A 288358-nucleotide genomic window follows, 5' to 3' on the forward strand; every position below is an offset into this window, starting at 1 on the left:
TTCTTCTCTTCCAAGTTAGGAGTTATTCTCTGTCTCGGACCCTGCCTCAGACATTTTCTTTGGCGGTCTTTAAGTGCTTCTGAAAACCACAGGGCTGAGGGTTTCCTGTATACCATTACATTTTATGCTGACAGGGGCGACCTCCTCAATAGCTGATAATCACCAATTATTATAATTATCTGCTAGAGAGCCCAAGCTACCAGCATTTCTTCCTTGGAATTTGGCAAGGGCTTCAGCTAATTACTGCAGCAGGGATTCTGCTCCTATACAGAACTGTGCATAGAGACTTGGAACCTCAGCGAATTAGGGTGTGCCAAAACTCACCTTAGTATCCAAAATCCCCTACCAGACTAGCAATCAGTGTCTCATTGGGTCTTACACACCCCCAATGTTTAGACAACCCAGAACATGGACTTAGAACACCTCAGGTAACGTGGAACACATGAACACTCTTTCGTTATACTAACATACCAATCCAGAACGAGGAGTAAATGAGGACACGTGCAAGTTTGAAATGTTTATTTCTAATACAGTGTTCTCACGCGCAGTATTTTGGCTAATACAAGCAAACATATAAGGAACAAGGTTAGCAGCATAGTTACTATTCCATAAAATACAAAGGGAGAAAGAATGTTAAAATGCTAAAGGGAAAAGGTCTAAATATGACCTCAGTTTACCCTCCCTTGCTAGTATATTATATTATATCTACAGAAGGTCTCTTTGGGTTTAGAAGGGAGGGCCCATATCTCAGGTCTCAGTAGAAATGTATCACATCATCTCCTGCACCAACTCTCTGCATGCGAATATTCACCAAATGTGTAACTCGTGCTCTGTGCAGTGCATTAATAATCGCGTCTAAAACTTAAAGTTGGCCACAGCTGAATATGTATTATGTCTAGCCAGTGCGCTGATCAAAACTGAACAACAAGCGCTGTGTTGAAATAACCTTGAAGGCCTTGGCACTCACTGTACAGACATAGCTTACCAAGCAAGGCTGATATTATAAGCAAACATATTATTCTCGTGTGAAGCAAAATATTCAACTAGGCGAAAAGCTTTAATAACAAAATGTGTCGTGTGCGGAGGCTGCAGAAAAGGAAAATGGCGTTTAAACTTCTAATAAGCTCATGCTAACATAACACAGTCCAAAGGTAAAACCAATCCACATGACATTACTTTCCAGAGATTTTGCTCCACTTTCTGAAATTACTAAAGTTGCTCTGTGTCCTCTTCACAGCACCTCTCTGTGCACGCTGCCCTTCAACATGTGGTGATCTGACTAACTTAAAGAAAGTCTTCCACTGCTAGGGCATTTTGGTTGGTAAAGATCCCATCCAGCATTTGACCGGCTAAGTGGGTTTTGGAATTCACCAGTTGAGAGAAGCCAAAGCTGTTCATAAGATCTAAGAAGGACCTAGTATTATCATAGCCTTTCTCTTTCGAATGGAAATTAAAATCGTCAGTCGAGTATATTTGGGTAATGTTTGTTTCCCCTCAGAAATCCAGGATCATCAGTGCTGGTGTGAGGCTTATTTCCTCCCCTGTGGCATCCTCCATTCTTGTGTGTAGTAAGGTCCCTTGGTGGCCGAATCCTCTCAAACAGGGGGCCATGCCTATTTTACCCATGTGTCTCAACCTTGTTGTGTAATATGTGATATTTAAGGTTTTGAGTTGCACCAGTCTGAACCCCATCCGTATTGCTGCCACCCAGGGGTATCTACATGCCTCTCCCTATTCTGGGTCCTCTCGGACTCCCAGGTCCCGCTCTGCCCAGTCTTGTAGGTCCATGGGGGGGGGGGGGGGGTGGGGGGAACGGGGTGCTACCAGCCTTCTGTAGATTTCGAGATAGCATGCGTGTAGAGTTGGGAAGCGAGTACCTGGAATTCTAAGACCGTTTCCTCCTTCAAGTCTTCCAGTCTTGATGTATTTTTAGCCAGTGCATGCCTCACTCGTAATTATGTAAGCTTTTCAGTATCCGCAAGATCATATTCTGCCTGTAGTTTGTCAATGGATTCCATGCCACCGCCCCCCCCCACCACTGCATATACCTCCCGGTTGGAAATTCCAATATTGGTCTACTGTTTGAGGCAATTGAGGCGGCAGTTGTCCATGAGTAGCTCAGAGTGCCATAAGGAGGTTTCCAGCATCAATGTTGTTCCCCACCCCAATTTTGTTGGACTGTTCCCATGGAAAGCAGGGTCAAGACTTATTTGAATATGACTGGGTCCAAACTGTGGTGATGTGGCGAGCAAAATAATGAGGGGTTTAGACAGATGTGTGACTGGGAGTGAGAGTTTGAAAGGTTTCAACACTTCGTCCTTAATTTTATTTTCTGATGTTGATATGTGCGCCCTAAGTGCGAAGGGTATGCCCAGACATGGGTCCCTTGGTCACTGCACCACTGGATTCAAGTAGCCTGGCTAATGAGGGGTGATATCCCAAAACCAGTCCCAGGATGCTTGTTTCCGGTCCAGGGAGGACATGGCCTGGTGGTTAGGGCTGGACTGTACCCTTGGGGAGGAGGGTCAAAACTGCATTGTATTGGCTTGGTCCAAACTGGGGTGACGTGGTTAGCAAACTAATGATGGATTAACACAGATGTGTGACATGGAGTGAGTGTTTGAAATCTTTCCACATTCCATCCATCTTTCTATTGTGTGATATTGCTACGTGCGCCTGAAGTGGCTACCTGTATGCCCAGATGTGGGTCCTTTGCTTGCTTGGCCACTGAAGTCAAGCTAGCCTAGCTGGTGAGGTGAAACTGATCCCAGGATGCTTGTTTCCAGATCAGAGAGGGCATGGCTTGACAGTTCAGGCTGGGCTGCTCCCACTGGGAGCAGGGTCAAGACTGATCTGCATATGCCGTGGTCCAAATTGGGGTGGCATGGTGGGCAAAAGAACAATGGATTCAACCCAGATCTCTTGATTGTGTGTGAGTATATGAAATTTTTCAGCACTCCGTCCATCATCTTGTTGTGTTTGCCTTGTTGGAGGAGTACCTAGCACTCCGAAGGCTCGAGGTGGCACTGTGGGCAATGAGATGGAACAATAGCAGCTGAGGAGGTATGTAACCTTGGATGGCCCTGTCTTCCATAGTGCAAGTCTGTAAGGGACATCATGAAGGATATCCACCAGGCGGGGTCTTTAAACAGGCAGGTTAAGGCAAAAAAAGGATAGATTCCTTGCAGCAGTGTAATTACGCTTGAGGTACCAATCGGTTTGACGTCCCCCAAACTACACACAAAGTCTCACGGATAACAACATCCTATTTCAATTCCCACATAGGGATGCTGATAGTGAGTTGGATAAGCGGTGGTAGATTGATCATTTATATTTAGGGAGAGTAGCCAAATATTATTTTTTCCTCTTTAGGCTATGTATTTTTTATGATAACCAGAATCCGTCAGTAGTGCTTTATTGAGCTGCATCAAATCCCTTCATTCTTGCATAATTCTCAAGTTCAGATACAAGAGTTTTCTCAAGGGAAGGAGCAAGGTGATGTATATGTCCAAAGCGTAATGCGAACACAAGCACTTCAGGGAAAGGCTGAAGAGCAGTTTCACAAAGGATCATTTGCTCCTAAAAATTTTAAACGAAGGGTGTGCTCAAATTACTGGTATGATGAGTTATTGCGTCCCCTGGTTCCAATAAGTCTGGACAAGCCAATAATTTAAGGGAACCTTGGAGAAGATGCCAGATTATGGAGGAAACTGAAAGTATATCCCGTCCAAATACTAAGGATACAGTCAACAAGATCAGGTTGGCAGCTCTCACCATGAAACTGCCTAAATCTTGGAAGTAAATACAATTGTAGGGGTCATGTAATTGTAAGGTACTTCACCACTTTCTCACAAAGGCACAATGGTTGCAAGAGGAAAAGAGTGGATTTTACAAGGCACCTGTTTCATCACCAGTGCTCTGATAGGGGGGAGAGCATGTCACTTTGTGTGCCTGCCCTGAGACACAGTCCAGTCAGGTAGCATAATTACCAGGACGGACTTATTTCTGGTTGGTCCACATGCCAAAGGTCTATGCAACGAGGAAACTGCAGCAATCATGCACAGAGGATCTGCTATGTAAGGCACAGATTCGACCTTGGGAAAATCAGTTAAAGAGATAGGGTCTCAGCGACTTCACATTTATACTTATTGAAGGGGCGTTTTTGCAAACCACAGAATAAATCACCTGTTTGATATACTCATTTTAGCAGCCTGCTTTGCTAGCAAGTCATAGATTGGTATTGTTCGGAAGCAATATAGCATTACTTATAGATTTATCTACAATAAAGGGGAATGGAGGTTTAAGTTTCCCACAGTTTTTATGATCAGAGGTTTTATGAGTGGGCACTCTGCAGTGAACTATGATGGCCATGGGTCCCTCATACTGAGTACATATGGGCTAGGTATTATCAAAGACTAGGTCACTCTGATGGCCTAACATGGCAGCGTTAACTTTTTGCACACTCTGGGCCAACATAGGGCGACTGGCCAGGGTGGTTCCTCACCAAGGAAGACAAGTATGTCACCTGCATATCCCTCACTGCCAGGTACTACGGGCATTGGATTTGGCTGAGAGCAAATAGGTGACTATCCTATAATAAATGGATGAAGAAAAGCAGCCGGGTCTTCTGATATGCTGTCAGTTCAGCCCTCAAGAGGTGCGCCGAGAAAGGGGACAAGTCTAGGACTGGAAGATTGCACCTGATAATCCTGTTACATTGGTACTGCCAGCAAAGTTGCACTGTGCGACACTCCTCATAGCTGACATGGCCAATCAAACTATTGCCCATGGAGCATGCTACGGGCTCACGTAGGTAAAAGTACTGCCATAACGGAGGCAGGCATCCTCAACTTCGTGCCTGTGGGCCTTTACTATTGGTAGTGGTAGTCACCATAACATACAGGCATAGCCCACTCATGGGAGACCATTGTTCAGGGATGCATCTGGCCTAATAAAAAGACCCAGAGTCAAGTCAAGTCAAGTCAAGTCATAACATTTATATAGCGCACTACATACCCAGAGGGTTTCAAGGCGCTTAGGAAGGGGAGGAGGATTATTTGTCAAATATCCACGTTTTAAGCTGCTTTCTGAACGCTAGGTGATTCTGGGTGAGGCGAAGGTAAGCGGGGAGTGAGTTCCATGTTTTGGCAGCCAGGTATGAGAAGGATCTGCCTCCCATGGTGGTCTTGTTGATGCGAGGTACAGTGGCGTAGGCTTGGCTGGAAGAGCGAAGTTGGCGGGAGGGGGTGTAGAAGGACAGTCGAGAGTTGAGGCAATCTGGTCCGATGTCGTAGAGTGATTTGTGTGCGTGGGTAAGCAGTCGGAAAGTGATTCTTTTATTGACGGGTAGCCAGTGGAGGTCTTTAAGGTGACCAGAGATGTGTTCGTTGCGTGGGATGTCTAATATGAGCCTGGCTGAGGCGTTTTGGATTCGTTGTAGTTTCTTCTGGAGTTTAGCGGTGGTACCTGCGTAGAGGGTGTTTCCGTAGTCCAGTCGGCTCGTGACTAGAGCGTGGGTGACTGTTTTCCTTGTTTCGGAGGGGATCCAGCGAAATGTTTTTCTGAGCATGCGAAGAATGTTAAAGCAGGAGGAGGATACGGCGCTGACTTGTCTGTTCATTGAGAGTGAAGAATCCAGGATGACGCCAAGGTTCCGTGCGTGGTCTGTCGGGATGGGTGCATTTCCGAGGGCTTCCGGCCACCAGGAGTCGTCCCATGCAGAGGGGGATTTACCTAAGATGAGGACTTCTGTTTTGTCTGAGTTCAGTTTCAGACGGCTTTGTTTCATCCATTCGGCGACTTCTTTCATTCCTTCGTGTAGGTTAGTTTTGGCGGTGCTGGGGTCCTTGGTGAGAGATAGGATCAGTTGAGTGTCATCCGCGTAAGAGATGATGTTGAGGTTGTGTTGGCGGGCGATGGCCGCGAGGGGGCTCATGTATACGTTGAAGAGGGTGGGACTGAGTGAGGATCCTTGTGGTACGCCGCAGATGATTTCAGAGGCCTCGGACTTGAATGGTGGGAGGCGGACTCTCTGGGTTCTTCCGGTGAGGAACGAGGTGATCCATTCCAGTGCCTTTTCTTGGATTCCGATGTTTCTGAGGCGTTGTAAAAGGGTTTTGTGGCAGACTGTGTCGAAGGCTGCAGAGAGGTCGAGGAGGATGAGGGCGACTGTGTCTCCATTGTCCAGTAGAGTTCGAATGCCGTCTGTTGCTGCGATGAGGGCGGTCTCAGTGCTGTGTTTGGCTCGGAAGCCAGATTGTGAGGGGTCGAGTGATTTGTTGGCTTCGAGGAAGGCGGCGGGCTGGTTGTTGACAGCTTTCTCGATGACTTTGGCCGGGAATGGAAGAAGCGAGATGGGGCGGTAGTTTTTGAGTTCGGTGGGGTCTGCTGTTGGTTTTTTCAGAAGGGCGGTGAGTTCAGTGTGTTTCCAGTCTTCTGGGAAGGTAGAGGAGTTGAAGGAGGAGTTGATGACGTCTCGGAGGTGCGGAGCTATGACGGAGTCTGCTTTGTTGAAGATGTGGTGAGGGCATGGGTCTGTGGGGGATCCAGAGTGGATGGAATTCATCAGGCGGATGGTGTCCTCAGTGGAGATGAGGTTCCAGGCGTTAAGGGTGTTAACGGGGGGAAGATGGTCAGCTGATGGTAGGGTGGGTTGGCTTCCGGGTTGGTTTTCAAAGCTGTTGTGGATGTCTGCAATCTTGTTGTGGAAGAATGAGGCTAGGGAGTCGCAGAGGGCTTGAGAAGGGGTGATGTCGTTGGAGTTGGCCGAGGGGTTGGAAAATTCCTTGACGATGTTGAAAAGTTCCTTGCTGTTGTGGGCGTTGTTGTCAAGTCGATCCTTGAATGCTGTTTTCTTGGCTTTTCGGATCAGTTGGTGGTGAGTGCGGGTGGCGTTTTTGAAGGCGTCCTTGTTGCTGGTGGATGGGTCTTTTTTCCAGGCCTTTTCAAGGGAGCGGCACAGTTTCTTGGATTTCTTGAGGTCGTCGTTGAACCATGAGGCCTTCTTGTTGCCAGGTTTGTTTTGACGTTTTTTCAGTGGTGCTAAGGTGTCGGCGGTTTTGGATAACCAAAGGGTGAGGTTGGAGGCGGCTTCGTTGGCGTTAGAAGAGAGGGCTGGGGAGGTTTGAAGGAGCGATGTGGAGATCTGCTCCGTGGTGATTTTGTTCCAGTTTCTTTGTAGAGTTGGTTGGAGGTGGATGATGGGTTTCGGCTTGTTGTAGGTGAAGTGAACGCAGCTGTGGTCAGTCCAGAGGAGATCCGTAGTGTGGCTGAAGGAGACATGGTTGCTGGAGGTGAAGATGGGGTCGAGAGTGTGACCTGCGATGTGGGTGGGGGAAGTGACCAGTTGTTTAAGTCCGAGGTTGGCGAGGTTGTCCAAGAGGGTGGCGGTGTTGCGGTCGTTGATCTTTTCAAGGTGGAAGTTGAGGTCTCCCAGAAGGATGTAGTCTTTGGAGGGGAGCGCGTGTGGGGTGATGAAGTCCGTGATGTCTTCACTGAATTTTGCTCGGGGTCCTGGTGGTCTGTAGAGGAGGGTGCCTCTGAGTGTGGTCTTGGGGTCGATGTGGATCTGGAAGTGAAGGTGTTCGGAGTTAGCGAGGTTGGCGTCAGAGCTGGTTGAGATGCGGATGGATTTCTTATGGACGATAGCGATTCCACCTCCTGTATGGTCGGTGCGGTCCTTGCGTGTGATCTTATAGTCATCAGGGATAGCGATGGCGATGTCAGGGGCGGAGGAAGCGTTCATCCATGTTTCCGTTAGGAAGGCGACGTCTGGAGAGATGGTGTCTAGTAGGTTCCAAAGGTCAATGGCGTGCCTGTGGACCGAGCGGGTGTTGGGTGACGGGTTGTTGTGGGTGGTGGTGGATATCCATATCTGCTTATGAGATATGGCTTTCATTCGATGGACTCACCACTGCGGTGTGCATGAAAGAAAAAAAGGTCCAGCAATGGGCCTGAGCTACCTGCAAAGAGGGCAATCAGCAGGGCTGGCATATGCATCATAGCAGATCTGGTTCAGCCCACAGGGAGGGACTACTTTTTGGATGCATGGGAAATGTGCATATGGCCGAAATCAGGAAGTTGAGAAAATGGTGTGGTCAGGAGTCGGCGAATCACCTTTCAACTTGTCCATCGCCACAATGGGATGTGTCTGTCTCCATAGACCACAGCTTTCCAAACTTTTCATGTTGGTGACACTTTTTGGAGATGCATCATTTTGTGACACAGTAAGGCAGTGTAGCGAGCGAGCAAGCCTGGACCACCTAAGGGGGGTTTGGGGGATTCTCCCCCTGGAAGAACATTTTGAAATACAAGTGGGCAAATGGTCTCCCTCTTTCTCCATCCCTCTGTCGCCCTTCTCCCTCTGTCTGTCTCCTCCCTCTGTCTCCGTCTCCCTCTCTCTCTGTCTCCCTCGCTCTCTGTCTCCCTCTCTCTCTGTCTCCTTATCTCTCTGTCTCCCTCTCCCTCTGTCTCCCTCCCTCTGTTTGTATCCCTCTCCTTCCCTGTCTCCCCCTGACTCCCTCCCTCTGTCTCCCTCTCCCTCCCTCCCTCTGTCTCTGTCTCGTCAAGCTCCCTCCCTCTGTCTCCCTCTCTCCCTTTGTCTCTCTCCCTCTCCATCTCTCTCTCTGCTTCTCTGTCTCTGCCTGTCTCAGTCTCCGCCTCTGTCTGTCCCTGCCTCCCTCCCTCTCTCTCTCGCTCCCTCTCTTTCGCTCTAGCTCTCTCTCTCTCTCCCTCCCTTTCCCTCTTTGTCTCTCTGCCTCTATCTGTCTGTCCCTGTCTCTGTCTCTATCTGTCTGTTGCTGTCTGTCTTTCTGTCTCTGCCTCTATCTGTCTGTCCCTGCCTCTATCTGCCTCTGTCTCCCTCCCTCTCTGTCTCCCTCCCTCTCTCTCTCCCTCCCTCCCTCTCTCTGTCTCCCTCCCTCTCTCTCTCTCGGTCTCCCTCCCTCTCTCTCTCTCTGTCTCCCTCCCTCTCTCTATCTCCCTCCCTCTAGTCTCCCTCCCCCTTGCCTGTCTCCCTCTTGTCTGTCTCCGTCCCTGTCTCCCTCTCTCTGTCTCCCTCTCTCTGCCTCCCTCCCTCTATTTCTCCCTGACTCGCTCCCTCTGTCTCGCTCCCTCGGTCTTCCTCCCTCTGTCTCCCTCTCTCCGTCTCCCTCCCTCTGTCGCCCTCCTCCCTCTGTCTCCTTCCCTCTGTCTCCTTCCCTCTGTCTGTCTCCCTCTGTTTGTCGCCCTCTGCCTACCTCCCTCTGTCTTCCTACCTCTGTCTCCCTCTGTCTGTCACCCTCTGTCACCTCACCACAGCTTCCCGGGCACACACACAGCCCCACCTGAGTACTTCACAGGTCTTTAAAAGACCATAGAGCAGAGTGTCTAGGAATGCCTCTTAATTAGCAGCAGTTATGTGCAAGTGCCTGCGACACACCCACCATTTGCAGGCGACACAATACTGTGTTGGGACACACAGTTTGGAAAGCTCTGAATAGAGATAGGGCTCGTATTGGGTGGAGATAGCTGTGCAGTGTCCATGAGTCCACTTGTGAAGAGGCCCAAAAACAGCCCAGCTGATTGGGAACCTGACAGGATATTCATTTATTCGCAAAAAAGGGTGAGCAGAAAAAAGTAGTGTCCGCTATGAGTCATTCTTTCTTAAATCCAGAGGTGAGACAGTAACTGAAGATGACCACTTGTCAGTCACAGGTGGTCATCTTCAGGTGCTGTCTCACCTCTGAATTGACAAAATAAAAACTCATAGCGGGACACTACTTTGTTAGAGGCACGATGTAAAAAGAAGTGGATGTTTTGACTGACCCTGTCAGGCACAGGAAGAGACCTAGTTATACCTCCATGTGGTGATACTTAAAATCACAGTCATCACTTCACAACACCCGCCCTCCCCCCAAATTTCATTATTATTTTTTTTTTTTAGATTATTCATCCTATAATGTGAGATGGTTAACAAAAAAAAAAGTCTACAGCAGGGCCTTTCTACACCCTTTAATCAAGCCAAGATTTCATTACGCGTACCATTCATGTGAAGCCGATATTTGGACAGGACTGGACCCTGGGGTTGATTTCACCACTTTTCCCTCTTTCACTGCAGTTGTTCCTGCTTTATTCTTCCGCACTCTGTCCTTTCATTTCATTCCCTTGTCGTCCTGTTTATTTCTGCCCGTTTTCGTAGTCTGTTTTCGTTTCCTTTCACACTCAAGACCTTTGTCGTATATACATAGTATTTTCCACTGAAACGATCTCCCACTCTCCCCATTCTAGAAATAGCTCAACTCGGACCGCGAGTGTTCTGTGGAGGAAGGGCTCAGGTACAGTCCAGCTTGACTGGGCGGGCACACTTATAGGCCATGCCACACACACCAGATGTTATCACCTGGTCTGTCACTGACAGACAGTTCCCTCTTGCGTGGCACCCGGCGAACCGGAGAGTAAACAGCTGAGAAAATGTTCATGCATAGCAGTGGCACGGTGCTGACTTCACAGCCAATTAACGTTTAGAAGTTCCACGCACGCACCAGGATTGGCTGAGATGCCAACAAAGCTCCAATCATAGATCTCTTTACATACTACACATCCCTCCTGGACGGACACACAGAATATGTCCAACAATCGGATTTGCTTTCACGCTACCCGGAAACGCAGAATATTACGGACCTATGTATTCCTTAAAAAAAATCAAAAACGGACTACTGAAGTTAGTGTTGACGTTGGATTTAACGAATTTAAGGACTGTCAGAGTAAGTAGCAGATTGGTAGTCTCCCTATCCTTGTTTTGTCTTTTACTTTTGTCAATTTCCTGTATAGAAAACTGTATTTGCCACGTATTATTCTTTCCCTGTTTCTCAGAGAGCATGATATACAACACACGCATCCTCGCAGACCTAGAAAATATGCTCTAAATATAAAGATTAACATGTTCCAGAAGTGATCTCACCATTCTGTGGTCCATGTTTCTGAAACGTAAGCGATGAATGTCAGACGACTGTACGAGGTTGATCCTAATATTTTTAACCCTCAGAAGGAAGCATGTTTCCTTGTTACCCCAAACACAAAAATATCAGATGTATTTGACACTATTATTCCCTCTGACGCCATCACTCGCCACCGGAGTTGGATTTACAATTGACTCTAATATTTAATCCTCCCCACACATCCGCTATAATCAACTGCAAGACTCCTGTCCAGGAATCCAGAATTATATACATTGGCTGCCGATTGATGTGAAAATCTCATTCAACATCTGTTGTCTTGTTTGTAAAGTATTCCACTTAAAAGTCCAGCTTGCTTAGTCCACTTTATCTCTGATTGGCAATAAGGTTTTTTGAGATTTAAAAATCCTTCATTGTCCTCAGCCAGTTGTTTTATATGTGCTCCGTAAATCCCCGGAACTTTTTTGTGTACTCATGGTTTAATTGTTCAGAAAATTGTTAAAAGCATATCTTTTCTGCCTTCATATGAATTGACTTGATAGTTGTGTGTGTGTTAGGTTGTCAGTGGTAATTCTGTAACTTCAATGAAACAAGTGCATCTCTAATATAACCACCTACACTCTATTAATAGGTTGTATAGCGTGAACCAGACCCATCAGGGAAACAGCGGTTTAGTTATCATGTTAGATACATGTCCGAGAAGAGTTTTTATACCTTCTCGAAGGTGAGGAATAACTCGGCAAGAAACTGAAATGCATTATATAGGATACAGTAGTGTAAAACTACAACCACTAAAGAACCTGTCCTTGTAGTGAAATCTGCGGATGGTCAAATACAAAGAGGAGATAAAAACTGGCCAGCATATAGACAATCTGTTTTGGAAGTGGCGCTGGAGAATAAGGACTTTTAGTTCTTTCTTGAAGGTGCTGAATTATGGATTCTTCTCGAGGTCATGTGGTAAGGAGTTGGGCTCTCGATCCACTTCAAGAAACGGATTGCTATGCTTTTGGGGGTTTGCTCTTCTTAAATGTACTCTTCCCTTTGTTATTTATAAAGTGCACTATTACCATATGCGGGCAGATGCGCCATAGAAAACGTAAATACACAGAGATGGGATTTAAGGTGACGGCTTCAGTGACACAATCCTCTTCCTCTCACCCTTTTATTCATGGTAGGACATCACTATGGGGTGAAACCATTAATGTATGCAATCTGGGGTGGAGCAATGCTTCCCTACTTGGGTATAAGCTAACTTTAGCCTGGTTCGACGCTGCATGTCTTAAGTGATGTTGAATCAGATGCTTGCATATTCTTAGCTGTTGCTGCATGCATTTATGTGACACTTATATGTTTGCCGTGTGTGTATATGTGATCTTGAAATATTCCCTAGGTGACAATTTCAGTGACTCGTAAATTACAAGCTGATCTTTTGGTAGAATGCTGAACGTTTAGGTTCATGTATTTTTGTTTGCCGCCAAGGATATGTAGTTTTGCGTATAGTATGAATATGTGAGAGCTGCAGGTACCGCAATGCAATGAACATGATTGGTAAATTTACTTACACCTTATACGGAATACCTGGGCACGCCAAGTGTTGATTTCAGTTGTTCTCTCATTTCAATTCTTCACTTTGTTCGGTATGTTCTGTTCTCATCTTGTGAGCCTACATCTTGTTTGGTGAGCTAGGATTTAGGTCACCTTTATGACTGGCAACTTTTTTCTTTTTGCTTAGATTTCATCTAAATGTAGAGCGACAAAACCACACTGTGCGAGTGGTCAGTATGGATTTTTCCAAGTTCTTGGATGATGACTTCGATGTGAAAGATTGGGTGAATGGTGCTTTCAAGACTGTTCAGAAAGATGCACCTGGGAAGGTGGATGGGCATGCAGCAACCTTGGTCATGAAGCTGCAGCTTTTTATCCAGGAGGTGAACAATGCTGTGGAAGGTAAATCCATCATTCTTCTCCGTTGTCCTCCTGCGTTTCCACGTCCTGCTTTTTCGATGCATTCTTGCTCTTTCTCTTCATGTTTATTTCCATTTCATTCCCTACACCTCTTCTTCGTATTGTACTATTTTATGGCTGTTACTTCCCATCATGCTTCTCCATTGCATTCCTACTCTACATGTTCCTGTGATTTCATTGTATGTGCTGCATTTATTTCTTTTGTTCATTGTTGGTCTTCTTTTTCATGCAATGCTCTTCCTCTTGCAATGGGATGGGAGGAATTGGCGTGACTTCGCCTCCATATCCCAATTACCACCAAATTACTTGTAAGAAGACTCATTCGCCACAGTGTACTTGAATTAAATAAATACTTTAAAGAAAAATATGTCTGTATTAAAAAGTATGGGGTTTAAAGCCTACATCTACCAGAACATGTTACACAGGTCTAAGGACTGACCCCAATCAAATAGTAAAGTTAATTACATTAATGCCACTGGGAGAACAGCATAAGCATAATAGCCATAGGACAAGGATAGTATTAGTAAAGCGGTAGTCCCCTTCACCCCCCCCCCCGAAATTATTGTTTGCTAGACTGTTATCACTCCTGCTATCTTTTTAAAGTATATTTTCTTTAGGTTTTGTGTAGAAATTAAAGTAACTGATAACACTGTTGATAGAAACATTCTCTTTTTCAAGTGTGTATAATTTACATCATCCATCTATCTTGCTTGAGCAAGTCTACATATGCATTTACCTATAGGACAGTCAACAGTTTCCATTTCTCTCTTCTTAAAAAATGTGATTTCAACAGAGGGTCACACAGGCAACAGGAGACCCTCGGGATGCAACCAGTTGACAAGCTGGTTCTGCCCCGTTGTGCTAATAATCAGGGTACTGAAGAGCTGGGTGGCCATTGCCGCCATTGCCGCCATTGCTAGACTCATTGTGGCTCCCAGGGCACATCCTTACAGGGGCAATCCCTAGAATTCTGACGCTTATGTTTAAAACACTGAAAACACACACTAAGCCTTATCCCTGCTGGCAAAGCCTAACAAAGCTGTTTCCAAGATAACACTGTATGTGCACGAACAGTACAGTTGCATTAATGTGAGCGCCTCCCTGCTGTGACCCGGTGGCAGTGGGTTCGCGTCTGCTGTTGCTGTGCGCGAAGGCCCTTCTTAATTTGCCACTTTGAGTACCGGCGGGCACAGAGGCTGCCCAGGTCAGCGCTGCAGTTCTCGCGCTCCTCCCCTATTTAGGAGCTCCCTTTGCGCGCCCACAGTGGATGCTGTGACCCAGTGGCAGTGGGTTCGCGTTTGCTGTTGCTGTGCGCGAAGGCCCTTCTTAATTTACCACTTTGAGTAAAGAAAGCGGCACCTTTTAAACTGGTTGTTTTAAACTTGTTTTTTGCACTCCCTTTTATTCCGTTGGCCCTGCTCCCCGAGTCCCGATCCGGCACGGCTGAGTGCCGCTTGAACCGGCGGGCTGACGGGGTAGTGGCGCCATTTTGGACGGGGGCACAGAGGCTGCCCAGGTCAGCGCTGCAGGTCTCGGCTCCTCCCCTATTTAAAGACCTCCCCATGCGCACGCGCAGCGGCGCACCAAAGGCGCGCCAAAGGCAAGCCCGTCTGCGCCCGTCTACGCCCGTCTGTGCCCGTCTGCGCCAGTCTGCGCCCGTCCGCGGCCGGCTGGGGCTAGGGGCACCCCACTCTGGTCTTTTTTTTAACTTACTCTTCAGCTCAGCTCCGATGCTTACAAGGTTCGTGGCCACTGGCAGGCCCCACCATCGCCAACATTTCCAAACTCGGCCTTAGCCTGTTTTTACCCAATCCCCTTCCTATTCCTTGCACTTTGTCCCCGTCCCCTCCTATTTCACCAGAGCCGCCTCCCTCACCCTGTGCGGCCCCTGCAATCTCGGTCTTTCTCAGAACACAGTGCAGCTGTCTGGTTATGCAAAAGACATCTTGGGGACTTTCAGAACGTTGACCTGGGAATACGTTCCACCTGTGGCTTGCTATTTATTGGCTTTGTGGTTTGAAACTCAGGTTTTCTGCCTTTCCATTTGCTGGCTTTATATGCTTTAGGCTTGTATTCTTACCTCCCATTCTAAAGCTGTGTTTACAATATTGTTCCACAAACTCATTTTCTGTATTAAACTGGCCTTTATATCTTGCTCTTATCTCGTCGCATTTGCTCAGCTATCAAAGATCGAGATCAAATGTCCAGCTGACTTTTCGTGGGAGCCTGGGGTTTATTTTGCTTTTGGCTGACTTCAAAATGAGAGCGTTTATAGGAAAGAGGAATGCAGAGTATTTTCTCCATGGAGCCTGTATGTGCCCTGTTTTTTTAATTTTATTTTAGACATAGCCATCTCAAAAGTTATCTTGTTCATCAGCTGCACTACACTAAAAATGTCCATGTTTTTTTAAAAATTCCTCTTCTTTGGTGAATCCATTTAATTTGTGAAACTGCCTTTTTAGGAACAAAGTACAAAACCATATTTCAGTTTCAGCGTCCGCTTAATATTTGGCGATCTTGGGCAATTTACATTGGTTATGGCCCATTCACTGCCAAGCACAGGATAAGATCTTTTCAGAGAAAAGAGCCAGCCACAATGTAACACAACTTAACAATGATTAGTTTTCACTTTGATGTGTAAAGCATATGCTTTATTTATGCCGTCTGTGGCAACTTGTTTTGGAGAATTGGATACGTTTCAAGGCACTTTTTATGAACACTTTTGTGTTTAGTTACACAATAATTATGTATTCTGTCAGCAACTGTGCCTCTTTCGGAATACATATATTATTGGATATAAAAGATTTCCTCATTTGGCCTTGCATGCACTAAGGTCATGATTTCTCTGGCGCAGCAGGTGCAGTGGCACCAGGGCCACAAGGTTTAGGAAACCCAATAAGCACTGATTATTGCAATATTTAAGAACTAAACATGCAGTCACAAGTGCATTTACCTTGCAGGCACTAGTCATGATTTGAACGGTGCAGCAGGTGCAGTGGCCAAAAGCTCAGGAAACCCACCGAACACTGATTATTGCTAGTTATTACTACTAAACAAGCAGTCACAAGTATCGTTACCTTGGATGCACTAGGATCATGATTTGAATGGTACAGCAGGTGCAGTGGCACAGGAGCCAAAAGGTGTGGGAAACCCACTGAACACAGATTATTTCTATATGATACTACTAAAGCAGTCTAATGTAATTACCTTGCAGGCACTAGGGTCATGATTTTAATGGTGCAGCAGGTGCAGTGGCACAGGGGTCAAAAGCTCTGGGAAACCCACTGAACACCGATTATTGCTCTGTTTTAATGCTAAACAAACCATCACAAGTGCGATTAACTTGGAGGCACTAGGGTCATGATTTTAACGATGCAGTGGCAATGGGGCCAAAAGGTATAGGAAACTCACTGAACACTGATTATTGTTATATTTTTCTACTAAACAAGCAGTCAGGAGTGCTTTTTTGGTTCTTTTGTAACCATTGTACTAAAGTAACCCATAGTCTAAAGCATCATTGTAATTAAAGCTGTAGCCTTTTCTGTCTACCTATAACTTATGTTACATTTAGAGCATTTATATGACACATTTTCACTGTTTTTATATGGTCTTACAATGCATCTGTATATGGACACTCTAACACCATGGCAAGGGCATTCTCCATTCTTTAACATTAGTACTTCACCCGATGTAAACACTATATAAATACTTATAATTTACTATATGGCATTCCATACCAAGCATTGCCAAAGCCAATAGGTCTCGCCTACGCGAGATCTAATGGCTTTGTTAATGTTTTTTTAGCCATATTATACAGCACCACTAGCTTCAGTGCCGCATACCTGAGAATAAAGAAAACAAGTGCTATAACGTGGACAACACTGGATGTGTCATACAGCTTTTTAGGTCTCGGCCTGCGAAAGACTGCGCACATGCGCATTTGAACTGGCGAGATTTAATGAGATAGAGGGATTTTCACTATCGAGGTTGAGCCCCGCCCCTCTTTTCCATTGGCTGGCGTCACCGTTCATGCTAAACGGTGACCAGCCATTGGAGAAGAGGTCCTAGTGACGTTCTTCTTTCTCTTTAAGCCCCGTCCTTTTCAGACTGGCTTACTTGACTTACTGGTGGCGTAAAAGGTTTCTTATCTTCTTTATGGGTCCAGATGGCCACATAAAGAAGATAAGGAACCTTTTACGTCAGCAGGAAGTCAGTCTGAAAGGGACGGGGCTGTGTCATGGCGAGCGCTTGTTTTTTATTTAAACTGTTTACTGGGGAGAAGCTCTCTTTCCTTGAGGAATTGTACACACTACCACCCCCTTTCTGGGGAGGGCTTTTGGCCCGCGGCTACGTCTTTTTTTTTTTTCCTTTCTGTTTGTGTGTACTTGACTGAAGCTCGTCCGCGTTTTTGTTTTTCACGAATGTTTATATAGTAATAGAGATGCTTTTATTATGCATTAGTCGTGTTCAGGCATAATGCAAATAAATTACTAATTGAAAAGATCCGTGGCCCACCTTCCATTCTCACTGTTAAGCGGCATTCACCTATGTTGATGTTCAGCACTTGTATCCCTCGATTTCCGCTCTGGTTTCCCTGGATCGCTCCCCTGGACCGGAGAGGCGGCAGCACTCGGAGCCAGGCGCACAGTGAGTGCTGGTGCCGCAGGGCCCGGTGACGCACGGAGGGACGGGCCGTGTGCAGGCGGGGGCGGCCCAGGGGGGGTGACAGGCGGCTTTGGGCAGCGCTAGCCGCCCTGTACCAGTCTCCCCGCAGGCTGTCCGTGTCCTGCCGGGTCTAGCCGCTGACCTCTTACTCCGGCGGTATGTGCTGAGGCTCGATGCCCTCCATGACCCATAAAGGCCATCGGGTGCCATGGGCATCTCCCACAAGGGTGTTGGCTGGGCCCTCGTGAGAAGCCCCCATGTTTACATTCCCTCAGCCCCTGTCCTGAGGATGGCTGGTGACTGCTGATGGGCAGTGAAGTGTTGGCAAGCTGCTCACTAGCACTTTACCCCAGTGTAGCGTCATATTAGGCACATATTAGTGACAACTATGCTGTGTATCCTGTCTCTCAACGGACCCTTGTTTACAGAGACACCCAGCGCTTGACAACGATTATTAGCCTTAAATTGATCATTTTTGTCATGACCACCGTAATTATTTATTCAGCCCAGTGCATATCAGTGGAAACCTAAGTTGGTGTTGTAGTTCTTGGAGGAGACTCTTTACAACTGAGAGAGGGTAAGGGGACGGTGTTATCATGCATACATCACTCAACACATTGGGCCGCTAAGGATAATGAAGTCGGGTGTTTGACGATCCAGTTGAAGATAGTAGTGAGGAATACATCGTTGGGAGGTTAACAAGTCTTTGCTAGGTGAGTTGAGCGACCCAGCTGAAATTTGTGGTAACCATTTGATATGTTGAGTCATGATGGACAAGGGCATTGTTGAATGTGAAACGTATACATGTGTGTAACGTGGCTCTCAAGTGGTGCATAAGTGATGTCCAAATCATGTTAAGTTTGTACAAATTACGGATAAGTAGCTGCGCATTTTCATTCTACAGATTGGTCCTGCTAAAGCTCGCCTAATGTGACACAGTCCACCTTTTTTAAAATGATCGATAACGTCCTCATTGGCAGTCATATGATCGGCGTGGTTTGGCGCGTTGCTCCATGCCCTCTGTACAGTGCATGTTTCATACATATTGTATTTCTTTCTGTCCATGGACCTTTTGTGTTTGCTGCCTTGCCCAGCTGGGTCATTCTTGAGTGTTAATGCACTCGTTGTTCAGTGGCGAGTGCATCGTGGATGTAGTTTTGGGAATCAGTTCACATGGGAATTATTTGTTATTATCAAATAACGACAGTTGTATATGCCCATGCTGCCATTTGTGGCTGCGCTGGGCTCGGTTCTTTCCGCTTTGATGTAGACTGGAGTATGCGTGGCTGCAAGTGTGGATTTAGAGTGTGGTCCACTTGGTAAAGAGGTAAAGTTTAGCTTCACTTTCATACATTGATGCACTGATGAGAGAGTAGCACATCCATACTTATCTTTTATTTGCACCTTATTCATTAGCCTCCTGATGGCCACAGTTGGGAGTTTTGGACACCCAAAGGACTGTGTATAGGCAGTCTCCAAAAGCGTAATGTTATTTACTTAAGACAAATTTGGTCAGCGGGCTTAATTTCTTGAACACTTGTGCCTTCCGGTAGCAGACATCGCAAAAAGTATAGCACCGGAGGCCCGTGTTTAAGATGAGCTGTTCAGCTGTGTTCATCTGTGTTGTTACAGTAACGTAGGGTCTGTAACTTTAACTGTTGCTATCCCAAGTACCATTTCTAAGCCATGTGAGTATTAATTTCATTGGACTTTTTTTGCTTGCGTTCCCATGTAAAACATTAAAATCAGACGGTGCTCCAGAAGATTGTGTTGAAATTTGGGGAAAAGGGTGAGCATTTTCTTTAACCTTGATGTATCTTATTTTGGGGCACAAGAGTGAGCACATCCCCTTTCAGGATTAAGCTGGGAAGCAGTTTTTGTGGAATCTACAATACCTAGTTTGAGTTCCCTTTTGTGTGTGTGTTTGTGGCTCTGTGTGTGTGTGTGTGTGTGTAGCTCTTTGTGTGTGTGTGGCTGTGTGTGTGTGTGTGTGTGTGTGTGTCTGTGGCTGTGTGTGTGCGTGATATTAGCTGGAAACCCACATCCCACAACCCACACCAGCAGTGTGAGAGACAGCGGTGTGTATGAGAGACAGCAGTGTGTATGAGAGACAGCAGTGTGTATGAGAGACAGCATTGTGTGTATGAAAGACAGCAGTGTGTGAGAAACAGCAGTGTGTGTGAGAGAGACAGTAGTGCGAGAGAAACAGCAGTGTGAGACCTTTTATTTATGTTTTGGTTTTTGAAATCTAAATAAAAAGCATTGTTATTTGCAACATCAATAGCTCAAACTCGCGTAAATACGCGACCAATTGCATTGAAATTGCAATAGGTCTCGCATTTGCGAGAGATTAATCTATTGGCATTGTAAATGACAATGCCATTTATTTATCTGTTTTCAAAACCAACACATAAATAAAAAGTTTATCATTTACAATGCCAATAGCTCTAACTTTTGCAAAGGCGAGACCGTTGAATTGTAAATGCTTATTTTACATTACTTTCAGCCATTTGCAACATAGCTAAAAACATTAGCAAAGCCAATAAATCTCACATAGGTAAAACCTATTGGCGTTGCCAATGCCTGTTTCCGGAATTGACAGGCAGACCTAAAACTTTAGAATCTACACTTAAAAAACATTTAATTTGAGTTACATCCTCAATTCCAGTAGATTCAGACCCAGAGGTTTCTACTATACACTTCACACTGGAAGAAGACCTGATCACAAATAAATTTGTCATGCAAGTTACTGAAGTTATATATGATTGCATGTTTTTAAAGCTGCTTCATATTTCTCAATTGGACCTGTGTTCCACCACTGCCTTTAAAACAAGTTGTATCTATAAATGCTGTGCAAACAGCTGGTATTAAAGATGTTTCCAAATCATCTAGTACATTTTTGAAAAGGTCAGTATCTTCTGTAGTTCTGGGCTTCTTTTCTATTTAACTGAACAATCTTTACCCTTTTAAACCTGATGTGTGAAACAGAATTTTTGTTTTCCTCACAGGAGCAACATTGTAATTTTCAGTGGTATAAATATAGTTCATAAAGGTCTTCTTCCATTTTGGCCACTTCCGGATAGATTCACCCAGAGCTGGCATGAAGGCCTGTGGAGTTAATGTTAAGGTCTGAGCCGCCCTCCTTTTGTTGAGTAAAGGGAATTGTTGTATATCAGTTAAAAATCCAATGAAATTGTTACCTTGAGCTGAATCGGTTTATAATAATTACAATAATAGTGTCAATTCTAGGACACTAAAATCCAAATTTGTTAGTCCCCATAGTCTCACCTCACCTCAATGTTGTGAGCTCTACTGCACTGGTATTGAAGATTGTACTTTGAGAAATTACAGTTCAGAATCAGTTTCCTTGACAGCTAGATATGACACCCTAGCCCCAACTGTCTCGCCTCACGTTATGAGCTTCAGGGAAGCTGCTGCTCCGCATTCAGTGCTGCTGGTACAATAATCGATAACTGTATCCAGAATATATTTCTCATTCCAAACGTATGGTTCAGTGCCCCATTCTAATGAGTCCTTACACCAACGTTGGGTTACTGAAGTTCAGTTCCAAGATGGCTGCCACACGGCAGTCTCCCATTGTGAACTGCACGATGTTGTGACGGTTCCACTGCATAGCTCTTGGTGTTCAGTGCAAGTCTTAAAGTTTGTCAGGCTTTGCCCTGAGGCTTGTGCTCATTTGACCATTGCAGGAACGGCAGGTCCATGCTCTGAGCCTGGCGCTGCCCAAAATCGCTGTTTTACTACCCTACCAGCTCACGAATGGTTCTTCTGCTGCAGCTTCCGAACCATAGGACAACAATTGCCCACACCACAGGACAACAATTGTATATATACAATATATTTCAATACAAGTCAACGAAATATGAGCACACGACAGGAACTTGTAAAACCGTAACTAATGTGCATGCAGGTGTGAGGCATGGAGCAAAATGGCTTCTGGGCCTGCTAAGGCCATGAAAGGTTTAGATTAATACAGAGCTATGGGAAGCTTCGAGTAAATATACAACTACACTTCTGTTTAATTAACAATGAACCTATTTGTGATAACAAATATGAATGCTGGCATTGCTCTTCATTGGTGTATATGAACATAATATAAACACATTTTAAGTCTATTTTCTCCCATATCTATGTTGTATGCATGTGAAATGTTCCCTCAAAAGTCTTCTGTAGATGTTATCATGTATGAAGAAAGCCAACTGTTCCTTTGTTGGAGTAAGTGACACAGACCAAACTCCCAAAGAATAAACTCACTGTATCTAGTTGTGTCTTACCTATCGAATTGTAGACTTACATGGAGTTCGATTGCACTTCTCAAGATCCTCAGAGTGGCCTTTCAATCCCTCTGGCCAATCTATCTATCTAAGGCTGACACCTGCATGCACACATTTATTCACTAAATATGTATTTCTTTTCTCGCATGATCTTCCCCATTACTCCTCCATCTGTGCACTTGCTTACCGTTATTTTCTGATATGACAACCCCTTGCCTTTCTCAGTATTATTTTTCACTTTATTATGTGTTCTTGCTCATGATTGTTTCCCGTTCGCGGCCACTTACCTTCCTTGTCTCCTAATCTGCACATGTTGCAAGGTCTTCCTATCTCTGTTCAACAAGTATTTCCTCCTATAAGGTTCTCTTTAACAAAGGATTTGACTTCTATGGGTTTCTCTGCAGAGACCAGTCACCAGGCCCTCCAGAGCATGCCTCGAGTTCTTCGGGACGTGGAGGCCTTGAAGCAGGAGGCCTCCTTCCTTAAGGAGCAGATGATCCTTGTGAAGGAAGACATCAAGAAGTTTGAGCAGGACACGGCTCAGTCTATGCAGGTACAAAAGGGTCCAGCATGATATTGGGTTGGTCATAACATGTAATCTGTGAGTTTGGAGGAAAAAAAACTTGGTCAAAGGGGTTCTTACTAACCTATTCCGTTGAACCACTTTATATGAAAATTTCAAGATGAGAAACATTCATCATATTTACTACAGCTAGTTGCTCAATGACAGTTGTCTCAATTTGTTTGTATACGTTTTTTTTAATGATCACATAGTTCCTTTTCCCACTTTCTTTGTTCATACTTACTCCTCCGCCCTTTTCCTGCTCGTCTTCTGTTCATTTTTGGTGGAAAACACTGGACCCTTTTGTAATACAGCTAAAAAATGTTCCTTCTGCATAGAAAAAAGATACATTAAAATAGAGTGCCCCCGACAAGCCTTTCTAGCCAGGGTAAAAAAAGAGAGAATTCTTCCCACAGAGTGGAAGCTACGAGCTGTGGCTCCTCATTTTCTCTTACTGGTGAAAAATATACAATCTGCACCCAGAGAACACCTCGTACCTCTTGCGGCTGCTTGACGCACGAGGCACTTCCCTTTTACGACTGTAACTGTCCATTGGGCTTGCTCCGTTTCCGCATGTCCACGAGCACTACCGCATGCCCTGTCATCTGGCACTTCCGGTTGAGCCAGCGGCACACACCAGATATTTTTGAGCAGTGGCAGCGATGGAAGTGGCGAGCTGATTTATTAGACAAATAGTCTGCAGCATTTTGTCATCTTAGTTACTCTACAATTGAAAAAGCAAATATGTATTTTTTGTATTAATTAACGTGTGTGTCTTAAAATGAAGAATTAAGTCGATTCTGTTTGCTTTGTAAGCAATTTGTATCTCTTGCAAGATAATTAACGTATCACTTATATTTGTTTCCATATTGAATGTATAATTGTGTGTTTTGTCCTGCTATGGCCAACGCTGAAAACAATAAACAGGGTTTGACACTGAACAGAAAGAAAGTGAAACCAGCACCCTGTGTGTTTCACTTTGTTCAGTTAACATTTTTTTTTGCTCAGATGCCTTCTTAAGAAAAGTGTTAAAATTGTGCAAAAATTCTATAAGGAATGCTACGTGTGATCGTATGAATAGCTTGTGATCCTTCAGTACCGAATTGCACTTATTATATATACACATTTTTCAAACCAAAAAGTATAAGGTAAGGTAATACTTCATTGTACAGTTAATTAAAACCATTACAAACCATCATCGATAAAAACAGTTTTGTGTATCTATAGCAGCCATAGCAAATTACCTTAATACTGTGATAGAATGTAAAAAAAATCTGCGATTAAAAGATGCTGAAGCTAAAACTATTAAAATACGGGCAGGATGTAAGATTGGTCCAAAGCTAAGTCACTTTTTTTTTCATACCATTGAAGAACTTTACATGGTTGGGCTAACTTACTTTCCCCTTCAAAATACATTTTATTATTGCAGTCCATAATCTGCCTGGGTAACAAGAAGTTATCCTCCCCGTAAGCTTGTGCTTTGTAGCGATAAATCCCGGTGGGCTCCAGAATGCCAGCTGGGCCCTTGTTACCATCCGATTTATTTTGGCTCTGAGGATAAAAGTGTTGCACTGGGTTCTGTAGGAAGGTGGATACCTGACTATGGTTGCCCCCAACTTTTTGCCTGGTGTTTTGCTGGTTTTCCGACTTAGTTGACCTGGGGCCCTGCCAATCAGGACCCCAGGCCTACTGCTCTCTCTCTAAAATGGATTCCATGTACCCTAGGTACATTTCCAATTGGTACTGGGCCACCTTATCAGACCCTGTAACTCAGGGCTTAGGTGTACCCAGGGCCTACCAGGAGCTGAAGCATGTATTATGCCACCCCTGGATGGCCATCTAAATCTGACACAACTGGCTGCACGACAGCTGGGGCAAGGTGGTGTAATCACCCTTTGCTTTAGATATAGTATACCTATATCTAACCCTAAAAATGGACACACAGATTCCTATCAGTCACTCCTATGGCAGGCCTTGACAATCCTGAAGGCAGAGTGCTTGGAATCGTGTGAGATGGTGCTCTGGCATGAGCTGAGCCCGTTTGCAGCTTGCGGAACCAAGTCCTAATAGCTGTTCCATGATAACGCATACCATATACTCTTAAGTGCATTATAATCCTCGCGGTTAAATGCTATCTTTGGTATTGCTTTATCAAAACATGTCGAGTAAGGTGTCATACGAATTGGAATACTAACCCCTCGCCAATTCTGGCGACGGGGTTAGCATTCCACCCTTCTAGAGGGACACGACATGTATGTAACTGTGAACCCCGGTTAAAGTTAACTGAAGCCTCAGCTCCACAAAATGGATGCTGCCACCACAGACACGAGTCTGACCTCCTGCTGCTGGGAGTCCTTCCAGCGAGGAGAGCTTGGACAAAGGGTTTCCTGTCAGGGGCGGTGCTAGCACCATCCCAGACAGGGTTTTGTGTATCCTGGGTAGGCAGGGCTTTACAGGAAGGTGACTGCAAGTGGCACCCCGGTGCTCACTACGCATCTGCCGGCTAGAACCAGTTCCAGGGGCACACCAGCCCCTGGCCTGGGGAAAGTCCGGCATGGGAGAGGGGTGTAACCACCCCCCTTCCTGGTCCCACCCCTAGGGCAGGACCTAGTCGCGTACCCACCCCTTTCTTTAGGATAAAGGCAGGAGCGGGGACCCTTCCAAATTAGATCATCTTTGGAATCAAGACACGACTTTCTACGAAAGGACTTCAAGATTTCTTCTTCAAGATTCTCCCTTGTGACTAAGGAGTAGTCACCCTGCATCCGCAGGCACCATCTTAAGAACACTGCGGTCTGCTGCAAGTCCTTCCTCCGGAATCCGACTGCCCAGCTCGACGAGAACTGGCTTCCCTGGCACCTCTGACCTCTACCCACCTCTACAGCTAAGCTGAGAACCGTGGTGCGACGAGACCTCGAGGGACCGGCCATCTTCAAGACTGCACGACTTCTTTCCAGCACGACCGCCAAGGGATCCTCTGGTGAGTGCTTTGGGGTCCGAGAAGCCCCGACCCTGAGCAGCTCCAGCACCGAAGCTCAGCCCCCCAGCATCTCCACGATCTGCGTGAGGGCCCTTCTGCTTGTTGCTGTTCACCGCGTTGTTTGGCAACTAGCCCGCTGGCTTGTGGCCTTCTTAACGACGCCCGACGACATCACTGTTGCTGGTCTGGTTGCTCCAGGCTGGCCCTTGCTCCCTCCCAAAAGAGGAGCACCCCGGACCCTCCTGGTCCACTCCAGACGCCATTTTGAGTCCACCGCGTGGGCTTGAATTAGCCAAGACTTGTTGCCCCAATCCTGGGTCCAGCGACGTCGACAGCTTCATCCATCGTGGGACAGCTCGCACCTCCATCCTGGTCGCCGACAACGCCTCCTGGTCCGTGAGATCTGCAGAGCACTGCATCGCCCACTCACCTAGTCGAGGTGACTACCATCCGGTGCCCTCCTGGTGCCACCTGACTACTGGCTAGTAGTCACGAACTTGGTCCCCTCTGCTTTCAGGTGTCATCTATCTTCAAGATCCAGGCTTGGATCAACTCGAACTCTCTTCACTGGTCGCCTGCCAGCATCCTTTCTTCAGGCTCCTGGTTCGTCAACGAGGATTCCCGACGTCTTTTGAGACATATGCAGCTGCAGCCCCTGGGCTAGGTAACTTCGGCATTTCGGTGCCCCAGCATAGCCTCACTATCCAAGGGTCAGGATCCACTGTTGTTTTCTTCCTACCAGGTCGGTTTCGCCCGAGAACACTAACTTTGTGAAATCTAGCTACCATAGACTTTGTCCCGCATCCCGCGTGAGAGTGCACACTCTGCACCCGAGTCCCCTAGGCCTCCTACTAGTAATCTGAAGGTTCAGTAACGTAGTCCTAGCGATTCCAAAGCCTATTAGTACAGTACTTACCTGCTAGTAATTTCGCATTCCACTTTCAGAGTATATGGTTTTTCGTGCCCCTCGGGCATTTGTGTAAATTGTGCAACTTAAAGTATTTTCGTAAGAGTTTTGTTGTGTGCTTAGTACCCTGTCCTCATAAAGAGTACAGGGCTGTTGTGATTTTAATAAATACACTGTTTATTTTCATAACACTTGTGCGGTGTCCTTTCACTTGGTGTTCAAGGGGTATATGTGATGGTATAACAGCTGGCTTAACACGCCCTCTAGAGTTTAGCCCGAAGACCTCGTATCCACGCTACTAGGATAGCTGGTCTATAAGGTTGACTTACAACCAATCACCATAAGGGTTGTTTGGACTGATACAAAGTGCTCACTAGAATAGTGAACATTATATATCAGGCCAACTTCTCACAGGTTCCATCACTGTCCTTCCTGATTTTTCATTAATATGAGTGCCGTCCCTTCTTCATGCAGGTTGTGGTGCTGGCTTCTGCTCTACAGCCAGGCCAATTTGGCTTTTTCTGTTTGTTCTTTCATTTTGTTAAGACTGGCATCTGCGACTTCAAGGTATTTTACCAGTCAGCAACTCAATTGGTCTTTGTCACCCGAGAAGAATGCCAGGACCGCTTGCCTGCATGACCTTAATCGTTTTTTGTTGAATAGTGGTCTCAGAATGTTCCGGCGATCTTGTAATTTGTAATTTGTAATTTGTAACTGGGTTTTGTATCGCGCCAGCTCACCGACAGGTCTCAAAGCGCTACTGACCAAGTACAGCAACAAGAAACAGGATGAGAGTATAAGAGTGTCTGAAGCTAGTAACCGACTACTGAGGTGTAAATGCGTCTTTGAAGAGTAGGGTCTTCAGGGACTTCCTAAAGTGGGGGAGGTTGGGTTCTCTACGAAGCGCCTCCGGTAGCTTAATCCAGATGATAGGAGCCTGAACTGAAAAGGATCTGCCTCCTTTTGTTGCCAGCTTAAAGCGTGGGCAGGATAGCAAAAAAGAGCCGGACGATCGCAGGGCGCGCTTAGGTTCGTATATTTCAAGCCTATCTTTTATATAGGCTGGCGCCTGTCCGTGGATTGCTTTGTGGCAGATGCACATACTCTTGAATTCGACTCTTTGTACTATAGGCAGCCAATATAGCCTATAAAGCAAAGGGGAGGCATGAGTCCGCCTCGGCACTCCGAATATCAAACGCGCTGCGTCATTCAGAATGACCTGAAGACGGTTGATGGAATTTTTTGGGAGGCCAAGGTATAACGCATTGCCGTAGTCAATTCTAGACACTATTGTGGCTGAGACAATGGTCCTAAGCATATTCCTTGAGAGTAGGGGGACGAGCTTGCGCAGTTGCCTGATCAAATTAGTACAGGAACCAACTACAGCGGACACTTGGTTAGTCATCGAGAGTTCCTGATCGATTTTCATACCGAGGCTTTTAACTCTAGGGCACGGTTTTGGAGTAGGTCCAAGTTCTTGTGGCCAAAACAAATCATTCCAGGGGGAGGTGGAGGTTGAAACTACGAGAACTTCCGTTTTATCTGGATTGATTTTCAATAAATTGGACGACATCCAATTTACTGTAAAACGTAATATGTCTTGGGCCTTGGACTGAGCCGATGGTGTGTTGTCGATACTCAGCAGCAGCTGAGTATCATCGGCGTAGTTAAAAATTATACTGTTCATGCTTGCCAGGGACTCTATCAATGGCTGTAAATAAAGATTAAATAAGAGTGGAGAGAGCGCAGAACCCTGCGGGACTCCACAGGCTAAGGTACCCACATCGGAGACCTGATCTGCTAGCTGGATCCTCTGCGTCCTCCCTGATAAGAAGGCTGTTAACCATTTGAGGGCTTGCTCCCCTATCCCGAACCTGGCCAATCTACCCAGAAGCAGTGCATGGCTGACAGTATCAAACGCCGCTGAAAGATCTAGTAATATCAGGGCGCTTGGCTTTTTACTGTCAGCCATGCATCTGAGCTCATCTAGTACAGACAGCATTACTAGTTCTGTGCTATGGTGGGCACGGAAACCAGCTTGCCGCTCCTGGAGAAGGTGGTGAGATTCCAGGAGGGATGACAGGGATTTTAGCACGTGCTGTTCTAGTACTTTTGACAGAAATGGCAGCTGGGAGATTGGCCTGTAGTTCTTCAGGCTGGTTGGATCTGCCCCCGGCTTTTTTATCAGGGGTCTGACGCGTGCCTCTTTAAAGGAGGTAGGTAATGATCCAGTAGCTAGTGAGGTGTTTAGGAGGTCTAAGATCTGATCCTCTAAAATCGGAATTGCTAGTCGAAGGATGTCGGGTGGGCAGGGATCAGCGGGGGAGCCTGACTTGGTGGATGCTATAAGTTGTCTCAGGATGGTAGAGTCGATTTCGGGGAATCTGGTAAAGATAGGGATTGAGGAGTTTAAAGGAGGTAGTTGTTCGGTGTGTGAGACTGGATTGTTCTTCTTGATATCAGACAAGATGGTCACTACTTTTTCAAGGAAATATCCTTGAAAGGTATCACAGTCGATCAATATGTCTGCCTTTTCCTCCTTCTTACTTAGCTCTTTCAGGATTTGGAAGGTTTCTCTCTGGAGGTTTGTAGCATTATTTATGCGTGTCTCGTAATAATCCTTCTTAGCTGAAACAATAAGCTTTTTGTATATTTGAAATGATGTTCTATATGATTCCCTATCGGTATCCTTTTTGGATTTCCTCCAACATCTTTCGAGATAGCGAAGCTTTCTTTTTTGTTCGCGTAGACTTTGGGTGAACCAAGGGGCTCCTTTCTCAGCACCCTTTACTTTTTGTGTCTTTTCGGGGGCTAACTCATCAATTGATTGCCTGGGGGTAGTTATTATCACATCATACTTTGAGTCAAGGTCAGTACCATCTGGAGAGGAATTCTGTTTGTATTTGGGCAGGATTTTGGTCAGGGTATCGGAATTCACTTTTTTCCATTGGCGCACTTTTTTCGTTTTTAAAGGGAGTTTAGTCTGGAAATTGTTTTGCGGTATGTCGTATAGGATTAGGTGATGATCCGACCAGATGCAGGATGTAATGCTTGTGATGGCCACCTTTGGCATAGAAGACCAGATAAGATCTAAAATATGGCCTTTTATGTGGGTTGGAGCTTCCACAAGTTGCACCAATCCAAGAGCGGTCATAGTGGTCTGTAATTTCTGGACTAGCGGATCTTGATCACTTTTATCCCAGTGGACATTAAAGTCACCAGTTACCAAGATGTTTTTGTAACGTGTGCATAAGTCTGATATTATTGGAAAAAAGAGATCGTTGAACGTTGAGGTACTTTGAGGTGGGCAATACACTGTTAGGATAGTAAGACAGGAGTTGTTCATAGTAATTTTTATCCCTAATAGGTCAACGGTATTTATGGTCTCCGATAAGATTTTGGTTACCGTAAGCTGCCTTTTAAAGATCGTTGTAGCAGATCCTTACAGATGGTAATAAGGTGCAAGATGTTTTTTTCGCCTTTGCCACATAGGCCGCACTTTGCTGGCATTGCAGGACGCAGCCAAGGGGCCATGTGGTTAACAGAGGGCAATAGTCCTAGGCGAAAATTCAGAAACTTCTCTTTTGTTTTTTTGGTGTTGGTCTGAAGATATGTTTGTGGCTTGAGTTTGGTGTAAGATGGTGTAGTTAGCCAGCCGTGTGCTCGCTCCGCCAGTAAGGCTTTGTCCTGCAGGAGAGATTTTTTTTGACAATGTTATTTACTGCTTTTTTTAAGCCCGCCAAGGGCCCTTGCAGATCCCCTAGATGACGCAACCCCAGGTGTTTTATTGCGTCCTCCAGGAAAAGCCTTGCAGGGCAGTTTTCTTTAGTTTGCAGTTCCTTCCAAAGGAGAGCGTTGAGTGTATTTGCTTCTCCCCTGCTTATTTTGTACCAGCTTTTTAAGTATACTCCTTTGCGTGCCAGCTCTTCCTTTGCGAGCCCAAATTCGAGCCTAATCTGCGCGGGTGATGTGTACCTCGGCAAACCAAAGATCATGCACAATGCTCTTTTTTACTTGTTCATCTACCGTTTCAGCGTCCCTTCCTCTCATCGCTTCGCTTCCATAGGTGATAGATGGAATCAGTTTTGCCTGAATCTTTTTTATTAGAGGGAGGAGGCTTGGTCCAGTGATCTTTTTTTAACCAATAAGTATAAAATTGCGAAATTATAAACAATGGTCCAAAAATGACAGTCTGAGGCTTTCACCATGAAGGTGCTACGTGTAGAATAGTGTTTCTAACACGGTCGGAGTGGCTGCTGTTAGATTTGCTGTGGACACGAGGATCAAAGACATTTTGTAGCCCTGGAGAGTGGTCTTAAAATGCCCCACTTTTTCATTACAAGCCATTTTCACACGGGCCTGTCCTTTGTCAGCAGCTTGGTTGTGTGGTAGATGGTGGATTGTCCTTACAACTGAAAGACACATTGATTGTGCAAAAATGCACACCTTACCACCAACTCCTAGTTAATTTAGCTAAAGCTAAATAAATATCTAAATAATGGAGTTAGATAGAGCCAGAAGTTCTTGGGTGCAGCATAATTTAGGGGGGTGCCCTGAAATCCGTTTCAAGAAAGGAGTCCATGTTGCTTCATGTTTCTTTCCCTTACGCTGCTGGGTTTCCCCTGGCTTTTTGTGATGTATCTAATAATTTACTATTAGTGAAAGATTATGTTTTTCTCTCCCTCGCTTCTGCCGACAACTTGCTGTTAATTGTGAACTTATTTTCTGTCCTCTGTATTGGGCCTAGGTGCTTGTGGCGATGGACCAGGTGAAGTCGCGGATGCAGTTGGCCTCAGAATCCCTACAGGAAGCCGACAAGTGGAGCACGCTCAGTGCTGATATCGAGGAAACTTTCAAAACACAAGTATGTCTTCTGGGAGAGACTGTGATAGAAGAAGGAACTGCTTGGGAGATTAATGCAGAAAGTGGAATTAGTGGCTAAGATCTTTTTTTAAATAGTAAACATTTTTGTTGATGGTCAGATCTAAGCATAGGCACTTTTAGCATAAGTACGTACTGCATATGTGATGGTATGATCCATTTACTGCCCACTGCATAAAGGTGTTTTGCAAAGACTGAAATTTGCAAAAACAGGTTTTGCGATTGCAAAACAACTCTGTACAGTGTACCAGGGCTCTTTTGTGAGTCTAAAAAAGTATTTCCAACACGGAAAAAGGCTTTAAGACACTTACTTATTAGTAAATGGTAGAGTGCATGAAAGGATGCATGCCCCTCCACGAGGTCTTTGTGTGGTAAGCGATGAACCGTATAGATGAACCCCGGACAGGGTGGCTGATCCTGTCCCAGGCACAGAACAAACCTTTGGACATTGCGCAAATCCCTTGTGTGTGGCCAAAGAGATCCCTTTCCAGCCAGGCACAAGCCAGTGAGAATTATGTAATGACCTCGGCCCTGTGGTTAACAGCGTGACAAGCAGCTTGTAAGTGAGATGCAGTCTAGTCAGACTTGTTCTTTGGTTATGGAGGCTGCTACCAATCTTCATTCTCACAACTGGATTTGCGGACGGCCTCCCTAGAAGGGGCTTGGTGAAGAACTAAATGATGGGTTTGTCTGAAGAGATCATCCACATTTGGAAGGAAGATGATCCCTTCCCTGATCTGCCACAAAAAGGGCCGTGTGAGTTGGGGTGAAGCTGTGGACTTTGGGGATCTCCATGAACTACACATTTAGATAGAAAATAGCAGTCTGAAGGTGCCAGGCCACTGCCTCTGCCATCACATTTTATATATTCAGCCACATGCCATTGACATTTACAAAATTATATTTGCTCATGTCACCAGAAAATGCACAGTTACTGAAATAATGCAGACCACATATCATCATGGTAGCTTAAATGCCCATTACTAGGACAGCTGTATTGTTTTATATTCACCAGTCTGCCTTTTATTGCCAATAAACTGCTTTGTGATGCATTGATTTAGCTATGTAGAGCTTGTTGGACCACACCTTGAAATGCAAACTCTGGTCCCAGATCATTATTGTGACAGGCAATGGGACTTTTGTGAAGTGTGATTCATTTCTGTTCTTGGCTGAATGGACATTCTACCATCGCTTTATAATGCATCTGTGCATCGATCCTAAGTGTCCACACTTTTATATTCTGGCTTTTCCACTAAGGCAGGTATTGTTCAGGGACTGAATTATTCTTTTTTTCATCCTAGGATGTGACTGTGATATCAGGGAAGCTAACCAGTATGCAGGGCAGTCTGGCAATGCTGGTGGACACCCCGGACTATTCTGAAAAATGTGTCCACTTGGAAGCCTTGAAGAACCGCCTGGAGGCCATGGCTAGTCCCCAGATAGTGGCCACCTTCAACGCCCAGTCTATAGGTGAGTGTTTCCTACAGTCTAGCCTGAATTGCCAACCTGTAGGTGAGTGGAAACAACTCCTCAGCTTTACTGACCATCCTGTTGGACTCACTTGTGGACTGTTTTTCACCCCTTTAAGCCTAGTCTAAAGGTGATTGCTTGCACTACTGACCCTATTTTCATGATCCTTTAAACATGCTGGTTTGTTTGTAACCTCTTTGATGACAAGCCTATTCGAGCATCTTTGCAAACTGTCAAACTCCAAATATTAGTTCCATCTACAAGCAGCTTTGATATCTCTCTCCTTAAAGGGCAGGTAACACTGGTCCAGTTAATGTATATTTAATGATACGTCTTGAGTCAGTCGGTGTTAACAGTGTAACAATATGACTTCCAGAAAAGTGTTGATTTGGAATTACTAATTTATACCTTGGCATTTTTATCTGTAGCAAGCAGAGCCTCAGTAGCATCCCCTTTTTTTGCAAATACACCAACAAGTGTTTCCATTTCACAAGAAGTTAAATCAATAGAACTGGGTTAATTAAATTCCATACAGTCTTTAACCAAAGTGGCTGTGTTACCATTTTTACACGGTTTTTCAAGAACCGTATTCCCTTCGCTGCTAGGGAAGGGGTTAGTTATAGAAAGGGACAAGTCTAACATCTCCTTAGTTTATAGTTTGCATCAGTTTAACTAATTCTATTCAATATGAGCCAAAACAAATATACCAATAAATCGATGAGAAAACATCGGAGGGAGTCTTTGCAGGTCTAGGAAGTAAACAAAGTGGTTATTGGCTTGAGTAACCACAGAGCTAATCCAAGTAGTTTTAATAAATAGTTTAATCCTGAGGAACACGACACACGACAGATGACTATACCGGTGAGTTCAGCATCTGACAACCGATTGCATGATGACTGTAGAACAACAGCAACATTCCTGAAATTTAGCAAGAACTTTTAAGACACAGTTATAATAACATTACAGATAATTAAATATACCATACAGTACAAAGTATAACCAGTATTACAACGGGAGTGGTATTGTAGTTCAAAGGTGTAAGAACCATTTTGGTAGCCTCTATCCTGCCCCGTCACGTTAAGAATTTGGGGGCCATGTTTTATTGGTGTCTGTACTTTTTTGATTGTTCTTTAGATGTCTATTGTAATTGCATCACTCGTATATGGGTGTATTCCATCCCCAGGACAGTGACCGGCCCTTTCTGACATTTGTGACTAAAGTTTTCAGTCCTCACCTCTGTACAGCAACTTTTAAATGCTAGTGCAGATAACTAGAAACCAGCAAATATCCCTAGATGAATTCTAATTATGCCAGTATTTACAGTTTTTTCTGCATGACAAAGAATATAACCTCATCTACAAAAGCAGCACAGTATGCACAAGTGCCAATCTTATTGCTGTTAAATAGCTTTTCTAGTTGAAAGGATACCAGACGAGGTTCAACGGTAAAGAGAAGAAGAGGGGATACCATCTTTCAGGGTAAATAAAACTGATATAAGGCAATAGGCTTTAATTTTGATAGGGTGCTGTTACGGCCCTTCAAGAAGAAATCACTGATATTACCTTTGAGTAATATAGCTTACAGGGAATGCCATGACAATGCTGTCAAATGCTTTTGCAGCATCCAAACTTATTGCAGTTGATGGGATTTTACTTTTGTTTGCTTGCGTTTTTTGGTAAGCCAGAATTTTATTGCAATTAAAAATTCTATCTTTTGCCAGGTTTGAACAGGTGAAATTAGAGGTGGGAGGATGGACTTGATTTTCTTTTCCAAGATCTTGTCATATATTTTGCATTCTGAATTTAATAAATAATTAGGGTAATAGCTAGCTGGGTTAAGGGATTCCTTCTACCTTGGAAAATGATCTCTAGATCCCTTTGAACAAGTGCTAGATGCAATGCCTCATTCCAAGAAATGATTTGAGCGTTAATAGATGAGGGACTAATGTATTACATTATTTGTGAAACCGATCAGGGGAGCCGCTTGACTCTGGAGTCTTTCTATGAGATGGCTGTGAGATTTTCTCTCTCTAATCAGTTTTAATTTTGGCACTTGCAATAGTCTTTACTTTTGCAGACGCTATCGCCAAGATGCCCTTGGGCATATAGTTACGCTTTACAAACATAAAATATCAAATATCCATATGGGAGAACATACTTTTCATTTGAGACTTGGTAAAAGCAGGAAGACCAAGCCCATCAAGGAAAAGCTTGATGTCAGTGTTTGTAGCTCATTCGGGTGAATTGATAGTATTAAGGCGCTCACAGGATGTCCTCACACAATCTCAATGTTCTGTTTTTTCAACCGCGGTGCTCTCAGAGGGGGAAGATCCACCCAACCCCAATCCTAGGATTGGTCAACAAATTGTATCACTTCGAGGCACATGCTGATGTTGGTGTTGTTGCATGTTGCATTTGGAGTGTACAGATTTTTAAAGAACACCTTTATTCTGTCAACTACACCACTATCATCAGTATAGTCATCACTGTTGCTGTTTTTATGGCATTAATGAGGAATCTAGCTTTTTAGACACCAAGTAGCTTACTATTAAAACGCTAGTTTTCCCACTTTGCAGAAATAGTTGGCTTTTTTCTTTTGACCTATAACACAGCCTCCTTGCTAGTTAATTGATTATAAATGTATTTTATGTTTCTGCGTTGGCTCTTGTCCTTGAGAGAAAGCATTTCTTGTTCTTTAGTACTGGCTTTTAATGTGGAGACTTCTTTCCTCCTTGGTATGTTCAGTGCTGCTGCAGTGCTATAATAGAGCTATAGATTGTGGCCTTCTTAATATCCCACAATGAAACATTGTTTGTATATTTGCCCTGATTTTCTTAAAAATGAGATTCCAAGTCCTGCTTTTATTGAATCACGTGACCTTCTTCTTTTATCAAAGTGGTGTTTAGTGTCCAGGTTTTCTATTTTGGGGTCAATCGCAGCATGTGAATCAATAAAATAAAGCACCTGTGATTTCGTTAACATGGTCTCAATTCAGTGGGAGATAATCTAATGGAAGTATTATGGAGTAAAAGGTCATTTTTTCCCCGGATTAATCAGTCTCCATGGATCCCTCAAGGAGAGGTCCATCACTAGGTCAAAATTCTCATCAACTTCGAGCTGACAAGTGGCTTTAACGGATATACATTTTGTTTCCACTTTCTACCTGCGGTAGTCACTTGGTGGACAATATGTTCACTACCCAAAAGTATTCCATACCATAAAGAAAGCGAGCGAACAGCCATCTTCCTTTTACTGTATGTAACATTCAGAGGTAATTAATGTTACATTGGTTTTTGACAGGCAGGATACCATACCATTCTTTTGTTTGCAATTGCTTCAGAGTAAATAGCCTCACTTACCCAGCCTGTTTGTAATTGTTTATTTTCTTTTATTCCTTTTGTTAAACTCTCATCTCCTATAGAAGATTAAAACAGATAACTCATCTCTGATCCAGAAATCATGGATAGAAGCAGGGATAAGCAATAGTGATGACCTATTTGAAAATGAGCATTCACTGTCATTTGTGCAATTGCAGAAAAGGAAGAACTTAGTAATTTTGACTTTTATAGTTTCCTCAAGATAAAATAACTGCCATTTCCAAATCTAAATATACCAAAGACCGCCAGATCTTATTGAGTTATGAAGCTCCACATATATCGCCTCATCCCATATTGCGCAAGGTTGTCAGTCAACGTAAAAACACACCTATAATTAAGCTCCAATCTGATTACTGACCTTAATATTCAATTTTTAATGGCACACATTTCTACCTCTATTCTCAGACCCTATTTCAGATAACTAATCTTGCTCCATGAACACTTAATAAAAGCTTTAAACGAAGTTTCAATGAATCTGACCAATGCTGGCATTGGCAAGCATCCTCTAGTACTTTAATGCATGTGCTGTATGAATATGAACAAATTAAATCTTACCTACTAAGAAACAATGGACGAGGAATTTAAACTTTTCCTTGAGGACATAGAGACTCAGCCATTGTGCACTTGTCTTGGCATCTTGGTAACCCCTAGGCAATCTTTCAACAAAAAAATCCTCTTATTAGATCTTTCAATGGCTCGTGTCCTCCGCTTGATGTAGGTGCACTTCTGAGTTGTGTAAACTATTAATGGTGTAGCTGCCATGCTGAGAAGTACTGGTACAGTCCGGAAATTGTGCTGCAGCCCTGCTTAGAAGTGCTGGTCTATCTTTGGTATAGCTGCCCCTGCTGAGATCTGTTTGTGCTGTACGTCATTGGTGTTGTAGCATTGCAGAGATGCCCGTCATTGGCATAGATGCCCGGCTGAAGAGTGGTCGTGTCAGAAAGTGCCTCTTTTGCATGGTTACCCCCCGGCTCTTTGTCTGGTCTTGATGGGTTTCAAATGTAGTGCACGGGGTCCCTGCCAACCAGGTCCTCTGTGCCTGTGCTCTTTTAGTAAAAACAAATCCCTAATTGGCACTTCTGCCCTCTGTAAGTCCTTAGTAAATGGTACTCTGAGTACATAGGGCCAGAGAGCTGAAAAGGGTCCTCTGGGATCCCCCTCCCCCCTCCACTAGGACCATGCCATTGCACTTGCAACTTGCATGCCCCTGTGAGGGAGAAAATGACAAAGTCGACATGGCGCTCTGCCTGGCTGCCATGCCAGCCACCACTGCCTGAAGGCATAGGAATGTCACCCCTTTGGCAGGCACCATTCCACAGGTGAGGGCATATCTGCATGAGCAGATATGCCCCTACAATATTGGGGTCCATTTCCTAATATTGTAAGTGCCAGTGAAGCCATAGAAAGTACTGGAAACTTGACAACTTAAGTTCCACAGCACCATGATGGATTTACTGAATACAGGAGTGTTTGGTACCAAACTCCTCCTTGCTATAAATCCCAGATGATGCCATTGTGGGATTTGTTGCACCATGTACCCAGAGGAAACCTCAGGGGTTCTCCCTGAAAACCTAACCACCCTGGTGTGGTCTCTAACCGGCTGTAGGCAGCCAGCCAACACCAGACATGTTTCTGGACCAAGGGCGGCTCCTCCGCTATGGCGAAGGAGCATTGCCCCACTACTTTTAAGCAGTGCACTGCAAAGTAAAGGAAACATAGAATGATAATAACTTTGAGTTATCATTTTATGTTTCCTGCTGCTTTGCGGGGAATTGGGCCGGCTGCTCTGCTCTCGGAGCCCTCTTGGGCCGCCCAAACAAGTCATGCACACTTTCCCCATTCTTCATGCATTACAGCCAGTGTTGAGAACAAGCCTAGGCTCCCGTTTCCTGGTTGAGCGTTGACCCAGAATGCTCAAAACCAATCACAATGCTGCATTGCAACATTGTGATTGGTCAGGGGATCCTTTTTTGTGCTTCCTGTGCCTCGGTCTGACGAGGAGAGCAGGAGCAGAGATGCGGGACCGGGGTGGCAAGGTAAGTGTTTCTTTTATACTTTTTTTGTTTACCGTTTACCCCCTCCCGCGAATAATGCCGTCTGCCACTGTTCTGGACCCCTGCGTAGAGAGCCCCTGCACTCTGAGACCAGTAACAATGCTGGGCAGAGGTGTCACAGCTCCTCCCCCAAGATTGGCCAGTGCTCGAAGAGGGGAGCTTCAAAGGCCTGCCGTCTTTGTAATGCACCCCTGCCTCTGCTGCTAGAAGCAGATGGCAGCCACCGGTTTGCACCCCCACTTTGGTTGGGAAAATAGTCAGGAAAACTCAAGAAGAATAGGAGGTGTGTCCACCTATGCCAACTCCACTCCTAAATTGGGGAGGCGAGGTGAAGTGCATCTTACAGTCCCTGCCATCTTGAAGATGGGGGGACCCCTCAAATCAGGGCTAGGTCTATGCCCCTTTCACAGGAGGATGGCATAATACAGGGTGTAGTCACACCAGGTAAGGTACCCATTGGCCCTAACTGCTACTCCCCTCAATTGCCCCTAAATCTAGTATTTAGGTGGCTCCTCAGACCTAGAAACTAGATCTGCAAAGACCTAAAAAGGAGAAAGACGACCCTGCAGAGAAGACTGAAGACGACGACTGCCTTGGCCCCAGCCCTACCAGCCTGTCTCCAGCTTCTGCGACTCTTCAACCTGTCTTGCGGCCTATGAAAACCCTGGGAGGACTGCTGCCTTCGAAAAAGACTCCAATCTCCTGTGGGCAGGGGACCTGTCTTGAAGAAACCTACTCCAAGTACTCCAGATCCAAGTAGATCTGCGTCTCCTGCCCACTCTGGACCAAACGCCCACGACCCGAGTCTGAGTGGCTCACCTGTGCAGTGAAGTCTCCCCAGTGATCCTGACCGTGTGTCCTGCGTTGGCTGACCTCGTCTGATCTCCACGGTGGCGCCTGCAATGTGAATCAAGAGGCTCCCCCGGTCGGGACCAGCTCCGGAAAGAAGATTCCAACTTCAAAAGGCACTCCTGCACTCGAAGCCCGTGGGCCTTGGTGAGCTGAACAGATGGTGCCCCTACAACCCCCTACATCTCTACTTACCTCTGACGTTGGTCTCCTGTTTGCTAAAACCAGAATCTCCACTGTAAAGCATTGGGTGCCCGGTATCGAATTTACACCCTGCATCAGACCGCCCCTGTGCCGCTGGTAGTGTATGTTTGGTGCTGCTTTGCTCTCCCACCAGCCCCCTCCCCCTGTGCTTGTGCTAACCCCCAAAGCTTGTCCCCTGCACTTGATTTACTTACCTGCAAGCAGTGCGGCTCCATGGACCCTCTGTGTCCATTGGAAAGCATTGGGCCGAACTCTTATATTGACCTATGCACCCTGCCCCCCCTGTGCCGCTGGTGGTTCAGTTTTGATACTCACCTGGCCCCTAGCTCTTGCTGACTTTTGGCTCCAAAGACTGGGATTGTAAGTTCAGTAGTTACCTGTTTAACCGTAATATTGTTTTCCCCATTAGATATCATGGGACTGTGTTGAAAAGTTTCTAAGTGTCGATTTTTCATATTGAAAAGTATTTTTAATTAAAAATTGAATTACCTTATTAGGAAGACCTGGGTCTTAAAATAAAGTACAAACTGTCGTTTTCTAAAATTGGTCTGGGTCTCCTTCTTCAGTCGTGTGTCCATTATTGATCACTGTTGTGAAATAAATGACTTACGAGTGTGTTAGGCCTAAGGTTGCTCACCCACGCTACCACTAATACAGCACTTTGGGTTTTACATTGAGCCCTGTACACTTTTTTGAGAACTCCTGGACTTTGTGCACGGTATTACCACCTAGTAGCAATATCCTAAACCGAGCCAGCTCCCTACAACTGTATATCATTGGTATATCCGCCTTGTTGGGAAGTGCTGGAGCCGTCCACTGATAGTATAGCTGCCCCCGCTGAGAAGTGTTGGTACCGTCCATCGTTAGCAGCTCTGGCAAGAAATGCTATTATTGCCCTCTACTAGAGTAGCTGTCCTGCTGATAAGGTGCTGGTACTGTCCATCATTGAGAGAGCTGCCCTGCTGAGAAGTGCTGCTACTGTCCATTACTAGATATATTATAGGTATTGCAGACCTGTTAAGAAGTGCTGGTGTTGTCCATCATTTGTATGGCTGCCCTGCTATGAAGTTCTGCCGCTGTTCCGTACTGGCATAGCAGTTCTGTTGAGAAGTGCTGGAACTGTCCATAATGGATACTGCAACTTTGAGAAGTTATTTTTCTATCCTTCCTTTCGCCCAGCAACTCTGTTAAGAAGTGTTGATACTGTCTATCTCCACCCAGCTGACAAGTGCTTGTAATGTCAGTCATGAGTATAGCTGCACCACAGAGAAGTGGTTGTACGGTTACTGGTACAGCTGCCCAGCTGCAACGTGCTGCTACTTTCTATCATTGTACTAACCATCATGATGACAAGTGCTTGTATTATCTATCATGGTTACAGCTACCTGACTGAGACGCGCTGTCTGTCGTTGGTGTAGCTCTCCTGCTGACAAGTGCTGGTAGTATGTATCAATCACTGTATCTGTATTGCTGAGGAGTGCTTGTTCTATGTATCATTGGTATAAAGGCCCTGCTGCGAAGTGCTGGTACTGTCTTTCATGACATAACAGCCATGATCAGGCATAGTGATACGGTTTGTCATGTGTAAAGCAGCCCTACTGAGGCTTGCTGATGCAGTCTGCTGAAATTGGCTTATCCTGCCTGACAGTGGTATAGCTGTCCTGCTGAGAGATGCTGGTGCTGTCGGACACCGGTATACCCTCCATGCTGATGCTGTCTGTCGTGGCATACCCTCCATGCTGAAATGTGCTGGTGCGGTCTGTCTTGGTGTCCCTCCATGCCGAAACATGCGGGTGCTGTCTGACATCGGTATAGCTGCCTTGCTGAGATGTGCTGGTGCTGACTGACATTGGTATAGCGGCCCCGCTGAGTTATACAGGTGCTGTCTGTCCTGGTATACCCTCCATGCCGAAACGTGCCGGTGCTGTCTGTCGTGGTATACCCTCCATGCCGAAACGTGCCGGTGCTGTCTGACACTGGTATACCCTCTATGCCGAAACGTGCTGGTGCTGTCTGTTGTGATATACCCTCCATGCCAAAACGTGCCGGTGCTGTCTGTTGTGATATACCCTCCATGCCGAAACGTGCCGGTGCGGTCTGTTGTGATATACCCTCCATGCCGAAACGTGCCGGTGCTGTCGGTTGTGGAATACCCTCGATGCCGAAATGTGCCGGTGCTGTCTGTTGTGGTATACCCTCCATGCCGAAATGTGCCGGTGCTGTCTGTTGTGATATACCCTCAATGCCGAAACGTGCCGGTGTGGTCTGTTGTGATATACCCTCAATGCCGAACGTGCCGGTGCGGTCTGTTGTGATATACCCTCCATGCCGAAACGTGCCGGTACTGTCGGTCGCGATATACCCTCCATGCCGAAACGTGCCGGTGCTGTCTGACACTGGTATACCCTCTATGCCGAAACGTGCTGGTGCTGTCTGTTGTGATATACCCTCCATGCCAAAACGTGCCGGTGCTGTCTGTTGTGATATACCCTCCATGCCGAAACGTGCCGGTGCGGTCTGTTGTGATATACCCTCCATGCCGAAACGTGCCGGTGCTGTCGGTTGTGGAATACCCTCCATGCCGAAATGTGCCGGTGCTGTCTGTTGTGGTATACCCTCCATGCCGAAACGTGCCGGTGCTGTCTGACACTGGTGTACCCTCCATGCCGAAACGTGCCGGTGCTGTCTGTTGTGATATACCCTCAATGCCGAAACGTGCCGGTGCTGTCTGTTGTGATATACCCTCAATGCCGAAACGTGCCGGTGCTGTCTGTTGTGATATACCCTCCATGCCGAAACGTGCCGGTGCTGTCTGTTGTGATATACCCTCAATGCCGAAACGTGCCGGTGCTGTCTGTTGTGATATACCCTCAATGTCGAAACGTGCTGGTGCGGTCTGTTGTGGTATACCCTCCATGCCGAAACGTGCCGGTGCTGTCTGTTGTGATATACCCTCCATGCCGAAATGTGCCGGTGCTGTCTGTTGTGATATACCCTCCATGCCGAAACGTGCCGGTTCTGTCGGTTGTGGAATACCCTCCATGCCGAAATGTGCCGGTGCTGTCTGTTGTGGTATACCCTCCATGCCGAAACGTGCCGGTGCTGTCTGACACTGGTGTACCCTCCATGCTGAAACGTGCCGGTGCTGTCTGTTGTGATATACCCTCCATGCCGAAACGTGCCGGTGCTGTCGGTTGTGGAATACCCTCCATGCCGAAATGTGCCGGTGCTGTCTGTTGTGGTATACCCTCCATGCCGAAACGTGCCGGTGCTGTCTGTTGTGATATACCCTCAATGCCGAAACATGCCGGTGCGGTCTGTTGTGGTATACCCTCCATGCCGAAACGTGCCGGTGCTGTCTGTTGTGATATACCCTCCATGCCGAAACGTACCAGTGCTGTCTATTGTGGTATACCCTCCATGCCGAAATGTGCCGGTGCTGTCTGTTGTGTAATACCCTCCATGCCGAAACGTGCTGGTGCTATCGGTCATGGTACACCCTCCTGAAACATACTAGTACTGTCTGTCATTGGTTTAGCCCCCGTGCTGAGACGTGCTGGTGCAGTCATAGACATCTCAATTCTGCCTAGAATTGCTAGAGCTGTTTCATTGAAAGTATTGCATACTAGTATGTGTGATGTGGTCACCAGAAAGGTTCTTGAATTTCTTTTAACCTAGGCGGCCTGTCACCAGTGCTTGATTTGTAAAAGAACGAGTGTCGGGGTCCAAAGCACTGTTCATAAGCCCATGGCTACTGCTATTAACTGTCAGCGCGCTGAACACCGAGGCTCTTTAGCTTTGAATCCACCTCAGGCCTCTTGAACCCACCACCAGACACTCCCTGTCCCTTTATCTCCTGCTTTCTTTCTTTGGGATGGCGTTTCGCCTTTGTCTTCCTCCATCTTTCTCCTTTGGGCATTTTTGTCTCTGTCGCTATGTGGAACTGTCTGATGAGGAAAAATAGGTGCCGGTCCCTAAAACTGAGTGCTGGTGCCCCCACTGGCAACCACTGGCTCAAATTAAGCACTGCCAGTTACCAGAGTCCATTGGCCCCACCTAGACAGTTCGTTCCAGGCAAATTATCACACATTTTCTGCAAACGATAGTCCTGTATCTTGAACGGGCCTGGATTACATAAAAAATTGAAATGCATCTTAATAACCCAAGTTCAGCAGCGTCATGGCTCCACTAATCAGGCCCACACAGTACCGTGTTATGGACCCATTGTTAAGAAGTGTAGTTGTGTCGGACTTTCAGTAAACCTCCCTGCGTGGTTTCGCATGAACTAGTAGGTGAATCGGAGAGCCTGTGGAGGTAAGTCTGCTGAGAAACTCGTTGGCAGGGCCACTGGAATTATGGGGCAGGAGAGGGCCAAGTTCTGCGGCAAAGTTGAATAAATCATGCGGCAAGAAAAGCCAAATTGTGCGTGTAATGGGGAACCTGGTCGGATAGTATACTTACATTATTTTGCCATTTTTTCAATCGTTAGCACAGTCTGGGCATTGCTTGCACTTCATTAGTATCAGTTTAACACCAAATGTATCAATATGCCGCAGAAAGATGATTACTACGTTTTTAGTATTTTAATAACCGTTTGTGCTAGAATTTGTTTTTTTAAATATTTGCAGATCATGTAGCACATGGTGGATTGTGTGGCAAATGCGGCAAATCTATTTATGCAAAAGACGCCGGGGTCACGTCACGCACTCGCATCATTTCACTGCCCATCCTTTTGGGACACCACACCTCTGTTCTCTTTGCTGATTTACCGTAGCAAAGAGCTTGGAATGAACCTCGGCCTCCTGGTATGCCAGCAGGTGGCGCTCCTAGACCGCGAATTCACAACATCCTGTTCGAATATTTCATGTTTTGCGGAAGACTTTCATCTTCTCTTTTTGTTTCAGATCAGGCCAAAGTGTTCGTGAGAGTGTTCACCGAGATTGACCGCCTCCCGCAGCTGTTCGCCTATTACTACAAGTGCCATAAGGTATGTTGTTCCCGGCGGGAGGTGGCGGGCAGTGGTGGCCCTGCGCCAGGGGGCGTTCAGTAGGGCATGCCATATCTAGAGAGGGGAAGCACGAGGTAAGGTCCTGGCTTGGCTCCAAGAGCCCAAGAAATGTTCGGCTTGTAAATCGTGCAACCGACAGCTTTAAAAACAAGCATTTGCAATGCAATCTGTCTCGCCTTTGGGACCTTATATGTATTTAGTTGTGCAGCACATTAGCCTGGTTGCTGAAACATCTACTGTTCTTTAACATGGAGGGAAAGTAAGCACCAAACTGTGTGACACGCCAGGAATAGGAACACATGGAGAGAAATATTGCCTTTCAGTGGGAAATGGTACAGTCCAAAGCTCTGTTTTTAATATAAAATTAGGGCCTTCGGTGGTCCTATCACTGAAAATGTAAGATTCGAAAAAAATATTATTGTCTACGGGTGCTCGTGGAAGATAATTTCTATGGACTGGAATCTAGAGAATGTTAAAGTGATTCTGGTATTTTACTGACCTCTGCTGGCCGTTTTCTATCACAATAGCTCAATGGAGGCAGTTGCCGGAAATTTAAAAAAAAAAAGAAAGTCCCTCAGCAGAAAGCAATTCTGGTATTTCAATGACTTCCGCTGGTCGTTTTCTATTAAGACAGTTAAACAGAGGCAGTTGAACAGAAAAAAAGAGTCCCTAAGCGGAAGCGGACAAGTCCTAGGGCTGATCTCCAGAGCCCACAAAGTACATACACATATAAGTATATACTAAAGTATATACAAGAGGTCTTGAATGCTCGACCTAAAAAAGATACTGTCTCATCAAAATTCAAAGAAGTGTATTTATTTAGCACGTGGAAGCGTTTCACCCTAGGACGTCATATAGCATAACTGCAGGGCTTTAAGTGGGATGAAAAAAATGGGGGAGGGGTCTCATAAAGGGCCATGGCCAATGTAATTAAGGGCGTGGCTTAAAACACTTCAGCTCAAAATCTGTGCTTAGCATAGTGTGACGCCCGACTTGTATTTTGTTGTTTCTGTCATTGTATCCAGATATGATACGACATGTAACATTTTAGCTACAAGAAATCAAGACTATTGGCTGTGCCAATGGTTGTTAGTTGCATACGATTAATAAGCTACAAATATGGCTTGTTGTATATATTATTGAAAAAGCTTCCACTTAAAGCCCTGGTGACACCAAAACAATGTTGCTGCTCCTGAGTTTCAAAAAGAAAAAAGAATTTCCCTTCCCCTAGAACGCTCACCTGGCATGACGTCAAGCCGTAACTTCTCCACTAGTGATAAGTGAGTAGTGTGAGCAGCGCCTATCGATGTGCCTGCTGTCACTGCAGTCCAGAAAAACACGGACTGCCTGTGCCAGGGCACAAAACAGAGCCTGATAGAGACCCGTTTCGAGGCCCCCTTTAAAAAACTGCCCTGCTCAGACCCGGTGAGATCGGGCCCAGTTAAAGCCCTGCATAAATGCATTGGGCAGATTTTATTAAAAATGATAGTTTTTAAACATGAACTTGGAAACATTCTTGGCCACCCCTGCCCTGCTCTGGCTACAGTCGCATTAGTTTACTGAAAGGCAAGTCATGTGTCACGCATATGCTAATACGCCCAGATTCTTATTATAAATGGAGCTACAGACTAGCGACTGTATTGCATAACGCTTTTTCTTCACTTCTCGCTGCATGAGGGTACAGTATGGTGGTAGGAAAAAGCCCTGTGAAAGCTCGGCTCGATGGCCCGAGAAGACCTGGGTCTGAGCCGGAGCCAGACATCTGGTTTGAGCCTAACTCGAGCTTTCAGTGGCCCGCCCTAGGAGTATCCTCTATGACTCCAGGATGGCGGACATGTTCACAGGTGTCCCATAACTCCATTCCATGAGTACTGTCAGATGTTTTAAGGCATCGGCAAAGTGGGCTCAGCCCCAGGGCCCCAGCCTTTAAAGGAAACACATGGTTTCAAATACTGTTTTCCTTTAATTTATTGTTATTTATATTTATTGTATAAGTCTATTGCAGACATTTTACAGAGAAATGTTGTTTGTTTCATGCAACATCCATAAATAAGTTTATTTTAAATTAAAGCGGGACCTCACGTATTTCTATGTGTCAGTGATTATTTGCAGCAATATTAGTGAGCTGCTGCTGTGTTAAAATATTGAAAACACAGATCACTATCCCTAATATTAGATGTAAACACATTTAGAATTTGGACCAGTGTGCATGTGCACTGTCAGTTACCTGGCCAAAGAAGGCATGAATGGGCTGAAACTGGATCATAAGTTAAAAGCTGTTCGGAACAGGCACCCCCAAAATACGTTTGGCCCAAGGCCCCTAAAATCATTAAGATGTCCCTGAGTCAGGAGCACAACACCCATTGGGCTCAAAGTACTTCAGCCCCAAACCCCCCACCCCCCGTCGTGTGTGTCAGCCCAGGCTGAGACAGCTTACCGGGAACAGACACAGTTTTTGCGGTTATCGCAGACGAACCCGAGTACTTCACAGGTCTTTAAAAGACCATTGACGTGTTGAGGAGGCTTTGTTGTGTTTTCACTCCTTCATCTCCACCCTGCCTATAGCTGGAAAATTAGCCACCCCCTGAAATTTTCAGTAGCCCCCGCACCGAAATTTGGCTCTAATTGTGCCTCTACCCTGAGTACTGTCAGTGGAAATGGTAAAGAGGCCCAGCTGGCCCTGGGCCTTTATCTCGGTGCTATATCTCACACTGCCACCAATGTCCCTGTGCCTGTCAATCATCACTATGACGAGCCCTCTAATTCTTTCCCCATGACACACCTTCCTTGTATGTGCTGTGTGTACAGTGTGTTGAGCTCTGGCGTTGTCCTATCCAAGCTCCTGTCTGTACGTGTAACTGACTGTGCCATACTCTCTCCCTCTCTGTGGATGTCTGCACCCTCTTCTCTCTCTCCCGCCCCCCCCCCACTTTATATATATTTTTTTGCATAAGTAGAAAGTCAAGATATCCAAAGCTAAAAACAGGGACATGCAGGCGACATAGAAAAGGAACGAGAATCTGCCCCGATTTAGAGACAAGCATTTGCAATGCAATAGGTCTCGCATTTGCGAGAGTTTAAGCTATTGGCGTTGTAAATGACAATGCCATTTCTGTATATGTTTTGATAAATAACCATAAATAAAAGACATTTTCATTTACAATACCAATAGCTGAAACCCTCGCAAATGCGAGACTTATTGCATTACAAATGCTTGTTATTTATGGGGCATACGCTTCAGATGTTTCATGTACACCTAAAAAAGAGAGTAAATACTTTATACAGTAAGCTGACTCGCTTCAATTATCCACTAGATGGCAATGTTGGTTCTAGGTAAAGACACAACTTTTTAGGTCTCGCTGTGGCAGCGCATGTGCGTGGGCTATTCGCTTTATGTGATACTTGCTACCATAGAAATAGTGCATTTCGTGCACTACTTAGAAGGGGCTCGTTTTATTTACCTTGGGAGGATTAAAAACACAACAAACCCCACATGTAAAGCAATCTGTCTCTCAGGTATAGCGCTGGTATAGCGCTCTACTGTCCTCAGGCACAGTACGCAACTATATAACAAGGGCGCCAAAGGAGGTCAGGGAGAGTGCAATTTATTTACTGATCCTCATGTAAAGCGCTCTGATACCTCCGGGTCTAGCCAGCTCTATATAAAACTCTGAAACTAAACTAAACTAAAACAAGCTCTGTCCTTGTAAGGCCCATGCAAGGAGAGCAGGAGATGCGCCGCTCCAGATGCGGCTTTCATGGCAACTCGCCTTTCCAGCAAAAATAAAGTTCCCCTAAAAGAAAACGTAGTTTGTAGTGCAGTGCGAAAATATTTATTGACACAAAATAAACTTTAAAACTAACCCTGTAATATAGTTAAAACCTAGGAGCGGCCCATTTAGTAGAATTTTATGTCCGAAATATGCACGGTCCGTGCATGGTCACCACTTTCCAAAAGTGAAAACCTAAAAATTACTAACTTTAACCCGAAAATTAGCTTTTGCAAATGAGACCTGCCTGGCCGGTCAGAAAAGCTTGTGGTATTTTGGAAGGGGTGACGAGCAGGGGGTTGGGGTGATGAGGCGGACGAGGGAAGGAAGACTCGTTGAGAGGGGAGGGAAGGAAGGACAAAGGTTAAAAGGGCACGTGTGACCAGAGGAGGAAGATCAGGGTGAGCAGGAAGAAAGCGGAGATGAGAATTTGAGGCGAGGGCAGAAGGAATACCACCATGGATGAACGACGTGGCTTAGAGCCATAAAAGTAGGCATCCTTGCCAGATTCCTTGGGGATATAGACAAACGTGGAATAAAGGAAGGTTGACCATATTATACTGGGATGAGCAGATTGCTTTGCTCAAGTAAAGGAAATAAAGTTAACCTGGGCTCAGCTTCAGCATGAAACCTCTGCTTCAATTATTAAATGATGAGACTGTGAAGGTACTATAATGAGTCTCTTTGTAGTTACATCAAAGACAGTGGAGGGTGGAACTGCTGTAGAGTTAATTTTTGTTTCAACCTGAGTGTGAAGTCAAAAATGGAGAGCCCAGTAGGGACCTGTCTCGGCACCTGGTTTTTAGAACCGGTGCGGAGCACCAGCAGGACCCGACCCACTTAAAGCTTTGCCTGTTGACAATGTCTGTGTACGTGACAATTCCAATAGCTTAAACACTCACAAATGCGACACCGATTGCGTTGCAAATGCTTGTTTAATATGGTTGTTCAGTTGTACATAATGCCTTCTTGGTCATATATAAAGTAACAAAAATGCGTCTGACACTTTTTTATTATATCTTTTCAGCATGCTGCACAGCAGCCACACTTCTCTACTGCACAACTTGATAACATTGGCAAAGTCAATAGCTCTGGCTAAACACTTATAAGGCCCCAAAGGCGAGACCGATTGGCTATGCCAATGCTTGTTATAAATGTGAATGAGTTGCAGCTAATAAAAGACCATTTGATTTTTTTGAAAGTGTTTTTACTTGAACTCTTAGGCCACTTCAAAACATCTTTACACCTGCTCTGTTGTAATCAACAGCACCTGCCGACCTATAAAAGGAAAATTGCTTTTTTTTGTTTTGACTCACCCCACCTTGTAATCATGTACGCTCCCCTTTTGCAGAGCTTTACATATTATGTAGTTGTGTGCTCATGTCAGCCCTTTCCTTTAGACACACGGCTGAGTTTAAAATGAGTTGGGTGAGCTGCACACAATAAAACATGCAGCCGCCATGATTTATTGTAAAAAAACAAGTTGGGCGAACTGTGCGGCTCATCCCGCGAGTGGTCTCATTGTGAAAGTGAAAGCGTGCTGCGGATAAAAAAAAAAGTGGCCACCATTGCCAAAGCTGGCGTCCCACCAGTGCTCTTTAGATTATTTTAGCAGAGTTCTCCCTAAGAGCTAATGCAAGCTATACAGTAAGGACGCATGTAAAAGGTCCAGTCCTGATTGGAGGTTACAAAAGAAGACAGGGAGGTACTAAGGAGGGACTAATAAGCCTATTAACAAATCAAAAGCCAACATTTACAAAGGACAGTCACAGCAGCCAATTGAAAAGAAGGGCACAGAGTGGGAGGAGCTTCAATTCCGTACCTGAATACAGCATGCCTCGCAGAGCAGCGCATGCGCTGCCCAGGCTCGACCTGAAAGGACTACAATGTTGCAGCCAAAATAGAAGACGAGCTACAACATTCATAATCCTCATCAGCCAGGCTATCTTGAATCCAGTGGTAGAGTGAGCAAGGGACCCACGTCTGGGCATACCCATCCCACTTAAATCGAACAAAGCGATACCAAAGGGGATGATGGACGGAGCGTTTGAGCAAATCAAACACTCACCCCCAGTCAACTGATCTGGGTTTAATCCATCACCATTCTTTAGCTCACTCCACCACCCCAATTCAGACATGGCCATATGCAAATCAGTCTGACCCTGTGCCTCATGGGAACAGTCCAGCCGGAACTGCTAAGCCATGTCTTCCCTGGGCTGGAAACAAGCATCCTGGGACCGGTTTCAGATTCATAATCCTCATCAGCCAGGCTATCTTGAATCCAGTGGTAGAGTGAGCAAGGGACCCACGTCTGGGCATACCCATCCCACTTAGATTGAACAAAGCGATACCAAAGGGGATGATGGACGGAGCGTTTGAGCAAATCAAACACTCACCCCCAGTCAACTGATCTGGGTTTAATCCATCATCATTCTTTAGCTCACTCCAGCACCCCAATTCAGACATGGCCATATGCAAATCAGTCTGACCCTGTGCCTCATGGGAACAGTCCAGCCCGAACTGCTAAGCCATGTCTTCCCTGGGCCGGAAACAAGCATCCTGGGACTGGTTTCAGATTCATAATCCTCATCAGCCAGGCTATCTTGAATCCAGTGGTAGAGTGAGCAAGGGACCCACGTCTGGGCATACCCATCCCACTTAGGGCGAACAAAGCGATACCAAAGGGAATGATGGACGGAGCGTTTGAGCAAATCAAACACTCACCCCCAGTCAACTGATCTGGGTTTAATCCATCATCATTCTTTAGCTCACTCCAGCACCCCAATTCAGACATGGCCATATGCAAATCAGTCTGACCCTGTGCCTCATGGGAACAGTCCAGCCTGAACTGCCAAGCCATGTCTTCCCTGGAACGAAAACCAGCATCCTGGGACATACTTTTTTATTTAGACCATTATTTAGTGTCAAGACAAGGTCTTTGCAGGCTCTTTAAACTACACATGGCTGGCATTTTTCTTTTGGCAACCCTGCTTTATATTCCTTTTCATGAAATGCATTCTCGCACTACGGCAGTAAATGTAAAATACAAATGTAAGGAATAGGCAGAGTGAGGGCCTAGGGGGTACTGAAGCCAGAAAAAAAACTAAGCCTCAGTAACCAGTTTACAAAGGGTATGTAAATATGGATTTGTTCTTTAAAAACCTGTGAAAAACGAAGGCATGCCGCAGATAAGACTGCAGACACTGCCCAGCCGAGTCGAAGGGTTAAAAACCACTGCCTTGTACCATCAACCCTGGTATTCCCGAGCGCAGGCGCGCAGGCGCGCAGGGTGCGCTTCGGCTGCTTGTGGAGACCGCGCGCTGGTTTGTGGTGGATCCCCTCAGTATAGACATTCAAGTGGGCATCAATACCTTGACCCCTTTTCTGAACATGTAAATGATTCAATATCGTGTGTTCTTGAATTGTCAAAAATGGGGGACAAAATTCATCAGAGCTGCTAAAAGGGGGCCCCAAAAATGCATTGTCCGGGCCCCAAAAACACCTAAGACGACCCTGCCTCTAGTGCTGAAGGCCTTTTAGCGTCAGTGCTGGCCCTCAATGTCTGGGCACCATATGCCCGTAAATAACGGATCATATCGGACTGCAGGCCTCGTATCCGTGGAGACACCCAGCGCTGCCTCGAAGCTGCAAGCTCTAGTCTCGTGGGCACAGCTCCCTGCAGCGCCAGCGCGCTTCTAGCCGCTCTGCAGGCCTCGTATCCCTGGAGACACCCAGCGCTGCCTCGAAGCAGGAAGCTCTAGTCTCGTGGGCACAGCTCCCTGCAGCGCCAGCGCGCTTCTAGCCGCTCTGCAGGCCTGGATCTCTGGGCAGCAAGTGCCTGCCCATCGGGTTCATATCAGACGCAGGCCTCGTTCCCTTAGAGAGAGACCCTCAGCTCTCTCAGAGCTGTAGGTACGTACAGCGCCCTACAGTGTTGAAGTACTTCTAGCCGCCCGGCGGGACTCACTTTTTGCACAGCACGCGCCGGGCCTGCTGATACTAGTTCGTATCAGACTGCAGGCATCGTATCCCCAGAGACTATGCGCTGTCTCGTCTCAGACCTGTGGGCTCTGGTCGGTACAGCGCCTAGAGTACTGAAGTCCTTCTAGCAGCACTGCCCGTACTTTGATCTCTCGCGGAAATATATATACAGTTTCTGGTTGAATCTTGGACCGCTGCGCCCCTTTGCACAGGCGCCCTGCGGTGCCCCAAAGCTCTCTGTACTGTCCGTGCAGTACTGACGCCCGTCGTGCTCCCTGGCGCCCTCGGGCCGCCTCGGAGCAGCCCGCACCGGCCCGAGCTGGATCAGGCGTGACTCTTTCCCTTTTAAGTGTTTTAGTCACTGGTGACCCATTGTAATAAGGATTGTGTGGCCGCCTGTCCCCTTCCTTGTGCAAGTCTGAGTGCGGCCATAAAATCCGCTACGAAGCCGGGACGCGCTATTCTTAGGCGGCCCCTCCCTGTGTCCCTTCTTGTTTTACGTCTTTCTCGCCTCTCCGATAATTACAGAGCAGCCCTGGGCCCTGGCCCTGAAGCCGCCGCCTCTCCCCATTCATGTGCACATTGTGTGCGGGGAGCAGGCCTCGCCTCTGCGGCCGGGACCTCACTTCCGGGGGCCCGCCCTCCATCGCGGAAGCCGTGAGGACCAGAGGGGAACGAGAGCCGGAGGGTCGGATATTGTCAGGGTCAGGAGGATGCTGCCGGAGGGGGGCGGCATCCCTGACTGTGGCGCCCCAGTGTGATCCACCAGCGCCCCCGCACCAAAGCTAAGGCGTTGGCAAATCAGATGGTTAATAAAAGTGGCCCACTTTTGCAAATTGGCGACTCTTGTGCTAATGTGAGTGAGGTGGATGGAGCCTGCCAGGCGACAGTGGGATAAAATAGGACCGTTCAGGTGCATTATTGAAATCCAGCTGTAGTAATGCCGCAGTTTAAGAGGAGCTAACGCGGTGGTTGCTGCATCACAGGGCCGGCTTTAAGGCAGTGCGACTGGTGCGGCAGCACAGGGCGCTGACCTATGGAGTGGGCGCTGACCTCAGGGGAGGCGCTGCGTTTAGCAATAACTTATGATTGGAGAGATGAGGGGCACTTTTGCCTGGTGGTAGTGAAAGAGTCCACGAGGTGGTCATGCAGGGGCGTAGCTAGAGCTTGTGGCGCCCGGGGCTACCCCTCGTATTGCCGCCACTTGGGGGGGGGGGTGCTGGGGAAAAAGGACAGGTGGGCACTTGAAAGATGTCCGAGCCTCCGAGGAGAGACACGTAGTATTGCTTCTAACAGTTACCTCGATCGTGCAACCCAGACACAGAGAAACTGTCCCCTTATGAGTGCGGAATCGACCCCCTTGACTCAGCCCACATGTGAATTATTGAAAAACTGAGATCAGCTGACAGGAAAACAACTGCAGACTTAATACCCCCACCCTATTGGCTACATCTGCTGTAGTTCTCCTCTTCCTAATAAATATTGCAACCATTGCTATGTCATTGACATTACTCGATACTCAAAATGCGCAACACAGGTACACTATCATCCTAGTCTTTCTTACATGATTAGGTCTAGTGTTGTGCAGTCTCCTGGCCTAAAGTAGAGAACCCTCTAGACAGATAGGATTTTTTTTTATCGCGAAATAGTGTTTGGCCTGGTCAAATAATATTTTAACAATCCATATGCCTAAAATTCTGGCAGAAAATAAACATCTGATCAGGCAATTCCCATTGTTGCTACAGCATAATTGATGCACTTTGTGTGGACACTTCTACACCAAAATAGCAAGCAGGCCAGAGTGATTTTTGTTTTACATTATCACCCTTTCGATGTCGACCAGAAGGTTCTTCTTCAAATGTCTACTGGCTGCTCACAGAGTGTCACATGGTAAACACCCCTCGTGACCCATCCCTCCCTTCACCTTGTCATTCCAACACTTGGGGAAAGAGCTTAAGTGATCGAGCCATCGCAAGGCCTAGAACCCCCCCTGCACCCTCAACCCACACGCACTAACAGAGCATCGATGCCCTAGGGCGTTCACATCACACGCCCCACTCACCCAGCTCTGCGCTTACCCTGAGACAGCACACCCCAGCTGTAATGAATGGTACCCTCCACTGCGCACGAGATAACGGAAATAAAGCGCAGGCGATACAAACGCGACGCCCTGGGGTATATCGTGGGATTCAAAAATAATGTAAATAAGTAAATGACATCAAATATTCATTGGCAATGCTCCCTGTGCCTCCCTCAGACCTTTCTGAATTAATGCAGTTGCAGTATTTATTCTGCACACCTCGGCCGGGGAGGCCTGATAGGGACGAAAAGCAGGCCAGGAGTGGAGGACGTCACGTGATGGAGTTTAAAAAGGGGCAAAAGACAGACCTGGCATCCTGCATCACTGAGAGAGAGGTGGTGGCGGGGGGGGTGATGACCACCCCTCCCGGGCAGGAGCGTGGAGCGGGCGCCATCCTGCCTACTATGATTACTTTATTACTTTCTCACAGTCTGTCTCACCTTGAATTACAGTAGCAGGCTGCAGGCAAGTTACTCAGAATGGTCGTCTCCTCTCCACTCCAACTACTCGACAGGGACAGGGCGAGGGGCGAGCGAGCGTAGGGGCAGTGAGCGTCACACTGCTACGGTGCGGCGAGGGGCGAAGGCTGGCCAAAAATGTCCTACAGGGCCGTCATTGGTTGCACCGCGCACGCTACCACTGATTGACGGCCCTGAAGGACTAGTGTGGGCAGGGGGGGGGGGCGGGCCAACAACGGTCGGGTTCACACAGATTGGTGATGCTGGCTGCATGAGTGATTCGAACCGACTATTTGTTACAGAATTTATTATTGCGCCTTGAATCGATCATGTATTGTAGAACTTATCATATTCAGTCATATGCCATGCATTGCAAATGTCTGTGCAACTGCTAATTTGATTGCTGGGTAACGGTAACGGCCGGGTTTATTGTTAAGAACTTAAGTGATCGAACACTCCTGGATCAAAGAAGCGCCCTACAGTCACAGAGGCCGCCGCGGCCGCAACGGGCCTCGGCTGCAGTCCAGACAGTCAGTGCCGGCCCGCGCGGCCGCGGCCGCCTCAGACTAGTCCAAAAGTTGCCGCCTCAAAAAAGATGCCGCCTGGGGCGGACCGCCCCCCCCCCCCCCCAGCTACGCGGCTGTGGTCATGGTGTGTGTGTGTGGGGGGGGCGCCAAAAATGATCGTCGCACCGGCACTGCCAGTGCTAAAGCTGGCCCTGCCGATGCTCCATTCCCAGGGCCTCTGCCCGTCCTGCTCTGGCCCTGTTCTGCTTTGCAACCAAGTGCGGAAGGCGGGTGGAGGTGTGTGACTCAAGGTAGTGACATTTATAATCCCAGGCTATCCGACCCAAGACTGAGCCTTTCATCAACCAAAACTGTGCCCACGCCGGCATCCAGTGGAGCCCCAAAAGTATCCTTAATTATTCATTAAGGGTACTTGGGCTGATGCCAGCGGAGCTGAGAAGAGCTCCCCCTTCCCTCTGTAGGGCTTCTTACCATATGAGTTATGGACAACCATCACTTCTTAGTGGCCATTGGTGCTGGTTACTGCCTGGTGGCTGTTAAGGTACTGCCTGAGGCCATTGATGCTAATTACTGCCTGAGGCCATTGATGCTATTTACTGCCTGAGGCCATTGATGCTTATTACTGCCTGAGGCCATTGATGCTATTTACTGCCTGAGGCCATTGATGCTCTTTGCTCATTTCGGCCACTGATGCTCTTCAATGCCTGGGGCCTTTGAAACGTGTTAATGCCGGGTGTCTTTGAAACCCATAAATGCCTGGGCCAACAAAGGTTCTTACCATCTGGTGCTTATGGGCTCTATTGTTTGGGCCCAATGTTGTTGCTAATTACTGCTTTAGGTTCTTGATGGTTGTTGCTGATTAGGATCATGGATGTTTGTTACTTCCTGGGGCCATTGACTGTCATCTTTGCTTAGGAGAATTGGCTGTTGTTTTTGCCTAACACCGTTGAACTTCATACTTCTTGCGACCAGTCGGTGCTTAATTTTAGCCGGTGGGGGTCACCGGCACTTAGTTTTACGAGACCGGCACTTTTTTTTTTATCTCACTGCAAAAGTGACATAAAGGGGTAGGAAGTGTCTGGTAGGGCATGCAAGAGGCCTAAAGGGAAATTGCTACACAGCTTTGCTATTCGTGCCCTGGCATTTCAGTGCACCAGCCACTCGCTTCTGAGCAGAGCTTTGGGCACCGACACTCCTTCATGTTCAAATTAAGCACTGTGGCCTCTGGTACACGCACGGCACGTGACCATTGCTACTTATGAATATGTCTCAAAGAAGAAAGTAGACCAGAACATGATGTGAGACACCTTCAGAGATCTTTGGTAATCATCTGTTAGATGTGTAGTTAATTTTCTTTTTTTTTTTGTTTCCCTGTGCTTCCTGGTACTTTCATTTTTACTGTTCTTATGGTAAACACAGATTTTGTACCTCCATTTATAGAACTAAACAACACATGACATTTCTGCACTGCACTTGTTTTTATTCCTGCTCATGATAATATGCCACTCGAAGTGCAAAACTGACAACACATAAATGTCACACATAGGCAGACTGTGTACATAAATGTCACACATGCATAATGAAAACTTGGGAGCTCTGTGGTTTGCGTGTTATTGGTAACCACCTTGGAAGAATAAAGGCCTTGGCTGAGATTCGAGTAGATGTCCGCAGCGACTACCTGACTCGGTCATCTTAGTGGTTAGTTTGTTGTCCAGGATCTCACGCAGTTTCAAGTTTTTCTCCAGGAAAATATTAAGCTGTTGCTGATCTCCAGTACTATTAAGTTGATGCTCCTGTGCGGCCTGCCTCCTTTATCTTCCCAGCCTCATTTCTTCTCTCCTCGTCTTTGTTCCAAGGTCCTTCATCCTCTGTTATTTTTCCATGGCCGTTTCATGCGATGACTTGGGTGTCAGAGTCAATCACACAAAAAGTGATTGGAGTAATTCTTGTAAATAGTCTAACGACTGCAGTCACTTGGGGTATCATTCCAATCCATCATTTTTCATCCACTTTGCCACTCTAGACAAAGGTCAACCTTCAGCAAATAAGCACTGACCCTGCACCTCTTGGGAACAGCCCATCCCGAACTGCTAGGCAAGGCCCCTCCAGGAGAGAATACAAGCGACCCCAGACCGGTTTCGGTCTTGTTAAGTCTCATTATTGAGGTATACTTTAGATCCTATGGACAGTGAGCAAGGGACCCGCATCTGGAGATACCCCTGGCCACACAGGACCTTACACCCTTCACCCGATTGAAGATGCCCAATGAGGCTGGAACCAGTCCTGGGTTGCTTGTGTTGCGGTACAGAGTGGAGAGTTTAGAGCTTGTCAGTTTGGGCTCAACCTTTCCTTTTGAAGCAGGACGAAGACGGACTTCCATATGGCTGGATCTATTCTAGATCCGGGCATACGCAGGGGGCTTGGCAGGTAAATGAAAGATGGGTTGGAATGCTGAAATGAAAAAAATATTTGGTAAAGCGCACTGCGGCCAAGCGGCTTCCTGGCGCTGGGGACCTGATCAAAGCTCACAGAGGGAACCCAGGGAGACTAGGAGGGGAATGCCTGAGAGAAAAGGAAGGTTTTGAGGGCTTTGCGGAAGTGAGTGTAGATGGGGATGGAACGAATGGAGAGTGGAAGACTGTTCCAGAACTGGGGGGCCAGGACAGAGAACCGGGTACCCCCCGTTCTGGATTTACGGAAGCGGGGGATATGCAGAAGAGAAAGAGAAGAGGAACGGAGAGTGCGGCTGGGGGCATGAGAGGAGATGAGAGAAGTGATGAACAGGGGAGCAGAGCGGGAATGAGCCCGAAAGGCTAAACAGGCCAGTTTAAAGAAAGATCTGAAACGACAGGAAGCCAATGGAGGGACTTGAGAGCCGGGGTGATATGAGAGGATTTAGGGAGGGAGAGGATGAGGCGGGCAGCTTGGTTTTGAATGGCCTGGAGTCGGCGGGTTTCGTAGGCGGGTATGCCCACGTACAGGCCATTCCCATAGTCGAGGCGGGAGGTGACAAGGGCCATGACTATGGTTTTAAGTGCGTTGGTGGAAAAAAAACCGCAAAATTTTCCGGATAAGACGGAGGGACAAAAAACAAGAAGACACGACGGAACTGATCTGACTATGCATGGCTAAGTCATGGCTGACTTTGATACCAAGGGTACGAACAGAGGAGGCGGGCAAAGGGGGGGGACCAAAAGAAAGGGGCCAGTGTGCAGGAGACCAAGGGTTCGAGGGACCACCAGTGAGGACAAGTTCCGTCTTGTCTGGATTGAGCTTCAAGTGGTTAGCGCTCATCCACTCAGAAATAAAAACTAAGGTGGAACAAAACTTAGGGAGAGAATCAGGGGTAGAAGAAAGGTCAAAAACGAGCTGGAGGTCATCTGCGTAATTATACACAGAGACCCCCAGCTCAAGATGGGAGGTGATGAGGGAATGGATATAAAGATTGAAAAGAAGGGGGGAAAGAGAGGAACCTTGGGGAACGCCACAAGTAACCGGGCGGGGAAGGGCAGAAAAGCCGGAGAGGTGAACCACCTGGGACCTGTCCTGAAGGAAGGACGCGAGCCAAGAAAAGGCCGCGCCCCGAATGCCCGCTGCGCTGACACGGTCGAGAAGGATGGAGTGGTCAACCGTGTCAAACGCAGCGGACAGATCGAGAAGGACCAGGGCTTGGGGGAGGTTAGAGTCGGCCTTCCCCTTGAGTTCGTCCAAGACTGCCAGGACCACCGCCTCCGTGGAGCGGCCCGGGCGGAAGCCCGCCTGATGGGATGCCAAGAGGCCGTTCTCCTCGATGTAAGTGGAGAGGCAGGAGGTAACATGGGCTTCAAGGATCTTGCCAAGATAGGGAAGAAGGGAAATGGGTCGAAAATTAGAAGGGAGAGAGGGATCCAGACCGTTTTTTTTTAGGATAGGGAGGACTATAGCGGATTTAAAAGAAGAGGGGACGGAACCAAGAGCCAGAGAGGAATTAAGAAGAGCAAGAGGGGGGGCGGGACAGTTGGTGAAGAGAGTTTTAAGAATGCGTGCCGGCGCGCAGTCCGCGGGAGAGCCAGACTTGGCTTTGACCAGAAGTTTTAGAAATAAATCAAGGGAGATAGGGGGGAAGAGAGCGAAAGAGGAAGGGGGAGGAGGAAGGAGACAAGTGAGACGGGGTTGAGGCACAGTGGGGATGTTGGCTTTAATCTTCACAATCTTGTTGATGAAGAAATCATTAAGTGAGGAACAGAGGGACTGTGAGGGGACCAAACTAGGGGTGGAGCGATCAGAGGTGGCAAGATTGTGAACCAGGGAGAAGATTTCACGAGATTTGTTAGCAGAGAGAGCTACTCTCTCAGTGAAATATGCGGTTTTAGCCACTAGGATCGCTTTTTTATATTCGATGAGAAGTAGTTTATATTTGGCACACAAAGAGGGACAGTAATTCTGTCTCCAGTGGCGTTCCGACCGCCTAAGGTCGAGTTTAAGCGTTTTAAGCTCTGGAGAAAACCATTTGTGCGCGTCGTAGGGGCGGACCGCCTTGATCTTTCTAAGCGGGGCAACTAGGAACGAGGAAGATAGCCATGTGCCAATGGCGTTGACCTGGGATTCAAGAGAAAGATCAGTGAGGTCTGGGGCAGAGGAAGCCAAGGTAAGCGAGAGGGAATCAAGGTCGGTCTGATTCCAATTACGGGCTAGAATGTTTTTCGGAAGAGGGGGCTTGTCGACCGCGCCCAAGTGAATAGAGAAGGAAATAATAAAGTGATCCGACCAGACACAAGGTGTTAGACCTGGCACCTTGGCGTGAGTCTCCCTTCCACTTTTTGCTGATGTGCCTCCGATGTTTTGCTGGTTTTCCGATACTCAGGGCACTGCGCCACGGCTGATCCGTGCCGTAGTGCAAGTGCTCCCTACTGTAAATTGTACACACGATTGGTATCCATGATTGGTGCATTGGATTTACTGTTAGTCCCTAGTAAAGCGCACAAGAGAGTGCCGGGGCTTGTAGATGCCAATACTGCTGGTGGGCCTGCAGCGCTGGTTGCGCCACCCACCGAAGCAGCCGTAAAGATGTGTCTGGGAACTGCGACCGCAGAACCCGCGTGCGGTCTCGTACTATCACGCTAGCTGGGCAAGTGTCCCCACTTGCCAGCACCGACCCTTCCCTTGACTACATATTAGTCACCCCTATGGTAGTCCTACGGGCAGGGTGCGTTGTAGGTGCAAGGTAGGACAAGCCCTGATGTGCGTGGCATGTCCTAGTAGTGACTTACAACGAAGACCGTATTTCACTACTGAAGGCTACCTGCTCCATTAGGCCAGACTGGGCTGCGAGAGTTATGACACCCTATAATCCCCGCAGGCTCAAGGAGCATGGTAGTGAGTCATGTTTAGTATGCCTGAACTCAGGATAAGGAGATATTTCTTGTAGTCAAGTTTATTTCAGTACCCTGGGTTTGCAAATGCTACTTTTAGAAAGTTAGCATTTGCTTGCTTAACCATTTCAGCCGCCTCTGCTGGTGTGTATCTGACTGTCTGGGATGTGTGAGTGACAGGGCTGGAGGGATGACAGGTGGTGAATGCGCAGATTACACCTTAGTGGGAGGTAGGAGTGCCTCTTGACTCGAGCTGTCACTGTGCTCGACCTCCACAATTCTGGCTCCACCCTCCTGGGGAGCGGCGGATGACTCTGCCGGCACCTGGCCCAGGAAGGGCGAAGCTCCCATCAACAAGGTACTCTGGCCACTCCTGTCCGGACAATGCTGGCTCCACCTCCTGTGGGGCGTCTGATGCGCCTGCCCCTCACACTGAAAGCAGAAGCCGGAGTACACCCGCGGGGGTACTCCAGAACTGAAAGTGGCTATGCAAAGGCCCCCCTGGCCTGCGAGAACAAAAGAATTGGCCTATAAAAGACGGAGCCCTGCTCCTTGAAAATTAGATCCGGTTTGGGCCACAGAAAGACTCTGCCCTACGAGAAGGACCGCGAGAGACAAGGAAGGGTGCTGACTCTTGCCTGTGTCTGGTGCCTTGCTGCTGAAGGAGAGGAAGACAATAAGACTACGAAAAGACTATTGTGCTACTTGTGCCAAACTCTGCAAAGAGATCTCCAAGGGCTTGCAACTGAACTTGCCCCCTGACCAGCGTCCCAGGACCAGTGGACGCTACCCCCTTGGAAAGCGACTGCGGGTGCTGACCATCGCCGCAGCACTGACGGTGGAATCTCCTCTAAGGCATCAACATCCTCCCGACCACCGTGACCGGGGCCCAAAGCAACAGCAGAAGCAAAGTGAGGACCAGCCGCCGCTGGCCCGAACACCGTGACCGCAACTGCACCGGGAGCCCGAGAGCAAAGCAAAGGAGGACCCGTCCGGTCCGAGCTACCGAGGTGACTGCATAGCGAGCAGTCACTCACCTGCAAGGACGGACAGTTGCCCTACGAGAATCCGCAAGGTCGGTAAGCCTGCCCGACAGCCCAGCTGTGAGCCCACAGCTGCACCGACATTTGGCTGGGTACGTCCTGCACTTGGGGACCGTACTGCCACTTGTCACAACCGCACAGCCGCCGCCTCCAGGGTCGGAGCGGACGACGAGGAAAGGACCCTGCCGCCACAGAACACCGCTGCCCCGGACGACCAGTGACCTGCTCGGCCGAAGAGCCGCAACGATCAGCGACCCCGGGAAGGCAACGCGACGTGGGACAGATCCCTTGGAAGCCGCCGGCTCCACAAGAACTTTGAATAACCCCGGCCTACGGGCCTCAAGAGAACTTCCATAAGAACTGTGGTAACCCGAATTACGTAACTTGCAACCGTCTTCATAAAGTTATTGACTGTATTCACAAGCCTGCTTAAAATCTATATAAAGATATATATTTTTACAAGAATACAGTCTGGTCTCGTTGTGTGGTGGGTTGGTTGCAAAGGTGTACTGTTACAAGTGTTTAACCCTATGTGCCCCAAAGATTAGCCTACGACTGCTTAAGCCACACTACCTAGAGGGTAAGCAGAGGTTGTCTGGAAGGTAACCCTCAGCCCTGACGAGGAAGAGAGAGTCCCTGCTTGTCGCTAGTGTTGCACTGCGCCAACTAGAGCCTCCCCCTTCCTACATTGGACGCAGCGGTGAGGATTTCGAATTTACACTTGCGATAGTTATACCTGAGCTTCTGACCACTACACAAGGATTACGGTACAGTTACTAAACCACAGACTTTGCTTTTTGAAAGAAGATTCCGCGTGCCGAAACCATGCCTGGCACAAAGAGCCTGGATGGAGCGGAGTCCACGACCTCTGAGGTGTTGGAGGTGGAGTGGGACGCCGCAAAGCTGGATAAGTACACCAGAGTTGAACTGAAGTTTTTCTGTAGGAAACTCAAAGTTCCGCACGCTGGCTGCAAAAACAAGCCGGAGCTCTACAAGGCCCTGAAAGCCTGGGTGGAGTCCAGAAAGACCCCGGAGGAGCAAGACGTCCTCGCCGAGCAGAATGCAACGCCGGAGCAGAATGCACCTGGGGATCTGATCGATCTCGAGAGGCAAGACAGCGAGCACAGCTTTGGTAAAGGCCTGTCGCCAGAGGAGCTGGCGGACAGGAAGGAAACCCGGAATCACAAGAGAAAATTGGCAGAATTGAAAATCCAGCTGGAGCTGGAAACCAAAAGAATGGCGCTGGAAGAGCGAAAGCATCAGATGGATTATGAAATCAAGATGAGGGAGATAAGTCTCAAGGAGAGAGACTTGGATCGGCCTCCCTCTGGTGGCAGCACATCGCCAGTGCAGGTAGAGTCAAGAGTGCACATCCCGAAGGACGTAGTTAAGGAGTTCTTTAAGGGGGATGACATAGGACAGTGGTTTAGGGCATACGAGGTAGCCATGTCCTCCCACCGGGTCCCTGACAAGGATTGGGGAGCGGGGTTGTGGGGAAGGTTCCTTAGCGAAGGGAGAGATACCTTGCTAGATTTGCCCATTGAGAATCAGAGATCCTATGCCCACATGAAAGAAGCTTTATTAAACAGGTACGGGCTTACCCCTGAAATGTATAGACAGAAGTTTAGGGGATGTACTAAGCGGCCTGGGAATACGTATGTGGAGTATGTGACTTACTTTTGCAGAGCACTGGATGGTTGGGTGAAAGGTAACAAAGTTAATGATTTTCAAGGTCTCTTTGATTTAATTGCATGGGAGCACTTGGCTGATCACTGTTTTCCTGAGTTACGCCAACACCTGATCGATAGCAAGCTGTCCAACCCGAGGAAGCTTGCTGAGGAGGCGGACCGCTGGCTCAGCACCAGGGTCCACAAGGGTCCCGTGGGAGATTCCGCCAAGAGTGGGCAGGGTCCCCAGCAGAAGAGTGGGGGGGACAAAGGGGGAAAACAGAAAGGGTTCCAAAAAGGCCCCCAAAGTAGTTCCCAAGGGAATCCGCAGCAGGGTTCTCAGCCTCCCCCACCCCCGAAGCAGAATGGGGCCCCGACAGGTAAACCTGTTCCAAAGGGGCCCTTCAATTGTTTCAAATGTGGCGAGCCTGGGCACATATCCAGTGACCCCAAGTGTCGCCTATTTGGAAAACCTGCACCCACTGGTGCTCCGCCCCGACAAGTGACTAGCGTTCACCTGGGAGAAGAAATGATGGTCCCGGGGGGTGGAGATCCCGTTCACATGACCCTGGTCTCGCTAGGAGACAGTGAGATGATCCCGACGAACTACCTGCCCTCTAACACTAAGAAATATGGGCAGGTGGTGATCATCAATGGCAAGGAAGCTGAGGCTCTTAGAGACACAGGAGCCAGTGTGACTGCAGTGAGGCAGCACCTGGTGTCTCAAGAGCAGGTTGTACCCCATGCCTACTGTAGGGTTATCAATGCTGATAATTCTGAGAGCCAGTGTCCGATGGCTCAAGTTCCCTTCGAGTGGGGGGGGGGGTCTCTGGTACTCTGCAGGTCTGTGTGAGAAAAACCATGCCTGTTGACTGTTTGCTAGGGAACGACTTGGAGCACTCCCCTTGGGAAAAGGTGGAGAAAGCGACTCACCTGCGGATGGTGGGCCTGCCTGACTGGGCGTGCGTGACCACCCGGTCGATGGCAGCCAGTAAGGGTGATCGAGAGGTCCTGGGGCCTGATGGAGAGGCCCAGGAACCGGCTTTAGGGAGAAGGCGCAGGGGGCGCGGGAAACCGGCCCCTGAAGTTCCTACGGTCCAGGAGGAAGCAGACCTTGAGGGGGATGCCCTGGAGCCTACAGGGGAACAGATCGCCGAACTGGGGGACCTGCCTGAGCTGACCCATTGGCAGCAAGAAGGAGGACCCTCCAGGGAGGAATTCTGCGGGGAGCAGAAAGAATGCCCTTCTCTCGTGGGTATGCGGCAGCAGGCTGCAGACCAGGCCAATGGTGTTCAGGCCAAAACACATTACGTGTACTGGGAGAACGACCTCCTGTATTCGGAGCCTAAGGCTGCTGAACCTGGGTCAGCCCGTGTGCTGGTGGTACCCCAGAAATTCAGAGCCTTCCTACTGGGGCTGGCTCATGATGTGCCTTTAGCAGGACATTTGGGGATGGACAAGACCTATGACAGGCTTGTCACCCACTTCTACTGGCCCCAAATGCATAAAAGCTCAGACGCTTATTGCAGAACCTGTCCGACTTGCCAGGCAAGTGGGAAGACGGGAGGGAAGAACAAGGCTCCCCTCCAACCCTTCCCTGTGGTCGGTACGCCATTCCAGCGAGTGGGTATTGACATCGTTGGGCCTCTGGACCCCAAGACAGCCATGGGCAACAGGTTCATCCTGGTCTTGGTGGACCATGCCACCCGGTACCCTGAAGCCATCCCTCTGAGGACAGTGACGGCTCCCGTGGTGGGGCGTGCACTGATGGGAATTTTCTCACGAGTAGGATTCCCTCTAGAGGTGGTGAGCGACAGGGGGACCAATTTCATATCGAAATATATGAAGTCCCTTTGGCAGGAGTGTGGCGTAACGTACAAATTCACCACACCCTACCATCCCCAAGGTAACGGGTTGGTTGAAAGATTCAACCGAACCCTCAAAGGCATGATAATGGGCCTGGAAGGTCCGATGAGGCGTAAGTGGGACGTCCTCTTGCCATGCCTGCTGTTTGCATATCGCGAGGTACCACAGAAGTCCCTAGGGTTCAGCCCCTTTGAACTGCTGTACGGTCACCCCGTGAGAGGACCACTGAGTTTGGTAAAGGAAGGCTGGGAGCAATCTCCCAGGAAACCTCCCCAGAATGTATATAGCTACATGCTGGCCTTCAGAAACCAGACCAGACGCTTCAGACAACTTGCCGAGGCAAATCTGGAAGCGAGCCAGGAAGAAATGAAGCGGTGGTACGATCAGAATGCCACTCTGGTCGAGCTTCAGCCTGGACAGGAGGTGTATGTCTTGGCCCCAGTGGAGCCCTGTGCCCTTCAAGATAAGTGGACAGGACCATTTGAGGTTGTGGAGCGCAAGAGCCCCGTGACATACTTGGTGGACATGAAGACGCCCAGCAACCCTTTGCGGGTCCTACATGTCAACCGCCTCAAGCCCCACTTGCGAAGGTCCGAAGTGGGCATGTTGTTGGCAACCGATGACGGAATGGAGGAGGAGTCGGAGCCTCTTCCTGACCTCTTGGTGGCCTGTGAGAAGGATGGGTCAGTGGATGGAGTTAACCTCTCACCCTCCCTGACCGCCGAACAACAGGAGGACTGCCGCCAGTTGCTGGGACAGTTTCCAGACCTGTTCTCCCTGGTTCCGAGTGTCACAGATTGGTGCGTCCATGATGTGGACACTGGAGACAGCTTACCGGTAAAGCACAAGGCTTACCGGGTAACTGACAGGGTCCGGGCCTGCATTAAGGAGGAGGTCTCCAAGATGCTTGCCCTCGGGGTGGTTGAGTCTTCCAGCAGTCCTTGGTCCAGCCCCGTGGTCTTGGTTCCGAAGGCTGCTGCGCCGGGAGCCACACCCGAACTCCGGTTCTGTGTGGACTACAGAGGACTCAATTCAGTCACGAAGACTGACGCGCACCCCATCCCCAGAGCTGACGAGCTCATTGATCGGCTAGGGGCTGCCCGGTTTCTCAGCACGTTTGATTTGACGTCTGGGTACTGGCAGATCGCCTTGACCGATGGGGCAAAGGAGAGGTCGGCATTCTCTACACCAGATGGGCATTTCCAGTTCCGGGTTATGCCATTTGGAATGAAGAATGCCCCTGCCACCTTTCAGAGATTGGTCAACCAGGTGTTGGCTGGACTGGACGAGTTCAGTGCCGCCTACCTGGATGACATCGCGGTGTTCAGCGGCACCTGGCCCGAACACCTGCGACACCTCTGGGAAGTGTTGATGGCCCTGCGCAGAGCAGGCCTCACAATCAAGGCAAGCAAGTGCCAGATTGGGCAGGGTTCAGTGGTGTACTTGAGACACCAAGTTGGGAGTGGCAAGGTAGCCCCCTTGCAGCCCAAAATCGAAACCATCCTGGCTTGGGAACCCCCCAAGACCCAGACTGCAGTGAGAGCCTTCCTGGGGCTCACTGGGTATTACAGGAGGTTTGTCAAGGGCTATGGCACGATCGTGACCCCCTTGACAGAGCTGACTTCGAAAAAGCAGCCCAGGAATGTGATTTGGACTGACACCTGTCAGAGAGCTTTCGACACCCTGAAGACTGCCATGTGCACGGCGCCCGTGCTCCTGGCCCCAGATTTCTCCAAGGAGTTCATTGTGCAAACAGACGCTTCAGAGCATGGTGTAGGGGCTGTTCTTTCACAGATGACTGAGGAGGGCTTTGACCAACCCGTAGCCTTCATAAGTCGGAGGTTACTTCCACGGGAAAGTAGGTGGAGTGCAATAGAGCGTGAAGCATTTGCTGTGGTCTGGGCGCTGAAGAAGCTAAGACCCTACTTGTTTGGGTCTCACTTCCGAGTTCAGACGGACCACAGGCCCCTCAGATGGTTGATGCAAATGAGGGGTGAGAACCCGAAACTGTTGAGGTGGTCCATTTCTCTACAGAGTATGGACTTTACGGTGGAACACCGCCCTGGCACCGATCACGCCAACGCTGACGGTCTGTCCAGATTTTTCCGCCTTAGTGATGTGGAACTCCCTGGGGAAGGGTAGTTCCCCCCACATTTCAGCTGGAGGGGACACATGTTAGACCTGGCACCTTGGCGTGAGTCTCCCTTCCACTTTTTGCTGATGTGCCTCCGATGTTTTGCTGGTTTTCCGATACTCAGGGCACTGCGCCACGGCTGATCCGTGCCGCAGTGCAAGTGCTCCCTACTGTAAATTGTACACACGATTGGTATCCATGATTGGTGCATTGGATTTACTGTTAGTCCCTAGTAAAGCGCACAAGAGAGTGCCGGGGCTTGTAGATGCCAATACTGCTGGTGGGCCTGCAGCGCTGGTTGCGCCACCCACCGAAGCAGCCGTAAAGATGTGTCTGGGAACTGCGACCGCAGAACCCGCGTGCGGTCTCGTACTATCACGCTAGCTGGGCAAGTGTCCCCACTTGCCAGCACCGACCCTTCCCTTGACTACATATTAGTCACCCCTATGGTAGGCCTACGGGCAGGGTGCGTTGTAGGTGCAAGGTAGGACAAGCCCTGATGTGCGTGGCATGTCCTAGTAGTGACTTACAACGAAGACCGTATTTCACTACTGAAGGCTACCTGCTCCATTAGGCCAGACTGGGCTGCGAGGGTTATGACACCCTATAATCCCCGCAGGCTCAAGGAGCATGGTAGTGAGTCATGTTTAGTATGCCTGAACTCAGGATAAGGAGATATTTCTTGTAGTCAAGTTTATTTCAGTACCCTGGGTTTGCAAATGCTACTTTTAGAAAGTTAGCATTTGCTTGCTTAACCATTTCAGCCGCCTCTGCTGGTGTGTATCTGACTGTCTGGGATGTGTGAGTGACAGGGCTGGAGGGATGACAGGTGGTGAATGCGCAGATTACACCTTAGTGGGAGGTAGGAGTGCCTCTTGACTCGAGCTGTCACTGTGCTCGACCTCCACAATGCTGGCTCCACCCTCCTGGGGAGCGGCGGATGACTCTGCCGGCACCTGGCCCAGGAAGGGCGAAGCTCCCATCAACAAGGTACTCTGGCCACTCCTGTCCGGACAATGCTGGCTCCACCTCCTGTGGGGCGTCTGATGCGCCTGCCCCTCACACTGAAAGCAGAAGCCGGAGTACACCCGCGGGGGTACTCCAGAACTGAAAGTGGCTATGCAAAGGCCCCCCTGGCCTGCGAGAACAAAAGAATTGGCCTATAAAAGACGGAGCCCTGCTCCTTGAAAATTAGATCCGGTTTGGGCCACAGAAAGACTCTGCCCTACGAGAAGGACCGCGAGAGACAAGGAAGGGTGCTGACTCTTGCCTGTGTCTGGTGCATTGCTGCTGAAGGAGAGGAAGACAATAAGACTACGAAAAGACTATTGTGCTACTTGTGCCAAACTCTGCAAAGAGATCTCCAAGGGCTTGCAACTGAACTTGCCCCCTGACCAGCGTCCCAGGACCAGTGGACGCTACCCCCTTGGAAAGCGACTGCGGGTGCTGACCATCGCCGCAGCACTGACGGAGGAATCTCCTCTAAGGCATCAACATCCTCCCGACCACCGTGACCGGGGCCCAAAGCAACAGCAGAAGCAAAGTGAGGACCAGCCGCCGCTGGCCCGAACACCGTGACCGCAACTGCACCGGGAGCCCGAGAGCAAAGCAAAGGAGGACCCGTCCGGTCCGAGCTACCGAGGTGACTGCATAGCGAGCAGTCACTCACCTGCAAGGACGGACAGTTGCCCTACGAGAATCCGCAAGGTCGGTAAGCCTGCCCGACAGCCCAGCTGTGAGCCCACAGCTGCACCGACATTTGGCTGGGTACGTCCTGCACTTGGGGACCGTACTGCCACTTGTCACAACTGCACAGCCGCCGCCTCCAGGGTCGGAGCGGACGACGAGGAAAGGACCCTGCCGCCACAGAACACCGCTGCCCCGGACGACCAGTGACCTGCTCGGCCGAAGAGCCGCAACGATCAGCGACCCCGGGAAGGCAACGCGACGTGGGACAGATCCCTTGGAAGCCGCCGGCTCCACAAGAACTTTGAATAACCCCGGCCTACGGGCCTCAAGAGAACTTCCATAAGAACTGTGGTAACCCGAATTACGTAACTTGCAACCGTCTTCATAAAGTTATTGACTGTATTCACAAGCCTGCTTAAAATCTATATAAAGATATATATTTTTACAAGAATACAGTCTGGTCTCGTTGTGTGGTGGGTTGGTTGCAAAGGTGTACTGTTACAAGTGTTTAACCCTATGTGCCCCAAAGATTAGCCTACGACTGCTTAAGCCACACTACCTAGAGGGTAAGCAGAGGTTGTCTGGAAGGTAACCCTCAGCCCTGACGAGGAAGAGAGAGTCCCTGCTTGTCGCTAGTGTTGCACTGCGCCAACTAGAGCCTCCCCCTTCCTACATTGGACGCAGCGGTGAGGATTTCGAATTTACACTTGCGATAGTTATACCTGAGCTTCTGACCACTACACAAGGATTACGGTACAGTTACTAAACCACAGACTTTGCTTTTTGAAAGAAGATTCCGCGTGCCGAAACCATGCCTGGCACAAAGAGCCTGGATGGAGCGGAGTCCACGACCTCTGAGGTGTTGGAGGTGGAGTGGGACGCCGCAAAGCTGGATAAGTACACCAGAGTTGAACTGAAGTTTTTCTGTAGGAAACTCAAAGTTCCGCACGCTGGCTGCAAAAACAAGCCGGAGCTCTACAAGGCCCTGAAAGCCTGGGTGGAGTCCAGAAAGACCCCGGAGGAGCAAGACGTCCTCGCCGAGCAGAATGCAACGCCGGAGCAGAATGCACCTGGGGATCTGATCGATCTCGAGAGGCAAGACAGCGAGCACAGCTTTGGTAAAGGCCTGTCGCCAGAGGAGCTGGCGGACAGGAAGGAAACCCGGAATCACGAGAGAAAATTGGCAGAATTGAAAATCCAGCTGGAGCTGGAAACCAAAAGAATGGCGCTGGAAGAGCGAAAGCATCAGATGGATTATGAAATCAAGATGAGGGAGATAAGTCTCAAGGAGAGAGACTTGGATCGGCCTCCCTCTGGTGGCAGCACATCGCCAGTGCAGGTAGAGTCAAGAGTGCACATCCCGAAGGACGTAGTTAAGGAGTTCTTTAAGGGGGATGACATAGGACAGTGGTTTAGGGCATACGAGGTAGCCATGTCCTCCCACCGGGTCCCTGACAAGGATTGGGGAGCGGGGTTGTGGGGAAGGTTCCTTAGCGAAGGGAGAGATACCTTGCTAGATTTGCCCATTGAGAATCAGAGATCCTATGCCCACATGAAAGAAGCTTTATTAAACAGGTACGGGCTTACCCCTGAAATGTATAGACAGAAGTTTAGGGGATGTACTAAGCGGCCTGGGAATACGTATGTGGAGTATGTGACTTACTTTTGCAGAGCACTGGATGGTTGGGTGAAAGGTAACAAAGTTAATGATTTTCAAGGTCTCTTTGATTTAATTGCATGGGAGCACTTGGCTGATCACTGTTTTCCTGAGTTACGCCAACACCTGATCGATAGCAAGCTGTCCAACCCGAGGAAGCTTGCTGAGGAGGCGGACCGCTGGCTCAGCACCAGGGTCCACAAGGGTCCCGTGGGAGATTCCGCCAAGAGTGGGCAGGGTCCCCAGCAGAAGAGTGGGGGGGACAAAGGGGGAAAACAGAAAGGGTTCCAAAAAGGCCCCCAAAGTAGTTCCCAAGGGAATCCGCAGCAGGGTTCTCAGCCTCCCCCACCCCCGAAGCAGAATGGGGCCCCGACAGGTAAACCTGTTCCAAAGGGGCCCTTCAATTGTTTCAAATGTGGCGAGCCTGGGCACATATCCAGTGACCCCAAGTGTCGCCTATTTGGAAAACCTGCACCCACTGGTGCTCCGCCCCGACAAGTGACTAGCGTTCACCTGGGAGAAGAAATGATGGTCCCGGGGGGTGGAGATCCCGTTCACATGACCCTGGTCTCGCTAGGAGACAGTGAGATGATCCCGACGAACTACCTGCCCTCTAACACTAAGAAATATGGGCAGGTGGTGATCATCAATGGCAAGGAAGCTGAGGCTCTTAGAGACACAGGAGCCAGTGTGACTGCAGTGAGGCAGCACCTGGTGTCTCAAGAGCAGGTTGTACCCCATGCCTACTGTAGGGTTATCAATGCTGATAATTCTGAGAGCCAGTGTCCGATGGCTCAAGTTCCCTTCGAGTGGGGGGGGGTCTCTGGTACTCTGCAGGTCTGTGTGAGAAAAACCATGCCTGTTGACTGTTTGCTAGGGAACGACTTGGAGCACTCCCCTTGGGAAAAGGTGGAGAAAGCGACTCACCTGCGGATGGTGGGCCTGCCTGACTGGGCGTGCGTGACCACCCGGTCGATGGCAGCCAGTAAGGGTGATCGAGAGGTCCTGGGGCCTGATGGAGAGGCCCAGGAACCGGCTTTAGGGAGAAGGCGCAGGGGGCGCGGGAAACCGGCCCCTGAAGTTCCTACGGTCCAGGAGGAAGCAGACCTTGAGGGGGATGCCCTGGAGCCTACAGGGGAACAGATCGCCGAACTGGGGGACCTGCCTGAGCTGACCCATTGGCAGCAAGAAGGAGGACCCTCCAGGGAGGAATTCTGCGGGGAGCAGAAAGAATGCCCTTCTCTCGTGGGTATGCGGCAGCAGGCTGCAGACCAGGCCAATGGTGTTCAGGCCAAAACACATTACGTGTACTGGGAGAACGACCTCCTGTATTCGGAGCCTAAGGCTGCTGAACCTGGGTCAGCCCGTGTGCTGGTGGTACCCCAGAAATTCAGAGCCTTCCTACTGGGGCTGGCTCATGATGTGCCTTTAGCAGGACATTTGGGGATGGACAAGACCTATGACAGGCTTGTCACCCACTTCTACTGGCCCCAAATGCATAAAAGCTCAGACGCTTATTGCAGAACCTGTCCGACTTGCCAGGCAAGTGGGAAGACGGGAGGGAAGAACAAGGCTCCCCTCCAACCCTTCCCTGTGGTCGGTACGCCATTCCAGCGAGTGGGTATTGACATCGTTGGGCCTCTGGACCCCAAGACAGCCATGGGCAACAGGTTCATCCTGGTCTTGGTGGACCATGCCACCCGGTACCCTGAAGCCATCCCTCTGAGGACAGTGACGGCTCCCGTGGTGGGGCGTGCACTGATGGGAATTTTCTCACGAGTAGGATTCCCTCTAGAGGTGGTGAGCGACAGGGGGACCAATTTCATATCGAAATATATGAAGTCCCTTTGGCAGGAGTGTGGCGTAACGTACAAATTCACCACACCCTACCATCCCCAAGGTAACGGGTTGGTTGAAAGATTCAACCGAACCCTCAAAGGCATGATAATGGGCCTGGAAGGTCCGATGAGGCGTAAGTGGGACGTCCTCTTGCCATGCCTGCTGTTTGCATATCGCGAGGTACCACAGAAGTCCCTAGGGTTCAGCCCCTTTGAACTGCTGTACGGTCACCCCGTGAGAGGACCACTGAGTTTGGTAAAGGAAGGCTGGGAGCAATCTCCCAGGAAACCTCCCCAGAATGTATATAGCTACATGCTGGCCTTCAGAAACCAGACCAGACGCTTCAGACAACTTGCCGAGGCAAATCTGGAAGCGAGCCAGGAAGAAATGAAGCGGTGGTACGATCAGAATGCCACTCTGGTCGAGCTTCAGCCTGGACAGGAGGTGTATGTCTTGGCCCCAGTGGAGCCCTGTGCCCTTCAAGATAAGTGGACAGGACCATTTGAGGTTGTGGAGCGCAAGAGCCCCGTGACATACTTGGTGGACATGAAGACGCCCAGCAACCCTTTGCGGGTCCTACATGTCAACCGCCTCAAGCCCCACTTGCGAAGGTCCGAAGTGGGCATGTTGTTGGCAACCGATGACGGAATGGAGGAGGAGTCGGAGCCTCTTCCTGACCTCTTGGTGGCCTGTGAGAAGGATGGGTCAGTGGATGGAGTTAACCTCTCACCCTCCCTGACCGCCGAACAACAGGAGGACTGCCGCCAGTTGCTGGGACAGTTTCCAGACCTGTTCTCCCTGGTTCCGAGTGTCACAGATTGGTGCGTCCATGATGTGGACACTGGAGACAGCTTACCGGTAAAGCACAAGGCTTACCGGGTAACTGACAGGGTCCGGGCCTGCATTAAGGAGGAGGTCTCCAAGATGCTTGCCCTCGGGGTGGTTGAGTCTTCCAGCAGTCCTTGGTCCAGCCCCGTGGTCTTGGTTCCGAAGGCTGCTGCGCCGGGAGCCACACCCGAACTCCGGTTCTGTGTGGACTACAGAGGACTCAATTCAGTCACGAAGACTGACGCGCACCCCATCCCCAGAGCTGACGAGCTCATTGATCGGCTAGGGGCTGCCCGGTTTCTCAGCACGTTTGATTTGACGTCTGGGTACTGGCAGATCGCCTTGACCGATGGGGCAAAGGAGAGGTCGGCATTCTCTACACCAGATGGGCATTTCCAGTTCCGGGTTATGCCATTTGGAATGAAGAATGCCCCTGCCACCTTTCAGAGATTGGTCAACCAGGTGTTGGCTGGACTGGACGAGTTCAGTGCCGCCTACCTGGATGACATCGCGGTGTTCAGCGGCACCTGGCCCGAACACCTGCGACACCTCTGGGAAGTGTTGATGGCCCTGCGCAGAGCAGGCCTCACAATCAAGGCAAGCAAGTGCCAGATTGGGCAGGGTTCAGTGGTGTACTTGAGACACCAAGTTGGGAGTGGCAAGGTAGCCCCCTTGCAGCCCAAAATCGAAACCATCCTGGCTTGGGAACCCCCCAAGACCCAGACTGCAGTGAGAGCCTTCCTGGGGCTCACTGGGTATTACAGGAGGTTTGTCAAGGGCTATGGCACGATCGTGACCCCCTTGACAGAGCTGACTTCGAAAAAGCAGCCCAGGAATGTGATTTGGACTGACACCTGTCAGAGAGCTTTCGACACCCTGAAGACTGCCATGTGCACGGCGCCCGTGCTCCTGGCCCCAGATTTCTCCAAGGAGTTCATTGTGCAAACAGACGCTTCAGAGCATGGTGTAGGGGCTGTTCTTTCACAGATGACTGAGGAGGGCTTTGACCAACCCGTAGCCTTCATAAGTCGGAGGTTACTTCCACGGGAAAGTAGGTGGAGTGCAATAGAGCGTGAAGCATTTGCTGTGGTCTGGGCGCTGAAGAAGCTAAGACCCTACTTGTTTGGGTCTCACTTCCGAGTTCAGACGGACCACAGGCCCCTCAGATGGTTGATGCAAATGAGGGGTGAGAACCCGAAACTGTTGAGGTGGTCCATTTCTCTACAGAGTATGGACTTTACGGTGGAACACCGCCCTGGCACCGATCACGCCAACGCTGACGGTCTGTCCAGATTTTTCCGCCTTAGTGATGTGGAACTCCCTGGGGAAGGGTAGTTCCCCCCACATTTCAGCTGGAGGGGACACATGTTAGACCTGGCACCTTGGCGTGAGTCTCCCTTCCACTTTTTGCTGATGTGCCTCCGATGTTTTGCTGGTTTTCCGATACTCAGGGCACTGCGCCACGGCTGATCCGTGCCGCAGTGCAAGTGCTCCCTACTGTAAATTGTACACACGATTGGTATCCATGATTGGTGCATTGGATTTACTGTTAGTCCCTAGTAAAGCGCACAAGAGAGTGCCGGGGCTTGTAGATGCCAATACTGCTGGTGGGCCTGCAGCGCTGGTTGCGCCACCCACCGAAGCAGCCGTAAAGATGTGTCTGGGAACTGCGACCGCAGAACCCGCGTGCGGTCTCGTACTATCACGCTAGCTGGGCAAGTGTCCCCACTTGCCAGCACCGACCCTTCCCTTGACTACATATTAGTCACCCCTATGGTAGGCCTACGGGCAGGGTGCGTTGTAGGTGCAAGGTAGGACAAGCCCTGATGTGCGTGGCATGTCCTAGTAGTGACTTACAACGAAGACCGTATTTCACTACTGAAGGCTACCTGCTCCATTAGGCCAGACTGGGCTGCGAGGGTTATGACACCCTATAATCCCCGCAGGCTCAAGGAGCATGGTAGTGAGTCATGTTTAGTATGCCTGAACTCAGGATAAGGAGATATTTCTTGTAGTCAAGTTTATTTCAGTACCCTGGGTTTGCAAATGCTACTTTTAGAAAGTTAGCATTTGCTTGCTTAACCATTTCAGCCGCCTCTGCTGGTGTGTATCTGACTGTCTGGGATGTGTGAGTGACAGGGCTGGAGGGATGACAGGTGGTGAATGCGCAGATTACACCTTAGTGGGAGGTAGGAGTGCCTCTTGACTCGAGCTGTCACTGTGCTCGACCTCCACAATGCTGGCTCCACCCTCCTGGGGAGCGGCGGATGACTCTGCCGGCACCTGGCCCAGGAAGGGCGAAGCTCCCATCAACAAGGTACTCTGGCCACTCCTGTCCGGACAATGCTGGCTCCACCTCCTGTGGGGCGTCTGATGCGCCTGCCCCTCACACTGAAAGCAGAAGCCGGAGTACACCCGCGGGGGTACTCCAGAACTGAAAGTGGCTATGCAAAGGCCCCCCTGGCCTGCGAGAACAAAAGAATTGGCCTATAAAAGACGGAGCCCTGCTCCTTGAAAATTAGATCCGGTTTGGGCCACAGAAAGACTCTGCCCTACGAGAAGGACCGCGAGAGACAAGGAAGGGTGCTGACTCTTGCCTGTGTCTGGTGCCTTGCTGCTGAAGGAGAGGAAGACAATAAGACTACGAAAAGACTATTGTGCTACTTGTGCCAAACTCTGCAAAGAGATCTCCAAGGGCTTGCAACTGAACTTGCCCCCTGACCAGCGTCCCAGGACCAGTGGACGCTACCCCCTTGGAAAGCGACTGCGGGTGCTGACCATCGCCGCAGCACTGACGGAGGAATCTCCTCTAAGGCATCAACATCCTCCCGACCACCGTGACCGGGGCCCAAAGCAACAGCAGAAGCAAAGTGAGGACCAGCCGCCGCTGGCCCGAACACCGTGACCGCAACTGCACCGGGAGCCCGAGAGCAAAGCAAAGGAGGACCCGTCCGGTCCGAGCTACCGAGGTGACTGCATAGCGAGCAGTCACTCACCTGCAAGGACGGACAGTTGCCCTACGAGAATCCGCAAGGTCGGTAAGCCTGCCCGACAGCCCAGCTGTGAGCCCACAGCTGCACCGACATTTGGCTGGGTACGTCCTGCACTTGGGGACCGTACTGCCACTTGTCACAACTGCACAGCCGCCGCCTCCAGGGTCGGAGCGGACGACGAGGAAAGGACCCTGCCGCCACAGAACACCGCTGCCCCGGACGACCAGTGACCTGCTCGGCCGAAGAGCCGCAACGATCAGCGACCCCGGGAAGGCAACGCGACGTGGGACAGATCCCTTGGAAGCCGCCGGCTCCACAAGAACTTTGAATAACCCCGGCCTACGGGCCTCAAGAGAACTTCCATAAGAACTGTGGTAACCCGAATTACGTAACTTGCAACCGTCTTCATAAAGTTATTGACTGTATTCACAAGCCTGCTTAAAATCTATATAAAGATATATATTTTTACAAGAATACAGTCTGGTCTCGTTGTGTGGTGGGTTGGTTGCAAAGGTGTACTGTTACAAGTGTTTAACCCTATGTGCCCCAAAGATTAGCCTACGACTGCTTAAGCCACACTACCTAGAGGGTAAGCAGAGGTTGTCTGGAAGGTAACCCTCAGCCCTGACGAGGAAGAGAGAGTCCCTGCTTGTCGCTAGTGTTGCACTGCGCCAACTAGAGCCTCCCCCTTCCTACACAAGGGGATATAGAGGGTGGTGAGATGACAGGACGTGAGGACCAGATTTGATCCAGGATGTGACCCTGGGCGTGGGTAGGGACTGTGACATGAGATGTGAGGTTTAAGCACTGGAGGGTGGCAGAAAAGTCTTTAGAGGGAAGATCTTCCCTAGGATCGCCCGGCCAAAAGTTAAAGTCGCCGAGCAGAAGGACGGAGGAGTTGTTGACCACCAGAGTGGCCAAAAGGTCCTGAAGGGAGGCTACAAAGGAAGGCATAGATTGAGGGGGACGGTACACGAGGACAACAGTGAGGGGGGCAGAAAGATTAAGGGAGCGGGCCACCAAGTAGTCCACGTTGGGTATGGGGGGGTGAATAAGAAGTTGAAATTTGAAGGTCGACCGAATGATCATCGCCACACCTCCCCCAACCTTACCGTGAAATGAAATGAAATGAAATGAAATTTGATTTGTAGAGCGCATGGCTGCCCGAAAGCGTCCCAGCGCTTGCTTAGGGAACCCGTCCTGGTATTCCCCTGCGAGATAACCCATTACTGGGCATCCCCAAGGTGAAAGCCAGGCATCCCGCTGCGAGGGGCCATTGTGGAGATTAAGCAAGCTATTGCCCAGAGTTACAGAGTGGGACTCCATGATTGGAATAGGCACCGAGGTGAGAATTGTCAGGTCCGGGGGAAATTTGAGCCCAAGACCCGCCGAGGCGGGGAATTGAACCCTGGTCCGGGCCAGACCTCTGCATCAGGGTCTGCTGCTCCAACCACTTGAGCTGACACTTCGTCCGGACGGTCAGCTCGGAGGGCGTAATGGGTATCGGGGAGAATGGCTAGAAGATCAGGGAGGGAATCGGCGGTGAACCAAGTTTCAGTCAAGAAAAGGAAGTCTGAGGAATCGGTGGTCAAAAGGTTGAAAAGTGCCGTCTGGTGTTTGACTGCAGAGCGGGTGTTGAGCAGGTAAGCAGAGGCTACAGTAGGAACAGGGGAGGAACGGGGGACAGGAGGGGGGTCAACAGAGGGAAGAGTAGGGCTGTGAGAGACCCGGATGGGCTGAGAAGGGGAAGAGACAAGAATGCCGAATGTATCAAGATGTCGCAGTAGTGAGGGGGAAGGTGAGGCAATAGCAGAGAGAGCTATGAGTTGAGCTGAAGTATAAACCAAAAAAGGATCAGAGTGTGTGGCCCCTGGTCCCGGCCCGTCGCGGATGGGCGCAGACGGGCTTAACTTAGGCGCAACTTTGGCGCGCCTTCGTCGCGCCCGCTGCGCTCGTCCGCTGCGCGGCCGGGAATGAGTAGCCATAATGTAGGGACACATGGGGGAGGAGGATCAGGGGGGCGTGGCAGGGGGAGAGGGGGCCAAAGAACTGCAGCGCAGAGCCCAGACCCGCCCAAGATGGTGGAGCCGCCCGTCCTACTCCGAGAGTCAGGCAAGGAGGGGGCGATCAGCGGAGGCAGTCTGGGTCGCGTGCAGGAGAGGAAGCAGCCAGGGAGGATCAGAGCGCTAGGTCCAGAGCGCTAAAAGAGCAGTTCAGGTAGGCAAATTTAAAAGTTTCCAAACAAGAAAGTCACTAAAATGAACGTTGCTCCCGGAGACGCCTCGGTGCTACCCGAGTGATTGCCAGTGGTTAGAAGTATTGAAAGCAGCCTCCCACTACCTTTTGTGTGTTTGATATCCTACCCTAAGAAGCCATGGGTATGCACAAACATGGACCCCTTGCTCACTGTGCCACTGGAACCACGTTACAGCAAACCCAAGAGCCCCAGTCAGGGGAAAGCAGGTCCTGGGTTTCTTGTCTTCTGGTTCAGAGAGGACCTGGTTTGGCAGTTTGGGCTGGACTCTTCCTTTTATAGCAGGATCACAGATGGTTTGCAAATGGCTGAGTCTAATCCGAGGTGGTTTGGTGGGCAAAATGAACAATGGATTGCATTGCTACCCCGAATGTTTGCCAGTGGTTATTTGTTGCAATCAGCCTCCCATCACCTTATGTGTGCTTGGGTGCCAGAGTGCCATTAAATGATAACCTAAAAAGGAGAGGAATGTAATAAAATAAAATAATAGGGTTCCCCTGTCATCACTCAGTTAATGCTGCGGTTATCTAAATGTCACGAATTCGAATTACTAGTCCTAAGCTCGCTAATTTGTGTACGTTACTTTAGGCAGTAACAATTGTGTACATTGCTTAGAAACCTCAGAAGCACAGTGGAAAGCGCTAATTTAAAAATCAAGTTATTATCAATCTTATTATGTTTGACTGCTGTCCCATCCTTACTTTGGTGAGCGCTCTTTCCGTCATCGAGCACCAGGTGGCGCTGTTGTACCGTTCGACAGACTTCCATGCCTCGGTGACTGGGATAAAAGAGTGCTCTCGGGAATGTGCTGATCTGCTTCTTGCTTTCGCTAGCTCTGGTTTCGTCACCTGTGACGTTCAGTGTCTCCTGTACTATTTCCTCTATAATAATTATATCTTGTTTGCGCTGTGAACTGCCAGCTCAGGTTCGTGATTGCAGCAGCTGCAACTCACCTCTGACACAGAACCAAATGTCCTGTTCTTTTGTGTTCCTATATTCGGCAGAAAAACCTGATCACTTGATGCTTGTTAAAAAATAAAAATGAAAATTTATGGTCCAGTTAAGGACAACCGATGTGCCCCTTCATAGCTCCTCCGTTGAAGATCATTGTGTCGCTGAAGATGCACTTTTCACGGGCTACTGTCCCTAGAAGTGCTGTATCTAGCGATGTTTCTTCCTTCAAGTGCAGGGATGCTTCGTAGTCTGTGACCCCCCCTTTAAAGTGCATTGTGTGGATTCCCTTTGTATGAAGTGCATTGCATGGGATTCTTTGCCTAGCCGGGGAACCTCCAGTGATTGCTTTACCATGAAGTTCAGGGTGTGGATTCCTTACAGTGAAGTGCAGTGTATGAAGTGTTTGGGATGCCTTCTCCTTAAAGTGAACTCTTTGAAATCCTTCCCTTGAAGTGTAACTTGACTCCCCTTCTATGAACTTCAGCGTGTGGATTCCTTCCCTTGAAGTGCAGTGTGTAGGTTTCCTTTCTTTGAAGTGCAGTGTGTGGGTTTATACCCTTGAAGTGCAGTGTGTAGATTTCCTTTCTTTGAAGTGCAGTGTATGGGTTCATTGCTTGGAAGTGCAGTGTATAGATTTCCTTTCTGTGAAGTGCAGTGCATGGGTTCCTTCCCTGGAAGTGCAGTGTCTAGATTTACTTTCTATGAAGTGCAGAGTGTAGATTTACTTTCTATAAAGTGCAGTGTGTAGATTTCCTTTCTATGAAGTGCAGGTGTGCTATTCAAGAGAAGGAACCCAATGTGTATATTTCCTTTCTGTGAAGTGCTGTGAGCAGATTTCCTTTCTATGAAGTGCAGTGTGCTCTCTTCAAGGGAAGGAACCCAGTGTGTATATTTCCTTTCTGTGAAGTACAGCGTGTGGCTTCCTTCCCTTCAAGAACAGTGTGTAGGTTTCCTTTCTTTGAAGTGCAGTGTGTGGGTTCATACCCTGGAAGTGCAGTGTGTAGATTTCCTTTCTGTGAAGTGCAGTGCATGGGTTCCTTCCCTGGAAGTGCAGTGTGTAGATTTACTTTCTATGAAGTGCAGTGTGTAGATTTCCTTTCTGTGAAGTGCAGTGCATGGGTTCCTTCCCTGGAAGTGCAGTGTGTAGATTTCCTTTCTATGAAGTGCAGTGTGTGCTATTCAAGGGAAGGGACCCAATGTGTATATTTCCTTCCCTCGAAGAGCAGTGTGTGGCTTCCTTCCCTTCAAGAGCCGTGTGGAGATTTCCTGTCTATGAAGCGCAGTGTATGGGTTCATTGCTTGGAAGTGCAGTGTGTAGATTTCCGTTCTATGAAGTGCAGTGTGTGGGTTCCTTCCATTGAAGAGCAGTGTGTAGATTTCGTTTCTATGAAGTGCAGTGTGTGGCTTCCTTCCCTTCAAGAGCCGTGTGGAGATTTCCTGTCTATGAAGCGCAGTGTATGGGTTCATTGCTTGGAAGTGCAGTGTGTAGATTTCCTTTCTACGAAGGGCAGTGTGTGGGTTCCTTCCCCTGAAGAGCAGAGTGTAGATTTCCTTTATTTGAGGTGCAGTGGAAGGTATGCCTTCCCTTGAAGTGCAATGTGTTGGATTCTTACTTTAGCAGTGGAACCTGCAGGTATTCCTTATCCATAAAGTACAGCGCAGGGCTCCCACACCTTGCAGAATACTGTTTCCTTACTTTCTAAGTGCAGTGTCCGGATTTATACCCCTTGGAGTGCAGTAAATGCTTCCATTGAAGTGTTGTGTACAGATTTCCTTTTCAAGAAGTGCAGTGTGTGGGTGCTTCCCTTTGCTGTGCAGTGTGCACATTCCTTGCCCTTACAGTGCACGGAATTCCTCCCCTTGAAGTGTAACGTGTGGTACCTTTTGCATAAAGTGGAGCATACACGTTCCTTACCCTTGAAGTATAGTAATTTTCTTCCACTTTAAGTGCTGTGTGCAGATTCCATCCCCATGAAGTGCAGTGAATTCCTTCCCTTGATGTGTAGCAAGTGGGGTTTTTACCCTAGAGTGGAGCCGTCAGTGATTTCTTTCCTATGAAGTGCAGTGTGTGCATTCCATTTCTATGATGTGCAGTGTGTGCATTCCATTTCTATGAAGTGCAGTGTGTGCATTCCATTTCTATGAAGTTCAGTGTGTTCATTCCATTTCTATGAAGTGCAGTGTGTTCATTCCATTTCTATGAAGTGCAGTGTGTGCATTCAATTTCTATGAAGTGCAGTGTGTGCATTCTATTTCTATGAAGTGCAGTGTGTGCATTCCATTTCTATGAAGTGCAGTGTGTTATTCCATTTCTATGAAGTGCAGTGTGTGCCTTCCATTTCTATGAAGTGCTGTATGTGGATGCCTTCTATTGAAGTGCAACTTGTTGGAATCTTACCTAGAGGTGGAGTCCTTGTCCATAGAGAGCACTGCATGGGTTATTTCCCCTTGCTGTGCAGTGCCTAGAAGTGCTTTTATCTGAAGTGTCTGTGTGTGTTTAATCTCTCACTGGAAACCACAGTGGCTCCAGAAGCTGAATGTCTGCCCAATACACGCCATCAGATTGAATCTTGTGAGTTTGGGGTGGAGGCGTTGCCACAGAGGGGCAAATATGATCCGCAAATACTTCATTTAGTAAAGCCTAGACTTGTAAACAAGTCGAGCAGCCTGGGGATGGTCAGTCGACTGGTAAACTGAGCTACCAAGCGGCCGAGCAATATAGTCCAGGGTCTGAGTTACACAAGATTTCCCTTCACTCACTGTGGCTGTCTGATGTAGTTGTTGTTTTGTACATATCACGCACGCTTTATATTAATTTTCGGTGACCTTTGTTACATGAACCATTATACTACTATAACTACTACCCACGATCTAGCCTTACGTGCACACTGAATCCGGCATTGGATCTGTGATGTTTGTACTGACTCTAAGCACCAACCCATTCCATGGCCTCCTTTCTACATTTCCATCCTGATGCCTGCCTGTGTGTATGGACTGCATTCCTTGTCTGCACTATTTTTGGACCTGGTCTCAAAGCTGAAATATGGGAACGCTGCTGCCTGGATCCTACCCTGTAGAAGCGAGGTGGTCTTTTTGCGTATTGCTATGGTCCTCCTCTTGCGATGCCCCCCCATCCTTCTATGATTAGTCATAGCAAATCCAGGGGATCAATCCAACATAACAGAAAGTGATCAGCATCAGGGGCACATCTTGGTTCCATCTCCGTTGACCCTGTGTTTTTATGGCGCTCTGTGTATTTTGCGTTTCTGTCAGAGCGTACTTGCTGATAATGATTGCGTCTGTTAAGTGGGGCTCCTGTGCCATGGGCTTCTTCAGCAAGGCATAGGGGTGACCATGTGCACTGCATAACCTGGTCAACACTTTGTAACTCTGGTTGTTAACCAGCCTCTTGATGGGGCAGAGCTCCCTTTGTTCATTTGCCTGATTATGCCCTTGTCCTCTTCACAGGTGCAGTTGGTGACCATATGGCAGGACCTTTGCCAGGGGGACTGGCCCTTGCAGCGGCAGCTGACGGAATTCTATGATACCTTATTGGGGGCGTGGCACTCCCAGCTCCAGTGGACCAGCCAGGTGGGTCATAAAGCGTGTTGCTTGTCGTGGGGTTGTGGAGGGCAAAAACCTGACCATGTGCACCAGCCCGCAGTTCTGCCCACAAAAGACCCCTTCTAATTCTTTATGGACTTCTGGGATTAGTAATGGTGGTTCCGGTGTGAGCCCTGAGGTTTTATTCTTCAGAAGTCTTCCAGTTGCAACCCTTTCCTTTCACTCCTTATCTACATACTGCTATTATTTAACCACTGGTTTATCCCCGTCCTACTAGCTCTCGGATGTAATTCACGTCCTTAATTCAGGTAAGTTGCTGCCCAGGAACAAAGAGGAAGGGTTTGTGGATGAGAGGTTATGTAAGCAACAGTTCTACATTGTGGAATGCAGGTTGACCCCAATGTTTGAAACTCCTAATGCTACACGCCAAGCTGTGGGAAGAGCAAAGTGGCAAAAGGAATGCTTGAATTAACCTCATCCACTGTCAATCGCACAGGCCACCTTCTAGAGTATCCTTTCTCACCCACTGTGCCTTTCTGGCACGAGGCCCTTATTCAAACGATTCTTGATCCTGCTCCAATAGAAACAGTCAAGCCCGAGCTGCCAAGCCAGGTCCCCTCTAAGAAGGTCCCTTCTAAGGGGAAAGACAAGCACCCCCAGATCGCCTTCAACCTGAGGGGGCCGGAAGTGAAAGGTTGCTCTGGTCTAATCTCACATGCAACACCCTGTGAATGGACCTGTTAGCCTCAATTCATAGGGGAGCAGATCCTTACTAAGAACGAAGCATGAAACCGAATGTGCCTCTGTTCTTTGCATTCTGTTATACTTTATCCAAACATGGTCATGATCTCTTCCTTGTACTCTCTACTCCTCATCTTCAAACTCCCAATAACTCCCAATGTATTATCAAGAAAGTATCTTTGAATATGAACTCAGCATCAACCTCAGATAATCTCTGCTTTCAATTTTACTTCCACAAATAAGCCTGTGAATCTATTACCCGCTAACAGTGCATGCATATAAGCGATGACGGGATATTCTCGAGTAAGCATTGACCACCCCCGAATTGTAGGTTTCATTTCATTTTTATTTATATCTTTTAATACACTTGACTTCCAACCCTCTTGTTTTCCTCTGTGGATGCAAGGGTTTATCACACATCAAAGCAAGGATAGCGCAAAGCATCATCACAGCAAAAGAATCCGAAATGGATGAGGGAAGCGTATGTTTACGTCTGGAGGACTTTTGGTGCATGGAACAGGCGCGACCATGTGCAAATCAGTGTCAAGTTTTTGTAGTTTAGAAACATTTGAAGAGTTTTACTGCAAGAACCCTAGCTCACTATTGCCTTGAAATTGAGTTGAAGGCAGGTCTTCAGATTTGTTTACCCATATCCCAGTTCTATTCGAATCTCAGAGTTTCCTTGGCAGATCATCAGTAACATGCTAAGTTTATTGGGATCAGTGCCCTTGTAATCAAACAATGACACGCGTTTTAAGTGAATCTCTCTACATCAGTTGCTTTTCTATTAATGCATGGACTGAGAATCTCTTGGGAATAAGACATAAGGCTGCTTTGTTATTTATATTACTTATGCAAGCATTTCTTGATATAAATTCTGAATGGAAACCATAAGCTCCTTATTTAAGTAATATACACTTTTGCAGCCTTCTTGTAAAATTGCATGTAATCAATTGTTGTGTCATAGCCTAAACATTGGGGTGGCAGTCACCTATTAAAAGGAGCACCGCTTTGACTGGACTCCATTTACAGTTGAGTCAAGTGCTCTGTCCTTGCACAAACTTGTAGAGTGCCTGCTACTGGATTAGTATAAGTCGCCGGATCAAATAACCCTAACCGGGAGGTCTGGAAACGATGACATAGGTGTCAAAACTTCCCAGCAGATCCATCGTAAGTTCATTTCAAGATTTCCTGGAGTGTAATTTCTCAATTAAAGCTTGTCCTATGCTGAGACTATACACTCTGCTTATGTTACAATGTATAGGTGTTTATTTATTTTTTATTTTTTATACAGAGTTTTATATAGCGCGAACTTGACCCGAATCGGGTATCAGAGCGATTTACATAGCACCAGTTCCATTACATGAGAACACATTCATTTTTGTTAGGTACAAGGAGATTAAGTGATTGCCCCAGAATCACAGGATGTTCAGCGTCATTGCCGAGACTCGAACCCAGTTCCCCAGGTTCGAGATCGACCTCCCTAGCCGATAGTAATATAGGGATAATGGTGAACCACATTTGTTGATTCTGTTGAGTTATTACCCTGAAGTGAACCGCGATCAAGATTCCACAGGGTTTAAAATAGTCATCAACGATTTCGTTTTTTTTATTTTGATTTCACCCACAATCAAATTTGGTTTTATCCCCTGGGCTCACGCCTAATAATTTGTGTAAGGGGCATTGACTGACACATGTATAAGCCTTGCTGTTATAAGTAATGCTAGTGTGAAATATGTGATGGTCTTTTCTAGTTCTACAGTAATAAATCATTCAGGTGGCACACAAGTTAATAGTTTCCAGGTATTTTGGGCTACATCACACAGTCATCCCAGTTATGTTTGTTATATGTTTTTTCCTGTGATCATCTTGATTTAATAAATCGGTACTTAAATTTGATAGACCGGTCTCGCCATGTGTTGTTCTGGAAGAACTCAGAATAAGGGTATTCAGCTCCGGTGTATTCCCTCTAATGTGTTTGAGTAGGTGTAAATAATCCTCCATTAAGAGTTGTTTTTAGATTGTAGGTGAATTATCTTCAGCATCAAACTGGTTTTAGGGTAACCCTTTCTTTGTGTCGGGCATCGCAACACAACCAGAATAGTCAAGTCAAGTCAAAAAGATTTATATAGCGCGCTACATACCAAGAGGGTCTCAAGGCGCTTGAAGAAAGGTGGGGAGTTACTTGTCGAATATCCAAGTTTTAAGTTGCTTTCTGAATGCTAGGTGGTTCTGAGTAAGGCGAAGGTGAGTGGGAAGTGAGTTCCAGGTTTTAGCTGCCAGGTAGGAGAAGGATCTACCTCCCATGGTGGTTTTGTTGATGCGAGCTACAGTAGCAAGGGCTTGGTTGGAGGATCGTAGCTGGCGGGAGGGGGTGTAGAAGGAAAGTCGTGTGTTGAGGCATTCTGGTCCAAGTTCGTAAAGTGCTTTGTGTGCGTGGGTTAGGAGGCGGAAAGTAATCCTCTTATTGACGGGGAGCCAGTGGAGGTTTTTCAGGTGAGCAGAGATGTGTTCTTTACGCGGGATGTCTAGTATGAGTCTGGCTGAAGCGTTCTGGATGCGTTGGAGTTTTTTCTGGAGTTTTGTGGTGGTACCGGCGTATAGGGTGTTTCCGTAGTCCAGGCGGCTCGTGACCAGTGCGTGGGTGACCGTTTTTCTAGTTTCGGTGGGGATCCAGCGAAATGTTTTTTTGAGCATGCGAAGAATGTTGAAGCAAGATGATGAAACGGCGTTGACTTGTCTGTTCATCGAGAGTGAGGAGTCCAGGATGACGCCCAGGTTCCGTGCGTGGTCCGTCAGGATGGGTGCTTTTCCAAGGGCCTCTGGCCACCAAGAGTCATCCCAGGCGGAGGGGGAGGTGCCTAAGATAAGGACTTCTGTTTTGTCTGAGTTCAGTTTCAGACGGCTGTGCTTCATCCACTCGGCTACTTCTTTCATTCCTTCATGTAGGTTGGTTTTGGCAGTGCTAGGGTCTCTGGTGAGTGATAGGATCAGTTGAGTGTCATCAGCGTAGGAGATGATGTTGAGGTTGTGTTGGCGTGCGATGATCGCGAGGGGGCTCATGTATACGTTGAAGAGGGTGGGGCTGAGTGAAGATCCTTGTGGTACGCCGCAGATGACTTCAGTGGCCTCTGACTTGAATGGTGGGAGGCGGACTCTCTGAGTTCTTCCGGCAAGGAACGAGGTGATCCATTCCAGTGCTTTTCCTTGGATTCCGATGTTTCTGAGGCGTTGTAACAGGGTGCTATGAGATACAACTGGGTAAATATTCAGGCCGTTGTTACGAGCAGCCCAGAAATTGATCAGGTTTTCCCCATCCCTGGAGTTACTGATATCAGGAGTGGCAGTAACATCAGCATAGGGGAAAATCTGGTCCATCAAATGTAGGGCGCTAAGGGTCCACTAAGGAATGAGGAATTACAGAAGACCTGTAATTCTGGACCCAGTTCCACTGCTAATTCCACACATGGAGATTTTGGCTTTATGAAAGTCCAGGGATCTGCATTAGTCTTTCATAATTCTAATGGGGCCATTAACTCCTGATACCAGCCCATTGGAATTAAGAGGCCTCTCTTAGTGGGGACTATAGAAGGGTGTTCTGGAAGTGTGTGTGTGTGTGTGTGTGTACATGTGTGTATATGTGTACATTAATGGACAGCCTGGCTTTGTAAATGGTGTTGGAAGGGTGTAACATACGTGGGGGAGGAGCAACCTTAAGTCGTTGGAGTTAATTTTGTTGTATTTGACGTACATTTTATGCAATGTGGTTTAACAAGATGTTCATTAAGCTGAGCTGTTGATAATTATGTAAATTACCAACTTACTGTGGGTGGATACCTCCCTTCTTTTTACTTGTGAGAGTTCTTATATGAATGCTGTCCCGCAGGAAAGATTAATTTGAACAGTCCCCTAACGTGTTTATGGCTAATTAGCGACGTATTGGGGAGGGGTTTACTTTTGTTAGATAATCGGTTCTTTCAGGATTACATGAGCAGGACTGACTCTGGTACTCCACGACAGATGGGACTGGTAATGCAGTTAGGGAACCACCAACATTAACTCTTCAGGTTACCCCTAGCATATCAAATTGTCATTCCTGTGACAAGTGCCATTTCTCAGATCTGCACGCTGAGTCCCTAGCCCATGGAGTCCGTAAATCCAAATGGGGGGCTCGGAAAGATCAGGATTTTAATTTGGAATATTGTAAGGTTCGCTGGGAAACTTTAGGTTGGTACCTGACTTGAATATGTTAAATCATATAATATAGTTCTTTTCCAGGTAACATGGTCAGTTGATGAAGTGTTCAAAACATTGAGGTGTTCCATGAAACCTATTGCTATAAACTCTGTTTTATTTCAGGCCTTTCTGTTGATATGGAATATTGAATTTAAACAGTTTGTTATCAATTTTTACAAAGACAATTTTCTGTAAACGCTAATCCAAATTTTGTTCAGCTCTTCAATTTTATAGATAACCACATTAGAACATCCTCCTCATAAAATTTTAACTTCAACGTGGTCCTATTGCTAGGTTAAGTAGTCATTGTAACATCCCCACTATAGATCTCTTCAGGGGGAGTGAAAGAGACCTTCCGTCCCAGGGGATGGACCAACGTGGAAGTCTGCTGCTCTCTTGTACCCTTGAATCTAATGTTTGCAGCGCTAATGAGTAAGTGTTCACCTCCACAAGCAGTGTTCTCACCTGTGACTCTGTAAGGAGCCAGTTGGTCCTAGATATTATCTTCGTCTATAGACATCTTTTTGATCGATTGGTGGTGGGTGGTATTGACCCTAGCATTCGCATCGATCACAACCCTCTAGTAATCACCATGTGTATTCCCGATGTAAAAAAGACTAGCATGGTGGTGGGCACAACGAACCTCATTGCTAAAGATGACAATCGAAGGCTAGTGTGGAGAGAAACTGACTTATCAATGTTTGTGGGCAGGTTATGTACTGATCAGCTGCCCCTGGTAAACACATCTTTCAAATGAGCAAACCTGTCTGGCAGTTGAGGACTTTGAAAGGTTAGGGCTATTAATCGCAGTTTATTTGACACAGTCAGGATTAGGGGAAAAAGGACCTCAGCCTTGGTTTGTAAGGGAGCGTAGGCTAGCCTGCATTTGTCTACATCATGCCCTTCAAGCTGTCGCCGGAGAATGTGTTAAAATAGCCAGCTGCAGGAAAGACTTCAAACTAACCTTGAGGAAAAAGAAAGTGTATTATCAGTACCAAGCATGGGATAATGTAGTTACTGCATGTAACGTTAAAAATGCCAGTCTGTTCTGGCATGTGGTAAATAAAAGTAAATCGTCTAGTGATTGTGTAACTCATCACTGGACACTAGTATGAGTCCTGATAAATGAGTAGATCATTTCCCCCATGTATACAGTTCAGGGGACACATGAGGTGGGTACAAATCAATTTGGGCCAAAATTACTTCTGGACATTGAATGAATGAATGAATGAATGAATCAAAAAATATTTATGGAGCGTTTAGCTACCCAAGGGTATCCCAGCGCTAATAGCAGCTGTGAACGGACAATGGCAAATTACTAAGCAAGCTTAAGGAAAAACCATGTTTTGAGAAGTTTCCAGAAGGCTAAAGGGTTGGACGCATGACGAATTTGAAGGGGAAGGGCGTTCCACAGCCGGGCAGTGTTATAGGAGAACAAACGGCCACCGCTTCTCGCCTTTTTTATGCTTGGAACTAAGGCCAGACGGAGGTTATCCGAGCGCAGTCGCCTGTTAGGACGATAGGGCGAGATGATGGAGCGGCTGATAAGCGGTCCCTTCCCTTCTAAAGACTTGTGAACAATACAGAAAGACCTAAATGTAATTCTCTCCATTATGGGAAGCCAGTGAAGGGTATTAAGAGCTGGTTTGGCGGTTAGGAATCCGCCGATCGCGATGGTTGCTTGGAGATCTCCTAGATAAAGGGCATTCCCGTAGTCCAAGCGGGAAAGAATTAGAGCCTGGACCATGAGTCTCCTTGCAAGGAAGGGTAAAAGGGGAAAAACTTTCCGAAGCATCCTGAGAATCCCCTAGCAGGTGGCTGCCAAATTCAAAGCTTGATGCTTGAAATTCAGATTGCAATCAAGCCATATGCCCAGGCTTTTGATCTGGTTTTTAGGGGCAGGAGCGGGCCGAGACAGTCTGGACACAGCAATCCTGCATTAAAGATAGGGGAGTTGCCTAGGCGCATCAGCTGCGTCTTATCTCCATTCAATTTCAGATATGAAAGCTCCATTCACTTGGCCACCTTCTCCCGGCATGCGCCTAGGCCGGGGGAGGAGTTGTCAGAATGGTTTAAGACCACAACAAGTTGTGTATCATTAGCGTATGGGATTATCTTGATGCCAAAAGGAAGAACTATCTCAGCTAGCGGGCTTTTATATACATAAACAGAGAGGGACTAAGGGACGATCTCTGCGGAACACCGCAGCTGAGAGACATATGTTTTGAGATATTATCTCCTTCGAAGACGTGAAAGGACCTATCTTCCAGAAAGGATGATGCAATGGACCCCAGCCACCTCGAGATTCCTGAGTCTAAGAACCAGGGTTTTGTGGTTGACCGTGTTGAAAGCCGCACTGCGATCTAAAAGGATGATGACCGCTGTGCCTCCTCGGTCCAGAATTTTTTTGGACTCTTTGACTACTGCTAAGAGAGCAGTCTTTGTCCCCTTTTGGGGCCCGAAGCCAGTCTGAGAGGGGTGAAGGAGATTGCGAGATTCCAAAAATGTGGAAAGGACTGAATTAACATGTTTCTCAACAATCTTACTGATCCCGGAAGGAGGGAGATGGGGGCGATAGTTCCCCAGGAGATCAGGATTGAGACTCTGCTTTTTTAGCAACGCTTTCACCATGGCACATTTCCACGGAGGGGGAACTACTCCAGAAGAGAAAGAGGAATTGATATTCTTCAATAATACTGGAGAGACTGTTTCAGCGACTCGGTTCAAAATAATGGGGGGTGCTGGGTCTCTGGGAGAACCCGATTTTACCAGAGCCAGGATAATTCTTAAAGACTTGAGATCCATCTGAGGAATTTCTTCCAGAAGGTGCTCACTGTTCTGAGGGGCAGTATCCAAAAATAATGTAGGTAGTGTAAATGGCTTAAATTGTTTTGTGGAAGAACTCTGCCAGTTCATTACAGTGAGCACGGGCACCATAAGTGGTAACTGGTGGGGAGGGGGGGGGAGGGGTGAGTTTTTCTTCATAGTATGTGGCTTGTGTAGATTTGATTTCCGCTCTATAGATTTTGATGGCCTCCCTATATTTTAGTTTGTTTGATGAGGAATAGTCCTTTCTCCATGTTCTTTCAAGTCTTTTACAGACTTGTTTATGGTCGCGGAGCTTAGGGGAATACCACGGCGTTATCTTAGTCCTGGCTTTATTCCGAATACACTTTTTGGGAAGAAAGCGGTCTGACGAAGACTCAATCCACTTGTTAAAATTGTCATTAGCGCCGATGGGATTAGAGTCAAGGATCGGCCTGGTATCTTCGAGGCATGATATTCATTGTTCTGACAGGAGTTTCAACCATAAACGTTCCTGGCTTCTAACTGGGCTAACAGAAAGGGTGAAACACGTGGTGACCCAGGCAAAAGGAATCAGGAAATGGGCTGACCAAGGCACGGGGATAAGACCCCTCACCGATAACTCGTCAATATTGGAAAAAATAGGGTCAAGTAAGTGGCTGTTGGAGTGAGTGGGACCAGTAAATTTTAGTTTGAGCTGAAAAGCTGCCAGATCGCTAGTTGACTCCGAGGCGACTAAATATGAGGTGTTATCAAAGTGAAGATTGAGATCCCCCATTATCGTAAAGTTAGAGGGGGAGCTGGCTAGGTTGCCTGCCATTTCAGGGAGTAGTTTAGAAAATTGTCCAAGGGCCCCAGGGGGACGATAGATTAAGATACCTGAGAAAGGGAGGGTAGGTGAGAATCCTATCGCAAAGGAGAGGTTCTCACAATCGGGTAAGGAGCCTGCTATAATGCGACATTTAAGCTGACTTTTATGTATTATAGCAATGCCACCACCTTTGCCTGATTCCCGATCTTGCCTCTGAATGTGGTACCCAGGGAGGAGGGTTTGAACGAGGTCAGGTCTGACTCATTATTGACTCATTATTGAGCCACTTTTTGGTTAAAAACAGTGGTTCCGGGCATTCTTCCTCTAATAGGATAGAGATTTCTGCTGGGTGTTTGGATAGCGACTTACAACATTGAGTTCTCCTTAGAAGTTATTGAGGCAGTCTACGCTCTTGGACCTGATGGAGTCCCGGTGGATCTATATAAATCAAACGTGGAACTATGGGCTCCTTTTGTTACTAATGTTATTAACTTGGCATGCAAAACTGCCCTGCCTCAATCAAGTTATTCACTGCTGGGAGAGAATTGTCCTTCGTTGCTTAAGCTCTATTTGCCACATCCTTTATTTCCCTTGGAGGCAGTACAGCTCTGATTCCATCTGATTTCCATGTGACAATGCTTCACTCCAACCACTTTTTCATTTTATCTTTTTTGTAAATTTGATAAATCTTTTTCCTTAAGGTTTTTAATCCTGTTGCTTAAAGTACATGGGTTTACCAGTGTAGGCCCGCATTAATGCATTTACAGATGCTGTCTGATTTAAACATTTTTTGCAGTAGCATCTTTTTTTAAATGTGCTGGTAAGTACTGTAAGTAGTTGATGTTTTAAACTTTTTCATTTGATGCTTTTGTTTGCAGTATTCTTAATTTGTTTGTTATATAGTAATATTTTTTTAAATGACTGCTTTCTGCTTTGATGCTATTTCTATATAGCTGAATAAAGCTTTCTTTGATTCATTGGATGCTGTGATTTCTTGAATTGTTAGTTTTTTAAAAGAGGTGAAAAAAGTTTCAAAGTCATAGCAATACTTGTGTGCTTCAGCATACTTTGCGTAATTGCGAAAGATGCATCCACTCTGGATGGTGGGGAAAAAAACAATCTAATTTTGGAGTCTGTGTACTGGTGCATAGTCAGTTTTTGGAAGAGGAATCACAAGTCTGTTTGAAACCAAATTGCAATGTCCACACCCAACACTTGATGGTAGGAGAGTGCACAGCACATGAATGAATAACACTACAAGTTGCAATCCAATTGTTACAGGTAAGTAATGTTTTTTTTCTTCTGCTGTAAGGTGCAACTAATCAAGGAATTATTTCATTGTGCTCATTCTTGTGCTCGTGCCTACTGTCTTAATTCTTTCCTGAAGTCCATACTGCTGACTCGACCAGTAAAGGTTTTCTTCTGAACTAGGTACTCCATTTCTGATGCGCGTTCTTAACATGCTTGTTATTTCACGCTGACTGCTCTATATAATAAAATGATGATATAGCCAAATTGCTCCATCTTTAATTATTAGCAAAGGTGTGGCGGAAGCAGAATGTTTTATTATTGGGCAACGCAGTAATCCTTTTAAAACGCTTAAAGCAATAATTATTATAAGAAAGGCCTCACATAAACTGCAGCCTGCTTTACAGGATAGAAATGTATTACAATGCATTGTGATGATCAGACTTGTGGATTATTGAATGCGACTAAGTCATATTCAGGATCAGACTGTAATGTTAATGCTTTCGTCAGAATTGCCCCATCATTTATCCCACTTTCCAAATATTGTTAAGCCAATCACAGTTCTTTTGGAAATATATTATTTCTAGTCACTCATAATGCAGTGCGACATTCTGTTTTACGTATATAGGTTAACTGAACTATCCTTCATTATTTGGTGGTATGTTTAGTGGGATTACTTGTTATTGCTATGCTAGGTAAATGGCTTTCCCGTTACTGTTAGCCGTTATAAATCTTTCCTGTTCCTGATATTCTATATCAATCAATCAGGGAATTGTGACGCCCGCTACTCACCCGTGAGGGTCTCAAGGCCCTTGGGGGGAGGGAGTGGTGGGGGGTGCAGCTCCGGTTCAGTCGAAGAGCCAGGTCATGAGGCTCTTCCTGAAGGTGCGCAAAGTAGGGGAGCGTCTGATGTTGACTAGGAGCTCGTTCCAGGCTCTGGCTGCGATGTAGGAGAAGGCTCTCCCACCCTCTCTGGTGCTGCGGATGCGCAGGGTTTCCATTAGGGCGAGGTCGGCGGAGCGGAGGTTTGTTTTGGGTACGTGGAAGGAGGCTCTTTTGTTGAGGTATTTGGGTCTGGTGTTGTGGAAAGATTTGTAGGCATGGGTGGGTAGCTAGAAGGTTACTCTCCTCTCGGTGGGGAGCCAGTGGAGGTCTTGCAGGTGATGGGTGATGTGCTCATGTCGTGGGATGTCGAGGACGAGTCTGGCCGCGGTGTTCTGGATGGTCTGGAATTTGCATAGCAGGGGTTTGTTGATTGTCAGTTACCAGTGGCCTTTATCTATCTTTCCTGTTTCTTGTATTCTCGGTCTTACCAGTTACTGGTAGTCTGTATCAATTTATCATTCTAAGCCATTTCCGGTCGTTTGTATATAATAGCCCCACTTCAGTTACTTTTGCTCTTTACCATTTCCCCTTCGTAGGTAGTCTTCATCAGTATTTTTTTTTGTTACCTGTTTCTCTTAGCCTCTTACATAATTCTTAGCTACCTGTAGGTTTTATAATGTCCTCTTACTGGATATGATCATCAATATCCCCTGTTACTTAAAGTCTTTCTTAATCTCCCCCCATTACTTTTAGTCCTTATCATTATTTACTGGAAGCTTTAGTGTCCCCTTGATACTGGAAGCCTTTATCAGTGTCCAGCGGTACTGACTATATTTATCAATATACTCTGTTATTAGAAGTCGTTATCAATGTTTCACTCTACTGGTAGCCCTTCTGGATGCCCCCATTACTGGGAGTCTTTTTCAATCTTCTGAGTTCCTTGCATTCGTCCTCGCTTGCCCCGTCCTGTTACTGATAGTCCAAATCAGTTCACCATTATCTGAGTGCTCCCACTGCTATAGACCCACCGCTAACTTTTCTCCGAATATTTATGTACAAATTAAAGAAATCTATAAAATGCCCTTTCCCCTTTACTTTTTTTGGTGTGAATCCTCACATCAATATACAAGCCCATTTGAGGTTCACAAAGCATTTTCCAGATAATGTTGCTAATTTATCAGAAGTCGTGCATAAGATCTCCATCATTACTTTCATTCTTACCCTGCATCACTTTCGATTCTGTGAATTCAATTTCCTTTTGTCATAAAGTGAGGGCCTGAATGTGCTGTTGATTTGATTAACAGGTTGGGCTGAGTGTATCACGCATGCCATTCAGCTGATTGGCAGCAATTACTATATTACCAGCCAAACCACAGGGGATGGAGTGCTTTATGGGGTTAAAGTCTTTATGAAGAGAAGAAACCAATGTACAGAATAGTTCCAGTAATACATTTTCGTTGGTACATGAAATACAGCTCGTCCAAAAACAAACCGGTCAGCTGGGCCTGCTGATCCATTCAGCGATGGGCAGTGAACCCAAATTTTACCATAAAGTTAGTGTTTATTTGTTCTGCCTGTAATGCTGATATTCCCCTTCTGGACAGGACTTGGAGCCATTGGATGGCAGCTGATTTGCTTAAGAGTCAACAGTAGAAACATTATACAGATACATCTGCCCAAATTAATGTATAGGGGGTTCTGCCCTGGATCCGAGGTTCGGAAGGAGAACATTAGAGGACAATCTACATGGTTTGGAGTGGTTCAAGCAGTCGTGAACAATATTGAGACGGATTTGGAGACTAGTGCATTAATAATGGAGTAGCACGTCACTTCATAGCAGTACTGTTACGCTGGACAAAAATCTTTGGATGTGTGGAAATTACCCAATATTTTAGTAGCCTAATAGTATTTCTGCTTAACTTGAAAGGTCTCAATTTGTGGCCATCTTTTAAAAAAAATGCAGGCTCCTCACTTGACTAGGTGGCAAACTTCATCATTTGAGTCGCCCCTCACTAGAAGTAGGTTTTTCTGGGTGGCTCTCCACAGATAGGTGCTGCACATTGAGTGTAGTTTTTTTATTTTGTTTCGAGTCTCCTGGGGTCTTATTCCTGTTAAAAGTGAGTGCAGTCTGGTATAACAATCGTTTTATTCTTTATATTCCCTTCTTACCGCAACACCAAAAATATAGATACAGGTCTGAGTTATGATGACCGTCTCTTTTTATATTGATTGTTCAACATGTTTCGGCCTCTATCAAACCACATTTGTGTCGCAGGCAGTCTTCAGGGCCCTAGGGACCCACAGACTGCGCTCTTGTCTATCCTGTCCCAATGATGGTGTGTTAGTTGCGAGAGTAGAGTAAGAAGTATGACCTGTTTTCGGATTTCAGTCAGGTATATTCTGCAGTTCCTATATGGAAACATAGTGACAAACATTCTGGATTTAGCTGGAATTTAAGAGATAAAGTAATATATATTCTCTCTCGCTTTATTTCACTCACATAACCCATTCTTTGGTATTGTAACAAAGTTAAAGAGGCGGTAAATTAGTGCCTTCTGTTGTGGGGTGTTGGCAAATTCCTGGCGTAAAATGAGACTCTTTTAGTATTTAGCTCCTGCATTCAACTAAATGTGAGCTCCCTACAAGTAATTTAATTCAGTCTTCCTGCTGTGATTTTGCATACCTGTTCTGAAGGGTCCCTCTCTTCTACGGTGCATGTCATTTTTAAACAATTGTAGAGGGCTTTGCAGTCTGTGGTCTCAGCAATCAGTTTTGCACTCTGTTTCCCTGTCGAAGCAGTCACAATAGGCTTCACTCATCAAAGAAATAGTCTTGGTCTGCTCTCAGTTCTTCACTTGAGTCCAGAATTTCTCTGGAAACTTGCCCCACATACGAATGTGCCTTGTTATCATCTACTCAGCCTGAAAGTAAACTTGGACTCCTGCAACCTAGTTTTCAACAACCAGTACAACATAGTTGGTTGAATATAATCTGGACCAGAGACAACCCAATCAACTTCTTCAAGGATTTATGTATCCGTGATCCAGACTCATGTTGTTTCCAATTTCTAGCACCCATCCTGTGAGTGTGTGGTCGCCTGCTGCACAATTGTCCCAAACACACACATTGATGGGAACTTGGTGTTGAGGGCACTGCACTAAGCTGGCTCAGGAGTTACCTGACTGACCGTACATCTAAGGTTCAAATAGGAGCCTTTACCTCCAGCAGCCAACCCATTAACAAGGGTGTGCCACAGGGATCCATCCTAAGTCCCACACTCTTTAATCTGTATGTATCTCCTTTAGCTAAGGTTATTAAAACCCATGGCTTTGAAACAGTGCCGTATGTGGACGACACTCAACTGCTATTCACCCTTGGACCAGATCCCACCGATACTAAATACAGATTCAAGCAATGCATGGTAGACATTAATGATTGGATGACAAACAACCATCTCCAACTTAACGCTAGTAAAACTGAAATCCTACTCTTCGGAAATGCACAAAAGTTGTGGACCAATGACTGGTGGCCTTCCACCCTAGGTTCATGTCCTTCACCTAAGACGGCAGAACTCAATCTTGGAGTGATAATTGACAACAAACTCTCTGTGTCGGACCACGCAAATCATGTGGCTCGCACATGCTATGGACTAATGCGTAGCCTCCGAAAAATCTTTAAATGGGTCCCACAGTGTTCTCGCATGCCACTAGTGCAGGGATTAATAATAAGCCACCTAGACTATGGCAACGCTTTACTAGCATCCATAAACGAAGAACACTTAACAAAGCTCCAGGTCCTGCAGAACACAGCGGCCAGGCTGGTTCTTAACCTCACCCCCCGCTCACCCTCAGCTCCCAACCTGAAGATCCTCCACTGGCTTCCAATGAGGAAGCAGATCAACTTTAAAATCTGCTGTCTGGTACACAAAACCCTTAACAGACCAGGACCCCACTATCTAGCTAGGAAACTGGAAAGACATCAGCCAGCCAGAACTCTTCAATCTGCCAGTAAACAACTTCTAACTGTCCCGAAGATCGGCACCATTAAGAACGACGGCAGAACATTTCCCAAAATTGCCCCTATGATATGGAACACCCTACCTCTGCACCTTCGCATCGAAATCGATCATAAGAAATTATGCAAATTCCTCAAAACCTGGCTATTCTGAGCCCATTGCGCCCAGATGGTTTCCCCTTCTCTTCATTCTCTTGGTTTCTGAGTACAGGCTAGTGCTATGAGACCTTAGGGTGATATATGCTCTCAACAAATACCAATACATAACACACATAACATGCCAGCATTGACCTATTGCCATAATAGATACAACGCAGCATATTTGAAATAATTCAAAGAACTGGGCCCTCCATCTGCGGCTTTCAGCCAAGTGATTCTTGATCATGGGTAACAATAACTTGAAAGTACAGAGCACACATTGCTAAACAGTACCTACATTACCGCCTTTCTGCATCTCAGCTTGTGCCAAGAAGATTGTAGCAGTTAGAAGGCAAGACCCCTGAGCCAGCTCAAATAGGGGGCACGGAGATACCCCCTCTGTACTCATTCCGTTTCCTCCAGACTTTCATCCATTTCCGATGACAGCCACTGCTTTCTTATATAACCCTCTCAGCCAACATGCACCAGTCCATGTCCCACTTCCAGTCCCTCAATTGTGGTGCTTGCACCACACCCCATAGTCGAGCAATGTTGTGTTTGGCTACTGCCAGTCCTCGGTCATACGGGTTTGCTCCATAAAGTTAAGGTCAGTTGCATCCCAAATGTTTATCAGACACCACTTATTGGAAGTTGCCATATTGCTCCCACACAGGTAGTTCATGCATGCAAACACTAATTCCCAGTAGTATTGTATCACGGGGCAGCTGCAAATTATGTGAAAGAAAACACCCTGTTGGCGGCATTGCCTACAGCAGTTGCCCTCCACATTTTTACCATGGTGGGACATACAAAGTAAGACCTGTGGAGAAGTTTCAGTTGCACCAGGCAGAACCCAGAGTTAATAGCTATCTCCCTCGGGGACACTAGGTTCTTCAGGCCACTTGTCATCTTCAAGACCCTCCTGGTCTCGCTCCCATTGTTCCAGCAAGTGCTGGAGAGTGTCCGGTGAGGTATTGATTCGTTTTTTGTATGTGAAGGAACCTGCCTTTCAGGGGTGAGGACTCAGGAATTTCCTCTCCCCTGGGAAGTGCAGCCTGGAGTGCTTGTCACACCTGCAGGTAATGAAAGGTCTCGGTTGGGGCTAACTGGTAGTCTTGCTGCAAGACAACAAAAGGGATGACTTATTCCTGTGCCCAGAGATCCCCTACCCTGAAGAGTCCAATAAGATCCCATTTATCGAATCTGGGTGTGTCCCTAGAGTAGCCAATGACTCTGAGTCCCAGAAAGGAGCGGCCTGAGTGATCTTGCCACTCCAACCAATCGCGCAAAGTGCTGTGTGCCAGATGTCAACCGTTACTGCCATAGGGCCTTTGAGATAGATATGGCATGGGCTGGCTTCTAGAGCCCTAAGATAGTTCCCTGGTTGCATGATCTGTCCATCCATTCCAAACATGGGTTCATCCGCTGTGATAAGTGCCCAGTGATTAATGGTAGTAAGTTGCTCCACTCAGTAGTATTTTTGGATGTCATACCACCCCCTCGTAGGTTACTGTTGGCTATTCGTGCAGGAACCCCATCCCAAAGTTATGTCCTAACTTCGCTCTCTATTGCTTTAAAGTAAGTCTCAGGAATAGGATAGGGTATGGTGTGCACGGCGTAGAGGAAGCAGGGCAGGGCCATCATTTTGAAAAGTGCAGCTCTGCCCAGGAGTGACAGTGGCAAGGACTTCTAGTGCTGGACATCACACTTTAATTGTGCAAGCGGTGGCTTCAGGTTTTTGGCATAGACCAGGTCTGGGTCAGTGGTGACATGAATTCCGAGGTTTTGGATCTCATCTTTAGCGATTCTAACCTCGGAACCCCGAGGCAGTTGCAGCATCTGTCCACTCAGGATATAGATCAGGGATTTTGTCCGATTGATGGTACAGCCCGAATAGCGACCAAGCTGAGTATGAATTTGTAGTATTTTGTTAAGTGTGAATGCAGGGTCTGCCAAATAGAGCAGAATGTCTGCGTAGAACGATAGTCTATCCTCCCAGTGTTCGGCTCATCGCAGACCTCGGATCAGCAGATCTCTTCTTATCCAGGCAGCCAGGGGTTCTAAAATGAGTGCAAAGATTAGGGGCGAGAGGGGGAACCCCTGTCGAGTACCCTGTTGGAGTCTAAATTCTCAGGAAATTCCCCAATTAACTGTGAGGCACGCTACAGGTTTGGTGTAGAGGAGGCGTTTCCACACTGTATAGCGTGGGCTGATGCCCATCCTGGCCAGATCGTCAAAGAGGTATTTCCATTCGATTGTGTCGATTGCCAATCAGGCATCAAGAGGACTAAGGCATCCTCCTGGAGCCTGTTGGGTTGGCCCAACATGCCATGGAGCCACCGAAGATTACGGGCAGTACTGTGCCTCGGCATAAAGCTGGACTGATCCTGATGAACTAGTGCAGAGATGACCGATATGAGGTGGTAGGCTAATTAGCTAATATTTTAATTTTGGGTTTTAAGGAGCGAAATAGGCCTATACGATGACCAGCTCTCTTGTGGTTTACCCTCTTTGTGCATAACAACAATGGAGGCCAGACTTTAGTCCCTAGAGATTGAGCCCTTTTTCCAGCTCTCTTTGTACATCCGCAACAGGTAAAGGGCGAGTTTAGGAGAAGCTAGCTTATAGAGTTCAATAAGTACTCCGTTGGGACCCACTGCTTTTCCAGAATTAAAGTTTCGTATCGCCCTTAGAATTTCATCTTCAGTGAGATATGCATCTAAGAGTGCTCTGACCTCACATGTGAGGCCAGGGAACTGCATTTCGGCCAAGAGTTTGTGGGATTCTTCCACCGTAGCGGTCTTAGCTGAGGAACATATCTGGCTTTGGTATGCAGCAAAGGCGTCTGCAATTCTCTGTCTTTCTCTTTGGCGTTTACCATAATCAGTCTGAATTTCCAGCACCCAGCGGTTCTCCCGCTACCGCCGCTCAAGCCATGCAAGGAGTTTTCCAGCTTTATCTTCTACCTCATAAAGGCGGTGTTGTGTTGCGCTATGCCTCGCCTTGGCAGCCTCCAATGCTAGGTCCCTATATTCTTTTTCCTTGAGGCCCCTGGGAATGTCTAGCGTCCCCTTGGTCCTGGTCAGTCAAGGTGGTCTCTAATTCATGGAGCTCCTGCTCAGTCGCCTCCAATTAAGCCCTGATGTCCTTTTTGTGCCTCATTATTAAGGAGAGGCCCTGCCCTTTATTGACTGCTTAGTATGCTTCCCATAGGGTCAGCTCAGAGTCCACTGAGGACTCATTTTCCATGAAGTACCGTTCCATGGCCTCCAGGAGGCGTTCTCTGATTCTAGGAATTTTGAAGTCCAAGGATTAAGTGTGATTTCACTGCGTTCATGTCTGTTGCAAAGACCATTGACAGCCCACAGCGATGAGTGGTCAGTTATACCCCTGGCCACGTGCGGACTTCTTGGAATCTAGAGAGCTGGCTTGCCAGAGTAAGGATATAGTCAATGTGCGAAAGACTGCTGTGAGCCCCTGAGTAAAATGTGTAGTGCTGTGTTGTTGGTTTGCAGTGTGCCATGCGTCTATTAGGCCCAGAGCTGACAGGAAGTCAGCAAGCAGGCAGCCCAGGGATGCCACTTGCCTTGGGGGCCAGCAGTCCTCATCACAGCGGGCCATGTTAAAGTCCTCACCCATCAATTGTTCCCTGTCTGGTAGGCTGAGCAGCACTGTGCTCAGGGCTGGGAGCAAGATGTCCTGAAGCCGTGACGGGACATAGGTGGAGATGATATTGGTGGTTGTACCCTCTCAATTCTCCGTTAGGGCCACATAGCTTTTGTGTGCTTTGGGCCAGGTGTGGTGGATGGTAAGCATCGGCATTTTTAAAAATCAGGATCCCACCTCCCTCTGGAACCAGCAGTGTATCTCGCATGGGCAACCATTTTGTATCCCCACCTGTCCAAAGCCCACAAGGCATTGCCCATAAGATGCGTCTTCTGGAGGAGGAGGAGGAGTTCTGGGAAATGTCGTTTTATGTTCTGCAATACCACCTCTCTTTTAATTTTATCCCCATGGGTGCATCCCTGGTCCCTTTCTCGTTAGTGTGGTCTTGAGGTCGGACAGGGAACCTGCGCTGGGCTCCATCAGCCAGTACCTTGTGCTGCGAAGTGCTTTCTCTAAACAAAACAAAATGAAAAGGGAAACAATACTCCAAAAATATCCTCATCACCCTGCCTCCCTGCCTAGCAGACTTTGAACTGCCCGGCACCCCAACATTGCAGAGTTCCTGTCACCCCAAAACATCCTTTAAACTATAGGTGGCAGTGGCAACCGCCCTCCACCTGCCTCCCCAAATTAAAAAGATCAATTGTTACCAAAATCATCCATCTTAATTCAAAGGTTACTCGCCCACAAATGCTGCGTTTACTCATCACAGGCATCAAGGGCAAGCAGGCATCAAGGGTAAGACGTCACTCTCTGCAGGTGTTCGTATTGTTGATCACCAACTGTTATGCCTCCGCCCTTACCCTTCCCCTTCGAACAAGTCCCGGCGGGGCTCCTGTTGACTGGCCGACCGTCTTGGCTTTGTGGCGAGTTGTGCTGCTGGGGCGAATCTTCGGGTTCATGCTGGCAGGTCTGGGCACTGTTGTTGCATCGCTGTTGCCTGGAACGGCCCCTGAAGTTTGTCTACCCCCCCCCCCCCCATTATAAAATCATTACGAAAGACAAATGCATCACTCTGGTACAGAACAATACAAGGAAGATTTTCAACATCTACGAGACGTGATCTAACTAAGACACTCTAAAGAATCACCCGTTGGGTAGACAAATGGTGCACTGATGTTCATCTTGAATCAATGTAGGTATCTAAGCTCAAGATGCCATGTGGAGTTGTATAGGAGTAACTCCTATTCTATCCACTATTCAATACCTGTGTGCAGTGTGTCGAGCATTCAAGACATGTCGAGCATGGGGAGAGCAGTTGGCCTAACGGCTAGGGCGGTCGACCTCGAATCTGGGGAACTGGGTTCAAGTCTTGGCAATGACGCTGAACATCCTGTGATTCTGGGCGAATCACTTAATCTCCCTGTGCCTAACAAAAATGAATGTGTGTCCTCATGTAACGTAACTGGTGCTATGTAAAGTGCTCTGATACCCGATTCAGGTCAAGTTCAGGCTATATAAAACTCTGTTAAAAAAAGAAAGAAAGGGGCGTGGCCAACTGCCGAACATGGCGGCAGCTTAACTTGGGAGCTCCGCTAGGCAATCCGGCCCGCACAATAATCCGCATGCACATCCGTCTACTAACCTGCCTGAAGGGGTGAAATCGGCTCCGGGAACCGAGCGGCACACAACGAGCCGCCCCCAGCGCAAATCCAACGCCGGGAAGTGCTCCATCCGTCGACAGTGAGACGAGGCCTGCGACAACTCGGCAGCACCGGCCCAGAGTTCGGGGGCAGGCCGACCGGAAACGCGTCTTGCCCGGCCGGGAGAAGCCAGCCTCGGCCGGCATCCGCTCCTCCTCGCTTGGCGCCAAGTTCCACCACGGCGCTCACTTAACGCTGCACCCTTGAGCCAAGACTCCAGTGATATCACGGGCGGGGGAGGCCCCGCACAACGTCGAAGCAGCCCCGGACCTACGCTACCGGGCGGACGCCCCGACAACTACGGCACGACAGGGCGAAGGAAGCCTGGGTCGACGCAGTCCTCCCACAGCACTGAACATTACTCCGAACCGCCGTTGGACAGAAGGGCTAAATTCATCGTAGTGGCGCCAGTCTCCGGCTGTCCGTTGCAACCCTTGGAAGCGGCGGCGCGACCCACGTGGAAGAGAGAAACAGTACGATATCCGAGAGATACGCACGCCGCCATCAGCCCCGCGAAAGCCCTTCTGCCGACCCCAGCGGCAGCCACAGTAAGGCTACACTACGGGCCGGGATCGACCTGGGCCCTGCGGTCCCTGCTCCTTTTACCGGTTGCTTCGACGGCAAACACCGAGAGGAAGGCCTCCACGAACACTGTCAACCCAGACGAACCACCATGACGGGCAAAAACACGAGGAGCATGACAGCGACGCAAGCAAAGCTTGATAAGTTTGCCTATGCCCAGAACAGCCACTCACAGGGACCTGGACGGCACTCCGCAGGCGCCTCCTCTGACACCAATGGCACTGGAAAGGTCACACTGGAAGCCATAATGAGAACTCTCACAGACGTCCAAGCGACGGTAGGCACCATCTCCACTGAAGTGAACTTGCTACGAGCGGATTATAAGAAAATGTCGGAGAGAGTGTCGCAAGTGGAGGTGGTCACGAAATCCCTCATTGAAGACACTTCTGACCTTCAGGTGGCGATGGAACGACTAGAAAGGACCACTAAACAACTACAGGAAAAACTGGACGACCAGGAAGGACGCTCGAGAAGAAATAACGTCCGTATCCTAGGCCTTCCGGAATCGGAGGGAAAGGGGGCCATAGACCTGTACATCGAAGACCTCATTAAGACCAAACTACAACCTAAAGGCCTGTCAGCCTTCTTCTCCATTGAGAGGGCTCATCGAGTCCCGGGGGGTACGCCCCAACCAGGGGCCACGCCGCGACCGGTGCTGGCCAGACTCTTCAACTATAGGGACAGGGACGCCATTTTGCAGGCGGCCAGAGTAGCGCCGCCGGTAAAAATCCTGAACTCCACGCTAGCGTTCTTCCCAGACTACACGGCCGAGGTGGCCAGGCGTCGAAAATCCTTCAATGAAATCAAAAAGACGCTGCGAGACAGGGAACTACCCTATTCAATGCTCTTCCCCGCCAAACTGCGGATTGTGGCCGAGGGAAGGACATGGTTCTTCGACAATCCTGAGGTGGCACGAGAATGGCTGGATGGCTGGAGACCGGCGGGCAAGCCTCAACGCCCGCGCAAGGACCGCCAGGATCACCGTAAGGAGAAGACGCCGGAACACCGTGCGGCCAGCCCGGCCACGGAGCAGGGCGCGGCCGGGGGCCTGGACTCTGATCTCGAGAGGGACCCGTTTGATTCAGGTCAGCCTAGCAGGGGATGAATGGCTACACTGGAATGCACCAAGAACTGAACACTGCCCTTGGGACCTTGGGCCGATGAAACTGAGTAGGGCGGGTTTTGGCCGGAGCCTGTAGGGGACTCACCAACCCCACAAGCAAGTAAGACCAGATAGGGGGGGGAGAAAAGCACTCTGCCAAGTTGGGGATGCGGGCGGGAATTCGTCCGTGGTGCAGGGGAGCAGGGAGGGGGTGGAGGGAGGGGAGTTACGAGGTTCAAGTTAAAGTTAAGTTTTATGGTCATCATTATTGCAATCTCACAAGGCACGGGAACACTGCTCACTATGGGCGGCGTGCGCCGCCTCCGCATTCTGGCGTCCTTCTCCTGCTGAACATGGAGAACACGGTTCATACATTCAAATGGCACAACATGATCGAGCTACACCCACAATGGGTACCCCTGTAACGACGTTGGTGCCCCCACTGAAGCTCCTTACATGGAATGTCAGAGGGTTGGGAGACAAAATTAAACGGGGTTTGGTGCTGCAAACAGTTAAACGTAATCGGTCAGACCTAGTGCTGCTGCAAGAAACACATTTGGCGGGGACCACCTGTAAGGCTCTAAACAGGCGTGGGTACACCATGGCAGTACACTCCGAGTTCACCTCGGGTTCCAGGGGCACCGGGATACTCCTCAGAAACAACTCCCCCTTCCTGGTCACTGGCCACAAGACAGATGATCAGGGACGGTTCGCAGCACTCTCAGGCCAGTGGGAGGGGAGGGCCTTGAATGTAATATCTGTATACATCCCCCCAGCACTGCATGCTACAGCCTTGCCGGCGCTTAGCCGATTCCTTATTGACCTCCCTGAGGGGGACGTGATCCTGGGGGGAGATTTCAATGCCATCACGGACCCCCTGCTGGACACCTTTCCCCAGCGAGCTCGCCAGAGAGGGTCTGCCACTCTTCCGGGATTTTTATCTGCTATGGGCCTCACAGACATCTGGCGCCACCTGAACCCTACAGCGCAGCAATACACACACTACTCTGCACCCCACAACACCCTCTCCCGTATTGACTACTTCTTCTTTCTGGGGGTAGGGCTGAGCTCTGTGGATAGTATTGATATCCTACCACGAGGAATTTCTGATCACTCCCCGGTCTCCCTTCACATTTCTACCAAGGATTGTAAGCGGGGTAGGCTATACCCGATCTATCCCAATTATCTGCAGGTCCCTACCATTAGGAAAAAACTCAAAGTAACCACCACACACTATTTTACTGAGAACACTGGGTCGGTCACCTCACCCTCGATTCTGTGGGAGGCCTATAAGACGGTCCTCAGAGGGGCGTCCATATCGGCCATTACTGGGCATAAGAGGGAGTCTAGGGCCACACTGGCCAATTTGGAATTAGCATTACACACAGCGAACACTTCGCATATGGCAAACCCCACTCCTGAGACGCTACATGAACTGCAGCTCCGTCAACAGCAACACCAGGCACACCTCACTGTGATCACCAAAGGACACCTCGCGAGCACGGCGCACAGAATCTATGATGTGGGCGATAAGGCGGGGAAGATGCTGGCGTGGCTGGACAAACGGGGTAGCGGCAACAAGGGGATACACGGGCTTTACGATGCGACCGGCGTGCTGCAAACTCACCCGGAGCAAATAATCCAGACTCTAGCTCGCCACTTCCAGGGGATCTACACACCGACACGACCAGTCACTGAGCGGGAGGCCACAGAATCACTTAGTCACATCCCTGTCCCCGTACTCACACCTGAAGCACAGCAGGAACTTGATGCAGACCTGACAGAGGGAGAGGTCCAGTTGGCGATACAGGCGCTGCAGTCGGGCAAAGCCCTAGGCCCAAACGGAATTCCTGTGGAATTGTATAAGGCGATGGACTCTGTCCTGGCCAAGCCCCTCCTAGACATGTATAACGACAGCGTACAAAAGGCGCTGCTCCCACTCGATCAACGCACGGCCACCATTGTGGCCATTCCCAAACCATCTAAGCCACCAACAGATAGTGCCTCCTACCGACCCATCTCACTGCTCAACGCAGAAGCGAAGGTCCTGGCGAAACTCCTGGCCAGTCGCCTAACCAAGCATCTGAGTACCCTAATTCACCCTGACCAATCGGGCTTTATGCCACATAGAAGCACAGCGCTTAATCTACGGAGGGTACATGGGGTATTGGCGAAGGCACATCTTCTTAAGGAGCAGGCTGTGATACTTTCCTTAGATGCTAAAATGGCATTTGATTTGGTAGAGTGGGAATACCTTTTCGCTGTCCTAACCCGCATGGGCTTCGGGCCCCATTATATGGCATGGGTGTGACTGCTCTACGCCCAGCCGATGGCACAGGTGGTGGCGAACGGACGCATATCCTCGACCTTTCCACTGGGGAGGGGAACAAGACAGGGGTGCCCGCTGTCGCCCCTGTTGTTTGCGATAGTACTGGAGCCACTGGCAATCCTGCTGAGATCGACGCCGCTGTTTCGGGGAATCACGTGGAGCGACGGGTGGGAGGACAAGGTCTCCCTGTACGCCGACGACATGTTAGTTTACATGACCGGCCCGACTGAAGGGGTCCCCGCCCTATTGGCGATCTGCGATGAACACGGCAGGGCCTCAGGTTATACCCTGAACTGGGCCAAGTCTATCCTCTATGTCCTTACTGGCCCGGCTCCGGTGTTGCCGGCTAACTGTCCTCTCACAGTGACCGCCTCCTCCTTTAAGTACTTAGGTATTTATGTGACGAAGGACGCTAAACAGTTTTATATCGAAAACCTGCAGCCGCCTCTGCAAAGATTGCGTGCTGATGTCCGATACTGGGCGACGCTGCCGCTGACCCTCCTAGGGCGCGCGGCGCTCTACAAAATGATGGCTCTCCCGAGATTTCTGTATGTGTTAGAAAACTCCCCCTATGTGGTTAGCCCGCAGTATTTTAGACGAGTAGCAGCCTTGGTCTCCAGCCTGTTGTGGAGTAATGGTCCGGCGCGAATAGCGTAGGCAAAACTGGTGAAGAGCTGGTACGAGGGGGGTATTGCATTACCCAATCTCCAACTATATTACTGGGCGTCACAGCTTAAAGTTATTAATCATTGGATTCACGTCTCAAGAGACGACCCCGCATATAAGGCAGACTGGTCGCAACTGGGGACTGATGGCATGCTTTCGGCACTGTACAACTACCCGCAGGTAAAGACCCTGCTAGGCCCGACATTCCACACAGCGACAATCTGGCATACGGCGCAATCACGCCTAGGGTGGAAGGGTGAAATCACCAGGCTGACACCACTATGGGACACTAAAACACTGGGTAACCTACGGACCTGTAAAGGGTTTGCGAAGTGGGACGACATAGGGATCTCGGTGGTTGGGGACCTCTGGGACAAGGGCACGGTTATTCCCTTCCAGCACCTCCAGCAACAATACGGCCTGGGGCCCACTGAAACGTACCGCTATGTACAAATCCGACATGCACTACTACGAGCGATCCCACCAGACACCACACTCCCAGAATCATCGCCCCTTGAGGATAGGCTGCTCACCGAATTCATAGAGCAAAAAGCGACCTCGCTCACGTACAAAAAATTAATTAACAACATGCCAGATCCCACACACAAACTTAGGGAGAAATGGGTGGACGAACTGGGCGACATGGATGAAACGGAGTGGAATGAGGCATTGGCCTCGCCGAGGGAAGTGGGCATATCAGCCAGGTTCCGCCTGATACAGCTCAAGGTACTACACCGCACCTACTACACTCGCACATTACTCCACAAAATACAGAGGGCGCCACACCCATACTGCCTCAGGGGATGCGGGGAGGAAGGGACTCTCCTACACACGTTATGGGAATGTCCACAAATCAGGGAACTATGGCGTCAGATTATGCGCACAGTCTCTCAGGCCATCAATGTGTCTGTACTGCCGGAACCACGTAAATGCCTGCTGAACATTTGGGACCCTACGGACTTGAACAGGTATGGAAAACTGTGGGTCACCCTAGCAGTGACAGTGGCCAAACGAGACATTGCACAGAGGTGGGGCGCTCCAGAATTACCAACGGTGGCAGGGTGGATAAGAAATATGGACCTCCTCATGGTTAAGGAGAGAGCAGTGTATGTATTAAGAGCCTGCCCCCGCAAATGGAACCGGGTGTGGATGCCTTGGAACGCATATAGGGGTGACCCATGTGAAGCATTGCCGGAGGGTGAGGACTCAGACTCGGAGGAAGAAGAAGACTAGTGGCTATAGAGTTGTTAAGATGAACGGGGGCGGGGCCGGGAGGCGGGGGGCATGCACCACCACTCCAAGCGAGATGCTAAAAGTGTAAGCCTGTGGGATAGTATATATGAACATACACAGATTTTGGTAACATGATGACCGTCGTTTGGTTTTTTAGATTTGTTTTCTTTATTCTTATGAGTCCCCGCTCATGCTATGTAAGGGGGAAATCAGCCTACTGACTTGAAACAGTATGGGCGGGATGGGTGTTCAGAAGAAGGGATGATACTGGGCCTTATGATACATATATCTGTTTAATCACTTTTAGCCTGCTGGGCCTTACGACAACATGATAACTGTTACTACAATCTATGTTACATCCTTTCCCCGCCCGGGGATCATATTACTGTTGTGTTGATGCAATTACAAAATGTCGTTATGAATATCTCTTCTACACTCCTGACAATAAAGAATTTAAAAAAAAAAAAAAAAGAAAGAAAAAAAAGATCTCTTGTATATACTTTAGTATATACTTATATGTGTATGTATGTACTGTGTGGGCTCTGGAGATCAGCCCTAGGACTTGTCTGCTTCCGTTTAGGGACTTTTTTACTGTTCAACAGCCTCTATTTAACTGTCTTGATAGAAAACGACCAGTAGAGGTCAGTAAAATACCAGAATTGATTTCTGCTTGTTCAACTGCCTCCAGGAGCGGCTCCACTGTTAGGCCGGAGGAGCATCGCCCCACAGCTTTCTCACAGTGCGAGAAGCAGAAACAGAAAAGGGTATTTTAAATGCCATTTTATGTTTCTGCTTCTTGCACTGCTAGAAAGCAGTAGGCAGGGTCTGCCTGGTTTGGGGCGGGCACGAGGGTATGCCTAGTTGGGGGTGGGCGTGTGGGCGGATCAGGGAGGAGTGGCTTGCACAACTCTGAGTACCCTAACTGTTTGGTCGGCCCTCTGGGGCTGACCAAACTAGTCATGCACACTACATTTTCTCTATGTAGGCTGCTTGCAGCCTATATAGAGAAAATGGCCTTCTACAGGCACCCGGCTGGGCGCTGTCCGCACCAATCATAAAGCTGCTATTGCAGCCTTGTGATTGGCTTACGGGAGGGGAGGGAGCATGCTTGTTCCTGAGCAGGAAAACGCCAAATGCGGGATGCGGTCCAGGAGAGGCGGCGCGGGACCCGGTCAGGCAAGTTTTTTTTAACCCCTCCCTCCCGCGAGTATTGCTAGCCATGACTGACTGCCTCTATTTAACTGTCTTGATAGAAAGCGACCAGTAGAGGTCAGGTAAATACCAGGATTACTTTCTGCTGAGGGACTTTCTTTTCTTGATTTTTCTGGCAACTGCCTCTATTTAACTTTCTTAATAGAAAACGACCAGCAGAGGTCAGTAAAATACGGGAATCACTTTAGCATTCTCTAGATTTCAGTACATAGAAATTGTCTTCCACAAACTTTATCTGTTTACCTCCATGTTAAAGAACAGTGGATGTTTCAGCACCCAGGCTAATGTGCTGCAAAGACATATAAGGTCCCAAAAGCGAGACCGATTGCATTGCAAATGCTTGTTAGTAATTGCCCCTAAAACCGCTGCTAAAAAATAGGGCATCATCACAGGGCAACATCGTTGCCTGCCTGGAACATGTGCTACTTATGGTAGAACAGAACTTCCTGTGCAACACTGGAGCTAAAACAGAAATACTGGTGCTGGGAGCTGCGGTCCGTGTCTCGCAGCCCTTCCAAGATGGGACTATCTCCATCCACTCGGAGTCTGGAAGAGCTGTTCAATTATGAGCTCCTATGAAGGAATATAGTGGTCAATAGTATTAATCTGACACTTTCCTTATGCCAAAAAATCCTGCCACTCTTCCCGCCTCATGCACAGTCACAGTGACTGTGCGTGGGCGCCAGGGGCCCCGCAGGAGTTGGGCACTGGGCTTGGCCTGTGCACACGGCCAAAGGCCATGCCCAAAGGGGGCATATGATAGAAATAAATATAAAAAAACAGGAACAGCCATTTTAGAATATCTTTACAGCACCAGCTAGAACGAGAAGGAAGCCGGGAGATCTGCACTGAGCAAACGTCATATCCGGAACCGGCGCGTGACCTCTGGTGAGGTCTCTGCTTCAGACCGGAAGTGGAAAGGTAGCTGGAGTTCAAGGGCTCATCAAGATCCCTATCTCAGCCACGGAAAGTTCAGGCTATTACAGCTTTTCTTGAAGTTGCACTTGGCCGAACTCCCTTATCGCACCGCCACATCGCGCACCTCCCAAGAGGGTTTAACGGTGCTCCCCCCAGGCCCCTACCGTCCTAGGTGCCTGACGACAATCATAAGTACTCAGGTTTAGGTACAAATTGACTTTTGACTTTGAACGACCACATTTCCATAATGCTGCAGTTTGTAAACTCTCCTGGTGTCCGAGAAGAGCCGTTGCCCGGTCCAAGGAGTTAGCATAGTTTACAAAGTGCACTTAAATCAAAACCTAGAAGTGCAGGCACTTCGAACCCCAGAGGACCTGTTTGTTTCCGAGAAGTACCAATGCTCCCCCATTAGATGCATTGCACTAATGCTGCGAAGTGCTGACAATCTCCCTTTCGAATGACAGAAGTGCATGGACTCTTTACCTGCCCATTCGAAGGACTGGATTGCAATACATCGTCTCTGAACTTCAAGCTCCTGGATCAAAGGCACGCTTGGACCAGGGGGTGCAAAGTTGCATTTTTTGTTGTGCAACCTTGGTGCAGGTCTGTGTGAAGCTTCTCGCTTTGCCGCTTCTGCTGAAAGTTGTTTTTCAGTTTGGGGGTCCGTCATGCCAGCTTCCACTTGGCAGAAAACAGTTACTGTTATTCTCCTGCACATTTCCCTTGTACCTGGAAAAACGTCTGCAGAAAGTACACTTATAGAGAAAAATCCTGCAAACATTTTCTTCTTGGCTAGGTTTGATAAATGTGTGAAAATTGAATGCCGTTAAAAAAAAAATATATATACACACACACGAGAAGAAGCGGGTGATGATAGATCAGGGATATTTTAAAACGTCTCCAGCGAGAAAAAGATTACCCCGAATTTATGCCACCTGAACATTTATTTCGTTATCATGTAAAAGGCGAATGTACAGACCACACGAAGGCCCTGATCCCATCACAGGAGCACTTTGCCTAAACACCTGTTGTCAGAATACAGTGAACATGCCTGCTACCCCCATCAGTGCACTCAGACTGTGCTAGTACACCTGCTGTCACCTGAGAACATCCAGAAATGTCACCAAATCACACCCACACACTCTCGATGCTAATACCCGTTGTGCCCACCAGTGGTATAATAGCACCAGATTCATGGGAGAAGTTAGTAAAAAAAAACCTTCAACTTCGACATCACAGGAAGTGAAGTCACACAGCTGTTTATCAAGATGGCAGACAGTTGGAAGTTTGCACAGTGTTTATTAAAAGGTCGAGGTTGCACAGTTTTAATAACCTGTAATGGATGCAAACTATAAAAATGCAAACTTGATATTAAAAACAAAACTAGTCAGAATTTTCAGTCACATGGTCCGCATGGAAATTCACTGGGGGGTGCAAATAGCAACAAATTAATAGATTTTGCTATTCCTACCTATGCTCCATGCTCCTGATCATCACCAGAACAACCCTGCACTCTGTCGCTCAGAAATACAGATTATGTGCAGTGCTTAATTTGCAAAAGAATTACTACGGGGCCAAAGTTGAGCCCGCGGCAAGTGCCATTGAAGGTCAGGGAACTGAATACCACGGCTGCATAGTCTTTGTTCCCCCTCTTGCTTCTTTCTTCCACCACAAGCTCTAACTGCCCCCTTTCTCTCACTCTTGCAAGTTTTTTCATCCCTTCTTTCTCCCTTTCTCATTGTTTTTCCGTCTTTTTCTTCCTCCTACTTTCCCCTTTTTGTGTTTTTCTCTCTCTTGCTCTGGATCAAAGCCTGTTGAAGAAAAATAAGTGCCAATTAAGCACTTATTGTGTAATCCTAAACCGAGCATATGAGCACCTACTTTCACTGCTAGAGGAGCTTCTCACCTCTTCAACACTGAGTGTACCTCCACACCCCAGTCAGAAACCAACCATTGGTAATGCTGGCATTCACCCACTGACCCAGGATCACACCCTTGCACCACTACATCTTGAACATATCATTTGGACTGTCAGGTCATAAACACTTAGCTATCTGAAAGAGACACGTTAGTGATACATTCCTTACCTTAGAATATCTCTCAGGCGTCAAACTAATGTCTCTTACAGATATATTGTTACACAAGTAAGTAACTTGTGCTTCATCATCGCACACCTGCCTAGACCACGAGTTTAAGCAATGCTTGAATAACATCTGCCGCTCCACCTGAACGTATCCGATTGCTCCTGTAAGAGCAAACTCACTCCAAATAGCCAGAGTACACCAACTAGCACTGCCCAGTTCGCCCCAGCCTGTTCTACAAAACGGTGTCCTCAGTCAGAGCACACTTCCTGGTAGATCCAGGGCATTGCTGCTGATCTTGCAGCACAGTGCCCCTGTTGACCACCAACCAGAGCGCACCTGTTCACTCTTTTTAAAGAACATTATTACTGCCAGATTCCAGAGGGTGACCTTTGGTGAGGTGGGAGCACACTTGCGCACCCTTTGCCAAAGAATACCTAGTAACGCAGCCTAGACCGCGCCTAGTGGGACTCCCCAAAGATCTGCTGCCACTTGGCCCATGGTGCACAGTGCACATGGTTAGTATTGGCCGAAATGCACCAATTTGCATACATTGTAATCACCTGCTGACGCAGCACGCGCCTTCAAGGTAGTAGAGACAATTTGCTTGAAGGGGAGGAAATCGAAAGGTATCACTCGATGTTCGATTATAGCAACTCTCTGGAGGTCTACCTTGTGTGCACCAATGATTGTATCAGTAAAGGTTCATCAAAAGATAACAACTAATGACACTGGTAATTACAACTCCACCGAACCAATGTGTCCTGCCAGCTATTGCTTCTGAACCCTGTCCGGTGCCTTGGCCACTATGTGTGGCAGATGAATCCGAGCCAGTCACAATGCACTGTGCCACATGGGTGCATGCTTTACTATAATGGTCAGTGGCTTAGGGGTAGAGGATTATGGTCTGTTTCCCTTACACATCAGAAGTCTCTTTAGTAGTCTGCTCCCTGACAGGGTAGCGAGCCTGAAACCCCGATCCGCTCTCTTGTAAACTTCTAACTCTCACCATCTGGCATCCTCCAACAGGAATGGTGACTTGCTGCTCTTTTGGCACTATTACTTCACCTACAGGTGCTGGTTCTATCACCTGCCTCTCAACCTTTGCCTTCAAGGTTGTGTGTTGCTATAGAGCGTGCATCTCCAGGCTTCCATATAGTCAGTTCTTGCCAAGTACAGGAACAGGATGACGAGAGCAGTGAATATGGCAGAGTTAGTGCCCAATATTTATGAGGTTGTGTCCATCACCTCAACATATGTTACAGAGTAGAGTCTATGTGTTCAGTTCTCACTTGACAACGGTGGCTTTTCTCTATCTCTCGGGGACAGGATGACTCTAACACACCAAGTGGAGAGAGAATCCTCCTTCCGGCTCTCCGTTCTTTCCAGTAGATGGACTTGTACACAAAGTTGACCTCTTAGCCACTGTACACTGTAGCTAAGCAGCAATGACCCCTTTGGGCAATCCCTTTCAGTCTTCTAATCCATTTGGTAATGTTCTCATTCCTGTTATTTACGTGGTTCTGGGGGCTTGGCTATTTACGCTCCGGATACATTCTTTTGCCCTTGGCTTTCATTTTGGTCTGACATTTGGCATTTGTGCCATTCAAAGGCCCCAGATGAACTCGGCTCAAACTTTTGTTTTTTCCGTTCGGTAGGGCTCTGAGTCATAGATGACCTTGTAACTTTCCCCCATTTCCAACAGATTTGCAGGACACGTCACATATATAGATGAAATGTCTTTCCCAATGGCATTGGTTGACGAACCAAAGCTAGCCCATTCGCCCTTGCTTACAATTTTGCTTAAGTGTTCAATCCTCGTTGCCCAACTCACACTCTGGAACCTCTCTTACTCAGTCTGGTGTACCCTTCTTTTTGCCCCACTTTAACATACGCAGAAGGTTGATTATTTTGAGATCATCTTTCTGCTTTTAAGAATGTTTCCTTTCCTCTTAAAATCAACTTGCCTGCCTCAGGTGTATCAGTGTCTATAGATGGGCTCTAGCCGAAACGTTTCTCGCTGGTTGACTTTCTCTGTGTTGGGGTCCGCATTGGTTGAGCTTCTCCCTGGTGGTCTCTAGTCAGGTCTGAGATGGACTGCAGCATATCCTCTCGTATGGTGATTGTGAGCAGGTCCACTCTTTTGTATGTGTGGCATCCTCTGTCAGACTCGATTTAAACCCTTCTGCTTTCTGAAATGATCAACAAATCTGCTAAGTTTGTGTATTTAGATCTTCCTTGATCCTGCGTGAATGGTTGCTGCAAGGCCGGTGAGTGTTTGAGTAAGGATGATAAGAGCAGGGTAGTCTGTTGTTGTGAAAGCCCACTTACGTGGTATTTCCACTGTGATTACAGTCCTAAGTATGCAGGAATCTCGCTGTAGACCCAAAGACTGTCTCAGTGTGTCTATTCACCAGAGAGCGGTGAAGTTGCTGGAATCTCCAACTCCCATTTAGTGCATTTTGTATACCATTAAGCAGGCTGGTGTCTGAATACCTGAACAGGTACTTCACAACTTTCACAATCTCCACTGGCCCCTCGCATCCTTCATGCAATTGTGCCCTGGAAATTCTTGCTGGGAAGCATCCGGCGATGATACACTTATCTGGTGTCATGGAAACAGATGTTGTCTCTTGAACTCTTAAGGATCTGTATATGTTGGCAGTCCCTCCCAGGGTTGACAAAATGTAACTTGCGCTACCTACATAAGCTGGATAGTGAATAGGAGTTTTTCACTCACCGACCTAGTTGTCTAACTCTATCCGAGCGAAGGAGAGGCAAACTGAATTCAGATAAAGTAGAAGGGAGCTGCCATGAGAGTTGGCACATCGTCCTCTGCCCTGGTGTGTGCATGAATAAACACAAGTGTCTCACCTGAGGCGTTTCAGAAATGTTGGAGCCGACAAGCGTTTGTTGTTGGACATGGTACTTCACCTACAATAGGAAACGTATCCATACAGTCCTGGCCTGTACACAATAGTATACATTATACTTAGCATAAACAAGTCCTTTTGGTGTGTTAATGCACTCACAGACCTCCACAAAACCCAAATCGGACTGTGGTCTGAGATTGAAATGTTTAGAAAGTTATACCCAGGCTACTGAGAGGCAGTTCAATTCCTTATTTATCACAAATTGGGCTCTATTTGCGTGTCATTTAGCAATAACCCAGTTTGTGTTTGGTCCTTTGTGCCTTATGTTAGTAGGTAAGGACATGGGGCCCCAAATAGCCTCTTGATGGCCCAAGGGGTACTACTTAAGAGTTGGTACTCAAAATCATTGAGCTTGCAAATCCATGTGCACTTCCCTTTGCCATACACACTAAAGAAGTTCACAGAACCCGCCATCACCTTCCATGTTGGTAGTCGGCTGCTGATTGTCAGGGGAGTGCCTTGAGGGAAATAGATTAAGGTGAACCCCTTCTGTCCTGGAGTGGGATCCGCAAAGATCACCATAGGACTCAATCCTATCCATATGTAGTATAAAAGTGGAGCGGTACTAGACCGAGATTGACTCTCAGAGTCAGGCGAATCCTTTAACATCTTGTGGATGCTCCACCTGGCAGGTAGCTACTACATGAGGTATCTCGGTGTCCATGGAACTGCAAGCTAAGAAGTGTAAACTCAAAACAAACAAGGCTTTGTGACTTTCCCTCTTATTCACCCAGCATCTGGAACATCCTTCATCCATCAGCACCACCCAGTGCTATTCCAATTTAGGAAAGAGTTGAAGACGCACCTCAAACACTGCATCACAAAGCATTAACCGTCCACAAACCTGCTACCTCTTCCCTCACACTTTGACTTCATGCCTGGCGTAGATCTTGTCCAGTGCTCCGCTGCCTTTTTTCTGGGTTTGCGTTAAAAAAGTATCACATACATATATACATTTTAACTTGTTTGTTACACGCATAGTGCATTTTGAGATCTGGTAATTTTTTAAGTTTTTACACCAAATAATGTCATCCCCTTTACTGTTGTAGACGCTCACTATAACGTGCAGTGGTATCACGTTTCCAGTAAGTACCCTCAACAACATTTTGTCGATGTTTTTCACTTGGGAGTCATAATCAGGTAGCTTGAGTGAGCAAACATACCTTTTTTCTGCAAAATTGAGAAATCCACATTTCAAGCATGACTTTTGCAGTTCTTTCATTTGAAAATGAAAAGGTTCCTAAAATGCACGTATTTCCATGTTCCCTCTTTCTACTACTTCTCATGTTGATGAGGTTTTGTCACCATTCTGATGGAACTGGCATGCCTTCCAAACAAGGAGTAGTAAGCATGTCTCCCTTAACCTACTGATCTTGTGTGCTTGTAGGTCTTCAAGAGCCCCCAGGAAGTGGTGACGGTGCTCATGATCCAAACGTTGGCTGCCATGGTCCCATCGCTCCCCGTGTGCCTGAGTGCGGAGATGGAGCGTGTCGGCCCCGACAACAAGTTGAGCACCCTTCTGGAGCTGCATGACGCCGCCACACACTTTGCCAAGGGGCTGGAAGCAGCCATCCTTCCTCACCTAGGTATGTCATATGTTCCTAATTAACATATCCCTTTACTTTCTTCTTGCAAGACCCTACACAAATGTCCTAGGACAAAAACACGGCCTACAGTTTCTAGGATCCTGAACCCCACAGTGCAGTACTCCAGGATGCAGCCCTATTGCATCATCATCACATCAATGAGACCCACTCGCCCACTCATCTGTCTAGGTTTATACAAAACATTCCAGACCACTTCCAGTAGATCCAAGGGCCTGAGAAAGTAGGTCCAGTCTTTCCTGAGGCAACTGTTGTAGGTTTTAACCGGCCGCTCTGAATAAACCACAGATATGGTACCAAAATGTATATAAAAAGTCTTGTTAGCGTCACAGTGCTCTAAATGCCATAATGCTATTGTGCAATAGTAGGCACTGCAGCACGGCTGTATGCCTGCTTCTGTATCCAGTCCCCACTGGTTTGAGAGGTTTCAGCTGGCACGCGTCCTGGTACAGCAGCCTCAGTAGGGAACACATACAGCAGTGGTCTTCACAAGGATAGGCTTGTTAGGACCTTGCTTTGAAATTTGAGATTCTATCCCCCTCAAGCAGCCCCACTTCTTTATTTCTCATGATTTGAAAATGTGCTGCTCAGTTCTGACAGAACGTGCACTGTCTTTAATTCATATTATTTCACAATCTTTTTAATTGCACATTCTTTGTTTAATTTATTCAACTGAACCTGCCTTGCATTAGCTTTACAACTTTGCCAAGTTGTTGGGTGCTTATTATCACTGTATTGTTTTAAATGGTTTCTCAATCATGTCTTTGTAGTTGTTTGTTTGTGTGATGGGAGTTGAGTGGGCAGGTTTGTATCTGCAAATAATAATAAAGTATGTTAAAGGGTTTTTTTGTAATATGACAAAAATATTTTGTTAGCTTCTTCTTATTGTAGCCTCTTCAAAGAAATAAAATAATATTCATGTGCTTGTTTTTTTGTACCTGCCTCTAATGTAGCCCACAGATTGTCCTCAAATAAGGTGTTTAAGTTGTACAGTTTGAAGTATTACTTATGTTCTGCTATTATGAAGTCGATTCCTTGTTCCAGGCAATCTTGGGCCTTCGTGCTGAAAAGATATTTCTGCAAATGTAAATTTATTTGGTTGTACCCGTGTTTAGTTTGTCAGACATCTGAGTTTGCGAAGTACCTATTTTCAATTTCGGAAAATAAGTCTACTTTCCAGAAAGCCATCTGGAAACTCCAAATTAACAAGGAAATTCCATTCCCAGTGAAAGAGAAGAGGATGGTATTTAATCATGTTTTCTGTAGACTCTTCAAAGAATCCTATCTCTGAATCCTGTGGGTAGTTGTCTTATAAACTGGGGACTTTATAGATGTATGTGGTCATGTATGTTGGTCTAGCAGCTTCTTACCAACCAGTAGTACCTGAGGTTGTGTGTCAAAAGAAATCTGCATTTTCTGTTTCGGTCCTTTAATTCGGCCTGAATTTGGCCCCTCAGGACTGACCAACAACTATGTATTAAATGCATACACTTAATTAAATTGTTGTAGCATTTATTTAATATATAAAATGTGATCACAGGGTGCAGCAAATTGAGGGAGTGACGTGTGTATATGGGCGAACAAGTGACACTGTGCTCAGGAATGTACCTAAATAAGCATGACCAATGAGTCTTGATGTAAGCAGGTCATCTGCTTTTCTACCTCTTATAATTTTAAAGTCATCATCAGAACTAGGACATAATTTAGAACACTCATGGGCTGAAAAATAAAACAAATAAATAGCGCTCAATTAATGAGGCTTGCTTGGCATATGAATTATCCAGGGATATAGAGCGAGGGCAGCGACTTCCAAGGGGCCAGCTAGGTCCCGGAAGGGAAATGCCTGTCAAGGTGGGACATGCCATGAAAAATGGGAAGAGAAGAAAGAAATGATAGGGATGAACTGTAATCGGAACATAATGGGCGGCACAGTCAGTAGTGGGACGGTACTATCCAAGATTAGAGGAACATGGTCAATGCATAGGGCTTATTAGTTTGCCACTAAATGATGAAAATCAGTGGAATCTAGTCATTATAAGAAAATGAATGAGGCAAGGGGGTAGTTTAACAGACATAATATCATACACAGTACTCACTTACGTTGTTACTAAATAAAAAGCATGAATGCAGTTAACATGGGGACCCATATGATAGAGCGAAAACACTGTGCAGAGGGGTGTTTTTTTACCTGTATCACTGGAAGGTGGCCAAATAGAATTGGTCCTACGCCTCGATATGGTCACCACAAGTGAGAACTTATTCCATTAACTAGATCTACAGCAGGCTGATAAAAACCGATGTGCAGTCGCAGAAGTCTGTCCTAACCCATAATGAAGCTAAGACGAATGTTGGACGGGTAAGGAAGTTAATTTAATCCTGTGTAGACTCGATCTACTGAAGTTATGAGGGAGTTTGGGCCATTGGTTGGCTAGAAGAACACCAGTGCAGCATGGTTGAGAGACAAAATGAAAAAGGATGTTGGGGGTCATGGCACGTAGAGTTACATGCCGCAGGCACACCATTGGCAGAGTCGGCACCAATTGCGGTGAAGTTGGAGATCCTGGACCTTGGGGTGTTAGTCATAGTTCCAAGCATACAGGTTTGCCTGGGATAATTAATAAAGAATATGCATGAATTGCAAAAGTGAATACATGAAAAATATACTTGAAAAGCAAAAAACTAACTTTTTAAAAAAGGGGGGCCGGAAAACAAGTCTGTTATTTCATGACAATATTCTTAAGAAAGGTGGTGGAAGCGGGGAGGTGGGTTCTTGTTTTTCGACACGTGCTCCAGTGGTAACATGAGGCGCACTAACAAAAAATATTTATTGTTTACATCTAATCCACATTTTAAGAAGCCTCATTTGGTATATCAGTTGCAAAAAATGAAAGGATAAGCCAGGGAGCTCCATCACTGAATAGGGATACATTGGACTCCCTTACATTTATCAGTCAGATGGCTTACAACTTGAGAGCAGTAGTCCAAAAAATTAGGTGTACCAGGTGGATCATCTAATCTCAGAACGTTGAATGAATGATGAGCGCTCATCAGTCCAAGAATATAATATTTAATTCTTCAGCGCTGTTCAGTCCATTAATGATGGATTCCCATTGGGAAATGCATTTGCACTCTAACCTGGCCTCAGAGTTCCCTCCTCTTTGTGGTTTCTTCACACCATGAATCTCCGTAGGGTTGGCTGAAATATAATGGTTGACAGGTGGAACATTCTGGACCTTTTCCCATCTTTCTTCCCCTACCATCCATGTCACCTAATCAGAAAACGACTATGTCATAACCAGCTTCCCATGTATCCCTTACCCTATTTCTTGTATCCTCCCCATCCCTGAAGAGTCACAGGATAACTCCTTGTGACGAAACACGTGTCGGCTGTTTGTTTTGTCCAAATACAGTCGTTGCCTTGTGATATATAAAAAACTTTTTCAAATCATACACTGGTGTCGACCGCCGCTTTGTCAGAACCAACTACATTCAAACCAACTGTGTAAATACCCTCACCACGTGTGCCCGGGACTGTGCTTATTTTCCAGTGTGGATCATTCAACCCACACAAATCCGGGGGTTATCGGGTAAATCCCCCAACCTGGCAGCACCGTAACTACTTGAATCCTCATGAACATAACGCAAACAAGTTTGAGCGACACTTCTTCCTGTCCTCACTAAAAACCCCATCCCTAGCTCTCATTCTGGACCTTACACCAGATCCTACTCCTTTGTTGGCTGATCCAAGATGTCACTTTTTATAAGGTGTGTTCTGTATACAGGAGGTCACATGGGCACCTAATGTACTATACCACATTGGTGGAGGTACATTTAGAAAATCATCTAATGCCTTGTTTGATGTGATAGTATGGAACATATTGGTATTGGAAGTGTAGTTATGTGCCACACAGTTCCCAAATGTATAGTAGTCGGTTACAGCTGGAAGACCCCACAAGGAAGGTAATATGTTAGTCGGTGGGAGTCCTACAATGTGATCCTTTAATGTCGCTGCCACTAAAATGAAAATAGTAGTAACCTCAGTGCAGGGCCACCAATACCTCTATTGCTGAGGTTACTTTATGTTATAACGTCTAGCATCTTTATAGTTTCTTTGCCCATGTTCACCTTTACCCCATCTTGCTTCAAATTCACTCACACACTGGTATCCACAATCTCAGGAATATGAAAATCTGGTTCCAATCTTACATTAACTAGAGAAGGTTCTGCAATGGTCAGTTATCTTTTCAGTCTGATGAAGGATCTTCTACTTATTCAGGGAATTACTGTGTAGTCACAGTAGTTACATCTGGTGGAACTTTTCAATTCGGGGTCGATGCTTTATAGCGAAATGTCACAACACATCCAACTGGAGAGGGATGCGAACTGTGAAGAAAGCATTAAAAAAATGTCATGCTTTGATTCAAGGTGGGCAATGTCAAGATAGATCGATTGATCCAATATTTTCTACCATCACAAAAAAATATCCTGTGACCCCTTGTATTTCAGGAGAGTTGCAGGAGGTTCAACTCTCAGTTTCTTGACTTGCTTGCATTGAAAGTGAAAAGATATGTCCAAAGCTTTTGTTCCTGATTCCCAGAAGAAGGGCCAATGGAGTTGCCTGCACTGCTAATCAAGTGACCTCAAAAACTCCTTTATGCGTTCCCATTTTCTCATTAATTTCCAGATTGCTGGAGAGGATAAGGGAAGCATCTCCTGAGGTGATAGTCGTAGTCCTGTTTAAACCTCGGAGATCTTGGTTCCCTCTTTTAAAATTCATGGCTCTTGCTCTTCCCTGGTAATTTGAAGGAAACATTGCATACATTTCCTGCTTATCTTCATATCCCAGTTTGGAAATCTAACTGGAAGAGTTGCAGCAAAAGGGGCAACCTGTCCCATCCAGCTGAGTCTATACAAAGCTCTTGCAGCCTTTGACTTCAAGGGGTTATGCTAAACACTGGAGTGGTGTAGTGGTCATTCCTTTTCTTCTCTTCAGTGGGAATTCCTTTCAAGTTTTGCAGTTTGTGCGGCGGGGGTTTTCAGAACATCTATCCATTTCCAATCAAATATCCCTGTAGTTTCATTATTGCATTTGGAGAACCACGAGGGAATCTAAGGGAATAGGAGAATCTTTCAAATTGTCTTCTAAAGAGTTTCTGTCTTGCACATCCTAGCTTCAGAATTCTCACTACTTGTGAGATTTAGCGATGGTGTTGCAGGCTCTTAAGGGTCATCCATATCAGCTATATCACTCAGTAGATATATACCTCTTGACCTTAAAATAACACCTTATTAGTGGCAATTACTTTCGCCAAAAGGATTGGGGAGTTTGGGAAGTTACTGTAGCCTGATCCTAATTGTCTTTCCGAAGTTCCCACTTACAGAGTAGGTACCTCGTTATATTTTGTGTTTTCTTCTCCTTTTCCTCCAGAGAAGGGGCTATTATTCCTGTTAGATGTGGCGAGGAGGGCTCCTCTCATCTATTTGAAGAGGCCTTCTACTTTTAGAAGGTTGGACCATTTTTTGGCACTTTTGGATTCTCAGGTCGAGGAAAAATGCTTCCTCAATGACTAACAGTAGATGGATAAGATCTACTGTTGCCCTGGCTTATTTTACTGCTGACCACACTTTTCATGATAGAATATAGTGAAGATTGACCAGAGGTCTGGCGGCTTCTTGGTTTGAGGTTAATGGTGTACCATTGCGGAAATGTGTTAATCGGCAGCCTAAGTGGCTTTGTTCAGCATTGCAAACTGCAAGGGAACAATTATGATGAAAAGAACTTTGGTGTGTGAAACTTGAAGTATATTTGATCTTGTATTCTTTTTCATCAGTTTAAGTCACTGTGTGTTGCAGTAGTCCCAGTGTCAATGTATGTTTCTCTTTTGGCTTTTTTCTATAACAAAGCTCGTTAAAGGTTTGGTATTCCTTCCTAAGTAATGTCTGGGATGAGAACACAGGACATAGAGCTAATGTTCCTCATTACTTAAAGGAATCTTCATTATTCTTTGTCCTTATATCCTCCTACCAGTTATTACGACCAGCTCACCCCCCCCCCCCCCCCTGCTCTTCAATATGCTTGATATGATAGGAGAAGCTGGGTAAAGCCGAAGACACTTAAGGCACCCAGGGTGAAATGGGCGACGCTTGTCATCACAGTATTTTTTTTTCTGTTCTTCCTAATTATCTTTTCTTTCAAATCATAGCTTTTTCAGAATGTCTTTCTTTATGTGCTGTAAGTCCTAACTATATCAATCAATTCTTCTTTAGGTGACTATAACTTGGTGAAGGTGATGGAGTTGGTGGAAGCAGTGTTTGGGCCATATGCACCGTATCAGCTGCAGTATGGGGACCTGGAGGAGTCCAACCTGCTGATCCAGATCAGTGCCATGCCTTTGGTATGAATTTTGCGGAGGAGTGAACATGCCCTTTATGCATTGTATGCTCCACATAGCCCTGAAGATGCTCAGATAGTTCCTACGGGGAACATCACTTACAACGCATTTATTACAACGCACTACCATTACAACGCAACCATTACAACGCAAACCATTACAACGCATTGCGCTGGGGGGCGCTCTAGGATAGGGAATATATTTCATTTACTATCTAACACCTTCCCTACTATCCACTGGGACTGGAGTTGGAATAGTAAATTAAATAAATCACTATCCAGCGCTTAAAAGCACTATACGTTGTAGTGGTATGCGATGTAAAAACCGCGTTGTAACGGCAGGCATTGTAAAAGCCTGCGTTGTAGTGACACCAATCCGTTCCTACATATTGGAGTTGTCGTAGTAACATAAAACCTCAAGTGCCCTAGCATTCCCAGTGATTCTCCCATTTCTTTGAATAACTCATGGAGCCAAATGACTTCTACAATGTCCTTGTAAGGGTCTTTCCGACCTTGAGTCAAAGGATCCCTGCAAATTTCCTTTCCAGATTTGGGCCCCTTTTTCATTTTCCTGAATTTCCAGAGCCCCCATTCCCTTTGCATCTTCTATCACGTCAGTTCAAAACTGGTTCCATCTGAGCTTTTCAGATTATCACTTCTCTGTGCACTGTGCCATGAATTTCCAAATGTATTACCCTGGCACCAGGAACTTTGGGGCTCCTGCAATGTCTTCTGAAATTCAGAACCCATGACATACCTACTGAATTAGAGCTGCACTTAATCTATATCTGATGCACACCATCAGCATCAGTTGTGCCCACCGGCCTATAGATATCTCTAATGTTTCCTAAGTACTGGACCCCATCTACAATCCCGTAATACCGTCAAGGCCCCAGTTATGTCCTATAAAAGTGTCTGAACTCTCTTATCCTCCCAGACACTATGGTGTCACTTCTGCCACTTGAAACTCTGGTGCCTATGTAACTTTACGTGTCCAGTTAAATGTATTCTATAGATTCTGTATATTACAATTCCTGCCCCTTTGGTATATTTCAGTATCGGCCCCATTGTTATATTATCTTCCATAGGGGTTGCCACTGACCTCATAGGTATATTTTACTGCCACTGGTTGTGTAGGTGTGTTCTTCTGCTACAGATATGTGTTCCAGCTGCCATTCCATATGTTCAGTCTATATTCTGTTACACTATGCTTAGAGGTATTAAGCTGACACTATATTCTCCTACATTTGTTGATATTTTACACTCTATTGTTGATCTGTTTCTGCTGGCACTCTTGATCAGGGAGTCTTCCTCCACTCCTGGCTCATTTACTTGCATTCATTAATTTATTCTATTGCCACTTTAGGTGTATTTTCTGGAGGGAAGGGTTGTGGAATCAGGAACTGGACTGGATTCCCTCATTAATATCTCATTTTGCCAGGGAGCTTCCCCTCCATAGTCCTGCTGCTTGGGGCAGTTGAACTGTTTGAGTGAAAAATAACAGAAATACCACGGATCACGGTAATTCCGTTGTAATCCTGAGGAGAGCCGGTAACATCTTTACTTTAGTTGCAGACCCCATTGAGATTATGAAATGACTTGAGATGAGGACCTCTAGGGTGTCACACTGCTCCTGCAGCTGTATTTTACAGCCCCTCTAGTTGCATTCTTCTGCCAATCTAGGTGTATTCCGCTGTCCCTCTAGGTACATCCTCAACCTATCTAGGTGTTTTGCACTACTTGGGCCGTATTACAGACGTGCCTCAGGGGCACAACGGGCATTTGCGTCCCCTTTGTGCGCCCTTGGGGCACTTCAATATTTCAGAAGAGGCCGCAAACACTTTAGATAGATCTGGCCCACATGTAGCACCAGTGCTTTGATTAGAAGGCGTTTCCTCATTTGCATGGGGTGTGGCCCCATGCAAATGAGGGAAACTCTTTGCCTCTGCCCCAGTGGGCGCAGAGGCAAGCATGCCTTTAGGAGGCCCACTTTCAGTGTGCCTCAAAATGGTGTCGCACTTTCAGTTTGCCTCTTAAAGACTGCCCTCTGGAGGAATGAAAGCAGGGACCATGGACCCCCCTCCCCCCCCCCCCCCCAGACATTCCTTTGCAGGAGGATGCAGTGCCTCACTGCACCCGTCTGCAAGGGGGATCTCTAATCCCTTTTGAAAGTGTAAGCGGGGGTCACTGCTCCGTATGTTTCTTGAATGTGCTGCCCTAGGGACAGTGCATTCAACATAGGACGCATGCACATTCAACCTGATAGGGCACACTTTCCATATTTGCGCCTGGTGCACCTACTTAAAAGTGCGCCGTGGCACAAAAAGAAAAAGTGCACCTATCCATCATAGGGCCCCTGATGTTTTGCAACCGATGCTGCTGTATCTGACTAACCTTTCTCAATGTATTACGATGCCCTTGTTGTGCATCTCCTGGTGAGGCGTTCCACAGCTCTAGTTGGTATTTACGCTGCTCTAGTTGTCTTTTTTTCCTGCTTTCCTAATGTGCATTTTCCTGCTGCCTTCATTGGTGTTCTCCTGCGGCCCTACTGCGAGTTTTCTCACTTATCTATTTAGTGTGTGTTGTCCGGCTGCTCTAGTTTGTGTCTTTCCTGCTGTCCTATTTGGTTTTTTTCCTACTGCTCTAATTGATGTGTTTTCTAACTTAGTTGGTGTTTTGTCCCACTTACCAAATAGTTGTTTTTTTATGCTACCATAGTGTGATTTTGTTACCCACTACCCTAGTTTTTTAAAGTATTTCTTTCTTATTTGCTTTTTCTTTACATATAGACAGCCCATACTCTTCTTGTGAGTCTATTGGCTTCCGTTAAAAACATATTCATGTCTTGGGAATACAGTCCCCAGCACACGCACAATACCAATTAACGCATGATCAAAAGTAAATTCTCAGCTTTATTGTTCTTTTTTCTTTCTTTTCTTTTTTTCTCTCTCTTTCTTTCTTTAACTTTTATTCATTTGTCATAATTCCTAAGCCAACACTCGTTTCGTCGCCCCTGGGACTAATTTGTGAGAGCACTTACACGGAGAAGGGCCGATAGAGGGTTCTGGTGTCCCGGGACAAATTTACGAACTGATATTCCCCCGTAATTGGGGATTATGATCATATGTTAATTGTTGTTGTGCATGTGCTGGGGACTGTATTCCAAGTGTTTTGCTGGGTGGACAACATGACGGGGAGACGGGTGGTTCTCGTTACCCTACAGCACTGCTTCCAAGATAAGGTGTAGAATATACCGGTTTGTGAATTTCCGTTAGGAGCGCCATTACCCTATTAAATCACCACCCGTGTCTATTGAGCATATTCAAGTGATGTGCTACAAGTCACATCATTTGTAGCTTTGTTTTGTATAGAGCCTGATGTTATAAAAATCCAGAATACATGAATGGCGCGTTATATAGAGTATAAAAAAACTGTAACTTGAAAAATCAATAAATTAGTGAAATTTTGTGGGCATGTCTACACTACCTTATTAGTGGCAGTTTTATACTTGAGTGGTACTGAGGATACCAGTTTATCTATTTGTTTAACATACTTATGCAGTTTTCCATTTCCCATTATCAGGATAGGGTTGCTCTGGTGTGTGCTCAGCATTCCACTAACCTTTACATCCAGTGATGGCTATCAAGGCCGAGAAGGGAAAGGGAGGTAGGACCGTCCTACCATACCCGTCCATTAAACATTGGCCCCCACACTTATATACGTACATGCTGGGTTATACTTCACAAGTTTTCATATTCTGTTTCCATTAAAATTACCTTACGGGTGGTTCAAAGGGGCCTTTTATCTGACTTGGCCTCCAGTGCATCAAATATATCCTTGAATCCCTCCGGGCTGCACATGGCTTTCTTAGTGTCTGTTTCTGCCGTGACCCATTACCTTAAACTTCGCAGACACTTCGCCAATGTTGGGGCAGTATTTGACTTCCAGGTCATGGTGATGAGCCTTTTAATTAGAATATAGGCTAGATATATACATTTTAGGGTACATTTATTTCATTTTCTTTCTTTTTCGTTCGGTTCATTACTGCCAGCTGGCATATTAATTATCATATTTTCAAAGACGGTGTGCAGTTCCTTAAACGAAGTGAAAGTGTTCAGGTCAGTGGAATAACCTCCCTTTTCACAGAAAACAGAGCCGGGGTAGGAGAAGGGCTAGTTGCCACGCGCCTTTACAGTCGTGAGTGAACGACACGCTCTGCTAATGCTCCCATCAGCTCAGACCCAACCAGTGTGGGGTCGAACAATACAAGGTAAAACTGTATCAGTCTGCAAGGCTGGGAACTAAAGCATTCTTTGACATGAAAATCACCAGCCCTGCAGTAGTGTAAGAGTTTCGGATAATCTCCTATTTAACTGGTCCTGATGAATTGCCAAGAGACCCCTTAGGGGCTAACAATGGCAAGAAACATGTCGACCCCTTTATTCATAGTACACCCGCCCTAAAGGATCCTTGCATCTAGATAGGGTCAAACAGTTTTTAGGTAGGTTAGTAAGTCCCCTGAATAAAAATGTATGCAATAGGGCCTTCCTAAACCTATGTTAACGCACTGTCCTTCCCTTCACTTCACTACTCATCTCTTTCCACACACCCCCACACACCTAACGGCTTCATCAAAAAGAACTTCCCCAGAGAGCCCCTTCGCGAGTGCCCATCGGGCATTGCAGTGCCGGCCAGACGAGGAGCATGCCCAAATGTTGATGCATGACGCCCCTCTGGTGTGTGAGGGCACTTCCTCCAAAAGGAGGCTATTCCACTGACCTGAACACTTTCACTTTGTTTAAGGAACTGCACACCGTCTTTGAAAATGCGCTTTCAGTTAGGGAGCACGTGTGCTGAACCTGCTTAAAAAGCTCCTGGTTCCTCTCATTTTGAGAATATCAATGATTAGGGTTGCTAATCTATGGTCTGTTGTGTGTGCAAGTTTACAAATAGTGAACATCTTTCAGTTCTATAAAAAGAAAACAAATGTCAAAAAACAAATATTACCCAATGTAGTAACAATGCTTGTGTACCCCAATTCTGCTTTTCATTTTCTGAAGAAAATAATGAAGTCTTGGGCCAAATACGTTTACGATTATTACAAATTCTAATTCACTATTTAACAAAGACTAACTTTGCCTCATACCTACATATTTTCTCAGTGTATTTATTGTAAGAATTTTATTAAGCCCTATTCTATTAGGTGCTATTTCAAAATGCTTATTTTCAGAAGGGAAATGTGCCCGGGTATCCCACAAAGGCAGAGGCATTTCAGTGTTTGTGAATTTAAATCAGGTACCAGTGATGGAGAAGCAGTAACTTGTATCTTTCCCTTCCCTGCTACTTCAGGAAGTTCCCCCTGGACATCTAGGAGTATTACTCAGCCCTGCCTCTTGAGTTTACTACCCAGCAACTGCATGTTTACTTGCTTCCCTTGTTGTTGTGTTCTGCAAACTACCATCTGTTTTCTGATGTTCCTCCTGTTCCCCACAACCACTGAAGTTATTTTCTTCGGACACAGGTCTGTTCCTTTGCTCATGTTGCATATTTTTATCCTCCTCAATAGGAATAACTCTGTGGGTGTTTTTCTGCTAGCATACTTGATATATTTGTCAAAGTCTGCAGGTGTATGCCTCTGATCCATTTCAGTTGTAGGTGGCTTCCTGTTCCCCTATGTGTTTCTTCCACGTGAATGTGTTTTTACTTTACTTTCAGTGTTTCCATTGCTGTTGCTTGTCTATTTCTATGTCTCTGAGATCATCTGTCTCCTGTCCATGTATTCTTACTTCCCAATGATGTCCTTGAATGTTTATTAATCTGTTGCTCTTTTAGTTGCAAACCTCTTCCCTCATAGGTGTGTCCCACTGATATTTCAGGCCTTTTCTGCTGTACCAGTTGGTTATTGTTTTGCTGGGCAACTGGAATGTAGTTGGATTCTTATCTGTAATACTGAGTGATTGCCAGGCCAGGCAGTGGTTGAGACATTTTTTTTCTCTTTGCAGGAACATGGGGAGGTTTTGGACTGCGTGCAGGAACTCAGTCAGTCCGTGAGCAAACTTTTCAGCTTGGCTTCAGGGGCAGTGGAGCGATGTATCAAATTGACGGATGGATTAGGAGCATGTGGGCTGCTCCAGGCGCTTCAAGCACTCTTTAAAAAGTGAGCTTAAAATGGTCTTGTCACCTTCTAAAGCACTGAATTCCCTGATTAGTTCCATAAAGTATACTAGTAAAATTTGATGCCACTTTAATCCTGTTTTAAGGTGTACATGTCATTGAGCAACACATAATCTAATACGGAGTCCATTGATGTATTTGGATGGTTCTTCCAAGTTTTTACCAGGATCTGAAATAGACTTCTAGCTGCAGATTCCTTACCTTTGAATTATCCCTAGGCATGAGTCTGGATCTGGAATTCTTTTGTGAGCAGTACCCCTGCATGCCCGTATGGGGCGTTGTTTGGCTCCACATGTCATTGTCCACACTGTAAGGGTCGTGCGCGGTGCCTATGTAGTCGCCACCGCAGATTTCTTTTCGTTCCATGCAAGTCAACGCAGATCCTGGGAGAGAGAAACCCTTGTCATTTTTTAAATAACTCTATTTTGACGTTTTGTCTAATGTTTTTGAGAATTCTTCTCCTGGTGTGGCAGGATATCTACTAGAAAAGCTGGCTTCAGTCATCTTGGATGCCTCTGGTGCCTCAAGCGTGATCGCGACCTGAAGACCTGTATCGACTGCCACCCCATGCACCCCAAAGCCTTGAGGGAACATTCCCTCAAACTCCTTGCCGCTCAATGTTCAACGCTGCAACTATCCCGATCCTGGTTGATGGGAAGGGCCTGGGATCGGTCAGGGAGCCCAAGATCTTCGGCACACTCAAAGTCGTCTTCTGGTGAATCCCACAAGAAGAAAAAGAGCAAGAAGTCAAATAGGTATTCAACTTCACCCCACCTGTCAAAGACCTCTAACAAGACAAGGTAGCATCGTCATTCGAGGCCTGGCTCTGTGGTAGAGCCTATGTCATTGCCAGCTCTGTGCTTCTTCAAGAGCCGGTGCAACCCCTACTTAACTTCACAAATTTCATAAGGCCATGCACCGACTCTGCTGGCGTGCCTTTGGGCTCCATGGGTTCGGAGGGGCATCTTTTGGTTTTCCGCCTGTGGTTCTGCCCCTGACTCCAGCTGGGCCCCTTGGATCCACATATGGATTTGGACTAGCGCCTGTCATACCACCTTGATCTTCTCCGATTCTGACACTGTCCCCATTCTTATCCCCGAATCCGACACAGAGCCAGAAAGTGTTGTCTGACACAGACTCTTGCACTGACTGGAGCCATGCCTTCCAAGCTGGAACTGTAGCCCTCTTCTTATGGGCTGGGACTTGGGGAGGATTGGGAGGGGCCACTTGACCCTCAGGAATATCTGCCCCTAGACCACAAAATTGACTGGTGTGAGGAATTTGCGGACACCTCTCCAGATGCTAGCATGGTCTCTCCTTCCACCGTGGCTACAGAGGAGGGAAGACTCTTTTGCTATGGTGGTGAAAAGTGCGACAGAGGTCCTGTACCTTAGCCTGCTCTCACTAACATCTTGACAGATGTGCTTCAGCTGGGAGTGACCCCCCCCCCCAAACCGCTTCTCCCATTTAATGAATCCCCTATGGATCTCCAGACCCTTCTCAGGGGCTCCTGTGAACAGGACAATTTTCCACTGCCACTGTCCTCTATAGGGGCCTCAGTTTCCTCACGCAACACTCTACCCCGAGAGTTTGGTGGTCTAAGCCTTCACTCTCGGGTAAATCCTGGCACATTCCCTACCACACCACCAGGTATGAAATCCAAGAGGCTGGTCACCTTTGTCAAGAAAATGTTTTCTTCCACTAGCCTGGCACTGTTGTCTTTGAACGCTGCACGCCTTCTGGGCTGTTACTCCAATTCTCTATGGGATTCAGTTGCGCAGGTGCTGCCCATGGTCCTGGAGTAGGCTTGGGCATACTCTCCCAAGCTATACCAGACGGGAGAAATACAGCGAAGTTCACGATCTGTTGTGAGCTGGACACAAACAACTTGCTAGGCAGAGTGGTTTCCTGGCCTTTTGGCGCCACGTCAGGCTGAGGGCAATTGTTTTTTCAGGGGATGTCCATGGTAACTTATAGACATGCCCTTTGATGGCTCCAGTCTCTTTGGAGACAAGCCGCGCTCAGCACTGCAGTGGATAGCAGAGCCAGCTCATTGGGCCTTTCCATGACCCCTTCCCCCCTCCCCCAACACCAGTTTGCTTTTCACTTCTTTCGTGGCTACAGAAGAAGCTTTCAGCCACGTCTTTACCCACCCAGCCACCACAGCGCACACGCTTTCCAGCCTCTGCATGGCTTAGGACAGGCAGCCAGAGGTCGGGCCAGTCCAACACTCCCCGGCAGCCGCAGCCTCCAAACCCATTTAGGTGCCCACAACCACCATGGGCGCCCAGTGGGAGGCAGGATACACCATCCCCTGCCCCACTGGAGATTGATAACATCAGACAGCTGGGCTCTGCAGATTGTCCGATGGGGCTACTCCCTCTCCTTTGTAACTTCCCCACCACCCATGCCACCCACTTACGACAGGCTGACAGAGGACCATCTCTCCTTACTCTGCCAAAAAGTGGCAGTTCTCTTGGCCAAGGGAGCCGTGGAGAGGTTGCCGATGCCAGACAAAGTTTGTACATGTTATTCTCGCTACTTTCTGGCACCCAAAAAGTACAGTGTCCTTTGTCCTATCCTAGACCTGCACACTCTCAATTTCTTCTTCAAAAAGTAGAAGTTCAGAATGCTCACTCTCTCTTAAGTCCTGTGTGCCCTGGACCCGGTAGACTGAATGCTAGCATTGGACTTGCAGGATGCATATTTTCACATTCTCATCCTGCCTGCCCACAGATGTTACCTGCGGTTCAGAGTAGGCCACAAGCACTTTCAGTTGGCATGCTCCCTTTTGGCCTTGCCAGCACCCCGCGGGTGTTCACCAAGGGGATGGCGATGACTGCAGCTCAAGTGGGATGTTCATGCGTACCAGTCTTCCCCTATCGCAACGACTGGCTGTTGAAGGCAGGCTCATCCCAGGCAGTCGTCTTCTACCTCCAGACTACAGCGGACCTCCTGTACTTGCTGGGGTTCACTATAAACAGGCGGAAGTCACACCTGACTCCCTCTCAGATGCTCTCTTTCATCAAAACCGTTCTTGACCTGGGGCAGTTTTGTGCTTATCTTCCCAAACGGCGAATCCATGATATTCAGACTTTGATACTGATGTTTCATCCTCTATCCTTGGTTTTGGCAAGACTGACTGAGGCTGCTGGGCCTCATGGCCTCCTGCATCCTGCTTGTGACACATGTCCGCTGGCTTATGCAGACTCTGCAGTGGGACCTAAAGTTCCAGTGGGCGCAGCATCAGGGAAATCTCTCAACATGGTCCAGATCTTGGAGGGAACTGCAAAAGATCTGCAGTGGTGGTTAACAAACAACAATCAAGTCAACGGCAGACCCCTCTTCCTTCCCCAGTCAGTAGTGACCGATACGTCACTCCTGGGGTGGGGCGGCTATCCGGGAGAAGTGGATATCAGAGGCCTCTGGGCTCCAGCATCAACCTACTGGAGTTCTGTGTGGTCTGGCTGGCATTAAAAGCCTTTCTACCCTCCATCAAGGGCAGGATTGTGCACCACTGCCATGTGGTATTGCAACAAAGAGGGTGGGGTGGGTCGTTGACCCTTTGTCAAGAGGCCCTGCGTCTATGGAAATGGTCAGAATGCCAGGGCATTTCCCTGGTGGTTCAACACCTGGTGGGTTCTCTGAATGCCCGGGCGGATGAACTCATCCAAAGGTGCCTAGCAGATTGTGAGTGGCATCTCCATTTGGAGGTGATACTAGGTCTCTTTCTGCAGTGGAGAGAGCCTTTGTTAGATCTGTTCACCACTGGCGAGAATGTGCAGTGTCAGCAGTTTTGCACACTGGAGTTTCCAAGGCGACTCTTGCTTGGAGACACTTTTTGTCTTAAATAGAGCTCAGGCCTCTTGTACGCTATTCCACCCACACCAATCCTGCCAAAAGTTCTCAAGAAGATCCTAAACGGCATGGCCCAAGTCATCCTTGTGGCTCTGTACAGGACTCTGAGAGTTTGGTATACCGAGCTGTTGAGCATGGCCCTTGGTCCTCCGATCAGGCTGCCCCTTGGGGAGGATCTTCTGTCGCAGCAGTAGGGGAGGGTTCTCCAACCGAACCTGTCAATGCTCCACTTTCGTGCGTGGAGATTGAGCGATGACGTTGTCAGTTTTTGACCTTTCGCCCAAAGTCTGCAATGTTATCTTGGCAGCCAGGCATCCCTCTTCCACGAATGTATAAGCCTGCCATTAGGACAAATTTGTGGCTTGGTATGCAGAAAAACAGGTTGACGCTCTTTCTGCTTCTCTCTCTGGTTCTTCTCTTTATCCTTTCTCTTCCCCAGCTGGACCCTGCATTGGGCACATTAATGGGCTATCTTTCTGCCAGATCAGCATACCCTGATCAAATCCCCTGTTGTAAATAGGTTTTTGAAAGGTCTTCAACAAGTTTCCACCTTCACGCCTCAATGGGACCTTAATCTAGTATTGAGGTGCGCTGCCTTTAAGGCACTGCATAACTGTCCTCCCAGGCTTACCATCAAGATGGCCTTCCTGGTGGCAATAACATCTGCCTGAAGGGTTAATGAGCTTCAAGCGTCTCTACCTGAACATCTTCCCAGACAAACTTGTTCTTCGCACTAGAGCTTCATTTCTGCCTAACATTGTCACTCACTTTCATGTAGGCCAGTCCATCACCCTACATACCTTTTATGCTCTGCCACATCCCTCTAAGGAGAGGAGTGACTCCACTACCTGGAACCGAAAAGAGTGTTGTCGTTCTACCTTGGCCACACGAATGAGTTCCAGGTGGATACCAACTCTTCATGGGGTATGTCAGAGTGAAGAAGGGAAAGGCTGTGCAGAAATGGACCATCTCTAGATGGATCATACTCTGCATTCCAATTTGCTACGCATTGGTCAAGAAGCAATCCCCAGAGGGTTTGCATACTCATTCCACCAAAACAAAGACTCCGACCACTGTGTTAGCACTCTTTGCATGCATTCACAAAGCACTTCTGCTTGGACAGTCGGGTCTGTCAGGACGGGCCCTTTGCCCATTTGGTCTTCCAGGACTTTTTGGTGTGAAATGGTTTCATAGACCCACCTCCAGGGAACTATTGCTTGGATATCTATTCTGAGGTAGGAAATCTGCAGCTAGAAGTTTCAATCAGATGAACAAGTTGCCTACCTTCGCTAACGCCTTATCTGGTAGAGACGCTATCTAGCCACAGATTCATTACTGACCCACCTATCCTCCCCTAATTGCGAACAGATTTCTAGGGACAGGGCTGTTCCCTTTTCAGGGCCCTAGTTTTCCACACCAGTGGTCAGTGTTCTTCGTGCCTCCTGGCATGGAATGTTGCAAAAAGAAACTAACGTCAGGGTGCTAGCGTGACGCATGGGCACTGCACATGTCACTTCTATTGTGGACAACACCGCCTATGGTACGCGGAGCTGAACGACGACGCCTACTGGCGCACAGGCGTACTGCTTACGAAAAATTTCCGGATCCAGTCTGACGCCTGGGGATAATTCTAAGGTAAGGAATCTGCTGGTAGACAGAGTTTCTACCAGATAAGGCATTACCGAAGGTAAGTAACTTGTTCTTTTTTCACTGCTGCTATCTTCATCATTTGTGTTCATTAGGATATTCAGCTTAGTCTCTGAACATCTATAACAACAATGAATAACATCAAAATTTGTTTGAAACATTACAGCATAAACAAGGAACTTATTTGTATTAAACAAAAAACGAAATACAGCAGGAAATTGCATTTTCCATAGTTGAAAGGCACTCTGAAGGAGGAAGATACCATCACTGAGCACAACAACACACAGTAATAAACTTTCTCTAAACTTGGATCTTTCATAGACTCACCTGCTTGAATTGTTCCCTCTTGTCACACTGGGAGGACTCTGTAGTCCTTGTTAACATCGCAGTGTATAAGACATTCAGTAATGCTGAGAAAACCTATAGACTCCGTGCAATCAAAAAACTTCATTATGTGTGTGGCCATCAGGTGAAAGAACCCAGATCACTTCCGCTCCCAGCGGCTTCCTATTGTCAGATTTTCTACCTCATATCTAGTGATATGGAATACTCTTGAGCTCATCCTATAATTACATTAAAAGGAATATTTTTCACAGCAGTTTTGAGTTGTTTTTACTCAAATTGTTTCTTCTTAGAAAGCTATTCAGTGGTTCCCTGAAAGAAATCTGAGTGCTTAATTTTCCAGCCTCTTTTAGGACAATTTCTATTTCTTTTTCATCCCAGGATTTAAGCATGACTGATGCTTTTGTCAAGCAGTCCTCATTCAAGATCTGCAAATCATGTGCGAAGAATAAAATCTACATGGGTGCCCCACATCCTGAAAGACTAACTGTCTTCATCTAGGACATATTTTAAAGAAATTAGATTTATGTACCATCTTTTCAGCGAAGACACTGAAGGGCCGAGAAAGGTGTTTGACACTGGCCATTATTCAAGAGAAAGTGGAGCCTTCAATTGTGGAGTAAAGAAGCAGAAATACATCTGTTACCCAGTTCGGAGAAGTCACATTCCCAAACTTCCCAACTGGAAAATAGCACTCAGATCCTGTGTCTAAAGATCAGACTTAAACTCAGCCACTGTTTTACACAGGATAAGGAGTAGGTGAGGACACTCCCAGGAAGCATACTCCAAAGACTACCAAATGTCCAGTGAGATTGGCTTCATTGGGCATGACCACATCATCAACTGCCCCATATCAACAGCCTAGTCGTCCTCTAAAAGATCAAATACCTGTTCAGCCAATACCTCTAATGCCTTCTACTTAGAGGGCAACAGCCATATCCCTTCTTCACCCAGAGGGGTATCAAATAAGGATACATTCAGGGTGATAACTATGATGCTGGTGATTAACACGAGTGTGAGGTGATAATGGGTGACTAGGAATAGGCTAATGATGCAGGTGAAGCTTGACAACATTGATGATGGTGAGGCAGGACAGCAAAATCGTTTTCCAAATAAAGATTTAGATTGGGATCAATATATATCCCATGACGATGCTACCATGGCTCAAGTGCTGAAGAAGCCTGTCTTAGATCCTAAAATGTGGATTAAATATCACTCAGTTTCATTACATCTATCTGTGCCAAGATCATAGTGAAAGCATGTCAATGCCCATCTCTCTTGCTATTTGGAGACCTCTGGTCTGCTGCTCACCTTTCAGTTGAGATTTCATTCTGGTTTCAGTACGTAATCTGCCATTTTAGATGCAGTAGAATATCTTAGGAAACAACTTGATCGGGGGTGCATTGCTGCTCTCATTCTCTTAGACTTCAGCTTTGCTATAGACACGGTATCTCATTCGGTCCTATTGCAGAGACTGTCAGATATTGGTGTTCAGGGCTCTGCCCTTTTCCCTATTTTTACAGGATCGTACCTTTCAGGGTTTTCTAAGCCACATGAGTCCTCTATATTTTCTTTTTTATGTGGAGTGTCATTGAGCCCTGCACTCTTTAACATTTATGTTAAACCTCTGGCTGATCTAGTCAGCAGCCATGGTCTTTCACTTTTCATGTATGCTGATGATACCCAGATCAGCTTAATGTAGAGAACAGGGATAACACTACCAATGTTCTTTTGCTGAATGGTGATAAGACTGAGATGTTGGTAGTGGGCGATCAGCCCCAATTCTGGGGTTCACACTAGCAGCCCACTGATCTTGGGCTGCTCCTCACTCCTTGCAAAGCACCCAAGAGCCTGGGCTTTTGGTTGAACCAATGCCTCCCCATGGACATTCAAATCTCTAAAATCAAATCGTGGATTACTGCTTCTGGTTACTTAAAAGCTTGATGAATATTCTCAAGCTCCTCCCTATTTCTGCTCAGAAAAGGGTGGTCAGGCCTCGAATGCGTCTCCAGGCTAGATTATGGTGATGTGCTGTAACTAAATGCTCCCAAAACGATTCTGAAGAGACTTCATATTATACGAAATTCCGCGGCACAGCTGTGCTGCCACATCTCTCGGCATATCTTAGTCACCTCCCAGCTCCGCTCTCTTCACTGGCTGACAGGAGAGAAGCATATCCATTTTAAAACGTTATGCTTTATGCACTTGGTTTTGTATGGTGGTGGGCCTGGTGGCCCTTCTTAGATCAGCGTATTGGTGCATTGGTATTCTCCTAAGCGGTCCCATCACTCTGGTAATCAGCTCCTAACTACTATACCTCTTCGTAAACAGGGAGGAACATCTTTTGCTTTTCTTGGTTCTACACTATGGAACTCTCGACCTATTATAATTTGAGCCTGGAGCTCTTTTCTAGATTTCAGCAGAATAATAAAAACTTTGCTCTTTTAGGCTTGTATAGTCCTGACATTCACTGTACTGCTGGGAAACTCTTGTTGACTAGTCATGCACTTTCGAAATGTAGTGATATATCTAGTGTTTGGGTCGGATGTGTGCAAGTTGTTTTTCTTCGAAGAAGTTGTCTCGAGTCATAAGTTATAGTAACTCCACCTATTGATGGTAATGCACATGGGCATCTACCCTAATATGAGTTTGTTTTCTTTCTGCCATCTGGTTGGTACATATGTTACCGAGCTCCGGATCGATGCTGTTGCGTTGATCTTTTCAAACCTTCTTGGATCCTTTCCCTTCTGTCGGAATTGCCATTGTCGTGTTTCCCTTTCTCTCATCAGCTTGGTCCACGTGTACTCATACGTTTCAGTGTTTGTGAAGACTTTGATGCCCTGATAGGGCCCTTGCACTATGGGTTTTTCCTGCTTTCTCCATGGTAAGCATACCTCGCTTTCGATTGAATCGACGCTGTTCTGCTACTGTCCTCGGTGTCGCAGCAAATATCCCTGAGCCGATCTCCACCAGGTCTGCAACCTCTGTCTCTCTACCAAGCATGGCGAACCTTCCTGGGATATCTGCCACTCCGTCCGTTCAAAGAAAACTTTTCATTACCATCGGGCTGAACCCCTTGAAATGTCATGGAGAAGCAATAACGACACACTGAACGTATTAGGTGGCCAGGACCTCGAAGGTGAACCACAGTTGGAGCTATCGAGTGCCGAGGAGGAGGCCTTCTCACCAGATCCCAGCTCAGTTCCAACCTGGAAAGATGTGTCTCCCACCCAGCAGGACATGCGTACTAACATGCCACCACTGCGTTCCAGGTACTGATCGATTCTGAGCACCCCTTACAAAGGGTCTCAGGTGTCCAGCCTCGAAGCCAACTAACCAGCAGGCTTCCGGTCCATACTGCCTCTCAGCCATGGTCGGCACAAATAGCATAATTCAGACACCAGGCCCATCCTCCGCTCGAATTCGATGAAGATCCTGAAGCAGTCACACTGGCTCCAACAGCTTCCTCAAATCATCCCTCTGAGCCAAAGCCTTCGGCATCCAAGCTTCAACGCACACGCCAGAACCGAAGCACTCGACGTCGAGACCTTGCTCCTCCACTCCCTCTGTCAACCCATACTTCAGCAGCTGCAAGAGGAACTCGACACCTGTCCGCATCACATCATGATCCACCCACACATTGGACAAATCAAAACCCAAGGATCGCTCCAAGCTCAAGTTCAGCTTCGAGGAAGCCCGCGACCTGCTGCCACAGCCAAGAGCAAATGGGGACATGGCAAGGCTGCGAGTCGTCCACCATTGCCTCCTCCTCTCCCCCTCCCCACTCCTCTGCCTCCTCTTCCTCCTCACTCACCTTTCCTTCCCACCTCTGTCCTCTGGGGTCACCACACTCTTTATTTGATGGGCGTAGACTAGGGTCAGGGGACCCTTATGATCCTGCAACCCCAAGATAATCCCAGGAATTACTATAATGTAGATCCAACAGGTGACACGAACCCCGACCTCTATCCCACCTGCCCCACCAAAAGATACTACCTCATATCACAAGGTCTTCAGCAGAGCGGCCTCTTTCCACAAGGCGGAGATGCATAAGGACACCACTTGATGAGAACCCGCTCATCCTCACAGCGTTCCATGCAATACCTCTTAATGTTAAAGGGGATGTTCAAACCAGCTCTTGATATTTTCAAGTAAACTGCTAAAGCCCGGGTGGTCACCCCTAGGGTGGGCATAAAGTACAAGGGCTCACCTTCAGACCCAGTCTACATTAGAGGCCCACTCCCACCGACTCCTTGATAGTCCATACTGCTCACTAACATGCCAATGCCTGGGGCACCTGTGACGGATGGCCACCTGATAGGGAAACTAAGATGCTGCTGAAAAGTGTTGCTGCTCAATCTGCCACCCACTGCTTCATTGCTAATTTAATCAGCTTACTTTCCAGATATGACAGGCCACTGAAATAACATGGAGGAACTCCTCCAACACCTCTGTGTTGAGTACCGTAAATTAGGTTAAGATTTGGTCTCTGAAGGTAAACTCATCTCAAATGTCACCATACGCTGTGCCCTTGATGCTGCAGACACTGAGGCATGTTGCATTAAGGCCAGAATCCTAATCCGTAGGCATGGCTGGCTCAGTGTCTCTGGCTTCAGGCCAGATGTCCAACAGCATCATCTCAACCTGCCCTTCGATGAGGAATCCCTTTTCAGACTGCAGGTTGATCAGATGCTGGAAAAGATCATGAAAGACAGAGACCCCACCAATGCAATGAGGAGCCCTCCAAATGCCCTCGCCGTGGGTCCTTTTGTCGGCCCTTCTACTGCAGCTGTTCCTAGTTTACTCGCCTAGAGGCTTCCACCTCTTTCCAATGCCAGCATGCTCAACAACCCTCCACAAGGAGTTATTTTCGAGATAAGGCTGCTTCCCACAAGGGAACTGCCCCGTCAAAGAACTACTTCCCTCAATCATACTACACCTATCGGGACTCAACTTCTAGGATGTATCCACAAATGGCAGCAAATCCCCTCAGACCAGTGGGTACTAGACATCATATGGCATGGTTACTGTTTGGAGCTCCCTTCCACCCCTCCCAGCATACCACCTCGCAGACACATCCTTTCCCCGCATCACCTTTGGGAGGAGGTAAACACTCTCCACGTCAAGGGGTCATAGAGCCAGAGCCATTACACCTAAAACACACAGGGGTGTATTCGCTGTATTTCTCAGTCTCAAAAAGGATGGGTCCTTCAAGCCTATCCTGGTCCTTAGGCCCCTCAACGCGTACCTTCTGTCAGAACACTTCCACATGGTCACACTGTAGGATGTCGTACCACTAATGCATCAGGTCGAATTTATGACTGTCCTCGACCTCAAAGACACCTACTTTCTCATCCCAATTCACTCAGCTCACAGTCTCTTCCTCCGGTTTGAGGTAAGTGGCAGGCATTATCAGTTCAAAGTGCTGCCCTTTGGTGTAACTACTTCCCCATGAGTGTTTACTAAGTGTTTAACGGTGGGAGTTGCGCACCTGCGGCGCATGAGCATCAATTTGTTCCTTGACTAAACGGCTGACTGATCAGGAGCACAGCTTACCATCAGTGCCTAGCACAAACTGAAGCTTCCATAAGCCTCCTACATGACCTGAAATTCACCATCAGCGCCAACAAGTTTGTTCGATCCACAGGTGCTTCAAATACAATCCTATCTAGGGGCGGTATTCAACTCAGTGGGGGGCAGGGCCTATCCCAGTTCTACAAGGGAGCAAGCCTTCCAGGTGTTGCTTCCTGTTTTGCAGCCAAATCACCAGGTTATGGTCAGAAAAGTCATGTGTGTCCCCACATGCCAGGTTGCACATGCTCCTTTTGCAAGAATGCTTAGTAAAACGATGACCTCAAGGGGAGGATCACTAGGCAGATCTAGTATTGATCGGGAGCTGCCCTTATCACTGTCTACAGTGATGCAACACCAACAACCTGTTGCAGGGTCAGCCCGTTCTGGACCACATTCCACAGATCACCATCACAACGGATGCTTCTCTTACGTGTAGGGGATGCATTTACCGCTGTCCAAGGTCTGTGGGCACCCCATCACCAGGGTCACCACAGCACTTACCTAGAACTATTGGGCGTTCGACTAGCATTGAAAGCCTTCCATTATCAGAATTGAGGCAAGATGGTCCTCATTTTCACCAGAAGCATGAGTGCCATGTATTATTTACACACGGAAGGCGGCACTCGCTACCTTCAGCTGTCAGCGTTGGCTCAGAACATTTGATGTGTGGCACTCGACCACAGAGTTCATGTGTTGGTGGAGTACCTTCCGGGGAGTGGACAATGACTTTGCAGACCTCAGCAGGATGCAGCAACAAGTCTGCAAGTGGGAAATACACCGCAAGTTCTACCTGTGTCAGTGGGGGTCCTGATGTAGACCTTTGCGCCACCGCAGAAAACGAAGAAATGCCTAAACTCCTCCAGGTACCCACAGTCCAAAGGCAACTCACTATGGATGAATTGGTCACGAACATTTGCTTATGCTTTTCCACCTCTCCCACTTCTTCTGTATATGGTTTGAAGGCTTCAGCAGATGTCTCTCACCTTTATCTTAGTGGCTCCCACCTGGCCCAGCCATCTTTGTTCACCGCCCTCCTCAAACTCTGTGTTTCCGCATGAGAGGCTCCCCAACACGCTGGACCTTCTAATGCAGAACCATGAAGAAATTGGGCAATCCCTTCCATTAACACTTTTGCTCCACAGGTCCTAGAATTTGGTCACCTGGGTATCTCAGAAGATTGCAGACCAATAATTCAAGCGGAGGGAGTCAAGCTAAAATTAAATGATATTTTTAAAGTAGAAATGGTATTTGACATGGGCTTACTCAGAAGCGTTAGACTGTATATTAAGGACCCTTCATCACTTGTTATCGCATCTGCTTAATTCGGAAACAAATTAGCTGTGGAAACGTATTGAGCCATCCTTGTTTTCCTCAAGAATTTTAGAAGAATTCCTGAGTTTTCTCTGATTTTTCTTTAGCTACCAAGACTTTCACCATCTTGGGAGCCTAATAAAATTCTCACAGACCTGATCAGAGCTCCCTCTGAACCAATTCATTGTGCCACGACACAGTACCTATTGTTGAAGACTGCCCCTTTACTAACAATCGTGTCAGCAAGGAGAATGAGTGAATTGCAAGCGCTTTTTTTAAGAACCTATACCTGCACTTCTTTGAGGGTAAAGCAAGTCTGGCCGCAAGTCTGAGGTATATTCCTAAAGTGCCAACATCTTTTCATCCAAACTAGAAAATGTCATTACCGACTTTCTTTCCTCACCCAACTACTGTAGCAGAAAGATCTATTCATTCTTTAGATATTCAAGGATATCTGTCAATTGAACTAGTTATTTGTAACTTATTGACCACCTGGTTAGTGTAAACTTCTAACTAAACAGACTTTGACCATATAGATCATATTGTGCATCACTATTCATCACAGTATGATGAACAAACCTATCCATATTAGGCACGACAAGAGCCAACTCCATGAAACGTACGTGCTCTTCTCCTGGTGTGCCCCTCAAGAAATCCATAAAACAGCAATGTGGAGGATGAAAAATGTCTTCCCAAAGCACTATTGCATTATTGTCTAATTCTGGAGGCAATTGGCAGTGGGAGAAGCAGTGTTCCAAGGCCTTTTCTTATAAGGAGAGCCAGATTCCCACCTTCCTCTACTTATTGTGACAGTTTTGCAAATTATAATTCAAGCATGTGACTTTATGAAAAATCCAGTGCAGGAAAGGGAAAAGGGTGCTTACCTGAAACTGGAGTTCTCCAGCATTGATTTACTTACGACCCATCCTCTTCCCCTTTCGTGAGGTTCCAAGGCAGGTACATGTTTTACCATGATGAGCTGAGCTTGAAAATCTTTCATTTACAAGTCTCTGGGAATTGTGGAGCTCTGCGTTCTAACACCTGACTGGGTGGAATTCATGTCACAAAATGATGGACTGGCCGGAATTCAGACGTCACAACCTTATTAATAAGACAGAAGATACCTGTCACCAGGAGCGGTCCGTGCAGGTAAGAGTGGTGGGGCGGGATTCGACAGACGACGCAGAGGGAACATTAAATAAATAATTTATTTTTCCCCCGTCGTCTTCTTTTGAATCCGTCCCCACCCCGCCCCACCACTCTTACCTGCACGGGCCGCTCCTGGCTGTCAAGAATCTATTCAAGTCAAAACAAATGCATAGCAACCAGTATGGCATAGTTAAGTTCAATCCATGTGGATTGAAATGTATTTTAGACTTGAGATATTTCCCATGCAGCAGTGTGGTATGAGGGAACAAATATTATCAACTTAACTCAGTTAAAGAGTGAGGAATGGAAGGCTGCTCTTTAACTCCTGCACAGACTGACATTGTTGCTATAAAACGTCGTTATTCAATGAAGTGGTAGAGTGAGATCGAAAGATAGACTTTTCTATTGCTGTCTTTATTCTGCACACAAATACGAGATGAGCATCAAAAGATCAGCTTACTGTAAATATTAGTTTTCTTCTGTGTCTATGGGTTTGTTACAGGGCACCAGTTAAGGTGAGTAATGGCTCTAAAAATAGCCAAATACTCCATTTGTGTTTTGAAATGTCATCCTCTATTCATTTTTGGTGTTTAAGAAGCTAAGATTACACCTTCAGGATTAATGTGACTCATTCCTTCCACCTTACTTGTAGTGTCACACATGCTTCCTCTCTTACTAAAGCCGCACTTTTCAAAGAAAGCTGCCACTAGATAGTCAGAATTAGTATATTCCTTTCCAGTTGTGCCTTGGTGTACCTGCCTTACTTTCAGGGAGTGGAGAAGGCACAGAAGCCTTTACTCCGATACTGACAGCATTACTGTGCTGAAAGTATGATGGCCATGTGTCCTTTTGGTGGTGGAGATATTAAAACTATTACTTTTGTAGAACAGCACATGGTTGTGTGAAGCACAGATAGTGTGCAGCACTGGTGATAGCGCCGTTTACAGAAAACATGATTTTAAACTGCAAACTCACTGAGAAGTCCTCAAGCACTGTAAGAACGTAGGCGCTGTAGTACTTCTACCCCCTTAGTCCTAACTCCACTTGGGCAGAGATAGAGTGGCCTAAAGCAGAATAGCACAGACTTTAGTGCAGCACAGCAAAGACTGGTGCAGTGCTGCAAAGCTTAGAGCACATACAACTGTAGTGCAGCACATTACTTTTCAACGCCAAGAGATTCTGGTGAATGAAAGAGTACTTTAAGTGCACGCTTGAAACTCCTATAAGCATGTGAAGCGGTATGTGTAAGTGCCACTCACACGATCACTAGTTAGCACAGAGGTTTGATGATGCTTGCACACTGCTTCTCTGATGCTGCTAGGCTGGGGAGAAAATGGTTGAGACCTTAGGAATAAAGGCAGTGAACTGCAGGAGTGAACTTAGAAGGTGGATGAGGGAGGTACATACTAAGCCGTTTTCCTTCCTGCTATGCAGCCTTTGAGCTCCATCGTGTTGTGCATCTTGGCTTGTACATGGAGTGGCTCTCTGCTGAGTGGAGCCCGGGAATTATTGAGGGAGGTGAGTTTCCGTCCAAGTCTTGGCTAAGACAGCATTGGCATGGAGATCGCAGATCCAACAAGTTCATAAGGGATGAGTTTGCAGACCCTTTTAATGCATATGGCTATGTTATTTTATTAGTTTTTGTAAAGTATTTTCCCCTCTAAGACGGTCTCTTTGGGCCATATGCGAATTTCGGCCTTTGCGAATGCTAATTTGCTAAATGGAATGTATGAAACATTTTCGTAGCAAAATAAGGAATCGCAAAATTTGCCATTCCTTATTTTGCGATTGCACTTAAGGAATCGCAAATTTAGCGATTCCTTAAATGCAATGTATCAAAGAAAAATTAATGCAAAAATGCCCATAAGGAATCGCAAATTACCACCAACTTCTAGTTGGTGGTAAGTCTAGTTGGCGGTAAGTTGCGAATTCTTTTAAAAAAGCTATTTATTTAAAATCCAAAGGTGGCATGACGCTCATACATGCCCTTAGGCCATGTATGTGCGCCATATGCCCACACATGTAATTTTCAGGGGTGCAGCAGGGTGTTCTTGTGACACCCCTGCACCCTTGAAAATATTCCTAAATTGCGATTAGCAAATTGCTAATCGCAAATTTCCCCTTCATTCCTATGGGCCTCCTAGCCCATAGAAATGAATGGGAAATTTGCGATTAGCAATTTTCTAATCGCTATTTAGGAATGTTAAGGAATCGCTAAAAAGAAGCGATTTCCTACATACATACCATTTTGCGATTTCTAAATAGCGATTCCTTAAAAATCGCTATTTAGAAATCGCAAATTGGCATGATGATACATATGGCCCTTAGTGCTGAGAGGGTTGAGTGGTCTAACAAAAACAGACCGGCATTACTACAGACCAGTGTAAGATTGCTAAAACAAATGTTTATTTTACTGCTGTTTAAAACTCCATGAAACCATCTTGCTTTTTTGGAGACTGAAAGATCATTCAATAGATTTGCCTCTCAGACATGAGAATACGGGCCACCCCATTTAGCTCACGTTACACTTAGTATCTGGTGCTAGAATAAGTTTGATGATCTCAAGGCTCCTGCTGGGAGATGCGTTTTTAAAACAGTACTTTAAAAATGCTGTCCATCTGATAGAGACTTCTAGCTGCAGATTCCTTAGCCTAGAATTATCCTCAGGTGTCAGACTGGATCTGGAGACTTTTTGTGAGCAGTACTCCTGCGCGCCAGTAAGTGGCATTGTTTAGCTCTGTGTGGCACCATTGGCGTATTCTGCACGGAAAGTCCTGATGTCAGTTTTTTTTCGGAACTCTTCACGCCAGCACCACGGAGCCACAAAGAACACTGATCACTGCTCTGTGGAACTAAGTCCCTGAAAGGGAACAGCCCTGTACCTAGAAATCCGTTTGCAGAGCACGGAGGATGGGTGGATTCGTATGGAATCTGTGCCTAGATAGTCTCTACCAGATCTGGAATTACCAAAGGTAAGTAACTTGTTCATCTGAGTCACAATCAACCAATCATACAAGTATATAGCATGGCAATTCACCCCTAGGAATCTTGAGGTGCTGGAGCTGTTTGCTGCTGCATGGAGGTTTGAAAATTCAAAACATCTGGGTCTTTAGTTCTCTTCTGAATTGCTGGAGTGATGTTTTGGTCCTGAGGTACAGGAGGAGATTTTTCCAGGCATTGGCAGCCAGGTGCGAGAAGGAGCGCCTTTCGCTGTTGGCTCAGCAGATCTGTGAGGTGTCTGCGAGGGAGAGGGAAGATGAGTGAAATGTACGAGTCTTGTCGCTGAGTTCTGTATTGTCTGGAGTCTCTTCAGAAGGCGTGCGGTAATTCCTACGTAGCGCGAGTGCCCGGAGTCCAGTCTGCTGATGATGAGGGCCTGTGTGACACTCCATCTAGTGTTCACCGGGAGCCACCTGAAGATCTTGTGCTGCATGCGAAGGCAGTGGAAGCAGGTGGTTGACTGATTAGTTATCTTAGAATAGATACCCAAGCAATACCTCCCCAGAGAAGGGTCTGTGAACACGATACAAACCAGAAAGTCCTGCAGTACTGACTGGGCAAAGTACCCATCCCGACTGACCTGACTGTGCAGGCTGTAATGTTTGGTGAACCTATGCGATGAGGCCCACGTTGCTGCCTGGCAGTTATCCAGGACCGTAACTCTGCATACTAACTCTGTGGTCTCACCCTTTGCCATAGTGGAATGAGCATGAAAGCCCGCGGGAGGCCTCCTTTTGGCCAATGCATAGCAGATCTTAATGCAAAGTACCATCCATCAGCAGACGCTTAACTTCTGCACCGCCTTCCCTTTCTTTGTTCCGTCATATCCCACGAAGAGTTGATCATCCACCCAGAACGTTTTTGTACAGTCAAGGTAGACTGACAACACTCTTTTTTTGGTCCGGCCAGTGGAGTCTTTCCTCTTCCTTAGATCGATGTGGCAGAGCATAAAATCTACTAGTGCTGCTCATGCAAAATTTCCAGATCCAATCTGACGCCTTGGTTAATTCTTAGGTAAGGAATCTGCAGATAGAGTCTCCACCAGATTAAGGCGTTGCCAAAGGTAAGTAACTTGTTCTTCTGTGCCAGAAAGCATTTTGGGCTACAGAGTCAATTGAATTGAATGCGCACCTTGGCTGGGAATCAATGCAGGCTTTTCCAAGTCACAAAAACATGCTGCTGCGGATGACGACCACATCTGAAACGCACTGTGGTTTCCTAATAGTGCAGCAACTAAAGCAGCAGCCAGGTACAAATTCCTAAATAGGCAGGAGCAATCCGCACACAGCAAGTAGGTAGAGATAGTAAAAAAGAATTGCCTCTCATGGATAACTTATGAACCTATTATTTTTTATTTTTTACTGTAGTAGTAGGAACATGACATTGTCTGAATGAGTGTGGCCAACATTTTATAATCATCTTGGGGTGCACCAACCACTGTGATGGGATTTGATACAGGTGCTTAGCACCCACCAATCTCAATTTCAAGCAGGCAGTGACCTTATTTGTCTCTTTAGATGACATAAGTTTAATATTGAATTGAGTCATCCGTGTAGTAATCCCCTGCTGAGCGGCAGATAAAGCAGTCAAACCTAGAGAAATCAAAAAAGACTGTATGTGGCTGAATAGGGCCAATGAACAGTCTGCAATCCATGTTACTTGCAGAGTTAGCAATGTAACTAGTCCTACAAAACAAGCATCAAAGGACAGGTTTCGGGGTTTCATTCCCCATCAGCCAGGATAGCTTGAATCCAGTGGTACAGTGAGCCCGGGACCCATGTCTGGGCATGCCCAGCGCATTTAGGGTAAAAAATGTAAAAGACTCACAATTGAAGGAAGGAATGCAGAACAAATTAAAACATTGTTCTGTATTATGTCCATCAATTGTTCTTTTTTGCATTTGTCACCCCGAGTGAGATGGGTATGCCAAGACGTAGGTCCCGTGCTCTCCATGCCACTGGAGTCGAGCTATCCTGGCTGGTGAGGGGTGAAACCCCGAAACCGGCCCTAGGATGCTTGTTTCCGGTCCAGGGAGGACCTGGCCAGGCAGTTCGGGCTGGACTGTTACCATTGGGCGCAGGATAAAAACTGATATGCATATGGCTGGGTCCAAACTGGAATGGCATGGTGAGCAAACAAACGATGGATTTAGGCCCAGATCTCTGTACCGGGGTGAATGTATGACACTGTTCTGCATTCTGTCAATCAATTGTTCTTTTTGCATTTGTCACCTGGCCATGTGCTTCTGTGCCAGTTCTAAAAGTATGCAAAATGTGAACCCCACTGTCTCCGACATCCCCCTCCCCAGTCCCAGCTGTTTATGATTGTTACCTACTCCATATCTCAAGATTGCTTCATCACCATCCTTATTGGCATAATCGGCAGTGGCTGGGACCCAACATTCTTGACACATCAAAGCATCTTAACATCTGGAGAGCCTTCCCTACCTCTGAGACCTGCCACTTACACTCTTCCATCCCCTTTTGTAGTATGAGGTTAGTTTCTTAATTCTTTGGATATTGAGAATGGGGATTTTTTAAACTAGAACCTATGTTTTATTTTATGTTCACCAAAGGCTGTGAGATTGAAAAAAGTAAACAAAAAGTTAAGGGGATCAACCAACCGGCTTAAGAGCAAGTTAAATCATTTTAATAAAATAAATGTTTTCAGAAGGCTCGGACAGTCTCTCCCTCCACAGCTTTCCAGACAGCTGTCCCTCCCTGCACTTGTAACGCAATCTGCGATATCCACAACCCCTCGCAGAAAGGCTCTGAAATTAATAGCGATTGCTGAGTTCTCACATATATCAGTCTTGTTTCTGCGCATGGGTTCGCTGGGGCAGTCTTTGAAAGTATACAGGACCACAAGGTATTTCCATTCTCTGCCCCTGATACTCAAATCTTATTTCACTTTCCCACGAACATTGCATTCATCTTTTTGTTGTATACAGCGTTCCATAGAGTACATTCAAGGTATTAGAGATGCATTTTCTTTTGACTAAAACGAAAATATTTTGCCATTGCTTAAAAAATTCCTTTATCTCCCAAACGTAGAGTAAAGTGCTTGCATCTCAGAATCTCATGCCGCCTTCATTTGTTTTTGTTTTGGTAGGTATGTTTCTGACTTCACCAATACGCTGCAGTCGATTAGGAAAAAGTGCAAGTTGGACACTGTCCCGGCGGATTCTCTCTTCCAGGAGGACTGGAGCGCCTTTCAAAACTCTGTCAGGTAAGGTTGTTAAGGCGTGTCTTGGGATAGCGTCAATACCAGTTTTGCTAGATAAACGTTGGTCATGACATCTTAGTAACTTTGTCTTAGCTGGCCGGGACGATGGGTTGACAAACAATGGTATTCCTTTGAATCTGACATTTTCATCAATACCCTTGTTTAGCCGTTGTCAATGCCATGCATGATGGATGAATGTGAGATGCTTCAGAACTCTGAGCACACTTCATGGGTACTTGTCCAAACCTGAGAAACAGCTACTTAGATGCAACTGGCAGAGGCAACACGAAACACTTGGTTAAAAATTGGAAAGTGGACTACACAAAAATTCTTGTGGCGTTGGCTAGACATAATTTTTTTTATTTCCATGGTCAGTGCTAAGATGTTTAACCTACTTTCTAAATCTATGTAGCCAACCTATCAGTGGGAGAGGATTCTCCTGTCCTGGATTTTGAATTCTCAGTCTCTGTATAATTGGTGGTTGCTTTCTTTCTGTGCATTTCTTATGTGAGCTAGTCCTCAAATCAGAAACCACTTTTTAAATAATGTACTAATCTGCATTGAAATTACCTCTATAATCATGTTCTCTATTTTGCTCTACACACTCTGCCTACATACATATTTACATATATACATAAATACTCAAGAAGGCGGTTTGCCATACAGTCAGTTCATGACTTTAGGCTGCAATATCCCTTGGTCCCCTTACGTATTCACTGTGCTGTTCATTTGTTTTATGCATCCCCCTCCTTGCACAGGTTCTGTCTTCTTTAGCCCAAGACTGGCAGACATACTCTCCAGTACACTTTGCCTGGTAGTATTATGCCTGCCATCACATTGGATTAAGAGTCACTATAAACATTATAGAATATTTTCTACCATGGAGCTTGATGGTATGTTGATATAGATGGACTTCCTCTGTGTGATCCACCGCAGAAGTGCCACACCAGTTCTGGGTGGCGGCTAATAAAATGCAACTGGCACGGTTTTCGGATATAAGCTGCCATATGAGCGAAGTATGAGGGAAAACTCTGTGCTGCACCCCAAGGGAAGCATTGGACCAAGGAAACGAAAGTCGTCTGCCCTCCCATAGAGTCATAATTAAAGATGAAGGCCTGGTGTTGCTTCGACCCAAAGGAGAGGTGTCAAGAGTAAGTTACGCAGAGTATGGGTCTTCTATTCTTTTCAAGAAGGAAGGGCCTGCTGCTTCCATCTGTAAGGATGAGAAACGTGCCAAGTATATGTAGCTAAGTTGGCATGCACCGAGGGTAAGAACTGACTCCTTTGAAATAGATGAATATGTAAGCTTCCAAGAGAGAGGAATTGCGTCACAACAGGAGATAATCATTACCCTGTTGAAGTATGGTGCAGGGATACTGGGGATTTTTCAATTATGAGTTTTGTCCCCTGGATGGAGAATAACCACACTGACCTGGGATTTATGGGAAAACATTTGCATGCTTTCCTATGATTCTAGGGACAAACCTGGTGACATTTTCCTAATTGGAGTAGTTGGAAGATATGGAGGGGCATTGCTGGTGGAGGGGCAGGTCGTTTGGTCAGGACAGGTGATGACAGGGTTGATACGGGCTGTGGGGGGTGTTGTCGGACCTCTGTCCCTGCATTGGCTTGTTAAGGGCGCTTCTGCACCTAGTGAAACCTGTGTCCCAAACCTTGAAATAAATGGTCCAGAGACATCAGGATACTTGTAGTGGCCCAGGACGATATCCCCCTGTAGTTAATGCTCCTGTGAGATTCTGCAACTTGTAATGAGGGACTGTATCCATGCATTATATTGCACAATCATATTATTGCCTCCACTGCTTCGACCTAACCACTACATTGCAATGTAAGTGCAGGTATGTATAATAGATTAAAACAATAGGTTATCAGGTTAGGTAGACAATATGAAGGTTAAAATAGTAACAATATGTTAGACCTGGCACCGTTGGATTGGGTCTCCCTTCCATTTTTTTAGCTGTTGCCACCTGTGTTTTTGCTATGTTTTTGCTGGTCTAGATGCTTTGGGCACTTTGCCACTGCTATTCAGTGCCAAAGTGCAAGTGCTCCCTATTGTAAATTGTTGTAATGGATTAGTGACTCCATGATTGGCTTATTTGATTTACTTGTCAGACCCTAGTACAGTGCATCATGTGTGCCCAGTGCCTGTAAATCAAATTCTGCTGGTGGGCTTGCAGCATTGGTTGTGCCACCCACAGAAGCCACTTGTAAAATGTGGCTCAGGCCTGCCATTGCAGAGCCCGTGTGGAGCCTGGGGCTGCCATGTCCACTTGGCAAGTGCACCCACTTGCCAGTCCCTGCACCTTCCCTTTTCTACATATTAGACACCCCTAAGGTAGGCCCAAGGGCAAGGTTTATTGTATGTAACAGGTAGGACATGCCCTGATTTGTGTGGCATGTCCTGATAGTGAATTACAGCCAATTTCGTTTTTCACTATTGCATGACCGCCTGTTCCCGTAGGCCAGAATGGGCAGTTTGATTATAACATCTTATAATCCTAACTCACCCAGGGAACTAGGTAGAAATTCGAGTTTAGTAAGCCTGAACTCAGAATGTTAAAATACATCTTTTAGTGTGGGTAATTTTTACATTCTGTGTTTGAAAATACCACTTTTAGAAAGTAGGTATTTTTCTTGCCTAACTATCCAGCATGCCTCTGCTAGGTTTGTGTATTCCTTGTCTGGTTTGTGAGTGACAGGGGGCTGGTGAGGGTTTTGGCTCCAGCAGTCTGATTAGTCGGGGCTGGGCTGAATAAGACCTGCATTGAATAGAGAGTGGGGGCGGAGATTTCCTTTCACTGACATGAGCCCTCATGGAATAGAGAGTAGGGGGAGTAGATTTCCTGTCAGCTTCCTGGGCCAGGTCTGCTTTCAGCAATGCAGCACGGAACTGATTTTGGCTGGGCACAGGCGCCCTCTGTCTTCAGAGGACAAAGCTATTTAATGGTATAAATATTGGGGCCCAGACCCCAGAACTTTAGATCACTTCTGGGAAAAACAACGAACCTTTGCCTAGGAGAAGAACCTAGGAAGCTGAAGGAGGAGACTGCCCCTGGGCTGTTTTGCTATTTCTGGGGTTGGCCTGCAATGGTTACTTTATTGCCAAGGAAAGGGGAAAAGGACTTTTGTGAACTTTTCATAATCTTGAGGAAGAATCTCCAAGGGCTTGAAGTCTGGTTGCCTCCTGCCTGAAGTCTCAGAAGTACAAGACTTCACCACCAGCTCCCCTGAATTTCCATGCTGGGAATTCTACCTGCTTAGAGGTGCCTACTGTTGTTTGAGCCCTCTGAGAAGACTGTGTCGCTGGGAGCTGGAAGAGCAACGCAAGGAGGAGAAGCGTGTCGCCGCCACAGCAGTTGCTGTTGCATCGCCGAAATGCGTGCGCTGCAGCTTTTCGCTGTCGTATCACCGACGAAGCGTGTTGCATCACCGGGAAAGCGTGTCACCGCCGCAGAGGTCACCGTCGCATCACCGGAGAAGCGTGACGCAGGCCTGTTGCACCTCAGAAGTTACCGAGCTTGCCCCACGGCCGTCCGGCGTACATGCATCGCATCCAATGTTATCACACCAGAGACGCCATTTTGTCGCATCGTCGCATCGCATAGTGGCGCCATCTTGTCACATCGTCACCGGGCCGCAGTCAGAAACAACGCATCAACTCTCCACACAGTAAGGAAGGGAGCCTCAACTCCCCTGCGCAGCAGTAGGGAACCACTGCATCCTCTCCCCTGAGTGTTAGGAACAGCTCATCAACTTCCCTGCAACCCTTTTGTTTGTATTGCGCAACGCATCCCAGGTACTGTGAGAGTAAAGTGTTGTATATACTATCTACATTGAACTAAGCTATTTTCTACCATTTTAAAGTCTTATTTTTGTTTACAGTATTGTGTTTTTTTTTCTTTTCTTGTGTTAAGTCTAGTAAAGATTACTTATTTTTCTAAACGGTGTGGTGTCCATTTGTAGTGTTTTCACTGTATTACTGTATGGGTTCACAAATGCTTTACACACTGCCTCTGAGATAAGCCTGCCTGCTCGTGCCAAGCTACCAAGGGGTTGAGCAGGGGTTATTTAGGAGTGTAGACCCCTTACCCTGACTAAAAGCAAGGGTCCCTATTTGGACAAAGGTACCTACCTTTGCCAACTAGAGACCCCCAATTCTAACACAATACATTGAATATAATCCAATTTTAGGTCAATATTATCAGCCTCAAAATGGTATCATACAACCAAAGGAAGTAAAAGATCACCCTGTTATCCGAAAGAGCTTCAAATCAAAGAAATATAAATCACAATATTATTTGAACTACCTTCAACCCACAGTAATGAGAGAGTGCACTCTTATGTAACATCAACAGTTCAAAACAAACAAACTCACTGACCCTGGAACACTGCAGTAGTACATCAGAGTAAACGACAGAGCCAAACATCGATCAGCAGCAGTGAGTGTAAGGAACAAAGAGGTACAGCCACAAAGCAATTAACATATGTGAGTCACTGTGATAAGGAAGCTATTTTTTTTATTGGTTTTATAAAGCGCTGTGCTTCACCTTTCTGTCATTTGAGAATTAAACGTTTTCCTGACAATGCCTGTGTGTGACAGCATCTAAAATGTGAATCCGTCCAGTGAGTTACAGATGGGTACCCCCACCTGCTGTTCTTTGGTTTCAGCCCATAATCGGCGAGGAATTCAATCAGAGCAAGAAACCTAGGACTCTGCGGCATACGCAACCAACCATAGTTCAGAAACAGAACCAAGTCACAGAAAACGCAACCTACTCCATGACTGAAATAGAGGAGATTTTTGTGGCCAAACTTAATTCAGAAAAGAACAGAGGCAACTGTTGATCAAAATCACAGAAAGTCTAAATAACTGTAGCCAAACTAACATCAGAAAACAATAATGTATGTTATGCACCAGCCCTGAGAGTTAAACCAGCTGCATAATAGAATCATTTGAGAGTATGAAAACATGGATGGAAGTGGAGGACAGTGACCGGGAGGTGTTGAGTAGGGAAATGAAGTCTGTCCAGTTAGAGGGAAATCAGGAAGTCCCTGTTGGGCTTCAATCAATCAGAATTTTATAACTCACTTGTGAGGGTCTCAAGGCGCTGGGGGGGGGCTACTGATTCATCTGGAATGGAGGTTCAGTCGAAGATTCAGGTCTTGCGGTCCTTCTTGAATTGGGTCATCGACTGGGATTGCCTTAAACTTGTCTTCTCCCAAATCGCTAGAGGAACCAGATGCGAGTGAGATACTTCTTCCGTAGAGTAAGGGTGCCCAGGAATATAGAGAGCTCAGGCCATTGTAGATCTTAGGACCCCCTTAGACTTCTGAGTGTGACTCTGCTTCCTGGAGGATCTGCTAGAGTTCTCTGAACCTACCGCCTTTGTGTATAGCCTTTGCCCTTAACGAAAATACTTTAAGTGTGGACAAGATTCTTCCACAAAGGAAAAGTGAAGGAATAACAAGAAAACAAACTATTTGGTTTTAACTTTATTGCAACTTTCGAGGTGCAGTAACCTGTTTGTTTCTGTAGCCGAAGCACTTTAGAGTGCTGACATGAGGCCACCTCTTTCTCACCAAAATGCTCGTGATCAAAGATCATACGTTTCTCAAACACAAACTGTTGTGAATTTCACTAAATGCAACCTTCAAAACGTGCGCGAATGTGGATAACAAAGTGAAAAAAAACAAAATGTTGAAGGCTTTGTTATTATTTGAAAACTTCTATTCTGATCACTGATTGGGCTGTTAACCAGGCACCAACCATGATAGAAAATGTCTGTTTCTCTTGTCACAGATTGATAACGACGTGTGGGGAGCTTCTACGCCAGTGTGGGGACTTTGAGCAGCAGCTTGCAAACAGGTGAGAGCTGGCCCACCTGGAAAGGGTAACTGAGTAAAAACAATTTGCTTTCTGAGAATGCAAACCATGTCTAGATCACTTCAAGCAATGTGTCAGTAAGGGAGTCTGCCACACTCTGCAAGGTTTGCGCCGATCAAGGCACATGTCGTTCGTTGGCATGGCAGGCATGGATGATTGTGTTATGATAATCCTAGTTTTAACACGTGTACACAAGGTTTTAAGAGTATAGGAGGGTCTAATGAGACTGGCCAGCGATTGGATGAAAACAAGTGTGCACTGAAGTTAAGTTCTATGCCCAGCTGCTAAGAAAGCATGATTTTATTTGTCCTTGTTGCAGAGTGCAAGGTGTGCTACTGTTCCTAAATACATTTCAGTTGTCAGTTTCTTTCTTTGCATGTGTTTAGGATTTTGGCCACTGCTGGAAAGTACCTTTCGGATTCCTACAGCCCCCGCAGCCTGACTGGTATTCAGGAAGTCAGTGCCTCAGACAGGAAGAGCACAGCCAAAAACCCTTGGCAGGAATACAACTACCTTCTGAAGGAGAATCCATCTGAGTATGGCAGTCTGATGGAAACCCTGTACACCTTAAAGGTGAGAACCTCACTGACCGCAGACTGTTGGAGGCTGGAAAGAGTCCAGCTCTGCTCCCCTCATCCTTGCTATGAACGTGTTGCGTGCAGCAGGTTTAACGAAAAGTGCGGAGTACAGTCTATGTGTTGATTACTGCGCATACATGAAATCCTGAAAGCTACTGATTGCCTGGTTTTGTCAGTATCCCCTTCTCACCCAGAGGATGAGAACAGGGCCTGACATCTGCCTTAATAATTAGAGTGAGAAGAGTCTCATTATTGGAAATAAAGAGGGTGCACGTGGGAGGACAAAGCTGTGGTTTGGGGCTTATAGGTATGGCAGCAGTGTGGGTTATAAAAAGCTCTCTCTATCTTACTTCCTGTTTTTAAGTTGTGCAGTATGTTAAATCTGATCTTAGCACGGGATTGTGTGTGCTTTTGAAGATATCATTGTTTCTCACCCCTTCTATTTTCACTTCTTGTTTTTTTGTGTGTTTCTTTTTGGCCCTGTTGTACCAAGTGTTACTGAAAAGGGCCTAGGGTTGAAACGTTCTTAACAAGGCCTGTAGGAACAAGCAATTCTTAAACTCTTGGGAAGTTCAAGGGCTCTTGATCATGACCTGTGGTTATGGTTTTTTGTAAGGTGAGTTGGGTCAATCAATCAATCAATCAGTGACACTTATAAAGCGCGCTACATAGCCGTAGGGTCTCAAGGCGCTGGGGGGGGGGAGCCGCTACTGCTCGAACAGCCAGGCCTTCAGCTTCTTCCTGAAGGAGAGGTGGTCTTGGGTCAGGCGCAGGTCGGTCGGGAGGGAGTTCCAGGTCTTGGCGGCCAGGTAGGAGAAGGACCTTCCTCCTGTAGTCGCTCTTCGGATGCGGGGGACGGCGGCGAGGGCGTGGTTGGCTGATCGGAGGTGGCGTTTGGGAGCGTAGAAGTTGACTCGGCTGTTGAGGTAGCTCGGGCCTTGGTCGTGTAGGGCTTTGTGTGCGTGGGTGAGGAGGCGGAAGGTGATTCTTTTGTTGACGGGGAGCCAGTGAAGGTCTCTCAGATGTCCGGAGATGTGGCTGGTTCGTGGGATGTCGAGGATGAGTCTGGCTGAGGCGTTCTGGATCCGCTGGAGTCTCTTCTGGAGCTTGGCGGTGGTACCGGCGTAGAGGGCGTTGCCGTAGTCCAGTCGGCTGGTGACGAGGGCCTGGGTGACGGTCTTCCTGGTCTCGGTGGGGATCCACCAGAAGATCTTCCGTAGCATGCGTAGGATGTTGAAGCATGCCGAGGAGACGTTGTTGACTTGCCTGGTCATGGAGAGGGAGGAGTCCAGGATGAAGCCCAGGTTGCGTGCATGGTCTGTCGGTTTGGGTGCGGTGCCCAGGGCGGGAGGCCACCAGGAGTCGTCCCAGGCGGAGGGAGAGGAGCCCAGGATGAGGACCTCCGTCTTGTCCGAGTTCAGTTTCAGGCGGCTGGTCGTCATCCACTCGGCTACCTCTTTCATCCCTTCGTGCAGGTTGGCTCTGGCGGCGGCGGGCTCGTTGGTCAGGGAGAGGATCAGCTGGGTGTCGTCGGCGTAGGAGATTATGCTGAGGTTGTGTTTGCGTACGATGGCCGCGAGGGGGCTCATGTAGACGTTGAAGAGGGTGGGGCTCAGAGATGATCCTTGGGGGACGCCGCAGATGACTTCGGTGGCCTCTGACTTGTACGGTGGTAGGCGGACTCTCTGTGTTCTCCCGTCAAGGAAGGAGATGATCCATTCCAGCGCCTTGTCCTGGATTCCGACGTTGCTGAGGCGCCGTACTAGGGTGCGGTGGCAGACCGTGTCGAATGCCGCGGAGAGGTCTAGGAGGATGAGGGCCTCTGTTTCTCCGTTGTCCATCAGGGCTCGGATGTCATCGGTGGCGGCGATGAGGGCGGTCTCGGTGCTGTGGTTGGCTCGGAAGCCGGACTGTGAGGGGTCGAGGGATCCGTTCGTCTCGAGGAAGGCGGCCATCTGCTTGTTGACGGTCTTCTCGATGACTTTGGCTGGAAACGGGAGGAGCGAGATGGGGCGGTAATTCTTGAGGTCGGTGGGGTCCGCTGTTGGTTTCTTGAGTAGAGCGCTGAGTTCGGCGTGTTTCCAGCTCTCGGGGAAGATGGTGGTGTCGAAGGATGTGTTGATGATGTCTCGCAGGTGGGGTGCGATGACAGCGTCGGCCTTGTTGAAGACGTGGTGAGGGCAGGGGTCGGTCGGTGATCCGGAGTGGATGGAGTTCATCGTGCGGATGGTGTCTTCGGTGCTGATCGGGGTCCAGGCGTGGAGAGTGGTGGTGGGGGGTGGTTGTTCGGTCATGGTGTGCGTTGGTTGGTTGTTGAAGCTGTTGTGTATGTCCGCGATCTTGTTGTGGAAGTATGAAGCCAGGGAGTTGCAGAGGTCTTGCGATGGGGTGATGTCGTTGTTTCCTGCGCTGGGGTTGGAAAGCTCTTTGACGATGTTGAAGAGTTCCTTGCAGTTGTGTGCGTTGTTGTCCAACCGGTCCTTGAATGCTGTTTTCTTGGCGGCGCGGATCAGCTGGTGGTGTTTCCGGGTGGCAAGTTTGAAGGAGGTCCTGTTGTCTGGTGTCGGTTCCCTTCTCCAGACTTTCTCGAGGGCTCGGCAGTTCTTCTTGGAGCTCTTGAGTTCGTCGGTGAACCATGGGGCTTTCTTGCTGCCGGGTCTGCTGGGCGGGGTCCTCAGTGGGGCGAGCCAGTGTTCTTCACCACAGGATTCTCTCCAGTATTTATAAAAGGTAGATGATCTCCACAAATGGGCCACACGTGACGCACATATGTTTTCTATAACAAAGCCAAAGGCAAGATTTATTTATTTCTCAATTGCTTGATTGACTGATTTATCTATTTATTTAAACATCCAATCAGCCTACTTGAAACAAAAAGTATGTTTGGCTGAAACACCACTGCAAAACATTACATAGAGAAAAATAAAAAGAACAGGAAATTGCGCCCTAATTAACTTAATAAATAAACAAAATAAACAAATATAACTTTATTTCAGCAAAGCCATAACAGTTTCCAATAAAATACAATAAATATACAGTTATAAAATTATAACTAATTGTACGTGAAGAAGTGGCACAAGTAGCAACCTGAAGTCGATTAAAAATAAGTTATTCAAAAGTTGCTCAGATGCAATTAAAAATAGACAGAATTCACAATTTGATAACAAGTCAAGTTCTAGTACATCACAGCAGTAAAACCAATAATAAAATCATACACATTTAATGGCAGTTCTTCTTTTCGCCCATATCAAACCCCAAAATGTTGCCACTGCACAGGCATACAGTGCAGAAGAGTCCGTTCTCAGTAGCCTCAACACGGCATAATGACTAGATGTGCCCAGTTGTTTGCAAATGGGTGCCAGCCATGCCGGCATAAGCTGGCATGCAAACAACACATGCGGCACGGTCTCAGTTTGATAGTACAGAAGGGACAGATTGTGGAATCAGATCCTGACCATTTTGCAGTAAATTATTTCAAGGGGCGTGTCAATGGAGGAACTGTACCCTGGCGCCTTTCCATCCTGCGCAGACCTCTCCTCCCTCACAATCCATGCTCACTATGAGGAGGGCCACTGTGTCGTAGGCTGCAGGATGTTATTGTTCCAATGCATTAGCCAGGCCTGCAGTGTCTCAAGTCCTGCAGGCCTCCCCAACACCCTCAGCCCCCAGGTACCCGGGCCCCTCCTGCTGCCCCCGAATATGAAGCCAACACGTTCTCACACCACCTGGCCACCACATGGATTTGTTGGGTGTCCAGAAGGGTGCGCACACTGTCCGGTCCTGCAGTGTACAAGTATTTAACAATCAAAACCTGGGGTCCCCAGTCCAGCTGAGCCACGCCCTGTGACAGCAGCCCTCTCCCCATGCGACTTCAGACCTCTGCAGAGGTCCTCTCCGGCAGGTGCACACATGAAAGCTCCAGCCTCCTGCCCATAGCAGTACACCAATGCTCCTGAATGACGACCTGAACAGACCAAGGCCATCAAAGTGACACAGCCAGAGAGAGCAGCTTAGCGCGGTGGCAGTGAGTATCCGTGCATCAACCAGAAAAGCCAACTCTCTCAGCAGCACAGACAGCTACCTACAGCCAGTCTACTGCACTACTCACTGCCTGCAGCTTGAGTGACCCTCTTCCAACACCTGGCCAGAGACACTCTCTGGCTCACCCTGGCACTGCAGGAGGACCCGCCATGGTGGCACCGGTGAGAGTCCAGCAGAGCACTGAAGTAGCGCAGTGGCTTAATGGGCAAGATAGTCTGTATTGTTCAGGTGCACATATCAGGGATTTATGGGTCTTGGAAGCGCACTGGAAACCGAGTCCAAGGGAGTGGGTGGGGGCCGGCAGAGTGTCTGTCACTGCGGGAGGCCCTGAGCCTGCCCAGGAATGTGTCTGGACACCATGTACCTGGAACTCCCGCCCTCCCACTGCAGGGCGGCTGGAAGGTTTATAGAGGTCTTTCTGGCCCACACCCCCTCCAACATGAACCTGGCATATTCGCAAAACTGTATTTTATGAGGACTAGTTGTGAGTTACTGACCTTTACTAGGTAAGCGCTCTTCAATTTCTGGTGATTTGCACCATTTTTCAGATCTTCTTAGAGTTTCTCTTTGCTCAAATGTGGGTGTCATTTCTGATATTTATGTTTCCCTCCTCTTCATTGCTTGATTTTGCTGGCGGGAAAATGTGTCGCTCATAGTTGTTGGGTGTCACTTCTAATTAAACTGAAATTATGAAAATGTCACACATAGCAATCTGAACGCTTGGCAGCTATGAATCTATTTTTAAACGCGATGTTATTTTTATCAGTGTATTTCAATTTAGAGATGTTTGAAACTTTTACAGTAGTACCTCAATTTCACTACTTCTAGCTCTAAAGCTTGGTTCACACATAGACTCGTCAGACTTCTGTGTAAGGCGCCCGTATTTAGAGAGGAAAACTATCGTGACGTCATTTTATCAGGCCTCATAAGCTGGAGATGGGCCCCGCTCTCTGCGCCCCCTGCCGGATTGAAGAGACAGCGCTAGAACTGAACTTGACGTCCTGTTTTAATTCCCCCAATCACAGCCGCCTCCTTATCTCTCCGGATCTGCTGCTCCCGGGCCGGCCCGGAGACGCGGGGCCGAGGATGGGGGCCGTCACGTAGGCCTGGGAACCCTGCCGCGCCAGTGTTGTCTCAGACATCGTGTTCCCAACGCCCGTGCAGCGCTTCACTGCACCTCGCTGCCGTCAACGCGGCTTCTTGGCAGGGCGCGCGCCGGGGAGGTTGGGGCCCCCGGTCCGAGGTCGCCCGTTCTCAGACTTCCAGCCTTCGGTCATCAGTCTCGCAGCCAAAGTACACAGCCGCCTCCTCCCGTGGTGTGTGTTTCATAGCCGGGGCCCTATCGGTGTCCGAGATGACTCAAGAGTGTGCAGGGCACGTATGGGCGGCTTCCAGCAGAGCTATCTTCGACTCAAACCTCTTAAATCAATAAATCGGTCCAGGGAAGGTAATACAATCTGTTCTCTCCACCCCGCGCTCAGGTGCATTCTGTTCTGTGCCCTTGCACCCTTTAAAGCCAGTGCTGTGGCAGCTGGCAGGCCTTTAGCCTTATTCCATCTGAACTTGCTAGAGGGTCCCCACCTGCTGAAGCCATACAGTGGAAAAAGGGGGTTCAAGAGTACAGATGGATGCAAGCATCGTCCACAATACGCTGAAAAGGGGGGTGCAATACCTACACCATGCACTTGTGCGGCCTGCAGTGCCAGGCGCTATTTCCGCGACAATGCATAATAGGACCATGCTTTACCAGCACACAGGCGCCTGGTTACCCTAAGTGATTTTGGGATCTGAGTTTCCAAAGAGATGTTTATTCACATGTTTTTTTTGTCTTTGCCCTAGGAAAAGGGAGCTGGGAATAATAACCTGTTATCCGTGCCGCGCGCGGCCCTCACACGCCAGAACCAGGTGGCCCACCAGCTGGCCTTCGACTCCGTTTTCCTGCGCATCAAGCAGCAGCTTCTCTTGGTTTCTAAGATGGAGGTGGGTATCTGCATCAAGACTGCGGTTCTCTGACCACGTAGCCACAAGAACGGCTCTGCAGGTTGGGCCCACTGCTCGCCCGTCCACACCTGTACTTTATTTATGACATTCAGCACAGAGCACACCTTGCCAGAGAGGCACACAAAACATTTTACTGCAAATGTATAGTCAAATAAAGGGCAGTGCCAGAAGGTTATATAGCCATAAAACTCACCCTGCAATTCATTAGGCGGCACTAGTTCCCGCCAGTCCTGAGCGGTCCTGTAGAGAAAGGCCTGCTACCTTCTCTACCAAGCAGTCCTGCCCTGGTGGGCCTTGGTTGCGATAACATCTTTGTGTACAAGCTCTTTGTTCCTTCATTAAGGGATGCCTGCACAGGTATTTTCTCCGCTTGGCTACCCTACATGTGTAGTCCTGTCCCAAGGGAGCTCCAAAATTCAATGGGTGACAAGAAACAACTTGATATACTGCATTTTTTGAAACTTTACTCTTCACAGCACTCCGAAAGAGGCGCCTTGAAGACTTTCTTGGGCCTCAGGCGGACTGTCTATACCAGGAGGGGGAGACTTACTGATTTAAAAAAAAAGAGCACCAGTGCAAACTGCTCATCTTCATAGCACCCTGTATCCAGAAGGAGGTGAACCAAATATGTGTTGTGTTTCTTAAGGCATAAAAGCGAGATTAAGAAAATCTGCTTTACCCGGATTAAAAAACTGGACTGGAAGGAACGAGAATGGAATCCACCCAAGCAATCTCACTTGGTTTCTCCCAGTTCAACCCTCTGCTTCCTAATCAGGGATGTTAATGTAAGCGAGGCTGAAGTACTGCGGAAAGCAGACCCACTTGTCCTGAGTCTCCCCAAACCACTGCTTCAGCCGCAGCTCACAAAGTGAAGGGGGAGGGGGCAGCAGGAGGTTGAGAGCAATGGTTTCAGGACACACAAATAAATACAAATCCTAGGACTGCCACCACCTCGCTTAACCTATAATCACCAGAGGAAACCCATTAAAGAGGGATTCCCTTCATACTCTTTACCTGTACACTGTGAAATAAACAGCTTGTGCGTAATGTTGTCACCACATTAAAGTGTGCTCTGAATGACCCGGTTACTGCGGCATGGATAACCACATTTGCACAGCTTTCTCTGTTTCCCTCCGGCAGCGCAATTTCTTTTGTTTCTGATGTTATCTTTCCAGTAACTAAATAAGTTGCATCTTCCACTGTGTTAAGCAACACTGACATTACATAATTCAATGCCTGCAGTGGTGAACCCTCTGTGTGCCCTGCCTCTAGCAACTCCTTGTTCCCCGCATGGGTTGCACAAATTGGGAACTTATCCTGTCGGTTAATTTGGTTGTTCAGAGCAGCCGGAGTGCCATGCTGTCCTTTATGGAAGCATCTGCAGCAGACCTTGTCATGCACCACTGCAAAGACGGTGAGTGGCATCCCTGGGTTCGCAAACAGCCTCCTGGCGTTTCTTCCACAGAGATCCCCACTGAAGCAGAGTATGGCTTCAGCAGTCCTTGGAAGAGGGATCTTGTAGTGCCATTCAACAGCTTGCCACAAGTGCAGGGTGTCAACTGAGTTGCTACGTCATTTCCCTCATGGGTATCTCTGGCTCCTTTCAGTCTTTGGGCCCGATTCACAAAGATAAACGTAGACGTTTAGTTTAAACTTAGACCAAACGTTTAGGTTTATGAATTTGGGAATTCACAAAGGGCATTTGCGAGTACTATCTTTATGTCTGAACTTGGGCGGAGATCCACCCTTAGTGCGGACATAAAGATAGAACTCGTAAATACCCTTTATGAATTCCCATAGTCGTAAACGGAAACGTTTGGTCTAAGTTTACCCTTGTGAATTGTGCCCTATGTGCTTTAATCTATTGCAGAGTGCAAGTGTTGGCAGGCACTGCAAGAGACACCTGGGCTGTACCACTGCATGTTATGTATAGGTCAATCCTGTGGGTCTGGGTACTATTTATTTTATGTCTGAGTCCCAGTGAGGTCCTATGTATAAAAACACTTAAGCAAGAGATAATTCATTCCCACCTACAGGATGTTAAGCATGTTCTTATGTTGGGTCTCTTGCCTCTTGTATGATAAGTCTATCCCCCAGCACAGGTCTTCCTAAACATATTTCTGTTTGTAAAGTTTCACTCGCAGGAGCACACCGTCCTGCTTTTGGAAATGAGTACAGTGTCCCCGCTCTTTGTGGAGTTTGATTGTTGTGGTGATTGCAGGCAAACAGAGGTGATGGCAGATCTGGGATTTGTGTTTATTTGCATGCCTGTGTATGTCCTGAAACCATTGCTCTCGACCTCCTGTTGCCCTCCCTTTATCTCCCGCCCTCTTCACTTTGCAAGCTGTGGCGGAATCAGAGCTTTGAGAAAATCAAGAACCAATGAGTCTGTTTTTCGGAAGTACTCCGGCCTCTGCCCCCCTGTTCACATTCTTTCACCCCCTTCTAGGGATCAGCAGTTAGAGTTGGGACAAACCATGTGGGATTGTTTGTGTATTTTCTTTTCTCTCCTTTATGTCCTGTGTTTTTAACCAAGGTGAAAATTATGCCTTAAGGAACACAGCATATCTTCACTTCCTTTTGGATACTGTGTTCTGTGAAGTTGAGCAGCGTATACAGGAGTTTTTCATCAGAAAGTCCACCTTTGGACAGTCAATCTTGGTGCTCGGTAAGTCTTTGAGATGCCTCTACCCGAGTGTTGCAGGAAGGAGTAAGAAGTTCTCTGGTTTGACCTGTACAGACTAGCGTTTATCACCCTGCATTTCTGTTTTCTACAGACATAAGGGCAAGCCTTTATCTGTTTGGGGAAGTGTAGTTGTCTCCCTGGAGAGAAAGGAGGACATCTTGGTAGGCCAAGAATGTCTGGTTGAATCACTGCTCACAAGTGAGGTATGGTGAAGGCACGCCTAAGTTTATCAGACTCAACAGCCCCATGTAGCGACCCATTCCTGAAGATCTGGAAGCCAGGTTTTAATTGCCACCAAGTGCAAGCAGCAAACAGCAAACAGCTGGGAGTACTTTACTCTCCATCACTTGGTTGGTTTTGGCAACCCTGGTCCTGTGTAACTTACATGTGAGAAGGAACATTCATTGTTTCCAGAGACCTAGACAGATGGGGCTCCTACATTGTCATGGTTTCCCATGTGGTTATCTGAAGATCAGAGTAGGACCTAGAGCATTGCAATTTCCATGTTTCCCACCCGGAAGAATATGCAGTTCCAAATGTCTGTAAGATTCAGTCCACCTATTATCACTGTAAAGGTGCATTCGGTGCAGATTGTGTGCAGGATGCCTTCGCCATTAGGAGTGTGAGCGGCACAGTTTATCTGATGGACAGTTTTGCTATGCTTGGTGTGCCAACAGTTCCTTACCTTTACTCCTTTCCACATGAAAATTTCTCTTGTGCCAGTTGCTTGGACAATCGCTGCAGTGCCTGGTTAGGCAACGCTATGCCCATTGTTCCTGTGACTCATTCATGATTCATGTATGAGCAGTGCCCGTTGTGCAATACATACTGTTTTTACACCAAGAAGGAGCACACTTATTGCCTGTACCTCTTTTTGGGAGCTGTACCATGGTTTGGAGCACAAGTATTGCTCTTTTTCTTGTGTGAGCAGTGGTCTGCCACTGATGTTAAGAGTGGCCGGTCACTGGTGTATGAATAGCGCTCTGTGTCTGGTATGAGTGAAGCTTGCACTGCCTGACGTGTCAGCAGTGTGCTCCTGTGTGTTGTGTGAGCAGCATCTTTTTCTTGGTTTGAGCATCAATTCATCATATCCCAGGTGTGTAAGCAATGTCCTATGCATGGTTTGTAGGAATGCCATTTGCCTGTTGTTATGAATAACATTGCAGTGACATTCTGCATACTTACTATGGTTGCTGGGCCTGTTGTTTGAGCAGTAACCCTGTAGATGCTGTATGAGCAGTGCATTTGTGAATGTTGTGCTATCGGTACCTGTATGGAAGCAAAGCGAGAAGTTCCCCACTGGGTGTTGTGCAAGCAGCAACTGAAAGGTATTCCTTTTAAAGGATACTGCTAACCGCAGATTCCTCACGTTTTGAATTCCATCAGATGCAACACTGGATCTGGAAACTCTTGCTTTCGTTTGCCAATAGGTGGCACCGTTGGACTTCCCATTGGCTTTGTCCGTCTCTGGACGTAAAGATGCAGAGTTGTGTAATAGTGTCACCCCTGTGTGCTGATTTGAATTGTTTTTTTATGCCCTCTTCGACGTAGATCTGGAGCTCTACTCCCAAACTTTGTTGGTGCATTAACAACTTTAAAAGTTACAGTCTTCTATGGATGTCTCCTGCACAGTCAACAGGCTTCAAACCATGGCACAAATGCTGGAAATTGATGTCGGCTTTGAATCCACCTGATGTCTGCCTTTGGGGTCTCAGATTCAACCAGGATTCAAATTCATATCAGAAATGTTCTTTTATGCACCCTAAGGCTATCGGACAGGAGGAGGAGTTGTATGTTGGACAGCTAACGCAATGACCCCTTTTCAGGTCACGGACCTGTTCCCACTGCAAGACCTAGTCTCAGTCAAGGTTTCCTGTCCTCTATTAAGTCTAAGATGAAGTCTTATAGGCAGTCTAAGGACAAATCATGTCGCAAACCCTAGAAGTCCAGACAGGAGACATCTCCCTGATGCTCCTGTTCCAGGGAGAGGTCTTGTTGTCAGCACATTAAAGACCAGATTCCATGCCAGTCAACTAATATTGACCCCATTCCACCCCGAATGTACCAGCACACCCCCATTCTGTACCAGGCAAGGGCCTTCAAGGAGGTAATGCAGCAGCCTTTCTGGGAGAATCTGGTCCCCCGGGGCGCTTTCAGGCCCTGTGGTTTCACCTAGCCTCCACCAGTTGGCCTTATGTCTGGAGGTCCTTCCCCAACAGTGGCTTACCCAATCAGGACCTGCACCTTTGCTGAAGCCCATGCCAGTTCCGGCCAGGCCATTGCTGACCCCTGTTCCAGTAGCGCCGAACGCAGAGCTAAGCTTGGCTAGGTTACGGCCTGTGTCTCATTGTGGGATTATCAAGGCACAGCCCACTGTGTTGGAGGGCTGTATTTCTGTGCCTTTGTCTCAAGGCCAGTGTTTCTGGTGATTGAGGCCTTAGATGCCAGACTCAGATGCAATGCAGTATGTTGTTGTTGTTCCATATGACCAGTTGATGCTGAATAGGCCAATCCTTTTGCCCTCACACTGTACTAATGAGGAACTAGCTTTCAAAATGCAAGTGGGCTTGATACCTCGCCAGAGATGGAACTGGACTTCCCTCCCCCCTCTGCAGAAAGAGCCTTTTTCGCTGTGGTGATAGGCAGGACAGCAGAGGTTCTGCCAACAATTAAAACTAAGGCTAGTCTGTTTACTGAAATTTGCAACTTGGACCTTCTGAGCCTTTACCACCATTCAATAAAGCCCTGACAGATACTTTGGCCTTGATTTGTGCTAAGCCCTGCTCTGCCCCATGGATTGGTTGATGTAAACGTGTGCATCCCAGACCTGTCCCAGGTGACCCAGCCTTCTTGATGCAGCACGTAAAGTCTTGTAGTGCAGGCTTCAGTCGGCCAAGTAAACTTTGTAGATGCACTTTCTACTGCTCCCCCTCATAGAAAGTCTAAACACAATGATGCACATGGCAAAAAAGGGTTCTCTGCCAGTTTTGCTTTACGATCGTGAATTGTGGCCTTCTTCATGGGTAGATTCAGCCACGCCCTGTTTGGCAGGGCGAGCTGGCTCTTGTCTACTCTTCCAGAGAATTTTAGAACTATCTTTGCTCAAATGGTTCATGACTGGCAGAATGCAGCTAAATTCATTTTGATTGCCGGATTGGATACTACAGGTGTTGTAGGCTATGTTGCGGACACTGGTGTGGCGATTCATCACAACTCGTGGATGTGTACCACAAGTTTCTTAGGAGATGTGCAAACATCCCTCTTGGATATACCTCTTGATAGCTTCAGGTTGTTTGGAGAAAAGGTGGATTCAGTCTTAAGGACAGCAGTGCTACAATCTGCTGCATGGGCTTGCTCCCTCTGCTATGCTAATTCCCTCATCACAACCAGATGGTCGGGGGCTGCTCCCAGGGCCTGGCTGCCATCTCACCCCTTGCAGCAGCCTGTTCAGTCCTTTTAAGGCTTCACTGGGTATGGGGGATTGGAGGTAACGGGGCTAGAGGACAGGGACCAACAACGTGGCAAGTTTTCCCTTGCCGCCTCCAGGCCACTCTGATTCCCACTCCAGTCGTCACCTATAACAGGCGAGGGTTAGAATTTGTTTTACCTGCTTAATTGGGATGTGGTTACCTGCAAGTTGCCAGTCGTGGTTACACTCTTCCTTTTGTGTGAACCTACTCTGCGGTTCCTCCTAGTTTCCTCAAACCACAGCAGAACATGCCTCTTTCCTTGCCAAAGAGGTTCGGTCATTGCTGGCTGAAGGAGCAATAGAGAGGGTCTTGGGGAATGAGGGGTTGCAACATGTGCTATTCCTGCTACATCTTGATTCCCAAAAAAAGACGGTGGGCTCAAATGAATTTTGGGCCTCAAGTTCTTGAACACCTTCCTTCAGATGATGATTCTAGTCCAGGTCTTGTCTGCCCCAGATCTGCCCTAGGATGATGTGCTCGGACTTGCAGAATTTATACTTTCATTTACCCATTCTTCAGTCCCAAGGGCGTTTCTCCACTTTTTTGTGGGGAAGAAACACTTTGAGGTCACCACTCTGCCATTATACTACATGTCCACCCCACCAGGTATTTACAAAGGTGACTGCGGTGGTCGCACCCCACCTTCATTGGTCTGGAGTGTACGCATTCCTATACTTTGACGACGGGCTCTAGAAGGTGTGCTTGTTAAGGTCAGTTGTAACCTTCTGCATGAGACCATCTCACTTTTATCTTCCGTGAGGTTCTCTATAAATGAGTCGCAATGCCCCCTTCGGCCAGTGCAGAGGATTCCATTACTAGGAGTCATTCTGGACACAGTGGTGTTCAAACCTTTACCGCCTCAACAGCGAGTCCAGGACATTCAGGATATAATCTTAGTGTTTCAATCTTAGTCTTTTGTTTCTGCTTGGATGGTTCTGAGGCTGCTTCGTCCCCTCACCTTGGACACCCTCCTGGTGCCTCATGTATTTAGGAGCAGGGGCACCACATCAGTCTTTTGGAGATGCTTATCATTAGATTGGCTCTCAGGTCCTTTCTACAGTCCATCAAGGGCAGTTGCGTGCAAGTTTGATTCAGCAAGACCGATATGTGGTACTGCAAAAAACAGGTCAGTGCGTGCTCTGCCAGAAAGCTCTGAGGCCATGGCGCAAGCAGAACCGTGAGGGAAATTCGTTGACTGTCTTTCATCTGGCAAGGTCCCGGAATGCCAAAGTGGACAAGCTCAGCAGATGCTTTCTAGCAAACCAGAATTGGCATTTGCACTGGGAGTATTCAACACATCTTCAAAGCGTCCTTTCCTAGTGCGGTGCGCCTTGGGTAGATCTTTTTGGTATTGCAGAGAATTCTAATTGTTCAGCCTCTGAAGGTCAGAAGGGTCCAGGCTCAGTTTATCCTGATAGCCACAGACCGATCTCGGAGAACCAGGTACTCCAACCTGCTGAGTCTAAGCATCTGCCCCCATTATATCGGTCTCTTCAGGAGGACCAGCTTTCCTAAAAACAGGTCCATATGCTGCACCCAAACCTGCGCCTACATGCATGGAGATTGAGCAAATTTAGCTGAGTGGATTCGATCTGCCTGAGACGCTTTGGATGTCATCCTGGGATCTTCTCACCTACCCACAAAGTCAATATATTCTGGACGATAGGTAAAGTGTATGGCCTGATGAGAATCCCATCGGGTTAATCCACTGCAAGCTAAACTCTCTTATGTACTTCTCTAGTCTGACTAGGCACCGTCACAGGTTATTTGCTTGCCCTTTCACCCTTTTTGCATTTACCTAGGCAGACCTCCCTGTTCAAGTCATCAGTTGTGATGCTTTTTTTTCTCTAAAAGGGCTTCTGTACACGTCTCCTCCTGTTCCTTAATTTGGTACTTAGATTTGCATGCTTTTCGAGCCTATGCACAACTGTTCTTTGAGGTTATGGACTGTTAAAACTGTCTTCCTCATTACAGTTACTTCTGAGCGGGGTGTCAGTGAACTGCAGCCACTGCCTGTGCAATCTTCTTCATTCTGGACAGCCTCGTAATTCGGAGTCAGACATCATTTTTGCGAAAGGTGGTATTGTTGTTCTCTGTGGGCAAGTCCATCTTGCTCTCCACTTTCCTCTCTCTACTCTGCCACCTCCCTCACATGAGGAAGAGAGGCTGCCGCATTGGGCCCCGAAAAGACCCTTAACTTTCATATCGATCAGGAGCACATAGTGGATGACCAACTTTTTGTTGGGTTCCCTAGTGCTAAGAGGCTAGAGGTTGTCCTAAAACTGGGCCTATCCAGATATATTGTTCTTTGTATGAAAAATGTTGTGCCTATGCCATAAAGGTGAATCCCATTCTACTAGAGCTAAGCCTGCCACTACGGCCTTGGCTTGGGTTGTTCGGGTGGCTGCCTGGGCATCCATTACCAATTCACCAGGCATTATCACCTAGAATCTGAGGCCAGGAGAGAGAACCATTTTGCCTTCTTGGTCATGAAAGATTGGATGGTATAGGGCCATCTCATCAGACCCTCTACCTTTTGGGAGGTTCTACTTCAAAAAGGTGAGGAATCTGCTGTCAAAAGTATTAACCGGAAGAAAAAGTTACCTTGGATAATGCTGTTTCCGGTGAAAGCTCTAGCCATTGCTGATTCCTTACCGACCCACCTTCCAGTTCTGTGGAGTGAACGTCTTATGTATTAATAAGGTTCCATGTTAGATACTGCCCAGGCAGAGCTCTCAATATGCTGCTGATGCTTTAGGTCTAAGGCGGTGGAATGCTTATTGTGAACTGACAACTGTACCCAGTGGTGGTGCCTATATACAGCTCCGCACCATCACTTCCAGATGTGAGGTGAAGTCAAATCAAAGTCTGATGGTGCCATGTGTTGCCGCGCGGGAGCAGTTGCAAAAACGTTTCTGGGTCTCTTCTGGAACCCTGGGTAATTCAAAAGGTGAGAAATCTGCAGTTAAATGCAAAATCCAGCAGATAGAACATTATCAAAGTCGGGTAACATTTTCTTTACAGTAGAGACCTGTCAGATCCATCCAGAAATGTGGATGATGCTTTCTACCTGACTCTGCTATGTATTCAAGTAGGCATTAGGTGAGTGCTCCCAACATAGGCTGTCTGTTTATCCCCACTCCATGAATTGTCACTTCCCATGCTTCAGTGTTGATTTTGCTTTTGTTTCTCCAGTTTATCTTTGCTCTTCTCCAGGAAGGATTATATTGCAGTTGATCATTTATAATACCAAGAGATCAAGCTGCCTGTGCACATACCTCTTACCTACCTCTGCAGAATGTTACTGTGCAGTCCATGCTGCTTGTCTTTTCGTTAATAGACCAGCGATTCTGACCTCTCTCCTTTGCTTTTGCCCAGTGCTGGAGTTCTACTGGGACCGGCGAAACCCTGACTGATGACCTGCCCACCTTCAGCCTGACACCTCTGGAGTACATCAGCAATGTAAGAGGCACCCGCAATCTATCCATAGTTCATCAGAGAAGAGTCTGCCTGTCAGTCCAGAATCTCAGAAGTGTGTCCCAACAGTAAAAGGCGCCTTGAGTCGCCTTACCCTAGATGTGTCTGGACTTTTCTGGGGTAATGAAGTCCAACTTAGCAAATTCATGGGTATACATTTCAGTACTTGCTATTGATTTTATATGTTTTGTATGATGTTATGCATTTTCTTTTGCCTTTTCCCTTTTGCTACACGTTGCATTGCCTTCACTTCCAATTCACACAACCGCTAACCATGCACACCTTCCACTTCTACAGATCTCATACGTATTTCACTTCCTCAGAACATGCATGCATAGCACATTCCTATATGTATCCTGCACCTACTGAGGATACGCATATGGGCACTTTACATTCCTTCATATTATGTACATGCGTAGCCTGCATGCTTCTGAATCCTGCTACTACTCTGCTACTTCAAAAAGCATATGTGCATCCAGAACGCTTTCAGATCCTACAGTCCTTCACATACTACTCTATGCGGCTTGAACTATATTTGACCATACTCATGTTTATCAAGTGGTGTTTCAGACCATGAACATGTAGACAATGTCATTTCTCCAGATTTTGGACATTTGTGACTTGCATTGGTTAAAGCCTGATATGTTGATTAGATCAAGTCTGCAACATGTGCAACATACGCCCTTCAGATCCTGTACATCTCCTTGTTATGGTATGTTATAAAGAACTTCTAAAGCGCACGCTCACCGAAAGGTTTCTTGGAGTTGAGAGCACCAGCAGCAGAGTGAAGAAGCATTTAATCGTGGGCTTGTCTGAAAAGCCAAGTTTTTAGCAGGGTTCTGAAATGCTCGCAGGAGTCTTATGTTGTCTGGGAGAGAGTTCCAAACTACAGGAGCCAGCACAGCAAACCTGGTTCCCACCAGTCTTTTCCTATTGAATTTTGGGGCTTCTAAGAGATTGAGGTGTGCAGATCTGACATTACGCCTGGGGAAATAGTTCTGTATCCTGGTGGACACAAAGGTGGGCCTTTTACCATTGCAGATCTTAAACATAATACATCCCATTTCAAACAGGGTTCTTTGTGCAGCTGGGAGCCAGTGCAGTTTATTTAGCAAAGGTTTAGTATGGCAGTATCTAGGTTGTTGCTAGACCAATCCGACGGCTTGGTTTTGAACAAGCTGCAGTCTTTGGCTCAAACCTTTACGAAGACCTAGGTAAAGAGTGTTAGCGTAATCAGTATGGGATATCACAAGTGTGATTACACTCTGGATGATGGCCTCAACAGAGAAGAATTTCCTGATTTGTTTCATTTTGCGGAGCTGAAAGAAGCTGGAAGAGGTCACTGCTCCAATCTGGGGTTTCTTTGAGAGGTCTTCATCAACAAGTATGCCGAGGCTCTTGACTGATTTTTTGGGAATGAGAGGGAAGCCTAGGTCCTGAGGCCAAAAGGAAGAGCCCAGCAATGCAGTTTGTTTTTGATCAGCGCCACCTCAGTTTTGTCAGAATTCAGTTTTAGTTGATGACACTCCATCCAGTCCCGGATAAAGTATCATAATGTTCTTGAAGAATTCTATAGATTTTGCAGTATCCTCCAGGTTGAACACTAGCTGCATGTCATCAACAGTTTTATATTTTTACTTTTTGCCTTTGTAGGGAGTTTACTAACTTAACAGCCCATTCTGCATTCTATTAGGCATTGCACACAAGAAATGCATTCATAATAGTACATTGACTAACAGCATCATTTGAAGCATTCTTATAAACACCACACCGAGAAAATGTCATTTTGAGATAAAGTGCTCTTATGATTTTTCTGTGTCAACAAGCAAGCCATTAACATGGGACAGAGTGTAGTGCCCAGTAAAGGACAATGCTGATTTGCCCCTTTTTGCATATGAAGCAGGGTGCAAGCCTGCTACCTACGAAGGGAGATATACATTTGAGTTAGATTTAAGGCAGGCGATTGTGTGCAGTGTGAATGTTACCGTCTAAGTAATTGCCCAGGGGCTGTCAAGGAAGGCACGAGTTGATTGACTCTGCTCCGCCTCACTGCAGGAGTGAACTGTTCTTATGGGAGATGTGCCAAATATTCCATTAAAGTGTTCAAGTGGCAGCTGGCAGGCTTGAAGAATCAGACACTGGGTGTAACATAAGAAAGTGTGGCAGTGCATGTGGTTATTTAACAAATTAAATTTAATTTATAAAGTTTTATATAGCGCGAACTTGATCCCGAAGGATATCGGAGCGCTTTACAATTTGAGTCAATTAAATAACTTCCCACCCTATTTCCCTATAAACCCCCAGCCCTTTATGGAACTAAAAATGCAAAATTGGAACAAATAAATGTAATAACCACTAACATTTTTACACAGATAATAAAAGCAAATCTTATACCAAAAATACATGCATCACACACATACAAAATAAATAGAAACATAATTACATTAATACAAAATCGATATTTTTACCATCTATATTTTTGCAAACGATATTAAACACTTCAATATTTTTTACATCTTTTCTAATTCTGTAGATCCTACTGAATCATTTTAGAGATGGACGTTTTCCTTACTGCAGCTGATGCGTATCTTTTATAAATGTCCACACTGCATCTACCCACCTCTGCCCTTTTTCATTCCACTGGCTGTCTGTATTTGGACCCAGTGTTGAGAAACCTGAATTGACTACTGTATCAAACTAATTCTCTTTAGACCATGACCATCTCTCATTTATATTCTTTCAAAAACATTTACTTTTCTTTTGTGACTATGTTTTCTAGCAGCTTTTCTTGCTTTTGGCATTAAAATGTGTTGGTGCTTTTCTCATATGTAAAGTGGAGTAGGCACCGATGAGAGGTTGTGCACTTCTGTAGTAAGTAGCTATTGTTGATGGCTACAGGTGTCATACCTCAGAAAGCTCTCTGTCCTTCCTTTTGCTTCATATGCCCATGAAAAGTAGAAGCCATGGCATTTGCCAATAATGGCGGAGGACTACAAAATTGATGTGCCATATATCTTGCTAGTGTTGTGGATATTCTGCATACACAGAACTATGTGCAGGAAAACAGGACCTCGGTGCATAGGGGTTGTAGCTTCATATCACCTTAGTACCCAAAATCCTCAAACCGACTAGCTATAGTGTGTCATTCGTTCTCCTACATAATCACGAAGCTACAAATGATTAGACAACCCAGAAGACATCACTCCCGACTCTCAGGAATCGCGGTAGCAAGACATACCCTTTCGCTCACTCACTCATACTTGTCCACAATAAGGAAGGTCAGAGTCACTATCTAGTTAAAATTCTTTATTTTAACTATTGTGCTCTATAATGCAGTATACGAGCCACTACCAGCAGCAAAATGCATAAACCTAAAACAGTTAGCAATGTTACAATACTATAGAATATAAAGGGGATGTAATCATACACAGCCAGTGGAAAAAGGGCTATAAGGCCTAACCACCCTCCCCATTGGTAAGTTGAGGTTTATTATATAAAGGAAGATCTCTGAGATTTGTAGGCAGACCCCATACCTTAGAGCCTAGATGGAGGGTTTACATCATAGGAACAGCATAGCTCTTCTCCAAGGAAGGGTCTCTCTCCAAGTTTGTGTGAACAACATAAATCCCCGTAATATCAAAGAACGAGCTTTCCAGCAGTGCAGCTGTGTTTAGCATGTTTTGTCTAGGTGCTAGGGACTGACCAGAACAGAATAACAAGGGGCATGTTTATCGACCTTGCACATCGTGTTCAGACTAAACTCCAGGAACAAGCAGAGAACGCAGAAAGCAGACAGTGCTCATGTGAAAGGCACAAACAGAGTCTTGCAAAATAAAGTAATGTAGTAACGTGCACAAAAGCAGCATCATGGCCGCAGAGCTCATGCTAACTTAGCAATGTTGAGAACGACCGTAACGGCTATATAACAATAGGTCACTGATTCAATAAAACCAAGATTAATTTGCCCCACACTCTTTATTTATGGGGGCTTGCCTCATCAGTATTGGTAATTCCGCTGAAGAAGTTGCTGCTCTCCAGTCGCTTTGGAAACCTAGAAAGGTTATGCCCCCCTTAGGGGTGGCCATGGTTGGTAATCCAGACTGGAGACTTGCCAGATGTCGCAGAAGCCAACTTGAATCTAAATAGGAAACATGTATATGCACAGTGGACTTACTTTGAAAATTTAGGCCAATGCCACACTTGTTGGCTTGGCATCCAATGAATAAGTAAGACATTTATTTATTTTCTGGTTTTAAATTGATGCAAACAAGGCCCAGCAGTGTATCATTGTGTCTGACAGTATTTTTATGCATTTTGTTTTAATGCTATACGAGATAGCTTCACCATTTAGAAAGTTTGTGACTTTGAAACGTGGCTAGGTCAAACCTTGCGCAATGCCATTATTATAGTCCGGATACCAATAATATCTATAGGGTGCTCGAGGGAACAGCTAGGTGACGGAAACCCACGTATCCAAAAATCCTCTGTTACCAAAGGTACACAAAGAACAAATATAAAACAAGATCCTGTTCCGGAGCAAAAGGCAAATGAGTAATCAAAGTCATATCATCAGGAAGTCAGTCCAAGAAAGTATCAGTCCAAATCTTGTGTGTTAGTATTCTTCTTTATTTTCCCATCCTGTCCACAACCATAGATGTATTTTTTTTTGTGTCCTCATTTGCCTTACCCCCTAACTTGGAGATGCCAGACACCTTACGTGTTCCTGACCAAGAGAGAGAACCATGATATGATACCCATCTCTGGTTCCGGAACCCGAAATGTTTTACTGGTGGAAGAAAAGTCCCACAAGGATGAGGGGTTTTAAGATCTTGCGCTGACTCCATCTAGGTATGTTTCAACCTGTAGGACCAACAACCGTATCAAGCCCAGACCCGGTCCAAGGAGTAATGATGGCATAATCATAGGACCCGGGGAAAAAAAAAAACCCGGAACACTATCTCCACTGTATCAACAGATCCCAAAAGGCCAAGTTACGATTGTTGCCAGCTCTGGCCATGTCCACCTTTGATGTTTCGTATAAGGACGTGAGCCAGTCCGAGTATAATGGAGCAGATTTCTCCACCCACCGTATGCAAATCTGCCTTCTTGCCAAAAAAATGGCATAGAACAAAAAGGCTCTCGCCTTGCCAGAAATGCTGTCCTCTAAGCCAAAGATGATAAGTGGAAATGAAACTACTAATGATGTATTCAAGATGGAATTCAAGGTAGCCAAGACTTCCTCCCAGAACCGGCCGATGTTAGGGCATTCCATAAACATGTGAATGTCTGAAGCTTCTAATAAATTGCATTTATTACATTTCTTGTCTGGGAGAAATTTGGAAAGTCTTAGCGGTGTTAAATATGCCCGATGGGCTGTGAACAGATGATTACGCCTCAACCATGATGGCTTCACCACTTTATAGAGGAGCGCAAAAGATCTTAACCATATCTCCTCACACTGAAAGCCAGTTGCCTCTCCCCACAGTTCATCTGGAAGAGTAAACTCCCCATCGGTTTCTTCCTGCAGCTGCCAGTACCAGAAGGCCACCTCTTTGCCACCCCTTGGTCTTTCTAATAACAGCTGATCCAGGGAGCTTGCTTTCCCCAAAGTGTACATCTTTGCACCGCTGGGCTCTCCCCCAGCTTTCCAGCTGGATGAATTTAAATCTAGAAAATGCTGAACCTATACGCTCATGTAGTTCATCCCAAGGTAATATCGCTCCATCCGCCATTAGCTCTCCCCATCTAACAATCCCAGCCTCCTCTAATGGGGAGGACAAGCTGTCCCTAAGGCACACCGGTAAACCCGGGGAGTCCCATATGGGAGCGAAATCAGAATAATAGGACAGGCCCAATCTTCTTCTAATGGCTAGCCAAACCCTAGCCCATGACTGTATAATTTTTAGCCTTATTTTCTTAAAAAATATTTGGCTCCCAAACTTATATAGAAATCCATCAGCTGGTAGATTTGCTCCGGATAACATGGCTTTATATATTGTCCCTTCTGGAAGATTAGATGGTGTTTTTAGTAACATCCTAGAATAGCACAGCTGAAAGGCCCATGCATAGTAAACTAAGTCCGGTAGGGCAAAACCCCCTTTTCCCTTCTCCTCCTCAACTTCTTCCATGCAATTCTAGTGGATTTATAATTCCAAATAAAGGAGTTAATCTCTCGCTGACACCTGTCCAACATCTTCACATCAAACCCCAAAGGAATAGCGCCAAAAATAAATATATACTTAGGTAGGATAGACATTTTTATTAGGTTCACCCTACCCATTATAGATAGTGGTAGGTGAGTCCATGATTTCAGTAGGCCCTTACATTCCCTGGAGACTCTATCTAGATTAGTTTGGGCAATGGTATCAATGTCTTGGGTGATGCGGATCCCGAGATAACGCATAGAGGTGGTAATATTTATGCCTAGCTGTGGGTCTGGAATATTCCATACCATGACCTCGGTCTTACTTGGGTTGATACTATAGCCCGAGATCTTACCGAACTCTACTGCCCTTTGAATTACCGCAGGGAAGGACAATACCGGATCCGAGGTAAAGATTAAGATATCGTCAGCATATAATGCTGTCCGTCTCTCCCACTCCTTGAATTTAAATGATGGTATATTTTCGTCTGCTCGCAAAACCTGGGCAAACGGCTCAATATATAAATTGAAAAGGAGAGGAGAGAGCGGGCAGCCCTGCCTCGTACCTCTAGTAATCTTAAAGGGTTCTGTCAAAATCCTGTTAATCAAAAGCCTAGCCGAAGGGGCTCCATAAAGCAAAGCAATAGTTCTACGAAAGCCCTTCCCGAAGTTAAACCTTTTTAAAACATCGTTTAGATAGGGCCAGTTGACCCTATCAAAGGCCTTTGCTGCATCAAGGGTTAAGGTGGCCAATGGAAGGGAGAAAGCCGAGGCAATATCAATGGCCCCTACCAAATCATGTGTGAGGTCTGAAAGATGGCGTCCCTTAATATAACCTTTCTGGTAATGATGGATAATGGAGCCTATTACGTTTCCCAGTCTTGCTGACAGTATGGCGGCAAAGATCTTATAGTCTCTATTCAGCAACGATATTGGTCTGTAAGACCCGCAATCTGATACATCCTTCCCTGGTTTGTGAATGAGAACAATTGTGGCCTCACCCCACGATTTTGGTGGTAGCTTTCCTTCCCTAAGGATACCGTTAAAAAGAGTTGTCAATACTTGGACGATGTTGTCCCCCAAGACTTTATAGATCTCCCCAGGAAGGCCATCTGGGCCAGATGCTTTCCCTTTTTTTACCTACCGTATTGCTTCCTTTACTTCTAGCTCCGTTATTGCGGTCTCTAAACTATTACTCTGTGTTGTTGATAGAGTTGGGAGCACTATTCCTTCCAGCCACGTGTTTCGTGCCGTCTGGTCATCCGGTAACTCTTCCCTGTAGATTGCCTCAAAGAACTCATAAAAGGCTTTACCTATCTCCTGATTAGATGTCCTTGGTGCCGCCTCCCCCTCCACCTTAATTTCTCTGATGTATTTCAGAGCTTGGTCAGCTTTTGTTTTCCACGCCAATACTCTTCCCGCGGCCTCTCCGAACTCAAAATGGGAGATCTTGCTTGCTTTCCATCTTTTATTAATCCTCTCTTGTAGGATGTTTTCTAATTGGAGCTTTAATTCAGCCAGTTTGGACATCTCCTCAGTAGAACCTAGAGACGGACCTAGGTTGGACTCAATGTCCTTCATTTCCTGTTCCAAACTGGATACCATATCTTTATATTTTTTACTTCGATATGAGGACCTACTTGTTATACACCCCCTTGCAAAGGCTTTAAAGGTCTCCCAAACCACTGCCGAAGAGGAGGAATCTAAATTAATTTCCAAAAAGGCATTTATTTCTGCGGCCAGGAAATTCACTTCCCCTTCATCAAGTAGGAGTATCCGGTCAAAAGACCAAGATGGGTGTTCCCTCCTACTGTTGGTTCTAAGTGAGAAAACAAGAGCCGAATGGTCTGACAGGTGAGACGGGAGATAACCATAGATGTATTACACATGGTTCATGACAGCTGATTGGCGTAGTTGGTGTAGCCAAGATGTAGCCATAAAAGAGATAGCTTCACCATTTAGTAAGCTTGTCAGGCGCTTGCATTGAGGACGTTCAGCCACTTGTACAAGAGCTTGCAACAAGTTAGGATCGTTTTTTCTAATAAAGTGCAGTTTGGGTAACATATTCAAATTAGGGGTTGTTTACTGAAATCATCAACTTTCCATTAAATGAACAGCTTTCATATACATAGATTTTGAATTATGTGAATTTTCTGCACTACCTAATTGTACTTTATTTTCATATAAGCAAATCCATTGTAATACATCAGTTAGTATTATTTAAAAAAATATATATAATTTATAATCAGTAGTTGGACATCTGAAGAAAGGTATTACATGAGAAAGTCAAGCTGCTCAACACTAAAGTGCCTCTTCTAGTAGTGTTTGTGGTGCAGGGGTTGTGTGGGTAGTGTCAAATGTATTCCTCTAGAAGAATACTTTGTTGGTGAAGCTTTGAATTAATTGAAAGAGTAAGCTAGTCCAGTAGACAAGGGCAAATAGTTCCAAGAGCTTGAATCATGGCCTGAGAAAACTTATGAAGGAGGTAAACTCTTCTTGAAGCAATGGAACAGTAAGTGATCTTGTTGCATTGCTTTTAACCATGTGGGATTCCCGAAAGATAGTCTGTTATTTGCGATAAATTATTTAGATAGTCAAATATCACGCTGTCTAAGGTAGATATGCTGTTTTATAGATTTCTTTTTTCTATTAAGCGATTACAGTGGGTTCTCGCGGTATCCAATCACCATTCCCTCGGGCAGGTTTTCTTTGCAGTATTCGATTTTTGTGTGTTACATATAAATAAGGAGGATAAACCTATCCTCTAGCTCTTTCTCCCCCCCCAAAATTTACGTCAGCTAGGCCCCGCTTGTAATTCAAGTTACTCTTGATCGTGCTGTTGGAGCCAGGGGTGCATCAGTGGCCTTTTCGAGGCCATTATGATCGAACTGATTAGCCGTTTCGGCTGCACCTTCTGTAAGCGTTGTGTCTGACGTTGTTGTTAGAATCTGCTTGGTTGATACAAGCTCTGCTTAAATACATATTTGGGTGAACCCTTTAAGGTCATAGTAACTGTCCAGTCTTGTACATGTTAATCCTTGGAAACTTTTACAGGCTTGTAAAAGAGCAGTGTTCATGGAAGCGTAAGGATAAGTAACTCATCGTAGTAACGTTTGTTATAGAGGCTTTTACGGCACACCCTGCCATCCCTTGATTTTGAATATCCATGTGAACGTTGACTGAGACTAAACAAACTTAAAATGGAGGTCTGCTTGGGCATAGCAGGTGTTTATTGGCTGAAGCAGTGAGTGTGCACAGGTGTTTCTTTCTTGCCGTAGTTGTAGGCCTAATCTTCTTCTGCAAAGTCAAGTTCCAGACAGGCATGCAGTAATGCAATAGAGCATCTTAGTTCCACATTCTTACCGACAGAATCTGGTGAATAAGAAATCTCATGCCCATTATGACTCCTGTTTTATTTTTTCGAACAGGTGTAGGTTATTCAAATATTTTTTTGTACCATTTAATTGCTTTTTATTTTGTAAGATTTTGTTGAATTCAAAAAACATTTCCATTGTAGGGAAATGGGTAAAACCACCATCTTCGGCTTCTCTTGACCCGTTTTAGTTTATGTTTGACAACTCCTATAGCATTTGCACTCAGTTAATATGCAGGCTTTGCTTTAAGTGCACGTTCTCTTCATAGAACCTAATTTGTTTAGTCTGTGTATCAGTTTTTGAATTTTTATTTGAATAATGAATTTTCTGTCTCTCTCCTAGATTGGACAGTTTATCATGTCGCTTCCTCTGCACCTAGAGCCATTTGTTACGCAGGAAGATCCAGCTCTGGAAATGGCGTTACATGCTGGAAAGCTGCCCTACCCTCCAGAGCAAGGTGAGCTAGCAATGACCTAATCTACCCCTCCCTTAAACCCACGTTGAGACAGCAGTTTCACTTGACTTAAAGTGGCATTCTCGCAACACAAGGTAAGATGGCTGTAACTGACTCGGCTCTCCCCTTCAAACTAGGCTAAGTTAGCTGAGCTCCAAGCTGCCCTTCCAAAAAGCAATGGTCAAGAATGCAGTTACCTAAACTGCCTCCCGCAAGATCCTTTCCTCCTTGCAGTGCACATTATTGTCCTCTGTTTTAATAAGGAGAGATAGTAAGGACCAGTTGTCCATTGTAGAATCTTTTTTTTTATTCATGCACATTGAATATTCAACCTGGATCCCAAAACACTTTTTTACTCAAGAAAAACATGTGTGATAGAATACTTTTAAGGCTCTCTAACCCTGAGTCTCAAGCTTTCTTTCATTTGGACTATTTTGTATAACATAAAGGCCTGTATAAATGATAAATAAATTAAGAATTAGGCTTCCTAAGTAGTTTTAAAAATATGGAAAAATGAAGGGATAATTCCTCTCTAGGCATAAGTATTCTAAGGGCTAAACCGCGAGAGAAAAACTGCACTATAGCTTGAATTCTGCTGGCTTACATGGTTATCCCTTAAGGCACAGCTCCAGGCAGTTTGCCTCTATTTAATCTCCAGTTCATCTTTCTGCATTCCTTTGTTAGAATCTCTGGATTTTGGTCTCTGTTCAGGTGTTTCAATTATTTTTACAATTGATTTGTCTGCATGTGTAATATTAGGTACTTGATCTTTGCTATTTTGTGATATTGCAAGGTATTTTCCTTCAGTTTACCCTCTTTTTTTCTGAGGGAACAGGCCTTTGTTTGTCAAATGTCCCAGATGTGTAAGGAATACAGCTGAGAGCTATTCCCATAATCTCTGCATTTTATACCTTCCCAGTGATCTTGACACAAAGCAATGTCCATTCTTACATTCTAACTGAAAACATTAAGGAGTACCTTGAGGGACCTTGAAGGCTTAACTCCTTCACTGCTGGCCCGATTCCGCCCCTGTGCTGTAAACAAATGAACAGGGGCGGGTCATGACGAACCCCAGCCGTCATCAGCACACGAGCACTGTAGTGCATGACGGCTGGGGTTCGTCATCAGCATGGAAGGGGTTAAAATGTGAGACAGGGAACACTCAAGACCTCCCCCTGCTGTCTCTACATCATCTGCAATTAATCTAATGAGTTTAGGGGAGCTTTTATATCCACATGGGGGCTCTCACTGATACGGGAGAGTGTCTCTAATAAGATACAAAAGAAGAAGCAAAAAAATAGACATCTAGGTCGAAGGCACCAGTGTCTTGCTTGCTGTCGTTTAGGCTTTCAAGGCATCACTGTCGTAGGAAGCTCTTCAATGTTGAGATTGTTGTCTTTGTACTCCCCTAAAGGCGGTCATATTGTGATTCTCAGCATCTCTTTATATATATACCATATCTAGCAAAGTCCATCTTGTATCCTCCAATTCTGAAATACATAAACCAAGCAACCCACCCCCTGGCAGACCATTAATATCAGAAATCAATTCGATTTTCTCACACATTTCAGAAAACATTGATTTCCAGTTACAATCATTTGCCAAAAATCCACTGTCATTTATACATGATACCAAACATATTTTCCTTAAGTGGAAGGAATGTATTTAATGGTAGGAAGATTACATGTTGGCTACAATTGATGTCACTAACGTCTATACAGTCATAAGGAATTTACACAGTCTTAGAGCAGTAAAATCAGTACTACAAACCAGGTCTTCTCACTGCACAGCTATAAAAATGTTATTCTAGAAATGTTGCAACTTAGCCTTACTTACAGTATCTTCTTCTTCAACCATAACACGTACCTCCAGATACAAGGGACTGCTATGCACCCTTATATGATAATATCTTCAAGGAAATTTAGAGAAGCATTATTTCTGGGTTTATCATGTTTCATTGTATACCCAGAATACGATTCTGTGTGGGAAATATGTTGATAACATCATTGCCATCTTTCAAAACCCAATTGACAAACTGGAACACATACAAATTCTCAAAACTAACAACTACAACATAAAAGTGGCCTATAAAATCTATTCAACAGAAATGTAATATTTGGAATTAACTATTCATGTCTACAGTTGTATACTAAACACTAAGGGCCATATGTACAACAGTTTCATTTTGCGAGTTCCCAATTGCGACTTTTTGCGACTCGCAATTAGGAAGTCACAAAATGCGATGTGCTGATGTGTCTCAGACATATTTAGCGGTTCTTGAATGGGGTTCCAATGTACCTACCTCATTAATAGTCACGAGGTAGGTCGCAATTTGCGACTCACTGGAAATCGATAAAAACACAGAGATGGTGGCCTGCTGGAGACAGCAGTCCACCATATCTGTGTTTGCTTTTAAATAACATTTTTTTTAATGCTGCCCGATTTCCTTAAAGTATAACAAGATGCGTTTCAAAAAGAAAAATGAACGTGTCAGTTTCATTTATTAAGAGTAGGCAGTAGTCTGTGGGACCACTGCCTGCTCTTAAAAACCTTCTCTCAACCATTCACAACTGGAAGAGGTCTCTTAGGGACCCTTTCCTGTTCGCAAATGGCTTACCACCTACTTGAAGTAGGAATTAAACTGCAAATGTTTTGCAACCGCATTCCTGTTGCAAAACATTCATATATCCCTGTGCAACTCACAATTAGGGAGAGACACCCTTGGCATGCCCCTTCCTAATATCGACTGGCAACCTCTATTTTGCAAGTCGGTAATGGGTTACTGACTCGCGAAATAGGGTTAGTATATGTCAAAAAGCTATTTAGCAGTCTCTAGCGGCCAGATGTTCCATTTGCGACCACTAAAACCTTTTGTACGTGTGGCCCTAAATTTTTACAGCTGCAAATGCGATTCTCTGTCTCATCAGTTGTTATCCATTACATCGAATCAGAAATATTCCCACTTCTGAATTCTTGAGACTTAAACACAATCTATTGTGATCCAACATCGTATGAACTGCAAAAACAATAGTCCTTTAACAAACTTCAACAAAGTGGATATAACCCACATTTGCAAAAGCATAAGACATGGCACACACAATCGACAGGAGGGCCCTCCTTTTCACCAAAACAACAAGTAAAAAACAATCACCCAGGCAGTTTCTGACAAAATACCTTGAGGGTCACTCATTTGCCAGTAACACACTGTGGAAATGCTGATTTCCAATTAACGCAATTCACTGATCTCAGACACAATAATAGAATATTCTTCCATGACCTACAAAAGTCAAAACCTACAAACCAGTCTGAATTCAAACATGACGACCTAACTTTCTTTTTTTTAAGTAAACCCAATGACCTTTACACTTCACACATGTTCATATTTCAAATTGAGAACTAAGAAAACAACAAATGTCAAATGAAGTCATTCAGTAACCAAGCAAGTTAAAGACTCTCTTAGTTGTACGAGCACTACCAGACCTTCAGAAACCAAATTCGAGAACATTTTCATAACAACAACAATGACCGATGGTAGCAAATTTACTCAAACAGTACGTACACGTACATGAATTTTGATTTTATAGAAAGGAAAGTATCAAAATGTCCAGAGAAGGCAACTAACTTTGAACTTAAATTACAACAAAAGAAGAGCCACTGGATCATCTTCCTAATAATGTTAAAAAGGGAATGAATAAGGACACTGAAAATATTCTATTGGTTATGATAACAAGAATAGATAAGGTATAACACTTTTTTTCCCCTTTCCTCAAGATGGCATGGTCCACCGTATCAAAGGCCGCCAATAGGTCTAGAAGGATAAGCGGTGTGGTGCCTCACCTGTCTAAGATGGTCTTAAGCTCATCGGTGGCTGTAATCAGTGCGATCTCGGTACTATGTTCAGACCTAAACCCAAACTGAGTTGGATCTAGCTTGTGGTATTCTTGAGTAAATTAAGTCAGTTTGGGTGTTCACAATTTTTTCAATTCATTTCGCTAGGAATGGTAGTCCCGAAATGTGGTGGGGAAGAAGCCAGTTGAGAACCTGAAAGCAAGGCACGTATCATCATAAAGGGAACCTGATTTTGTTCTGTATGGTGGAAACGGGGGTGAAAGTGGTGTCATTTTGCATATAAATATTGCTGGCATGGCCAATATATTATAGAGTGGTATTCTTACTCGCGGAGGAGTCTGTGGCTTTAAATAGATTTTAAATTTGGTCTACCTTATTGCGAATGTGTTGGGCAATGGTGTCGCAGAAGGCTTGGCTACTTTTGGTTCCCTTAATTTCTGTTTTTTTGGTCAGTTTATTTATCACCTGGTATAGCTCCCTGGCAGAGTTTTTGGAAGATTCAATCTGAGAAGTGAAAAACTTAGTTTTTTCTTTAGTAAGAAATTCTTCATATTTCAACAGTGAGAGTTTGCATGCTTCCTTCACTTTGAGTGTCAGCACAAATGCTGTGCACATTGTTCACCTCCACCTAAAAATAATTCCTTACTCTTCAGTGACAAAGTTAGTACAAGTGTCCTTTTGATTTGTTTTTCGTATTCTCTTCAAATACTATTTATTTACTCTGCACTTCAAGTATTGAGATAGATTGCTATTTATTTTCCATCTCCTTTGTAAAGTCGGTGTTATGCTGTGATGTGAGTGCTTCATTAGTCAGTGATTTGTTTTTGTCTCTTCACAAATAATAATGATAAAATGTATTGCACAACTGAACGGGTTAATATTTAAACAAGTATTTGCAAAGCAATTGGTCTGGCCTATGAGAGAGCTAGTGACTTTGTCAATTTCTTTTTAGTCATATTGTACCACAGCACTGCTGCTGTGCAGCATGACAACAAGTTAAAGGAAAAAAGCAACGACAAGGGGTCATGGCAGATAGCGATGTCAGTGGGGCATGGGCTGGTGCGTGGCTGCAGGTTTTTTTAAAAGTTAAGAAAAAAGCACATATGCCGTGGCAAGCATTAAACACATCATAGTGCTTTTTTGGTATAGCAGGTGGGTGGGCAGGCAACCTGGACCATAAGGAGGAGCTAGCAACAATACAGGGCCTGGAGGGGGCAAGCGACAACGCAACGAGTGGGAGGGGGGCAAATAACAGCACTGAAGATGAGGGAGGAAAAGCCACAACACAGAGGACAGAAGGTAGCAAGCTACAACATGGAGGGCATGAGGAGCAAGCAGCAACAGTGACAGCGGGAGGAGGGTGGGAGGGGCAAGCAATAACTCGGATAGTAGGATGGGGTAAGCAACTGTAAGTAAGTGGGCATAGAGCAGAGAGGTGTGAGTAAGCATAAGGAAGTATGCAAGAATGGAGGGGACAGATAGTGGGCAATCAACACAGAGACTCATGTAGTCTTGCAGAGTACTTAAACAAAAAGAAAAAAAAGTAGCATCCATAACATGAGCAGTGGAAGGACACAAGCACTTTGGCTTTGTTCTTGGGGAGGGTCAAACAGAGTACGAGGAGGTGAAGTCTGCACACTTTAACAAATCAGAAGCAAGCAAATAAGAGTGAAGATGAATCTAGCCAATAGTAAGCAATGGTCGTGTTCTGTGTCTCACATTAAGTTAACAAAATGTCTCGCAAAAGACAGTGCATGCACTTTCTCAGGTGAGATCTAAAAACAGCCACATCAGTAAATCTTTTTCAGATTTATAATTTTATTGCATTCCTTTGGCTGCCACATTAAACATATTTGCTTTTTTCCATTTATGCAACATGCTTGCAATAACAAATTAAACATTGCACCATCTTGTCAAGGCCAGATCTTTTGTTTTTGCTGGTGCTTTTCATTAGTTACGCTGGATGGTACCTGTGCGTTTTTGCCCTGTTGAGGTTCAGTCCCCGACCCTGATATCTGGGCAACCTGTTGCCATTCCATTCTTCCTGTCTTACCCCATAAAATCTTAATCTATTGTCACACAAGTCACTTAAATGCATCATTTCCCAAAGACGCACAAAAGATGCTGCCCTGTAGCAACTTGATATCAAGCACTAGTCAATTTTTTCCTTTGCCATTACTGTTTTCTTTGTTGTTATAGTTCAAAGTATCCCTTTATCATATGTCGACCATGTTTAAGACCCAACTGACACTCTAGCTCATGACTGCGACACAGTTCTAGTGATTGGACCAGCAGGGTTTTATTACTCATCAAACCACACAAATCCGTTCTGACACTTACCATTAAACATGACTCCCTTCCTTCGGAAACCACTGTCAATTCTGTCTCACCCGAGTCTAATTCCTGAATTGCAGAACGTGCATTTCTTCACACAGTATGCATGCCCCTATTTCTGGACCTGTAACAGATTGCCTACTAAATTCATATGAGGTAAATCATTGCTCACAATCTCTTCTTGACTTTACCTACAATTAGTGATATATTCTTTTTTCCATCAGGAGCCATGGAACTATTGCCATAAACTTTTCCCTTATGGAAACTTGTATATGCGGACGCCCTGTTATATGTTCGAGACTTAAACAATGTGGACGGACCCACTATGTGTATGCAATTAAATCACTGTGAGTAGTAAGAACATGGACCCATTAGGTGTTCTTAAAAGACCCCTTACACACCAACCTGGTTGGTGTCATGCTTCATCAATGGGGTCCCAACCAGGTGGCCGAGTACCTCCTGGTTGTGCTACGACGCCTGATTACAGCGGAGCTGGTGTTGTGCATAAATGTGATGTGAGGGGAAATATTTACAGTTAAAAATATCTCTGAGGATCCTTGCCTAACATTTTTTTAACAATGGTGGCTCAGAATACATTTAAAAATCAGTATGTGTAGTGCAGCTAATCTGGATTTATTTACCGTAATTTGCTTATGTTTGGCGGTCTACATGTTTCAACCCGTTAAAAAAAGGTGAAAAGAGCTTTCTTCAGGACCAAGTGGGTGAAAAGTGAGTGGCAAAGGTGAATAGTGCCATGTGAAACCTTTTGCTATACCTACACATGCGCTAAAGTGTGTGATTTAAAAGTGTCTGTGTACTCACTGACACTTGAAAAATACCTGTAGGGAAAAAGAAGAGACGTAACACAACATATCATTTATCGCAACAATAAAATGCAATCTTAGTGGCAAAAGGTGTGCTGTAGTCTAGTGTCTCTATGACTACCACAGTAATTGGCATGTAGCCCATGCGTGTGGCTGCATGCAGGTGGTACTGTGCATGTTGTGTCAAGAATCATAATAGACAGCAAGTGCAAATACACGCTGTGCCCACATAGAGTAGGGAACTCCATATATTGTCCGAGGCGTCCCACAGAGCTGCCAACTCGTGTTGCACAGGAAATGAACGCAAGGTTGTGATCTTCACAGTGGCCCACTTGGAAAGATCATGTAACCAGAGTGATATGAGGAGAGAAGCAAGGGATTTCCAGGCGATTGCTATACCAAGTCTATAAATTTCATGCCGCACATGTTCTTAGCTGTGTGGGGTCCTATCCCCCGTAAGCATGGCAGGGTGTCCTCAGGAAGGGGCCAGCCTATAATTTCCACCAGTAATATCACAGCCACTGAACAGAATTGCCCAATCTCTTGGCAGACCCACACCATGTGGTATAAGGCAGCCTCTGGGCATGAACATCTCGGGCATTTTGGGACAACCCCGGCAAACATTCGATGGATACGTGTGGGGGTAATAAATGTCTGATGCAGATAATTAGAGACACGTAATAGTCCTAATTGGTTAAAAGCCATTCCACATAAATCCAATCTAATCAATGGTTAAGTGGCAGCTGCTACCACTTCAAAACCCTGCATATCTCTTTGGCCTCACCTTCCTTATCGCTGTTGAGGGAAACAGCATTATATCGTTCTGTAAAGACATCTGTCAAGTCAAAGATCACCTTTGAGGAGAAGATCGATATTGAGACAAGGGAGCACACCATTGAGAACAATGACTTTAGGGAAACTAACGTCAAAGTTTATAATGTCAAAGCAGCCTTCCATGAATTTGAGGCATTCTTATTATCTCGATCTCCTTCTCTGATTCTCTCTCTCATATGGTATGTGGATTCTGGTGACGGGCTAAAATGTTGTTATGTTATGTTATGTTAAACAAATTTGTAAGGCGCAACTAACACCATTAGGTTTCTTGGCGCCATAATGAAGAGAGCAGATGAAGAAGCAACAGGGGACGTTTATTGGTAAGATTCAGTAAAAAGAAAAGTTTTGAGAGAAGATCTGAATTTGGGGTACGGAGTGGACAGTCTGAGAGGCAGAGGGAGGGAATTCCAAAAAGTGGGGGCCAGGAAGGAGAACTTAAGCCCGCCGTGTTTCTTCCTCTTGTATCTGGGAGTGGATAACAGGGCCAGTTGGGAAGACCGGAGAGTGCGAGGGGGAACATAGGGTTGAAGGAGGGAAGCGATGAAGTGGGGGCCCTGAACTGCAAGAGATTTGAAAATGATGCAGCCCAACTTGAACCTGCAGCGGGCGGCTACCGGGAGCCAATGAAGGCTCTTCAGGAGGGGGTGAACATGTTGATCTCTTGGAAGAGAGTGAATCAGGCGGGCAGCCTGATTCTGGATCAGCTGAAGCCGCCTAAGCTGGTAGGCTGGAATGCCAACATAGAGCGCGTTGGCGTAGTCGAGCCTCGATATTACTAGCGCTAGCAAGGCTAGGGTGAGGGCCTCGAAAGTAAGTAGCCGGGAGATTTTCCTAATTTTCCTTAATTGAAAATGGCTGGAGGAGACTACCGCGCTGATCTGGGGCGTCATAGAAAGGTCGCTGCTGATGACGACTCCCAGACTTTTGGCACAGTTGGCAGGGCGGGGTGGACTGCCGAGGCTGACCGGCCAGAAGGAGGAGTCCCAAGGGTTGGAAGGGCCCCCGACAAGAACCAGCTCGGTCTTGTCAGGGTTGAGCTTCAGATGGTTTGAGCTCATCCAATTGCTGATAAAGCAGAGGGTGTTTTGGAAAGTAGAAATGGAATCAGCAGAGGAATCAATGTTGAAAATTAGTTGTATGTCATCAGCGTAGTTGAACGCTGTGACATTGAACTGCCGGAGGGCACGGATAAGTGGGGAAAGATACAAATTAAAAAGGAGGGGGGATAGGGAAGAGCCATGCGGGACACCACAGGTAAGTTTGACCTGGGAAGCAGAGAACTGGGATAGTCTGACAGCTTGATGGCGTTGAGTCAGAAAGGAGCGGACCCAGGCCAAGGCGGTACCCTGGATGCCGGCCTCTCCGACACGGTCGACCAAGATATCATGGTCGACCGTGTCAAAGGCGGCCGACAGGTCCAGGAGGACCAAAGCCTGGCAGATGTTAGCGTCCGCTCCCCTGCGCAATTCCTCCATGACAGAAAGAATGACGGCTTCTGTTGAATGCGCGGGTCTAAATCCAACTTGCTGGGGGTCCAGGACACCAGAGTCTTCCACAAAAGAACTGAGAATCTGAGTGACGTGCGATTCTAGAACTTTGCTGAGAAAAGGGAGAAGGGAGATTGGGCGATAGTTGCTCATGATGGAAGGGTCTGCCGAGGGTTTCTTTAGAATGGCGACCACCTCAGCCTGTTTGAAGGGTCCAGGAACCTCCCCCCTGGTCAAAGAGTTGTTCAAAAGAGCAAGGGGGGGGTCTGGACAAGAGGTGAAGGCTTCTTGGAGAACCGAGGGGGGGCAACAATCGCTGGGAGAGCCAGAGGAGACTTTGTGTAGGAGTGACGAAAAGTTATCCTTTGAAATGAGAGGGATGTGAGTAAGAGTGTGAGTGTGAGAGTAACTAGGAACACAAGAAGATGTGGGAGCCGGTGGAGAAATGGAGATGCTGGTTTTAATTTTGATGATTTTCTCAACAAAAAATTGGTTAAGGGAGTCGCACAGGGATTGGGAAGGGAGGGGGGCTAGGGCAACTCTTTCCGGGTTAGATAGTTCATCCACTATGGAAAAAATATCTTTAGATTTGTTGGAGGAGTTCAAGATTTTGCTTGAAAAATAGCAGGATTTGGCCGCAGTAATTGCTTTCTTGTACTCCTTCAGCCGAAGCGAAAACATCTCTTTAGATTCAGGGGAATAATCCCGGCGCCAGTGTCTCTCTGCCTGGCGAAGACTGAGTTTGAGTGCGCTGAGCACAGCGGTAAACCACTTTTGGGCATCATGGCTGCGCCTTGTCTTGACAGGTTTTAAAGGTGCCACAGAGTCGGCCACAGTGGTAAGCCAATGTGTGAGGGTTTTGGACTGAAGGTCAGTGGAGGTATTGGGTCCAGTGATGGGTGGGGACGAAGAGCTCAGAAGAGCAGTAAATTTGTTGAGGTCAGCTTTATTCCAATTACGTGCCAGGAAATTAGATTGGCGGGCAGCAGTGAAAGGGGGGGGCATAGCTAAGGAGAAGGTAATGAGGTGGTGATCTGACCAGAGACAGGCAGAGACAAGGGGAACAGAAATGGCAAGAGAGGTGGTCCAGACTTGATCTAAAGTGTGGCCTTTAACATGCGTAGGTGCATGTATGTGTTGGGTACAGTTGAGACTCAGCATAAGATCAGAGAAGGCCCGTGAGTCAGGGGTTTCGTGAGTGTCTGACGGCCAGTAGTTAAAGTCGCCTAGGACCAGCACGTTGGAGTTGCTGATGGTAAGCTGGGTGATCAGATTGCCGAACTGAATAGAGAAGTCCGGCATGGGTTGAGGGGGGACAGTAGATCAGCACACAGATGAGCGAACACCCCGGCTGCTCCAGTCTTAGTACGAGACAGTCTGTCGAGGAGATGCTGAGAGAGGGCACTAGGAAAAACCTGATGGGGTTCTGATGATAGCTGCAACCCCGCCGCCCGCTTTACCAGTAGGGCGATTGGTCTGCAGAATGTAATAACCTGGGGGGATGGCTGCCAAGATGTCTGGAGACGAATCATCTGTAAGCCAGGTCTCAGTCAAGAACAAAACGTCCGGCTGTTCTGAATCCAGAAGGTAGAAGATTTCTGATCGGTGCCGTACCAGAGAGCGGGTGTTGAGGTACACCAAGGACAGTGGGGAGGAAGAGGGGCCAGGGAATGATGGGGTCCGGGCCAAAGGGTGCGGAGTGAGAGTACATTGGTCGGGAAAGGAAGGAAGGATTTCCGGGAAGGTAGTTCTGGTCGTGAACAGGTTGTGAAGTAGCAGTTTAGGGACGGATGGGGGGGAGGGAGGGCGGGGTCGTGGACAGAGACAAGGGCTGAGCGAGTGTAAGTAAGAGGGGGAGCAGAGTAACATGCCCCTTGCCCTGGCCTGCCGCGGACGGGCGCAGACGGGCTAAAAACGATTGAAACTTTAAATCTGGAAGATGCACAGCAGCTTCAACTGCTTCCAATTGTCACTGTGGCACATGACCTATAGATTTGCGGACAAACGTCTGGTGGAAGATAAACATGACTTCCTTAAAGTAGTTAATGGAGGAAAGCTAATCTCAAATCAAATCATTGTGGTTATTGCTGTTGACTTCCTTTGGGGTGCGCTTCTCGTGTAACGATAACTTGTCGAAGACCGGATCCTAAGCAGAAAATCATTAGCCTTCCATTCTCTGGTTTTTCCAAGTTTGGTTTCTACGCCGATGATGAAATGCATACGGTAGAGGTAGACTCCCTAAAGACATTAAGCCACAAGAAAAAGGAAGGACTACTATCATTCTCTTTACCGGCACACTAATAGGAGATGCTAGCGGATTTAGTATTCTTGCTAGCACCTCATTGTGGAGATGCTAAAACAAGAGTAATGCTAAGATGAGTGCCCCGAGTACAGACAAAGAAGTCAGACAAGAGATAGAAATTAGGAACCTCTACCAACACTAGGGAAAATCCCATCAAACTCAAGACTGATTTACCTGCGCACCACTGACTGTTCCAGTAAGGGAGAGTGAATTTCAATACTTGGCATAGTGGCAAAGCATCACAAAAGATGCTTGAGTACTCTCTATTGTGAAGAGTAGCTACTCTTTGAGACCCAAATCTTTTCTACGTGTGGTAAATCCATTGAGATCAAATCATCACCACCTACAAGAACTCCTACAAAAAAGATCATTGTAGGCCAAAGGTGCAGTGGAAAGAGACCTATAGTGATATACTCCAGGCACAGATGAAGAAGGATACAACTGGAATGCTGGTGTTGCATCAAATCTTCCCTCTCATCAATCCAGGAGAATGGATGTGCTCCATAGATCTGAGATTCATACTTCCATATTCCAGCAACTCAAAGGTACAGCAAATATGAGATATGTGGTTCAGAACAAGCATTTTCAATTCAAAGCGCTGCCATTCAGTCTAAAGTCTGTCCCCAAAGTATTCTGACAATGCACAGCAGTTCATCTCAGATCGAATGAAATCTTAAGTCTACCCTTAGCTTGGTGTATGACTTCAAGGCCAGTTTAAGGATGAGAGTACTTCAGGACGATAATATAGCAGTGAAAATGTTATCAGACCTGAGTCTTCAGAGGAGTTTAGAAAAAGCCAAGCTAGTTCCAACTCAAAGGATTCAGCATCTGACAGCTATCATAGATTCCTTACTGGTAAAAGTGTTTATTATCCGTCCAGAAGAAATGCAATCTAATTTCCTCCATAAAATCCACCAGTGGGAAGAATATAATTTCTCCTAAGCTCAGTTGTCTCATGCATCACGTTAGTACCTCGTGCAAGGTTGCACATGACACTACTGCCATAATGCATAAAGGACCTGTGAAGTCAGTGCTTAAGGAGCTGGAAAGACAAATAGATGGTGTCTGCGGAAGCATTGCAGTCCATCCCATGGTGGCTCGCTGGACAAAATGCAGCAATCTCTGTCCATTATCTGAAACCGAATCCAAAGCAAACGGATGTCACAGATTCCTCATTCCTAGGCTGAGGTGCCAATTTTATGGGCTTGCAGGTTCAGTATACATGGTCTCAGCTGGAGACATCCTGTGACACCAACATGCTGAAACACAAAGCTGTCCATCTGGCTATGAAATCCTTCCTCCCATCCTTAGCGAGTGGCAAGGTTTTGATTCGGTCATCTGAACAATAATGCATCAGCTAAAGAAACCATGTGGAACCAGGTTGAGAGCCTTGGCCGAAGATGCCTGAAGATATGGCACTGATTGATATTCACAAATCTCATTTTAAGAGTGATAATACTGGCCAGGTGCTCAGAATTATCAGGTAGATGCTCTAAAAAGATACGTTAGAAGATCACTAGTGTGTTATCAATAACAAAAGTTTAAAATCCTGTTTTCAGCTTTTGAGGTGGTCCTCTTTGCCACTGCAGAAACCAAAAATTGCTAAGATTTTACATATAGGTTGCTACAGCCGGAAACCCTGGAGAATGCATTTTTGATGAACTGGTCTGGAATATTTCTCCATGCTTTTCTTCCAGTAGCTTTACTCCCAAATGTGGTGCCCAAAGTAAAGAAGGGGAGAGAGAGGTTGACCTTCATACCCCCCTATAGCCAAGACATTGGAGGTTCAAAGACCTGTGCCTCCTGTCCGGGAAACTGACCATGAAACTATAGTGCAGGCAGGATCTGCTAAGCACAGCAAAGGGTAAGCTACTATATCACAGTTTTGACATCTCTTCATTTGACTGCTTAGCATCTCAACGCATACAGTATGAACACTTGATCCTGCCTTCAGAATGCACTCTCAACCAGTATATAAGACGCTGATAACAAGCGCTTATTACTCTGTTTGTTTGTATCCTCTGAGGCGGAAGCCGGAGGACTGTGACCACAATTTTATTTTTAAAAACTGTATATTCTGTGCTCTTTTGTTGATTTTAAAAACCTGGGAGCTCACCTGTTTGAAGCGCTCACCTCACGCGCTGACACAGCCCTCCTCGACCTTCCCTGAGACAGCGACCCGCGCTGAGACAGGGAAACGCCCAAGGCGGTAGCCACGCCCACCGCGAGGCCACGCCCACTCTCAACCAGTACAAATGTGCCGGCCATACCAGCGCAGCGGGAGCGCCGTTTACGCGCCGAAGGCGCGCCTAAGGCAAGCCCGTCTGCGCCTGTCCGCGCACGGCCGGGCCCAGGGCCAGAACCCCTGCCTAAAACAGCCAACCCAAAGGTAAGCTTCTCACGCAGAGAGCTACTAAGTCTTAGACCCCCAACCTCCTCCTGTGATTACATCCATGATCTAAATGGACCTTTCACTCGCTGCTCTCTATGTAAGCCAGCCCAGCTCACGCTCCCTCCAAAACCTCACAAGTCCGCCTCCCTCAAACTCGCTTCACTAAACTGTCGCTCACTACCCAAACACGCGACACAGATTAACCACCTCATAGAAGACCTGGAGATAGATATCCTTTTCCTCACGGAAACGTGGCTTGCCCCACATTCACAATCAGACATGGCACTAGCAACTCCACCGGGCTATTGCATTCAGTCCCTACCCCGCCCCTTAGGCAGAGGTGGTGGTGTCGCCATTATCCACCGGGACTATCTCCACTGTAAAACCAGTGATGCACAGATTACCGACTCAGAAAGTCTTCACTTTACTATCAAACTAAACCCAACCAACTCATTAACAGGAATACTTGTGTACCGTCCCCCCGGTCTCCCAGGTCCTTTCGCTAGTTCCCTCCTGGACTCAGTTACAACCCAGGCCCACTCTATATCAAACTTTATGATAGTAGGTGACCTGAATATTCATCTCGAAGACCCGGTAGACTCGGTAGCCAACGACCTGATCTTAGATCTGGCGGCACTTGACATTCGCCTACTCAACTCCGGAGCCACCCACATCAAGGGTCATCTATTGGACCCGGTGTTCACTAGCTCTCCCTCGATGCAAGCGAAGGAGGCCCTTCCCCTTCCCTGGACAGACCACTTCCTAGTCTCCTTCCAACTACCTGGAACTTTCAGGAAACCCCAAAAAACGCCCACCTACAGCAAGGACAGGACCTGGTCCAGACTCCCCACCGAAGAATGGGCCAAAACCCTAGAAAGGACCACCCTGCACACGCGGAAGATCCGGCTATTGCAGACAAAAAATTCAGAGAGTGGATCACCTCCTCCCTGGACTTAGTGCTCCCAATTAGAACTAGGGAGGACAAAAACGGCAAACCTGGTTCGGCCCCGTGGTATACCGCGGACCTCCGAATACTTCGCAAAAACTGCAAAAAAGCCGAACGGCTTCGGAGGAGAAACTGGCAACATGCCAATAAAGAAGCTTCCAGGTCACAGTCAGACTCTATAAAGAGGCCATCAGACAAGCCAAAGCCTCACATTACGACACGCGGATACAAGAATCATCCAACTCAGCCAGGGAATCCTTCTTAATTGTAAAGGAGCTGCTCAAAGTTCCCAACACCCCCCCCTCCACCACCCTCAAAGTTGACAGAAGTAATGAACTAGCTTATTACTTTAACGACAAAATTACCCGTATCCTGGCCTCCCTCCCACCCCCCGGCCCCCCTAGCCACATGGAAAGTCGTTCATCCCTCGACCAAATCGAAAGCAATCTACGCCCCACACTGCCGACATTTCGGCCAGTAACTTGCCTAGAGGTAGAACGAACCCTAACAAAAATGAAAAGCGGATCACCTCTGGACCCAGCACCAATCAGGTTCCTCAAAACCGTAGCCTCAGTCATCGTGCCCACTGTCACGGAACTTATTAACAGCTCGCTCGCCCACGGATCTGTCCCCGACAGCTGGAAGAGTGCTGTGGTGAAGGCGCTTCAAAAAAAACCACAGCTAGACCCAGCAGACATGTCTAATTACCGACCAATATCACTACTCCCTGGTATCAGCAAAGTAGCAGAGAAATTGGTACAACTATCTCAGTTCCTTGAGACCAACAACATACTTAGACAATCCCAAACTGGATTCCGCCCGGGCCATGGCACAGACACCGCACTTCTTGCCGTCATTGAAGAGGCAAGGCGCATACTGGATTCAGGAGGATCAGTGGCAGTGATCCTCCTGGATCTAAGCGCAGCCTTCGACACAGTCAACCACCGTGTCCTTCTACATAGACTGGCGGATGCAGGACTTACCGGGACGGCACTCAGTTGGATTGAATCCTTCCTTACAGGGCGCACGTTCCAAGTATGGGACGATAATCACCACTCATCCACCCTCCCACTCACAAGCGGCGTCCCTCAGGGCTCCTCCCTGACCCCGATGCTTTTTAATGTATACATGGCCCCCCTTGAGGACGTGGTGACACCATTTAACATAAAAATGGTAAGCTATGCTGACGACACTCAGCTGGTCGTCTCCTTGTCCCAACTGATCGACCACCCAGAAAACCTGACCAATTGTCTTACAGAAATCCACAACTGGATGAATAATTCATCATTAAAAGTAAATGGGTCAAAGACAGAGGTGATGCTCCTAGGGAAACAATGGACAACCATCCCTCCAGCACTCTGGCCCGACGTGTTCGGGGAAATCCCCCCCCCCCCCCGAAGCGTGAAATTAAGACACTCGGTGTGTGGCTCGAACCAGAGCTTTCTATGAAAACACAAGCAGCTAAAACTTCGGGCACCTGCTTCGGGCTCATGCGCACGACCCGCAAGATTCTCCCCTTACTGCCACCAACTTCCAGGAAACTGCTCATCCAGGGACTAGTACTGTCCCGCCTGGACTACAGCAATTTGGTCTACCTGGGAGCCCCTGAGGCCACCCTAACGAAGCTCCAGCGGACACAGAATGCGGCGGCACGCCTGCTCACCAACCTCCCCTCCAGAATGTCCGCCAAGCCGGCCCTCAAAGCTCTGTGCTGGCTCCCTGTGCGCCAAAGGGTGCAATTCAAAGCGATGTGCACGACACATAAGCTGATCAACGGATCTGGTCCAGCGATCCTCAGCAAAATGATCACCCCCTACACAGCAACCAGATCCCTACGATCCCAGAATGAGAACCTGGCCAGCATTCCTAGATTCAAAAGAACTCGCACAGGAGGACGACAATTCTCCGTTCAAGCAGCTGTTGGATGGAACGCTCTTCCCCGCTCCCTCAGACTGGAACCTAACTACCTGGCATTTCGCAAGAAATTAAAGACACATCTATTCCCGAAATAGAGTCCCTCTATAAGTGTCTCTCCTCTCCCCCTCCCCCTCAACAGGATCACAAATCTTATAGCGCGGGGATGCCCTTGGGTCACCAGGCGCTTTAGAAATCGTTATTAAATTAAATTAAATTAAATTAAAATTAATGATTTTGAGGGTGCCTAGGAGTCAGTCTGTGAGATTTTCCTATGCTCCCAAATGTAGGAGATTCCCCATATGTTGGATTGAGAGGAAGATAGACCCAGTTGTATGTCAGGCAGATATAATAGTGCGTTATATACTATGAGTGGTAAAGGTAGGTCCTGATTGTCCCCAATAGCATCTGGTACAGCATGTAGACAGTCTTCATTCCATATCTCATTCTTTAGACGACCAGTAAGTAAAGATTTCTGAGAAGGTCTGAAAAAGGTTAATCCTTCATTAAGAAAACCATTTTCTCCCTGGGAGTTGAATGTAGTATTGTCAAAGTTGATGGGGTTTTCTTTTAAACCCACTCATGAAGCTACTCTACAAGACACAACTTCGAAAGCAGATTTTCTGGTAGGTATCAAGTCAACTCTTAGAGTGAGTAAGATTCAGGCATTATGTTGTCTACCATTGCAGTAAAGTAGTATTTAAACCTCACCGGCCATTCTTGCCTAAGATGATGTCATATTTTCATATTGCTCAATCAGCATGTTTGCTGGTGGTTTTCCCTAATCTGACTCATACAATAGGGAGATTGCTACTTGCAGTGGATGTTATAAGTGTGTTAAGAGAATACTTAGAACTAAGGAGCTGAGGTCCTCAGACCATCTATTCTTAAATCGTGGCCCTTAAATTTTAAAAGGATGTTAAGAGACTACTTATAACTACTTATAACTAAGGAGTTGAGGTTGTCAGACCATCATTTCTTAAATTATGGCTCTATCGATACGCAGGCATCTAAGAGAACTATTTCTAGATTCACAGCCTCTTGTATCTTATTGCGGTATCAGAAAGCAAATGGTCCACTTCAGGGTGATCCTAAAGCACACTGAATAAGAGCTAAAGTATATATGTGAGTGATATCCACAAAAATCCTTTTCCTCCTAGATGTTCAGAGTCAACAGCCACATATTTGGAAAAGGTCCTAGGAGCTGACTTGAGGCAGAACCTAAAGAACTTTGTACTGACAATGAATGATATTCACTATGAACTGTGGGAATTTCCAACCGGAGGTGGTAGTATATGTCTTGAAGATCTATCACACACATCCAGTTTGAGGTAAAGCCGGGATACGGAATGTTTTTCTCTAAATACATTTGTTTTCTGTCTTTAAGTCGAGAAGGGTCTGAAGTGCTAATAGTATCCTTATTTTCAAAACTGAAAGTAAGAGGAATATATTTCCTTTTCTATTTGGATTAAGAGGCCGCTACTACTGCCTCCATGCTCAGAAGAGTGCGGACCTCTTAGCATATCTTGGTGATATTGTACAGGCTTCTTTGGTGGTATGGCTGGAAGGTGAATATATCCATCCTATAGCCATAGCCACAATTTAGCCACAACTTTATCCATCCTGGACCTTATGGTTCCCTTGGTGGTGGTCAAGACCAATTTTTTGACAGAGGTACTTCAACCTAGAGTAGCCCCCACAGAACCTTTTCTCCCCGTTAATGAAGCCCTCACTGATGTCCTGCTTGGGGACTGGGCCAAGCTCAGTACAGGGGCTTCTGTGTACAGGAAGATTGCATGCCATCACCACCCTTCTCCCTAGGATCCAGCGGTCCTCACCCAATACTCCACCCCTGAGAGCCCAGAGATACCCCTGAGAGCCTGGTCATCCCGGCTTCTACCTCCAAGGTTAACCTTGGCGTGTTCCCTACCACACCACTGGATAGGGAATCAAAGAGCCTTGAAATCTTTGGGAAGAGAAATTTTCTCTTCCACTAGCTTTGCACTCTGGTCAGTGAACACTGCTTGCCTATTGGACCAGTATACCCATATAGTGTGGGGCTTTGTTGCACAAGTGCTGCCCATGATCTTGGAGGATGCTCGAGCCATCCTGACCCAAACCATTATGATGACAGGGATGCAGCAAATTTCACAATACGCTGCCGACTGGACACGACTGTCTCACTGGGTAGAGTGATTGAGTCATCAGTGGCACTCCACGACCACGCCTGGCCAAGGACTTCTGGCTTCTCAGGGGATGTCCAGGCTTCCCTTATGGATATGCCCTTAGATGGCACTCGCTTCAAGGACAGTAGTGCCACTACCGAGCCGTTAGAACTCTTCCAAGTACTATTCTTTGTGTTCATTCATTTCCTCAGCCAGCAGGCTCCCCAGTCCTTTTGTGGATGCAGCTTCCACAAGCATTGTGGGGCCCAAAGCAATAATTCTGCCCAGTTGCTCCCCCGCAAAAAAGCTGCTGCCTCCAAACCTCCTCAATATGCCCTTGCAACATCACCGGCAACTGGTCAGCAGCAGGATCAAGCACCACCTGCCCCACTGCCATTTCCTAACTGCACAAATGGGTGCTCCAGAATTGTTGCGCAGCGTTACACCCTTCCATTCATAGAAACCCTACCACCCATGCCACAGCTCTCATATCGATTAACAAGACCACCTCTCCCTACTGCTTCAGGAATTATAGGCTATGTTGGCCAAAGAAGCGATCAAGAGGGCGCCAACATCAGAAGTAGGTTGTGGATGCGATTTCCACTCTTTTCTGGTGCCAAAGAAAGATGAAGGCATCTGCCATATACGAGACCTGCGCCCCTCAAATACTTCCTGAGAAAGGATAAATTCTAAATCCTCACCTTCGCTCTGGTCCTGTCTACCCTGGAGACTGGATGGTAGCATTAGACATGAAAGATGCGTATTTCCATACATCTGTCCTGCCAGTCCACAGACAGTTCACGGTGGGCCACGAGTACTTTCAGTTTGCTGTACTCTCCTTTGGCATAACCAGCACCGTGTGGGTGTTACCAATAGTGATGACAGTGATTGTAACTGTGTAGGTCAGGGCTTCCAGTCTTTCCTTACCTCGACGACTGACTGTTGAAGGCAGACTCACCCTAGGTGGCTGTCACCCACCTCCAGATACAGCAGACCTCCTGCAATCGCTGGAGTTCTCTATCAGCGTGCCGCAGTTACACCTGACTCCGTCTTACATGCTCTCTTTCATTGGAGGTTCTGGACACAGCACAATTCTGTGCCTATCCTCCGGAGTGGCGAGTCCACGATATTCAGGCAATGATTCTGATATTTCAGCCTCTATCCTGGGTTTTTGGTGGTACTGACTCTGTGGCTGCTGGTTATTCTGACCTCTGGCATCATGCTGGTACAACATGTGCACGGACGTATGCAGCTCTGCAGTGAGACCTGAAGTCCCAGAGGGGGTAGGATAAAGGAAATCTCTGGCTGGACATCAAGACATTTTCCTGGTCGTGCATCACCTGGCAACGTCTCTGAACACCAGGGCCGATGAAATCAGCTGGCGATGCCTCGCAGATTACAAATGGCGTCTACATCCGGTGGTGGTGAAAGGTCTCTTCCACGACTGGGGAAAACCTTGGTTACATCTATTTGCCACAGCCATGAACTTGCAGTATCACCACTTGCTCTAGCTAGGGGACTCGTTTTATCTTGAGTCGGGCTCAGGGCTCCTGTAGACCTTCCCGCCAATTACACTCCTGTCCCGAGATCTGAAGATCAGGATGGACTGAGCCTAAATTACCTTTGGGCTCCATATTGGGCTGGGAGAGTATAGTATCTCAAACTCCTTAGGACGATGTCTGGTCTCAGCTACAGGGCAGTTGAGAGCCTAGATCTTCTTCCTGAAGTTTGTGAGGTCATCTTGGTAGCCTGGAGTCCCTCCATAAGACCGTATATCCCTGCTTTTGGGACACATTTAAGGCTTAGTGCACTGACAAACATGTTGACCTTGTTTCTGTACCCTTGTCCGAAGGGTTCCTGTTTGTTTCGTCTTTACCCCTTCAAGGCCTTGCTCTGGGCAGAGCTAAGGGGTATCTTTTGGCCATCTCAGATGCTTTGTGGTTGCCAGGTCAACCCTCCTTGTTCAAGTCACCTGTTGTGACAACAAATGTTTCACCACACACCTTTTGTCTCTATGGGACCTTAATTCGGTTTAAACTTTAATGTGTTTACCCTTCCATCCCAAGCTAAGCCTACTGACAATCAAGACAATCTTTTTGGTGGCCATCACATATGCTTGGGTGGTCAACGAGCTGCAGGCTCTTTCAGTGCACCCTCCTTACACCAGCTTCTTCACAGACAAACTGGTTCTCTGCCTCTTTTCTGCCGAAGGTTGCGACACCTTTCCATGTCAGACAAAGAATCATGCGGCCAACCTTCTTTGATTCACCTCATTCCTCCAAGCAGAAGGAGAAACTTCACAGTTTGGACCCAAAAAGAGCGTTTTCAATCTACATCGATCGCACCAAAGAGCATCGGGTGGACAATCAGCTCTTTGTTGCATTCACTGGTGCAAAGAAGGAGAAAGCAGTGCAGAAATAGTACATATCTAGATGGATTGTAGTCTGCATGAAGGTCTGCTACGCAGTGGCTGAATAGCGACCCCTGAGGGCTAGCAGGCTCATTAGTCCAGAGCTAAATCTACTACCACTAGTTAGGTTGCAGAGTTCCTGTCCTGGAGATCTGTCAGACTGCGATGTGGGTATCTTTGCCCGGTTGGTCCCCCATTACTTTTTGTTCTGAACCAGTTCCCAGACCCACCTGCGGGCAGGTATTGCTAGGGTATCTATTCTAAGGTAAGGAATCTGCAACTAGGAGTCTCTTTCAGATGAACAAGCTACTTACCTTCAGTAACGCCTTATCTGGTAGACACTCTCTCTAGCTGCCGATTCTTACAGAACCTCCCTGTTTCTGCAAACTGGTCTTCCTACCTAAAAAGGCCCATGTAGGCCCTTAGTTTCCGCACATTGGTCAATCAGTCTTATGAAGTGGCTCCGCGCTTCTGGGGCGGAAAGAGTCACATAAAGAAACTGATGTTAGTCTGCTGGGGTGGGATCTAAATAGGCACCACGAAGTGTTAAACCCTGACTACTGGTAATCTTCAAGTGAGTACCGAGAGTGTCAGGGAGGAAAGTTCTGTGCACGTTCAGTACAAAAAGAAAATTTCACCATGGTTAGATCTTCGAGTGTTCGCAAACCTGAAGGTTCATGAAGGACCAGAAGGCCCCATCACATTATAAGTGAGGCGCTTTGCCTCTCATCAGTTGTCGAGCTGCTGCTTGCTCTTCCATTTGGATCGGACATGGTATGTTGACGGACATTGGAAGCTTTATGAATAGATGGAACTTATCATGGCTCCCTGAATCATTATATTGTGGAGGATCGGCATACAGACGTCTCCCATATATGAACATTGGGAATTGCATAGTAGCTGAATCTTATATTGAGAAACATTTGATTTTACAAAAGCGGCGCTGACAAAACAGTAGTGTACAATAAGTCAGAAAAAAGCCTTGAGAAAGCCCGAATAGGGCAAAACGCGCGTCGGCTGTGGATCATTGTCATTTAAGAAATAAAATTTGAACTATCAACATCACATGGCTACTGGAAATGATAAAGCCTATTCCGACAAAGAATATTGATGGATAAAGAGTGCTAAAATGCACAAAGGATAAAAGTGACTATATATGATGTGCACTGGTGTGTTATTCTTGGCATTTTGACATTCTGCTGCAATACTTGTTGAGCAGGAGGTCTTTGTGGATGATCTAGGTGGATGCGCATCAAACACCAAAGTTGCATTCAATATTGAATGTGTGGATCTTGGTTTGTGGTTGAAGTGGACTTGATTAAGAGAACTTAAATTGATGTGCAGATCATTGTATAGCAAATCTACCCTTCTTTGTATTTTGTTCTCTTCCATTTGGATATTGACCAAGTAAAACTGACTTGGAACCAATGTAGAAGAGCAAAAGGAGGCCTGTTCTGATGGGCAGCACTGTTCCTGATTTACGCTATCTGTTGTGTTTCTGCTGACCTGCCTCAAGCTAATCGTACTGCTTTAGGAGTCCTTAAAAATGAGTTTTTGTGGAGGAAAATGCATCTATTAGAAAATGTACTGTCCTTGCTGAGGTTTTTCCTGTAGTTACATCCAACTTCCACCTCTTTTAGTTGATGTGTGTGCGACACTCTGTAAAGTTGCCTTGATGATCAGTGTTGTTTCCCAATCTTCTGTGGAGTAAAGTATTATTATCACATGCATCAGGAATATATGTCAGTGCAGCAAGATGAAGTCAGATGAATTTTGAGAAGGTGTAGCTTAAATAGTTGGCGAGAATTGCACTGAGCAAGTGACGCAGAATCCTCCATGGGGGTTCTTTGGAGGTCATCAACCGAGAAAATTTTGGAATAAGTGGGACCTATCATGCATTTTCGTACTGCACTTTAAAAAAATTTAGTTAAAAGGCCAGAGATTTTAGAGGCAGTTCTGAAGGGGTCATTCTAAAACAGTCCAACACTTTAAATTTTTGTTCATTTCTGCCTTCCGCTTCCTTTCAGGTTTCTATCCTGCTCCTTCTGAGATAGATATTAGTGCCACATCTCACCAAACAGATACATTACATTACAGACACCATATGTAGTTTCTAGGCTGCAACTGTGTTCAAAGCTGATGCTTTGGAAATTAGTATTGATGATCTTATAAAAAGCACCATATATAACAGTGACGTCAAGGCAATGCCAAGGTAATGTCTCTGCTAATAATCCTGTTGGATATGTTGGATGCTTTCAACACTATTGACCAGACTTTTGTAATTGGCCACTTATTTGATGTCCACGTGAATGGACTGCTCGGGATTTAGTTATGTCTTATTTTCCCTGATTGGACCCAACAAGTCCCTGTTCCTTTTGCCTCTGCAGTTCTGATCTTGCCTTGTAATTATTGAAGGGCTGTGCCATCCTCGAATTCTATCCAGTATGTTTGCCTGTTGTTTCTAATTATTCAAATCCTTGGCTTAAAATTCTCTATATATTCCCATTCCAAGAAACTTTTTGTGCAGATTGATTTCACCACAGCCAGCTGGCTAAGGCAATATCTTCTCGTCATTTCTAAGTAAATGCAACAAAATGTGTTGCATGTCGCTATCAGAAAAAGAGGGACCCTGGTCCATAATAATAAGAAAAATCGGATCTGAGTTTTGGTCTGACATCCTTAGACCCTGACCTTCTCCATACTGTGTGGTTATGAACTTCTGGGTGACACTTATTGCTTGCTCCCCATATTGGGCCTAAGTGAAGACTGTTTTTTAGAACTCTATATTGCAACACGCCCTCCCTTTAATGACACTCCCTTATCTCGTTCAGGTTGGTCTTTTGCTATGGTTCATTTGGATTTCCCCATATTTGATTACCGGGTTTGCAACGATTTCAGAACTGCACTGCTTGGTTACTTGCGAGAGCTGACAAGCGTCCCCATATACATTGTCTATCCGGGCTAGTCTGAACCGGCTCTCTGTCAACCTGTGCATTCAGTTTAAAGTGTTGTGTTTTGTACATTATTCTAGATATACAGCTGTTTTATTGTATGTTCAGTTTCTACACTAATTGCTATTAGAAACCTATGCTTTTCTCATCAAGGTCCTTCTCTGGCCATTTGTTTGAATTGGTCACTGTGGTAGTCGTGCCTTTTGAGTACTGGCTGCAAGGATGTGGACTCTGCTTCCATTGGAAATATATGCCTGTAAGTGTTATTGGACCAATATTGGGCCATTCAGACGCAACGTAAGACCTGGTTATTTTGTAGTGTCATTTGGATTTGCAGGTTGTTGGTAAGGCAGTGCCACAATACCTTTGGTAGATGAGCACTTAAGAAAATAACAGAATATGAATACCTACTTTACCACAATACTAACGATTGCCAGCTTATAGTACCATTCAAAGCCGTACTGGGCATCAGGTGTTTCGCCGAGAGGCTCGAAGTGTGAGCGGCCGGTTTTGCTGAGGGGGGATCTTACTTGGATGACAGTTTTGCAGTATCGGCCTCCAGTAACAAAATCAGCAGCATAATCCACTCAGCACTCACTTTCGGTTCCGTCCGCTCTGTGTTATGTAATACTTTATGGATTTAAAAGCACCCGCTACAGAGTTCCTTGTATATCCAGCATTTTCCAGGCAACATTTAAAGTGTCAGGCTGTCTCTGGTGAATAATCTTCCTGCTGGAGAGTGAGTGGCAGTTTTGACTCACCTAAGATAGTGCAGAGGGTTACTATGCCTGTTGCAAAGAACGTGTAACACGCAGATCACAGAACTGTATTTTATGTGGATAGCTCAGTGGGTTACTGCTTTTGTCACAGAGACCCTTTTCTTACTTGCTGTTCATAAATTACAGTTGTATTCTAGAACAGTGAGCTAGAACTGCCATCAAAGAGCTACATGCAAACTCCATGGAACGGATTAGAAAGACATTTTTTCCCAGTCTTTCATTATCATAATGTTGCTAAATAGGGTTTATTTGGGTGGAATTAAATTCTTATTAGTAAAGCTAACCCTAACCACTGAGTTACGTTTTGAATCCAGATTTTGTGCTTTTACAGACAAATCACTCTTAAAAAATGCCTACCAGGATGGATGACATGTAAATCTTGCACCTCGTAGTCCTTTTCTACTTATGTATTTTCTATACACTGATTTACACATGTATTATTCATTGTCTTTATGTGTGTGTACTGTAAAGGGCTCCGACACCCTACACTGGTGTGAGAGGTGCTATAAACAAGTGAAATATATGCGAACGATGGGCTAAGGAGAGATGAGCGGCACTGTTTGTGGGTGATAGTGAGAGAATCATTGAAGAGCCCCACAAAGGCTGTCTTTTCCTGGTGCTATGCAACATATGGCGGCTGCTCTGACAAAATTTGCCAGTGCTGTTTTCTGTTCCGACTCCAACCATGGTACCGATTTTTTGACCCTGAAGGGCCAACGGAGCAGTGCCAGTGCACCTAGGTTTAGACTTGTTGCATCAGTTACCGTGAGATTCAGTGCAGTTCTATTGTTCATTTTTTCCAGTTCAGGCTTGTGCCTGCTTGAGGATAGGATGGAGTCCACCAAAATGTCTGAAGGGTGCTTAGTAGGTTAGGTGAGTGTCTGCCCTGAGGAAACCGGCCCTGCACTTAATCTAAGGGATGCCTCCTTGATCATTTAATTGGCGATGATCATGAATATGTCCTTCTTAGTGGTTTGCAAACTCTTGCCCGCTTTGCCAGGTCCCAACTTGAGAATACCATCTCTGGTTCTCTGTGCTGAGTGTTGCTCAATGGTGCATAAAGTTTGGGTTGTCGAAGTTCTAACCCAGAATGAAATGTTTTTTCTCAATTCTTCAGGTGACGAGCTCCCCGAACTGGACAACATGGCAGACTACTGGCTGGGGTCCATTGCACGAGCCACCATGCAGACATACTGTGAAGTCATCTTGCATATCCCTGAGCTTACGCCACATGCAACCAAACAGCTGGCCACTGATATAGGTAATTGAGACAGATCTCTTTTAAAAAGTTTCTTTTATGATTACTGTATACAACAACAATCAATTTCAAATTTCCTTCCACTGAAGTTTAATTCCTGTCCTATCATCAAATGAGCTTTCTGTGCTCCTCTCTATCTACCCTTTACTTCTTTCCACCACCTTTGGTAGATTACATCATGTTTTTTCAGCTCTAGTCCCCCCAGCGATAACCTGGCTATCAGATCCAGACGTTTGCACCTCATAGTAGAGGGAGTCTTATGTCAACCTTCAGCTGTCCTGATGCACCACAGTCCTGCCATGGAGTAATTCTTGCTCTTTGAGCCTGGAAACCAGCACACAACTCCATGAATGCTCCTCCATTCTGACCTGCAACACTCTTTCCCTTTCGATTCCACCTTTAGTAGTGAAATACAACTTTGTACATGCAATGCTCACATTCAACACCCCCGCTAGTCCAGTGTTGAGGGTTATAAGTATACAATGCTCAGCAAAAGTACAGTTGCTAAACTGCATCAGACTCTACTGGCCCTCCGACACATCTGTGCTAAAGTATCTGTGTTGTGGTCTACAGCATACAAGCTCATGTACCACCTGGAACCACTCAGGCCCGGCCTGCATGATCCTGCTGTTCACCATAGGGACACACCTCTCCTGATGTACTGCTTTCCCAATCTGCATGACACTGCAACTGGGACACAATGTACAACAATACCAATCTACAAAAACCTGCATTTCCTGTACCGTGTCTTGCTCTTGACATGCAGCACCATTGCTGCCTGAAACTGCTTACAAATCATATTCATTTCAATCTCTGCAGAGTAAAATGTGCTAAGAAGAAAAAAAGTGCCTTTAGAATGTAATTTTTTTTCTCCACTTTGTTAGATTACTTGATGAATGTGATGGACGCTCTGGGTCTTCAGGCGTCGCGGACTCTGCAACAAATATTGACCCTGCTGAAGACCAAAGCGGAAGAGTTCAGGCCGACGGCCAAAGGACTGCCCAGGAGATTAGCCAGCACTATCGCCGCAATGCGGAATATTGACTATTAGTCTACTGTCCAGACAAGGCCTCCTCAGGAGCTTTCGGGGGACCAGCAAGGAAGGATCTTATAAGAATCATACTGCACCGAAATCAAAAGAATGCTCTGGTGGTGCCAGAGGTGGGTGCCAGGTTCTGGTATCATTCAGGCGATGAGGGGCTTCCGCAGAGCTCAGTCACACCCTCACTCCTGGCAAATCATGGCGGTTTTTTATTCAGCATCCAAGCGGTTAGCTGGGAGATTCTACATGGTTTCTAACTTGGGACATTTTCTAATTAACTTTTTATGCTGCAGAATGACCTGCATCTGCCCTAAAAACTATCAGTCAACAGATTTCAGATTCAAGTAATCTGTGATAAGGAGCTAATCAAATATAGCGTATAAAAGATGGCAGCTGCGTGGACAAATCCATGGAGGGTGAAGGAGCAATAAAATTGCAGTGTGCGAGTCTGATGTGTATCTTGATTTCTTCTGACACTTTGAAATGATTACATCTTTCAGAGCATGGCATTGTCGAATGTCTTCATGGCGTGAACGTTGAGCTCTATATAGTGCTCCAACTATAGTGGCCCTTTAAAAAGATTATGCTGCACTCCTACCACAACAATGGGACTTTGCAACATAATAGTGAGTACAGTAGTGCTGTCTGGAGTGATGTGACGGGACATAGCCAGTTTATCCAAAGGTCAAAGTCGATTAGCCTTTCCGCTTACGAAGCCATGTATGACCATAAAGCATGTTTGATAAACTCCATAGTTGGCAGTGCTAAGCATGTGCTTCACAACACACCTCAGTATTCTCATCTTTCAGTGACAGTGTTGGCACAATCAGTTCGAGGCATGTGGGCTGCTGAATTCATATCTGTGCATAGTCCGCCACCTAGTGTTGGGTCCGGATGATTGCACATTGTTGTCCTGGAAGAGTCTTCGAAGTATCACGAGATAGGTGGCTCCTCCCCTGGACTACAGTGCGCATGGGCATCGCCTCCATCTCCAGATTGTTTTTTTCCGCCATTGGGTTCGGATGTGTTTCGGTTCCTCTGTCGGAACCGATAGTTTGTTCTACTTTTTACTCGAGACCAAAAGGTCTTTAGGCTGGGCGTCGGTATAGTTGCGTACAGTTTTTCTATCTGACTCTCAGCTCCGATCTCTTACTGCCCTTCCACGTGCTTTCGACGCGGACGGGCCTACACTACACCCTTTGCTATGGAGCGGACCCCGTTCAAAAAGTGTCCGCTGTGTCACTCTAAATATTCGCACCTCGACGTGCACCCTGTGTGCAATACCTGCTTGTCACCGGATCACCGCGAGGACACCTGTATGGCGTGTTCAAAGTTCCGAAGCAAGAAGACTTTAAAGATCCGCCGGGCCAATCGGCTCCAGGCTCAGTTGTCTGCTTCGGCACCCCCACCAGATGACATTTTCCAGGAATCTGTCGAGGGAGAAGACGACGTGCGAGGGTCGGACTCTGGGCCCGCGTCCGAGGAGGAGACCTACGACGCGGGTGAGGAGGACTTTAACGAAGTCTCCGACGAGGTAGGGGACGACGACCAGGCTTGTGCCACGATGGGAGATAGCTCGGAGGAGGAGCATCTCCATACAGACTCAGGGGTTGTTCCCCTTCATGCGGCCCAGGTCGAGGGATCGCCTTCGGGCCTTACCCAAGATCTAACTATGAGTCCTACGTCCCCGCCTACGGGCCCGGTCACGGACATTTCTAAGCCATCACTTATGTTGAAGAAAACGAAAGTGAAGCCAACGGGTCACGCACCCTCGGATGCGAAACCGAAACTGAAAGTGGCGCTGGTGAAGAAGGTTCTGGAGGCGTCAACTTCCAAAAAAACCAAAATGGCCGACTTGAAGAGCCACGCCAAAATGGCCGACCCTAAGCCCTCTGGGTCGGCGCCAAAGGCGAAAGCCCCCGACGCGGCTGCGTCGGCGCCGAAGGGGGTCATGGACCCGAAGACTGTTCCGAGGAAACGTCAGGCCGACGACGCGACTAGACATGGGCCGTCGGGGCCGAAGAAGAAGTCTACCGGTGATCAGGCTCTCGAGGATGAGGGGTCGCTCGAGCCGGTTCAGCCCTCGGCAGCCTTTACGAAAAAATTGGGGGACTCCTTACAGCGGATCCGGAAGTCCACTGAGGTTCCTGCTCAGGACACCGTAGCGCCTACGCTGACGCCTAAGCCTACTAAAGAGCAGACGCCCATTCGTTTTACCCTTCCACCCAAGTCGGCGCCGAAGGCTTTCGCGCCGAAACAGGGCGGGCACGCAAAGGAGGTATTGACGCCGAAAGCTGCCTTGGTGGTGTCGAAGCTTCGGCTCCAACCGCTTGCGGTGGAGGAACGTCGTGAGGTGATCATCGACGCCAACACCGGAAAATTGTCGCTCCTCAAACGAAAGATTACGTCGGAGCCGGCCTTGGAACCTTTTAAGATTCCGCTCAAAAACAAGAAGTACTCTGCGGACTCTTCGGCTCTGATGGAACCTGTGTCCCCACAGGCCTTGGAACACTCGCCGACGCATTCCCCCGCGCCTGATGCGGACGAGGAAGATGCCGAGTACACCTATCCTGCGTACTCGGATCCGGAAGAGGAGCATGTGCCCTGGGCCGCAGGAGGCGACGCAGAAGACCCGCAGTCGGGTCAGGACACTCAACTTTTCGCCGCCAAGACGTCCCCGACAGAGGACTCGGCGGCCTTCAATGCCTTAATAGAGAGAGCTGCAGCGAACCATGACGTCGAACTGCACTCGGACCCCGTGGATGCGGACTTCTTATTCGATACCTTCTCGGTAGCCGAAAAGCAAGTCAAGACACTACCGATGCTTAAAGGGGTGCTGAAAAATGCACAGGAGGTTTTCAAGGAGCCCACCCGGGCGCGGGTGGTCAACCCTCGCATCGACAGGAAATATAAAGCGGCGCCCACAGATCCCACGTATATTAAGGGACACTTGCCATTGGACTCCCTGGTGGTTTCCAACGCTCGGAAGAGGGCGAATTCGCAGACTACTGGTGACGCTCCTCCCCCAGACAAAGAGTCCAAAGTCTTTGAGGCATCAGGCAAACGCATTGCTGCACAGGCAGCTAACATCTGGAGGATCTCTAACACCCAAGCCCTGCTTGCACGTTATGATAGGGCCCATTATGACACATTAGAGGCCATTCTGCAACACTTGCCTGACCAATACAAGGAGGCGGGGGAGATGCTCATTCAGGAGGGTAAACTCATTACAAATGCATCCATCAAATGTGCCCTGGATGTGGCAGACACTGCCTCCAGGGCTATCAATACAAGTGTGTTACTTAGACGCCATGCCTGGCTTCGAATCTCGGGGTTCAAACCCGACATCCAAACCACGATATTGAGTCAAATAGTGAATCCTGACCATCTGTTTGGCACTGAGGTGGATGCCTCCCTAGGAAAGATGAAAAAAGATACCGAAACTGCCAAATCTATGGGAGCTTTACAAAGTCAGCAGTTTCGGGGTGGTTCCTTTCGCCGCTCCAATTCAAGAGGCACCTCTAGGGGACAGGCATCCCAGTCCACACAATACTACAAGGGTAACACCCAGACCTCGTATAACAACAACAAGGGCAGGGGTGGCTACAGAGGCAATAATATCAAAGGCAGGGGACGTGGAAACAATGGCTCCAGGTCCACCACCACCAACAAGCAGTGACGTCTTGTCACTGCCCCCCGATCACACAACACCTGTCGGGGGGAGACTCCAGCAGTTCCTGCCGGCGTGGAGGTCCATCACCACGGACAGGTGGGTGAGGTCTCTTATCCAGTACGGGTACTGTCTAGAACTTACGTCCATTCCACCGGACATACCGCCAAGAAGCCGTGCTATGTCCGGCGAGCACTTGACCTTGTTGCAGCAAGAAGTTCTGGTCATGCTGCAAAAAGGGGCGATAGAGCTCGTTCCATTGCAAGAGCGGGGAACAGGGGTTTACTCCCTGTATTTTTTGATCCCCAAAAAGGACGGATCACTCAGACCGATCCTGGACCTCAGGCCCCTGAACTGGTACATCAACTCGGAGCACTTCCATATGCTCACATTGCAGCAGGTGCTTCCCCTGCTTCAGCAGGGGGACTTTCTAGCTACGCTGGATCTGAAGGACGCCTATTTTCATATTCCCCTGCATCCTTCCCACCGAAAGTATCTCTGATTTACGATCTTAGACCAGCATTACCAGTTCAGAGTCCTGCCGTTCGGGGTCACCACGGCACCAAGAGTATTCACGAAATGCCTAGCGACTGTGGCGGCGCATCTCCGTCGCCTCCACGTCTTTCCATACCTGGACGACTGGCTCATTCAAGCAAAGACGGAACAGCAGTGCGTAGACCACGTGTCACGCACCATTCACCTCCTGCACGATCTGGGATTCTCTCTGAACTACCCAAAGTCCCATCTCCAGCCCGCCCACGTGCGACAGTATCTGGGCGCGACAATCGACACTCTGGCAGCCACTGCGCAGCCGAATTCAGTGAGAATCGCCAGTATCCAGGCGCTGATCCAACGATTCAGACCCCAGCACTCGCTTCCAGCGAAGGTGTTCATGCAGTTGATAGGCATGATGGCCTCCTGCATCTCCATTGTCCCGCACGCGAGACTACATATGCGTCCGCTTCAGGAGTGCCTAGCACGTCAGTGGACTCAGGCTCATGGGCAACTGACAGACCTAGTGTTGGTGAGCGGTCGGGCGTACAACTCTCTGCATTGGTGGAATCCACAAAACCTTTGCAAGGGCCGACCATTCCAAGAGCCTGTCCCACAGATCATCCTGACGACGGACGCCTCTCTCCAGGGATGGGGAGCGCATGTACTCCACTACACTGTGCAGGGACTATGGACACTTCAGCAAAGGAAGATGCACATCAATGTGTTGGAACTGATGGCAATCTTCATGGCCTTAAAGGCGTTCAAAGTACATCTGTGCAACAAGGTCGTGTTGATCCGGACGGACAACATGACGGCCATGTACTACATCCAGAAGCAGGGAGGTACACACTCTCCACAGCTGTCTCATCTGGCTCAGAGCATGTGGAAGTGGGCCATTCAGAGGAACATCTTCCTCATGGCAGAGCATCTCCCGGGCAAGGACAATCAAATGGCAGATCTGCTCAGCAGGCACAGCCATCAGATGCACGAGTGGGAGATACATCCATCAGTACTCCAACCGTACTTCCAAAAGTGGGGTCATCCAGAGATAGACCTGTTCGCCACAAAGGAGAACGCAAAATGCCAAAGCTTCGCCGCCAGATTCCCACACCCCCAATCACAGGGCAATGCGATGTGGATGAACTGGTCAGGCAGATTTGCGTACGCTTTTCCCCCAGCTCCTCTGATACCGCTGGTGGCACGCAAGCTCAGGCAGCACTCGATGACTCTCATCCTAGTTCCTCCAACGTGGGCTCGCCAACCATGGTACACCACGTTTCTAGAACTGTCCGTGGTACCGCATGAAAGGCTTCATCTCACTCCCAGCCTTCTGACGCAGAGCCATGGCGACATTCAGCACCCAGATCCGCAACAGCTCAACCTGGCGATCTGGCTCCTGAAGTCCTAGAGTTTGGCTACCTCAATCTTCCTCCCGATTGCATGGACATCATTCGGGAGGCAAGGAAGCCCACTACTAGAGCTTGTTATGCGGCTAAATGGAAGAGGTTTGTCATCTACTGTGTGGACCACAGCATTGACCCGCTAGATGCTTCCATTCAAAACATCATATGCTACCTCTTTCACCTGTATCAATGTAATCTAGCGTACTCTTCCATCCGCATTCACCTGTCTGCTATGGCAGCATACCTCCAGAATAGGCAGCACCAGTCACTCTTTAAGGTCCCTGCTATCAAGGCTTTTCTGGAAGGACTCAAAAGGGTCATTCCACCAAGGACTCCACCAGCTCCAGAATGGAACCTCAATGTGGTTCTTACAAGACTGATGGGTCCTCCCTTTGAGCCACTGCACTCCTGTGAGCTCCAGTTTTTAACTTGGAAGGTTGCGTTCTTAGTAGCAATTACATCGCTACGGAGGGTTAGCGAGCTGCAGGCGCTCACCATCCAAGAACCTTTCTTCCAGGTACATGCTAACAGGGTGGTGCTCCGCACTAACCCTAAATTCTTACCCAAAGTGGTCTCACAGTTCCACATAAACCAAACAATTGAATTGCTGGTGTTTTTCCAAAACCCAGAGACGCTGGCGGAGCGTATGCTCCACACTCTTGATGTGAAAAGGGCCTTGATGTACTATGTGGACAGGACAAAAGATTTCCGCAAAACCAAGCAACTTTTTGTTGCTTTTGCCACACAACACAAGGGAAATGCAATCTCCAAAGCGGGGATTGCTAGATGGATAGTAAAGTGCATTCAGATCTGTTACGCTAAAGCTAAGCGCACTCTCACTATCCCACCGAGGGCCCACTCCACTAGGAAGTTGGGGGCCTCTATGGCTTTCTTAGGTAACATTCCCTTAGAAGACATCTGTAGAGCAGCCACATGGTCTACCACACATACTTTCACTAAGCACTACTGTGTAGACGTGCATTCCAAACAGCAGGCAGCTGTTGGTCAGGCTGTTCTAAAAACGCTTTTTCAGACTGCTGCAGCTGGCACGGGCGGCCGCCGTTAATGAAGGGACTGCTATGTATTCTATGCACAGATATGAATTCAGCAGCCCACATGCCTCGAACTGCAAATGCTACTTACCAGTATGCATCTGTTCTTGGCATGTAGGGCTGCTGACATTCATATCGCCCACCCTCCTCCCCGGCGCCTGTAGCAGCTGCAGTATTTATTCATATACACACATATGCTCATAGCATGGTCATCACTCACTTTCTTCACTCCATCTCTGCCAATGGCTAAAAACAATCTGGGGATGGAGGCGATGCCCATGCGCACTGTAGTCCAGGGGAGGAGCCACCTATCTCGTGATACTTCGAAGACTCTTCCAGGACAACAATGTGCAATCATCCGGACCCAACACTAGGTGGCGGACTATGCACAGATATGAATGTCAGCAGCCCTACATGCCAAGAACAGATGCATACTGGTAAGTAGCATTTGCATTTCTCTTCAGCAGATATCATTCAGCACTATAGTTCACTCTGTTAGATGGCCAGGTTTTCTAGGTATGTCCAAGGCAGGGCTGACTCTTCAGAGTCACCTTTATCGACATTACAGCACGGCTCCGCTCTTAGCGTGCACTGCAGCGGGCCCTTTCTATCCATACTTCTACTCACCACCCAGCTGCAGTTTCTTCAGGTGCAGACCCAAAGTGCCATACTCTTCATCTGTTCTTGTTCTCACCATCCTGTGGTAGCTGAGGGGTGGCTGCCACTGTGTCCTGCCTATCGCCATAATTTTTCTGCAAATGCTGATCATGTCTGCAAAGATTTATTATTAAGCATTTTAGTAATGATACCTTCTCTAAAGTACAAGAAATGTATATTATCAGCAGGCCTCAAAAAATCCTAAAATTGTTACTAGACCTGCAGGTCTAGTGACTTAAATAATATACTCGACCTAATTATAATGCTCGTGACCCATAAACTGGTTTAAAATTATGTGATCCTGGTCAAGTATTTTAATTCACTGAGACAACGTTTTCTTCTTGCTCACACATAAGAGCACCTTCAAATACGCAAGTTCGGCATGTCTGCTGTACAAAAAACTATTTTATTTGATTTAATTGGATAAACCTTTGCTCCATATATAATACAGATCTTGCCACATATAGGATACACATGACCTCTGACTTGCCTCAGTTCATTAACCGTATTGTCATCAGCGTGTGGGCAGGAATGTTTCTTAAATCAGGTTTAAAAACTGTCACTTTTATTAAATACATAACTAAAGCATAAAGTAGCAGCACACTGTCATTTGCAATCAGCAGACTTTACATTCAAATAGCCACAGAATTCCCCTCTGACATGTTGTTATAAAACTATATAGTGCACAATGTCTGGAAATCGAGTTTCTGCAAATATTTGTCATTTGCACATCACCAAGTAAAGTCTGCTGATTTGTTATGCTCCTATGTTAATCATTGTTTGCATCACACTTCTGAATTACAAAAGAATAGTTTCATAATTCCTGATATATACTTGTACTATTCATTTACAAGCTGTTTAAATGTGGTTAGAAAAAAAACCTGACCTTTTACAGCCTTTTTCCACAAATATTGTCAGGTAACTCACTTGACAAAAAGCACTACCTATACCAAGAGAAAGAAAATTAAACACCTTTTTCCAGGAACAGATGAGCATCAATTCATAAAAACAAACTGAAAGTTGACCTCTGTCCTTGAACAAACTGCAAATGTGTCCAAACGGAAAGCAGATTTAAAGGCCTCTTTATTGCTCATTCACTTTCTGAAAGAAAAGAACACCTGTTCCTTTCAGCTCAAGTTACCAGCAGGGATGAGTAAATTCTAAAAATAGCTCGACCTGATAAAATCTCCCTTGCAATTGCGAGTGGTGTTTTCGAGGCTTGTTAAGAAGGAAAACTCTCCCCTCACAAAATCGAGATTATGAATGGCTAAACGGCTCCTTTCACCAGGTGAGGAAAGAAGGGAGAGGATAATGATAATTCAAGACAGAAAAAGGATCAGAAATAAATTAAGCATGTGAATCTACCTAATTATGCCCATTTAGCATCAGTTATGACGTTAGAATGTTAGGATCTCCTTTGAATATAATGGAGAGGCTCGGGGCTAATAATAGCTGGTATAGGCCTCTGCTCCAACGCTCCAATGTTTGTCTTTCTGTTGCTCCCTTTTTTATTACAAACATTTTACCCTCAGTGGGTGGAATGTTCTAATAGCCTTATACCCCTTCTGCCTTGGACTATGCTGGTTGTTAAAAGTCCTCTCCCTCCATATAGGCCCTCACCTGTGGCTCAGACCTGTAACTTGTGTGCAGGCCCTTTATCAATCGGTATAACCCTCGGCAGCAGGCTATAAGGCTATATTATTTGGTTTATATAAGGGAAAGTTTAAAGGTAGAGAGGAAACACTAGCCGATTCCATATCATTGCATTCCAAGGCATTTATTTGGTTAATTACTTACTTTTCAGTGTTATTCCATAGCTTTATCGCTTTTTTGTCAAAAGCATTGTTGCTCTATCAAAATCACAATTGGGGATACTGGTGCTCATACAGTGAACCTTCTCACGATGCCCGCAGGGTCCCAGGTATCAGCTGCAGTGCATGGCTCTTTTATGTCACCCTTTCTCTTCCCACTCTTCTACAATCTTCTGCCTCTTGGCCTCAGCATGTGTACATATATACTACAGTCACTGCAAGCCCTGTGCTCACACACATCCGTGAAACTGAAGTATTCCTATTTTTATTTTACCCTCAGCACTTTCTGCCATTCAAAATGAACACTTTTCAACCATGCCTATAAATACTTGGGAAAATTCATAACTTTCCTCAAAATATCCCAGGATTATTGGAATAATAAATATTTAAGTCCCCTGGAATTTTTTGGGGAAAGTTGCGATTTCCCCAAATATTCTAGGACTTGCGTCAAAATAGTAATTTTGGCCTTCCAGTGTCCGTCATGCCCACGGCTGCCCTCAGGGCACAGTTCAGGGCAAGAAACACTAACGAGCTGCTTCTGAGAACAGAGGCCTGTAATGTATTGGCCAGTCAACATTTGGCTGAATGGCTATATGCCAATGTATCGCAGGCTGCAGGCTTGTACTGTCAATGGCACTACCTGTGTGCGAATGTGATAGGCGGAAGGGAAGATAGCACTGTTCCTTCAGGATGGCAGCTTGGTGCAGCCCCACATGCTGCAGTGTAGTTCCTATATTCCCAATAGGCTCTGCGCATTGGAATAACATAAACAATAGCTTAGACGTAGGACTACGGTCGACTAGGTCTCTATTGAATATGTTAGACTTAATTGTTTGTGCCAGCTAGCTCAGAGGTCACTAGAAACTTTCTCAAATAAACCGGAAGGCATTTAGCTTTCCTGAATAGACAAGAAGGGATTAGCTTCTGACAACCATATCACATGACAACTTTGTTCCCCCTGCAATAAGGAATATATCTCTAGAGTCGCGGAAACAATTGATAGCTATTTTACTCAGTCAATCGTGCATGCTTCGTTTCACCAGAAATGCAGAGAAATAGAGAGACGGGCGTTTTCAATAAAAGGGTTATTTATTGAGCAGTCTTCTTTCTCATGCAAGAGAAATGAATTGCCACAATTGCAATACTTGTCATAAAGTAAAGTGCGTACAGTAAAAGGAGTATTATGAAATAATACTGTAAAAGCATTTATGTGGTTTCTAAGCCATATGATACTTAAAATGGATAAAATGCATACAATGATAAAATAATGACTAAACATACTCAACTGGTGTTTCTAAGATACGCCTACCCCAGTGTACCTAACCTAAGCCTAGTACAGAGGTCTTCAAACTTTTTGATGCCGAGACCCCCCTGTCAAAAAACTTTAGGCATAAGGACCCCCTTCTGACCAAAATATCAAGAACTTGGTACTCACCATCATCGACAACCAAAAGCGCCCTAAATTCCCACGGCAAATCATTTTACGGTGGTGAAATAGAATTAAACAGTGTTTAGCAAAACCAAAGGTTAGTGGGTGACTGTGGGCCGTGGTCTTTTGGGTTTTGTTATTTGTTTCAGTTTTTGGTAACCATCTTGGCCAAGTGAACAATAAATTCTGAAGGCCATGAGAAAATGCTAAGAGGCTGGCTGCCGGAGGGTCCAGTCACCTAGGCTATAATTATATTCACGCGGTACAAGTACGGCCATGGGGTATGCCCTTGTGATTTGTGTGCTTGAGCTATACTCAAAGGTCATCTTGAAGCAGACAACCTATGCTCACGGTACATCTATTGTCCCTAGCAGGTGACCTATGACCTCTTTCACGTCAGTGCCCCTAGAAGTGCCCTTCTTTTCAGGCCACACATTCAGTACAGTGGGAGGCTTAGTGTCTGGAATTGTGAACACGTGTGCCCATGCACTTGGTGCAGGACAACATGTTGCATGGTCAGACTGGCTCAACTGAGCCTTCGTCTTGGAAAGGCCTTCGCAGGGTGAGGGTCAGAAGAGAGGCTGTGAAAGGTATCAAAATACACTCAATGTTAAAATAGCTCAATTTGAAATACCATGCCCAAGCCTTTGCAGAGTTCTACACATGAACAAATGGCCAGCACTTTTCTTTGGAAATGGTGGCAACCAGTATCAGATTAAACGGCTGCAACAAGAATGAAAACGGAAAGCACACTGAAAATAAACATTTGAAAGTCATAAAAATGAACTGGAGCCTTTGCCCCAACCCTGGAGTTTATATTGAAGTATATTTCAGCTTCAAGGCCACATGTGAGACCTAGATATTTGACCTGCATAACTCAATTAAAAAAGTAATACATTTGAGTGCTTGTAAAATGTACTGTGAGGAAGCTAGTAGGGAGATTCAGTAAGCAAATGTGGTTTATCCTAATCTGCTCCAAATTAAGACAATTTAGTGGGCAACATAATAGTACCATCAAAACCCACACCGCTCCATTGTGGTGCTGCTTATTTGAGCAAAGACTGCACAACCAAATGTGTTTAATAATATTGGAATTGTATAGGCTTTACCATGTAATATTTTGATACTGTGAAAATATTTGGCTTTGTCAATTATTGAAAAAATACAGTCTCCATTCAGACAAATAACATGAGCATTGACACTTTCATTTAACCATGCTGCCTGAATTTTTCTCTGCAGTGATATTTAAGCAAACGTAAAATCAATGATGTTTCAGACATCAACTTTGTCATCTTCAGTAGTCCATTCACTGCACTTAACTTACTAACAAGTTAGTCTCTATAAGCTTAGTTGAAAAGTAAAAAATATATATGTATAGCATCATTTTACTTAGTTAACAACTTTTCGAGCATTTCACAGTGAATGTCCATTGTCAGCAGCATCAATCCCCACACGGACGTGCCGTGTTTAAAGACAAACATTCTCTCTTCCATGGTGTTTCTCTGGAGCAATAAATGACATCGACCACGGAGTTCAGGCAGCATAAATAAATAGACACACATGCAGGAAAGAATAAGAAAACTGACAGAACACAGAAAATAAAAATTAACCGGAGCCTTTGCCCAAATCCCCTCATGGCTCAATCAGGGAAACAAATAAGGATCTGTGTGCGTGTGTGTGTGTGTGTGCGCGAGATAGTTTCAGTGTATGTCTGCAGCGGAGAAGAGGCAGGATTGAACTGGGAAGCTTTGGGTTGCCATGGAAATCAGCGGAAGTAACAAGGAAGAGGCAGCAACGAGCCACAAAGCACGAGGTGAAAGCAGGGATGCCAAAGAAGGCAGCAGTGACTGCGTGGAATATTGCAGAACTCCCTCGAAGTACAGGCTGCATTGCAAAGGTTCTGGTCCATCTTTGTGGACAAAGTTTGCGGGCATTTTCTGGTATGCCTGCTGCAGTCTCTGATTGGAGGACAGGTTTTGATTACGTAGCCACATTATGATTGGCTTATTTTACCTAGTCCTCCAATCAGAAAGCCTCCTGAGATGCAAGTATTTCTAATCCAAAACGAAGAGGAAACGTTTTGGAGTCGAGGCAGACGTGAGGCTGGTGAATGCGCGACCCCCTTCTGATGACTCTGCGGCCCCCCTGGGGGTCGCGCCCCATAGATTGAAGACCTCTGGCCTAGTACGTGGGAAGGAGAAGATGAGTTACAGTTTTTTGCCAAGAATCTGAGTCACGAATTCTCTATGGGTCTAATCCGCTCCGTACCTTAGGTATAGAATGAAGGAGGTCTGTTATCTCTCACTCAGGACTCGATCTCCCAGAAACCCGCAAGGGTGTCAGGGAAACACTGGAGCTGGATTTCTCGGCAAGAGAAAAGACAGCGTCTCTCTGTGCGTCAGCAGGGAGGGTCGGTTTCCTTCGGCACTCGCATCAGCTGGGCGTTGGGCAAATAGATAGCCGATCTGCTCCAAACCACTGTGTGTTGCTTAAGGCAGATGCTGGTATATTTATACCTGGAAGGTGCCGAGTTTGACGTAAGCTTGGACATAAAACGTCACTAAGAACTGGCAGTTCTTTCAGGAGTTCTAGGACAAATCAAAACAGAAGCAGGGGAAATTCCCGGGCTGCTAGAGGCTTGGTTTGTTTAAGAACGCGTTGTACTTTCTAGGAGTCTATGGGAGTAGCCTTGCTGTATTTGGACTGCATTGGCTATGACTTAATATGGATATGATTCTTATGCCTTTATAAGGATATGATTTATTATAACCACACAAGGGCATAAATCGGGAATATCTAATTAGGGTCCTAGATACATTCACAACAATACTTTACCAGCGTCCGCTGAAAATGGACAGGTGAACGGTGAATTAATGGCACTGTCTGGGTGGGTATATTTTTGACAGGGTGGGAACTAAGGATTGTGTTGATGCGTTCTTGTGTGTGCGCGCGCAGGCGCAAACGTCAGTTTATACATATATGTGTGTGTGTGTTTATGTACGTTAGTTGATGCAGCAATTTCCATGGTGTAGTATTGCCATTCTAGGCCTTACAGTGGCTCTTACATAGGATGCCCTCATTCTGTAAATAGGGGCTCTTCATGCAATATGGTGGCCATGATGTAAGGTGGATTTCTTTCGCTTATTAAGACAGTCGAAGCATTATAATGGCCTAGGCATAAAATGTCTTTTGTTGTCATATTTTGGGCACTCTAGGAATTATAGTCTCTTTGGCAGAAGGTGACTTTCCTTAGCATGTTACAAGTAGTCTTGGCATGCCGGTGGCTCGTGCAAGGTGGCGCCACTTGTCATATTATTGAAGTTTACACATTCCAATCCTGTACACAAGCATATGACTAACATTTTAAAGTTGTAGAATGAGAACAGAATAATAATTTAATCAGTAACAGAAATGTGGAAAACTGGACAATATGGTGAGAGAGGGTTCGGCTGCCCGCGACGCTATTGTAGTTTGTAATGGTGCGTATTAGGCCGTTATCCAACTGTTTATATTGGTAGAAGTTAACTAAAAAGAAATGGTGGGCTGGTGTGAAGTTTTGGAGTAACAATGGCATCTGATTTAAAATGTGCATGAAGAATTAGGATCTTGGGAACTGGCGGGAGAAGGAATGACTTGGAAGAATCAGAAAGATGAGAGGTACTATCAATTTTGGAGTAGGAAGTAAGTGATGGTTATGGGGAGAGAGGGCATTCCGATTCCTCAGATACAGGGGAGTAGGAGGACTTCTGAGAGAGATCGAGGGCCCCATCGCCCAGCTGCGCCATATGGTGCTACCACAATGCGTCCATGTTGCCAGCAGTGGGGTGTCTGCTTCAGGGACAACACAGTATAAACTTCAACTTGGCAGTATTATGATATATGTGCAGGGTGTTTATCTACAAGTGTAGTTGAACAGTCTGGTTTTGCGTATCCGCATGCAAAGAGGCCTTACGTTTTTGCGTTATCAAATTCATAAAGATATTTTGGATATGATGACAATAGATACATCTCTCTACATAGCTACACTTATGCTTCTACTTATTAGCTTCATCATTATTGCAAAACTGAAGTAGCGACAGCTGAGTCCTTAGTGGCCTTTACATCAGCATCTGTGAGACCGGATACTTTAAGCCTGCAAGGCATAGGTGCCAGTTGTATTAAAACAGAAATCCGCTTTCAAGAAGTGACTACTTCAAGCCCTGCTGCAATTATGAATTCCCATCCAGATGTTCGGCCTGGGTCATGTTGCTCGGAAAGGGGGACTCTGTGGTAATCAACTTGTAGTAGGCTTCAATGATTGTAGAATATGTTATGTTTCATGTATTTTTGTTTCTGTTTTAATTTAAGGTTACAAGTTACCCCTCTCCAAGCCACCTCAGTCTCAGACAGTAGCAAACCTGCTACTTGCTAGCTGCTGTATTTTCCCATGTTGGTGCCCCCAGGCAATGTATAAATCAACCACCCCCAGTCATCTAATATGATACTGCCTGTAGTGCTCTGAAGCTGCTTGAGCTTGGCAGTGTTCTATAGACTACAGCAAAATACTCTAGTAGTGGTCCCCACCTCTCATCAAAGCGCCACTCTTCCCACAGTATAACAAATATGTTTTTTCCATCCACTACATAAAGCACAGTTTTGCATACTGATCTTGTGTGCTGAGAATGGCTGCATCCCCCATTTGGTGAGCATCGCCTGTTTGCCCATATACCAGTCAGACCTGTCCCTTTCAAACACCCCACTGGACCTCAGGCTTCCATTCTAGTCCCACAATGGAAGAGTTGTATTGGACATGTGTGTGAGTGATGGTTGCTAACCTTTGCAATATTCCCCTCAAATAGCCTCCTAGCTTGAGGGTGTCCCCACAGGATGTGAGTTATAGATCCCACCTAATAATACCCCTCCAGGAGTGCGCCAACGTCTTTCCATCTATGTCCTCTAAGCGCTATGAGATCCAGTGCGATTAGCTGAATTTTTCATCATTAGTGGACATTGCTCACTCAGTACCAATGTGTAATGACAAGAAAGGATATACTTTGAACCTTAGAGCCCCTTCTCAACCCCCAACTTCCTAAACTCGGGTCTACCCACTTCTCTGAGCTCTCTAATCAGGAAACACATGACCTTATCCTCTCCAATAAGTTAGGGTCTCCGCGTGACCTTATGCTACTTGGATGTTTGTTCTTGTTTCCAACATCTTGTATCTGGCCCTAAAGAATTTATGTAACATCTCTTTGTACTGAAATTGTACCAAACTCCTAAAAATACACTTATATCATTCCACTACTTAAGAAACCGTCTGTGTATCCTAATATACTCTCTGCAACTACCACCCAGTGTCAGTTAATAGACAACTCACACATTTTCTGGAAACTCATAGCCAACTGGATCAACCCTGTGGGGATTTCAGCCAGCCCGTTGCACTGAAACGGCTTTACTATCCATCACGGATGACTTGTGGATTCTCTTGAACCAACCATGCTGCCTTGAACGTGGCTTAAAACTGGGCATCTGTAAATCTGCACTTAAGTGTATATGTTGTTTCCTATTTGGTAGATCCTAGACAATATCACTCGGTCCGTAATGTTCCAAAGCTAACACATTTTTCTGTGGAGAGCCACAGGATTCTTCCTTGAGCCCCAGCCTGCTTAACACTTACATAACCCCTCTGATGTCTTCAGTATGATCCTTCGGAATGGACATCCTATCATACACAGATTATTCTTTTCCATCTTAGAGAATCCCTCTGAAATTCAAACCAAATTTTCCCTGTGTGTGACCCCAGTTGCTAATTGTGTGAAGGCAAACTGAAATACTATTTTGGGGGAAAATCCTCCATTGTGTAGTTACCCCAATGATGGCCCTCGAAATTTAGTCCTACATCGACACCCATTAAGTCAGCAAGAAATCTCTACATTATATAGTGGACCAAAACATCTTTTCCAACAAATCAACCAATACTCAGCCATATGTGTCGCTCTTCCCAGGATTTTGAGGAAGATTGTACTTCTGCTCCCTGACTCATCTCGCTACACAGTAGTTAAAGCTTGCATAACACCAAGACAGGACCACAGCAACTATTTATACCATGTGGTCCCAGGCAATTTGGTCTGCCACCCTTAGATGGTACTAAATGCAGCAGCTAGACTGCTACCTCATCTCTCTCCTACCTCTTCGGTTATGTCAAAGCTCAAAGATTCTCACTGATTTCCAATTAATAAACGTTCAGGCTTCAAATCTTTATCTCGTCCTTAGAGCTATTAATGACATATGGCCTATTATCTACAATCCAGATTTGGTGCTTAACACCAAACCCAGACTTTATGGTCCTCCTCGCATAGTTTGTGTTCCATATATTAAACGCATGTCTGGCTGCCAAACATTAGAACTCTTTTCCTGTACCCATCTGTTATAATGCACCAATAGTGAGATAGCACAGGTGCAAAGTAAAAGTGGCAAAACTTTATAACAATTAATTGATAAATGAGGTTGGAGTACTTAAATGGAACAAAATTTAACTCTCCAAGATAAATTGAGTCTCTTGTGAGTCTGTCTGAAAATGTACGAAATTGGAGAAAAACAAATACAGACCTCATCTAGAGCACAAAAAGATCTAGGAGTTTGAGAAGAACATAAAGGAAAAAATCCTTCAGCTCCTGATGATTGTTAGCAAGAATATCACAGGCAGCAGACACCAGTTCAATGGGAGATGTGCAGCACGTAAGGAAAAGTGAGAATCGAATATGGAGAACATCCAAATGGCGACCTCCTGAGCATCCACATCAATAATGCAAGCTGCAGCTCACATGGTGAAAAAAGTGACATGAAGCGTTGGTTAGTTAAAAAAATAATATATACATATATGTGGTGACAGGGCAGCACCCCTAATCCCTGTTCATGAGCACAATTGATGGAGTTAATACTCAATGGGTTGGTTGCACAGGAATGTGATCGAAATGAATTTGATACGGTATTCAAGTGTTCTTTTGGGTGTCCCGATCATTTACAGTGTTCGAAAAGAAGATGGACATCTTGGATGCATAGTGAGTTGAAATTGTCCAGCAGCCTACCAGCAGCTGAGAAGAAACAGGTAACAAACCAAAACACCTTCGTGTTAGGCAGGTTACTCACAGCATTTTACAAGGTGGAAAAGGCCACAGCCAACCTTCCATCCATTTTTTATCTGGTAAAAAGAGCCTTCGATGTTCACAAAGTAAATAAAATCTGTATTTGTAAAGCGCGAACTACTCACCCTTACGGGTCTCAAAGCGCTGGGGACCGTCGTGGAAATTAAGTGAGCTATTGCCTAGAGTCACATGGTGCTGAGCTGAGCTGAGCTGCCGCGGGAGCTGGGGATCGAACCGTGAACCCTGTGCTCCGAAGTCAGCTGCCCTGGCCGCTGCACCACACCACTCCATTAGTAGCTGCAAAGGCTTCACCAAATTGTTTTTTGCATTTGAATTTGTAAAACCTCAAAGGTCGCAAATAACTGTTTTACAAGGTCGCTGCTGCTGGTATTCTGTAAGACTAGTAGTGTCTTACACAACCAACCATTGCACTGTATTGTTGTGCACATTAGAGAAAGGTAATCCGTAATTCATTTGTGTAGCTTCTGTACTTGTGGGGAAATAGTAGATCAATAAGTGAAAAGGAAATAGCCTCATGATCTGTGTAGATTATCGGTAAAGGAGTGTGCAAAGTGATGATATTTACTTGGCCAAAAATAAATCAAAAGTATGTTCCTGTTATGGTTGGGTCTAACACCACTTGGAGCCAATTTACTGTCTCTTTAGTCTCAAGTAGATGACTGGAGAAAGAGAGAGAAGGTAAGTCTACCCAAACATTAGCATCGCCATTGGCACTTAAGAACCAAGATGGTGGAAGCTAGCGTTGCCTCAAAATGGGTTGACACGCTCAATTAGCTTTATGTGACTGTTCTCTTGAGGACAATATGCCCAATATGCAGTGTTTGTAAATATGTCGTTCTTGTGGCTATATTGGGAACACCCTATATAGTCACAATAACTACGTCTGTACACACAGTAGAATACCATCTTGATTAATCGAGATTGAGCAGATGGATCCCCTCAGTGAACGCCTCAACCTGAGATGTTCCCCTGAAGGGGCAGGGCTGACACTGGGCGGTTACTGGCAGGGACATCACAATTAAGAGTAGCTAAATATTGGAGTACTTGGAGACACAGTGTGAAAGAAGGCGCTACGTGTCTAAAGGATGGGCACCTCTTCACTTGGCAGTCGCGAACTATAGATTGCTTAGAGAAAGAGAGCTCTATCCTTCTCTGTTAGAAGGCCCTTGAGCAGTCACACAATTGCACGTGACAAAAAACTTCAAAGAGGAAAAGAAATGCTGCTCTGTCGTCATAAGCAAAAGACACTAACCCGCACTTTCACAATTATTTCACAATTTCAATCAAAGGACTTGGAAGATTATTTAAATTTAGGCAGATGAGCTGGTCGCTGTGTGGCTAGAGTGGCAAAGACACCGCCCTGGCTATGCCCGCCGGGTCCAGCCTGATTAAGGTACAGTTGTCTGTTAGTGGGGCAGATATTTTTCTGTAAATTTGCTTACATCTGCATACTGAGACTCGCCTTGAGGACGGGGATAAACCGTGCCAGCAAGACCACTATACCATGACGACAGGAAAAATATGCCAACAGTTTTTTTTTTCTGACTCACCCCTCCCAGGTTGGGATTTTTATCAGATCAAAACATATGCAATGTCCCCCATATGTGGGGTATTTTATTCCAGTGTATGGGTGATGCGTCTGACTTTCTCTGCCAAGGATCCCTGTAGTTGACATGGCGGATGCAACCAGAGGAGACGCTTGTGATAATCCTTTCCTTGTTCATTTCTTTCCTTTTCCTTTAAGATCATAGAACTTATGATCTGCATTCTTCTTTGGAACGTAATGATTTCATTTGTTCAGTTGATCTGTGTCAGTTTGTGGATGAGGTTAATAAACCCACTTACCTGCTTCACGATGTCCGTTTCTCTTATTTAATGTGGAAGACACCACATTTATTTGGCGACGATTGGTGAACCTCAACACGACGACAAAGAACCGAACTTAATCTCTCCTCCAGCAGCGGTACTGATAAGAAGGGAAGCGTTGACTTCATGGCGGCAGTAAATGACAGGAGTTCTGTTTTCTCCTGGTAAAGGTTACGATGAGGAGAGCAGAGGGAGGTTAAAATTGAGTATTCAAGTAATTTGCGACTTGAATTTAAAATTAGACGATTAAAAGCTTTGCGCGTAAGCTGTGCGCGTGTTAGGAGCTGACGTAAGGGATACTCATGATAGGAGCTGACGTAAGGGCATCTCTGCATTTCAGCCGCACGCATGTTACGTTGCGCTTCAACTTTGCGTATCTGACGTTGCGTTCCAGCCAGAGGATGTTCGCCTTTGACAATTGAAAACTCAAACGTCTAAGTTGAAAAGAAAAGAGAAGGTGTGCGTTCCAGTCCTTTACTACGTCTTAAATCAATTAAAGACTGTCTGACAGCGTTCGAGGGCATTAAGGAACAAAGACCTTGATTTGGGGTTCCAAAGTGGGAATTCTATCAGATCACAAGCCTTTAAGAGAAGTTTTCTTGAAGAAAGGTTTAGATGCTATATCTTCGAGGATCAGAAGATGGGTTGTTTCTCTACAGGAATTTGATTTTGAAGTTCAGTATATTCCAGGTGTGACAAATAGGTCAGCTGATTGTTTATCTAGATTGGTTGATACAGAGAATTTTCATGAGGATGACATGAACGAGTTGGATGAATATATCAATGTGTGTGAGGTCACTGGGGGAGCAATAGAAGAGTCTGAGTGGATGAAAGAGTTGGAGAAGGATGAAGAGATCTGTAAAGTTATTTCTTCTTTGAAGAGCAATTTTCGCTTGGAGAAGCCGTGGTTGTTGGTCTCTGGTGAACTCTCGGTTACAGAAGGTTTATTAACTCGTGGAACAAAACTTGTTCCTCCTCTTGGAATAAGGAAAAAATTGTTGTCTCATGCTCATTGTGGTAATTTAGGAATTGTGAAAACGAAGGAGATTCTTCGTATGCAATTTTGGTGGCCTGGCATGGATTTAGAGATAGAGAGGTTAGTCAGGGATTGTGTGGAATGCTGTGCAAGTGACAAAATCTTAAAGACAAAACAAAAGCCTATGGTTAAAAGAGTGTTGCCAAGTCACCCTTGGGATGAGGTTGCGATAGATATTTTGGGTCCTTTATCTTTCAGATACTCCGTATTTAATTGTCCTCATTGACCTTTATTCCAGATGGATAGAAGTATGTGCTGTTAGAGAGATTACCTCTGAATCAGTCATCACGTTTTTGGACGGTGTTTTCAACAAAGAAAGTTTTCCGAATAGCTTGTTGTCTGATAATGGACCTCAATTCTGTTCAAGTCCGTTTGCTGAATTCTTAAAAAAATGTGGAATTGTACATAAGAGGTGTTCTTTATATCACCCTGAAACAAATGGTGCAGTAGAAAGAGTCAACAAGACTCTTAAGGAGTCAATACAGCTAGCTAGGTCTTCTGGTTTGAACTGGAAGACAACTCTACAGGACAGGATCAATGTTTATCGGGTTGCTCCTCATTCATCTACTGGGAGGTCTCCGTTTGTATTATTCAAAGGGAGGGTTCCAAATACTTTGTGGTGTCCAGGGTGGATGAAAAACAATAAAGGTCTGGTGGATAATGATATTGGTGAATGGAGAAGCAAAGAGTTAGATAAACAAATTGCTCGTAAAGAATATTTTGATAACAGAAAATGTGTAATATATCAAGAGGTCAAAGTGGGTGATTTTGTAAAAATTAAGACACCTGTTGGACGCAAGCCGTGGTCTAAATACACCGATGTTAGAGCTGTCATTAAGGTTTTTAAGAATGCCATTAAGTCGGAAGATGGAAGGATATGGAATAAGAGTTGTGTTGTAGTGGTCAATCCTAAGTTATCTGTTTCTGATGCATCTGTGCACAACAATGGTTTATGTAGCAAATTTCATCACATTAACAACAGTTCTGGTAATGGACCCAACATTTTGTTATCGTACAAGAGGAGTCAAAGAGCACGTAGGCCTCCTGTCTACCTGAAAGACTGTTTAATTGTTATTGTGAAGTTTCATCACATGAAAATTGTTCTTACTTTTGTTTCTTTCTTTCTTTTGTTTTCTTTATCTCATTTCTGTTTTGTTAGGAAGGAAGATGTGTGATAATCCTTTCCTTGTTCATTTCTTTCCTTTTCCTTTAAGATCATAGAACTTATGATCTGCATTCTTCTTTGGAACGTAATGATTTCATTTGTTCAGTTGATCTGTGTCAGTTTGTGGATGAGGTTAATAAACCCACTTACCTGCTTCACGATGTCCGTTTCTCTTATTTAATGTGGAAGACACCACAACGCTGGTGAGAATGCTTGGAGGATCGTCATAGATATACAGCCATTTCAACAACAAGCCGCTCATGTCAGATCCAGAGTGAGAGTTCCCCCAATGGCTGGGGACGGTGGGCCCAATTGTGGGAAAATTGCCTTCCCCACGCTCTAAATGAGATGAGGTAACCGAGAGGTGAGCAGTTCGGACAACTGCCAATGTTTACTGATTGGCCTGTAACTGCTCTCTAAATGAGGCGTTTAGCATTCAAGGGAGACAAGTGTTACAACTTCTCTTGCATCATGAAGGAAGTGCACCAGTTGGAGTGGCTTGGAGTAAGTAGCTTGAAAACACAATCATTGTGTTGGGGCAATGAAAGGAGGAGCGCGCTTGATAAGAGTTCCTGGAAAAACAGCTGATATGAAATGAATTGGATTTACTATGAAAGTGGTGTACATTGAGTCATGCCCTTTAAACATGTGATGTTAAACTTTGTGACTTTCACCTATAAAATATACTCCAATAAAGCTTTGACTCATCTACAGCCTGCGAGGTACATCTGCAGCGCATGTGGGCTGAGATGATCAAATCGGAACTCGCTTTGCATTGACATCATTCCTTCCTCTATATTGTCTCGAGGGGCGTAAAAAATATGATTTTTCCTATTGTTGGGGTGCATGGACAATTCTTTGTCCCTGAATTTACAGATTAGTAGGACCGTTGCTACCTGTTTTGGGCTAATAAGGCTCATAAGGAAGATCTTGCAGTTTCTCTCGATGCGGCACCCAAACAAGTTGTTTTTGCTTTAATACTGTCCAGATTGGATTATTGTATTAACAAGGGACAGCTGCGGCGTCTACAGCTGGTGCAAAATGCTGCTGCCAGGCTGGTGATTGATTTGCCCAAACATCATTCAGTCTCGGCCTCTCTTCTTTCTCTGCACTGGCTACCGATTGATCGTAGGATTATGTTCAAAACCCTTTGCCTCACTCATAATGCTTAATATGGCCTTGGTCCTGATGGCATCAAAGCACTATTTCATCACTATGTCCCTACTCGGAATCTTAGGTCAGCAAGTAAGCATCTTCTTACGGCTCCTAGGTTCAAAAGGATGAGATGGGGCGGGCGATCCTTTTCAATTGCTGCTGCTAAATTGTGGAACTCTCTTCCTGACGAAATTGCTGGACAACGTTCATACACTCTTTTTCGAAAGGTGTTAAAGACTTGGCTGTTCTCTTAGATGCTGGTCTAAGTGTGCTGTTTCTGCCTGCATGTTGTTCTGCTGCTAGCGCCTTGACGCCCATGGGCAAAGTTAGCGCTCTATAAATTTTATATTCATTCATTCATTCATGGCAAACGGGCATCTTCCCCATCCTGGAGTGCCTGACTGCATGTACCTCATATCCTAACTTTATCTTTGTCTGACCGCACGCTACTCTATCAAATGCGCCTAGGTCTAGGCCTCCTCTTGAACATGAGAGGTCCCGGACTTGCCCTATGATCAAGAGGGACGCACCAAGTATAACTTCATTTGTAACAGAAGACAACTATCCCTGTTATTGTGTTTTGATTAATACTTCTCACCCCAGAGAACAATTTTGCCTTCTCCTAGCTTACACCGTACCTTTGATGTCCGTTTGATTGTTGAAGACTATGTGCAGTGCCCACAACCTCTCTTGTTCAGCGGGGCAGTGCAGCTCCACATATTGTGTGCGTAACAGCCCATGGAGCACAAAAAGTAATTGCTTCGCCCTAGCCCAACCCCATCACAAAACACACCTGTCAGTCAAACTAGGTGCTCCCTCCTGGTCGTAATGTTTAGAGCATTGGTCCTGGTGTAAGTCTCACTGTGGATGTATGTTTCTTCTCTAGCACTCTGGTTTTTCCTTTGGTGACTGCGGTCTGGGATCCTGCTTCTTCTAGCACTACATAACTTTTGTACCCTCAGTTCACAGGCGCACACAGTTCTTTCTACACTGTGGGAGCACTTCGGAACTCGTGAAATTCAACCTTGTAGAGCCATTAAATTGTCCCCGATGCTGCTGCAGTCTTTTTGGTTAGTTCCACCAATGCTCTTTCTCAACCCTTCTCCTGAGCAGCGTCTTCCATGTGCAAGGGGTGCTCAAATGTCCCTCCTGAGCAGTTAGCTCTCTTCATCCAAGCAGGGTCGAGGCAGCCTCTCCTGGCACTCTTGATCGAAGTTCCCAAGATTCTGGTTCTTAATCAGTGGTAAATACCACAATGCTGCAGCACAGTTTTTTGGTCGCCACTGGTGTGGGACTCAAGAATCTGATGGAGAATCTTGGCACTCTGGCTGGAAATTCCTGTAACCTCTTTATACCAGTTTCAGAAAGTAGATATATATTTCAACAATCAACACTGAGACTGTTTGGGGCATTCTGGCATGTTTCCTTATTCTACCAAAACTGGTCCAGCCAAAGTCTTTGATCTAAGGTTCGAGCAGGAAGGAGGGGTGGAAGTGTCAAAGTCTCCTGTCATGAGAAACCCAAAACATGGGCACAAAAGAGTGGTAGGTTGCCCCATGTAACTACCTTTTAACTTGTATGGGGTAGCCGCTTCTATGCACAATGAAAGACCGTGAAAGGGAAACTGCCTAAGATTCGAAGGAGCCCTCTGTCTTCTCTCCTCCACACTCAAAAGTCTGTCCCACTACGGTGTAATCCATTGAATGTCCTGCTGTTCGCATCTGTTGTCTTGGTTTCTTTTCCACCTCTCCATCTTAGGTACCACTTGGATGTAGGAATTGATTGAGTGTGATGATGGCTTCATGTGGCAAATGTGCTTCACACATATCTTTACACGCAGGTAAACATAGACACGGGGCATCCATGACTTACATTGAAGGGCGAAGGACCTGGTTACAGGAGACTGTCAGAACAATTTAAAAAGGTCAGAGGCCAGGTGACTCCCTTGCAGAGACAGGTAAAAAGGGCTGGTGTACCACTACCACCTTATTGCTGCCACCATTTTCAGTCCTTTACAGCCCAATAAGCTGCTAGTAGTCACGCTTAGTAGAGTGTGCACACAGTGTGTCCCTCCAGACCACAGAATCCTGCTTTGGGTCTCAATCCATATTACAAAAAGGGCCTACAGCACCCAAGTATTCTGAGGCGGTGGTCAAAATGTACAGAACTTGTTCTGATGAACTCAAGGCATGGGCGCAAGACCTCCTGTCCCAAGCAGGAGACATTTCCCTACCCCAACAAAACTTAATATGCGTATTTGTAAGTTGCATGTTCACCCCGTGGGTCATCGTGGAGGCTGCCTCCATGTAGATCCATGCATTCTCCATAAGGCAGCTTGTACCTCCAGATTGTAATACCTTAAGGTAGTGTGTGCCTAGGTTCTGTTTCCTGCATATGGCACAATTGAACCGTCTCTGAATTTAGGACTGGATTACCCGTGCATTAGAGAAATATTGTACATCGACATCTAAGACTGGGAAGAAAATGAGCTCTTGATGCACACTGCTGAATCACCACCCCATCTCTGAGATTTGCCTACAAGTCTAATTGAAGTCATGATGTCTGGGGTTGCTGACACGAAAGCACTGGCATTATTTTGACTGATGCGACACTGAACTTTTACATGGTAGAGTTTGTGTCTGCTGCCCTTCAGTGTTTTTATGGGGATACTGGAGACTTTCCAAATCTGGATTTGTGCTGAACTGCTTGAATGAACCTTCCTTGCCTCCCTCTACCACCACGTCTGTCCCAGACATTCTCTTGCTGTAGTCACAGATGTTCTTGTGTTTGTTGGCAGATAACAGTAACCTGTTGCTTCCCTATAGCTAACCACTGATAACTGGATTGAACCAGATTTAGACTGAGCTCTTGGTTGGATTCAATTAGATTTGTACTTTTCCTGAGAGACCGGACCCAAAACCCTTAGAACAGTGGGCTGGAAACGAGGTTTATCGTATCCTTTACGACAAGGCAGGCGATTACCTCCTGGATCATCCGTAGTTGGTGTAGACAACCTGTTTGCAATGATTACTTATTAAATGCTGCTGCAGCTGTCCGGTTTTACGGCAACCACCAAATGTTTCACCAACCTAACACCCTCTGCAGTACTCACAACAGCTTATAAATGTGAGATGACAGATGTATTTCAGATCCCAGAGTCAAATTCAAGTTACATCCTCAAAACTTGCTCTTGAAATGGATTCTTCCTGCAGTATCGTGACCTCTTGTTTTATGTAGCATAGAGCCGAATAGGCACCGGCATCAGTGCTGATCGCTGATTGTTAGGGTGACAATTATAACATGGCGGAACACATTAGATGTAGTCCTAATGATAACATTTACAAATCGGTGAGCAGGGAACTACCAAATGGAGTTTCTTTTGTAAAATACTAGGGAGCATTGAGGTACATGTATTCCTGGTAGGTACATATAATGGTCCTTAGAGGGTATATCAATAAGACGGTGAAGGATTCTCAGAGGATACCGATTGCAGATAACTGACTGGGTTTGTGTAACAAGATCGATGGCATGACCTCTAGATGCATTTACGAAAGATGGAAATATTAAGTGCTATGGAATGGTTAAATCAAGGGAATTGTTTGGGTGAGTGGATTCAATATAATATTGGCCATACATTTAATTACAACTGAACGGAACGGATGAGTTTGGAAAGACAGAACATTGACCAATAGAGGGTAGTCTAAATCGCCACTATGGCTTTTTGGGATCAGGGTGGTCTGGCTAGAAAGAGTACGAGGGGGTTGCTTGAAAGAGTGCAACAGATATGGAAGGGTGAACGAGGTTGGACAGTTTCCATGCCAGGGTAAAGTGGGTACAAATTGGTCTGGGATGCACTTCATAAGAAATACAATGCAATGCTTTGATGTCAGACGGGGATGAAAAATGGCTCATTCTTACTGATTTCCGGGTATGAGAGGCACGGATAGAGGAAACAGCCCTGCTTAGTAACACTCAGATGGCACATGGAGCCATCCCTCCCAGTGAGGTGGCAGGCACCCAGAAGAGTGCACGGGCAGAAAGACCATTCTGCTTGATAAGGACCAGGTGCAAATGTTGTGTACTTTTTATTTTATTTGGGGTTATATTGATAGTGTGGAACTGACCCCAAAGGGTACCACTTATTAAGATAGATACAAGTTTTTCATGAAGGATTTCTGGATGTCCACAAGGCGGTTTTTATTGTTGTGCGGATACAGGAGGACAATAAGTGAAGACTAAGGAGGATGTGGGGGAGGGGGGGGGGGGGGTGTCAGCGTTTGGAGGTGCATAGATCAAGAGCTAGTACGTGTGAGAAATATAAAGAGGAAGTGAGGTTTAAGTCACTAATTAAGTGTTCTAAGAAGGGGTGGTATTAGTGGCAGGACAAATTCATTCATGAGCTGCAGGATGTAAGATAGAGGAGGCTTGTTTCCTGTTTTTTTAGGTCTCGCCTGTCGATGCGCATGCGCATCGAGCAAGGCGAGAGTATTGGGACTTATCCGCTCTTTATCCACACTGCAAGGAATCGTGGCGATTCCTTGCAGTGCCCGTGACTTTTAAGCTCAATGCGCATGCGCATTGAGCTTAAAAGCGCGTGCACGTCCGTCTTTGTTTACCCGCTCCGCCCCCTCCCCGCCGTCTCGCATTTCGCAATGCCCTCCTAACAACACACACACCCTCTCCCCCGCTCCGCCCCCTCCCCGCCATGTCTGCCCCCTTCCCGCCGTCTCGCATTTCGCAATGCCCTCCTAACACACACACCCTCTCCCCCGCTCCGCCCCCTCCCCGCCATGTCGCATTTTCTTCTTTCATGTTTATTTGTAATTTCTTCTTGTTAGACAAATAAAAAAGGTTTTGAAGTAAACAAAGATTTACTGACTTCCCGGGCCCCAACCCACCTCCCCCACTCCCCCCTCTGGCTCCTCACTGTGTCTTTACGAAACACGCACGCACACACTTGTGAACAGCGTAAACACGCGAAACCAGCGAACGTGTCAGGACACATGCAGCAAGCACGACGGGAGATGACAGACTTAGCACATCAGCTGAATGTAAACAGGCTCCTCGCGGAGCAGTTTCCAATCTGACGCTGTTTTGAATGCACGTGATGCATTAGAGACTTGCTCAAGTGTACTATTCTAATAGCGGGGGGGGCTGTCCAATAACATAATCTCACCAAAGGCATAGGGATTTATTTGAAAGTGTTTATTTTAAAACACAAACCATGCTGCCAGAGGACAAACCTTTGAAGGTTTCCTTTATGTCTCATTCGCCATCAAAACTTTCAAGTGGTTTACGAAGGTGCGGCTGCACCTTTTGCACCCCTAGCTCCACTGACACTTTTCCGAGTCCTGCGCGTTCTTGGCAGGCGGGAAACTACGCCTGCAGAGTTCAAGGAGTCACCATGATTAGAGCTAAGAGACGCTGAAAGCGGTACATTTTGTACTTGTCAAGGAGCTGCAGAATTCCATTTCAAGGAACTACATTCTCCCTCAGGGTGCGGCTTCTGATCCGTAGTGCAGGGTATTATCCTTAAGCGTTGAGGGATCTGTCTCTCCTAAGCGAAGGTATCTGTTTCTCCTCCCCCCTCCCCTCTCTTCCCTCCGTCACTGTCGTCTCCCTCCCCTTGATCTTAGGGATCTGCCCCTGGGAGTTACGTCCTCGGCCCTCTAGTGCTGGTTGCCTCCCGTCCCTCTTTGTTTACCCGCTCCGCCCCTCCCCTTCCCGCCGTGTCGCATTTCTCCTCCCCCCCTCCCCTCTCTTCCCTCCGTCACTGTCGTCTCCCTCCCCTTGATCTTAGGGATCTGCCCCTGGGAGTTACGTCCTCGGCCCTCTAGTGCTGGTTGCCTCCCGTCCGTCTTTGTTTACCCGCTCCGCCCCCTCCCCTTCCCGCTGTGTCGCATTTCTCCTCCCCCCTCCCCTCTCTTCCCTCCGTCACTGTCGTCTCCCTCCCCTTGATCTTAGGGATCTGCCCCTGGGAGTTACGTCCTCGGCCCTCTAGTGCTGGTTGCCTCCCCCTAATATTACGGATCTGTTCTCAAGTGTTGCTATTTTGTTGAAATGTGCATTGCATTTTACATGCATTGACTCACAGCTGCATTCTTTAAACAACTATCGTCCCTTCTTAATGTCCGGGATCTGCTCCTGCGTTTTATGTCTTCTGCCTCTAGGCACTAGCTGTGTCCTCTTAATGTTAGGGACCTGCCCATAAGTGTCACACCACCTGCCTTCGAGTGCTGACTGTCTTCCCTTAGTGTCGGGGCTCTGCCCTTAAATGTCACGTCATGTGCCCCATTGTGCCGGCTGTCTCCCCTTATTGTGAGGAGTCTGCTCTTAAGCCTTGCTAACATTTCACTTGTGCATTGCAATTTCTATGCATTAGCTCACAGCTGTAATCGTTGATTGATTGAAAATTGATTGTAATCGTTGTATCTCCGCTTCATGTTAGGAATCTGCCCCTACGTGTTACTGACTGTTCTTTGGAGCACCATGCCCCTCAGTGCTAAGACCTCATCGCCTTAGAAAGGCCTTCGCACCTTAGTGTTCTGTCCTCTGCCGCCTAGTGTGCACTGCCTCTCAGGGTCTTTGTCCCACAGAGCTGGTTCTCCCTCAGGGTGCGGCTTCTGATCCGTAGTGCAGGGTATTATCCTTAAGCGTTGAGGGATCTGTCTCTCCTAAGCGAAGGTATCTGTTTTGTAGTGCACATAGGCTCTCCTTAGTTTCCGCCCCCTCCCCTTCCCGCCGTGTCGCATTTCTCCTCCCCCCTCCCCTCTCTTCCCTCCGTCTTGTTGCCTATGGGCGGCTGTGCTGGCAAGCAGCGCTGATTCCTCTCCTCTTTCTGTTGAAACAAACAGCAGGGAGGGGAGGCGTTTCCAGGGCCAGCTCACTCTCGCTCTCTTCGTCTTGTTAGGGTTTTCACCACCAGAATCAAGGAGTGACAAACCAGCCAGTATGTACATTTTCAATTCAGAACGCCCTCTCTCCTGAAGTGTCAGTAATCGCGGCCGCCGTTTCTCCCTCCCCTCACATCTCTCCCTTCTTCCCTCGATCTGTCTGAAACAGAGTCACTGCTCCTCCCACTCTCTCTCTCTGTCTGCCTGACGCCCTCTCGCCTATCCTCCTATCCTGCCATCTCTCTCACATCCTGACATCTCTCTCACATCCTGACATTTCTCTCACACTCTCTCCCATCCGGCCATCTCTCTCTCCCATCCTGCCATCTCTCTCCCTTCCTGACATCTCTCTCTCCCATCCTGCCATCTCTCTCTCATCCTGCCATTTCTCCCACACTCTCTCCCATCCTGGCTGCTCTCTCCCATCGGGCCACCACCCTCACCCTCACTCACCCTCACTCACCCTCAACCCCTCACCCTCACCCCCTCAACCCCTCACCCCCTCACCCTCACTCGCCCTCACCCTCAACCCCTCACCCTCAACCCCTCACCCTCACTCACCCTCAACCCCTCACCCTCACTCACTCACCCTCAACCCCTCACCCTCACTCACCCTCAACCCCTCACCCTCAACCCCTCACCCTCAACCCCTCACCCTCAACCCCTCACCCCCTCACCCTCACTCACCCTCAACCCCTCACTCACCCTCACTCACCCTCACTCACCCTCACTCACCCTCAACCCCTCACTCATCCTCACTCACCCTCAACCCCTCACCCTCACCCTCACCCACCCTCAACCCCTCACCCTAACTCACACTCACCCTCACTCACCCTCACCCTCACTCACCCTCAACCCCTCACTCACCCTCAACCCCTCACTCACCCTCAACCCCTCACTCACCCTCAACCCCTCACTCACCCTCAACCCCTCACTCACCCTCAACCCCTCACTCACCCTCACTCACCCTCACCCACCCTCACCCTCACTCACCCTCAACCCCTCACCCTCACACAGTGCAATAGGTCTCGGAGCATTTGAGTTAGAGCTTTTAGAATTGTTTATGGCTTTTTTTATTTGTAATTCTTTAGCATTGGCTACAGGAAACAAAAATGCTAAAGATTTACAAAAAAAACCCATAAACAATTCTAAAAGCACTAACTCTAATGCTGCAAGACCTATTGCATTTCCAATGCTTGTTTCATTTTGAGCTTTGTGGATCTCTTGCTTCAAAAAGCGGTGGAAAAGCCGAAAGGATTTGTCTACACAATATCTATTGGCTTTGCAAATGCTGTTTTGTATGTTGCACAGCAACACAAGCTGCTGTGCAGTATGGTTTAAAGAAGAAAAAAAAGAGCGCAATGAAGTGGCCAGATTTGACTGCATCATAAGGGTGCTTTTTTTCTCCGTAAGCCATGTTGCACAGCTGTCCTTGCAACATGTAAAAAACACAGTGGGGAATGGGGGTATTTGGGGGGACAACACATGCAGGAGCAGGGCGGGGGTGTGTGAAAAACAATGGGGGGGGGCGGGAAACACGGGTGGGATGAAGGAGAGTTCCTTTTGGTCAGGCACTCAATAAGAGTGGATGTCCAAAAGTAACAAAAGAGTGCCTGCAGCCAGTGGAAGGACACTGGCCACAGGAAGCTGTACTTGGCCCAATCTCGGCAGCATGGGCACAAAGAGAAGCCTCAGGAGGAAGCTGAGGCAAGTTAGAGGTGCTGACCAATGGTAAATAAAGAAACGGGAACACCGTGGGAGCCTACCGATGGTAAGGAGTGGTAAGTAGCATGCAGGCTCTTAGCCCCTTTTAAGATTATTTTTTTAAACTAAAGAAACAATAGCTTTCGCAGGCAGGCGATCCACGCCAGAGGAGAAACCTTAAAATGCAGAAGTGCTGTTTGTGTAAAGTCTACGGAAGGTATGGGTTTGGTAGTAAGAAAGCCGAAGTTGGGTGACTCGCAGGCCTTGTAAATTTCCCAAATTGAGTTGAATTTGATGCAGACTGAGGGTGGTAGCCAGTAAAGATTTTTCAAGAATAAGATGGGCAGTGGTATGTAGGACGGGTTTGACCAAGTCCGAGGGGCTTTTCCACAAGGCATTGCCACTGTCAGTGTGTAGCATAAAGAGGGTCTGAATGGTGGATTGGAAGATGCTTGGAGGCATGAAGCGCTTGATTCTGCATTCAAAGCTTAGTTGACGCTGCAATGTTTACTCTCTCATTGAACGTGCAAGGTGTCATGGGAGGGCCGAGTGTCCATAATCCGCAGGAACATTGGTCTTGTGGCAGACCGCAGGCTTCACCCGTAAGCCGTTTGTGCGGTGGGTTTGCGAGGATGGCAGGTTCTCATACACAACACGTGTCCCGAGAGTACACGACTCTATTCAGATCTATAATCTCACCCCGGTTAATCATTGACGGGCTCCGCTCCACCGCAAAGTTAGCAAAGAGCAAAGCAAACACTGCATACATGGCATTTATTTATGAAGTATCTGTTTGGAACACTATTAAAACATTCTCGTTCGGCTTTATTAGCTTGTCAAATGTTCTATTAAAACCAACATTTGTGGCTGAGCACCTCCCAGGGTACAGGAAAAGCAAACAGAGCTCGGAGCGGCTGGAGAGGGCCAGAGTGGATTACGTTTTACTTTTGCTTTCTACCAAAGGCTCTTCTGTATGTTGAAGCCCATTAAAGAGGCCCCTCTGTGTGCTCTTCGCGCAGCACAAAGGAAGTCTGTTTGAGCAGGGCGCGCAAGTCTTAAGCAAGCTTTGTTGACATTGCATTTTCTTTACGCGCTGGCTTAGAAAGAAGTCTGGCACTGTAAAAGGCATATGGCGCAATAGCGTCTGCCTCCCGCCTTCCAGTTCAAGCAGGAACGTACCACGCAGGGCCCTTAGACGTCGTCTACTAAACGTCATGCGCAACGCGCGCCAAAGGCCGGAACGTCATCCGCAACGCGCGTCAAAAAGCCCACGCGGCTACGCCTCAGAATGAGCGCCCTCTAGAGGGAGAAGATGAATTCTCGCTTAATCCATTAGAAGACATGGCAGAGAGGTGATGTCTCTCACCAAAGCTGTCAAGGAAGAGGCAGATACAACATGACACTAGAGCCTTCCCATCAACATTTTCAGATCTGGAAAGTTAGAGATGTTGAGAAAAAAACAATTGTGGCAATGTATTTTCCCCATTGACATATATTGCAGTAGAGGCAATTTTAGGAAATCCGTATTTTGTAAAGTGCAAACTACTCACCCTTACGGGTCTCAAGGCACTGGGGGCCACTGTGGAAATTAAGTGAGCTATTGACTAGAGTCACGCGGTGCTGAGCTGAACTGCCGCCGGAGCCGGGGATTGAACCACCACACCTCTCCAGACACCTAAAATAAAGGTATCTTTTACTTTAGAAATTGGGAGTCTCCCGTCTGAATTGGGTCTGTTGGCATGTGTGCAAAAGGTTAGTTGGAAGTCTGTAGCCTTCACACGCCGAGTAAAGAGGAAATTTGCGTCATTGATAGGTACATCAATGGAGAGGAAATCTAATCTACATCATTGATAAGAGAGTCAGACAGGGGATGTATATCAGAGCTGGGTCAACTGGAGAGGAAGCCTACATCATTAACAGCGAGCTGGAAAGAAAATCTACACCACAGATACACACTAGAGTGACCGCCTCCCTCCAGGTCAATATGGGCACTGTTTCCTGTTTTGGACTTTCATATGGTAACGTAATACATTCTGGGTAGTGTAGCCAATTTTAGGTTCCATTCACCTAATTCCACAAATACACGTGAAAGGAATGATTTGCAAGTGAAAATATCAGCAATGGGGGCAATAAAGCAGCATGGCCGACAGGACATGAGCTCCTTCGGCTCCCTGCCGGCCGCCACTAAAATCCTGAATAAGAGATCCTGTCAGCCCACCTGAGACACTCTTACGGTGCTGCCCAGGACCCGGACCGTCCTGTGCTCCTCCGGTCCCGCTTTGGAAGCTGTAGGTGTCCGGTTCGCCGCCGAGCTTGAACCTACTGATTGGCCGTCGCCGGCTTGGAAATTGAGGCCGGGGATCGCGGCCTAACCCGACATCCGACGTTTCCTGACACGGGGGGACCCATTGCCATCGGCCCCCCCCAGCAGTTAATTAGGTGCCTGAGCGGCGTAGCAACCACGTAGACACGGGCGCCTTGGAGGACCGGTCTTAATGGCCGGCTGTCGTGGTAGCGGTAGCCGCTGGTAATCGAGGCCGGGGATCGGGCCTAGCCGAGGCGGAACAGCGGAATTGCCGGGAGACCCCCACTGTCATCCGGGGGACCCGGCAGTGGTGGAGGTGAGAGAGGGATATTGGACTGCCGCACCGGCGGGCTCGGGAGGTGGAGACCGGCCCGCCTGTGCTGGAGTCTGTGGTGGCCTGCATCTGGTCGGGGCGCCTGGTGTGGGGACCTGCCACCCGAGGCCGGGGATCGGGCCTACAAGCGACGGACCTGCGGACTGACCGGAGCACCCCATTGCCCTTCAGGGGGCCCAGCAACGGCAGAGGTGACAGCGGGGGCCTGAAATACTACGCTGATCGGACCGGGAGGCGGAGTCACGGCCTGACGGTGCTGGTGGTCGTGGCGGCCTGTGCCTTGTCGTGGTGCTTGGTGCGGAGGGGCCGCCGCCCCCGGACATCTCTGCGGCGACTGGAGAGTCGCACTGCACGCGGCCAGCACCACATGGAGAACCGACCCGTCGATCCGCATTGGGCCCTAGCGTGGGGGTAAGAGGACGACCTGTCCACATCAGGACAGAGCCGAGTGAGTGTGGGGCCCGAAGTTTGGACCGGCCCATTGCGCCTGCGGCAGGACGGACCCCTCAACCACTTGCCGAAGCCCCCTCTATAGGGGTACCATATAGGTGGACACGGAGTGGCGGGAGGTCTGTGCCCCGATTGTCCGGAGGCGGGGCTAGTGTGGACTGGACTGGGTGCGGTGTTCTGGACCCCTAGAACAATTTCCTCCTGGTGCTAGGGGGTCACGCGCCCACAAGACATCTCTACAAACGCTGGGGCACAGGACCTGAAATTCAGCATCTGAAGGTACAGTGGCTCGGAGGGGGTACCCTCAGGGGAGCGACTCTGCAGCAGCTGGTGATGGGAGGATGCTGGGAGGCCCACATGTAACCCCACTCAAGACTGGAACAGGTGTCTGAACCTAGCCTCCCTCTCTCCCTGTAGTACACTGGATCCTGGGACACACCCCTGCAGGGCCCTTTTGGCTAGATATATAACCGTGCCATACCTGGGAAGTGCCTGGACGGTGGATCTGGTGGGCCTGGTCCCCTGGTACCTACTGTGTAAGGCGTCTGAGGGAGCTGCCGACGATCTAGAGATTAGAGGACGCTGGAGTGGCCCTCCCTCGTACTTCATGATGCGCAAGATAGAACGTCTCGGGCGGTCCAGCCCAACACCATTACACAGTATACCACACAGAGGCTCCCTTCACAGAGACTCATTCGCCAGTCGGGTCAAGAGGAGGGGGGTCCAGCGCCCGAGGAGCCGTCACGGGCGGAGTTACTGAAAGCGATACAGGATTCCCACTCGGCTTTGGAACGTCAGATTGAGACTGTGTCCATCAACGTGAACCTGTTGCGGACTGACCTGCGCAAGGTAGCCGACAAAGTTACAACTGCGGAAGGGAACATCACCCAACTGCAGGGAGAGGTGGTGTCTCTCAGGGAAACGGTCTCTCAACTCTCGGCCGCGACGAAGGCCCAGGAGTGGAGAGCGGAGGATGCCGAGGGGAGGGCGCGCCGCAGTAACATCCGCGTGCTGGGTATTCCGGAACGAGCAGAGGCGGGCCACCCGGAACGCTTCCTAGAGCAATGGATTCGTACAGTGTTGTGCCCTGAGGGCCTGTCGGATGTTTTTGTAATAGAGAGGGCGCACAGAGCCTTGGTCCCGCCTCCGAAACCCGGTGCCCCTTCCCGGGCCCTCATCGCAAATTTTTTGAACTACAGTGACAGGGATCGCATTCTACGAGCGGCGAGGGAAGTTAAGGACCTTACCTTTGAGAATGCGAGGGTGTCCATCTTCCCGGACTATACACAGCTAGTCCAGGAACAGCGCAAGTCCTTTCTGGCAGTTAAACAAAAGATCAGGGAGATGCATCTCCAGTATATGTTACTATACCCAGCGAAACTCAAGGTTCTCTCCCAGGGAAAGGCTCACTTCTTCGAGGCTCCGGCGGATGTGTGGGAGAGGCTTGAGATCCGGGGAGGAGACCTCCCTCCTGGTGAGCGAACTAGGGCTCGGAGCTCGTGGGGGACCAGACCGCGGAGGAGGCGCAGCCGGAGACGGCGCCCAGGATCCCGGGAGGATGAGAGTGTGGAGAGTAACCGAGTCACAATAAGAGAAGATGGATCCCTACATATGGACATACCAACAGAGTTGCACCCTGCGTCTCCTGAGGAGATCCTGGTACCTGATACATTATTGCCGTCTGCGGAGGAGATATCTCCGACCAGTGCTATGGTCCCGGAGACGGCTGGAGCGCAGGGGCAGCAGCCGGATGGTTTGTCCTGAGGAGCAGCTTGGCTCCTGACTTTTTTCTAAAACCCTGGACAAGAGACTGGACACTGCCTGGACAGTAAGAGGGTTATGATGGGGGAGGGGACACTGCCTACTGTTGAGATCTGGATCTGCGGGACGCGGGGTGGGGGGGCGGGGGTCGGGTTCGGGGACGGGGATCAGTGCTAATGAGGATCTCCTTTTTCACTAATACTGAGGTGGAGGTTGTTTTCAGGTCCTGGAGGGCGGCCTGGGGGGGAGTCGGGTTAGGGGGGTGTTTTTGGGAGGGAAGTCACTGTTTGGGTATTTGGGAATGCTGTGTACATCCTGGCACCGGCTGGGGAAGGGCATATTAGCGTGTTTATTTGTTGCAGTAATATTGCTCGTGGGTGGGGGGTGGATGGGGTTAAGGGAGGTTCTGTTGGGGGGCAATATTGCAGGCATCAGGTGTATTTCAGTTTGGGCACAGGAATGGTAGGTCACAAGATGTAAGGTTGTTCGCCCGGATGGGCACTATCACCACGCATGGCGCACAAGTTTTTAAGCTGGAATGTGAGGGGCCTAGGCACTTGTACCAAGCGGCATAGGGTTCTATCCTTCCTCCGGATACACGGGATCTCTATTGCGTGTCTACAGGAGACCCACCTAGATGAGGAGGGGGCCCAAAAGTTGGCAAAAAAGTGGAGATCAGGTGTTTCACTCCTCATTCCCAACGTATGCTAGAGGGGTCCTAATTTGGGTTGCCCCGGGGGTCCCGTGTGCTGTCCAATATCTGGAGGCGGATATCAATGGCAGGTACCTGCTCTTGCGAGTGAAACTAGACGGGAGGGAACTCTCCATTTTAAACTCATATGCACCTAACGTAGACAACCCTGACTTCTTTTTGCACCTACAGGAGGTCCTTGTATCGGATCTGGAGGGCCCACTGCTCTGGTATGGGGACTTTAATTGCGTGTTGGACCCTGTATTAGATAGGCCCCCCCCCCCCCCAGTGGAGGGACGAAACCGCTCATGACAGTGCGACTCAGAGAGGTGATGCAGAACCTGGGATTCAGCAATGTGTGGCGCCAGGGCAACCCGACTCAAAAGTTGTTTACGTGTTTCTTCCCCACCCATCATACGTATAGTAGACTGGACAGGGTACTGGCGGCCAATGTGGACGCCTCTCTCTCTTTAACGGTCACCCACCAGGCCCGTTTTTTGTCCGATCACTCTCCAGTAACGTGCGTTGCACAGTGGGAGAACCAGCCCTCACGCCCTCGCACTTGGAGGATGTCGATAGATCTGTTGCAGGACCAGGTGGGGAAAGACCATATGGAGACTGCCCTCACGAATTACCTTGACTTGAACTGGGGTGGTGGGGATCTCGCCTACTCCTCCAAATGGGATGCCCTGAAGGCGGTTGTTCGGGGTGAGTGTATGGCCCTCACCTATGGAGTTCGGAAGCAGATCTTTCGGGAATTGCGGGATGCAGACGATGCACTCCTACATCTGCAAACTCTGCCAGATCCCGAGGACCTGGGTCAGGAGTCGGAATGGACGGCTCACATGAGTGTCCATGATATACTTACTCGCCTAGAGAAATACACACTAGGCCAATACCGGCAGCGCCTCCATCAGGAAGGGGACAAATTGGGCCGACTGTTGGCTTGGATCCTGCGACGCGAGTTCGCCCCAGAGAGGATCGTGGCCCTGAGAGGCCCCACAGGAATGGTGCACTCAGAGGCGGGTATTCTTCGTGTCCTGAGCTCCCTTCTCCAGACAGTATATGCGGCGGATCCCACGATCACGGGGGACTCCTTCCTCCCTTATCTCCAGGGTCTTACCCTACAGGCACTCTCACGAGAAGATGCGGAGGAATTGGATGCGGTTTTAACGCTCCGGGAGGTGAAAGTGGCAATGGCTGGCCTGCCGAGGGCTAAGTCCCCGGGAGGGGATGGTTACCCCTCTGAATTCTACCAAGCATTTGCGGACTTCCTTGCCCCACCCCTCTTGCAGGTGTACCTGGAGGCATTTGAAAGTGAGGCACTTCCGCCAAGTATGAATCAGGGGGAGATCTGCATGATCCTGAAACCGGGTGGGGATGGTGGAGACCCTGCGGCATATCGGCCCATCACCATGATAAATACCGATGTGAAGGTCCTGACTAAGCTTCTGGCTGCCCTGTTGGCGCCGCACATGGCGCACCTGGTACACCCTGACCAATGTGGGTTTATCCCTGGCCGCAACACCAGGAATTTGAGACGGCTGAACCACATCATCCGCGAGGTACGGGACAGAGAGGACCAAATGGTCCTGGTGTCGATCGACATCACTAAAGCCTTCAAAACCGTGGACTGGGGGTACCTTTTAGAGGTCCTCCGGATGGTGGGGATGGGCCCCGGCTTCTGCCGGTGGGTCCGCATCTTGTACAAAGCCCCCCGAGCTAGAGTGCGGCTGGGTGCAGCACGTTCGGAAGAATGGCTCTTGGGCCGGAGCACACGTCAGGGATGTCCCCTCTCACCGCTTCTTTTCGCCCTGGCAATCGAGCCCCTGGCAGTCCAGGTCCGGACGGACATGGCGCGATGGGGCATTGCAGTGGGCGACACATGCAATGTGATCTCTTTATACGCGGATGATGCCCTCTTCTATTTAATGTCCCCGCAGGAGTCGGTGCCGGTCCTCCTACAGCACTTGGATCGATTTGGCGCGGCCTCAGGACTGAGAATCAACTGTGGGAAGTCCCTGATTTTCCCTTTGGTGGTCTACAGCGGCGGGCCACTGACGGACCTGCCGAATCTCGGGTTGAGATGGGAACGAGAGGCGTTCCGGTATCTCGGCATCCAGGTAACACCTACGGATGCACAGGGGTTGACCCGCAATATTGACCGAGTTATTCGGTCCTTGCAGCAATCGGTCACTTTCTGGAACTCCTTGCCATTATCTCTTATGGGGAGATTGGCCGTTGCAAAGATGGTGATGCTCCTCAGGACGCTCTATGTCCTCCAGAACTCCCTGTGTCCACTCCCCTCGCGAGTCTTTCGCACACTTAACACGCTGCTCAGGTAATTGCTATGGGCGGGACGGCGCAGCCGAGTCGCCCTCCACACCGTGGTCTGGACATGGGAGGAGGGGGGGCTGGAGGCACCTAGATTTGACTTATACTACTATGCGGCGCAGTTATTGCTGGCAGCACGGTGGTTCGCAGATGGGAACAGCTGGGAGTTGAGTCTGTTGGCCGGCAGGGCTAACGAGCAGGTATTGCAGGAGGCGCTGATGCGAGGACGGGGAGCTGATGCGGACCTACCATACGTGGTACGCCACGCGGCTGCGGTTTGGCAGCGGTTTGTGGAGAAAATACTGCGGCGAGCCCCCTTTCATAGGGAGTTGCCGGTGTGGATCCTAGTCCTGGTGGCGGATATGGTGGAACACATGTCCTTTAGGGCCTGGAAAATGGGAGGCTGTGAGACTCTGGCGGACCTTTACCCCAATGAGTCCTTCGTGTCCTTTGAGCAGGCCATGGAAACCTTTGGCCTGGGGGAAGGACAATATTTGCACTACCGGGGCCTTCAGGAGGTAGCGAGAGACACGTGGCCCCAATTTCCGGAGGCGCCCCCGCTGTCCCACACCCTGAACATCCTCCTCTCTTGCGGAAGAGGGCGTAGGTTGATCTCTCTGCTATATTCGGCCACGAGACAGGACTCAACCCCGCCAGTCCCGCCTTCCTGGGACGCCTGGGAGGTGGACCTGGGTATCGCTCTGACCCCGGGACAGGGCAAGCGCATAGGGAGTCTTACCCGCAGAGTGTCCAGCAATGCAAGATTCAAATTGACACACTTTAACTTCATGCACCGCACCTACTTGACCCCGCTGTCCTTAAGGCGCATTTCAGGAGATAGGGAGGACAACTGCCCCAGATGTGGGATGGAGGGGGCGGGATTTCTGCACCTGGCCTGGCACTGCCCCTTGGTTGGTAGCTTCTGGAGGGGGGTGGTAGTCCGTATCCGGGCCGTAACCGGCCTTCGGATTGATCTGAGCCCGCTTCACTGCCTACTAGCCCTGGTCCCTAAACCCAAAAAGAGGAACCTCTCTTACAAACTTTTGCAATTAATGTTGGTGCTGGCGAGGCGTAGAGTAGCGATCACCTGGATGGGGCGAAGAGCGCCGGAGTTGGCAGCGTGGCGTAGAGATGTAAGGGAATGGTCACTGGCTGAGGAGACACATATGCAGAGGTCCCGCAGGGATGTGAAGTTGCAGGACGATCTCCTCGCATGGAGAGTTATGTGTGCCTCGGAGATGTCTCACAGCGATTCAGATGGCACGAGTGCTCAACTTTTTTCTTCAGGGGACTCGGGATCTGAGAGGGGGGGGGGAATGAGGAGGTTGGACCCACGCCAATGTAGGTGCATTACCTGTTCCTCAACAGTATTTCACGTTATTGCTGTGGTTATCATGATGCTTACAAATACAGCCTGTACTGTACTCACTGTACCATTTAGTGCCATAATGAGGTTACCGTATTGTATACACCTGCTTGATGAACGATGCCAAGTTTAGGGGGGGATTGTTTTCTTCCTTGTTGCAAAATCAAACAATAAAGGTTTTTAAAAAAAAAGGGAATGGGGGCAATATCCTTGACGACCTGGGGCCCTATTATACAAAGGGTGCGCTTTCCCTGTTTGCGCCTGGTGCACCGTAAAACAGGTGCGCCGGATGCAACCAGGGAAAGTGTGCCCTATCACATGTGCATTCAGGTGAAAAACGGAGCAACTGCCTTGAAGCCCCCCTGTCTTTCACTGTGCAGGCAGCACCCACCTGCACTTTTGAAGGGGAATAGTGATACCCTTGCAGGCGGGTGCAGTGAGTAACTCCACACGCCTGCAAGAGGATGTCTGAAGGGTCCATGGGACCCCCTTTTCACCCGTCCAGAGGGCGGCAATCAGGGGGAGCACTGACAGTGCATCACCTTTTAGGTGTCGCACTATCAGTGCGCCTCCTGACTGCTTCTTTGCCTATGTGTCTGCGCCTGTACTACGAATGCAGAGGCAAAGGGATTCCCTCATTTCCTGGGGGCCAAACCCCCATGTAAATGGGGGAACACCCTTTGAAGATAGCTCTGGCGCTTTAAGTGCACCAGCGCTATCTGTATTATAGAAGGGGTCGCACAAGCATCTGTGGCCCCTTCTGTAATAACAAAGTGCCCCATGGGGCGCACAAAGCGGGCGCAAATGCCTGTTGGGGTCCCTGGGGCACTTCCATGATGAGTCCTTGGAGTGAAGTGCTCATCCTGATACACATCAGCCAGTGAGGAAAGCTACACCATCGATTCAGCAGCCAGACAGTAAATCTACACCATATTTACACAATAACCGAAGAGTACATTTACACAATAGATAAACCCGCAGGGGTGGAAACTGTATCACTGATCCACCAGCTGCAGAGGAAATCGACACCATAGGCAGAGAACAGCTCAATGGGATATCCATGCGATCAATATCAGTAGCCAGACAGTAAATCTATACCATATATACACCCTAACCAGAGTACATTTACATTGTAGATGCAAATGAATTCTGCATCATAGATTCATTAGTTGGAGAGTAAATCTACACAACGGATATGCCTAAGCAGCTGGAAAGCATCTACATCAAACATTAGCTTGAGAGTAAATCTAAAGAATATATATGTCTGTTGGATGGCAAGCTAAGAGGACTTTTTGGATATACTCCCAATCAACTCTGTCCAACTCATTCACTGCATCAAGCAAGAGAAGGGCTATTGAGTTATATTTTTAGTGGATAGATCAATAGTGTAAGCATGACTCCCTCAAACAAATCCCAGCTTGAAAGGTGAATTCAATTCCGGCTAAACCCGATTGAACCTTGTGACCAACAGCCTCGTGAATATCTTGACATCATTATTGAGAAGAGCTATCAGGTGGTAAGATTCACAGCTTCAGGCATCCTTCCAGAAGACCATGGTCAGGTCATGGCCTTGGTGATCCTTCAGGACTCTCCCATTAAGTTAACAAACTTAGATAAAGGTTCTCCTAAAATGCTCTGAAATACCTTGTAGAATGACATGGGGAGGTCCCTTGGGCCTGGAGCTTAATTACATTGCATCCCCTGTATGGCCAGTTAAACTTTTAGTGATTTGAAGGGCATTTCCAATTCCTGAAGGTTTTCATTCTCAAGCACTGGTGCAATATATTTAGGCTTTCCTGTTTTCAGTTTCTATTTTTGGTAAATTCTGGTGGGGTTTTTTCAGTTTTTTCAAAACCTTAAAGAAACAGTGGTTATCAGTGGTTACACATTTTCACGCCACTAAAAACAACAGAAACAGTGTTTTTCCGGTGTTTATGGAATTTTAATTTTATTTAATTATTGCTTGCTTTCTGCACTGATGGTGCATGTCCAAAGGGTATATGAGATCCAAATAATTTTTTACCGCACCAGAATGGACTGCAAAGTCAATAGCATTTGTCATTAACTCTGTATATTGTAAAGATGCTTTTAGCATATCGTCTAGCAAGTGACAAGGATCTCTTACAGGGAAGCGCTTCAGCTCAGGTATCGATTTTGAAAGACCATCATAAAACTTGTTCACATACATAGCTGATTATTGCAAATACAAACAATATCACTCCAATCTGTATTGAACTTGGTGGGAACTTTTTTCAGCAGCATTCCAAGTGACACTGCGTTCCATTTTTTCACCACTATCTCAGATGCTTGGTGACAACATTCTTTTCACATATGCCTGTCACTACATCTTGCATTAAATGCTTAAAGGTTGTGGTGCTTATTAATTCACTTGGAATCAATACTGACTCACTATAAAAGGGGGGGTGATGTATCGAAGGATTTCACCTATTCTCTGTCAAATGTGACGGTACATATTAGGAAAGATTCTTATGAAACCAGCCATTTTACCTATCAGTGAAATCAAATGTAGCCAAAATATCAAATATGCTTTTGATATTTCCTGATTCTCTACAGTTTATAAGATAACTAAATAAGATCTAAAACATGCTTCTAAACACTGCATCTTTAGACCAAAGACCACAAACCTGAAAAAAGCAGAAGGAAGAAGAGACAATGTTTTAGTGACATCCCTAAATAACAAAACTCAAGCAGAATAATGTTAGCCCAGTCTTTCTTGATGCTACCTTGTATAACAAATTTACATTGTATTGGCCCCTTCAGGAAGAAATAAAAATGTCTCTTTCACTCATATTTTCCTTTCTTTGAATACCACTTAGTTTGTGGTTGCAAAGGTGTTTTTTTCAGTGTTTATATGTTTACACCGGTGATGGCTATTTTCCGTTGGGTGGGGTTTTATCAGTTATTATAGGTTTAAACCTAAAACCATATAGCCTAAATATATTGTAGAAGATATCTGTTATGAGCAAGTGGCATTAGTTTTTGTCTGGTGTATGTCTGTATAGAATTCTGTGAACCTCTTCACAATTTCTGGCCTATATATAGCATTTTCTTGCTGGTCTCTTCAATTAAGAGTTGCTCCAGCTCGCTCCAGGCTTTACATAGGGATCTGAACAGGTGAGATTGAAGTTCCACACTTTGTTGTTGTTGCTCAAGAGTTCGCACCCGAGACTCAAGCACTTGTTTCTTCTCTTTCACTAATCTCTGGAAAATGGCTGTATGTGAGATCAACCCACCCCTCAGAACTGCCTTAGGTGCATCCCATACTATGTCAAGTTAAAGGTCCCTTGTATCACCCTTAAAGAAATAGTGATGGATTGTATCAGCAGGCATTTCTCTGAGGGAAATGTCTCTGAGACCATTTCATTCAAGCTCCATGTTTTTGTGGTTCAAAGTTCAGGTACCGAAAGGCCCAAACATAGAACTACAGGGGAGTGGTCTGATAGAGTACAGACCTTGAGTGCTTTAATTACCGCAGTTAACAACATCTTTTATGTCTGCCTATTGGTCAGAACAAAATCTATACTGAAGTGGATTTTATGTAGTGAGGAGTAAAAGGTATAGTCCTTCTCAGGGGCATGCTGTAGTCACCAGGCCACCAAGAGTTTATAGTATTCAATACCTTCGGTTACTGCTTTTAGAGTTTCTTTTAGTTGCCCTGTCTTGGTACTGAGCTGTCTAGATGTTTATCATTTAAATCTCCTCCTACTATTAACAAACCCAGTGAGAAAAACTCGATGCGTGGAGATAGCTATGTTTAGAGAGTATTTCTGTCATTGGGGCCATAAATCGAAAAGATAATGAGTTCTGTATCCTGTTTAATACCTTGAAAGGCAATCATTCGATCTTCAGTAGCTCATAAAAGGTGAAATAATATGTCTCTTCTCAGTAGTATTGCAGTGTAGTGTTAGTACCAACCACTAACTATTGTTACGAACTGCACCTTGAACATAATAGACCAGCATCTGGAGGACACAGTTGAGTGACCGCGGCTCGGGACCCCGCAGGGCACCACTGTTATGGGGGATCAACTCTATGCTGACGTCAAATAGATGGGGTCTTTTCTGAAGTAGAGGCTAGGACCAGTGAATTAAGGCAAGGACTCCAATATGTCATGATGTACCTATGTAAGTTAAAGCAAAACCATCAGGGCAGTTGTGGGTCAGCGATGTTCATATGACCTTAATAGGGGTAATGATTCAGTCATCCTCTGAGGCAGCCAGATGCACCTTGTGTCACATGTCTGATCTCAAGGTTTTCTTCAGGCTTTGGGGGTTAGGGGGTTAGGGGTTCCACCCATGGCTGTTGACTGCAATGATGATCTATTCCCCCGCCTGCACTGCCCGTGGTCATTGATGGACCATGAATTCCCTGATTCTCTTGAGCGTCTTCTTCTGGAGAGTTTGAGTGGGTACCCCCACTGGCAGAGGATCGATGTTTGGCGAGGACAGATCCTGAGAGTGGAAACACTCACCTCTAAATGTGAAGTAGCTTAGCTTCCTTAATTCCAACATGGTGCATTTCTTCAGCTTGTAAAAGTGCACTCCGGTGAACACATCAGGTGTTAGCTTTTGAGCAGTTTGGTAGACATTAAACTCGATGTACAGTCAAGTAGTAGGTCCACAGACTCATCATCGAATTAAATGTGTTGGAATAGATTCTTGACATTTTGTTCAATCTTTGCGCTGTTGTGTTCCGGACTGACATCCCTGCTCGTGATGTTTTCCTGAGACCTGTTTTCTAGATCTTCAGGTATGTCAATGATCAGGGTGTGTTTTTTTTTATTTTAGAGTTTTATATAGCGCAAACTAGACCCGAAGATATCGGGTATCAGAGGGCTTTACATGAGCACCAGTTTTGTTACAGCACTTGAAGTGCTGGAGGTATTCTGCCCCGTACAACCGTCTAAACAAGGAATAGAGTTTCGCCGAAAGATTCTGGCGTGTTTAACAGTAACGGATAAAGATACTGGGAGCACAGGTGCTAAAGAAAGAAAAATTCCCCGTGCACAAACATTTAGAGCGACACAGATTGCTTTTTAGCATATGCGTATCCATTAAATAAAGAGAGAACTTGGTTTTAACCTTCCCATGTGGAGCTACACAAGACCGCATGGTGGTCAGGATTAAAAGTATAATATCAGATACAAGTACTCAAAAATGGAGCATATGAATTAAATCGTAGATGGAAGATTTTCTCTGCGTAGTGGCATAGAAGTGCAACTACTCTAGTATCCAGTCCAAGGTACCTAAAACAGAGTACAATTTGGCAATACTTTTATAGATTTCCAGCTGGCTTTTCTTCTGGAGACCGTGTGTACCCAGAAGGTACAGATCTTGTTTGTGATTGGAATCTTTTATTATTATTTTCCTGATGAAGGTGTTTGCCAAGATTTAGCCACCACCAAAACGCGTCGATGCTTTTAAGAGGAATCCATGTTAAATCTGTGGTGACAATTGTTTCGAAGTATAGCATCTGAAAAAAATGAATAATAGATGTCACAATTGATTTGTTTATGATTCATAGGTCTCCTTTTGCAATAGGAATTCGTTTTTCCTTTTATGTTCCCAACATTACAACTATCTGACTTTTTTTGCACAAAAATATCTTTTCATGTATAATATACTTTTATGTACATCTATGTGTTTGATGTAGAGATGCATTTGTGTTTTTAATGAGGATTACTTTGTGAGATAAATTGTGTATTACACTGTGTATTTTAATCATGAATAAATGTGTTTATTTTTCTAAATCTTTTTAGATTTCTTCTTTTTTTGCTGCATCCCTGGTGTCCATAGCTTGTCCACGGTTGAGAGGCAATATTTGTATGAATGTTCTAGAAAGTACGTATTTGTCCAACGGGGTTCTTTTGTGACCTTGGTCTTAGTGGTACCCCTCCCTTTGGACAGTGGGTCCCTCTCTCTAATTCTGAGATTTCAGAAGAAGGGCTCCAAGCTGCCCCCCACAGGTTCCCTGCCAAGCGTCCTGCATGGAGCTCACTTCCAATGCGTCCCTGATGGGTCCTCGCACTGGTCACGCCCTATGAACCAATACACATTTCAACAAATACCCAGACACCAATGTGGTAAATTTTCCCACCAGAGATATTGTCAAACAGTTAAAAAAATTATTTCAATGAGAAACAGAGCTTTTGATACAGCAAGAGCCTTTGCTGATAATAACTCTGACAGAGTCCGAACCATGTTTGAGGATTATCCATCCATCCTCAGGTGAATTTGGTTGTATGCCATCTAAAAACCCACTGCAAAGAGGTGAAGCCAATTAGCAGGAAGAAACCACATCCATATCCTTTTCCTCACTGACTCGGATGTGGTGACCACAGACTTGGATTAAAACAAGATGGCCGCCTCGGACAGTAATTACTCAAGAGAATCTCGAAGTTTACCATGGGGAGAAGGATTCAATGTTGCAAACTGAAATCTAGTACTTCATCATTGTACCATCCTTTGTTAACAGATTGTTCCACCATTCCTCACTTGGAGGAATACATTATAGCACACATTAGGCAACCTTTGGATAAGGTATTAAAAAGCAAATTGAAATTAGAATTTCTCATCCCATCACTTCAGGCTACTCTATCGCTACTCCAGACTTTGACCCTCAACTTTTAACCTTTTACTCAATATACGTTATAGGCCTGAAAAAAGGATTGTCTGAATCTGATCAGGCTGTCAAGGTGGACTTTTGGATACCATCGGACCAATAACCAAGATTTTTGTTTTGCAGAGTAAGCAAAGGAAGGTCTTCTGCGATTGAGCCATCTCAACTGCTGAACTGGATCCACTGTGTTATATGTCTCATAGGCAATGATAATTCACTGTAAAACAGCATAAAAGTAGTCCTGGTCTTGACATAAAGGGGCTGATTTACTAATATTTTATGCAACTAGTGCCCACTCACCGTGGTGCAAAGGTGCCTGTGTTGCAAGGAGGATTGTTTTTGTGCATAAAGGGACATCCTCCCGCAAAAAACAGTCCTTAAAGGCATTTCCCTTTTTATTTAGCCACATAGAAAAAGAAAGTAGCAAGGAGAAATAATGGCATTTCTCCTCGTTATGCCTGGGTGTGGGAGGTGTACCATTTTTATGCATTTCCAGGTTTGCAACTCTTTAAATCTGGAAATGTGTCACAATTCCTGGATGGGTACTCCACCCAAGGAACGCCTCCCTGCCGCAAGGTAACAGCAGGCAGTGAAATGCGCTGTCTTACGCTACATTGGATTTTCTAAACCACGCAGAGCCTCGCAAGGTGGCAATGCATGGCTTAGTAAATCCAAGTTAAGGGCTTGCGTTGCTTTGTATCACCTTGGTAAATCTGGTCCAAAATGTGGATTTTCCAAGTGTAAATGTAGGAAAGTTGCAATGTCTTTAAAGTCACACAGCTGAGAAACATCTCGTCTTTTGAAAATAATTTACTTAAATAAGTATTGTTGTTCTTTTGCCCCTTGATTCATGAATATTGCTTCTTGTTCGTTCCTTCAATTTCTACATTTACCAGTCCCCCAGTCATCCTGAGGGACTGATGAAGGATACATAATTGAGCATGGTGTTTCTCCTGTTGCCCATACATATTTTCTTCATCATATTTCTGTTTCTGCATAAGCTGAACTGCATCTGCTGCATCAGAAAGGGTGATGGATCTATTTATAACATGCTAAAGAAACACCTGTGTAAACCACATTGGTAGAGCAGTACCAAGGCTTGTTGGGTATGGCAGTTCTCAATTGTGCTATGTTTTCTTTCATCTGTAACTTACTGCTGTGAAAATAAAGAAGCAGGAATTACAGCATTTAACTTGCTTCCAAGTCTTTAATAAAATGTGGACTTTTTTACATTAATATTTGGTTAAATGGTAAAAATCATAAAGAACAGATTCAGTTTAATGTAATCGTCGCCCCTGTGTTTGATATTGTTTATGGTACTCTGTGGGTCACTGCTTGATCTAGTAATTCGCTTAAGTGAGCCTTTATTGGCGCTGAATCCACCAGCAATCTTACCGCGTTCCTTTGAGAAGAATGTGCTGCATTGTTCAAAGCTTGTTACATAAATTGTTGAAGGAATTCAAGAATGTGGTTGTGGCAGATGTTCAGATTGCATTTCTATAGTCTGGTGCATTTAGCCTTGAGGAGGGTCTGAAATTGCCACCTCACAGACACTATGAATGTGAACTCTGTCTCAGAGGGCCTGTCTGTGTCGCGTGGTACAGTATGTGTGTCCTGGTGGGAAAGGAGCAATATGTTCTGAAATAGTCCATTATAAAAACAATGGCGCACTTTCCTCCAGCATTAGAGCGATGCAATGAAGAGCTTTGCCCCGGCTTTAGACATAGACAGACACGCTTTGCTCCGACTTTGGACAAAGGTGGTGTTGAATTTGTGCCAGTGTTTGCCTGTTCTCAGCCCTGGCACCTTATTTTAAACAAAGGCATTTATTTATCCACCACATGGTGATGCTATGTGGCTATTTATTATCCAAATTCCTCTGTGGCGATTAAATATACTTTTTTTTAAAGTTGCACATAGGTACTGCTGTAACTGGCATTTGGCAGGAACTGGGGTGGCACCAGATGCAGCGGATTCCCGAGAAATAATTTTAGGCTTGGGACATCATTTGTTTTACAAATTAAGCACTGGATACGGGTAAAGTTTTCTGGCCTATTTATTCCTGGCCCCTTGACATACCTCCATATAAAAACTGTTGTCCAGAGATTTTTATTTTTGATTTGGGTTTTTGTATCATCTATACTACTATTATAAAGCGAGAACTGGGAACCTTTGAGGCGGGTAAACTCGAAAAGTACACCACCAATCACAACACCCAATACAGCGTTGGAAAGGGGAGGTCCAGAAGATGGACATAGGCTATACAGCACCACACTATATACATTTATGGGGGGGAAGAACGTTAGGGGAAAAGTAGTCAGGGTGTATGCATACAGTGATATGCACGCAGCGTTCCAGAGGTGCAATGGCGTGTGGGCGTGGCGTTACGTAAACATGGTGTTAGGTGTCCTGACAGAGCGCTGGAAGGAGCGCGGGACAGACAGCTTCCCATAAATGCGGAGGCTGACGTGGAAAGTGGAAACCCCGGGACGGTCGGGGAGTAGAAAGACGGTGGTTTTCTTTTCTGGTGTTGGTTTATTCTGTGCCTTAAAGTAAGAACTGGGCCTTTTCCGGGTGTTTGTGGGGATGCTGTTGTGAAGCTATCAGACTTATCCGTTGGTTTCCTTTAGCCCCGGGTGACGGTTTCGCCATTAACGTGCACAGCACAACTGATAGGACATTTACGGCTATCTTCTCTGCCTTATTATTTTTGATTTCATCTTAGCTGTGAAATAGTATATTTTGATGTCAGCCAGTTAGATTTTTTTAAAATACTTCCTAGCGTGCAGGTTTGAATAGCGCGAGTCATTTCACAAGCGTGGGTCGCTTCACATTCAGATGTAAACGCGCTCTCACCAGCAGAAATTGTCAACGCGCGGCATTTTTCATTATATGAAGCGCGGCAGCGCGCGGATGCCTAACGGGTCTTGCGAGTAGGGGATATTTGTGGGGAGTCGACGAACATTTGAAATATAATCATTTATTTGTGAGTACAGAACTGTCCATATCGGAGTCATTCTGAGGCTGAGCCTTACTCAGCCTGCGCAGCGCTGCATAAAAAATTATTTGTATTTGTTGAATGAGCATGATGTATCATGTGTCAGTCACTGAATCTTGTGTCCTCTTTCATGATGATCATTGATGTGGCCCGTGGTGAGGGGATTGGGGAATATATATTACAGTCGGCGAGCGGGCCAACTTTACAGTGTGCTGCCTGATGCTGAGTGCTGACTGAGCCTGAGAGAATGAGACCCGAGTCCGCGAGTCGACGACTGGCTGAAAAACAGACCGCCATTATCATTCATAGCCTGCCGCCGTAATAATGTATAAACAAATATGGCCATGGCAGAACTGAGCGCGTCATGTTACTTTGCTGGTAGCCAGGGTAGCTCCTGGCACTGCAGTCTGCATAGATATTTCGTCGCCGGGGGAATTGGGGGGGTCTTTCTTTGGGGGTTGAGCATGGGAGTGAGACCGGGGGTGGGGGCGGCTGAGCATGATGAGTGAGAGTTGAGAGACCCGTCACCCGAGTCTCGTGATGTGGATGAAAAGTGAAACACGAAGGAACTCTGTTATGGCTTACTTAATTGGGCACAGACCTGCCTCATTTTAAAATAGCTTACCTGTGAAGGGGCCTGCTGTTGAGAGCTTTGTGTGCCCAGAAAGCTTAGTAACCGTAATGGTACTTTGGTGATTAATAACCTTTCCGGATACCCCTATGTTTTGTTAAGCCACAGTTTTAACTCAAACTATGGTAGAGGTATTAATTTGCCTTTCTGTAAAGACCAGCGTCTACCATGTAGATCCCCAGATTTCTATTTTATGTAGATAGCTCAGTTTGCTACTACTATTCTTGCTGTTGTTACTTTTAGTACATAAGTTATCTTTTTGTATGATACAGTGAGCTATAGCACAGCATCAAGGAGCTGCATGCAAACTGCAAAACTCAGATTTAGTGCCTTCTTTTTTTTCTCTCTATCTTTTAGTAAATCTGCATTTGCTATGAATGGTTCCTTTAGGTAGAAAACCGCCTTATTTGTACAGAGAACCCAACTACTGTTTTAAATTCAGCCTTTAAAGTGTCTCCAGACCAAGCGCTCTTAACGTAGAATACCTACCAGTAGGTACAAGTGCTTCCTTCACCTCGTAACCCTCATTGTATTGTGCAACATTTCATGTACATTGATTTGCACATTTTTATGATTAATTATCTCTTAATAATCTATACTACTATTATAAAGGAAGAACTTTGAGGCGGTTAAACTCGGGAACCACAGCGCCAATCCACACACCTGATACATTGTTGGAATCCTCAGGGTGTGCAGATGGACATAGGCTATATAAAGTTAAAAAATACGTTATATTTAAAAAATGTACATTATAAAAAAAGTAGTCCCCTCGAAGTAGCGCCGGCCGCGGCCTGCGTGCTGACATCAGGAGCACAGGGAGGAGCGGCGTTCAGGAGCGGCGGACATGGCACGGGGGAGGAGCGGTGACGAGCGGCGAGGAGCGGTGGACTGAGGAGTGGGGGCTGAGGTAAGGCAGCGGGGGTCGGGGCAGGCGGGGGACGGGGTGATGTAAGGCTCCAAACTACCACGATCACGCTCATAACAGCTCAGGAAGTTTAACTACAGAGCGCCAGCGTTTTAGCTTTAAGGGTCATTAGGTTGACACGCGGGCATTATGTTACCATGCTGGATCTCGGCACGCCGAGCTCCGTCAAGGGTAAACCCCGCTCAAAGAGACCCCACAGGCGAAAGTGATCCGTCAACCTCAGAGCCGTGCTTAAATGTGCCCTCTTTTCGTGGTACTTTTCATGTGGACGGGGAAAGCAAACAGCCCGAAGCGCACTGCTGTGACTATCATATGTCGCATTTTTAAGGCTCCGGGGGACAATGTCGGTGCAGGCGTGGGTCGGGGCAGGCGGGGGACGGGGCAGGCGGGGACGGGGAAAGCAAGCAGCCCGAAGGAAAGCCAGGAAATCTGGTTCGGTTTATCCCCACTCTAAACACATGGAAATGGTAATTTCCAGGCGAAGACTGGAGTAATAGCTGCAATACAGTGAGACGGTTTTACATTATAGTGCACTGCTGTGACTATCATATGTCTCCTTTTAAAGGCTCCGGGGGACAATGTCGGGGCAGGCGGGGGTCGGGGCAGGCGGGGGACGGGGCGGGCGGGGGCCCAAAATGCTGGACAATGTCGGGGCAGGCGGGGGTTGGGGAAGCCTGATTGCTCCCGGACAAGGTCGGGACGGGCTGCTAGTTAGAGAATAATTTAGCTTGGATAGACATTGCTAATCAGGGCTAAATATTTCTGGAGGACCATAGACAGAAAATAACTCCTCAGGGCATCCCTTCAGCCATTTTTCAATGCTTGTTTTAGCCATCATATTAGTAATTAATTTTAATATTGTTTTTATTTCAGGTGTTCCGGAGATTCAACTTCATAAACATGAGCAACGCAGGTAGCAGCAAAGGATCTTTACCTCCTGACAGATTGTTGCTAATTACAATGTCTGAGTACTCCTTCAGCAAAGAAAAATGTGTCACATGCCCAACTAATCCGAAAGAAACGCTAGCTTCAACTGCAGCTGGACAAAAGAGAGTTTGAGATGCTGCAGAAATACGGCAAGATGAAGTTCACAAAAGATTGAAACTGATGGGTGAAGAGGATCAAATATTTTATCATTGTAACAACAAGTGCTACACGTTGCATACAATGGAAAAAAGCATAGAAATAATTCATACAAAAATAGCAGAAACCAGTGAACCACAACAAGAATCCGAGTCTTCTAAGAAAGCAATGACAAACAAACCCAATGCCCATCCACTTAGAAGATCGCTGGATACCCCTCGTCTACCTCCAACAACTGATCAGACAGAAGAGGATCTTCAATGTGCTATCTGTGGTTTAGCCAGAACAAGGGCCAAAGGGATTGACGAAAGAACAAAGTACAGAGTATATGAGTCTCAGAGGGCAAACATGTTTTTATCTGCACCTAGTTTCTTCTAATAATAATAATAATAATAAAAACACTTATAAAGCGCCTGGCTGCACAAACTGTGTGTCCCCGCGCTAACTGCTTATAAATCATCCAAAAGGTGGACCCAGAGATACTAGAGAAAGGGAGTCATGTCAGCTAGCTATTTAGGGAAGAGGAACGTTTTGAGTTTTGCTCTGAAAATTCTTTCGGACGGTTCCATCCGCAATTGAAGGGGGAGATCGTTCCAGTGCTTAGCTGCTAAAAATCGGAAGGATTTACCACCCATTTTAGCTTTTTTAATGCGGGGGATTTTAAATTGCATTGCACCAGATGACCTTAGAGCTCTCATCGGTCGGTGTATAGTCAGAAGACTACCTAGGTACAGGGGGCCTTTGTTATGGGCTATCCTGTGGGCATAGCAGAGATTTTTAAAAATAATTCTTTCCTTGATAGGAAGCCAGTGCAGTTTGGTTAGGGCAGATTTAATAGAAGTTTTTCTCGGGAGACCTAACACCAGACGAGCCGCCGTATTTTGAATGCATTGGAGCTGGTGAAGGCCTTTGAGATTGAGACCTATTAAAAGGGCATTACCATAGTCCAAATGTGGCGTTATTAAGGCGTGAACTATGGTTTTTCTTGCTCCTATAGGAATCAAGTCAATGATTTTTCGGAGGATTTTAAGTATGCCAGTGCACTTTCCTATGGTTTTATTCACATGGGTTTTGCCCGACAGGTCAGAGTCTATCATGACCCCCAAATTCTTTACCACTTTGGCAGGGGTGGGGAGATTTCCCAGTTCACAGGGCCACCACGCATCAGACCACAACGATGTTTCCTTCCCCACCACCAATACCTCTGTCTTCTCTCCATTAAGGCGCAGACAGTTATCGTCCATCCAAGTGGCTACTGCCGACATGCAATTTGAAAAATTTGCGGCATTTTCCTTACAGTCCGGTGTAATTTTAAACATGAGTTGAGTATCATCAGCATAACTAACAATGCCCACCCCAAAATTCCTTACTATGTCAGCCAGGGGTTCCATATAGATGTTAAACAAAGTAGGGCTCAAACTAGAGCCCTGTGGAACCCCATGGCTGACACTGCGGGAAGATGACCTGAAGGGTGGGCAGTGTAGTTGGAATGATCTCATGGTAAGGAAAGATCTAAGCCAATCGAGTGCTGGACCATTCACTCCTAATTTTGATAGGCGAGATAGCAGCTTAGAGTGCAGCACGGTATCGAATGCTGCACTGAGGTCCAGCATGACCAATGCTGCAGTCTCGCCCTCATCCACCATCATTCGGATACATTCCGTGGAATACAGAACTGCCGATTCAGTGGAATATCCTGGCCTGAATCCTGATTGAGAGGGATGGAGTAAGTTCTCCTTTTCTACAAAATCCATGAGTTGTTTATTAACAACTTTTTCTATAATTTTGGCGCAGTATGGAAGAAGTGATATGGGTCTTAGGTTGTTAAACTGTGTAATGGGAATGTTTGGTTTTTTTTTTAACGGTATCACTTGCGCTAATTTCCAGGCTTCCGGGACAAAACATTCCTGGAAGGATAGAGAGATCATATGGCTGATGTGGTCAATCAGAGTGTTTTCCATGATGTCCTTACATTTATCGTATGGACATACATCCCTGGGGGATCCAGAATGTATACTTTTAATAATATTAAGTAGATCCTTTTTATCTGGAATGGTAAACATAGACAATGTCGGATTTTGAGTGGCGGGAGTTATTATGTCTACGTTATCCCTTACATCAGGGGTTTTGGAGAAGGTAGCATGGATCTTCTCCACCTTTTCCACAAAAAAATCAGCGATTTGTTCGCATATTTCCGTGGAATAGGTATCCAGAGTCTCTAGACGGGACGAGCAGGTCAGTTCTTTATAAATACGGAATAATTCCTTTGTAGGGTGGGCAGCTTCCTCAATTCTATTGTTAAAAAAAATACTTTTTTCTTCTCTAACCATTTTTTGGTATATTTTTAGTTCGGTTCTATACTTCACTTTGAGGTCTGGTGCATAGCTCTTTCTCCAACTGCGCTCAATTGATTTACAGTGGGCTTTTGCAAGTCGGAGTTTTTCCGAAAACCAGGGCTCAGATTTAGCACGCCTGGTAGGGGGTTTAGTAGTCCAGGGGGCTATTTTATCTAGAGCATTCTCTAACCATTGCTCGTAGTTGTTCCATACCTCTTGAAGTGAGGTCCCTCTGGTAAGGGGATGCTCATCTAGGAAGCTTTTAAACTGATCCGGAGTGAACTTTTTCCAGTTGCGGCGCTTCAGCGAGTGGACTCTGATAGGCGGGCTTTTATTTTGACTGTTTAAAATCTCACAAGTTACCAGGAAGTGGTCAGACCACAATAACGGGGTCGGGGGAAAAGGGGCAGCAATTCCCTCCCAATTTACAAAAATCGGGTCAAGTAGGTGCCCATGTAGGTGGGTAGGGTAAGGTGCCATGAGTCTTAAGCCTAATGAGCTAAGTGCAGTTTTTAATGAGCACGCTTCTTTAGCGTTGTGGTCTTCAAAATGAAGATTTAAATCTCCCAAAATCATGAGATTTTTATGTCTTATTGCAAGCTGGGTGGCAACTTCTATGAGATGATTACAGAAAAGTCCTGTGGGGCCAGGTGGTCGGTAAATAAGTAAGCCAGTGATAGTGGTGGTGGAATCCAATTTAATAGAATAGAATCCACATTCACTATTGGGGATGGCCAGATTAGTAAGCGTACATTCCAAATTTTTTTGAAAAATGAGTGCCAGTCCCCCCCCCCCGTTGGAGTTTCTGCCTATCTAGTCTGAGGAGAGTATAGTTATTGGGTATGGCTTCTAAGATGTCTGGGAGCGAGGCTTCTTCCAACCATGTTTCTAAGATGAAATTTACAGCTGAGTAGCTGATCTAAACAGCGCGGTGAATATTTCTGCAGCTGAGTGGTTTGCCGACCCGCACTGAATGTGTGCATACATTAGAAAATACGAATGCACTATGAGCTCCCAGCAGCAATGTGACTGCCAGCCCCCAGTTAAGTTTGCACTCTTTGAAAAAGCAAATACAATTTTAAAGGCACTCTTGAGAACTAGCTATGGGTTCACACTAAGTGGGATCAGAAAAATGGTCAACATTGATTAAACGGAATTGATCGATAATAATGATTAAAGATTTTTCTGGTGAGAATGTACAGTGACAGAATTCATTTTCGTCAATCTAACAAAAAGAGTGAGCCTCTTATGGTGTTTTCAGCTGATTTGACCCCTGAAGTTCTTGCTGCCAAAATAAGATCACTGGATGCACTAAAATCAGCAGGAACCATTTTAAGAAACGTCCAGAAAGATTTAGATTTTGGACTTAATGACAAATTTTGTGATGCCCCAGAGCTCCGCAAATCATTATTTAATATCAGCAAAGCAAAACTGTTATAAACTAAAGTTCTTGAGTTCGGAACAGAAGCTGACAACATTTATAATGGCTTTGAAGATATAAGCGAAGAATTGGAGAACAATTCCATGAACTGACAGGCTTTTGCTGTGAAAATGCACTGTCTTTTCCAAATCATGTTCCATGAATTACACCACAGCAAAATGAAAACTCCGCTACACATGATGAAGGCCCACACACTCTATGGCAAGTGTAAAAGCAGAGAGCTAATCACCTAAATGAATAGGATTGGTGTATTAAAAAGTTATAATGAGATAGTACGGACCAGGAGCTTGTTAGCAGCTCATCCTATACAATCTTGCAAATCCGACAGCACACCACTTCCAAGTCACTTTACCAGGAAAAGATTTACATTGCTTCTCTAGATAATGTTGATTTTGAAGACTCTGAATTTATCATATCTCTTATTCAGTGCAAACTAAAGGATGAACGAAAGCCAGTTCCTCCTTGGACTGCAATTCTTGCTCTGAACTCCCTGAATCCCATCCCACTGAAGAAGGTTAGATTTTTACCAGTAATACCACCTCCAGTCACAAACTACGCAACAGTGTACACAGCTCTAAAACATTTCCAAAACATTCATGCTCAGTTTAAAGAATAGCCTATCCTGTCAATTTTCTGTGATGAAGGTGTTTTCCATATTGTAGCTGACATTTTTATGAGTAGTCCAGTAGAATTTGATGATATTTATCCAATGATGGGCATTTTCCACATGACAAAAGTTGTGTTGCAGTGTGCAGGAAGTTATCTCAGTGGGTGTGGCATAGACGATGCACTTATTGAGGCTGAAATCTTTGGAAGCAAAACTGTCCCGTCAGTATGGAGCAGAACTCAATATGTTCATTCGTTAGAAGGTAGGCTCATCAAATCTGAGGCTATAGAAACATTGTGTTGGAATGCTTTCTGGACAAGAAAAATTAGGTTTTGCATATCTTATCTCAGAATTGACAAAGGCACATAGTGCACTTCGTTCAAAACACAGTGCAAAGCCAGGCAATGTTAATTGCACTCAGTTGAAAATCATAAAACCTGAAAACACAATTTGCAAAGTTTGTTAAAGAACGTGAAGAAAAATCAGAATTTTGCCAGCACTCAGGTAATGTTTTACACATGATAGCTCTAGTGAAAAACTTGGTACATGCTGATTGGAAGGTGGTTGGGAACTGCACATGAAGTCTGTGGAGTCACTGATTACTGAGTTTTGTGAATTCGATTGCATAAACTACCTGGGATATGGGTCCTGGTATTTGGGAAGAGTGAAGAAGCTAGAGGTGGAAAACCCCTACCTCTACAGAAAAGTCATCCAAAGTCATTTTGTGGTGAAAGACGGAGAGGGAAGGTTCAATGCTGTGGGTCCAGATATGAAACTGGAACAGACGATCCAGAGATCACAGAAAAGCTCCAAGGGAATTGTTGATCAGACAAGTAAAAGTGAATATGTTGCTCAGTGGCAGCCAGTTTACCATGAAGTCCTTCTGTTTCAATGTATTCAGAGAGATGACGAATTAAAAATTAATGGAAATTTTTGATATTGTTCCTCACCATGAACTTGTGGGAAAGAGGTTTAATGTTTTAATAAACATTTTGACAGCCTTCTTCATTTCATGCAGCAGCAAGGAAACACCTTTGAAATGACTGAGCCTGTGCAGCTACACAACGTTGTGACCATACAATATGTGGATAATGCTATATAGACACGTCTACTAGATGTCCTGGAACATGGATCAAAACTATATGCAGAACTGAAGCAGGAAAGATTTGTGTTGAAAGAGAAAAATCTGTTTGACATAATCACTACAGCTAAACGTCCACGCTTTAATTTCCATAGTAAGAGGTTAGTCCAACCAGCCACTACAAATAAGGTTACCAAAAAAAACCACTTTTGCAAGCACATAGAGAGATGGATGTGGCAAAAGAAAGGGGTGAATTTATCAAGGACATTCTCTCGCATGATCTTCTAACAAACACATTATTTGATGGAGATGCTGCAACCAAACCAGTGAAGTACAAACTCGTACAAGAGCTCTAAAAAAACATTCACCTGCAGAATTTCAATTCGAAAAGGTGCCCTCATTGAAAACTACTGTCGTTGTGGACACAATTGTGAATGGTCAAGGTTTCATCCATGCAAAACTTTGGAGAGACTGTTGTACAGATATCAAAGTCAGTGTGCACCTAGCAAGAACTGCACTGTACCTTTGACAGTTATTGTGAACTGCCTGTCGAAAAATGTGAGAGACTCGGACAAATGTCTACAAGTGGATAAATTAAACTTACCTGCATCAAAAATTTGACACCTATACCTGTGCAATTTGATCAATTCTGGTCATCAACATCGAATAGATGAACTTGAAGATGTTAACTCACCAAAACATTGCTGATGCTACAGTGAACTCTACTTTTGCAATTATTGCATGTGGAATGATTGTCAATGAGGAGTTGGTGCCTGAAGAGATATATTCAGAAGGTACGGGCCTTAATGTTCAAGAACGTAACAACAAATTGGAGGAAGTTGACCTTCGTGTAGTGCCACATGTTGAGTGGGCGGTTTGAAATGGTTTCAATCAAGTCATTGTACTGTTCAAATGACGCAGATGTTATTATTGTGATACTTAGATTTGTTGCAATGTTCTTAAGTCAAGGATTGTCAGAGTTATGGCTATGTTATGGAACAGGGGAGAAAATACACTTTATCCTACTTCATAATCTGTACAAGAAACTTGACCCAGAGATGCCCAGTGTTCTTATCAAGCCAAATATTCTTACTGGTGATGACACTATGAGCAAAATTGAAACAAAAGATGGAGCTTTAACTGCTGAACCTGCGATCTTTTTACAAGGATTGACTAAGATAGAAGAAGAATGTGACTTTAAAGATGTAGAAAAATAGCCTGTGCATATGTGGAAAACGAGTTCTGACTATCATACATTTGACGACTTTTTCAATACAGTGAGTTTAAGAGATCAGAACTGCTAAATGATGTTCCACCGATGTCATATTCTGTACGTTGGCACATTAAAAGAGGGTTTTACTTGATTAGAAGATATGTAGATGTTTTTGATAATGTATATTTAGAGAAAGACCTGTGTGAGTTTTGTTGGTAAGATATTAATGGGGTTCTAAAACCTATGAAAATTCTAAAGCCTCTATCCACTGAACTTACACGTTCATTTACTTGCAACACCTGTGCTACAAAAATATGTCCCTGTCGATATGCTGTTTTCAAATGTTTAGCATTCCGCAAATGTACCCCTAGCGATTGCCGAAACAAATAAATTGAACTATGAAAATGTGCCTAAAACAGGAGTGATGAACATTATTTTTTTCATTTATGCAGATCATAAACATTGTTTGGTGTATACATAAAAGGATTAAGAACCATCATTATTTGTTTCATTTCTATATATGTCTCTTCTTCCTCTATTCTAGCCACAAATTTGGAACATAGTGGAAGGGTTGCTGGGAGAAGTTATTTGCTGTCCCTATAAGACTACTTGACCCCCCAAACCTATGTTTTGACACCAAAATGAAGTATATAGATCTCATGGTTTCTGAAATATTACATCTTCACTGCAACACATCCACCATTTTTAAAAATGTCATTCAGAGAATTTCGGGCCCTATCACCAATGTCTACCCAAGCTAAATTACTTCTCTAATGATCCAAAAAACAAAAAATCAATAATGATAATCTCTGGACAACTATTTTTTTATGAAGGGATTATTTAATGCCTTTGTGTCTTTTCAGCAGGTAGAAAAAGGACGCTCCCTAGCCTTGTAAACGTGGACCTTAGATCAGTTTCCATTATCCAGAGATAGGCTAAAAAGTTAGATCAAGTGACAGGGCGCACCATGATCGGGCTAGTGCCCGGAAATGGGACACATTCTGGGAATATCATGGCATCATAGTTGCAGATTTTGCCTCAAGGTGACAATATCCTTATTAGTCTGTAATGCAACCCCGACCACCCACATTTCTTAGAATGTGCTGAATACTTCACCACCTGTCAAATTTCATCTGTAGATTCTCTTGCACCTCCCTCCAGAAAATGGAGGAGATTAGAGGATTTCTCATTGCCAGCAAACTCTAAACGAGGCACCTGAACTGTGCAAATCAGCTGCTATCAGCCTTAATCTTTACTTCCATCATTAAACCGTTCCCTCAGTAGCTCTATCTTATGTGTGCACTGTGCAGTTTCCTAGTTGTGTGTTCTCCCTTCCACAGATCTGCTTGTTCACCCTGAACTCAGCAGGGCATGTAGCCAGGGTTCCAATCTCCTGGAGACAGCTGATGCAATCCTGTCTTCAGAGGGGACATTTGCATTTCTTTTGTACAGTTCAGCCCCCAAGGGTGCCCTGGAGACTATTTCCAAACGCAGCATGCGAGATTACATCTTCATGGGCCCTTGCTTCTAACTAACCTCTGCACGACATGATTTTTCAAATCTGATTTCATATTTTGTAAGGGGGAATGGTGGGAGAGGAATGCGTATATCACATGCGCACAGCGTGGTCTTTGCTTTGCCTTTTATACTGTGGTCATCATTCTACAGGTTCCTACATCCTGGCCATATTACAGAAACTTTGCATGAGCACAACAAAAAATACAGAGTAACACCATTAGCACTATGTTGCATGCACAGCAGTGAATGTGGTAAGCTAAGGTCCAGATTTTTCAAGGCTTGCGTCGATGTGCTATCATGCAAGGCGGCGCAATCCCTTAAGTCAGATTTACTATGGCACCCATGTATGCTTCTTTGTGGCACAGTAAACCTGGAGTAATGCAAGGCAGTGCAAGTTGCTGCCTTGCATTACTCTCTCGTTGAGAAGGTGTTCAATGGGTGGATTGTGGGTGTTCTAACGCACCCACCCATTGTTTTCGGCGCAGTCCCATATTTACTAATACTAGTAAACCTGGGAATGCATAAGAATGTCACGCCTTCCCAGGTGATGCGTAACAAGGAGAAATACGTTTTCAATCTCTACGTGTGCAAATGGTGTTTGGACAAAATATCAGATGAAAATTATCGGCAAGCAGAAATATTGGAAAATAAATATTGTGGTGCACACATATTTTGATGCACAAATATCGTTGACAAAGATATCGTTTTTAGGTAAGTCATATAGTTTTGAATAATATCGATGTTTTTAATACAGTTTTCAATAATGTAGATGCAAGCAATACTTCTTTTTAATTATTTGAATGTGTTTTAGTTGATATATTAATTTTATATATTGCTGTGGTTTGTTTAAAGGTTTAAAAAAAATAGATTGCAATTTTAAGTGATTTAGAAATGTGTATTTACCTTTTTTAAAGTGATTTATTTAGTTGTAATGGGTTGTTGGGTTTGTAGGGGCAATAGGGTAGGAAGTAAATTAAGTCATAATTAATGAACAATTGGTTATTAAATTGTTAATTAATTGTTTAATTGATTTCAATTATGTAATTTAAGGAATACTTATTTTTTTTCCTTATATTTTAGTAGCAGGCGGCTAGGTTTGTAGGGGTCTTGGATGGGAAGTTAATTAATAATTGATTATTAATTTAATAATAATTAATTTTAAATTATCTTAAATCTGGAATACTAATTTATTGTACTAATATTTTAATTACAGGATGCTAGGTTTGTAGAGGTACATGGTGGGAAGCCATTTAATTAATTATTAATGTTTATTATTTGTGAATTCATTATTTTATTTTGAATATTTAAATTATGGAATATTTTAATTATTTTAATTACATTCTAGTTACAGGCTGCTAGGTTTGTAGGGGTGTAGGCTGGAAAGGTAAGTAAGAATTGATGAACAATTATTAATGGTTAATTAATTATTTTATTGGTTAGTAACAGGGAAATAATGGAACAATTATTTGTTAAGTTTTATTTTAGGTGTGGGCTGCTAGGTGTGTGGTGGGAACTCAGGGGTCATTAGGATGATGGGCTGACTTAGTCCGCCCGCCATCCTATTGGAATTCGGGACCGCCCGCCATAAGGGCGGGGATCCCGTGGGGGGTATTAGGATGTGCGCGGGCACATCCTGCATTTTTATCATTGTGGCGGGCGGTGCTCTCAGCAACGCCCGCCACAATGCTAAAATGCACATTTGCATTTACATTAACAAAGCGGCAGGCACCGCGCAGTGCCTGCCACTTTGTTAATGTAAATGCAGGGGTGTACCACAGGTACCCCACGTGTGCACCTCCCACCTGTCCTTCACTCCGGGGGCCCGCAAGGGGCCCCCCGAAGTGAAAACCACATGCCTTTCCGTGGCGGCATCGCGGCCACAGAAAGGCATCTGTTTTGGGCAATGCTAATATGGCTGGCGGTGTCTAATGGACACCGCCACCATATTAAACCTTTTCCGCCCCGGCCGCAAGGCGACCGGGGCAGAAAAGCGGCGGACGGTCTTTCCGGCCGCCGCGGTCACCCCCGCCATGCTAATATGGCGGGGGTGATTATGGGTACGATGGCGGGCAGATCGCCCCCGCCAGGCCGGCGGTGGCTACTGCCAGCCTGGCGGGGGCGATCTGCCCGCCATCCTAATGGGCCCCTTAATTTATAACTGAATAACAATTATTTATTAATTGATAATTAATCATTTTTAATGAACAGTAATTATGTAAATTTATGTATTTTTATTACATGTATATATTTATGTTAGTTAATAAACTTTCCATTAAGAGTTTAATCTTTTTTCAACAGTCATGGTGTTACTTAGATATGTAATGTGTTTGCAGTGAAGTGCTTTCCATACTCTTGTTTAGACTGCAGTAGGAACAGTAAAATGAACCTCTTTGCAGGTTGACAATGTCCCTACTGTTGTGCTGTTTGGATTGGAAATAGTAAATTTGACCCCTCCAAAGTCCAACTAAATGTGTTTTGGGGATTTTTTCAACTTGTAATACTTTATTTATTGTGTACATTAATAAATATATTGTAACTTAGTTGATGTTTTATTTTTTATGTTTTTGTTGTGTATGTATGTTATATATCTCTATAGTCTACAATAATTAAGAAAACAATTTCTTTTCGATTATATTAATAACAATTTAAATATATTAGTACTAATATATATAGGTAGATATATATTTGTATGTTATATTTGTATTATAATACATTTATTTATAGAAAAAATAGTATGAAAAAAATATTTGTGTATGTTACACTATTTGCATGTATATGTTTGTGTATATATATATATACATACAAACATATATATTGTATTTTTATATAAGTATATATTTAGAAAAAGTATTAATATTAGTGGAATATCTTTAATTCACATTGTATTAAAAATATATATCAAAATTTAACATTTAGTACTTTAAACTCTATTTATATATATTTTTAAACAATATTTTTGTCTATATTTGGACAATATTGGAGGCAATGATACTTTTTCCGATATTTTTGTACTTACCATAATGTTAATGTTATGTTAATGGGAATTTATTAAGCGCACTTACACCGGGTGGCTTCATGGCGCTGACCAGAGAGCAGAAAAGTACTGAAGGCGGACTGAACAAACTACAGCTGTCAATTATCCCAAATTATAAGCTAGCCGAAACAACGAGGTCTTGAGGAGCCTCCTAAACTGCATGATGTCGTTACAAGACCGTATCTCCAGAGGAAACGAATTCCAAAGTTTAGGCGCCAAGACCGCAAAACGGCGGCCCCCCTGACGCACACGTTTAAACTTGGGTACAGAAAGCAGAGAAAGATGGGCAGAACGAAGGGTCCGGTTGGGCACATATGTGGATAACAGGTTAGTAATAAAACCGGGGCTTTTGCCATGCAAGACCTTAAAGACCATGCAGCCAGTTTTGAAAACACAGCGCTGAGAGATGGGGTGCCAGTGAAGTTTCTGAAGCGCTGGGCTGATTGGTTGCCATCTGGGTTGAGGCATGAACAACCGAGTAGCCTGATTTTGGACTAACTGCAATCGCTTAGATAAATAAAGTGGCAACCCCAGGTAGACAGAGTTCGCATAGTCCAAATGGGATATGACAGTGGCCATTATAATCCGGACCAGAGCGTCCTTAGTGAAAAAGCGGTGGATTTTCCGGATCTTGCGTATCTGAAAGAAGCACTTTGAGATCACACTGCCTACCTGAGATTTCAGTGTTAGTTCCTTGTCAAGGGAAACTCCTAACGTTTTTGCCGAGCTGGCAGGGAAGGGGGATGGACCGAGCTCTGTGGGCCAGTAGTGAGGACCCCAGAATTTACCACTGTCCCCGGTCAAGACAAGCGCTGTCTTGCCCGGGTTCAGTTTCAGATGGTTACCGTCCATCCACTATTGTATAAACAGCAGTGTTTCATGGAGGTCTGCCACTGAACATTTGGAGCAATCGATCTCAAGGACCAGCTGCAGATCATCTGCGTAGTCGAAAACTGTCATGTTTCTCATCTTCAGTGATTGAATCAAAGGGGAGATTTAGATGTTAAATAAGTGAGGTGACAGTGCTGACCCCTGAGGAACCCCACATATGGTTATATGGGGGGGGGGGCAATGTAGGGCCCTTGACGGACAGCCTGAGACCTGTCATTCAAAAAAGACGACAGCCAAGACCAACATGGATTGGTGCATGCTCCGAGAAAAGACTGTTTACTTGGCTCGGGGCAGACCCAGGATGTGGGGGTCGATATGGGGAGCGTGGAACTCGTACAGGGGAGACATCTGTGCACCCCCGGAGATGGCACAGCCTGAGATCCGCCTGTCTCCGTAGTTCCCCCCTCCCAAGGTTCCAAGCTTTGTATCCTGAATCTCTGCTTCCCATCCATCGGACTGTCATGTACCCTGTTGTTTATGGGATGCGCGAACCCCTCCCCTCCCCGTGATATATGCCTAGACTATCCTCTTTGTCCTCAGCCTTGCTTCGTTTCGTTTCTTTTCTTTTTTCACTTCCTTTTCTGGTCTTTTCTCTTTTTCTCTCTTTACTTTTCTCTCTGTTGACTTTGGTCATATTTCTTGTTATTTTAGTATTTTTATTGTAAAATTAAACCTGACCACTCCTGTGCCTTGTTTTTGTACATTTTTCCGAGTTGCAATGTGATGCTGCCTGGCCTCCGGGATGTATGGCTGAATAGCGGTGTACTTGTTTTGGTAAATAAAGGTTTTCCCAAAAAAAAAAAAAAGACGACAGCCAACAGGCGGCCGCCCCCCGGACACCTGCCAGTTCGACACGGTCCACCAGAATTTCATGGTCGACCGTGTCGAACGCGGCTGAGAGATCTAATAGTACCAGTGCCCGTGGGGAGCCCCCATCCACGTGTTCTCTGAGAGTATCCAACACCGCCACTATAACCGCTTCCGTCGAATGAGCTGGCCGGAAACCTGCCTGGTGGGGGTCGAGATATCCAGACTCCTCTAGAAAGTCAGATAGACAGTTTGCTACATGAGTTTCCAGTAGCTTTGCGACAAAAGGCAGCAAAGAAATCGGACGATAATTGGATAACAATGTAGGATCTGCCCCGAGTTACTATAATAAGTATAGGATCACGATATTAAGGTAAGCAATATTTTTTTTCTGATGTTTAGGACATCCCTTTACACGATATTGAGTCAGTGATCCGCAACAAACATAGGAAATGGCTCAGAGGATTGTTTTTGTGCGGGAAGATTTCCTTTTATGCACAAAAACGACTGTGCCTGTAACGCAGGCCCCCTATCACCACAGCGCAAAGGTGCCTGCATTGGTGCATGGCAGCCGCAAGTGTGCCAGTGCAGAGAGAGTTTAGGAATGTGCCATATGTAAGTAAATAAGGTGTATTCCTGCTGTCTCCAGTTCTCTTGCTGCGTTGCACCAAATACTAGTAAATCTGACCCTGAGGTTGCTCTAAAGTGAGATTTCGCACCATTGCAAACTGATTTCACTCTAATTTTGTTGTCCTTACAATTTTTTTATTTGAAGTTTTATTACACAGGAAATGGGTCCAGTGAAACAAGGGTGAGAGAATGCTGCAAAAACAATGCAACAGGAATGAAACACAGAAGAAACAATCTCCTCGTTGAAATAGATAACAAATTAGCACCGGGGGTATAAAAATACACATAACATAACACTCTTTTCACTTTTCAAATGTGAACATAAGAGTTAAAAAAGGCTGCTTTTTTATTACACAGGTAGCCAAACTAGTTTGCTCTAAGGTCAAACGCCTGTGCCCTCTCAGCCTGGGGATGCATGCAGGTGGGTACAACATGTGTTCTTCTGTGTGCATGCACGCCAATCCCTGCACAGCATGGACTTTACAGTCCATGTTGGCATGGAACCTGTGCGGTGTTCCCATTGTGGTGCTTTTTTCAAAGACACTGGTGCCGTTGAAAGAGGCATTGCTGCAAGCACCGCCACGCTGCCGCCTGCCAGACCTCAAAATTACTTGTAATCTGACGAGAGGGTGGCCCACCTCCGCCGTGGCCCCGCACCACCAAGAGTCGCTCCCACCCACCCGTCAGATTACAAGTAATTTTGAGGTCTGGCAGGTGGGTAGCATGGCAGTTCTCGCGGCAGTGCCTCTTTCAAAGGTGGTGGATTTGTGTAACATATTTTGCCCCGCACTGCCAAAAGTTGTAATCGAGCCTTTAGTGTTTTTAACTTGACTGGGGCATACCTAATACTTAGACATACGTGCTACATTACAGACACTGGTATACAGTGTCTAGCCACGCAACCTCTTCCTCAGTAGTAAGTCACTATGCATACGTTGACTGATGTCTTTTTATCATACAGATACACAACGGCAGCTCTACAGACACATGTATGCAGTGCACAGATAACATGTTACACCTGGACATGCTGCTTTATAGACCGGTAGTATAGTGCCTAAACTCGCCTATTGTTCCCAGAGGCTCTAAGAGGCGGGCACTGGTATCCAATGGACAACTAGCTTCTTATTTCCAGACCCATATAGTCCACAGCCAACCTGATGCTCCCAGTCGTAAAATACATGGGCAGAAGTGTGCAGTGAGTAACTAGCAAGTTTATCCAGGCTGACAGATACATGGGCACAGAGTGTAAAAAACGAAATGCGGCTGACTACGGTTCAGCACCTCAGTTTCAAAGTTGGAAACAACAAATAGAGAGTCTGTGCAACAGCTTCCGGAGATCGCCGCACTTCCACTCCACTGGAAACCCGGTAAGTAAGTTTGTAAAAGATGTATGTTTTCAGCCCTGATGAAGTCCACTTCCGAACGAAACGCATTGTCTAATTTTAAACTACTGCTACAATAAAGGATATATTTTTGGAGCTTACGAATACTGGCACAGAGTGTCCAACCTACTTCCTGTTCACAGCCTTCCTACTATACTATAGGATAAAGCTGAATCAGCCTCAGAACTCACATAAAAGAACACAGTGCCAACCTGCCCTCTCCCAGAGGTCAAGTAAGGGGTTGGGATTAAGCAGGCTGGTATAATTGGACACAGAAACATACAGGCACGAATGAAACACACAGTCCGATTAATACAGTGTCCAACCAACCTGTCACTCACAGAAACACAGAAACACTAGTCTTTAATTCCCAGATAGTCTACAATATGGACTAGGAATAAAGCACCCAGCTGGCATATCATTACAAGCCATGTCACTCTGCTGGAGCAGGAAAATTGTGCTCATTCCCCAGACACTAAATATAAGGACACACAAACACACTACCCAACAAACCTAACTATACAGAGAAAGAAATACTGTGCACGACAAGGCTTTTATTCTTAAACATGCCACTAGAACCAACAAGAGCACAGTGCCCGGGTAGCCTGTCATTTCGAGATATGCATTAAAAGGGCACAAGAACATGTGACACGTGCATCTTTGCAATCCTTGGAGCTGTGCTCACTCTGCCTGTTAGTTTCACACATGCAACTCTGCAGTCAGCCTGAGGCTGAGGGCCAAGTGCAGCAAGGGGCTGGCAGCCAAACACCCGTAGTGCTAAGGCTTTGGCAGGGTGGTTGGCCTGCATCCAACCCAACTATAGTAGGCCAACCACCCAATGAGCACAGCCAAGGCTAGGCATTGCATCCGACCCCATCTCTGCTGGACAACCACCCACTGCGATTGGCCTTCAGCCATGCACAGTGTAGAATTGGCCATAGGGCCTGGTATCCATCCTGGCCTTTGACTGTGCATGTGGGTGGTGGAGTGCAGGAAGGACCAAGGCCAGGCCTTGCACCCAACACCACTGTCGGCGCTCAACCGCCAATGGGCACCCAAACCAGTGCCCGTACCCTGCACCCAACTATTTGGCGTGGCCCTCCTGACCAACCCACTTCAGGCCTGGTAACCCCCATCCCCGGGTTCTATGGTTTTTAAAGGGGAGTGGGGTGTTCAACCCTTCCCCCAAGCTATTGCGAGCCTCCTAGACCCCATTTCTGGGGCCATTTTTTAAAATTACGATGGGAGGCATGGCCATCCTCCGTGAGCCAATAGGGGCCTGGGGATCCCATTGCCTGGGCACTGTTCCTTATTAAGGAGAGATTGGAACGAAAACCCCTGTCCCAGAGCCTTAATAGGCCTAGCGACCCCATCCGCCAGGCTTTAATTCCACGAAGGGGGTTTGCATGGTCCCCCTCCACAGCTTTAATAGACCCTGGGAACGCTGATGCTGTATTCCAATAAAAAAGGGGATGGGGCTGTGTTCCACCCTCCCCAAGCATAATTAGGCCCTGGAGACCCCTATCCCCTAGGGCTGCACTTAACTTAAAGCCGAGAGGTGTAGGGCCCTTTTCCCTTAGCCTATTGTGGCCCATGGGACACCACACCCCGCGGCCTGTCTTATTTTCAGGTGGGTGCTCCGGTGCAGTTTGAGGGCTGCAGGGCAGCCCCAGGCCTCTGCGGCCCCAGCCGGCTTCCTGCATACTGCCCGGCGGGAGCAGATGTTTTTATATTTCCCAGACCGCAGAAGTAAGCAGTTTTAAAGCTACCACTGAGTGAGAGCAGACTTGCCTTCCCTGCCAGCATTGCTGTGGGCAGGAAAGGCATGCCTGCTCTCTCCCAGCAGAAAAAAACATATGTTTCCCTGCCCACGTTCCTTTGGGCAGGGACACTACTGTTTTCTGGAGGTGGGCTGTCTGGGACACAGTCTGTGAGCTGGACTCGGGGGATGGGCTCTCTAGGACCTTTAGAGTCTTGGGAAGAAGTGCTGTGCGCCCCTCTCCATTTTTGTTGAAATCGACCCTGGGGAGTCATTTGAGATGTCATCAGTGATGTCATAAATGATGACATAGAACATGTCATGAGTGATCTAATATGTTGGGTCATAAGCAGTGCATTTCCGGCACAGATGCGTCACGCATCTGTGCCGTTTTTGCACCATGGTGCGCCGCATTATAAATGCGGCGCACCATGGGTGGCAGAGCTGTGGCGCACTGTGGCGCACGTTAACTGGCGCATCCCTGGGGATGCGCCAGTTAACATAAATCTGCCCCCTGAGGATTAGGTTGAAGCTTCAGGGGGAGCGGCAGTTTATTCCAAAGTTTTGCTGCACAGTGCGTGATTGCTCTGCCCCCCCATCTCGCCCACCTTGCTTTTGTGGTTTTAATGAGGCCTGAGCTGGCCGATCTAAGATTACGAGTCAGGACATAGGCTATGAAAAGGTTTTGTGGATCCTCAGCGCCAGTGCCATAGAATGCCTTATGCACCAGAGTTAAAGTCTTAAATTCAATGGGCTGCTTGACTGGCAGCCAATGCAGTAATTTGATGCCGGCCAAGGTTGACTGACCTCTGGGAATACCCAAAAGGAGTCTCGCTGCAGCATTTTGCAGAGACTGCAGTTTTTGCTGCTGATATTTATCGATTCCCAAGAATAAGGCGTTGCAATAGTCAAGTTTGGATAGGAAAAGAGCGACCATCACTGCCTTTTGTAGCTTTTGCAGAATATAAGGAAAGATTTTTCTCAAAGTTTTTAAGAGGAAAAAACACAATGAAATAAGGCCGTTTATCTGAGGGCCAAAATTCAGTTTACTATCGAACATGACCCCCGGATTTCTGACCTTCTGTACTGGTGAGGGGCAATCTCCAGCTTCCGCGGGCCACCAAGATCGGTTTCATAGGGGCTGTCTCAACCCAAACTCCATCACCTCGATCTTGTCAGTATTTATTTTCAGATGGTTCTGGCTCATCCAAGTTATAATCTCGGTGAGGCAAGTGTGGAACCTGGCTGCTGTGGTCTCTGGCCGGTTAAGAATGGAAATGACAAGTTGAGTGTCATCGGTGTACGAGACCAGAGCAAAGCCATGCCTCCTAACGAGATTAGCCAGAGGAGTAACATAGAGATTGAACAGAGTCGGGGAGAGTACGGACGTTACATCAATCTTTGTTTTTTTTCAGTGGATAGATAGATAGATAGATAGATAGATAGATAGATAGATAGATAGATAGATAGATAGATAGATAGATAGATAGATAGATATTAGGTTATTAGTTGGGGGTATAATAAGCACCATTCAGGCAACAATCATTGTCAGGATGAACAACAAAAGTCACTAAATTAACCTGTGCTTAACCCTACGGTAGCTTGGCAATACACAGTCTGGCTTAATTTAGAGGCAATGTGTAAAGTATGTATGCAGCACATGAACAATAATAAAGTGAAAACTCAACACAAGAAAAATCCTAACCCAAATCTGAAAAATGCACTAAATAAAATTTTTTTTTACTAGAACTACAAAAATCCAACCAGTTGAACCATAGATATTGAATTTCAAAGTTTTGAGTGAAAATAGTATCTAAAATCACAAAGTGCCACTTGTGGTCATCTGGTCATGCTAGGCTGGGGGAAAGTCACAAGTTCAGGCCAACCGTGATAGAGCACGGATACAAGGACCCAGGTTGTTCCGCTGAAAAGTTACATTCTCGTCTGGCACAAAGAGTTCTGTTCTCTTTAGAGGAGGTCAAGAGGAGGAGCCTTTCCTTGCGAAGAGCAGGGTGAGCGTTGTGTACGGTCTTTGCTGTAGCACAAAACTCTGGTCCCTTCTGGAGCTTTGCATTGGCAGTCGTTGCGGGCTGCCATTGCTATAGCGTGAAGTGTACGTCTCTCATTTCCAGTGGTTGTATATGGTCGCTGTCGGCGCCAACAGTAGGTTTGACTGGAGCTTTGTGTTGGTGATCGACACCGGCGACAGAGTTTTGGCGCAAACAAGCATGTGCACTAGCAGCCCAAATGTCAGGATTTTCACTTCTTTGTCTGGGAGGAGCTTCAACTGATGCCAACCAAGGGTGGGGCACCTCTTGGAGATCAGCACTCACTCCAGCATCAGAGCTCAGGTCCAGTTGCAGCTGGTCACATGGGCAGTTGTGGGCAGTCCTCTGAAGCTTTAAGGTCTACAGTAGGGGTGACTTATATTAAAGTATTAAAAAGGAAGGTTTAGGCCTGGCAAAAGGTTTTATTTTGCCACGTCGAAATAGCAGTCTACAACTACACACACAAGCTGCATTGGCAGGCCTGAGACATGTTTTGTAGTGCTACTTTAGTGGGCGGCACAACGAGTGCTGATGCCCACTAGTACCAATTAATTTACAGGCCCCGGGAACATATAGTACCACATACTAGGTACTTGCAAGTATATTAAATGTACCAATCTGGTAGATGCCTATAGTACAATGTGGTAGGGTGAGAGCACAAGCACTTTACCACTGGTTAGCAGGAAAAAGTGCACAGAGTCCCAATGCCAACAAAAACGGGTTCAGCAGCAGAAGGCAAAAAAGCTAGGGGGGAGGAGGAGCTACGCGGGCATCCAAGATGGTCGCGTGAGCAGAGGGCTCCCGAGACCCGCGCCGCCCTTCTTTATCTATCCTACACTTATCCTGATCATTTCGACGGGCTTTTGAAGTGCTACTCTCACTGATGCTGACGATCCTTTTTTGGTCGAAATCGGACCTCGGGGACCATTTTTCTGTCGTCTTCAACTTTCTGGCCTGCCCACGGACGCAACCAGGGACTCGGCTGCCTACTATGGCCGAGCTGTAATGCAACAACAACGGCTGCCTGGCATCTGGCCCACCGGTGGTGTACCACTTTCACTTTCGGTTTCCGGCCTCATTGTCTCTGTCTCCTCCTACTCTGTCTTCGCCTGCTGCCCTCACAGTGCACACTTTCCATCCTTTGGCTGGCAAGGAGGCCTGCGGTATTCCCTCTTCGAACTACACTTCGGAGTTTCTGGATTTTTCTCCGTCCCACTGCCCCTTTTGGGTTCTCGGCCGCCACTGATTGCAACATGGCGACAAAACCTGAGGCCGAAAAACGCAGGAAGACTGTAACCCCGGGGGGTCGATCCAGTCCAATATGATCGAACGCTACACCCAGCCGAGAGGCTCCCCCGGTGTCACCAGCGTGGGCGCTGAAGGACCTCAAACGGACATGTCGTCTTCTTCTGAAGTATCGCTCCAAGACCTATTGGCTGCCATCTCTGGACTTAAGGCCGATATGAGTCAGCAATACGAAGCCATCGTGTCCAAGATAGACACAGTGGCTGTGGATGTTACTCTTATTCGGGCCGATCTAGCCAAAACGAACGAGAGGGTGAAGGCACTAGACCTGAAGGCGTCGAGCCTGGTGACGGACATGGCGGAGGCGCAATCTGAGATTGGGAATCTGCGTGCCTCGCATGATCTGCTGCTTAAACGTATGGAGGACTACGACAACAGGGCCAGGCGGAACAACATACGCCTAGTTGGAGTGCCGGAAAGTGATGGTGCTGCCTCGATCGATTTACTGGTCGAAGAACTTATCGTTGCTAAACTTGCTCCGGTTGGACTCAGTAAGTTCTTTGCCGTAGAGCGCGCCTATCGTTTTCCAGGAGGACAAGTGAAACCAGGAGGCCCGCCGAGGCCTATCATTGCAAGGCTATTTCACTATCGAGATAGAGACGCTATCCTGCAGGCCGCCCGTAAACACGGCCCGTTGAAATAGGACAATAACTCTATCTCCATCTATCCTGATTTCACTCCCCAAGTGCAACGACAACGATCTGGGTTTCTCGGAGTGAAGCGTCGCCTGAGAGACCGGGGACTGAAGTACGCCATGTTGTTTCCAGCCCGACTGCGGATTGAGTTTAGAGAACGTGCCTACTTTTTTGATCAGCCGGAGCGTGCTGCCGACTGGTTGGACTCGTTGCCGACAGATGACTCTGAGAGCGGTGGCCCTGGTGGTGCGGAAGGTGGTGCAACGGCCCAGGAGTAATATGGGCCCCCAGAGGTCCGGATTGAGACTATGTACTGTACAGAGTAAATTAACAGTGTGCTCTATGTTTATGCCCGTGGCGGTGCGGGAACGGGTGATTTCTCCCTTCCTCCTCGGGGGGTTCTTTGTGTAGATCAGATGGGGCGACAGGCACACTGCAGTTGGGGGTGGCTTTTTAGTCAGCAGGGGTGCAGGGAGGGGGATGTTGTAACGGGTTTCTGTTTGGGGGCTGGTTCCTGGGGACTTGGTTGTGTTTCGTTTTGTTTGTTATGTTTCATTTTTCATGGTATTTCACTGATTGCAATTATTCCGAACTTGGGGTTGTGGAGGGGGGTTGGGGTGGATTGCCTTTGCCGCAATGGGGGGGGGGGGTGAAATGCAGGTTCTTTCTTGGAACGTCAACGGGTTGGGTGACAGGATCAAGCGGGGCATTGTGTTACAATTTTTGAGGCGCCATGCCCCTGATGTTGTGTTCCTTCAGGAGACCCACTTAATCGGTAATGCTTGTAAGGCCCTCGACCGCCGGGGTTACCGCCTGGTCGCACATGCTGGTTTCACCTCTGGGTCCCGGGGTGTGGGTATCATGGTGAAGTCCTCCCTAGCTCTTGCTATTGACGAGGTTATCCTTGACGACCGCGGGCGGTACGCTGCTGTCTCCGGGAGGTGGGAGGGTAAACAGATTGTGCTGGTTGTTGTTTATATTCCCCGGGGCTGCAGGCTACCACCTATGCTGATCTTGGCAGGACTCTTCTTGGCCTTCCGGATGGATTGTTAATCTTGGGCGGGGACTTCAACTCTGTTATGTCTGGTGAATGTGATTGGCTTCCCCATAGAGTCCTGCTGCCGTCCCAGATGTGGCTCAATGAGATGGCTGATACTTTTGGCCTGGTGGATGTTTGGCGCTCACTACACCCTACACTCCTGCAGTATACTTTTCACTCTGGTGCGCATGGCAGCCTCTCTCGTATCGATTATTTCTTTATGTTAGCTTCCACTCTGTCCACTGTCCGGGAGGTACGACATCTTCCCCGGGGTATCTCGGACCATTCCCCCTTGATGATTAAGATTTCTGTGGGTGGTCTACTTGGTAACAGGATCCCCCCGGTCCCTTCCTGGCATTTCCGAAGCCCCCGGCTCCGCTCAGATTTGGTGAAGGCAATTGATTGTTACTTTGATGAGAATGTGGGCTCGGTCACCTCCCCTACTGTTCTTTGGGAGGCCTTCAAGACGGTTATCAGGGGTTCCGCTCTATCACTCATTGCTGCTGAGCGTAGGGTAAAGAGTGAGGCTGTTCTGGCTCTTGAAACTGAGATCACTGCGCTTGAAAGTGAGTTGGGTGGGGATGACACGCCTGCATTGTTGCACACTTTGGAACTAAAACAAGCTGACTACAAAGCTTGTGTCACTGATGCTGCTAAATTGATGCGAGCGAATCAACTAGGCCGACTGTATGATGTGGGTGACAAAGCTAGCAAGCTCCTGGCATGGCTGGATAAGGCTGAACGAGCGAGTCGTGTTGTGCCTGTCATTGTTCGCGAATCCGGTGAGAGTGTCTCCGACCCTGGTGAAATTGTTGATTGCTTTGTGGACCACTTCCGGAAGGTTTATACGCCTGTTAGTGATCGAGATGAGGCTGATTCCAGGCTGCTACTGCGAGATATCGCCCTGCCTACTGTTTCAGATGAAGATGGTCTTGTCCTGGAGGCCCCTTTCACCGTTGATGAGATTGCCCTTGCTATCCGTTCTTTACGCTCGGGAAAGGCGATGGGCCCAAATGGGCTGCCCATTGAACTTTACAAACTTTGTCCGGACAAGATGGCCGCCCATCTGCGCAACATGTTTCTTGAGGCGGTTGAGGCTGGAAGCCTCCCCCTCGAGCAGCGCCTAGCTACCATAGTGGTCATTTATAAGGATGGCAAGCCTCGTGACCGCTGCTCCTCCTACCGCCCCATCTCTCTGCTGAACGCGAAACCCAAAATACTGGCCAAGGTTTTGGCCAATCGGTTGCTGAAGGTGATTTGCGACTTGATTCATCCGGATCAATCCGGTTTCATCCCGCATAGGAACACGGCCCTTAACCTGCGTAGGCTCCACAGTGTTCTCGCGAGGGCTCCAATTCTCGCCGAGCCGGCAGTGGTCGCCTCCTTAGACGCCACTATGGCTTTCGACACTATCGAATGGCCCTATCTCTGGGCGGCTCTCGCTAAGTTTGGCTTTAGTCCTAACTTCATCGCATGGGTCAGGCTCCTTTACGAACGGCAACTGGCTCAGGTTGTGGTAAATGGTAGATGCTCTGACCCCTTCCCCTTAAGCCGTGGCACTCGTCAGGGCTGTCCGCTCTCCCCGCTTCTATTCGCATTGGCGCTTGAGCCCCTTGCTGCGTGGCTTCGGTGGGAACCCTCTATCAAGGGGATCCGATGGTCTCCAGATCTTGAGGATCGTGTCTCCTTGTACGCGGATGACATCCTTCTTTATCTTACTTCCCCTCAAAAGTCGCTTAACGTCCTCTTCGACGTTCTTACGTCCTTTGGTAAGAACTCGGGATTAGTCATCAACTGGACCAAGTCCTGTGTTTACGTTATAGCCGGGGCGCTGCCGCCTCTGCCTCGCAGGTTTCCCATATTGGTAGCGACTGACGGCTTCAAGTATTTGGGGATCTATGTCTCTATGGTCTCTTCGGTCCGCTATGAGCGGAACTTGTATGCTCCGCTCCGCAGACTCAAGCAGGACGTGCGACGGTGGCGTGAATTGCCCCTATCCCCATTGGGCCGAGCAGCACTCTTTAAAATGATGTCGCTCCCCCGGTTTCTTTACGCCCTGCAGAATTTTTTCGATCCTGTCCCTGCTCGCTACTTCCGTGAGGTTGAGAGTTTACAGCGACAACTGATTTGGGATGGTCGTGCCCGTATTGCCTTGTCCAAGCTCACCCTCTCATGGTATGATGGTGGTATTGCGTTACCGGATATTAGACGCTATTACTGGGCCTCACACCTGAGCGCTATCAACCATGCGACGTACGCTTCGGAACCTGCTCCCGCCTTTGCTTTGGATAAACTATTATTGCCCGGTGGCAACTTTAATAGGGCTCTGTACTCAAAGTCACCCTTTCGACTCCTTACAGGCCCGACGAAGTGTGCAGTGCGGGCATGGAGAGATGCTACTGTGGCTACGGGCTGGGGTGGTAGGCTGACGCGTATGACGCCATTGTATGACTCGGATCGGTTGGGTAACCTGTGGAAGACGAAAGGATTTGAGAAGTGGGACATGATTGGGATCAGTAAGGTGGAGGATCTGTGGGCACAGGGCGCTGTGAAATCCTTTGAGGTATTGAAATTGGAATACCGGCTCGATGATAGGGAGCACTTCCGATATATGCAGGTTCGACATACCCTGTCCTCCGTCTTTCCCTTTGGTACCGATATCCCGCAGTCCTCCCCTTTGGAGGATCGTGTTTTAGACGGCCATGTCCCCGATAGCACTATTTCCCTAATATACAAAAAGCTTGTCAACAACAGGGCTGACCAACTTGAGAAACTTCGTGCTTCCTGGACGGCGGATGGGCTCGAACTCGATGACGAGGACTGGCAGTCAGCTGTATCCTCCCCTAAGGAGGTGGCTATCCCGGCTCGGCTTCGTTTTGTCCAGGTGAAGATCCTCCACCGTGTGTATCTGACCGGAATGCGTCTGGTACGAATGGGTTTGGTTTCGGATGGACGGTGCAGGCGTGGATGTGGTATGGATGGTACCTTCCTTCATGTTCTGTGGGAATGCCCGATGATTGCAGCCTTTTGGTCTAGAGTGCATGATGTTATGGGTCGTGTCACCGGGATCCCCCTCCTTCCCGAAGCACGACGTTGCCTGCTCAATGTGTGGGAACCGTCGGATTGCAATGCTGCCCAGACGCTTTGGGTTACTCTGGGCAACATGGTCGAAAGAGAGATATAGCGCAGCTCTGGGGCTCCCCTAGATTACCATTGCTCAGTGCCTGGAAAGAGAACATGGACTGGTGCATGTTCCGAGAAAAAACTGTGTATGAGGCGCGGGGGCGTCCCAAGAAATGGTCCAGGGTCTGGGCTCAGTGGAATTCGTACCGCGGAGACATTTGCTCCCCTCCACTAGACTATGAGGTTCCTCTCCCCTCTTCTCCATGATTGACGTTCCTTTTCCAATTTCCAGTATAGCCTTTGCTTTCTCCCTCGTGCTCGCCCCCCCCTCGCCATATGTGCTCCTTTATTTATTAGCGTTCTTTCCCCCCTTCCCTCCCCTCCTGCGACCCTTGCCATTATGATACCATGTGTTTGTGTGTTGTTGTTCTTTTCGACAAAATCATAAAATTAAACCTTTCCTATCCTATTTGATATGGTGCTATGTTCCATCCGACAATGTAGTCTCGAGAGATTGCTTTAACAACGCACTGTCTCCAAATTTACTTTTCAACCATCCGTTTATGTCATAGCGGCCGGCCCTGCGGGGTTGTAGGCAGACGCTGTGTACTGTGCATTCATAAATAAAGGTTT

The 288358-nt window shown here is 46.6% G+C and overlaps 1 protein-coding gene across 2 annotated transcripts; it reads left to right on the forward strand.

Annotated features, from left to right (window-relative positions):
• Positions 1-10645: 10645 nt before the first annotated feature.
• COG7 (component of oligomeric golgi complex 7) lies at positions 10646-210325 on the forward strand. 2 transcript variants are annotated; one of them, XM_086940442.1, is made up of 18 exons: positions 10646-10742; positions 12667-12881; positions 22264-22412; positions 31056-31172; positions 32491-32659; positions 44047-44129; positions 82710-82832; positions 117376-117574; positions 123860-123987; positions 129986-130140; positions 150150-150266; positions 156085-156150; positions 156555-156741; positions 162627-162767; positions 172323-172406; positions 182280-182394; positions 208696-208839; positions 209721-210325. In XM_086940442.1, exons 2-18 carry the CDS (start codon positions 12716-12718, stop codon positions 209885-209887), a joined length of 2310 nt encoding a protein of 769 aa, XP_086796568.1. In that variant the 5' UTR covers positions 10646-10742; positions 12667-12715; the 3' UTR covers positions 209888-210325. The 2 variants fall into 2 exon arrangements, with proteins under 2 accessions (XP_086796568.1, XP_086796569.1); XM_086940443.1 differs by lacking the exon at positions 10646-10742 and adding an exon at positions 10947-10965.
• The last annotated feature ends 78033 nt before the right edge of the window (positions 210326-288358 follow it).

This window comes from Lissotriton vulgaris, chromosome 10, assembly GCF_964263255.1.
Source record: "Lissotriton vulgaris chromosome 10, aLisVul1.2, whole genome shotgun sequence".
NCBI classification, from domain to species: Eukaryota; Metazoa; Chordata; class Amphibia; order Caudata; family Salamandridae; genus Lissotriton; species Lissotriton vulgaris.

What these genes read in the sequence shown, in the direction of transcription:
- COG7 (XM_086940442.1), top strand. Translation starts at nt 12,716, where the DNA reads ATGGATTTTTCCAAGTTCTTGGATGATGACTTCGATGTGAAAGATTGG. An exon ending in AGCTCCAGTGGACCAGCCAG is followed by an intron (nt 82,833 to 117,375) that starts GTGGGTCATAAA and finishes GTGTGCTTGTAG; the next exon opens with GTCTTCAAGAGCCCCCAGGA. An exon ending in AGATCAGTGCCATGCCTTTG is followed by an intron (nt 123,988 to 129,985) that starts GTATGAATTTTG and finishes TTCTCTTTGCAG; the next exon opens with GAACATGGGGAGGTTTTGGA.